Genomic DNA, 220,462 nt, shown 5'->3' with positions numbered 1-220,462 from the left:
ACTGAAATGGAGATGGGACTGCCAGAGTTGAAAATAAACAGGAGAGTATTGCAACTTGAAAATCAAATGCTGCGTAGTGTTGAGCTGTGTGATTCGGTGTTGGTTTCTCAAGCGATAAGAGGAAGGATTCGATACTAAGCGGCAACGAAAATCCTCTGAGTTAAAGATGTTCTGCCTGATGACCCATTTCTAGCATCCGCAATACCCGCCCTTTGATTTATTAATGTTAAAAAATTGTAAATGCAAGGGCAGCAGTAGAGGAGAGAAACATGCAGAGCCTACAAACAGAAAACATCAATTTCTCCCTCTCTTCCATTTCAGAAAAAGGCAGAAAAACCAAGAAAGCTTAAAATAATTAATTCTTAAACAAGAAAGGCCTAGGTCAACCTGATCAACATTCAAATCAAAGACGGACTCTACAGACAGCAGTGTGTCATGCTAAAAAGAAAGCAAAGACTGTGAGAAAATAACTTTCCACCTTTTGGTCACGATTTTTCATCTTTAGAATTTTGTTTACCCTTTATATATTCTTTTTCCACATGGTATATAGGTGAAACAGTTTGACTTTTTGTCTGTTTTTAGTGTAATTGAGTGTTTAAAAGGGGGAAAGCTGCATAGTAGTAGATTGGAAATCTTTTAATTCCTCCACACTTCTGCTGAATTGTGTTACAGTAAGTGGAGTTATTTAACTGGTAATGATGAAACTTGGTGTGAATTGTTTTTTTCCTGAGTAGCAGTCTGTCAGGCAACTTGGTCAACGAAGATAAGAGCGGGAGTAGGCCATTTGACTCCTCAAGCCTGCTCTGCCATTCCGCATGATTATGGCTAATCATTGAGCTCAATATCCTAAACCTGCCCTTCCCCCATATCCCTTGATCTCTTAAGCACAACAGCTTTACCTGTCTCCTTCTAGAAAACAAGATTTTGACCTCCACCACTTTCTATGGTAATGAATTCTGCAGGCTCACCACTCTTTGGATGATGAAATTTCTTTTCATCTCAGTCCTAAAAGCTATAACCCTTACCCTTAAACTATGATCCCCGGTCCTGAACTCCCCCACTTTCAGGAAAATCTTTTTTGCATCTAACCTATATGGTCCTGTTAGAATTTTATAGGTTTCTAGAGATTACCTCCCTGCATCTAAATACTGGTGAATACAATCTTAACCAACTTGACCTGTTCTCATATGTCAATCCTACTATCCCAAGAATCAATTTGGTAGACCTTTACTGCATTCTCTCTACAGCAAGAACATCGTTCCTCTGAAAAGACCAAAACTGCGCACAATATTCCAATGCACCATCCTTATTCCTATACCTGAATCCTCTCGCTGTGAAGGCTAACACTCAGTTTGTGTTCTTTACTGCCTGTACATGCTTATTTTCAGTGACTGGTGCACGAGGATGCTCAGGTCTCATTGAATATGCCTCTCTCTCAATTTATAGCCATTCAAGTAATAATCGTCCTTCCCACTTTTGCTATCAAAGTGGATCACTTCATATTTATCCACATTATATCGCATCTGCCATGCATTTGCCCACTCAATCAGACTGTCCGGATGACACTGAAACATCACCGTGTCCTCTCACAGCTCACCCTTCTACCCAGCTTTGTATCATATACAAATTTTGAGGTATTACATTTAATTCCCTCATCTAACTCATTGATATGTATTGTGAATAGCTGGGATTGTAGTTCTGATTCCTGTACTCAGTGCCTGCAATTCAGAAGAAGACCCATTTATTTGTACTTGTTGTTTCCTTCTGGTCTGCTAACCATTTTTTCTATCAATTTCATTCCACCAACCCTCTTCCCACGTGCTTTAATTTTACACATCAATCTCTTAATTTAAGACTTTATCAAAAGCCTTCTGAAAGTCCAAATGAAACCACCTCCACGGGCTCTGCTGATCAACTCAACTGTTTACATCCTTGAGGAATTCCAGTACACTTGTCACGCATGATATCCCTTTTGTAAATCCATGCGGACTGTGTCTGATTCTTCCACTGTTTTCTAAGTGCTCTACTATAAAATCTTTGATAATAGACAAATCCAGAACTAGAGGGCATAGGTTTAGGGTGAGAGGGGAAAGATATAAAAGAGACCTATGGGGCAACCTTTTCACACAGAGGGTGATACGTGTATGGAATGAGCTGCCAGAGAATGTGGTGGAGGCTGGTACAATTGCAACATTTAAGAGGCATTTGGGTGGGTATATGAATAGGAAGGGTTTGGAGGGATATGGGCCGGGTGCTGGCAGGTGGGACTAGATTGGGTTGGGATATCTGATCGGCATGGATGGGTTGGACTGAAGGGTCTGTTTCCCATGTTGTACATCTCTATGACTCTATGACTCTATACTGCTGACATTAGGCTCAAGGTGTATGATTCCCTGTTTTCTCTGTGCCTCCCTTTTTAATGGTGGGGCTCCATGAGTTACCCTGTAATCTACAGGAGCTGATCCAGGGTATAAAGAATCGTGGAACGTGAATACCAGTGCATCTGCTATTTCTTAGGCCAGTTCTTTAAAAACTTTGGGATGTAGATTATCAGAGCCTTGGGATCTATCCGACTTCAATCCCATCAATTTCCACAACATCATTTCTGTACTATTACAGATTTGCTTCAGTTCCTTCCTCTCATTAAACAATGTCTTCCCCATCATTTGTGGTACATAATTCATTTGCAATGTTTCATTGGGATTTTATATATTTTGTGATGGCTGGTGGAACAGCAGGGCACAGTCATCAGCACGCTCTCCCCAGTTAAATTGTTAAAAATCACTACAGCCAGATTATAGTCCAACGGGTTTATTTGAAAGTACAAGCTTTCGGAGCACTGCTTCTTCATTATTTGGATACAGAACTGGCTCAAAGGTAAAAGACAGAGGGTGATGTTGGAGGGTTGTTTTTAAGACTGGAGGCCTGTGACCAGTGGAGTGCTACAAGGATCGGTGCTGGGTCCACAACTTTTCGTCATTTATATAAATGATTTGGATGTGAGCCTAAGAGGTATAGTTAGTAGTTTTGCAGGTGACACCAAAATTGGAGGTGTAGTGGACAGCGAAGAAGGTTACCTCAGATTACAACACGATCTTGATCAGATGGGCCAATGGGCTGAGAAGTGGCAGATGGAGTTTAATTCAGATAAATGTGAGGTGCTGCGTTTTGGGAAAGCAAATCTTAGGAGGACTTATACACTTAATGGTAAGGTCCAAGGGAGTGTTGCTGAACAAAGAGACCTTGCAGTGCAGGTTCATAGCTCCTTGAAAATGGAGTTGCAGCTAAATAGGATAGTGAAGAAAGCATTTGGTATGCTTGCCTTTATTGGTCAGAGTATTGAGTACAGGAGTTGGGAGCTCATGTTTCTGCTGTACAGGACATTGGTTAGGCCACTGATGGAGAATTGCATGCAATTCTGGTCTCCTTCTTATCGGAAGGATTTTGTGCAAGGGTTCAGAAAAGATTTACAAGGATGTTACCAGGGTTAGAGGAGTTGAGTTATAGGGAGAGGTTAAATAGGCTGGGGCTGTTTTCCCTGGAGCGTCGGAGGCTGAGTGGTGACCTTATAGAAGTTTATAAAAACATGAGGGGCATGGATAGGATAAATAGACAAAGTCTCCTCCCTGGAGTCGGGGGTCCAGAACTAGATGGCATAGGTTTAGGGTGAGAGGGGAAAGAGATAAAAGATACCTAAGGGGCAACTTTTTCACGCAGAGGGTGGTACGTGTATGGAATAAGCTGCCAGAGGAAGTGGTGGAGTCTAGTACAATTGCAACATTTAAAAGGCATCTGGATGGGTATATGAATAGGAAGGGTTTGGAGGGATATGGGGTGGGTACTGGCAGGTGTGACGAGATTGCGTGGGATATCTGGTCGGCATGGACGAGTTGTCTGAAAGGTCTGTTTCTGTGCTGTACATCTCTATGACTCTGTGACTCTATAAATCTTTAATCACTTAGAGTGGATTGCAGGCTTTGATTCATTAATACGTAAATCCCAGAACCTTTTTCAAGTCACATTCCCAAGATACCATATATACTCGTGTAAAAGTCACGTTTTTATAGACTATTTTTAAAGGTTCAATTTATAGGATTGACTATTAGACGGGCACTAGTTTTGAGGAGTCGAAGTTCATGCTGCAGTTCGAAATACCATATTATTAGCAGAATTTGATTGATTTGATCGCTGAGCTAATCCAAGGTAAAGAAGAAAAACACTGAATTATGGTAGAGGTGATTACTAGATAAAAGCAAGAGAAACAAGAATGAATTATTAGTAGTAAATTTTATTTCTACATACAGGTACAGAAAGTTAGAATGTCAAAGATTCGTTGGAATTCTGCAAAATCACACTGTTCACATCGTCCTAGCCTGGTATAATGGCACACTTAAAATGAAACATTTATTAGATTCTGAATGGGTAAGTGTCTTGAACCTTCCTTCCAAATTCTTCCGTTTCCCTCCCATTTACTCTCACATGTCATGAATCGCAGCAACATTAACAAGTTTGTTAAAGGATTAAAGATTTTTTTTAGATTAAATTCCCGACAGCAAGGAAACAAGCCCTTCAGCCCAACACGTCCACACCAACCCTCCGAAGAGTAACCCACCCAGACCTATTTTCCCTCTGACTAATGCACTAACACTGTGGGCAATTTAGCATGGCCAATTCACCTGGCCTGCACATCTTTGGATTGTGGGAGGAAACCGGAGTACCCGGAGGAAACCCGCACAGACACGGGGAGAATGTGCAAACTCCACACAGACAGTTGCCCGAGGCTGGAATTGAACCTGGGACCCTGGTATTGTGTGGCAGCAAATCTAACCACTGTGCTGCCCCATATCTGTAGCTAATATATCTCACTTTTATTCAGATATAATGGCGCAATTAAAATGATTAACTTTTTAATGATGCTAACTTTTGGATGGAAAGTGAGCAAAGTGCAATAATACCGATAGACTTAGTACCCGTGTGAATGAATGAATGAATCAAAACGTGCTGTAGTAAACCGAGTGGGCAAAGTAGAGTTATGAATGAATGAAATGAATGATGGAATGAATAGAGATGTAATATAGTAAACAAAGAGCGCTGAGTAGAATTACCGGTATGAATGAATGAGTGCGATTTCGTGCAACTGTTTAATTGGAACATGCAGTTTCCTTTGTAAGAGGTTTATAATGCGACTTTTACACAAGATTATGGAAAATGCAAGATTTTCTGGCCAAAAATCTGGCCAGACAATGCATTAAAGGTGTGAGGCTAGAGTCTGTCTATAGTCCAACCTTAAGTCAGACTGTTCTATTTCCAAAGTAGAAATTTATAAAATGTCACATGGACTAACTGCCTCCAGATTGTGTGCTTTTTGAACAAAATAGAATGTATATGGAAATTCACGCATAGACTTACATATATATGTGTGTGTGTCTGTGTGTGTGCGCGCGTGCATGAGTGTGACAGAGTGTATGCCTGTGAGAGTGTGTGTGTGTGTCTGAGAGAGAGGGTCTGCGTGAGTGTGATCATGTGTAAGTGTGTGTGTCTGAGAGAGAGGATCTGCGTGAGTGTAATCGTGTGTGTGTCTGAGAGAGGGGGTCTGTGTGAGTGTGATCATGGGTAAGTGTGTGCGTGTGTGTGTGTGTATAATGTAGTGGGGTCATCTGTAGTGTGACATAAACCCAAGATCCTGGTTCAGGCCATCCTCATGGGTCCGAACTCATCAGACTCAGCGCATGTTGCCTATCTCAGATCCTGCAGGCAAGGATTCCAAGCAGATGCTACAACATTGGATGAATGGACACTGCGCAACAATCATCAAAAAGGGATGCTCGCTCCCAGTCTGGGAACACTTCAACAGTCAGCGACCTTCAGCGTCGGATCTTCGGGTGACCATCTTCCAAGGTGGACTTTGGGCTACACAACAATGCAAAGTCACTGAGCAGAAGCTGGTAGCCAAGTTCAATACCCATGAAGGTGGCTTCAATAGGGACCTAGGATTCACATCACACTACAGGTGACCCCACTACACTATACACACACACACACACACTTGAGCGCACGCTCTCCCTCTCTCCCACACACATACTCTCTTCTCTTCTCTCTCTCTCTCTGTCTCCCTCACACACACACACATGCACACACATATATAAGTCTATGGGGTGAATTTTCATTTGCAGATTTGTATTTGCAGATAAATTCTATTTTATTCAAAAAGCACATAGTCTGTATGCAGTCAGTCCATGTGACATTTTATAAATTCCTACTTTGAAAATAGAACTGGTTTGACTCAAGGTTGGACTATCGACAGACTCTAACCTCACACCTTTAATACTTGGCTGAGCTGAGATGTCACCACTTTTAATAGAATCTTAAGTTATCTCAGGAATGTGACTTGAAAGAAGTTCTGGAATTTACATATTAATTCATTGAAACCTGCAATCCACTTTAAGTGATTAAAGACTTAACAGCATCTAGGTTTGTTCAAAATATCACATCAGTTGTATGACACTTTGATCTTTTACTATAAATTCTATGTCCTATGACCCTGCCTCACGAGCTACCTGATGAAGGAGCAGTGTTTTAACAACTCGTACTTCCAAATAAACCAGTTGGACTATAACCTGGTGTTGTGTGATTTTTAACTTTGTCCACCCCAGTCCAACATCGACAACTCCACATCACAGTTACATCGTGACATAAATGCATCGGAAAAACGGTGGAATACAGGCAAATGTGAGGTAAGCTATGCATCCATTGGATAGAACAGAGTTCTTTCCAAATTAAAGAGGTGACAGATGGTGAAGGTCCAAAGGAACTTGGGGTCCAGGTACATGGATTTTTAAAATATGCTGGATCGGTACAGAAAATAATCAAAAAAGCTAAGAGAATGCTGGTATTTATATCTGGAAGAATTGAACACAAGACAGTAGACATTATGCTGTCAGCTGTACCAAGCTCTGGTTGGATTACATCTGGAAGACTGTAATCTGTGCTGGGTACCACAGTTTAGGAAGGATATACTAACTTTGGGAATAGTGCAAAATAGATTTACCAAAATGATGCCTGGATCAAAGAGTTAAATTGGAGCAAGACTTAGGGTGGCAAGTACATAAAATTATTCTGGCTGTGGGAATTACGTGGTCCATAAACAAGTGTGGCTCTATATCATGAGAATGTCCGAGCTAGCCAAATCCTAAAGTACATAGTTAACAATCACACAACCACGTTACAGTCCAACAGGTTTAATTGGAAGCACTCTAGCTTTCGGAGCACTACTCCTTCATCAGGTGGTTGTGGATACACAATTGTAAGACACAGAATTTATAGCAAAAGTTTACAGTGTGATGTAACTGAACTACACATTGAAAAATACCTTGATGGTTTGTTAAGTCTGTCATCTGTTAGAATGACCATGTTAGTTTCACATGTAAATCACAAAACATTTTTCAAAACTTACATTCTCAGGTGAACTTTAACAATTGGCATCAGCCCAGATAATGTATAAAGGTGTTAACCCCCTGTTTGTTGCTGTCTGTACCATAATGTTTAGACTGATTCTAATCTAAAAAGAGGAATTAACAGAACCTTACATGGATTCATGCAGTTTTTGAGCAAAGTACAATGTAACTCTGCAAGTACAAATTCACCCCACAAACGTATATGTGTATGTGTGCATGTGGGTGTGTGTATGTGCATGTGGGTGTGAGTGTGTGTGTGCGCGCGTGTGCATGTGTACGAGTGTAAAGGGATCTAAGTGTGTGAGAGGGTGCACATGTGAGTGTGGGAGTCTGTAGGTGTGTGCGTGTGTGTGTGTATAGGAGAGTCTGTGTGTCTGTATAATGCAATGTTGGTCACCTGTAGTGTGACATGAACCCAAGGTCCTGGTTGAGGCCCTCCCTATGGTTATCGAACTTAGCTACCAGACTCTGCTCAGCCACTTTTCGCTGCTGCCTGTCCCGAAGTCCACCTTGTAGGATTGTCACCTGAAGGCCAGATGTCGAATGTCCTGGACCGCTGAAGTGTTCCCCAACTGGGAGGGAACACTCCTGTCTGTTGATTGTTGTGTTGTGCCCATTCACCCGTTGCCGTATGAACGGATGAGTGGGCATTGCACAACAATCAACAGACAGGAGGGTTCCCTCCCAGTTGGAGAATACTTCAAGACATTTGACCTCGGACCTTCGGGTTACCACCCACCAGGGTGGACTTCGGGACAGGCAGCAGCGAAAAGTGGGCGAGCAGAGGCTGATAGTTAAGTTCGGTACCCATTGAGAGGGCCTCAGTCAGGACCTTGGGTTCACGTCACACTACAGGTGGCCACCATTGCACTATACAGACAGACACTCCTACACACACACAAACACACAGACATACACAGGCACTCTCACACACTCCTACAGACACACACACTCCCACACTTAGACCCCTTTACACTCAGACACACACATATATACACTCTCTCTCACAGACACTCACAAACCCCCACCACACACACACACGCAAACACACATGCACATGCACACACACACATACACACACTCACATGCACACATGTGGGGTGAATTTGTACTTGCAGATCTACATTGTACTTTGCTCAAATACTGCATGAATCCATGTAAGGTTCTGTTAATTCATTTTTTTAGATTAGAATCAGCCTAGACATTATAGCACAGACAACAGCACACAGGGGGCTAACACCTTCAACACATTATCTGGGCTGACACCAATTGTTAAAGTTAACCTGAGAATGTAAGTTTTAAAAAAGTTTGTGATTGACATATGAAAGAAGTGAAACTGACATGGTCATTTTAACAGATGAGAGATTTAACAAACAATCAAGGTATTTTTCAATGTATAGTTTCAGTTACATCATACTGTAAATTTTTGCTATAAATTCTGTGCCTTACAATTGTGTCCTCCACATTCACCTGATGAAGGAGCAGCGCTCCGAAAGCAAGTGCTTCCAATTAAACCAGTTGGACTATAACCTGGTGTTGTGTGATTTTTAACTTCATACACCCTATCCAAAACTGCTATTTCCAAATCATGTCTAAAAGACATAATTGTTAGGGTAGGTCTGTGGCCGGTGACGAAGGAACCAACAAGAGGGAACAACACAGTTGACCTCAGTCTCACCAATCTACCCGCCATAAATACGTGTGTCGATGGCAGTATTGGCCGGAGAGACCAGTGGACAGTCATTGTGAAGTTAAACTCTCCACATTGAGGGTATCCTTCATTGTGTTGTGTAGCACATCATCATGGTAAATGGGATAGATTTCAAACCGATCTAGCATTCCATAAGTGAGCATCTAAGAGACACTGTGGGCCACAGCAGTATCATAATTATATTCAAGCATAATTTGTCATCTTGAGAAGATGATAGTGAGCTGGCTTCTTGCACTGCTGCAATCCGTGTGGTGCAGGCACATTGACACTGCTATTAGAGAGGGATTTTCTGGATTCATAAGGTATAAAAGTAGAATTAAGCCACTCGGCTCTTCGAGTCAGCTCCACCATTTGATCATGGCTGATATGTTTCACAATCTCAATTCTTCTGTTTTCTCTCCATAATCTTTGTTCCCACTAATCAAGAACCATCTCTGTCTTAAATGACTTGGCCTTCACAGACTTTTGCAACAATGAGTTCCATAGATTCACCACCTTGTCGCTGAAGAAATATCTCCTCATTTTACTTCTAAAAGGTTATCCTTTCACTCTGAGGAAAAACTCAGTGGGTTTGACAGGAATATACTGTCTCCTGACTCTCATCTCATTCTTGAAGGCTTCCCATTTTCCAGCCGTCCCTTTACCTGCAAACATCTTCTCTCAATCAGCTTTTGAAAGTTCTTACCTACTACTGTCAAAAGTAGCTTTCTTCCAATTTAGAACTTCAACTTTTAGATCTGGTCTATCCTTTTCCATCACCATTTTTAATCTAATAGAATTATGGTCGCTGGCCCCAAAGTGCTCCCCCACTGACAGCTCAGTCACCTGCCCTGCCTTATTTCCCAAGAGTAGGTCACGTTTTGCACCTTCTCTAGTAGGTACATCCACATACCAAATCAGAAAATTTTCTTGTACACACTTAACAAATTCCTCTCCATCTAAACCCTTAACACTATGGCCGTCCCAGTCTATGTTTGGAAAGTTAAAATCCCCTACCATAACTACACTGTTATTCTTACAGATCACTGAAATCTCTTCACACATTTGTTTCTCAATTTTCAGCTGACTATTAAGGGGTCTATAATGCAATTCCAATATGAGGATCATCCCTTTCTTATTTCTCATTTCCACCCAAATAACTTCCTTGGATGTATTCCTAAGTACAGCTCTAATGCTATCCCTTATCAAAAACCCCCGCTCTTCTCTTGCCTCCCTTTCTATCCTCCTGTAGCGTTTGAATCCTGGAACATTAATCTGCCAGTCCTGCCCATCTCTGAGCCATGTTTCTGTAATTGCTATGATATCCCAGTCCCATGTTTCTAACCATGCCCTGAGTTCACCTGCCTTCCCTGTTAGGCCCCTTGCATTGAAGTAAATGCAATTTAATTTACCAGTCCTACCTTTTTCTCTGCTTTGTTCCTGTCTGCCCTGACTGTTTGACTCGCTCCTTTTCCCAACTGTACCAGTCTCAGATTGATCTTTTTCCTCAAAAATTTTCCTGGGTTCCACCTGCAACCCCCCCAATCTAGTTTAAATCCTCCCGAGCCGTTCTCAAATATCTCCCTGCCAGTATTAGTCCCCTTTCGATTCATAAGCAATCCGTCCTTCTTATACAGGTCACTTCTACCCCAGAAGAGAAATCAATGATCCAAAAATGTGAACCCTTCTCCCCTGCACCAAGTCCTTAGCCACGCATTCATCTTCTCTATCCTCCTATTCCTACCCTCACTAGCTTGTAGCACCAGGAGTAATCTAGATATTATTAGCCTTGAGGATCTCCTTTTTAAATTCCTACCTAAGTTTCTATATTCTCCCTTCAGAATCTCATCCTTTTCCCTTCCTATGTCATTGGTTCCAATGTGTACAATGACCTCCTCCTTGTCCTTCTCCCCTGGAGAGTCTCTCTCACTATCGATTGCTTGGAACTAGACATACCCCTCATTATATTAGAGTCAGTCCCAATATCAATACTTGGAGTATTGCGTACGGTTCTGGTCGCTGCATTCTGGGAAGGATGTGGAAGCATTGTAAAGGGTGTAGAGCAGATTTACCAGGATGTTGCTTGGTATGGAGGGAAGGTCTTATGAGGAAAGGCTGAGGGAATTGAAATTGTTTTCGTTCGAGAGAAGAAGGTTAAGAATTGACTTAATAGAGACATACAAGATGATTAGAGGATTAAATAGGGTCAACAGTGAGAGCCTTTTTCCTTGGATGGTGATGGCTAACGTGAGGGGGGACAGCTTTAAATTGAGGGGTAATAGATATAGTAGAGATGTCAGACATAGGTTCTTTACTTAGAGAGTAGGAAGGGTGTGGAATACCCTGCCTGCAACAGTAGTGGACTCTCCAACATTAAGGGCATTTAAATAGTCATTGGATAAACATATGGATGATAATGGAATAGTGCAGGTTAGATAGTCTTTAGATTGGTTTGAGGAGAAAGTGAGGACTGCAGATGCTGGAGATCAAAGTTGAAACTTTATTGCTGGAACAGCACAGCAGGTCAGGCAGCATCCAGGGAACAGGAGATTCGACGTTTCGGGCACAGGCCCTTCTTCAGGAATGAGCAGAGAGTGTTCAGCAGGAGAAGATAAAAGGTAGGGAGGAGGGACTTGGAGGAGGGGCGTTGGAAATTTGATAGGTGGAAAGAGGTCAAGGTGAGGGTGATAGGTCGGAGTAGGATGGAGGCGGAGAGGTCAAGAAGAAGACTGCAGGTCAGGAAGGCGGTGCCGGGCTGGAGCGATCCGGCTGAGACAAGGTGGGGGGAGGGGGGATGAAGAAACTGGTGAAGTCCAAGTTCATCCCCTGCGGTTGGAGGGTTCCCAGTCGGAAGATAAGACGCTCCTCCTCCGACCGTCGGGTTGTTGTGGTTTGGCGGTGGATGAGTCCAATGACCTGCATATCCTCGGTGGAGTGGGAGGGGGAGTTGAAATGCTGTGCTACAGGTTGGTTGGGTTGGTTCGACTCCCGACTCCCACAGCTACCTGGACTACACCTCCTCCCATCCTGCCCCCTGTAAAAACGCCATCCCATTCTCCCAATTCCTTCGTCTCCGCCGCATCTGCTCCCAGGAGGACCAGTTCAAAATACGTGCAACACAGATGGCCTCCTTCTTCAAGGACCGCAATTTCCCCCCCGACGTGGTCGACAGTGCCCTCCACCACATCTCCTCCACTTCCCGCTCCTCCGCCCTTGAGCCATGCCCCTCCAACCGCCACCAGGACAGAACCCCACTGGTCCTCACCTACCACCCCACCAATCTCCATGTACAGCGCATCATCCGCCGTCACTTCCGCCACCTCCAAACAGACCCCAGCACCAAGGATATATTTCCCTCCCCTCCCCTATCAGCTTTCCGTAGAGACCACTCCCTCCGCGACTCCCTTGTCAGATCCACACCCCCCACCGACCCAACCTCCACTCCCGGCACCTTCCCTTGCAACCGCAGGAGGTGCAACACTTGCGCCCACACCTCCCCCCTCACTTCTCTCCAAGGCCCCAAAGGAAAATTCCATATCCGCCACAGATTCACCTGCACCTCCACCCACATCATCTACTGCATCCGCTGCAGCCGGTGTGGCCTCCTCTATATTGGGGAGACAGGCCGCCTACTTGCGGAGCGATTCAGAGAGCACCTCTGGGCCACCCGGACGAACCAACCCAACCAACCTGTAGCACAGCATTTCAACTCCCCCTCCCACTCCACCGAGGATATGCAGGTCATTGGACTCATCCACCGCCAAACCACAACAACCCGACGGTCGGAGGAGGAGCGTCTTATCTTCCGACTGGGAACCCTCCAACCGCAGGGGATGAACTTGGACTTCACCAGTTTCTTCATCCCCCCACCTTGTCTCAGCCGGATCGCCTCCAGCCCGGCACCGCCTTCCTGACCTGCAGTCTTCTTCTTGACCTCTCCGCCTCCATCCTACTCCGACCTATCACCCTCACCTTGACCTCTTTCCACCTATCAAATTTCCAACGCCCCTCCTCCAAGTCCCTCCTCCCTACCTTTTATCTTCTCCTGCTGAACACTCTCTGCTCATTCCTGAAGAAGGGCCTGTGCCCGAAACGTCGAATCTCCTGTTCCCTGGATGCTGCCTGACCTGCTGTGCTGTTCCAGCAATAGAGTTTCAACTTTAGATTGGTTTCACAGGTCAGCGCAACATTGAGGGCCAAAGAGTCTGTATTGTTCTATGTTTTATGTTCAAAAACTTGGCTGTTCATGCTACATCCCCCTGTGAGTCCATCACCCCCTACATTTTTCAAAACAGCATACTTCTTTGAAATGGGGACAGCCACAGGGGACTCCTGCACAACCTGCCTACCCCTCCTACCTTTCCTGGAGTTGACCCATCTACCTGACTATATCTGCAGCTTTTCTCCCTTCCTATAACTGCCATCCATCACACCCCCAGCTCTTGTAAATTCCACATTGCCTCTAACTGCCACTCCAACCAATCCATGTGATCTGATAGGATTCGCAACTAAAGACACTTCCTGCAGACATAATCATCAGCAGTAACATGGAAACTCTTCCTAAACTCCCACATCTGACAGGGATATCATATCACTCTACTAAAGGCCATCTTTACCATTTCACAATCAACAGACTCAGAAAATAGCACAGTATTTTTGCTCTAAAACAGTACTCCAGGTCAACTTAGTACTTATGATTTATATTTTTAATATTTAATCAAGAGATAGACATATAATCAAGAAAGAACCCGCTCTACTCACTACTATAGACTTACAACAAGGCTACAGTTAAAAATCTAATCCCTTATCTGTTCCTGTACTGTTCTGCAGTTTAACTTAAAGGCAGAAATTAAGACAAATATTGAAAAATGCACATTATTTTATTTTAATTTGTGAATATAGTTATTGATTTATTTTGTTAACGCTGTTAATGTTCAAACTAAATGACATAAGCTATTTGACTATGGAGAGAACAGGGCTAAAGTGTAATTTTTAAACATGTATATGTAATGTAAAATGGACAGCACTAGACCATGTCATTAAAGGATGATCCACCTTAGTCTATTAATTGGTATGTTTTGAATGAGAGGAGAAAATACATATAAATCTTAATAACTTGAAATCTTATATCCCATTACAAGGAATTAAATGGAAAATATTGTAAAAAAGGCAGGAACTGGAGGATTTGGGAAATCAATTTTGCTAAATATTGGCAGTATGAGATTTAATTATTGTCCCTAGTCTGCCACAAGAGGGCAGCAAATCATGATTCCAAGATTGTTTGCCCTTCTTAGTTCTTTGCATGACCATGAGGTTTCCCCATTTTCTGATTGAGACTTTTACAGCTTGGCCTTCAAAGTTCGAAAAAAGAGACTAAGAGCACAAGCAAGTGGTGAGAACAAAAGGAACATAGGTAAGAAAAATTAAATCAGTATGACATATCTGAGGTAATCAATGCACCTTTATACAGTGGTCTCACTATCCTGGAATCACCATCTGAAGACTGATCAATATTTGTTATTGGTCTTCTTGGCTAAAACAATCCCATAAATCGCACTTATTTTTTCATTTAGAACTAGTAACTTACTGATATTTCATACGTAATAATTTAGATTATTTGCACAATGTTTTGAACCCTACAATGGGAACGAATAAAGTTCAACTCACAACAATGTCTCAATCTGACAAAATAGTGTTCGAAGGCAGAGGGTGGTGGTAAGCGGGCTGTTTGTGAGACTGTAGGCCAGTGTCCAGTGCCATCCCACATAGATCAGTGCTGTATCCTTTTTTTTCATGATATTTATAAGCAATATCGAAAAAGATGTGGGGAGGGTAATAATTAAGTTTGTGGATGACATGAAGATTGGTCGAATAGTTGACAGGATTGGTCAGGACAGGATTGAACAATGTTAGAAGGAATTTAAATCTGATAAATGTAAGGTGATGCACTTTGAAACAAGTGACAGGGCAAGGGAATACTCAATAAATGGCAAAACACTAGGAAGCTCAGAGGAAGAGATGGGAGGGATTAATTAACAGGGTAGTTAAGGTTAGATTAGATTCCCTACAGTATGGAAACAGGCCCTTCAGCCCAACAAGTCCTCACCAACACTCTGAAGAGTAACCCATCCCCCTCTGAATAATGCCCCTAACACTATGGGCAATTTAGCACAGCCAATTCACCTGACCTGCACATCTTTGGACTGTAGGAGGAAACCCATGCAGACACAGGGAGAACGTGCAAACTCCACACACATGGTCGCCCAAAGCTGGAATCGAACTCGTGTCCCTGGTGCTGTGAGGCAGCAGTGCTAACCACTGAGCCACCATACCACCCCAAAGGGGATATGCAAGACACTTGCCTTTATCATTGCAGCATAGATTATAGAAGCACAGAGGTTATATTGGAGTAGTACAAAGCTTTGGTTAGGCTACAGTTGGAGAACTGTGTGCAGTTCTGGTTGCCTCACTATAGGAATGAGGTGATTGCACTAGAGTGGGTGTGAAGGAAATTCACTTGGATGTTGTCTGGATAGAGCACTTTATCTATGAAGAGAAGCTGGATAAGCTTAACTTGTTAACTTGAGCAGAGAAGGCTCAGAGGGAACTTGATTGAGCTGTATAAGGTAATGAGGGACATGGACTGTGTGGATAGAAAGTAGCTGCTCTCCTAAGTTGAAGGGTCAATAACAAAGGGGCATAATTTTAAGGTGAAAGACAGAAGGCTTAGAGGGGATTTGGGAAAATAATTTTTACCCAAAGGGTAGTAAGAATCTGCCTGGAAGGTTAGTTGAAGCAGAAAATCTTACAACTTTTAAAAAGTACTTGCATGAGTGTTTGAAGTGTAACATTCAAGACTATTGGCCAAGTGCTAGAAAATGAGACTAGTGTCGATTTACAGTAGTTTTGTAAGTGCAGCCCCGATCAATTGAACGGCCTCTTCTGCACTGTATGATTCTATGTTAAAACTTCAAAACATGCTGTTCTATGACAGCAATTCTATTGCTTTGAATTAAGTTAAGATAGAAACAACTCCAAAATGAGGAAGACTTTGATTGGAACTGTTGCTGCAATCAAACATTCTTCGGGTTAGGTTGTACATGTCCACTGGGCTGAATACATCTAAGAATGTATAAACAGGAATAACCTTCATTTCGACAGTTTTTTCAATGTGTAAATGTTTTATAGAGTTCTTTTTTAGCAAGAAAATATAACATTCAGATACAAAGAGGAAGATTATGAGAGCTGAACCAAACTTTCTATTCTAAGTAAAATATTAATGAAGAGAGATAATGGGGAGGTGTAAGAGGAATTGGGACAGAGGTACAAAGATCCCAGTGCTATAGAACTTAAAGGTCAAGGAGAACTGGTGTTGCTGGACAGGTTTACTGTGATAGGTAAGCTGGGGCCATGGACAGACAAGAACGTCAAGTTAATGTGTTGGAGATCTGAGAAACATTAGAGGTCTGGAGGCCAGGTGAGGACTGTTACACAAGACTTTGTGCTGGCTAAGGAATGGACAACAGCGATGTGAATTAGCTGCTTTTGAAGAGTACAGAATCAAAGAATCCCTTTGCAGATGAAAAATAAATAGACAAGGATTTCAGCAGCAGTTGGGCTGAGACACAGAATGTTAGAGTTGGGATTAGTTGGTCTTTGTGTTATGGAAGTTTTGAAACCTCAGTTCAGTTTTGAAGAGTAAACCAAGATTACAAATAGTCTGGTTCAGTCTGAGACAGAGCCCTGGAGAATATCGTCAGATTTAACGACACAGAGGCTTTAGCAGGGCAACTCACGGTCTTCGGAATTTTTAACTAGAGGAACATTTGGCTTAACCATGACTTGATGTTGGACAAGCAGTGTGTCAGTGAAGATGTTGTGGAGAAATAAAGAAAACCGGAAGAACTGCAGATGGTGGAGATCTGAAACAAAAACAGAAATTGCTGGAAAAAATCCGCAGTTCTGGCAGCCTCTGTGGAGAGAAAGCAGAGTTAACTTTTCAGGTCCAGTGACCCTTCTTTAGAATTGGAGAAATACACCCAGGAATCATCAGCATGTGTTGTCAATAAGGGGCAGTGACAAATACTCCTACTCTGCAATCCTTACCACAAAGAGGAAGCTAAATTACAGTAACAGGAATTCTACAACCTCCACATTATCCTTTGAGTCACTAATATCCTGACTTGGGCAACAATTTGTACCTTCATGTATATATAGAGAGAAGTAATGATTCTGCTGATTATTTGTCTTAATCAGCAAGGGTTGGAAAAATATAGTGAAGATGAGCAATCAGTTTCATATCTTAGTTACAAAGAAATCTGAGAGCCTCTTCAACTTAATGTAGGAGTTGGTAGGGAGAGGAGTTTAAGAAATTGGTCAGTGTTAAAGTAAAGCCAGCTGTGGCACAGATTCTCTTGTGTTTCCCTTTTCAAATTGGCCCTTATTGTGAGCTTGAGTTGAAAATGTGGCGCTGGAAAAGCACAACAGGTCAGGCAGCATCCGAGGAGCAGGAGAGTCGATGTTTTGGACACAAGTCCTTCATCAGGACTGTGGGGAGGAAGGGGGCTGAGAGATAAATAGGGTGTTTGGGATGGACTGTGGGGAAGGTGGCAGGGATGGCAATAGGTTGATACAGGTAGCAGGTGATTGTGGAGATCGGTAGGTATGGTGGAACGGATAGGTGGGGAGGGAGATGGGCAGGTAGGTTAGGTCAGGAGGGCAGTGCCAAATTGGAGGGTTGGATCAGGGATGAGGTGGAGGGTGGAGAGATTTGGAAATTGGTGAAGTCGATGTTGATGCCATGTAGTTGTAGGGTCCCAAGGCGGAAGATAAGGCGTTCTTCCTCCATTTGCCAGACAGGTTTGGTTTGGAGATGGAAGAGGCCCAGGATTTGCATGTCCTTGGGGGAGTGGAGGGGGAATTGAAGTGGTTGGCCACAGGGGTTGGGGTTGTTTGATGCGTGCGGATCTGAGATGTTCCCTGAACTGCTCAGTGAGTTGACACTTGGTCTCCCCGATGTAGAGGAAATCTCATCAAGGGCAACAGATGCAGTAACTGAGGTGGAAGAATGTGCAGGAAGACCTCTGCCGGATATGAAAAGATCCTTTCGGGCCTTGTACGGAAATGAGGGGGGGAGATGTGGGCACAGTTTTTACACTTTGTCCGGTGGCAGGGGAAGTCGCTGGGCGTGGAGGGTTGGTTGGTGGGGGACATGGACCTAATGAGGGAGTCGTGGAGAGACTGGTCTCTGCAGGACGCAGATAGGGGTGTGGAGAGAAATACATTTTTGGGTGGTGGGGTCTGATTGTAGGTGGCGAAAATAGCGGAGGATAATGCACTCTATCCAGAGATTAATGGTGGAAGGTGAGGACCAAGGAGGTTCTATCCTTGTTGTGTTTGGAGCGGTGGAGTTCAAGGGCAGAGGCATGGGAAGTGGAGGAGATGCATTGGAGGGCATGATCACCTGGGTGGAGAAATTGCAGTCCTTGAAACCGGAGGACATATGGGAAGTTGTGGCGTGAAATTGCTCCTCCTGGGAGCAGATACAGTGGAGGCAGAGGAATTGGGAGTAAGGGATTATGAGCTGAGCAGACGTAGCAGATGGTGAAGCTTTAGTTTGAATGACAGTATCATAAGGATGGGAGGAGGTCATGCAGATACTGAATCGTATTCCGTAATTCAAAGTAATTATGGATGAACTGCTGCCTTAGTTCATAAATATGCTCTCGCCCCATTCCCTTACTACATTTTGCTGGCAGAAATCAATCCGGTTTAAATTTAACAATTGATAAGCATTAATTTGTAGAGATGATGATTCAGGACAAAATTAGCAGATGTAGACAATAAATGTAGAATCATGAAGAAATATTCACAAGGATTATTAAGAGTAAATCACCTTTATCTAATCTGTTTAAGTTTTTTTTGTCGAGGTGACAGGGAGTGTTGATGCTAATCATGTTGTTGATGAAGCATAGATGATAGTGAGTGGTTGTGTTCAGATTGGAGGAAGCTGCTTGAAGAGTTCCCCTGGAATTATTGTTTTGATCATTGCTTTTCTAGATGCATATAAATGTCCTGGAATCGGGTGTGCTTTGCAGAGGAGCATGGAGGGAGTGATGGAATGGAAAGATAAGTGTGAAGTGATTCATTTTGATTGGAGGAATGAGGAGAAACAATGTAAAATAAGGGGTACAATTATAAAGGGGATGCAGGGGAACTTGGAACAGTCTCATTAGCTTCCATCTCTAGCTAGGCTGGCCAGTGCCTGAAACAGTGGTTGCTCCATGGCTCACTGTTCAATGGTGTGCTTTGGAAGATTAGAGCCCAGGCTAGCAGCTGTGAAGTGTGCTGGTTTGTTGGGCAGCAAGAACCAGCAGGTGAAATGCCTAGGCCAAGCTTGGGTTCATTAATGTGCCTGTTAAAAGTATAGTTACCTAATAATTAAGGTTATTAAATAGTGGTTTATAAAATCATGAGAGCCACCGATAGGGTAAATTGACAAGGTATTTTTCCTGGGAATGGGGGAGTCCAGAACTAGAGGGCATAGGTTTGGGGTGAGAGGGGAAAAGTTTAAAAAGGACCTAAGGGGCAACTGTTTCACGCTGAGCATGGTCCATTTTGTGGAATGAGCTGCCAGAGGAAGTGGTGGAGGCTGCTACAATTACAACATTTAAAAGGCACCTGGATGGGTACATGTATAGGAAAGGTTTAGAGAGATATGGGCCAAATGCTAGCAAATGGGAGTAAATTAGTTTGGGATATCTGGTCAGCATGGACAAGTTGGACCGAAGGGTCTGTTTCTATGCTGTACTATGACTATGACTATGCATTGCTCAGTGATACAAAAAAAGTTTGATAACAGTGATCTAGGATCACAATCATTGGAACATGGTCAGAGATCCATGAATAGCATATTTATTTGATAACTATTTTTGTTTTGAGCTGACAAAACAAAAATAAATTCAGACAGAATATGTTTTAAATAATAATGTGGCAACTAATGAGCATAAAGCCAGTTAATACCTGATTACATTTCCATTTGTAACATGCAAAAAGAAGAATTATTTAAGTGCAAGCACTATTATGTTGCAAACAAATGATGGCAATCTTATTTGCTTTGCCCTATTAACTACAAGAAGTTTGACTCTTCTAGTAAATTGTTTCGTGCTTGCTGTGGATTCCTTGAGAACAACTTATATTCATATATGACTTAGAGATGCCGGTGTTGGACTGGGGTGTACAGCCTGTTCAGCCTCTCCCTATAGCTCAAATCCTCCAACCCTGGCAAAATCCTTGTAAATCTTTTCTGGACCCTTTCAAGTTTCACAGCATCCTTCCGATAGGAAGAAGACCAGAATTGCACACAATATTCCAAAAGTGGCCTAACCAATGTCCAAAAGCACATGCAACGTGACTCAACAACTACTGCCCAGTAGCTCTGGCCTCCACAATCATGAAATGGTTTGAGAGACTGGTCATGGCCCACAATGACTTAAGCCTCCCAACCTGCCTCAATCCCCTACAATTTGTCTACCAACGTAACAGGTTCACAGCGGATGCCATTTCCCTAGCCCTGCACTGACCCCTGGAACATCTGAACAATAAGGACACGTGTGTCAGGCTTCTACTCATTGACAACAACTCCACTTTCAACATCATAATCCCTACCAGACAAAACTCAAAATTGCAAGATCTAGGTCTCGGCTCAGCCCTCTGCAACTGGATCCTCAGCTTCCTGACCAATAGACTTCAATCATTGAAGATAGGACAACTGCACCTCCTCCACAATAATCCTCAACACTGGTGCCCCTCAAGGATATATTCTCAGCCCCCTGCTGTAATCCCTGTGCACCCACGATTATGTTGTCAAATTCCATAGGAAAGCCATCTACAGGTTTGCTGATGACGGTACTGTGGTAGAACGGATATCAAACGACGATGAGTCAGAAGGAGATTCGGTGCTTGGTGTCATGGTGCAATGATAACAATCTCTCTCTCATTGTCATCAGAACAAAAGAACTGATCATTGACTTCATGAAGAAAGGAGGAGGACACGCGCCCATCTACATCAACGGAGCGGAGGTGGAGAGGGTCGAGAGTGTCAAGTTCCTAGGAATGATGATAATCAACAATTTGCCCTGGACCTCCCATTTAGATGCCACAATCAAGAAGGCACAACAATGTCTCTTGTTCCTCTAGTGGCTTAAGAAACTCAGCATGTCCATAAGGACCTCCACCAACTATTATAGATGCACAGTAGAAAGCGTTTTATTCTGGTGCATAACGGCCTGGTACAGCAACCGCTCCGCCCAGGACTGTAAGAAACTATAGAAGGTTGTTTGCACAGGTCAGACCATCATGGCAACCAACCTCCCATCCATGGATTCCATTTACATATCTCATTGCCAAAATCATCAAAGTCCCCTCTCACCCGGTAAAGCTCCCTCCCAACCTCCTCAGTTAGGCAGAAGCTGGAACATACACACCAACAGGTTCAAGAACAGCTTCTTCCCTACCATTATTAGATTGCTGAATGGACCTTTCTAACTTGAAATAATGTTGGTCTTGCTTTTGTGTGGAACTGTAACCCTGTGTGCCTCATTCTGTCGAGGCTCCCTATGATCTGGATGTCCTTGTTTGCTATGATCTGTCTCTATCTAAAAAAAACAAAACTTTTCACTGTACTTAGGTACATGTGACCACAATAAATCAAATCAAATAAAATATTTATGAGTGTTGTGGGAGTTCTGTTACATGGGACAACTACAGATTCCGGGATTGGTCTCCTGGGAGCAAAAAGGTCAATGCAGACTTGGTGGAGGTGTTCAAAATCATTCTGGATTTCAATCAATACACAAGTGGGGCCTGGAGCAGTAAACAAAGGACAATAAATTGAATTAATTGGCAAATGAATCAGGGATGGCCCAGCTTCTTTACCCAACCCCAAAGCATTACATCTTGTGTCTTCAAGGTCCTTGTGCCCCCCTCTCCAACGTCTCATCTATACTCTCCCCTCAGTGACATCATTCACAAATGCGGCATCCCTTTCCAACTGCAAGTTAACAACATCTCGCTATCCCTCACCACAATGTCTCTCAACTCCTTTAATGATCAGAGTACTAGTCCAATATCCAAAACAGGTTGAGCAGAATTTTCCTCCAATTAAATACTGGAAAGATCAAAACCACTGTCTCTGGTTCTCAATGATAATTTTCATTCTCTCACCACCAACTCCATTTCCCAGCGAGACTCTGCACTTTACTCCACCATCAAATGAGTTTTCAGTCATATTTCCGTGCCATTGTCAAGATTGCCTCGTTCCACCACCATAATGTTATCTCACTCCACCATGTCTCCATTCTCACCTGACACTGAAACCCTCGTTGATGCGCTTGGTGCCTTTGGTCTCGATTATTATCACACACTGTTGATTGGATGGCCACACCCTATGCTTCATAAACTTGAGGTTATCCAAAACTCTACTCCCAAGTCGTAACTTGCACAAATTCTACTCCCTGATTACTCCTACACTTGCTGACTTACATTGGTTCCTGGTTAAGCCTCAATTTTTCCTAATGTTTGTTTTCAAACTCCTCATGGCCTTGACATTCATGTCTCTGTAATTTACTTCAACCACGCAACCTTCTCCAACATCTGTGCCCTTCGACTTCTGGACTTTTGCTCATCACTAAAATTAACCATTGGTTATAGAGTCAATTGGCTATACTTCCAGCTGCCAAAGTTCTAATTTCTAGCGTTCCATCCCTAAAATTTCCAACTCTATTTCCTTTTGCCAGAAGCAAACTAAAGTCTCCTTGTTTGATTGAAGTTTTTGGTCATCTGTCCTAATGTCTCTTCATGAGTTTCAGCATATAATCCTGAGCCAAAATGTGCTTACAGAGTATCTGTTTGAAGTTTGGCGGTTGTTTAAAGGTGAGCAGTGGAGGTGTGGGGAAGGTCTTGATGAGGTGCTCATCCTCATTGATAATGTGTTGCAGGTCACAAAGAACATTCATGGATACCACCATTATACATGGGGACACCTCCCACCATGTACAAGGCAGGTACTCATGTGACTCAGCCAACATTGTCTATCTTATACGTTGCAGGCAAGGATGCCCGGAGGCATGATACATTGGGGAAACCGAGCAAAGGCTACGACAACGGGTGAATGGGCATCACAGAACAATCAACAGACAGGAGTGTTCCCTTCCAGTTGGGGAACACTTTGGCGGTCCAGGACATTCGACCTCGGACCTTCAGGTGACCATCCTCCAAGGTGGACTTCAGGATAGGCAGCAGCGAAAAGTGGCTGAGCAGAGGCTGATAGCTAAGTTCGGTACCCATAGGGAGGGCCTCAACCAGGACCTTGGGTTCATGTCACACTATAGGTGACCACCATTGCACTATACACACACTCCTACACACAAACTCTCACACACATACACACACACAGGCACACACATACAGGCACTCCTATACACACACATACACAGGGACACATGTATACACAGACACACACACAGACACTCACACACACCCTTACAGACATTATACTCCCACACTCACAAATGCATCCTCTCACAGACTTAGACCACTCTACACTCACGCACACACATATACACTCTCTCTCACAGACACTCACAACCCCCCACCCCAGACGCACACACAGACACACTCCTATAGACACACACACTCCCACACTCACACATGCACCCTCTCAGAGACTTAGACCACTCTACACTCACGCACACATATACACTCTCTCACAGACACACACAACCCCCCACCCCAGACACACACATCCCCACACACACTCCTACAGACACACATACTCCCACATGCAACCCCTCACAGACCTAAGACACTCTACACTCACATACACACACATATACACTCTCTCTCTCTCACACACACACACACAAAACACACATACACAAAGATCCACATGCACACAAATACATATACATTCGTGGGGTGAATTTGTACTTGCAGAGTTACAGTGTACTTTGCTCAAAAACTGCATGAATTCATGTAAGACTCTGTTATCTCACTTTTTAGATTAGAATCAGTCTAAACATTATGGCACAGACAGAGAACACAGGGGGCTAACACCTTCAATATATTGTCTAGCTAACAGCAATTGTTACACTTAACCTGAGAATGCAAACTTTTAAAAAAAGTTTTGTGATTTACACATGAAAGAAGTGAAATTATCATGGTATTCAAACAGATGAAAGACTCAACAAACAATCAAGGTATTTTTCAATGTATAATTTCAGTTACATCACACTGTAAACCTTTGCTATAAATTCTGTGCCTTACAATTGTGTCCTCCACAACCACCTGATGAAGGAGCAGCGCTCTAAAAGCTACTGCTTCAAATTAAACCTCTTGGACTATAACCTGGTGTTGTGTGATTTTTAACTACATTTATATAACACTTAAATGTAGTGAAGCATCCCAAGATACTCTGTAAGCACATTTTGGCTCAGGATTATATGCTGAGACTCATAAAGAGACATTAGGACAGATGACCAAAAACTTCAGTCAAACAAGGAAATTTTAGTTTGCTTCTGGCAAAAGGAAATAGAGTTGGAAATTTTAGGGATGGGAATTCGAGAAATTAGAACTTTGGCAGCTGGAAGTATAGCCAATTGACTCTATAACCAATGGTTAATTTTAGTGATGAGCAAAAGTCCAGAAGTCGAAGGGCACAGATGTTGGAGAAGGTTGCATGGTTGAAGTAAATTACAGAGACATGAATGTCAAGGCCATGAGGAGTTTGAAAACAAATATTAGGAAAAATTGAGGCTTAACCAGGAACCAATGTAAGTCAGCAAGTGTAGGAGTAATCAGGGAGTAGAATTTGTGCAAGTTACGACTTGGGAGTAGAGTTTTGGATAACCTCAAGTTTATGAAGCATAGGGTGTGGCCATCCAATCAACAGTGTGTGATAATAATCGAGACCAAAGGCACCAAGCGCATCAACGAGGGTTTCAGTGTCAGGTGAGAATGGAGACATGGTGGAGTGAGATAACATTATAGTGGTGGAACGAGGCAATCTTGACAATGGCACGGAAATATGACTGAAAACTCATTTGATGGTGGAGTAAAGTGCAGAGTCTCGCTGGGAAATGGAGTTGGTGGTGAGAGAATGAAAATTATCATTGAGAACCAGAGACAGTGGTTTTGATCTTTCCAGTATTTAATTGGAGGAAAATTCTGCTCAACCTGTTTTGGATATTGGACTAGTACTCTGATCATTAAAGGAGTTGAGAGACATTGTGGTGAGGGATAGCGAGATGTTGTTAACTTGCAGTTGGAAAGGGATGCCGCATTTGTGAATGATGTCACTGAGGGGAGAGTATAGATGAGACGTTGGAGAGGGGGGCACAAGGACCTTGAAGACACAAGATGTAATGCTTTGGGGTTGGGTAAAGAAGCTGGGCCATCCCTGATTCATTTGCCAATTAATTCAATTTATTGTCCTTTGTTTACTGCTCCAGGCCCCACTTGTGTATTGATTGAAATCCAGAATGATTTTGAACACCTCCACCAAGTCTGCATTGACCTTTTTGCTCCCAGGAGACCAATCCCGGAATCTGTAGTTGTCCCATGTAACAGAACTCCCACAACACTCATAAATATTTTATTTGATTTGATTTATTGTGGTCACATGTACCTAAGTACAGTGAAAAGTTTTGTTTTTTTTAGATAGAGACAGATCATAGCAAACAAGGACATCCAGATCATAGGGAGCCTCGACAGAATGAGGCACACAGGGTTACAGTTCCACACAAAAGCAAGACCAACATTATTTCAAGTTAGAAAGGTCCATTCAGCAATCTAATAATGGTAGGGAAGAAGCTGTTCTTGAACCTGTTGGTGTGTATGTTCCAGCTTCTGCCTAACTGAGGAGGTTGGGAGGGAGCTTTACCGGGTGAGAGGGGACTTTGATGATTTTGGCAATGAGATATGTAAATGGAATCCATGGATGGGAGGTTGGTTGCCATGATGGTCTGACCTGTGCAAACAACCTTCTATAGTTTCTTACAGTCCTGGGCGGAGCGGTTGCTGTACCAGGCCGTTATGCACCAGAATAAAACGCTTTCTACTGTGCATCTATAATAGTTGGTGGAGGTCCTTATGGACATGCTGAGTTTCTTAAGCCACTAGAGGAACAAGAGGCATTGTTGTGCCTTCTTGATTGTGGCATCTAAATGGGAGGTCCAGGGCAAATTGTCGATTATCATCATTCCTCGGAACTTGACACTCTCGACCCTCTCCACCTCCGCTCCGTTGATGTAGATGGGCGCGTGTCCTCCTCCTTTCTTCATGAAGTCAATGATCAGTTCTTTTGTTCTGATGACAATGAGAGAGAGATTGTTATCATTGCACCATGACACCAAGCACCGAATCTCCTTCTGACTCATCGTCGTTTGATATCCGTTCTACCACAGTACCGTCATCAGCAAACCTGTAGATGGCTTTCCTATGGAATTTGACAACATAATCGTGGGTGCACAGGGATTACAGCAGGGGGCTGAGAATATATCCTTGAGGGGCACCAGTGTTGAGGATTATTGTGGAGGAGGTGCAGTTGTCCTATCTTCAATGATTGAAGTCTATTGGTCAGGAAGCTGAGGATCCAGTTGCAGAGGGCTGAGCCGAGACCTAGGTCTTGCAATTTTGAGTTTTGTCTGGTAGGGATTATGATGTTGAAAGTGGAGTTGTTGTCAATGAGTAGAAGCCTGACACACGTGTCCTTATTGTTCAGATGTTCCAGGGGTCAGTGCAGGGCTAGGGAAATGGCATCCGCTGTGAACCTGTTACGTTGGTAGACAAATTGTAGGGGATTGAGGCAGGTTGGGAGGCTTAAGTCATTGTGGGCCATGACCAGTCTCTCAAACCATTTCATGATTGTGGAGGCCAGAGCTACTGAGCGGTTATTGTTGAGGTACTTTGCATGTGCTTTTGGACATTGGTTAGGCCACTTTTGGAATATTGTGTGCAATTCTGGTCTCCTTCCTATCAGAAGGATGTTGTAAAACTTGAAAAGGTTCAGAAAAGATTTACAAGAATGTTGCCAGGGTTGGAGGATTTGAGCTACATAGAGAGGCTGAACCAGGTGGGTCTGTTTCCCCTGGAGAATCGGAGGCTGAGCGGTGACCTTATAGAGATTTATAAAATCATGAGGGGCATGGATAGGATAAATTGACAACGTCTTTTTCCTGGGAGTCCAGAACGAGAGGGCATAGCTTTAGGGTGAGAGGATAAAGATGTGAAAGGGACGTAAGGGGCAACTTTTTCATGCAGAGGGTGGTGCGTGAATGGATGAGCTGCCAGAGGATGTGGTGGAGACCGGTACAATTACAACATTTAAGAGGCATCTGGATGCATATATGAATAGGAATCTGGTTAGGATATCTGGTTGCCATGGACGAGTTAGACCGAAGGGTCTGTTTCCGTGTTGTACATCTCTATGATACTATGGTATGATGGTGGTCTTCTTGAATAATATTAATAAATAATAATAACCAATAATTCTAATTAATCTCCTCTGTATCCAAGAAGCCCTGGCATTTTACTTTAAATGTGGTGACTAGAAGAAAACACTGGCTGATGCATTCCCAAAGTTGTACAAAATGGTTACTAATATTTAGAAATTTTAATTATGTTTAGTATAGGAACATAAGATCAGGTGTTTAGCCCTACCGTTCAATATGAAGATAGCTGATCAAACCCCAATGTCTTTTACACACCCCATCCCAGAATTAGAAATCTATCAATCTCTACTTCAAACATACTCAAAGACTGAGCTTCCACAGCCCTCCATGGTGGAGAATTCCCAAGCTTCATAATCCTCTGAGTAAAAGAACAATTCTCCTCTCGGACCTAAGTAGCATTCCCTTATTTTTAAATCGTGCCCCTGGTTCTAGACTCCTCAACAAGGGGAAGCAGCTCACCTGCATATATCCTGTCCAACCTTGTAAAGAATATTGTAACTATTAGTGAGATCACCTTTCATTTTTCAACTCTAAAGAACACAGGCTCAGTTTACACAATCTCTCTTCACAGGACAGTTCTGCCATCCTGGTGAAAGGTCTGGTCAGCTCAACTAAAGTCTATTGCAATCCCTTTCTGTCAGTAGCAATAACATATTTCCTGGGATAAGAAGATCAAAACTGTACATCGTACTCCGAGCGCTCTCTAACTGAGCTCCTACACAATTGAAGCCAAACCTCATTATTTCAGTACTCAAATCCTTTTGCAACAGATGACAACATTCCATTAGCCTTCCAAACAGTTTAGGGCACCCTGCACATTAACCTTCAGTAAATTCTTCACAAAGACACCTAGGTTCTTTCGTACATTTCAACCTCTTTCCAACCTCTTGCCATTTAATAAGTATTCTGCATATCTGCTTTACCCATCAAAGTGGATTTTTTTTCATACTTTGTTCCATTTGCCATGTTCTTGGCCATTCCCTAAGCCTAATTTGAAGCCATTTTACATTTTCCTCACAACACACATTCCTGCTTCGCTTTGTATTATCTGCAAATTTGGAAATAATACATTTGACCCCAAGTCCAAAACTTTGATCTATATTGTGAACAGTTCAGGTCCAAATACTTATCCTAATTGTTCCCCAGTCGTCACAGACTGCAGACATGACAATGACCTATTTATTCCTACTCTCTGTTTTCTGTCTTTTAGCCAATCTTTAATCCATGCTAGTAATTTACCTCCTATCACATGTGCTTTAATGTTTTAACCAGCCTCTTGTGGGGAACTTTATCAAAAACCTTCCGAAAATCTATGTTTACTCTGTCCTTCAGCTCTCCTTTATCAATTTTGTTACTAACATGTTCTAAAACCTCCAACAACTTTGTCAAACATAATTTTCCATTCGTAGATCCATGCTGACTATATCCAATCAGATCATTATCAACCATGTGTCTATTTATCTCATCCTTTTTTAAAGATTTGAGCATTTTCCTACTTGCTCATGTAAGGCTAACAGGTCTGAAGTTCCCAGTTTCCTGTCCAGCTCCCTTACTAAATAGTGGGTATCACTTTCTACTTTCAAATCTGCAGGAATACTCTAGAATAGAATTAGAATATAGAATTTTGAAAAATAATCACCAATGTATTTGCTATCTCAGTTTCAACATTCTTGGATACAGACCACTAAACCCTGGGAAGTTATCATTAATTTCTCCAGTGCAATATTCTTGTTAAGTCCCTTCAATCCCTCATTCTCCCTACCTACTTGGCTCACTAATTCTGGGTGATTTCTGGTATCTTCCTCAGTGAGAACAAACACAAAGTAATCTTTTAGCTTCTCTTCCATTCCTCTGTTTCCTATTCTAAATACCCTGACTCTGCCTACAGTGGACCTATGTTGGTTTTTGCCAAATATTTCTTTTTCATATACCTATGGATGATTTTATCACCCAATTTTATGATTTTGCACAATTGTATTCATATTTTATTCTCCCTTTCCTCATCAGTTTCTTGGACCTCCTTTGTTATATTCCAAAAACCTCCTAATACATAGAATTACTGCTATATTTGACAACTTTATATGCCATTTAAAAAAAAACTTATGCAATCATGAACCTGTTTTGTTAACCATGGTTGACTGATGTTTTTGAGTTTTTTGCACATTGAACAAATGCACAATTGCTCTGAGTCAAAAAATAGTTCTTTAAAGACTATCCATTGCTTATGTACAGTCATGCCTTTGAATTTACTTTTCCAGTCCACCTCAGCTAACCCTGTGCCCCATGCCTTCGTAATTTCTCGTATTCAAATTTAACTCCATTTCTTCATAGCTTTCAAATATAATTTAAAATCTTATTGGATGGTATGAAATGAATCAAAGCAAAGGGAAAATTCATAATCCTTTATAATGTTTAGACCATGTGATGATACATCCTGTAGATCAGAGTAGATAGGATGAGGATTTGCACCCTGCACCATTAAATCTCAATATGAAGCAGTCAGGGAAGGGTACACAATGTCGCCAGGTACTTCTCCATGGTGATAAAAGAAGAGTTGAAGGGTAAGTCAGACGAGATCAATGCTCATGGCTTTGTTAGCAGCCAATTGCAGAACGGCACTGGGAGACGTTTTATTGCCTGTCTAATTTGCTAGGGAATGGCACGTGGCTTGGGACAACCTAAAAGCAGAAGAGAAAACAAAAAAAGGGGAGGTTATAAATAGCTGCTGGGGCCCTCAGCAGACTAATTACTAATCTACCAAGCTTGCTTTAAACTTCATTTGTTTGAAATTGAACCTATTCTCATGCCATTGTGGAGATTCCCAAGGGACAGCAGTCTCTACCTGTCTTTGTTCTCTACGTGAGACTCCAATGGTACTTCATTTTCTTTTTTGAAAGAAAAACGATTGATTTTACTGACAAAACATGGGTGGAAGTTGACTGTCAAATTCAGCAGCCAGCACTGGAACAGATTGCTGCATCTCAGAATATGGTTATCTGATATGTGAGTTGTAGAAAACATGCCAAAATATGTCGAGGATTTTCGTGTCAGATGAGGCTGACACCTGTCATTACTGTCATTCAAGTGTTATTTGCTTCTGTTGCACAGACTACTATTCTGTCATATTGTGCTGAAGCACAGGCACACTGAGCCTCAGTTTGGAAAACTGCATCATGGTACATTTACGTACTATTGCAGCTGCAGTCCAAACTGGCTATGTCACCCTGAGCTAATTGGGGTCATAGGCATTTTTACTGACTGCAGTCATGTTGTTTAAAGGAGTTTGCTGTAGCAAGCTGACACAGACAGAGTTATGCTGACAATAGTCTTTCTAATTTAAAGGCAGTTTGTTTGCGCTTAAAAGTTTCTGAACTGGAAAGAAAATGCTAGAAGTCACATCACAGAGAGGAATTGCATCCTATATTGTGTGAGTGAATAAAGCCTTTTTGCCTAGAAAAGGAAGGGAAAGTCGGGCTGACAGAAAGCAGGCCTGAGGGAGCCCAGAGCCCAGGGGAAGTGCAGGTAACAGCATGCTGTCCTAGCAGCTGTTTCAGCGTCTATTACACTGTCAGTTTGTTGCCATGTAGCAGGTGCTCGATCTCACATTTAATCTTTAATGTTCTGCAAAGGCAAAGACCAGGCAGGACACAAGTCAGTTCAGAACGTTGCATCGGCAGGTGTGAAATTGTGCAAGGTAAGGCGTTAAGTGCAATCTGCTAGTGTATTCTAAAGTGGCAGTATGATCTTATCACAAAAAGTAGCTGCATTGCCTTAAAGTTTGCAAATGTTTCATTGTTATTTGTAGCTATCCTCTTGATTGTGAGCTATTAACTTTTCTCATGCTGAACTATGAAATATAAAGTGAAGTAGAAGACACGATACAGTGCTATAAATTCTGTAAGTTATTACTTAGGAGAAAATCCAGTGAACTCTGCTGTTGTGTTTTCCAGCTTTGTCACTGAGACACTTCCCAGTTTATCATTCTTTAATTTCACAGGTGGTATCATAAAGGGATAGGGAGCTCATTCTGGATCCCATTTAACAGAGACTTGCCCACAGAATGTTGGCACTTCTTTCCTTGTGGTGCTAAAGAAACTTTCCAGATAAATGTCAGAAACCTACAATGAATTACAATACCAATCTTTCCTTGCAGCTAAAGAGCAGAAACTACAGTCAGACCTATAGTCCCATTGGCCATATGATTACCACAAGGAGGCTACCTTCGGATAAACCTGTCCACATTTCCTTGAGCCTAGATGACCTTACAGGTATGACAACATATATCACTTACAAAATATGAAGACAAATTTATTCAGATACAATGTGGAATCTGCTTGTTCGCATTACTATCTTGTAAATTTAAACATTTGTAAACTTGTAAAATTATTTTAAAAAAGCAAGATTTCACTTTTAAGAAATGAAAGGAATTTCAAAACATTAGATTTTTGTGTACATATGAAAAAAGACACGGATTATTAAATATAATATGCGTTATTTAACTGTAACCCAATGACTAATTTATTGCGGTATATTTAATACATCCTGGTAGTGCTAATTTTTAAAAGTGCAACCTATAACTGTAAAGTTAATTATGTATAATATTTGACAATTAATAAGTTTTGCATTTTGTCTTTTCCTGATTTTGTTGTGCTTGTAAATAACTTCAGGTTAGTTATTTAACTAATTCAAATGCATAAACGATCTTTACTGATGTCTAAGGTGATGGATGATGTGGGCATATTCTTTATTCTGCATCGTTTAAGGTATCAGTGCTAGATAAACAACTGAGGAATGGGAAACAGTGCAGAGATTCAAACTTGGAGATTCATGCCAATTGTACCCAATGCGTTATCCATCTTTCTGCTTGACCTGAAGAATTTTTGCACTGTATGTCCTATAGCTTCATTTCAAACAGCGTTAACGAGCACATAATACGCCTGTGTTCCATTCCCTCGTAAATGACTGATGAAGCTCAGGACAGTTCTAATCTAACATCTGACTGATTGAATAGGAACCAGCTGGCATTTTCAGAAATGTATTTCTGTCAGTGGACTCTGGATGGTTCTGAAAGTTTAAGTTTTACAAATTTGGCTACTTTTTGATTTTTATTTTGCTTTCTTTTCACTCAGATATTTAGCAGTAGCATTTTCAATTGCTGTATTTAAAAATCAGATGATGGGAGTTTACTTAACATCTTTTGTTATTTGGAGGAGAAAGAAGAAGGTGAAGGGTGGAACCTGAGATAGCTTTGTTTGCATCTGAGGTAGGCTGCCAATAATTGCTCTCACTTCTGCAGATCCAGACACATTCACTTAGAGCGGTTGAGGCAAAGCTGCCTTTTACAGGCTGCCTTTCACTGCTGAGGGATTGATGGAGGCATTCTATTAGCTGGTGTCCGAATGCAGACCAGTAACTATCAGGGCCACTGTGGTTCTGAGTTTCTGTGTTACACAGTTCAAATGTATTTTCTGCTGGCATATACAGGCAGCTCCATCACTTCCCACTTGAAAGTCACTCACAAAATGAGACAAAGTTTCAATTCAATCAAATCCAAAGCATAATTGACTATTTGGGGACCAGCACACTAATCTATGGAGTTTATGAGCTGTAAAGATTTCCACCCCATAAATAGAGTAGTCAATGGTAAGCAACATAGAATGTTATACATAAATGTTTACTTCCCAGGCAATCATTATGTTTTAATTCTTACGAATCCGCTTTGGTCTAAGCATGGAGAAACAGGGAAGGAGGCAGCTCACCTGTAGCCAGTAATGTCTTAACACTCAATAACTGATCGAGCAACATATCTCTGTTAAAAGAGCAGCTTGATAGCTAGAGTCACACACAAGGCTCTCACAGATAATAAACTCAGCTAAGTGTCAGAGCCACTTAATACAGAAAATCTGAGCAGTCATCATGCGTGTAGCCTTTTTCAGTACATGAAATATTTTGATGCGCTAAGGCTTTCTTTTACTCCATTATAAATAAACCCTCAAGACATTTTAGTAAGGACAAGAACCATTAATTAGTATCTTGAAAGTGGCAAAAGGACGCTGCTCATGTGTTTTCGCCCAGTGCTTTCCTTTGGGAATTCTCAGCTTAATTCTTTTCCTGATATTGGTACAGTATCTGAATGATATAGTTTGTACTTAATTTTTTTGAGGTAAATTCTTTGGCATATTTTATATTGTAGATTTAGATAGATACAGGAAGCATGTTTGAGGTGAGAACAGAAAATTCACTATCACAAAATATGAAAACAAAAGAAGACTATTCATTCCCTCCAGCTTGTTTGTCTCCCAATTAGTCCATGGTTGATTTTTATCCTAATTCTGGTTTAAACATTGTAACCATTAATACCCTAAAATAGAATTTAAAGTATAGAAGTCAATTAAGGTGCTGCTGCTGTATACACTACGGTCAATAGTTGATCCTTTTTGGAAGATATGCCTTAATTTGAGAAAAAGAGCCTAGTTGCTTTGGGTAGTGTGCAGCTCTTGGAGCCATCATCCTTGTTTGTATCTTGGCCAATCTTAGCTGGCACCATCCTGCTTCTGTCACCATAAATGCTGCTGCTTGAAAGTTCACCCATTGTGTTCTGTTCACATCTAAGGTTTTTCAATGGATGGAGTCAACTGTTGAAACAATCTTAATTAAGCTCTCAATGAGGAACCATTATTGAGATTTGTCCTCAAGTTACAAATTAATGGCCATGTTTTGGTGTGGACCATTTGAAGCATTCTGGAACACCATGCTTCACTGTACACTGGGTCTGATTTCATGGGAGTTACATTAAAACTATGTAATGTTTTGAAATCTACAGGTGACGTAAGGACACAAGACAGAAATTGATTGCGGCCTATTCTGGCTCTGTTGTAATTCATGGTTGGATTTGGTACTTTTAATAATGACAACAACTTTATTTAATACATGCAAAAGACATGAAAAGCCCCTACTTTATTTCCAATGATGAGGAGCTAAAGTCAAACCCACATCCAGTTAGCTGGGGTAGAGCAATGACAGGAGCAGACCTCAGGTTCCATGTTATTTGAAATGTACAGATGTTAGAAGTATGTGCTGTTCAGTCTCATCTGTTCAGTCTTTAATAGTTTGCTTTCCTGCAGGTGTCAAAGCCCTCATAACCCTTTGTCAGACTTCCATTTTTCTATGACAGCTGTAATTCGCGTAATAGTGTTTTTATTTTTGAGGCAAGTTTGTTGCTTGTCTGCCACATTGCCTAAACTGCAACAACAACTGCAACTCAGAAATACTTTCTTGGTTGTAAAAGACTTCGGTAGTTCTTCAGAAATGAAAGGTGTTATATAAATGAAAACCTTTTGTTTCCTTTCTGCTCCTAGTATGATTACTGTTGCAAATGGGAATCCTTTAAGCTGAGCTTTTTGGAAGAGGTAGAGGTGCTGTGGAGGGGTTTCACAAATATTCGGCTGCCTGAGGGGTGCTGCAGGCTTTCTTGCTCAGAGCTTCACATACACATCCATAGAGAGAGGTGGAATTTCCATACTTTGGCATTGTGAAGACTGGACTTCTCAGAGTAACCCGTGATGGTTCACTCCAATGTGTGGGTGGCAAATTATTCTGGATCCAAAACATCCCAATCACTGTGTCATGCTTACGCAAGCATTACTTGTGAAGAGTTAAATGCTAGGCTGATCAAAAGCCAAAATGCTACTTATCCAATTTTTAGATCCTAGTGCACATGCTTGCAACAAAAATATTGGGACTTGTGTTGGGTCAGGAACAAACAAGTACAGAGGTACTTCCTATGTCTGCTGTGCCTTGCTGAATGTTTGATAGCAACCTCCTCTATGAATGTCAATGCTGCCATGCTTCAAGGAGAGTTGCTAGAGTTTGTAAAAGGCTGTATTATTGCGCCTAATCCGGTATTTAATCTCTTCAGCAATGATGGCCTTTTGAGAGTAGTAGCTGCCAAAGTGTTGGCAGTGCTTGGTGTATTCCAAAGTCTCTTTTTCAACATAAACAGGAGGTGGAATATTTGTCTGACCAGGTCTTGGTTGAAATAAGTTTATTTTGGGACATTGAAGGATGGGCTGAGATTTTTGTATGGAAAATTGAAGAGATTGAAGAGATCAAGAGTGGTTTTCAAATATGGTGCAGATCAGGCAACACTATTGTAGATGTCCTCATAATGTGGATCATCTATGTATTTATGCATATGTGTGCACAATATGTACAAATTGTTGGATCTTTCTGTCCATTATATGTCTTCTATCATCTGGATTTGTTATTGGGCTTCAGTTTTAATTTGTTGGAAGGCTGCTTTCTCGAACTGCAATCTTGGGTTGTTCTACCATGTAATGAAGGCTGCCTGTTTTTATTCCAGGAGATCTCAGCAGAATTTTGACTGGTCATGGTGATGCTCAAACCCTGGCCACAGGAGTTTAGTACATCTGATTTTATTGATCTCACTGTTCTGGGATTGAGTTGGAAATGTAAAGATTTTCTAGATTGTTGGTGTATGGCATTTATAATTCTTCTGGGTTGCTGAGACATTGATCTTTTTTTCTCTTTGACCTTCGGGGTCTCATCATATCTTGGTGCTTTGGATGTTCATCACCAATCAAACAAGTCGATGATCTGTCCAGAAGTCATCAGCCCTCTGGTATAAATCAAGTGACAGACATCTCATAGAACTTTGACCAAACAAAGGCATAATCCAGAAGATGCCATTGCTTTGATCTGGTATGCATCCATGTGGTTTTGTGGTCTTTCTGGCATCCATGTGGTTTGTTTTAATGTGGCACATGCAGCAGCAGAATTCCATTTGTATTGGCTTTTCCCACCCCGTTTTTCCCAATGGGTGTGCAACAGACATAGGCGTTACAAAGAATCCTGTATTAACTTCCTCCAGAAGGATGATTTTTTTTCCTGTTTTCTATACATGAAGGAGAACCTCAGGTGAGGCTAGAATCAAATTTCTCTAAAATGACTTCATCTGAGTCAAGGATGGGCATAAGCACTGACAAGACTGCCATATTGGTTCCTGCTGAACTGTGAGTGAAGTATCATGAATCTTCCATTTTTCCAACAGGGAAATATAGCAGTGCAGCCAATACTCTATTCTAGATGGCGAAACCAACTTGATGAATGTGAGGGTCACTGTACTCCTTTCTTTTCCAGTAGATCGATCTTCCTCCTTGTTTCTTCAGTTGCCCTTCCCCAGGTAGGCAGGTCTCACTGAGCACGGTGATGTCAGCTTGAAAATTTGATTGTTCACCTGATAGGATTGCAGTTTTTGTTATCAACTGTTCACCCTTGAGGTTATCCATGAGTTTTCTAACATTCCAAAGTTTCAATCTTGTTTTCTTTGACCACAAAGACGTTAATTCCACAGGGTACAGTTTCTCAGCCATGAGGAATTACGACATCTTAATTTAGAGACACTATTCCTCTCACCATTTAACATGAGCAGAGGTTATCCTGAAGAGGACTGCCTAGTAACAGATATTGCTATTCAAAGACACTTCTCTCCCAGTATAGGTATCCACCGACCTTCAGGCATCTGTTACCTGTGTGCAGATTCTTAGCCAGGATTTCCCAGGTTCATGTCCCTGTTCTTGTCACCAATTCTCCATATGACGCAGGACTTGGTTGATGGACTCTAATAAAAGCCTGTCTATAACCTTGGAGTCCCATGACTGTCCACGTGATCTTGATGGGTGGGTGGACAGATTTGGTGATGTGTCAAACCAAAAAGCCTTATATGGCACTTCTCTCACTCTCTCTCTCTTTTTCTATACCTTGGATGGAAAGCAGGAGGCAGCATTAAATGTAATGTCAAAGCAGGTAAAGTGGCAGAGTGAAGGACAGCTCGAATCTGAATCTCCAAACAAAATTAGTTTCTATGAAATCTGCTTGGATCCCAGCCAAGTTATCTGGAGTTTTTCAACCCTATAGTCATTGCCAGGTAGATGTGCCAGAATTTGTGGGCGGCACGGTGGCACAGTGGTTGGCACTGCTGCCTCACAGCGCCAGAGATCCGGGTTCAATTCCCACTTCAGGTGACTGTGTGGAGTTTGCACATTCTCCCCGTGTCTGTGTGGGTTTCCTCTGGGTGCTCTGGTTTCCTCCCACAGTCCAAAAATGTGCAGGTTAGGTGAATTGGCCATGCTAAATTGCCCGTAGTGTTAGGTGAAGGGGTAAATGTAGGAGTGGGTTGCGGGTTGGTGTGGACTTGTTGGGCTGAAGAGCCTGTTTCCACACTGTAAGTAATCTAACTTGCAGAGATTTTGGGCGATGATTTCACAAGTATGCCCAATCTGGTAATGTTGCCTGTCCGTCAACCTGCCATACCTTTTCCCACACAGTGCAATGCTGCACAAAACATTCCTGTGACTGGGTGTTCTGAGGACTCATTAATAAACGTTGGGCGTTCAGATATCTTAATGTTGCAATTGGATCTGTTGTTTCTGCTTTATTATGGGAACAAGAAATTCTGCTAGCAATAATCATCTGCCAAATTAAGCTACGATGACATTCTATCAACATTATTGTGCAGCTGGTCCTGCCTGATACCTTTTGTGGTTGGTCTTCTTATTCCAGACATTTCAAATAGTGAAACTCCCATTTGGAAACTTATTCCTGCCATTAACGGCAGTGGAGATAAAAAAAACGATCAGTTCAAGGTATCAGCAGGAAAGAAAGAGTAGTGAAGACATTAGAAATGACAATACTGTAACCTTTCCATGACACAGAAAACTTTGCTGCTTTTCATATGAGCTAGGAGCTGGAGTTGGGCATTTGGCCCTTCAAGCCTGCTCTGTCATTTAAAAAGATCATGGTTTGTATTCCAAATTCCACATTCCCACCTATCCCTAATAATCTTTGACTTCCCTGCCTTTCATAAATCTATCCATTTATATATTTAAGAACCTATCTATCACAGCTCTAAAAATATTTAATGACCCCAACCTCCATCGTCTTCTGAGATAAAGAGATTCAAGGTCAGATAACCCTCTGAGAGAAAAAAAAAATTCCATTATGTCTGTCCTAAAAGGATGTCGACTCATTTTAAAATAGTATTCCCTAATTTTGCACATATCACAAACAGAAACGTCCTATCCATTTTTATCTTGTCAAAACCATTCAAGATCTTATAAACTTTAAACAAATCAACTCTCGCTCTGATGGACCTCAATGAAAACAAGCCTAGCCTGTCCAAATTATTCTCATAAGAAAATGCATTAATTCCAGGTACCATTCTACTAAACCTTCCCTAAATTTCATTTACATCCTTCCACAACTGAGGAGACCACACTGGATACAGCTTTCAAGTTGTGGTCTCACCACTTGCCTCTCTAACAAAAGTAGAATTTTCTCATGTTTATCTGCAACTCCTCTCATAATAAGGAGCAGCATTACATTAGCCTTTTTTCATTACTGGTTGTACCCTCACGCTAACGTCTTGTGACTCAGGCACTAGAACACCTAAATCCCTCTGTACCTTGGAATTCTGCAGGTGTTCTCCGTTTACATAATACCCTGCTTTTTTTATTCTTCCTGCCAAAGTGGACAACTTCAATTTTTCCCATACTGTACTTGATTTGCTATATTTTGCCCATGCACTTAACCTATCTGTAATCAGTGGCCACTAGTCCCACTAGATTGACAATCCTGCGCATCAGGACATCAGGACTGACATACCCACAAACTGAAGCTAGCTGTCATCCATTTGACGCAGGAGCCTTGACTCAAATAAACTTTGATCACAAGAAAATGCAACAGGATACAAACTCAGCAAGTTTATGATGGGACATGGTTGATGCAACTAAAACAGACACAGAGAATGTTGCAGAAGCGCTGCAGGTCCGACAGCATCTTTGGAGAGATAAACAGTTAACATTTCGATCCTGGTATGACTCTTTCAGATTTGAAAAAGAGTCATATCGGTCTCAAAATGTTAACTCCGTTTCTCTCTTGACAGATACTGCCAGTTTCTGAAATTCTCCAGCATTCTCTATGTTTGTTTCAGAAATCCAACATCTGCAGTATTTTGCTTTTACTTGACGTGAGTGGGTCTGTTCGGGTTTCTGATGACTAGACCAGATATACAGTACATCGACATACTAGGAGCAGGAAGAGGATGTCAGCCCCTCAAGCCTGCTCCACCAATCAGGAAGACCACAACTGATCTGATTGTGACTCCAGCTCTACTCTTCTGCCTACTCTTGACATCTTCTGATGACTTTGTTAGTTAAGGACATATAAAGTTCTTTCTTAAAAGTAATTATAACCCTGCCGACATCACATGTCTGAGAAAAATCTCCCCTTCTTGATGTAAAATGGTTAACCCCTTATTATTAAATTGTTCCTTTATTCCAGTCACCCCCATAAGGGAAAAAATGTTCTTTTAGCATTTGAGCTGTCAAGTTCCCTCAGAATCTTAAATGTTGTAATAAGATCAGTTCTCATTCTCCTAAACTTGAACAGATATCAGCTCAGCCTGTATTGGTAAATCAAGAGGAGAATGGGGATGTGTATTGGGATATTTAGAATGAATAGGTAGATGAACACAATCTAATATGAAGGGAAAACAATTCTATTTCAAATGGGGTATTTGCTCCAAAAGCAAGGCATAGATATTTTTAGAAGATTTACAAGTTTCTTCCCCTTATAGGATATCTAAGATTATGAAACAATCTTAATCAGATGGACTAAGGAGTGGCAGATGGAGTTTAATTTAGATAAATATGAGGTATTGCATTTTGGTAAAACAAACAAGGCAGGACTTGTACAGTTAATGGTAGCTCTTTGGGTAGTGCTGTGGAACAGAGAGACCTAGGGGTTCAGGTACGTGGTTCTTTGAAACAAGTAGACAGGGTGGTTAAGGAGGCAATTATCACACTTGCTTTCATTGCTCAGATCATTTGGTAAAGGAGTTGGGATGTCATGTTGAAATTGTACAGGACATTGGTGAGGCCACTTTTGGAGTACTGTGTACAGTTTTGGTTGCCCTGCTAGAGTAAGGATATTATTAAATTGGAGAGGGTACAGAAAAGACTTATAGTGCTGATGCGGTAACTGGGGGGTTTAAGATATAAGGAGGGGTTGGACAGGCTGGGACTTTTTTTACTGGAGTATAAGAAGTTAAAGGGTGACTTTAAAGAGGTTTATAAAATCATGGAAGCATAGATCAGTTAAATAGCAATGGTAGGGAGTTCAAAACTCGGGGCATATTTTTAAGGAGAAATTAGAAAGATTTAAAAGGAATGCGCAAGCTAGGGAGCTATAGACCAGTGAGCTTGACGTCGGTGGTGGGCAAGTTTTTGGAGGGAATCCTGAGGGACAGGATGTACATGTATTTGGAAAGGCAGGGACTGATTAGAGATAGTCAACATGGCTTTGTGCATAGGAAATCATGTCTCACAAACTTGATTGAGTTTTTTGAAGTAGTAATAAAGAGGATTGATGAGGGCAGAATGGTAGACATGATCTATATGGACTTCAGTAAGGCGTTTGAAAAGTTTCCCCATTGGAAACTGGTTAGCAAGGTTAGATCTCATGGAATACAGGGAGAACTAGTCATTTGGATACAGAACTGGCTCAAAGGTAGAAGTCAGAGGGTGATGGTGGAAGGTTGTTTTTCAGATTGGAGGCCTGTGACCAGTGGAGTGCCACAAGGGTCGGTGATAGGTCCACTACTTTTCGTCATTTATATAAATGATTTGGATGTGAGCTTAAGAAGGTATAGTTAATAAGTTTGCAGATTATACCAAAATTGGAGGTGTAGTGGACAGCAAAGATGGCTACCCTAGAGCACAACGGGATCTTGATCAGATGAGCCAATGGGCTGAGGAGTGGCAGCTGGAGTTTAATTTAGATAAATGTGAGGTGCTGCATTTTGGGAAAGCAAATCTTAGCAGGATTTATACACTTAATGGTAAGGTCCTAGGAAGTGTTGCTGAACAAAGAGACCTTGGAGTGCAGGTTCATAGCTCCTTGAAAGTGGAGTCGCAGGTAGTTAGGACAGATAAGAAGGCGTTTGGTATACTTTTCTTTATTGATCAGAATATTGAGTACAGGAGTTGGGAGGTCATGTTGCGGCTGTACAGGACATTGGTTAGGCCACTGTTGGAACGTTGTGTTGCAATCTGGTCTCTTTCCTATTGGAAAGATGTTGTGAAACTTGAAAGGGTTCAGAAAAGATTTACAAGGATGTTGCCAGGATTGGAGGATTTGAGCTATAGGGAGAGGTTGAATAGGCTAGGGCTGTTTCCCCTGGAGCGTCGGAAGCTGAGGTTTATAAAATCATGAAGGGCATCGAGAGGTTGAATAGCTAATGTCTTTTTCTTGGGGCGATGGTGTCCGGACCTGGAGGGCATAGATTTAGGGTGAGAGGAGAAAGATATAAAAGAGGCCTTAGGGGCAACTTTTTCACGTAGAGAGTGGTGCATGTGTGGAATGGGCTGCCAGAGGAAGTACAATTGCAACAGTTAAAAGGCATTTGGATGGATATATGAATTGGAAGGGTTTGTGGAGGGATACGGGCTGGATGCTGGCAGATGGGATTAGATTGGGTTTGGATATCTGGTCTGCTTGGACGAGTTAGACTGAAGGGTCTGTTTCTGTGCTGTACATCTCTATGACTCTATGAATCTAAGCGGCAATTTTTTCACACAGAAGGTGATTCATACATGGAATGAACTGGAGAGAAAGATGCAGGTACAGTTACACATTTAAAAGACATTTGGTCAGGAAATAGGAAAGGTTTGAAGGGATATGGGCCAAATGCAGGCAAGTGGGACTGGGTTAGTTTGGGAAACTGATCAGCATGGACGAGTTGGACCGAAGGGTCTGTTTCCAGCCTGTGTGATTCTAAGTGTATAACATTCTGACTTGAGGAAATAAAAATGGAGTCTGTGCCAAGGAAATGGGTAAGAGATGATGTGTGCTTTGGAAAAATTAGGTTAGCAAAGGGAACAGTTGGGTATTCTACACTTACTAAGTGTCAACATTTCACTCAGTATCAGTGTCTGGATCTCTCAACAGTGCCAGGAATCCATCTTGTTCAGTGTGCCTGATCTATAAAATGCATAGAAGTTCACCTGAGTTCAAGATGGATGTGAAAAGCTCACTTCCTGACATTCACTGGAAAGCTGAAGAAGGAAAAGAGACCATGATACTCTAATTCAGTGCTCATATCTTTCGCAGTCAATGCCAATGCTAGTCCTAATCTCTCGCACTCAGATTTTAGTGCCTGGATCTATCTGATTCTATTCCAGGTTGTCTCAATGCCAGCGTTTCTATCACACAATTGCAGGGTCACTATGAACTCATATCAGTTTCCATTTGACCTAATGCCAGGGCTCTCTCTCACTTGCTGTTATTTCTAGGGTTTCAGCTCACTGTCAGTATCAGAGTTCCTGAATTATGCGAGCTCACCTCCAACTCAGTGCCAGGATGTCTCTTGTTCAGGGCACAGGCCTCTTTCAGTCAGCACCAATGCCAGTCTCATTCAGTGGAGATGCTGGAGTTGGACTGGGGTGGACAAAGTTGAAAATCAAATGACACCAGGTTATAGTCCAGCAAGTTTATTTCAAATTGCAAGCTTTGAGCTCTGAAAGCTTGCAATTTCAAATAAACCTGTTGGACTATAACCTAGTGTTGATTGACTTTTGATCTGATCTCATTCAGCAATCAGCTTTATCACATTTAGTAGTGGTGTCAATGTCTTGTTCACCCAGAATAAAGTAAGAACAAAAAACAATCCAGCACAGGAACATGCCCTTTGGCCCTCCAAGCTTGTGCTACCACATTTTGCCCTTCCATACTAAAACTGTCTTCGCTTACAGGATCCGTATTCCCTTCCTATTCATATTTTTGTCCAGGTGCTTCTTGAAAGTTGCTATTGTGTCTGATTCCACCACCTCCTCTGGCAGTGCGTTCTAGGCACTTTGTGTGAATACTTTGCCTTGCATGTCTCTTTTAAACTTCCACCCTTCACACCTTGAACCCGTGTCCCCGAGTAATTGATCCCTCCACCCCTGGGAATAGGCCTCATACTTCCCATTCTATCTATACCATTCACAATCTTACAAACTTCTATCAGATTGCCCCTCAACCTCCTGTGTTCCATTGAAAACAAAACCAGCCTATCCAACCTTTCATCATAGCTAAAATCCTCATGCCAGGCAACATTCTGGTAAACCTTCTCTGTACCCTCTCCAAAGCATCCACATTGTTCTAATAGTGTGGTGACCAGAACTGGACGCAATATTCTAAGTGTGGCCTAAAGTTCTATAAAGCTGCAGCATAGCTTGTCTCTCCTTATACTTAGTGCCTCTTTCAATGAAGGCAAGCATGCCATAGGCCCTTTTTTACTGCCTTATCGGCCTGCTTGCCACCTTCAGTGATCTGTGGACCTGCACACCCAGATCCCTCTGCATATCAATACTCTAAAGGTTCTGCCATTCGCTATATAATTTTCACCTGTACTTGACCTTCCAAAATGCATCACCTTACATTTGTCTGGATTAAACTCCATTTGCCATTTTTCTGCCCATGCCTCCAACTGCTCTATATCTTGCTGTATCCTCTGACAATTGTCTTTACCATCGGCAACATCACCAATCTTTGTATTGTCCACAAACCCCATACTAATTAGACATACTATATTTTCCTCCAAATCATTTATGTAGAACACAAGGTCTCAGCACTGATCCCTGTGGAATACCACTAGAACTAACCCTCCATTCCCCGAAAAGCATTCTTCCACTGCTACCCTCTGTCTCCTATAACTAAGCCAGTTCTGTATCCATCTTGCCAGCCTACCAAGATACCATCTTTTGTACCAGTCTGCCATGAGGGACCTTGTCAAAGGCTTTACTGAAGCCCATGTAGAAAACATCAACTGCCTTTCACTCATCAATTGTCTTCATCACCTCCTCAAAAAATTCAATCAAGTTAGTGAGGCCTGACCTCCCCCACACAAAACCATGCTGGCGCTAATCAGTCCATTTGCTTCTAATTGCATCTAGATCTTGTCCCTGAGAATCTTTTCCAATAGTTTCCCTACCGCCAACATGGGGACTTATCCACCTTAATAATTTTCAAAACACACAACACCTCTTCCTTTTTAATAGCAACGTAACTTAGAAATTCGACACTCCCTTCCCTGAGATCATCCTCCACCTTGGGATTCTCCTTAATCCTGTTTGCTAACAACTTTTCATAACCCCCTTTAGTCTTTCTAATTCCTTGTTTAGGTTCTTACCTACTTTCCTTATATACTTAAAGAGCTTCATCAGTTCCCATCCTCCCAACCTTACACATGCTTCCCTTTGCTTTTTGATAGATGTTATAACATCCCTGGTGTTCCAGTGTTCACATACCTTGCCATACCTATCCTTCATCCCACCAGGAATGTGCCACTCCTGAGCTCTTACCAACTGACGTTAGAAATGCTCCAACATGTTTATCCTGTAAAGTGGATTTACCCTGTTGCTTCCAATCAACATTCTCCAGTGGCTGCCTAATATTGTTGTAGTGCGCCTTCCCCCAATTTAACGCCTTTATCCGAGGACTGCTGTTATCCCTATCCATGAGTATCTTAAAACTCACGGTATTATGGTCACTACTCCCGAAGTGCTCCCCTCTGAAACTTCACTCACCTGCTGGTCTCAATTTCCAAAATCAGGTCCAGTATAACCCATTCCCTGGTTGGACTGTTTACATGCAATGTGAAGAAAAGCTCCTGAATGGTCCTTACAAATTCTGCCCCATCCAAGCCCCTAGCTGTTGTTACATCTTTCCAAATTCTGTCTCCATATTCTCTCCTCTGTCTCCTGCTGGCTGTTGGGAGCCTGTAGTATACCCTCAGCATTCTGATTTCACCTTTCCTATTGTTCTACCTGTATCGCCTTGCTGCATGAGTCCTCTAATGTATCCTCTGTTATTACAGCTGTGAGTTACTCCTTTACCAGTAATGCACATCTCCCCCACCCTTTTTACATTCCTTTCTATTACACCTGAAACATCTAAATCCTGGGACATTCAGCTGCCAGTCCTGTTCCTTTTTCAACCAAGTCTCCATAATCGCAATAATGTCATAGTTCCAGAACCACTGCTCTCATTCATTCCCAAGTCTGTTTTACTGATAAAGCTACAAACTTTCCATTGTATGATGCTAGTATTTTTCTCATTAAATACCAGATGGTGTCTCAAACAGGACCAGAGTATGTTTCACATATTGCCAAACTCACCTTGTGTCAGGATCTCTCAAAATTCAGGATCATTTTCTCATACAATGCAAGGATGTGTGTGACTCCACTCTGTTAACCCTGCACTGCTGTTCATGTGCTGTAAGATAGACACACAATGCTTCTAGGGAAGGAATTCCCAGATTTTGACTCAATGACAGGAAAGAAATGTCAAAATATTTACAAGCCAGGATAGCAAGTGGCATGGAGTGAAAACTTCCAGGTGGTGGTGTTCCCATGTATCTGATGCCCTTGACCTTTGAGATGGAAATGGTTATGGATTTGAAAAGTGATGTCTAAGGATCTTGGCAAATGTTTGCATGCACCTTGTACATAGTACACACTGCTGCTACTGAGCATCAGTGATGGAGGGAGTGGATGCTTATGGGTATAGTACAAGTAAAGCGGGCTACTTTGTTCTGGATGGTGTCAAGCTTCTTGAGTGTTGTTGGAGGTGCAACCATCTAGGCAAGTGGGCAGTATTCCATCATACTCCTGACTTATGCCTTGTAGATGATGGACTAGCTTTGGGGTGTCAGTGTCAGGAGGTGAGTTACTCACTACAGTATTCCTAGTCTCTGACCTGCTCATGTAGTCAATGTTTTTAGTCCAGTTGAGTTGAGTTTCTGGTCGATGGTAACCCCAAAGATGTTGATAGTGGGGGATTCCATGATGGTAATGCTATTGAATGTCACATGACAATGGTTAGATTCTCTCTTGTTGGAGATGGTCTTTGCCTGGCACTTATGAGCCACAACTAATCAGCCATGATTCAGTCTAATCCTGGATCTTGTCCAAATCTTGCTGCATTTTGGATTGTTTCAGAATCTGGGAAGTCATGAATGGTGCTGATGAACATCATGCGGTGATCGGTGAACATCCCCACTTCTGACCTTATGATCGAGGGAAGATCGTTGATGAAGCAGCTGAAGATGGTTAGGCCTAGGACATTATCCTGAGGAATCCCTGCAGAGATGACCTGGAGCTGAGATGCCTGACCTCCAATATCCACAACCATCTTCCTTTGCGCTAGTTATGACTCGAACCAATGGAGATTTTTCCCTTGATTCCTGTGAGCTCCAGTTTTGCCAGGGCTCCTTGTTTCCAAAGTCTGTCAAATGTGGTTTTGATATCAAGGGCTGTCATTCTCAACTGACCTCTGGAATTCAGCTCTTTCATCCATGTTTGAACCAATGATCTAAGGATCTTGGCAAATGTTCTGGATGTTGAGTGGCCCTGGTAGAACCCAAACTGGGCATCAGTGAGCAGTTTATTGCTAAGCAAGTGCAGCTTGATAGCACTGTTGATGACACCTTCCATCACTTTACTAATGATCGAGAGTAGACTGATGGGGCAGTAATTGGCAAAGGTGGATTGTCCTGCTTCTTATATACATGATATACCTGAGGAATCTTCCATATGGTTGGGTAGATAACAATGTTGTATCACCTGTGATTACTATAGTGAATAAGACTCATTATAATATGCTGCAACATTAGTAGAAAGTAGCTTTCTTTTAAGTTTTGTAAGGCTGATAACTTCTTTTTTTTTGTATTTTTGATTACTGAAATGGGAAAAGGACTGTGTTAAAAACCAAGATTTGTCGAAGGGATTATTGCACTTTTTAAAGAGCTACCACCTCATTATAAGGGCTGTTTCCATTGTTGTTCAACCTGTGGAAAATTAATTGCAGGTGGACTGGTGTCAGGGGATGTTTAGGAAAAGAAATTCAGCTGCCACCAAGTAGCTGATTGGTCTGGGGAATGGTGACCAATTTCAATGACAAAGGCCTCCTGCCCAGCAGCAACTATGATTGGTTTACAGGTCGCTGAACAGATTGTGGGTGTGAATAATATTTCCAGAAGTCTTTGATCTCTGGAAGCAAAAGTGATAACTTTCTCTTTGCAGTAAAAAAAAACCTAAGGCCCGAAGAAAGCCAGTTTATTTTGCCTTACTAGATGCTGTAAGCTGTTGCTTTTAATCAGTAAGTCAGAGATTTTATAAGTTGCAAACTGCCTTCCAGATTTTTTCCTCCATTAATAACACCTTTTTCTTTGTTTCTGTCTGTGCATACATTTGGGATGGCAGGGGGGAAGGGGTTTATAAGGGAGTTCAAGATTTAGCTAGTAGAGTTATATGTCAACAGTTCATGAATGTTTACGTGTAGATAAAACCTATTACTTGTAATAATTGGTAAATGTTGTTAAGTCCAGAAACCTGGTCCACATTTTCTGTCAAACAAGATCTAAAAAGATAGGTAAATTGGGGAATTTTGTGTGCTATGATTAAATCTTTAACCTTTATGACAATGCCAGGAATAGTGGGGTTTAATTTCAAGCATGTACCTCGGTGAGACAAGGTATCTTTTCGGAAGCTGAAGTCTGTTCCTGACTCCAATACCATTGCTGGCCTTTTATGTAAAGGCCCCTTACAGACTGGATAAGTTGGAGAAAGACTTTTCCACTTTTTTCTCCATGCTTAAGAAACACTGTACATTATTTAAACACTTCTAGAAATTCACTGATGGTTCTTGTCTTCCTTGAATCCACTTTGATGCCTTAATCTTGGGCACTGTGTCCAGGAAATGTGATTGCTGTTCCAGAGAATGTCACTTCTAATTTATTATAATGCCTGCATTCTGTAATGCCTTTGTATATCCTTGACCCTCCTTCATTTTACCATGCACAAGGATGCAATCTATACGGCAAATTATTTCCCTTTTTCCCTTTCAGGAGTCTTGCCTTTTGGAAACTTTCTGGAGCAAAGACGATGCCAAAATGGTCGACAGTTGAAGTGATATTGCTTGAATAGTGTAATAAGTGGAGTCAGCAAACTTCACCCTTGCTCTAAGAGTATCTGCCAGAACCCAATTTTTTTGCCTGCTTTCTGAAAACCTTAACTAATAGATGGAGTGGGATGAATTTCACTTTTTACTCCTTTGTTTTACTGAGTAAAATCCACGCACAATATTTGTTCTCCACTTGTCTTCGGAAAAAAGTCAGAAATCACACAGCATCAGGTTATAGTCCCAAAGGTTTATTGAAAATCACAAGCTTACAGAGCAGTGCTGTATAAAAATCTTTTGGACTATAACCCAATGTCGTGAGACTTTTGATTTTGTCCACTCCAGTCCAAAACCGGCAGCTCCACATCTTGTCTTGGGAATAGTTAATGATGATAGGATCTTGATTTCAGTCAGGCTGTGTAACTGAGATTTTACGTCTCCCATTAAAGAATGTGGAATTTTCCTGGGAGTGTACAAACAGATGTGTCTAGCGAAGTAATGTGATGCTCTGTTTCAATTTACCGCAGCATTTGAATAGCTTTGGAAATTCTTGCTGAAATTCTCTCCCATCTTCATTATTAAGTATAGTATCCATTCTGTTATGAGGCCCACATGAATGCATTTACTTTTGCAGTCCAGTGTGATATTTGGATTTCTTAATACATATAGAGTTTCACTGTTTTTTTTCACCTCTGTGACAAAGCTTCATGGTGATTTTCTGACCTCCTGGACCTTGGAAATTTATCTTAGCAGGTCTGACTCTTACAGTCTTCAATACTGGCAAGCTGTCTGCTACTGTGTCAAGTTTAAATTCTGTTTCAACCCCTTGTACCTTCATGTTAGCCATCCAAAATGTGACTTGACTCTTATTGACCTCACATAAGAACCTTGTCTTCACCTTTTGTTCTGTATCTTTAACTTGTTGACCTTTTATCCTTGTTGCATGGTTTCCGTTTCTTTTTGGAGGAGATTTCCTTTGTTTTGATGTTATAAGGGGGTTAACTCCTTTTTTAATTAGTCCTGACTAGTCACACTTAAAGCACTCAGTTTCCCCTGCTAACATTTGTTGTGCTTGTGATTTTGTTCTCACATCTTGTACATGTGCTGATATTGATTCCTGCTCATTTGGTGTTTGGGTCATTTCCAGGAGGGGCGACAATATCAGCTTGGGACCTATTCATCTGGCTCTGGCAGGACAATCCCTGATGTTTCCTCATGATACTGACCAATTTTGGGCCCTGATTTGTGCCTGTGTAGCTACAGGTTGTTCTGCTATAACACAACAGTTGTCTTCCTCTGCAACCTCACGGTATAGAAAATTGTGCTATGGAAAACCGCTATAGAAAATTGCCATATCCGTTCAGTAGAAAGTTTGCATTATCCAAACAAGGCCCACAATTCGTCAATCATGTTATAGCTAATTTGCACCAATGAGACGTGCATTATAACAAAACAAGCTGTAATTGCATTGCCTATTCCATTATTATATCCTCTGTGAATTGAAGCAAGTTTGACAGCTTCTCATACTTGACACTGACTGCTACATATTATTTCATCTTTCTAAGGTCTACGTGTAAACTCCAATCTGTTTAGAAAGCTTCCATTAATTTTCCTAAATATTAAAATCACTGATCAAATCTCAGTCATTCTATCACTAAGTTTTGTTCAAGGGGGTAAATCACAAAGCAAATGCTTTAACCGCTGTAGTTATCAATCATAGTGTTTTCTTTAATGCTTTGTCTTACCTGAACATCCATTTGCTATTGGACCTACATCATATAAAAACATGATGAGGTGTGTATAGCAACTGCCAATGTCAGGTTAATGCGCTATTGTGCAGAAAATACAATTGTCTCTTCTGAGAAGTAAGATGCATTCGTGCAGCAATTCTAATAAGCAGAAACATCATTCAGTTCCTTTTGTGTGTCTCTTTTTTTATTCATTTGTGGGGTGTGGCATCACTGGCTAGGCCTGCATTTATTGCCCATCCATAGCTGCCCTTGATAAATTCAATACATTTAATATCCTGAAACACTGAAATATTAAGTAATAATTTGAATCATTAATTGCAACATACTCAAGAATTGCCTCAGTATCAAAAAAAGATAGTCCTTGTTATTTTTAATTTAAATAAGTTGCCATTCTAAGACAACCTCTGTCCAAAGTCCATCTTTCAGAGTTATTTGCTGGTCCTCAGCCTGGCATTAACATTGACATGTTTTACAATTAGTCTCTGTAATATCGCCACAGCAACTGTGGTGTTGTCATTACAGACTTTTATTATTTGCACCATACTGGCCATCTGGACTATGATTCATCCATCTGTTTTTAGAATACTCATCTATTTTCAGCACAAGTAAGAAAATCTGTAATCTAGCTAGCAAGTAAACAAATTATGATTTTAAGACTGATATTTTATTTTAAACTTGTATTAAAATTTATTTTAGAAAATAATTTGTTATCAGACATTAAAAAGGATTTGGTTTGAAAATGGCCCTGGTACAAAGTCAGAAACCATGTTGTGACAGTCAACTGAAGTCAAACACCATCCTAAACTAAGTCTATGTCTGAGCAGAATAGACATCAATTATTCATTCTACATTGCTAAGGGGTGATGTGCAATTAACTTCTCAGAAATTACCAGCACGTGCAAAAAGTATTCATATAACATACTTTAAACATGTTACCATAAAGAGGTTACCATAAAGTACTCTCCTGACCAACCTCTGTCCACCTGAGGCAGGATGATCCTCAGGTTAAACCATCACCAGTCATCTCTTTTCAATGACAGAGCAGCCTTATGGGTGTCTGAGATTATGGCGGCTTTTCTTTTAACGTTTACTACCGTTAATAATTGTAACTAGAAGTAGTCTCTTGCTTGTTTTTTCTCTGCACCATACCCTTCAGGAAATATGGTGTAGGTAAAATACATTATCAGCAGTGCTTAGGCTTCTGTGAATTGCAAATTTGCTCATTTAATTCATCACTTATTAACTTGGAACAATGGGCAGAATCTTACAGGGGCCTGAAAGAAGTGCAGAGAGATCAATCTTGACATCAGGAACAATTTGCTGCCTGTATTAGCTAAATTCTCGATGTTGAGGTGAGATTCTCAGAAGGCAGTGTTGAGTTGCCTATTCAGGAGGGATTACTAATGACCTTATTACTGACACATCTCATTTTATTAATATGCAGATTTTTATCATACTACCCAACCCGAGCAAATTAGATGCTGAGTGTTGTCCACGTGGAAGACATGGTCTGTAACACTTGATTCAGAGTTGAATAGAATGAAGAAACACATTGACAAAATTATAGGATTATAAATTCTTGACCTAATGTTACTGAGCTACTTTTCAAAACTGCAGGGATATGAATTGCACACTGACATCTGGTAAACAGGCAATAACATCCTGCAGGACCCATGAATTAAAAAGAAAAGCTAAAAAAATTACTTTATTTCAATTGAATTGCATCCTCATTGTATAAATAACTACAGAAAATGAAATCTTCCAATCAAGTTTATCTTTTAAACTGCACCACAATTGCTATCTTTCATCCAGCTCCCTGCCTTACTTTAAACTATGAAGTCAAAAGGTTTGCACATCCATCTCACTGGATAACAGCCACAAAGCTGAAACATCCACAGTCAAACAGTCTTGTCCTACAATCTCTTTCCTTTAGCCCAGAGAAAAACTATTGGTCTTTTTCAACCAGATCACCTGCCTTTAATTCAACCATCAAAAAATGGTATTTTCTGTCCAATTCTTTGTTTTAACTTTCACAGGAGAGATTGCGTTACACATTATCTGAGTGGTAATCACTATATCCCAATCATTCCTCTTACCTGGAACAGTGATAGGAAAAGATGGAATCCAGATGTTTTGACTACTGGCTGTACAGCAGTGAACAAGGGAAGGGTCCTCCCTATACCCTCTGTATAACTCAGGTTATTCTTGACAGTGTCTTGATAATCATAGGTATTTGCATTGTTTGCATGCTTTTTCACCTTTCATAATTACAATCTGTTAGCCTTTTAATTGTAATGTCTTCATCCTTGACTTTATAACCTTGGCCCTTCCTTTATGCTACATCGTCTACCATCTCTACAACCTTCCAAGATCTTTCTGCGCGACTACAATTCTGATCTTTTGCTCATTCCAAATTTGATTTACTGCACACTGATGGCTGTGTTATTAGCTGCCTAGACCTTAAGCACTGGCATTTTCTCACAAAACCTCACTGTCTTTCTGTCCACCTTGAAGATATGCCTGGGAATCTCTTTCTTCAAGGTTTTGGACGTTTCTACTGATATCTTCTTTGTATCTCTGTGTCCTTTTTTTTATTGTTAAGCACCTTGGGATGTTTTGCTCCATTAAATGCATTAATGTGCTGAGTGAATGAGCATTGTTTTTGTTAGTGTGCTGGAACGATGCTTTTAGGTATTTAAGAATAGTGAGAAGTTTGAGCAGTTTGTGAATCTGGTGTAACAGGAGTTGCAGCCATTGTTCATAATTATTTGCCAAAATATAATTTGCAGTGTGAATTTATTTTTGATTTCACTGACTCCTTTTTTTCTCCCCTTTCTGTTTTGTCTTCTCTCATTCGTATTGTCCACTTTGCATGAAAGTGCGGAGGTATCTAGAATGTGAAAAATCAATTGTTCTAATTTATGTAACAGGAAGTATATGTGAAGTTTCTTCCATGGAGAGGAGCCTGACTCTGATCACCCTTAGCAGCAGACCGTGTCACAAGTCCCTGGTCTAATGTCCAAGGCTGCCTTATTGTGCCAGAACCCCTAAGGTGAAGGCTGTTTCCCCTGATTTGACCAATGACTGTTGACAACCAAATTTCCTGGCTTTGTGTCTGCATTGGACAACATTGCAACATAGTAGCACTGTAAGCCCTGTAAACCAAAAGGCAAGGCAGGAACTCTTGTGATCATCCAGGCAGGCTCAGAATGAGTGAGCTCTATGACAGCAAACGAACAGCTCAGCCTTGCAGGCTGGTCCGGTCCATGAGCTGGCTGTGTGTCTATAAGCACACAGCATCCTTGCTTCAGCATTACAGTGATTGTTTCCAGTAGCCTGAGGTGCAGCACGGAAGTACAGAAGTGTCCAACACTTAGAACAGAGACATACCATCCGGGTTCATGAGGTAACAATCAGATGTCAGTGCCTGTGGATGGTGGTGCATGAGACTGGTGCCCATGGAGTGTATCCTGAGATGTTGTTGCCTGGTGTCCAACATGAAGGTCTTTTGGAGCAAGTGGTGAGCTGAATTGTCAGGGGCCCACTCTGACTTTCATGTTGACAATTCTTCATGTTTATGAAGGTGAATATTAATAAGGTGGGTTGTACCATAATAAGGCATTTAGCAAGCAATAATCACCCTTACTTAGCAACTCACTGCTACCAAGTGAGAAACTTACTTCACTCCTTGGCAAATACATAAAAAATGCAAAGGGTTGCTCCTGAGATCAAGCTAGGCATTGCTGGATTCCCCATGCAATTCTGTCACAAATCCTGCTATAGCGCACTTTGTTCAGGTCCATGTAAGATTCAGCCTATCAATACTGATCTACCTGATCTCACTGAAATTCATAGAGATTTGATGGAGCAATGAAAAAGAAGGCATCAGTGTTTCAGGAGGGAGTTGCAATAGTAAATAGCAGTAGCATGTCCAGAACTATTCTCCTCGACTGTTCATGAGCTGCTATCTAAGACTCATTTATTTGCAATTGATCGGTTTTACGTTAACTAAAACCATATGTTCTATGCTGTGTCAAAGGTGTACAACTGAATAATGGCAATTATTCGAAATTAGTTCTCTATTGTACGAAAAGAGATTTAACAAAAAATGTTCTTTGAAGACAGTGGCTCACGAAGAGCAACATGTTTGTCAACTTGTTAGAAGGAAGTAAATATGGGAAGGAGTTTCAGTATTTTTAAAGTCCTCTTTATGCTTCATGAGCAGCTCTTGTTCATTTTGATCAGTCGAAGATGTAATCTGTGTTTAATAAGGCATGTGGCCATAGATGCCAGGAATGCACAAAGATGGCTTCTGTCATTGCAAGACTCTCTTTCACGCTCCTAACATGCATTTACCGGACAATTTTAATTAAACAATCTGTTCAATAATTACCTTAAAAAATAATGACAGCAATTTTCCAGACCATTTCTTTTCAAGCTTATTTTTCTTTTTTTTGAGTTTGGATGTCACACACCTTTCAACTTGTCAGTGGGCTAGCAGATAACCTGTTCGCCAGTGTGTTTTCCTTTATATTATAGTTATTAAGAAGCTGTACAGGAAGAAACAAGATTTTAATTCTCTAATTTTCTGTTGTAATCTAACAAAAAATCTACACTTTGCCATTCTGCTGCTGATGTTCAGTGTTGCAATGATCCTTTGTCGACGTCCATGACAGAAGCATTAGAATTTATAGAACTATCCCAATGATAGGAATTGTTTACTTTTGTTTTTGTTCAAATTAAATTTGGATTTAATTACATAATGTATTCATTTCTCTTTCCTTAGAGCTGAATATCCCTGATGATTTTATTCCAAACGTTTACCTCCAACTTGATCAGCATCTCCAGGTAAAATATTTTCGGAATGAGAAAGAGAATTTACTTTCATGCCAATAAATGATGATTTATAGTGCAGTTTTGATGAAAAATGCACACTATCAGCATCTTGCAATATCAAAACACATGGATCTTGTACAGTATTACATATGCAGGTCATTTCTAAATTTAGTAGAGCTAGATTTATCATGTGAAACATGTGACTTAAAGAATTAGAGAATTATTGCAGTGCAGAAGAGGACTATTTGGCTCATTGTGTTTCCACTGGAAATGCTGAAAGTTTAATTGCAAATCATTTGTGCTTTACAGTGCTTACAGTCAGGCTAGAATACATTGCCTGTTGTGTCAAATAGACTCTTATAATAAAGCCAAGTGTGCTAAGCTTACTTCTTTCAGCTAAATAGCAAGTTGTCATTTTGGACTCAAATGACAAGTTAAAAGAATGTTGAGAATGCCCCAGTCCATATTGCTACTTTAACACTGGTAAATTTTCAGAAGCACACACTGTTTAATATGGAGTAATACGATGATACGGGGAGCTTGTTGTTCCACTTTCGTACTATAATTTGATCGCTCACATTGCAAGCCTCTAACTTCAATCATACCGTTGTGGGTCAGTGTCAGGCTAGCTTAGTCACTCCACTGACCTTCCATAGTGTTTTTCCACTTAGACTACTCTGTTATCTTGCCACTATCGTATGTGTATAATCTCTGTCACAGGGCTCTGATCTTCTTTAAGCTCTTCTTTAAGATCTACATGGTTCATGGAAACAGAAAAGGTCCTTTTTGTGAATAACATACATTGTGACTTAGAATATGGATTGTCCTTGTGGTTATAACTAGAACATTTTGAACAAATCATGTCAGACCTGAACATTTGCGCAATGCACTACAAACAAGAATATAAGCAATGGATATTTGTAACCAATCTATTCAGATATTTTATTAGACACCTCTTGAGCAGATGGACTCAAACACAGGCCTAGTACTCAGAGGTAGGGACATTATCATTGCATCACAAGAGCCCTACACTGTTGATTTGTATAACACGTTTAATACAAAAAAAAAGTTAAAGCACTAATGTACATTAAGTACATTCCTTACCTGAGGAAATATTGGGGGAGGCAAAGTAAAACTGAACAGAGAATAAAGAGGTATTTTTAAAAAAGTTAATGCATTAATGTGGGGATTGCTGGTAATGTCTGCATTTATTACTGATCCCTAATTGCCCTTGAGAAGGTGATGGTAAGCCACCTTCTTGAACTGCTGCAATCCATGTAGTGAGGAAACATCCATTGTGCTGTTAGGGAGGAAGTTCCAGGATTTTCATGCTGTGACCAAATTAGGATAATGTGTAATTTGCTGTCTTCTCAGGTGGTAGGGGTTAGAGGTTTCAAAGGGGTTGGGCAAGTTGCTGTGGTGCATCTTGCATGTGTTAGGTGGAGTACCAATCATCTGGCTGCTTTGTCCTAGATGGTGTTGAGTTTTTTGAATGTTGTTAGAGCTGCACACCTCCAGGCAAGAAGAGCCAATCACACTTCTTGGATCAAGATTTTTGTGAGATCTGGAGCCATATGCTCTGATTAGAATTGGCGAAATTGAGCAGGTTATGGGTGAGTAGGTGTTGCCTGATAGTACTGTCACTGATACCTTTATTGAATTGTTGATGACTAAAAATAGACCGATGGGGTGGTAATTAGCTGGATTGGTTTTGTCCTTTCTTTAACCAGCAGAAAAATTCCAAGTTGTTGTACAAATAATAGTGTTGCAACTGTATTAGGACAATTTAACCATAAATGCATCTAACTCTGAAGGATAAGTCTTCAACACTGTTGGTTCTTGTCAGAGCCAAAATATTTCAAGAGCTGGTATGCTGAGCCATTTCTTGATATCACTTGGAACAAATTGAATTGGCTGAAGACAGGTATCTCTTACCTGGGAATCTCAGGAGGAGCCCGAGATGGATAAGCAATGAGAGCTAAGATGGTTGCAAATGTTTCAACCTTGATTTTTGGACTGATGTGCTGGACCTATCCAGTCTTGAGGTTGGTGTTGGTCATGGATCTTTCCTTTTTTATTATTACTTGTCCACCACCCTTCACAACTGGATGTAGTAGAAATGAGCTCATTCTTTGATAATAATTCTGTCTATGGCATGTTACTGCTAGCATTAAGATTACATTTAATTCTTTGGCTTCACAAGTTTAACATCTCTTTTTTAAAGATACCCGGTGATATTTCTGGCATGCTGGTCCATGTTCCTATTGAACCAGTGTCATAAAGCTGGTCCTTTTTTCTAAAAGCTGTTCTTTTTCTCAAGGATACTGTGTCCTTGATTTTCTTTCAGAGCGGTCATAAACACCCCGGGCTCCAAAATGGCTGGGTTTGGTACAGAGATGAAAGGCTCTTTTATTTATACGTAAACAGATGAGTCTTTAGGCCAAAGCTTTTATGTTGTTAGAAGTAACCTGTATAAGTCAAGGGGGTGTTGCCAGCTCTCTAGCTGAGCAGTTCAATCCAGAACTAGTTATGGAGTTCAACAGTGGGCTGTGTGGAAACAGGCTTCAATCCTCTCTTTCCTTCTGCCCTTCTAGCTTTGACCTGTCAGCCTTTGTTTCATTTTTACTGTGTTTAAGAGGGTTTGTTTATTGGGACTTTCATGCATATTCGGATCAGCATAGTTAAGTCTAGTTTAGATAGACTGAGTTCTGTAAGGGTTCTGTTCTTTGTGTTACATTGGATAATTTTGTGAATAAATTTTTGTCTGTTTTAAAACCTGGTAGTCAACCTCACTACCTTACTCTGGGTAATTTTCACTGTCCACTGACCGAAACAAATTGCAAAGTTATGGTCTGGGTTGCCCGCTTAAGAATGTTTTGAGTGGTCCGCCTAGTCCATAATACCAGGTTCATACCCTAGCTTGATGGTAATGGTAGAATGAGGGATATATCAGACTGTGAAATTGTAAATTGTTGTTGAATACAATTGTTGTTGATGGCCCACAGTACATCGTGGATGCTTTGTTTTGAGCACATAGATCTGTTCTGAGTCTGTACCATTTAACATGATGATAGTAGCTCGGAATACAATGAGGATGTCCTTATAGTGAATATAGGACTTAGCCTCCACAATGATTGTGCATTGCTCATTCCTATTGAATGTGTCATGCACATGAGGAGTAGAGACAGTGTAGCGGAGAGGTTAATTAATCCTGGAGCACAATTTTTAAGTAAGTGTGGGGAGGCAATGGCCTCGTGGTATTATAGCTGAACTGTTAATCCAGAGACCTAGGGAATGTTCTGGGATCTGGGTTCAAATCCCACCATGGCAGATGGTACAATTTGAATTCAATAAAAATCTGGAATTTATGGCTAATGATGAATATGAATCCATTGTTGAAAAAACTCATCTGGTTCACTAATGTCCTTTTGGGAATGAAACTGCTATCCTTACCTGGTCTGGCCTACATGTGACTCCAGACCCACAGCAGCGTGGTTGACTCTTAACTGCCCTCTGGACAATTATGGATGAGTAATAAAAGCTAGCATAGCCAGTGACACCTTTATTCCCATAAAATAATTTTTTAAAAGGAGGAGGTTTAGAGGGGATTTATAGATACATTTTTCACCCAGAAGTATGTGGGAATCTAGAACTTACTGCCTATAAGGATGGTAGAAGTAGATAAGTCATGACAGCACAGTGGCTTGGTGGTTAGCACTGCTGCCTTACAGCAACAGGGAGCTGGATTGTCTGTGTGGAGATGTCAAATTCTCCCTGTGTCTGCGCGGGTTTCCTCCGAGTGCCCCGGTTTCCTCCCACAGACTGAAGATATGCAGGTTAGGTGGATTGGCCATGCTAAATTGCCCACGGTGTCTGGGGATGTGCAGGCTAGGTGGATTAACCATGGGGAAGATGTGGGGTTACAGGGATAGTGTGAGATGCTTTTCAGAGAGTTGGTGTGATTTGATGGGCCAAATGGCCTGCTTCCATGCTGTAGGGATTCTAGAATCTAGAACTAACCAAAGGTCTATGCCAACGCATACAAGGCTACAATCTAAGTGCTAGGAAAAGGGATTAGAATCGATTAGATTCCCTACAGTATGGAATGAGGCACTTTGGCCCAACAAGTTCACACTGACCCTCTGAAGAGTAACCCACCCAGACCCATTTGCCTACCCTATATTTATCCCTAACTAACGCACCTAATACTATGGGCAATTTAGCATGGCCAATTCACCTGGCCTGCACATCTTTGGATTGTGGGAGGAAACCGGAGCACCCGGAGGAAACCCACGCAGACGCAGGGAGAATGTGCAATCTCCACACAGACAGTCGTCCAAGGTGGGACTCAAACCCGGGTCCCTGGTGCTGTGAGGCAGCAGTGCTAACCACTGTGCCACCTTGCCACCCCATGGCAGTTGATATATATGATTGATGACCAGCATGGACACAATGGGCTGAAGGGCATCTTTCCATGCTGTAAAAACTTTATGTCTCTGTCAGCTGTTAATGGCAATCTTTGGAATGTTCCCCACCCCCCACTTCAAGTTCTTTTGAAAGCAATCATCAACTGCTTTTAGGTAAGTTGCTTCTTTATTTCTATTAGCAATTACTGTCAAGTACAAGTGGCTGATGGTATCTAAAGTCTTTGAAAGTTGCTGACATCTGCAGGAAGTACTGAAGGACTTTGTCCTGACTCTCAAAACTGGGTGCATTAGTTAGTGTTCTCCTTGGATTACTGGAGCATGACTGGGAGAGAGATATTTGCGCCATCTTATAGTTAACTATCCCCTATTATGTAAGGGGAGTCACTAACTCTTTCAAATCAAAGGGAACTGACTCTATCTAATTCATTCTTGCCATAAGCCAGCAGTCAGGATGAGCATGTCACTGCAAGGATAGCAGACTTCCCTGTGGGGCAGGTCATCATTGACTGCAAATACGTCATGTTGTGGATGTCTCAAATCGACTGGGCCAAGTACCACAACCAGAATTGGACAAGGATTACTTTGCCCCAGGATCCAGCAGTCTCTGGCTTCGTGCAATCATGCAAGTCATTACTTGGTAACCTGCCAGGAATATTGGATTCTGCAACAGTCCATTATGTTATCTGCGTTTAAGCCACACAGTGAGCAGAAATGTGATACTGGGTTGTGAGCCTCATCCATTAACTGCATGGCTGATGACTCTGATGACTTAAAGCTATGCTGTCATTCAAAGTATAGTAGGACAGACCATTAGCATGGTGATCTAGGCATCTACTTGTATTGTTTCTTCAAGCAGTACATTGTACAACCTACCTAGGAACAGCCTATTTTTGATATAGTGATGTGTAATGAGGTAGCTTTAGCAAGCAATCTCAGTGGGGCAAAGGGGAGGTGATGGCCAGTAGTATTATCACTAAACTATTATCACTAAACCGATGACCATATAGCCATTGTTGATTGTTGGAAAACCTGGTTTACTAATGTCCTTCAAGGAAGGAAATCTGCCATCCTCACCTGGTCTGGCTGACATGTGATTTCAGACCCACAGCAATGTGGTTGACTCTCAAGTGACGCCTGAAATGAGTCAAAAAGTGTGGTGCTGGAAAAGCACAGCAGGTCAGGCAGCATCCGAGGAGCAGGAGAATCGACATTTCAGGTATAAGCCTTTTATCAGGTATGTGGAGGGGGAAGGGGGCTGAGAGATAAATAGGGGGATGGGGTGGGGCTGGGGTAAGATAGATGGGAAGGCGATAGGTGGATGCAGGTGGGAGGTAATTGTGATAGGTCGATGGGGAGGGTGGGGCAGGTAGGTGGGAAGGATGATGGACAGGTACGACAGATCAAGAGGCCAAGTTGGAGGGTTGCATCTGGGATGAGGCAGGGAGGGGAAGAGAGATTTGGAAACTGGAGATTTGAAGTCACTGTTGATGCTGTGTGGTTGAAGGGTCCTTCTCCTGACCTCTGAAATGGCCTAGCAAGCCATTCAGTTGTATCAATCACTTTGAAGTTTCAACAAAGAAATGAAACTGGATGGATCATCCAGCATTGACCTAGGCACTAGAAACAACAATGGTTAAAAACAGCCCTATCAACCCTGCAAAATCCTCCTTACTAACATCTGGAGACTAGCGCCAAAATTGAGAGAGCTGTCTTACAGACTAATCAAGAAACAGCCTGACATAGTTATACTCACAAAGACACGCCGTGGAGGTAATGTCCCAGATACCACCATTGCCATCATTAGATATATCCTGTCCCACTGGCAAGACAGGCCCAACAGAGATGGCAACACAGTGGTATACAGTCGGGAGAGTTTCTCTGGGAGTTCTCAACATTCACACTGGATTCCATGAAATCTCATGAATTCCGCTTAAACATGGCCAAGGAAACCTCTTGATAATTTTTCCATGTACCGTCCTCCCTCAGCTGATGAATCAGTACTCCTCCCTGTTGAACAACACTTAGAGGAGGCACTGAGGGTGGCTAGGATGCAAAATGTACTCTGGACAGAGGATTCAATGTCCACCATCGAGAGTGGCCTAGCGGCAGCACTACTGATCAAGCTGGTGGTGTCCTAAAGGGTAGAGCTGCTAGTAAGCAGTAAGGGAACCAGCAGGATTGAAGAACGTATTGATCTCATCCTAACCAATTTGCCAGCTGCAAATGTACCTGTCCAGAACCCTTAGGAGTATTGTTAAGAGTGACCTGTGCACAGTCCTTGTGGAGACAAAGTCCCACCTTCACAGTGAGAATACCTTCCATCATGTTGTTTGGTACTATCACTGTGCTAAATGGGACAGACTTTGTGAATCATATTATGTCATTTTGAAGACAAATGTCAGTGTGCATTTTTTTTTAGTGCCAATGTGTGCATCTTGACCTGTCTTAGTGGTCGTACATAATGCTATCAGTGCTACTGATTCTCAGCAGAGCTGGCTGCAGATGGCTCTGGAGGGTGACATGGACCAGCTCCTAGGTGTGAAGAACAAGTTTTGGACTGCCCTAGCTTGGCACAGGAGCCAGCAGGATGGGCTGGCTGGCTGGCAGCACAAACACGAGCATTTGTGGGAGGAAACATATTGCCATTCTGAAAGAGGACAGCAGGCTTGTGTGCAACTGAGCTATTGCCACCTTCTCCCCTACACCCTCCCACCCCATGCAGGGCAGTACCTTAACAATTGTGACAGCGAGCAAACTGATGGCTTGCAGTGAGAACCTGTAAGTCCCTTTGAACAATGAACTTCAGGGAAGCTGTTAGAAGTTTGAAGATCTGACAAAATTCTAGGTTCCCACTGTTGGAGGGAGTTAGTACATGTGCATCAATGGAAGTTGCCACATTGATCATCAGATGCTGCATTATCATTAGGTCTATGAGTGTGCCTTGGAGGTGTCCACCATTTCCACGCTGGAAGGAATAAGCTCCAAGCTCTGCACAAAACAGCAGGATATAGGTCAGTTCAAGGTATGGGCAGAAAAATGGCAGATAGAGTTTAATCCAGACAAATGTGAGGTGATGCATTTTGGAAGGTCAAATACAAGTGGAAATTATACAGTGATTAGCAGAACCCTTAGGAGTATTGATATGCAGAGGGATCTGGGTGTGCAGGTCCACAGATCACTGAAGGTGGCAGCACAGGTAGATAAGGCAGTAAAATAGGCCAACTGGGGACGTACTAGGTGACGGGAGCCTGGGCCGGACGATGCCACAGGATATAGTGAGCAGGACAGCGGTAGACATCCAGTCCATGGCCACTGCAATTTGATGCCTTAAAACGGCGGTGCTCAGGCCTGACATAGTGCACCAGTTGGAGGATGCTTAGGTGTGCGGTGGAATCCTGTCTGCACTCACCCCTGCCCAGATGGAATTTCACATTGGCCCCAAGGTCCCATACTTCCCCCAGGAACCTGTGCCCCACAACCTGACCCGCCTCCAGAATTTTAGTTTTGTCCCTTTTAAGGACGTAAAACGGCAGGCCCTGTATCGACTGCTGCTGCACACCGTCCACCTCTTCTCCCTCATCAACCGCCCGGACACGCCTTGGCGTGCCCATTTACCACCGGACAGTGGGGACCCCCAGTGGAGGGCTGTCTACGTGGGAGTCCTCCCCCTTTCCCTTGGGGATCTGGGGTGGAGGGTGCTGCACGCAGCATGGACTGCCAGACCAACTGCTTGTTCTGTGGTGCTGTGGAGTCTGTGGACCATGAATATATTAGATGTGGGCGCTTGCACTCTCTTCTTGATTTTCTGAAAAACCTCTGCTTTTGGTTGCACTTCAGTCCCACACTCCTGATCTTCGGGCACCTGGTACGGAGGGGGTGGGCAGGTCTGAGGACCTCCTCATGGGTCTGTTCCTGGGCCTGTCCAAACTGGCCATAAACAGGTCCAAGCAGCGGGCCGTGGACGGGGTTATTAAGGCCGACTGCCTGCCCCTTCTTCCACGGTTACGTTAGAGCCCGGGTGTCCCTGGAGAGGGAGCATGCAGTGTCCACCAACACCCTGGAGTTGTTCAGGGAGAGGTGGGCGCCGCAGGGAGTGGAGTGCATTATTTCCCCCTCCAACTCTATTTTGATTTAATCCCTGCCCTCCCCTTCATTGTTTGATCACACATCATTGCCCTTTGATGTGAAGGGCACTGCTTGTCACTGGCCACTTGGATGTTTCCTATCTTCCTGGTGGTGGAAATTGAATAAAGATTCGTGCACCTTGTGTCTCTCACTGTGTCTCATACCTGAACACATGGGTACTGGGGGAAAAATAAGCACTGCAAAAATAAAGGAAGAAGGCCTATGGCATGATTTCCTTTATTGGAAAGGGCCTTGAGAAAAAGGATAGGCAAGTTATCCTGCAGCTTTATAGAACTTTAGTGAGGCTACACTTGGAATATTGAGTACAGTTCTGGTCACCACACTACCAGCATGATGTGGATGCTTTGGAAAAGGTACAGAAAAGGTTTACCAGGATGTGGCCTGGAATGGAGATTGGATAGTCTGGATTTATTTTGACTGGAACACAGGAGTTTGAAGGGCAACCTGTTAGAAGTTTATAAGATTGTGAACGGTATGGATAGATTGTGAAGTATGAGGCCTTTTCCAAGGGTGGAGGGATGAATTACTAGGTGACACAGGTTCAAACCGCAGGGGGGAGCGGGAGAATTTAAAAGCGATGTGTGAGGCAAGTTTTTCACACAAAGGGTGGTGAGTGCCTGGAACACATTGCCAAAGGAGATGGTGGATGCAGACACGATGGCAGCATTCAAGAAGCACCTGCATGAAAACATGAATAGGAAGGGAATAGAGGATCAGCGAAGACTGACTTAGTATGGGAAGGTAAAATGTGGTGGCACAGGCATGGAGGGCCAAAGGGCCTGTTCCTGTGCCGTATTGTTCTTTGATCTTTGTAAAAACATGCGTGAGAATTGTCCTGCACCACTCCATGCACCTTGACACTAACGGCTTGCTTACTGAAAGTCCTGGCAATGCATCAAGCCATCAGCCTTCTTCAGTAGAGTATACCATTGAAATCCTCATCAAAGTGCTCATCTATATTCTCTGCAGCAGAAACTCTGTGCAACCTCCCCTCCAGGTAGCTTGCATCTAACTGCCTTTCCCACTGCCTTGACTGCAGTGCACATATACCCAACATACACACATCTCAGCTCTAAGCTATCTTCTAAATTACTCAGAATATCAATATCTGAACTGCAAGTGTTTAAATTATTTTTGTTGACTTATCTTCATCATTACTGTGGTTCTTCCAGCACTGCCTGATCAGGTAGCATTTCTTAGGTATCTGAAAGCAGAAAGCTCAAAGTTAAGGTTGTGGTGAGGGAAGAGATAGCAACAAATGCATGCTTATAATGTGTACAGCTTGTATAATCAAAAGGGAGTGTGGGATGAAGGGAACATGGAATGTGAAAGGAATGAGGATACCATCACCTTATCATTCCATTGGCCCCAAACCTATGTATTACTGCTCCAATGATGGTGGGCACCATCTAATCCATGGGAATTAGGACTTGCAGCCATACCAGTTAACCCCTGCCAGTTCTAGTTATGTGCTACCTATTCCTGCCAAAGAGATGGCAGTGTCACAGTGACTGTGATGTGCAAGATGTGAGATGTGGTGAAACGTTTACAGCAGTACTGCATGTATCCGGGTAAAATGAAGCAATATCAGATAGTTAGGAGTCACGATTGAAAGAAGTTACTAGCAGGTGAGTGATAGTGTGGGGCATTGGATAGTGTGTGTGTGGGGTTATATTGGTGCAGTTGTGGGATGTGATATTTGAAGATTTATTCATTGACCTTGACTGCTTGTGTGAGGTCCGCGGCACTGCAACAAGATCCTCAGGTTTGATTCCAACAATTTGCCACCCACCAAGGCTCTGTGGGCTTCCTGCCTTCTGAGGATTTATCCGGAGACCCTCCTAATTCCTACACAGATAGAGGATCTCCTCAACTAAGGTCTCCATTCGTGCACCAAGTTGTGAGATTTTTCTGTTTTCTGGTCAGAATCAGCTATAGGAAGACATGCAGTAACTGTTCCAGCCGGAATATACCTCCCATTTATGTAGAGCAGGCTAGTTTTAGCTCATGCTGACCTCTTACAATTGTTCATTCCCTTGTTTAAGTGTGCAGGACGGTCAGCACTGATTGCACACAGTGATTGTATTCATTAGCAGGCAGTACAATGTACAGAATCCAACCCAATGACACTGAAAGAACAATGATATATTTCCTTGTCATGATGGTAAGTGGCTTGGAGATGGTGTTCTAGTGTATCTGTTGCTCTTGTCCTTCCAGATGCTAGTAGTTGAGATTTGGAAGGAGCCTTAGTGAATTTCTGTTGTGCATGTTGCAGATTGTACACACTGTTGCTACTGAGAGTTAGTGGTGGAGGGAGTGTACATTTGTGGATGGGGAGCAAACCAAGCAGCTGATTTGTCCTGGATGGTGTCAAGCCTCTTGAGTGTTGTTAGAGCTGCAGTTAATGAAGATGAAATTAACAGAAGAGGGGCTGAAAAGGAGAATGAAATAGAGTGGATAAATTCACATTCGCGAACAAAATCAGAGAACAAAAAGTAAAAATTCACAGTCGGAAGGCATGAGACTCTACACATTTAATTGTTCAGTTCCTTGGCTAGAGAGGTTACTCTCAGTGATTGCAAAGTTAAAAGGAAACTTACACTGTTAGTGAATAGACTTTGTTAACTTTCCATGAGTCTGTATGCCTAATATTGTGCTACTTCCTGAATAAAATGACGAACGGGTCATTCAGCTGTAACGTGTGTTTCATTAATACAAATTCACTGTCACACGATTGATGAGTTGGGAACACTGTTTCTAAAGCACAAAGTTTTAAAGCAAGTATTGGTTATAAGGTGATTCCGACCCCATTAGTTTAAATGGTGCTGCTACTATACGATTTTCTTATAACACGGGATTGCACGAGAATGGAACTACTGCATTATAGCAGAACTGACAGTAGCTTAAAGGTATGTTGCCATTTTTCATGAAGCTGTTAAGCAACTTGCACATTAATAATGACATGTGTTGTTCACTTGCTGTATTTTAGTGCAAGTTATGGGCCATTACGATTAAAGATAACAGCCAGACATAGTTATTTAAAATACAGCACTTCAGCACTTATTACAAAATAAAAATCAGAGTTTAAAAATATCTAAATTACTGTACAATATTATGAATTTCTGGAGAAGGAAATTCTGAAGATAATAAACTGCTTGTTAAGATAATGTAAAAGTTCAAAGTTCTGGATGCAGGACAGATGTTTTGTCATTTTTAGCAGCAGTGGCCAAAAACATAGAGCATTTTACAACAGAAAGTTCATAAATCCCTAAATCACAAAGACTTTGCCAGGTTATTTTAGCTTAGCATTACTACATGGACAAATATCTTGCAAATCATTAAATATAGTTGAGGCTTCCATCAGGCAACAATAGGTGATAAGTTGTGGTAAATATTTCAAATTATGAAATACTTTCAGTACGACATTATTTACAAATGGATGAAGGTACTCAATACTTTCATAAACCAATTTATTTAGTACCCACTTAGGTTCACTTGGTGGTTTCCAGAATCCTATATTGAAGATCCCCATTCTCCTGCCGTACTGATCTCCTTCAGTTTGGCCACTTAGACCCATATCTTGGTTGGCACCATCCCTCTGCTCCATTCCACATGCCATTCCAGCAAATTTAGAGTTCGCTATCCTCATTTGCAAACAATAGACCTCCACTGCCTCCTCTCCTTTATTCCACCTCTATTCCTTCATGACCTGTTCTCCTCCCACCTTCTTCCCCCTCTTCCCAAATTAATTTGTCCTTTCTGTCTGCTCTGTTGAGATTTGTTCAAGGTTATCGTTGTTTACAGCAGTGTAGCTGCTTATTCGGAGCTTCAGTCCTACTCTGGTATCCTCTGTCAGCGCCTTTGATTCTCTTCCTTCCTCCTCTATCTGACCCTGCCCCATTTTCTCTTTATGCCTCCCCCCACCATTATTCACATTCACCACTGTTATCGGGACCTCCAGCCCTGTGCCTATCTCTTCTTTCTCCTTTCCACCTCCAACTGTGTCCAACTGAAAAGATCTTTAGATAAATCATGATGCCAATTACTAATAAATATCTTATTAAGTTTTGAGGTGATTGATGTTTCTGATACATGCATGTATCTCATGCTGGATCATTTTGGATATTACTCGATGTTTGCCACAACAACTGTAATAGTTATAGCAGGCCAGAAACCAAAATTAGTCCTGAAACTGAGTATTCTTTCATTCATTCCAGGAATTAGATCAACTGTTAATATCGTGTTACATGTAAAATGACAATATAATACAAGCTATTGTTATCATTGAGCCAACTGTAAAAAGCTACTTCCTATCACTCCTGACACATTCAGAATCATGACTCATCTTTGCAGGATGGGAACCAGCAATAGAAATAGCATAGTCCTGAATAACCCCAGAAGCATAAAGGTAATCTCGAGGTAACTGATGGTGAGCAACAATAACATTGTTTAAAATGTACCCTATTCAACATTGCTTATCCAGTATCATGTAAAATCAATGCAGGTAAGGAAATAAAAGAACTATACAACTGAACAAGAAAATAAATGTAATTACTATGTATAAAGCCTATGTGGTATTTCTCTGGCATAGTGAGCAAAGGGATCTTTTACAGGTCTGAGTGATATACAGTACAGCGAGATTTGTGGCAGAATGTGATTAGAAGTCTCACTCAATGTCAGGAGCATCTCACTGCATCTATTATTCTTTTAGCAAGCAGTGAGACAAGACTCTTGCGAGGCAACAGTAAGTTGCCAATTAAGAGGGATTGAAACTTGTAAAATACCTTACTAAAAATGCAGCTTGCCTTATTAATATTGTATTAATATTACATCCTATCATACCAAAACCGCTGAACAAGCTAGATGTCGAGAATCCTCAACATTGAAATCATCGCGGGGTATCTGGTGACTTCTGCGTGCTGCTGGCTGCAACCAGCTTCCTTGTTGCTCAACAGCAAGCAGCTTCTCAGGATGGTCTAAGGGCACCAGTTAAATTCGCTCTTCATCCATGGAGGTTAGCGTCTGACATTTGCCCACCTCTTCAATCCACTTGCAGGTCACTGAGGAAGTGTAGAATTGCATTGCAGGGTGCACTGGCAACTGGCATTGAAAGGTTGTTGCAAGTTCATCTCATGTACGCGGACTGGCAACCAACTCACAGATTGAACTATGCTGCATCTCAGGGCTGGTTGCTTGCTCTCTCAATGCACACTCACTTAGTACCTACCTGCACATTCAAGCAACCATGCTTTGCCTTGCCTTGATGCTCCATGACTGTTAGCACATTGGTGATTCAGCTAGAGCCAAAAGCTATCCACTGTGCTGTTTAGCACAGACAGGCTACTTGTCAGTAATAATCTGTTCAGTGGTGAGGGGTGTCTTTAAGTGCACCAAGATATCAATCTAACGCCTGCTGCCTGCACAGCAATACACTGTACATTTATTTAACCAAATGGCCATGTTGGGATCTGAGTGAGGTCTGATCCTCAGTTAACTTAAGGGGGAGCTGCAGTTTGTCAGGGGATCCCTGCACCATCTGTCAAAGGTACAACTTGCACTCAGTCCCCAGGCTTGAGTTTTGTTTTTGCTTTTGCCGTCTGTCAATAAAAGCTCTTGGTTGGAATTGTCTGACTGCTTGCCTGTATGTGGTCTTCCCTTTCCAGACAGTGAACAAGTTGCTTTTGTCTCCAGTGGGCATTGTGCACAGGATAGCAGTGACCTAGAGACAGTATTTAGGCGGGATGTAGGTACAGACAGGTAAACTGCATGTACTGGTGGTTAAATAGTGACTCGGGTGAGAGAATGAGTTTGGACACGTGAGGGATGTCTGTCAGTCATGCCAGCTCTATGCAATGGGCAGTGTGGCTTGTGCTGCTATGTCATTGCACTGATGGTGAGGGGCAATGCCAGATTGCCCGTGTTTATCCAGATGCACACTGACCTTTGAAAGATGGAGGATATCTGGTGAATGGTGAGTTGTTCTGAGAACAGTGCATGGTGAGTTGGGGATAGAATGAGATGTGAGAGACACCTTAGGGATGGGGAAGGTAGTTAATGAGGTACTTTAGTAAGTTATAATGAGGACACTCACTAGTCCTTCCAGTGAGAATCCATCCAACTTGAACTTAGCCAAAATTAAAGTATGAAATAGCCCAGTAGAACCATTCCAGAAGGACTTAAACACTTAATGGTAAGGTCCTAGGGAGTGTTGCTGAACAAAGAGACTTTGGAGTGCAGGTTCATAGCTCCATGTAAGTGGAGTCGCAGGTAGATAGGATAGTGAAGAAGGCATTTGGTATGCTTTCCTTTATTGGTCAGCGTATTGAGTACAGGAGTTGGGAGGTCATGTTGCAGCTGTACAGGACATTGGTTAGACCACTGTTGGAATATTGCGGGCAATTCTGGTCTCCTTCCTATTGGAAAGATGTTGTGAAACTTGAAAGGGTTCAGAAAAGATTTACAAGGATTTTGCCAAGGTTGGAGGATTTGAGCTATCGGGAGAGGCTGAACAGGCTGGGGCTGTTTTCCCTGGAGTGTCAGAGGCTGAGGAATGACCTTATAGAGGTTTACAAAATTATGAGGGGCATGGATAGGATAAATAGACAAAGTCTTTTCCCTGGGGTCGGGGAGTCCAGAACTAGAGGGCATAGGTTTACAGTGAAAGGGGAAAGATATAAAAGGGACCTAAGGGGCAATTCTTTCATGCAGAGGGTGGTACGTATATGGAATGAGCTGCCAGAGGAAGTGGTGGAGGCTGGTACAATTGCAACATTTAAGAGGCATTTGGATGGGCAAATGAATAGGAAGGGTTTGGAGGGATATGGACCAGGTGCTGGCAGGTGGGACTAGATTGGGTTGGGATATCTGGTCGGCATGGACGGGTTGGACCGAAGGGTCTGTTTCCATGCTGTACATCTCTATGACTATAATGTTTTTCAATCATGCGCAGAGTACAAAAGCAGATTAGTTTTTCCTTATTCGTTCATGGGATTTGAGCATCACTGTCAAAGACAGCATTTTATTATCCATCCATAATGGTCCTTGAGAGGTGGTAGTGAGCTGCTTTTTTGAATCGCTGCAGTCTGTGGTTTAGATACTCCCACAGTTCCACTTGGAGGGAGCTAGAATCATAACTCTAACTCCCAATTACCTGTGGAGTTCAGCTCTTTACTTCATGCTTGGTTGAAGGCTGTTATGAGATCAGGAGCTGAGTTGCCTTGACAGAACACAAAATGAGTGTCAGTGTGCAGCTTATTCCTTTGTAAATGCTGCTTGATAGCACAGTTAACAACCCCAGCCATTACCACTGATACTGGAGAATTGACTGATACCATAGTAATTCACCAGTTTGGAATTGTCCTGCTTTCAGTGAACAGGATCTATCTGAGCAATTTTCTGCACTGTCAGGCAGATGCCAATGTTGTTACTATACTGTTACAGCCTGGCTAGGGCCACAGTTAGTTCTGGTGTACAAGTGTTCGGTATTATTGTCAGAATGTTGTCAGGGCCTGGAATATTTTTGGAGCCTCCACCTCCTGTTAGTTGTTTAGTTGACCAGCACCATTCATGACTGACTGTGGCAGATCAGCAGAGCTTAGATTTGATTTGCTTGTTGTCAAATTGCTTTGCCCCATCTATTGTATGATATCTCAGCTGTTTGAAATGAAAGTAGTTTGTCGTTATATCTACACTAGGTTAATCCGTCATTTGTAGGCATGCTTGATATTGCTACTGGGATACCCTCCTGCACCTTTCATTGAACCAGCATTGATCTCCTGGCTTGATGGTGATGCTAGACTGGGGAATGTGCTGGGCCATAAGATTTTCTGTGTTGTTTAACACAATTCTGCTGCTAGTGATGACTGAAAGCAGATAAACTTTTTAATAGTTTGATACAACTGTGTGGTTTGCCAGACCATTTTGTTTGGTAATTTAGAGTCAGCCACATTGCTGTGGGTCTGGAGTGACGTGTAGACAAGGTGAGGATGGCAGATTTTCCTTCCCTAAAGGACATTCATGAACCAGGTAGGTTTATACAACAAACAACCATGGTTTCATAATCACCATGCAGCGAGCATTTTAAATTCAAAATGTAATAATTAAATTTAAATTTCATCATCTGCCATGCTGGGATTTGAACTCATGGCCAGCATATGTGCCTGGGATATTACTGGTCCAGTGAAGAAACAAAATCTCATTGAAAGAGTTTGTCTGACATGCGACTTATTATTTGTTTGCCGGTAGGCAGAAGATAGAACTGAAATATCTGATGCATAATATAATTGGCATTGGAAACCTTGTGGTGGTGGGGGTGGTGAGGGTGGGTGTCCTCATTATGATGGCTGCATGGAACATGACCTTAACCGACATTTTGCTGGAACATGTCATCTTGTATTTGCTATCCTACAAGACATGATTTATATTTTTGAGCCATTTCTCTTTGTCTATTCATTTACTCCTGGTTTCTTTCCTTCAGGTTGCTTTATCTCATTGAGAGTTGACAGAGATTCTTCTAGGATTTCTGCCAATGCCACTTTACAATTAGTTGTATAAAAACAGTTTGTGATGATTATCTCCGAATTTGTTCTCCTTCCACTCCATTGGCCTGCACTTAATTACTTGTTGTGTCTTTGAGTTCAAGCTGCATATTGAGGTTCCTAAACACTATACCAAATGCTGCTGCATTTTCTGAACTATTATAGTTTGTTCTCTCTTCTCTGCTTAGGAGCCCTGGCCTGTTGTGTATTTTATTTTCCAATCAAGGGAAATGACAAATGTTGTGTTCAGTGTGGGGTATGCCCTAGAGCTGCTTAGCCTGATATTCTTTAGTTTTCTTAAAGTGCTTTGAAGAATTGCCCAGCCTCCAGTTATCACTTCTGGAGAGGTTAACTGAAAATGAGATCTAGCAAGCAGTGAACTGGAGAACTACAATTCCATGGCAGTGTTTGTTAAGAAAGAAATATGTTGCACTAGCATGATCTGATTTATAACTTAGCTATAAAACAAATATAATGCACACCAGGGTTTGATCTCTTGTTTGTCAGCCTCTGCAGCCATGCCTCAACTCCAAGGAGTCTATATTGGTGTTTCAGCAGCACTGCAGGATAGCTGAGGAGTACCACAAAGTGCAGAAAGAAATCGCATTGCTACGAGAGCGAAAGTAAGTGAAATTCCTCAATTACATGTTGACAATTAGTATAGCATTATACATTTGTGTATAACATTGAGCACAGTTTCTGATTCAATCTGAGGAACTAATAAACATCGCTTTACTTCACTGACTAATTGTGTGTTTGATTTAGACAAACCTAAATGGAATTGCTAAAAAATTACTTGAAAACTTATATTAAGTAACAGAGTGATTTACAAGATGCCTAATAGCTCAATGAGTAGTTGTGTTATATGTGTGGTATACTGAAGCATGCAGAACACAAACGTCTGTGCTTTAATCCCTAATCTGTGCAGGTAGATGGGCTGCCAAGGGGTAGTGAGTTCACCATGCCTTGGCTAAAGGAAGAAATTGGCCAAACTTCCTGCCCTTGACTGCTTTCTATTGGCATTTTCTGCACAGTCTAGATGGAGTTTTCCATTTTTAAGTTAGAGTATAGAGTGAGCATGTTGGAATACATCATACCTGCCAGAGCCTGGATCACGTTATCTCATCCGATCACGTGCTTTTCAGCTTATGATCTATGAAGCGAGATGTTGCGTGAGTTACCCAGCAAGTCATGTGGCAGGTGAACCAGAAGCCTAGTGGGAACCTCCAGGCTCAAAAGATCTGGCATCATATGTAAAGTCCAGCTGGACTCCACGTTAGGTGCTGCAAGCCAACACCTTGGCAGGGGTGCTCGCTTCCAGTCATGAGGCCTGCAATGGCTCCCAGTTTTACAGAATGTGCCTTGCAAACATTGCTAGATGGGGTGACTGAAAGATGTTTTTGTTTATCTGTGCCTGTATGTCTGTGTATGTACGGGTTTATAAAGGAGGTTACAATTTCAATGAGTGGAATTGATAGTTTATAGTTTTCTTTACCTGTAGCGGGAACTTATTTCTTTGTGATTAGAAGTAGATTGTAGAACATAGAACATAGAACACTACAGCACAGAACAGGCCCTTCGGCCCACGATGTTGTGCCGAACATTTGTCCTAGTTTAAGCACCCATCCATGTACCTATCCAATTGCCGCTTAAAGGTCACCAAAGATTCTGACTCTACCACTCCCACAGGCAGCGCATTCCATGCCCCCATCACTCTCTGGGTAAAGAACCCACCCCTGACATCTCCCCTATACCTTCCACCCTTCACCTTAAATTTATGTCCCCTTGTAACACTCTGTTGCACCCGGGGGAAAAGGTTTCTGACTGTCTACTCTATCTATTCCTCTGATCATCTTATAAACCTCTATCAAGTCACCCCTCATCCTTCGCCGTTCCAATTAGAAAAGGCCTAGCACTCTCAACCTATCCTCGTACGACCTATTCTCCATTCCAGGCAACATCCTGGTAAATCTTCTCTGCACCCTCTCCAAAGCTTCCACATCTTTCCTAAAGTGAGGCGACCAGAACTGCACACAGTACTCCAAATGTGGCCTAACCAAAGTCCTGTACAGTTGCAACATCACTTCACGACTCTTGAATTCAATCCCTCTGCTAATGAACGCTCATACACCATAGGCCTTCTTACAAGCTCTATCCACCTGAGTGGCAACTTTCAAAGATCTATGAACATTGACCCCAAGATCCCTCTGTTCCTCCACCTCTCTAAGAACCCTACCGTTAACCCTGTATTCCACATTCTTATTGTGTTAAGTATCTGGTCAGTGTTTCTTTGTTAAACTAATTCTATCAGGTTGACTGGGGAGTTAGCATAGTTCATTAAATCATTAACATTTGTATTGACCCTAGGATAATTATAAAAAAGGAAGGCTTGGGTTTGGTATCGAAGTCCTGAACTGTGAAAAGGCTACTTTTACTATAATAACCAGGGAAAGAGTGGAGCCCATTCAGGACAATCGAGGCAATCTGTGTGTGGACATGGAAGGTCTGGGAAAAGTTCTCAAAAAATATTTTGCATTTGTCTTCACAATGGAAAAGGACAACACATGTATAGACATCAGGGTGGAGGACTGTGAAATGTTGGAAGAAATTAGCGTATAGAGAGAGGAGATACTACCAGATTTCATTGCCCTAAAAGTGGATTAACCTGCAGGCTCAGGTGAGATGTATCCCAGGCTGTTGAGGGAGGCAAGGGAGAAGATATTAAGGGCACTGCCAGTAAATTTCAAACCCTCTCTGGTCACAAGTGGAACACTCTCAACATTGTCCGTTATAAAAGCAAAAGGAAGGGACAGACCAGGAAATTACAGGCCAGTCCGCCTATCCTTATGATGGGGAAGTTATCAGAAAGAATGCTAAAAGATTGAAAATATATATACTTGGAGAAATACAGATTAATCAGGGATAATCATCATAGGTTTGTTAAAGGAATATTCTGTTTGAGAAATTTGATTTAATTATTTGAGGAGGTAGCCAGGAGTGTTGATGATGGTATTGCATTTGATGTGATCAACATGGATTTTAGTAAAGCTTTTGATGAGATCGCTCATGGTAGTCTGGTCAAGTAAGTAAGAGCACGTAGATTCCAAGACAAAATGGCATGCGGGATCTAAAATTGCCTGAGAGACAGGAAGCAGTGGGTGATGTCGAGGCATATTTCTGTGACTAGAAGTCTTTTTCCATGAGATTCTACAGAAAGTTGATTCCTGTTCACTTACTAATTGTGTTCTATAATAATGATTTGGACGTAAGTGTGATGGTGTGATCAAGAAGTTCACCTTGCAGACAATACAAACATAGGAAAGGTGGTAATAGTGAGGTGGATCACCATGAATTGCGGAGGATATTGACAGGCTGGTCAGTTGGTCAGAGACATGGCAAATAAAATTCAACCTAGAAAAGTGTGAGGTAATGTATTTGAGACAAATCAATGGATTGAACCATGAATGGTAGAACCCCGGAAAATACTGAAGATCAGAGGCACCTTGATGTTTATACCCACAAATCCCTGCAGGACAGATAGGTAAGCTGATTAAGAAGGAATATGAGATCCTTGCTTTTATAAGTCAAGGCACAGATTTCAAGAGCAGGGAGGTATGCTGGAACAGTATAAAAGTGCTGACTGGGCCACCGTTGGAGAGTGCAGTTCCTGTCAGCACAATATAGGAAGAGTGTGATTGCACTAGCGAGAGTGCAGAGGAGATTTACCAAGATGCTGCATGGATTGGAAGGTCTGAGCTAAGAGGAAAGATTGGAAGGCTGAGGCTGTGTTCCTCAGAGCAGCAAATGTTGAGAGGGGACCAGATAATGTCTGTAAGATTATGAAGGGCATAGATAGCGTGGATAGGAAGGCACTTTTTTCATTTGTAGAAGGGTCAAATAATCATGAGGAATAGATTTAAGATAAGAGGTGGAGGGCTAAGAGGACAATTGAGGAGAATTTTATTTTTCACTGAGAAGGATGGGGGTCTGGAACTCACTGCCTAGAAGAGTGGTTGAGTCAGGAATTCTTGTAACATTTGGACTGCATTTAGGTATTCACTTGCATTGCAATCGCCTGCAGGGATATGGACCAAGAGCTGGAAAATGGGATTAGGGTAATCAAACCTTTGTTGACCTGTATGGAGTTGATAGACCGTTGATACATGAGATACCAAGAGCAAGATTTTGGGTTTGAATTATGACCCTAAAGATTGGCTACCTATCTTGATTTGGCCTTCAAAAAATGACCAGAAGCAGAGGATGGTGTTTGTAAATTGATATGCTATCAATGTCGTGAAATAATACCAACACCACCTCCCACTCTCAAACACCCCTCCACGACCTGATTACAGAGGAGGAAGTGCTGGATGTCTTGAAATGGTTAAAGGTGGATAAATCCCCAGGATCTGATCAGGTGTACCCAAGAACTCTGTGGGAAGCTAGAGAAGTGATTGCTGGGCCTCTTGCTGAGATATTTGTATCATCGATAGTTATAGGTGAGGTGCCGGAAGACTGGAAGTTGGCAAATGTGGTGCCACTGTTTAAGAAGGGCGGTAAAGACAAGCCAGGGAACTATAGACTGGTGAGCCTGACCTCGGTGGTGGGCATGTTGTTTGAGGGAATGCTGAGGGACAGGATGTACATGTATTTGGAAAGGCAAGGACTGATTCGGGATAGTCAACATGGCTTTGTGCGTGGGAAATCATGTCTCACAATCTTGATTGAGTTTTTTGAAGAAGTAACAAAGAAGATTGATGAGGACAGAGCAGTAGATGTGATCTATATGGACTTCAGTAAGGTGTTCGACAAGGTTCCCCATGGGAGACTGGTTAGCAAGGTTAGATCTCATGGAATACAGGGAGGACTAGCCATTTGGATATAGAACTGGCTCAAAGGTAGAAGACAGAGGGTGGTGGTGGAGGGTTGTTTTCCAGACTGGAGGCCTGTGACCAGTGGAGTGCCATAAGGATCGGTGCTGGGCCCTCTACTTTTTGTCATTTACATAAATAATTTGGATGTGAGCATAAGAGGTACAGTTAGTAAGTTTGCAGATGACACCAAAATTGGAGGTGTAGTGGACAGCAAAGATGGTTACCTCAGATTAAAACAGGATCTGGACCAGATGGGCCAATGGGAAAAAGAGAGACTGCAGATGCTGGAAACCAGAGTTGAAAAGTGTGGTGCTGGAAAAGCGCAGCAGGCCAGGCAGCATCCGAGGAGCAGGAGAATCGACGATTCTCCTAGTCCTCGGATGCTGCCTGGCCTGCTGCGTTTGGTATGCTTTCCTTTATTGGTCAGAGTATTGAGTACAGGAGTTGGGAGGTCATGTTACGGCTGTACAGGACATTGGTTAGGCCACTGTTGGAATATTGCAGGCAATTCTGGTCTTCTTCCTATTGGAAAGATGTTGTGAAACTTGAAAGGGTTCAGAAAAGATTTACAAGGATGTTGCCAGGGTTGGAGGACCGCAATTTTCAAGGACCGCAATTTCCCCCCCGACGTGGTCGACGATGCCCTCCACCACATCTCTTCCACTTCCCGCTCCTCCGCCCTTGAGCCCCGCCCCTCCAACCGCCACCAGGACAGAACCCCACTGGTCCTCACCTACCACCCCACCAATCTCCATGTACAGCGTATCATCCGCCGTCATTTCCGCCACCTCCAAACGGACCCCACCACTTCCGTAAAGACCACTCCCTCCGTGACTCCCTCGTCAGATCCACACCCCCCACCAACCCAACCTCCACTCCCGGCACCTTCCCCTGCAACCGCAGGAGGTGCAAGACTTGCGCCCACACCTCCCCCCTCACCTCCCTCCAAGGCCCCAAAGGAAACTTCCATATCCGCCACAAATTCACCTGCACCTCCACACACATCATCTATTGCATCCTCTGCACCCGATGTGGCCTCCTCTATATTGGGGAGACAGGCCGCCTACTTGCGGAGTGTTTCAGAGAACACCTTTGGGACACCCGGACCAACCAACCCAACCACCCTGTGGCTCAACACTTCAACTCCCCCTCCCACTCCACCAAGGATATGCAGGTCTTTGGACTCCTCCATCGCCAGACCACAACAACATGAAGGTTGGAGGAAGAGCGCCTCATCTTCCGCCTAGGAACCCTCCAACCACAAGGGATGAGCTCGGATTTCACCAGTTTCCTCATTTCCCCTCCCCCCACCTTGTCTCAGTCAAATCCATCGAACTTAGCACATCCTTCCTAACCTGCAATCTTCTTCCTGACCTCTCCGCCCCCACCCCAGTCTGACCTATCACCCTCACCTTGACCTCTTTCCACCTATCGCATTTCCAACGCCCCTCCCCAAGTCCCTCCTCCCTACCTTTTACCTTAGCCTGCTGGACACACTTTCCTCATTCCTGAAGAAGGGCTTATGCCCGAAACGTCGATTCTCCTGTTCCCTGGATGCTGCCTGACCTGCTGCGCTGTTCCAGCAACACATTTTCAGCTCTGATCTCCACCATCTGCAGACCTCACTTTCTCCTCATTATCTATGAGCTGACTACTTCAACACATTCTGAGCTCACTAATGCTTGTCACACATTTTTACCTTATTTATTTTTCTGTATGGAACTATGTGGTAATACCAAACAAATACAGACACAAAGGATGGAACCTTCCCAGGCACTGAATGACCTAAGAAAGTTGGAAGAAGCACATGGGAAGAGCTTCCATCCATCAAATTCAAACAGTGCCATTTTCCAACTAAGTTTTGGACAGTGAGATAAGATTCTCATTAGTGAGCGGCAAGTGGCCGATGTACATTTATTAACATGCATTAATGTACGTTAGCACCTTCATTATGGTGCCCATCCAACTTTGTTGCTATGCACTTTCCCGTTCTCCCACCCACCAGATAGAAACTGGATGTTGACAATTCACAACATGTATGTCAGAGTAATAACCAGGTGAATCATGCTCAGTGCGTTGTCCTCTGGCTCTCCATCATCATCATCTCAGGGCATGTTCCATGGGCAGCAACCACATGAACGCTCATCCCACAGAACTCAAGTCCCCATCACCAAAGTGGGGCACCAGTTACCCTCTCTGTGACATTTCTGGGGCAAATAAAATGAACCGTGCAGGGCAGCTGCAGACTGTGTGCACAGCTGTGCCTTAAAGATGGCTGCAATTGTTGTGGGTATGTTTGCCGAGCTGGGAAGTTGCTTTGCAGACGTTTCATCCCCTTTCTAAATGACGTCCTCAGCGCTGTGAAGCTCTGCTGTACTGTGTTGGTTGGAATTTTTTTTGGCTTAATTCCCATTACTTCCAGTTGGTGGTTCCGGTAGTTCATTGAAGTGATCGGTATATCGGGTCCAGGTCAATGTCTATATGACTCCGATCAAAAGTGGCCAATACTTCTATCTGTCGCAAGTGGAATGATACAAGGCAGGGTTTGGCGAGTAGCTATTGAGGCAGGTTTAGGAAGCTAGTGTGAGAAAGCTCACAAATGCTCACGGAGCGAAACCTTCCATGAAATTTACCAAAATTGAGCCGATTTCTGATAAAATTAAGTCCAAAGAGAATTGCTGTAAAATCTAAAATACATTTTCTATATGTTCTGGGTATGTGGTCACCATCTCCCTTCACATTTTCTGACTTGTTGAACAAAATCTGTCACAATGGAGATTGACGCTAGTTGGTGAGGTCAGAAAAACTCGGAAAAAGAGCATGATGCCTGCATTGAAGAGGGAGGGATAACGTCTGAAGAGAAGTCAGCATTGACAACTTCACCTAGCATGGAAGCCAGGAAAGGAAGATGGTTAATCAGCAGTTATGTGGAAAGAAGATTTTGGAAGCAGGAAGTATGTATTGTTGATGAAATGACATAGAAAGCAGGAATGTATACCATTGTTTTGATGTAAAAGAAACAAAACCATGCTCCTAACCCCTGTAATCATGCAGAGTTTATGGATTTTATTTTGAAAGTTCTGAGATTTTTGATATTTTCAGCGAGTTCTAAGCAAATTACCTCTGAACATTACCTCTGAACAATTCAATTCATGGAAATTCAGAGGAAAGGCTTAAAGTGGTATTTTGACTTGGAAATGTTTTAAAACAGCTTTGTACTTGAAATACTAGTGAATCTTCAGCAATGAAAATCAGTACAAACGTAAACTAACAGCTGATTGGGATTGTGGTATTACCCTGATTGCGACATCTCATGGTACCTGCCACTTCTGCCACAATATAGTTGAGAGTAGCTTGATTGCACAGACTGCCATTAATTCTCTTCTATCTGTGGTGTCTGTAGGACCTTGGTAGTGCTTAGTGGTAGAGGATATACCACTAGAGATTCTTTACAGCAGAGGTATGTTCTTAGTTAACAAGATGGTTAACAATAAGTATAACCATGGAACTTATCAGACTTAATTGCTTAGGCTCTCAAGATCTGTACAAAATTTTACTCCTTATGAAGTTTAGTGTAGAAGTCTCTGTGTCCACCCACAGACTGTGTATGACATCAACAAAATGGGTGGAGCTCAATATAACAAGATCACTAACTCTTTCGTAAACATTACCTCATATAGCAGATATTACCCATTTTACACTATCACCCAACATTTGTCCAGTTTGAAGACAGTTACACAATCCTAGAGTTTTAATAGTATTTCAAGATCATAATGAATTCATTTTATACAGTTCATGTAGGATTCATTTGAATGCCTTGTTTACCAACCATTTCTGTTACTAAAATCAAATTGAGGTAGTTAGATTGAGACTGCTGTTAATACAGTCAGGCATGTTTGCAACACCAAATAATTACAACGTGACTAGATTGTGCATGAGTGCCACCTGCTGACCAATCGCAAAGTATGTAAAACCTAGAAACATCAAATCTAGTAGGAGTAAGCCATTGTGCCCTTCGAGTCTACTCTGCCATTCAGTAGGATCATGTCTGATTCTCCATTTCAATGCCATAGTTCCGCTTTCTCCCTATACTCCTTGATACCTTTTAAATCAAGGAATTTATCTGTCTCTTTCTTGAATATATTCGCTGACTTTGTCTCCACAACTTAGTGTGGAAGACAATTCCACAGATTCACTACCCTTTGAGAGAAGAAGGTTTTCTTCATCTCAGTCCCAAGTGATCTACCTCCTATTCTGAGACTGGCTCCTAGACTCCCCAGCTAGTGAAACCATCCTCCCTGGATCTAGTGTGTGTAGCCCTGTGAGAATATGTCTAAATTGAAACCCCTCTCATCCTCTTAAAGTCTAGTGAATATAGACCCATTCAAACCAATGTCTCCTTTAGAACTGTCCTGCCCTCCCTGGTGATCGGCCTGGTGACCCTCTTCATCCTTTGTTCAGTAAGGAGACCAAAACTGTGTGCAGTATTCCAGATGTGGTCGCACCCTGATCCTAACTGCAATAAGACATTCCTATTTCTGAACTCAAGTTGTCTTGCAAAGGAAGCCAATATACCATTTGCCTTCCTAATTATTTGCTGCACTTGCCTGTTTCCTTTTATTAACTTGTGCACAAGAACAATCAGATCCTCTTCCAAACTTCGCAATATTTCACCATTTAAATAATACACTCCCTTTCTGTTTTTCGCACCAAAGTGTAAAACTTCACATTCAGCACACTGAATAGCATTTATTTGCCCATTGATTCAACATGTCAAAATCATCTTGAAGCATAATTGCATTCTCTTTACAACTCACGATTCTGCAAGGATTTGTGTCATGTAAACATGGAAATTTGCATTTGGTTTCCTCATATATTGTAAATATATTTGGAAATAGCTGACACCCAAGTACTGACCCTGTGGTACGTCACTAGTCACTTGAAAAAAACATTTATTCCCACTTTTTGTTTTCAACATCTAAATCATTTCTTGATCATGCTAATATATTACTTTCTAGCCCATGAGCTTTAACTTTGCCCATTAACCTCCTATTAGGGACCTTATCAAAAGCCCTTTGATAATCCAAATACACCATATCCCCTTATCTGTTCTACTGGTCACATCCTAAAATAAAATCCAGTCAATTTGTTAAGCATGACTTGCTTTTCATAAGCTCATGCTGGCTTTGTTTAATCCCCTTAATGCTTTCCAAATATTCTGTTGTCACGTCTTTTCTAACAGACTCCAGCATTTTCTCCACTGCCGAAGTTAGGCTGTAATTGTTTGTTGTTTCTCTCCCTCACTTCCTTTTTAGATAGTTGAGTTGCATATGCCACCTTCCCATTTCTAGGAACTGCTACAGAATCTACAGAATTTTGGATAATGACCACCAATGCATTCAATGTTTCCAGGGTCACTTCCTTTCATTCTCTGACATGTAGATTGTGGGTTGAGAAGAGATTTACTAGGATGTTTCCAGGTATGGGAGGTTTGAGTTATAAAGAAGGTTGAGGGGTGATCTGATAGAAGTTTATAAAATAATGAGAGGTATAAATATAGTTGGTGGTAGTTATCTTTTTCCTAGGATGGGGGATTTCATGACAAGGGGGCACATTTTTAAGGTGAGAGGAGGGAAATTTAAAAAAGACATAAGAGGCAAATATTTTACCCAAAGGGTGGTTCACATGTGGAATGAACTTCCCAAGAAAGTGGTAGATGCAGATACAGTTACAATGTTTAAAAGATATTTGGATAGATACATGAATAGGAAAGGTTTGGAGGGATATGGGCCAGGAGAAGGCAAGTGGGATAATTTAGTTTGGGATTATGTACGGCATGGACTGGTTGGACAGAAGGGTCTGTTTCTGTGCTGTAAACCTGAATGACTATGATGACTTGTCAGCCTTTAACCACATTAATTTCAACAACACCAATTTTTTTAAACTAGTACCCTGTATTGATTTCCTTCAATTCCACCTTTTTGTTAGACTTAGTTCCCTTACATTTCTGGGAGGTTATTTGTGCCCTCATTTGTAAAGACAGAACCAAAGTATGTGTTGAATTCTTCTGCCAGTTTGTTGTTCCCAGTTTTAATTTGGAGAAAGTGAGGACTGCAGATGCTGGAGACCAGAATTGAAAAATGTGATGCTGGAAAAACACAGCAGGCCAGGCAGCATCCGAGGAGCAGGAATCTGAAGAAGGACTTATGCCCCGAAACGTCGATTCTCCTGCTCCTCGGATGCTGCCTGGCCTGCTGTGTTTTTCCAGCATCACATTTTTTAACCCCAATTTTAATTTCCCCAGCTTACTACATATGTACTCTCAGAATATCAGAAAGCAAGTGACTACACAAAATAATGTATTTATATTTAAAAGTAGAAGGTTGTAACTTCATATAGTTGTGAATCATATATGTTATGTTCATAAGTGACTTGCATAGTTCATAGACTCCACAGCTAAATCAATGGTCTCTGTTGGTCCACATAATATAATGAATTCACCATGAGCAGTTCTTCTTATTTGTTCTTGTTCCTCTCCTTTTTAATCCCACATTTCCCTCCAGTGTCTCTCTTCTTTTGTCCTTAGCTGACAATATTGACTCCTTGTGGAAGGATGTCACCAGCAGGCCCTGACACCCAGCAATTACTTCCCCAAATCATAGAATCATAGAATCCCTACAGTGTGGAAGCAGACCATCCTGCCCATCAATTTTACACCAAACCTTCGAAGAGGAGCACACCCAGCCCAACCACTTCCCTATAACCCTGCATTTTGCATGACTAATCCACCTAGGCTGCACATCCTATGGCCAGTTTACTACGACCAAGCCTCCTAAACTGCATGCCTTTGGACTGTGGGAGAAAACCACAGCACCCGGAGAAAACCTACGCAGGCACAGGGAGAATGTGTAAACACCACACAGACAGTCATCCAAGGGTGGAAGCGAACCCAGGTTCTTGGCACTGTGAGGCAGCAATGTTAGTTCATTCTAAACAGTGGGTGTGGGGGAGTTATATTCCTATGGGGATATCAAAGCTGAGCCTTATCCTACCTTCAGCCAATATAATGGCACACACACTTCCAGCTAAGAAAAAAACTTATTATTTAAGAGTGAGAACTATTTCTCATTATGTATTCCATCTCAAGGTATTCCTAATGGTCCTCAAGTAATTCATCGCAGACAAGGAGATGAGTCTGACTTATTTTTGATCTCTGTCTGCTTAACTCTGATTCTGCTACTTCTGACTCAGAAGATTGTCTATTTGAGTCCAACTTCCTTTAGCACAGATTCTAGATTTAGACTTCATTGCAGTGCTAATGAAATGCTGCAGCGTCAGATGTGCTGTCTTTTAGGAGAAATATTTAGTTGACTTAAAGATCACATGGCACTATTGGAAACAAAGCTGTCCAGGTGTCTGTGCCAATATTCCCCTTTTAACTAGCAGCACTGAAACAAATTAATGTTTTTTTCACGTAATTTTATTGTAAGATCTTGCTATTTGCTAATTGTCTGTAACATTTACCAATGTAACAGTAACCACACATTAAAAATAATCCACTGCCTGTGAAGCATGTTGGAAAGGTCTGATGTGATGAAAGGCATTGTATAAATGAAGTTTCTATTTGCCATCTTAACCAGCTGAGTCACTAGGGAAGTTCTGTGGCTTTCTGTTGAAAACCTCATATTGAAGGACCGAAAAGATGCAGTATTAAAGTTGAAACAAATTGAGGAGGAGATATGCTAAGTGTACAAGCTGCTGGTTTAGTGATATCAAAGTTAGATGGAATGAAATTATAGATTAGACAAGGAAGGGAAATACATTTGAGAGTGCCAAGAAACAATGAATAGGAAACAGAGTAACAGTTCCTGATTTTATCCTTGTGTTCATGATGAACAGAAGGATAATGAGGCATTGAAGTGCTTTCTATTATTGACAGTTTTTTTTTATTTCAAATATTATTTCCTCAATTGTTGAATCCACTATTGATAGTGGAATACAGTTCCAAAGGTGGCAGAAGTCTCTGTCCTCAAGCAGACAGTTTTCTACCTGATCATAGTCAATGAATGTTGGAAATGTCGCTTGTTATCCATCTGGAGTAGAAAGTAAGGACTGCAGATGCTGGAGATCAGAGTAGAAAAGTGTGGTGTTGGAAAAACACAGCTCGTTAGGTAGCATCCGAGAAGCAGGTGAGTCAACATTGCGAGCAAAAGCTCTTCGGGAATGAGGGAGTGACCCAAGGGGCCTGAGAGATAAATGGGAGGGGGGGGGGGGGTGGGGGGGGGGGGGGGTTGGGGCTGGGGAAAGGTAGCTGGGATAGCAGTATATAGATGAAAGTGGGGGGTGATGGTGATAGGATGGAGAGGAGGGTGAAGTGGATAAGGCCATAAGACCATAAGAAATAGGAGTGGAAGTAAGGCCATTTGGCCCATCGAGTCCACTCCGCCATTCAATCATGGCTGATGAGCATTTGAACGCCACTTACCCACACTCTCCCCATATCCCTTAATTCCCTGCGAGATTAAGAATTTATCAATCTCTGCCTTGAAGACATTTAACATCCCGGCCTCCACTGTGCTCCGTGTCAGTGAATTCCAGAGGCCTGCCACTCTCTGGCTGAAGAAATGTCTCCTCATTTCCATTCTAAATTGATCCCACTAATTCTAAGGCTGTGCCCATGGGTCCTAGTATCCCCGCCTGACAGAAACAGTTTCCCAGCGTCCACCCTCTCTAAGCCATGCATTATCTTATAACTTTCTATTGGATCTCCCTCAACCTTCTGAACTCTAATGAATACAATCCCAGGATCCTCAGCTGTTCATCATCGTATGTTAGGCCTACCATTCCAGGCATCATCCGTGTGAATCTCCGCTGGACGTGCTCCAGTGCCAGAATGTCCTTCCTGAGGTCTGGGGCCCAAAATTGGATACAGTATTTTAAATGGGGCCTAACCAGAGCGTTATAAAGTCTAATATATTTTCTTTAACCTATTTTTCTAATCATCCTGTTCAGGAATGTTATTAGACACCTATGGGGCAGGTGAGACTTGAACCCAGACCTCCCAGTCCAGGCGTAAGGACACTACTACTGTGCCACAAGATGATAGGTAGGAAGGAAGATGGACAGGAAGACAATTCAAGAGGGTGGTGCTGAGTTAGAAAGTTGGATCTGGGGTAAGGTGGGGGAGGGGAAATGCGCAAACTGGTGAAATCCACATTAAGGGTCTCAAGGCAGAAGGTTGAGGCATTCTTCCTCCAGGCATCGGGTGGCTAGAGTTTGGTGGTAGAGGAACCCAGGACTTGCATGTCCTTAGCAGAATGGGAGGTGGAGTTAAAGTGTTCGGCCACAGGGTGGTGGGGTTGTTTAGTGCGTGTGTCCCACAGATGTTCTCTGAAACGTTCCACAAGTTGGTGTCCTAGAATAGAGCTAATGGATCAGGATTACTACGAAGTATATACATGGCTCATTAGGTCATTAAGTAAGAATTGTCATAATGTGAGCTTGAATCACTGGTCAGTGAAATAATTCCCCAGAGGCCAGTATCCCATCACTAAATCACTCTTTATTTACACACGCATAGTACTTGACACTGGTCCGACTTCCTCAGAGCCAACTCTGAGTGAACAGGACTTCTGACACTCCTGTTTATTTTTTTTTTCAGATGATCCCCTGTTTATTTTTTTTTTTTTTTTTCCTTCACCCTCACACTACCACCTAAGTGCGGTAGTGCTTATTTTATCTCCAGCACCCATGGTGTGTGTGTGCAGGTGTGAGACACAGTGAAAGACACAAAGTGCACGAATCTTTATTCAATTTCCACCACCAGGAAGATAGGAAAACACCCGGGTGGCCAGTGACAAGCACTGCCCTTCACATCAAAGGGCAGTGCTGTGTGATCAAAACAGTGAAGGGGAGGGGAGGGACTAAATCAAAATAGAGTTGGAGGGAGACACTCCTGTTTATTTATTTATTTTTTCCTGTTTATAATTTTATTAAACAAATTACAAAACAGTTTACAAAAAAACATTGACAGCTGTACACAAAAGACAGCAGTTTTACAAGGGAGAGGAGGAGCAAAGCTAGGCCCCGAACCCTACCGTTCAGACACTCCTGTTTATATCTGTCAGCCTGGGCTGCCTGATTGGACCAGGTTAACAGCCACAATCAGAGAACACATATTCTGTGAGGTCCACTTGGCTGACCTCTTAAACCAGAATTGCAACTATATGTGCATAGATCACTGGGTTGCAGGCCATGACCATGATACAATGGTAAGCTCCATGTGATGCAACAGTCTATAACCAGGGGCACCCTTACAACATGTGCACTTACTTCCTCCATGTTTTTCTGGTTAGATCTAAAGAGGTACTATTCTCAAGTGAGTAATCTGTGGATCCCATTCATTCAGATGAAATTACGAGGCTATAGCTTACAACTTTATTTCAACTGACCTATGGGTAGAAAGAGCAATCCTTGCACTTAGAAGTAGAATTGAGGAGCTTGCAATATTAGAATTCATATCAAATTTAAATGACCTGTGGGCATATTCTGGACACCTCCAGGCAGTTCACTAATGAATGTCAGGGAATAGCTGAAGTGAAAGGTAAGATAAATAGCTGGAGGAAGGGGAATTAAGGATGAATCAGACATTGAAATGAGAGGTAAAGGTGGTCATATAGTAGGGAGGAGAAAAGGTAGTATCAGGGTTGTCAACTCATAGAGTTGGCCTGGAGTTTCCAGGAATTGACGATCAATCTCCAAGACACTGCTATGTGCGACCCTGCAGAAAAATCACAGTGACATTACAAAGATAATATCTTCATTTTTATTTAGAAGGTTTGCTTTACTGGATGTAGAAATATTGAAATAGGAACAAAAAAATTGGCTCACTGTCCAGTGTCATCCAATTTGGTGTAAGTCTTTTTGCTTTTTATTTGTTGTAGGAAGACACTGTCAGAAGGATGAATAGTTTGGCTAATAAGTAGCTGGAGTGTATGGGGAAAGTCATGTGATGAAACCTCCAACAATACACTTATCATTGTCACCAAAACTAGGTCACGTCCAATAGTTTTCGAGGGATTGGGATGATGTTACCTACTCCTCCTGGCTCAGTATTCAGCAATTATTGTTTCCAAATGGAAAAGTGTGGCGCTAGAAAAGCACATCAGGTCAGGTAGCATCCGAGGAGCAGGATGTCGATGTTTCGGGCATAAGCCCTTCATCAGGAACGTGATGATTAGGAATTATTGTTCCCTTACTTACCTTGTTAGTGGTGATCTGCAGCATGGACCAGGAACCAAATTTGTACAATGGATGTCAATCTGAAATAAGCCCCACCAATTGCAAAAATGGCATACAGGATTTAGATAAATACAAGGTGCTGCATTTTGGGAAAGCAAATTTTAGCAGGGCTTATATAATTAATGGTCAGGCCCTAGGGAAGGTTGCTGAATAAAGAAACCTTGGAGTGCAGGTTCATAGCTCCTTGAAAGTAGAATCGCACGTAGATAGGATAGTGAAGAAGGCATTTGATATGCTTTCCTTTATCAGTCAGGTTATTGAGTACAGGAGTTGGGAAGTCATGTTGCAGCTGTACAGGACATTGGTTAGGCCACTGTTGGAATATTGTGTGCAATTCTAGTCTCCTTCATACCTGAAGGATGTTGTGAAACTTGAAAGGGTTCAGAAAAGATTTGCCATGGTTGGAGGATTTGAGCTATCAGGAAAGGATGAATAGGCTGTTTTCCCCAGAGCATCGGAGGCTGTAGGGTGACCTTATAGAAGTTTATAAAATCATGAGGGGCATGGATAGGCTAAGTAGACAAAGTCTTTTCCCTGGGGTGGTGGAGTTCAGAACTAGAGGGCATAGGTTTAAGGTGAGAGCGGAAAGATATAAAAGAGACCTAAGGGGCAACTTTTTCACGTAGAGGGTGGTACGTGTATGGAATGAGCTGCCAGAGGAAGTGGTGGAGGCTGGTACAATTGCAACATTTTAAAGGCATCTGGATGGGTTTATGAATATGCAGGGTTTGGAGGGATATGGGCGAGGTGCTGGCAACTGGGACCAGATTAGTTTGGGATATCTGTTCGGCATGGACGAGTTGGACCGTTTCCATGCTGCACATCTCTGTGACTCTCTGATATTTCCAGCCTGTAAATATGTGTGCTTCATTCTGGCCATAACAGAGGCTTGGATTTCTATTTCATACCTGAAAGTGGGTGTGTCATCATCATATTTCATGGCCTATACTTTGAAATGCTTCTAATCATTGTTAAATGAACTCTTTATGGAACAAATGCTTCCCTAGTCTAAACTGAATTTCAGTGGCAGGGAGGATGGGTTCAGACCTTAAAAATATTGAGGTACTTTGTCAATTCCAACAATTTTGTAATTGTGAGGGTAACATTCTTTTTCTTTTCATAATTGTTACTGTTTCAGTGGTGCTACCTTTGAATTTTCGAGATTTAGATTTTGGAGTTCAGTGCAGCTGCAGATAGTGGGAGAAAGATAGATTGTGCATTTTTTGTTACAGTTTTTGAGATGTGCATCTTTAACTCTGTGATGCTGTGATCATTCCTGAACCACTCCTTATACTTGTTAAACTAATCCTTTTATATAAACATGAAGATCTTATACATTTAATATATGTGATGGAAAACCATAAATTAACCTGATGTTACTTGTGAAGTAGAACCTCTTGACTTGAAATATGATATATCAGGACAAAATGTCATTAAGTTTGAAGACTGTTAAATGAGCAGATCAGAGAGTTTGAGACAGTGGAAGCAGCACATATGATTCCAAAACTAATCTGGACACTCCCCAGTCCATGATCCCGAGACCATTTCCTGATTTGTAATTGAACTTGTGCTTGATGGGCTGCTTCAAACATTAGCTGAGACAGATAGTATATTGTGAAAAAGGGGATTGTGATACAGAGACTGACTGTTTCCCAGAGCTGAACTGAAACAAGCATTGTAAAAATATATAATTTTAATAAAGAGGAAGTCTCCTCATCAGGGTACGTTTTGAAACCAGACAGTTGTACAAAACTCAAAATTCTTCTAAATTCATCTAATTTTGTTTATTTTTAAAAACTTAGAATGAATGTGTGCATCTGTCATTATTTGGGAATGAAATCATGGAATAATAAAACATAGAGGAGACAATTCAACTCTTTGCCCAATGCAACTTTTTATACTGCTAATACAAACATCAATTCCGCCAGATCCGGGATAGGGCAAATGCAAAATAAAACTCACTAACTAAAGTTCTGTCTCAAAACAAAACTCTCACGAGGTTCCCTACATGTCTGATTTTCAGCTGATCTGTTCTGTTATTGAATGGGATACCTAGAAGTTTATAAAACGTAAAGCAGATACTGACTCACAAGTCTCCCATTTATGACTTGGAAGTGGAAATAGTTGCCTGCAGTGTACACAATTGAACAGCAGATGAAGAGAATTGTTCCAAATAAAGGAGCCTGACCAATTTCCTGCATTTAAAGTAAATCTGGAAAAACATCTTAGAACTGACAGCCAACACAGTGATCTGGCAGAATACCACAGTGACTTATCAATTACTCTAGCTCACCTCTTCTTAGCATTGTCTGTTCACTTCTGGGGGCTGAGTTCAAAAACATCTATCCCATAATGTTTTAAATGTAGGGCTTTTAAGAGATTACCTTACTCTGTGTCCATGTACTGATAACACCTAGATTAGTGCATTTGAAGACAAGCTTTGTTTGGGCCAGACGATAATCATTAATATTTTTAGACTGCCAAACAACATTAAAAATTTTAAATTCTCCTAATGTTTGAACTTCTTAATAAAATTATGCAAGTGTACGAGGGGGAAGTGCTTTGTATCACAAGTACTTCCCAATAGAATATGGTTCCTCTTTAATGGTTAACATCTTTGTGTGGCAGAAAAGATAATAATTCCCACAGAATCAGAACTGACTGAGCCTGACATTGATACCATCCGGTAAACGTATTAGATTTTCATCTTAGCTGAACTGTAGAGCCTCCATAGGTATTGTTGCTGGGAATTATCTGTGCGAAATTTCTTACAGTTTTGCAGCTAAGCGATTGAAGAGATAAAGGAATACTTTATTCTGCTAAATATAATTGTGCCAATTATTGGCTTCATAACAAAGAAAATAAATCATTGCATTCACATGAATTTAAATAGGTGTTGTGTGGATATACAACACAACAGCAAACTGTATTTCATGGATGTTTTTTATTAAGAGAATTGTGTCTTGAAGAATGGTGTGCTGAGAAGTAAAACAGTGAACATTGAGTAGCTGTATAGGCAGATTCAGTTGAGGCTTTCAAATGGAAATTTGATAATTATGTAAAGGGCTACAGGGATGGGACTAGCTGAGTATCTCATACAGCGAGCTGGTACAGACACAATGGTCTAAATGGAATTCTTATGTGTTGTAAACACTCCTACGATTTATTGAACAGAAGACAAAACTAAAGAAGGTTGTTTTGAAAGCAAAGTTCAAGTAGATTTTGAAAGTAGGGAGGAAAGTGAGAGAAAGTGAGGGCTGCAGATGCTGGAGATCAGAGCTGAAAATGTGTTGCTGGAAAAGCGCAGCAGGTCAGGCAGCATCCAAGGAACAGGAGAATCGACGTTTCGGGCATAAGCCCTTCTTCAGGAATTCCTGAAGAAGGGCTTATGCCTGAAACGTCGATTCTCCTGTTCCTTGGATGCTGCCTGACCTGCTGCACTTTTCCAGCAACACATTTTCAGGAAAGTGAGATATTCAACTCAGCAGTCTTGCTGCGTGGACGCACAGAGCAAAAGCCATTTCCTTCAAAAAAGTTGAATAGAACATCATCTAATCCTGTTCCCATATTTATTTATTGATTATATTAACAAGAATATTTATCACTGGGTGCAGATTATTCATCTGATCTCTTGATTTTAGATGATATATGGTCCAAGGAACCATGAAAAAGGATATTGGGGTCTGAGTGACATGCACTGTAGCGAGATGTATGGCAGAATCTGATGAGAAGTCTGGAGAGGCCCATATCAACATTGGCGTTAACTTGCGCCAACCTTTATGCTTTTCACAAGCAGTACAGTTTTCTCTCTAGCCAGAGTGAATGACCAGTTAAGGGACATTATTTCTTGTTAAACACCTTGTTAAACTTGCCTCATTAATACTCAGTTTCCTATCTTCCCAAACTAACTAAGCAAGCTAAGTATTGTTGAAACTCAATATGGAAACCAGAGCAGGTACCTGCCGGATTCAACTCATTTATTACTTTGAGTGATTTTCAGGTTGGAACACCAGGCATGAACATTTTGGGGTGCACAATATGGTATAAACCACATCGATCCCACACCAATGAACATTGGCATCCAATATGTGCCAGCCTCTATGAATTCTCATGGTATATTTCTAATCTTCTTATGGTATGGCCTGCACTTCAGTGGTGCAACTTAGGCTGCACCAACAACTTATCATTGTATGGCTGCAGGAAGGACACTGTGCATTCAGCAACAAGTGCTTTCAGGACAAGGACAGGATCGGGCTGCATTTCTGTGCTTTTCACTCACTGTCATAGTGCTCATTCACAGTACCTTGATACTTACAGTATCCCTGCCTTGCATTGCCTTGTCATGCCTTGCTGTTATGTGCTTTGCTCCTCAGCCACAGATACCAGACTCCTATTACTTCTCCCTTACCTTGCTGTTTAAGGCAGACAGAAAGGAAGGAAGCTTATCATAGTTGTTGACAGGTCTCAGTCATGTCAAGGAGATGACCTATGTTCAGGGGATCCCAGTGCAGTAAGTCAAGGGCAGTTTCTAATCCCAGTCCAGGGGCTTGGCACTGGTCAACTAGTCTCCTAGGGCAGTCAGAGTCAGGATGCTTACCACATAAGGGGTGAGGAGCTGAACGTCGAGCAGCCCTCCACTTGTCCTGCATCTTACTGCCCTATAGGAGGATGTTTTCTTCCTGCAACAGGAGAGAGGCAGGTATTAAGGCAGTTGAAAATGCGAGACACGACTGTTAGAGCCAGTGCAGGTGGGGAGGCATTCCAAAAAGGGATGGTTAGCATAAAGGTAATGGTGGTAGGGATTAAAGTGGGTGACAGCGAGTGAGGGAAAACGTTTCAGGCAATAGTGAGGGTGGTCAAGCGTGAACCTTGGTGGGAGGTGGGTTCAGGAGCAGAGACAGAATGAGTGTGAGATTTTGGAGAGAAGTTGGTGGCACATAACACTGACAGAGTGGACAGAATCATTGACCTTCTTCCTATAGTGCTAGTCATTGCTCCAGATAGCTGAGTCTGCTTTATCCCAGATCGCGACCTCGGACCAGGCTGACTTGGTCTGGTGTTGTGGCCTCCACTGCTGATCCTGGGGAAGAGGAAGTCCCAATTGTGCACCATCCCCTCCAGCAGGACCTCCAAGGCACTCCCCACAAACTGGGGTGCTGATCTTCCCCAGTCTGCCATATCCAGGGCAAATGTCAAGGATTATATAGAGGGCAGCTTATCCAGGTGCACAACAGTCTTTTAAAGATGGCACATGCACAAGGCGTGCTGGTAATTCCTTGATATGTGCTGGGTGGCAGTTTGTTCTGGGAACTGTGTATGATAAGGTGGAGCTGGAAATGAAGGGGCGTGGTAGGTAATTAATGTGGCATGTCTTGACAGATAAGCGAGAAAATTTGCTAGCCCTCATGCAAAAAAGCTATCTACAAAACTTGAATGAACTCAGACTGAGCCAAAACATCATCAGATTCATCCCAATATTACTTTTTGATTTTGTTTTTGAAACAGAGTTCCCTAGGGCGAGATGATCTTGCATTGTTTTATTCTGGGTCAAAATTGCAATTTACAGTGCAAGGAGTACATTTCTAATCTAGCCACAATCTTGCCTGTGCTGTTTTGCAGAATCCTGTGGTTAATTAATAATTGTTACTCACAACATTAAGTCTTTTGCAGAAAAATTCTCCATTGATTTTAAATGAATTCAGTTGAAATTAATGTTTTGACAAACACGTAAGTGAGAAAAATGTATTAAGCAGCAATATTTATTAATGTACTAGTGTTGAAGTCATGTTAATGAACTTGTCGAATGGTCATTCCAGCTATCTTATTCTTATAAAAAGCTATTTGGGTCATGACCAAATTCCTTATCCAATACTTCCCTTGCAATAGTTTACTCAGTGTCAGCTGTCATACAGAGAAAACCTTTTGTAATTGACTATCTTCTAAGTAATATTTTCTTTCCATATAAATGGAGGGGAGGGTTTGAGTTACCAGTAGATTATAACTGGAATACTACCTCAGGGTTTGTTCATATTTAATCCGGATCATCCAGTTTTGATTGCTCGGTAATTTAAACGTTCGTCTTTTATTTCCTTGGGAGATTTTTTTTAAGACCTTTGAGCAAATACTTTTGTGTATCAATGTGGAAGGGTTGAGTGAGAATTGGAAACACATTGCAACATTTGACATTCAGCAATAGCATTTCCAACTGAGAAACACAAGTTGGTTGCAAAATGAAATTGCTTCCAACAGTCCCATAGGTGTGACTTTAACTCCACTTCAGAAAATTATCATTGCTTCGTCATTTGGGATCTATCCATTTCTTTTTCCAGCCTCCTCCTGACATTTTTCTGCATGAGTGGCATTGTAAATGTGAAAGTGGATATAGTTTTGTGCTATAAACTCAAATATACCAAATTGCAAAGTCCTATTTGCCACTAACGTTTTACATCTGGTAGGGTGGTAACTTTCCATCTCAGTAATGAAGGCTGGATTTACAGTCTGAACCCAAGAAGCAGGAGGACAGCGTTCCATCTTTTGAAGCACCTTATCCTTTATTAAAATAGCTTTTTGGGTATCAGTTATGACTTATGTGAGTTGTAATTGTCTTAACAGAGAAGCCTGTGTTTAAACATGATTGTGAATAAATGAAGACATATCAATCTTGTTTATGAGCAACTTGTCAAAGTTTGAAACTATTAAATTGCAATTGTTAACTATGCTCCTGAACTACCTTATGTTCTGTGAGCTACTATAATCTTATTAATGCAAGTGTTTGATGTTTGAATATACAAAAAGCTCTAAATGGAACACTTTAAATAATAGTTGGATGCTAAACCTTGCAACAGCTAATGCATTTATCTGCACAGACAGACAGACAGAAAAATGAATGAAGCAGCATGACTCAGTACTTGCAGGCTTATCTAACAGGACAAATATTTACCACAATGTACAACAGTAAGATTTTCAAGGACATCAATCGGAAAACAAGCAACAAAAATTCTTCCTTCTCAGAGAGTTGGTGACCATTTCAGTCCTTTGTAACAATAAGATAAATGCACCATCTGAACACTTAACTTTGACCCTTTTAATTTGGGAGTTTACATAAAGATGCTTAACTTTCCACATCATTTAATAAACATCTTTTCCCCTGTATGAATTTGCTTTTAGAACCTCAAAATACTTGCATTGCTGCAGTGCAGACCAGTTTATTCTGATTATACAATGTCACCTATAATAGACTCAGCATATTCCTTAGTAGTGACTCAGTCATAGTTAGGTATATTTAATTAATAACACAAATAGAGTGATAGACTGGACTTAGTGTGCTAAGAGTTAGTTAAATAAAGATATTTATGGGAAGTACACATATTTGAGAAAGTTATAGATCAGGCCCTCTTAGACTGACACTTCATAGTTCTAAGAGAAAGCTAAATTTTTGGAAGTGCTGTCTTACAAATGGGACAGAAACTCAAGGCTTGGTTTGCCTGCTCAAGTGGATGTAAAAGATCCTAATCATAATTTGAAGAATATCACAATGTTTCCTGATGCGAATGTCAACATTCTTCCATTAATCAAACGCAGATCACTTGATGAATCATTAATTTGCTATAGACCCGCAGGGGCTGACCTGGCCTCCCAATCACTGCTCATTTTAATTCTCCTTCCCCCTCCCTTTCCGACATGACCATCCTTGGCCTTCCCCAATGCCACAACAAACCAAAAAGTAAATTGGAGGAACAACACCTCATCTTCTGCCTGGGCAGCCTACAGCATGGAGGACTCGACATTGAGTTCTCCAATTTAAAATGACCTCTTTTCTTATCACCCAACTCCTGTCCAAGATCCTCCCTCTCCCTTCCAATCCTTTCACCGACCTTTCCTTTCAATCGGATTCAATTCTCCCGTTGACCAATCAGGTCATACCCTCTACTTGTGTTTATCTATTCCTCCCTCATCACCCTGCCCTTCCACCCCCTATATCTGCAGCTGCCCTTACACCAACCCACCACTCGTGAAGGAGGGTTACGCCTGAAATGTTGACTTCTCCACCTCTTGATGCTGCTTGGCTTGCTGTGTTCTTCCAGCATCCAGATTGTCGACCTTGGATTCCAGCATCTGCAGTTTTTTTTGTCACATTAGATGATGTGTGTGGAGGTGCAGGTGAATCTGTGGTGGATATGGAAGTTTCCTTTGGGGCCTTGGAGGGAGGTGAGGGGGGAGGTGTGGGCGCAAGTCTTGCACCTCCTGCGGTTGCAGGGGAAGGTGCCGGGAGTGGAGGTTGGGTTGGTGGGGGGTGTGGATCTGACGAGGGAGTCACGGAGGGAGTCATGTGGCCTCCTCTATATTGGGGAGACAGGCCGGCCATCATCTATTGCATCCTCTGCACCCGATGTGGCCTCCTCTATATTGGGGAGACAGGCCGGCTACTTGCGGAGCGTTTCAGAGAACACCTCTGGGACACCCGGACCAACCAACCCAACTACCCTGTGGCTCAACACTTCAACTCCCCCTCCCACTCCACCAAGGATATACAGGTCTTTGGACTCCTCCATCGCCAGACCACAACAACACGACGGTTGGAGGAAGAGCGCCTCATCTTCCGCCTAGGAACCCTCCAACCACAAGGGATGAACTCGGATTTCACCAGTTTCCTCATTTCCCCTCCCCCCCACCTTGTCTCAGTCAAATCCATCGAATTCAGCATCGCCTTCCTAACCTGCAATCTTCTTCCTGACCTCTCCGCCCCCACCCCAGTCTGACCTATCACTCTCACCTTGACCTCTTTCCACCTATCACATTTCCGACGCCCCTCCCCCAAGTCCCTCCTCCCTACCTTTTATCTTAGCCTGCTGGACAAACTTTCCTCATTCCTGAAGAAGGGCTTATGCCCGAAACGTCGATTCTCCTGTTCCCTGGATGCTGCCTGACCTGCTGCGCTTCTCCAGTAACACATTTTCAGCTCTGATCTCCAGCGTCTGCAGACCTCACTTTCTCCCTCCATATGACTTTGAGATACACCTTCCTACTTGCTGCACACACAGAGTTTTTGTCTCATAAACTGCTGGCACATGGTGCAGATCGACATGGGACACTGCCATATAGCAAGACATGTACCCCCTTGACTGAGGACTGCTGAGCTGTAAGGCATGTTGCCTGGTTGTGTGACTGGGCTGCCTGGTTTTGTGTCTGCCCTAAACAGCAAGGGAAAACTGAAGTGAGTCTTTAAGCTCTGGCTGAGGGGACAAAGCACAAAAATGCAAAGCAAGGTAAGGCATTGAAGCAAGTGCAAAGTGACTGAGCATTAAGAGAGTAAGCGAGGAGCTTTGAGATGCAGTATGGTCCGATCTGTGGGCAGGGACTGCCTATGCTTTTGCATGTTGTCCATTGAGTGTGTCTTGAAATGTTGGTGACCGGTGTTCAGAATGGAGGATGTGAGAAGCAAGCAGCAAACTGGAGCCACCCAGCAGCCACTGTGACTGCCATATTGGAAATTGCCATCATTTAGTTTCTATCTGGTGGGTGGGAGATTGGAAATATGAATGAAGTCAGTTTTGGCAATAATGAGAAGTTAATCTGTGCAAATGGATGCATACAGGCTTCTTGGCACTCACACCTGTGATTCTCATCTTTCTGTGTACGGTACTTACTTGGAGTATTGAACATTTTTGCTCTCAATTTCGCCAATATCACTCTATTACCCCATCTTTCTCGCCAAAACCCATGTCATTTAGGACTGAGAAGAATCAATGTCCATCATACCATTGTAACTCATACGTGATTGATATCATGCAATAAATAACAAGTGTCTTCTTCTCATTAGACTACCAAATGGATTTTCTCTATCATATTAGATCAGTCAAGCCCTTTAGGTTTCAGTCTAAAAGGAGAATGGCGATAGAAAAACTACCTGCTTTATCTTTTATCATGGTGACTATGGCGAGGATTCCTCAAACAACAACAGTTACAGCAAGCAATTAGGAAGGCAAAGAGAATGCTGGCATTTATTGCATGGGAATGGAATATGAACGTTGGGATGTTTGGGCGATTGCACAGCACATTGCACCACTCTGTATGGTTTTAGTTGTCCTGTTTAAGAAAGGATGTAGATGTAGTTCAAAGAAGGTTTACATGAACTCACTATGGGATGGGGAGGTTTATCTTATGAGCAAAAATTGAACAGGTTGGGCCTGTATTCACTCAAGGTTAAGAGACTATAAGAGATGATCACGCTGAAATATATAAGATCCTAAGGGGACTTGGCAGAGTGGATATGAAAAACAGTTCCCCTTGTGGGAGAATTAGAACTGAAGAACAGCAGTTAGACAAGGGATCTCCCATTTAAGATACAGATAAGGAGTATTATGTTTGCTTTCGATGAATCAAATGTCTTTGGAATTCTCTTTCCCAAGGTGGATAATTCTTGACTAGTAAGTGAGTCAATGTTTGTCAGGTTTAATCAGATCAGCCATAATCTTTTTTGAAAGGAACAGGCTGGAGGGTTAAATGGCTTACTTCTGCTCCTATTCTGTATGTTTATATAAAATATATTGTGATGTCCTATATAAATGCAAATCTTTCTTTCTGTAACATATTAAAGAAAGGATAACTTTTATGTAATACCTTTCAATTTCAGTGGTTTTCCATATTGACCCAAAAACTTGAATGCTGTAGGGTGAGAGTGGTCCTGGGGAACTTTCTTCTGGACCATTATGCTTATAAGAAAGGGCACATGCAAAATTGATCATTTTCATCAATCTCAACTTTGCCCAAATACTAGCCCATTTTTTATTTAGAGAATCTGCAGCAATTTGAATGGGGGTATTTATGTTACCTGACAGTGTCTATGAAAAGTACAAGTTAGGATGATAATATTTTATTGTGAAGCATATGATAGTGAGAACAGCCACACGATTGTAACCTATTGCATAAATTTAGAAAATGTTTATTTTCCAGTATTCATGTTTCTGTTGTTTGTCAGAAAACAGCTGATTGCAGAACTTGATCAAGATGAAAAGGATCAACTGAATGCTACACACCTGACACAGGAATACCAGCAGCTTGCTGAAGAAAACCACTCTCTGACTACCTACCATTTACAGTGTAGAGAACATCTAGAGAAACTTCAGGTGCTACTGCAGCAGCAACAGGGATCTTCCTGACTCCAGACAGGCAGTTTTTTTATTTATGACATACAGAATGCTGGAATAGCTATGGAATCTTCTTTGAGGTTCACAGAATCAATTGGAAGAGTTTACAGTAAGGAGAGCAGAAACCATCGTGCTAGTTCACTGATTTACTGGAAGCTGATTTGCAGCATTGCTGTAGTTTTTTCCAGATGAGCTTTTCTTTTTGTATGTATAAGATATGCTGCAACATTTTGATTTGCTAGTATCAAGAAGTACAATAAGGAAAGGGGTTTAAAAACCCCAGAATTTGTAAACATGCAAATATTAAATGGAATGCTTTTGATTATAACAAATTGAGAACATGAAAAATAACTTTTAAACAAAACATTTGTATAATGATTTTTAAAAATTGCTAAAAGAACCATATATAATATCAAAGCAAAATATTCTTACATATAATTCTTTAAAATTCAGTTATATTGAAATCTATTTGAAAAATCAACATTTTAAATCAACAATGCATGCATGCATCAAAAATGTGAAAAGTGTTTGCTCGAGATTTCAAAAATAATTCTTGAAACCCTTGTTTCTAAGCTGTTTCTCTTTTCATTTGGTCCTTTGCAAATTGAAAATCTGCACTGGCAGAATGAGTAAATGTGCAGGACTTTTATAGATTATGTACACCAAAAGTTTCTATATTTACTCTTTCAGTCATCACAGTACAAGAAATTCAAATGGACAATGTATTAAAGTTATGATCTGGTTACATTTTTATACATATATAGCTGAACAGTTTTTATGTTTTACTTCTTTGAGAACACCTGTAGCAGTCTGACATCATGTTTTAAAAGGTGTAAACAGACTACATACTTTATCCAAGGAATGTGAAATATTTCATTATTTTCCACCACTAAGTAAATTACTTTTCAGTGTACGGAAACATTTCTTTAACAGTTGTTAAGAGATGGATAGAATATATTGTGAAACTTGCAAAAGATGTTAAATTTAATAAGAGATTCAAAACTGGTCTCCAATGGTTACTGTATCATTTGAAATAACTGTACAGTTACCTATAATTTTAATAAAACTTGGGGTGACATGACCTTTACAAGTAATTTATTTAATATATATTGTAACATAATATATGTATATCATAATAAATGTGTGTAAATTGGGCCTAATCAATTGGAACTAGAACTAGGTCAGTGACATTGAATCTCTGTATCTTCAGTTTTGTGTCCAATTTTCTGTTCTTACAAGGCACCAGAAGTGCTTGCCAGTTTGTGATTAGGTATGTTGCAACAAGGTTAAAATGACACCAATTCTGTCACAATTTTCCGGCATTCAGGTGTGTATAGCACAATTGCATTTACCTGTCAATATTAAATCCTACAAGGAGTGCATTATAGAAATAGATTTAATGAATCATATGACAAGATTGGTAGGAATATAGGGAATGTTTCCCGTTTCTCATACTTTTACCCTGTTGTGCTTGTTATCAAAACTTTTGCAGCAATTGTTTTTACAGAGTAAGGCCCTAGGGAGTGTTCCTGAACAAAGAGGCATTGGAGTCCTGGTTCATAGTTTCTTGAACGTGGAGTCACAGGTAAATAGGATAGTGAAGAAGGCATTTGATATGCTTTTCTTTATTGGTCAGAACATCGGGAATAGGAGTTGGGAGGTCATGTTGCAGCTGTACAGGGCATTGGTTAGGTCACTTTTGGAATATTGTGTGCAATTCTGGTCTCCCTCCTATCAGAAGTATGTTGTGAAACTTGAAAGGGTTCAGGAAAGATTTACTTGGATGTTGCCAGAATTGGAGGATTTGAGCTATGGGAGAGGCTGAATAGGCTGGGGCTGTATTCCCTGGAGCGCTGGAGGTTGAGGGGTGACCTTATAGAAGTTTATAAAATCACGAGGGGCATGGAGAGGGTAAATAGACAAGCTCTTTTCCCTGCGGAAGGGGAGTCCAGAATTAGAGGGCATAGGTTTAGGTGGGAAGGGCAAAAATGAAAAGGGACCTAAGGGCAACTTTTTCATGCAGAGGGTGGTGCTTGTATGGAATGAGCTGTCAGAGGAAGTGTTGGAGACTGGTACAATTCCACATTTAAAAGGCATTTGGATGGGTATATGAGTAGGAAGAACTTAGAGGGATATGGGCCAAGTGTTGGCAAATTGGACTAGATTAGGTTAGGATGTCTGGTCAGCATGGATGAGTTGAACTGAAAGGTCTGTTTCCATGCTGTACTTCTCTATGACTCTATGAGATAACCAACAAAGAGATGCTGGGCTGCACCAACCAGATTGTTTCACCACAAGAGAGTTTTCAGGTACAGCTGTACATATTCCCAATTATCAGTAGATTGGTTCTGTGGCAGTTTTGCTTTACAAGGAGTGCAGTTACAGTCTTGAGTTGCATAATCCAAACTTACCTGCAGTCAAACACTTACATAGGCACTTACTGTCAAGGTAACAGTGGCCCTTAGCCTTTATGCTGCAAATTGATTACCTGTTACCACTGGAAACGTCTGTAACATAAGGTAAACAGGTGAATATAGTTATTCAAAGCAAGTGAATAATTGCTTTGTTTGCTCAAGCAAGTGATTAAATCTCCTTCATATTGGCAACTAACAGCAGTATGAGAGGACTGTGCAGTTTCACCAAGTTTCTCATATTTTTACCCCATTATGCTTGTTATCAAAAACTTTTGCAGTAATTGTCCAGGAATTGCTTTTACAGAGTAAGGTCCTGGGGAGTGTTGCTGAACAAAGAGATTTTCAAATGATCCTGGCTTGCAGACTGGGGCCCTAAGTCAGTGCTTCAAAAATTTTTTTGCATTGAGATCCCATTTCAGAGGCCCCTTTCAAGACATATGCAACTGTCCTTGCTTACAAACCCCAGGCTGAAGAACAGCCATGTAAACAGATAGCTCATCAAGGAGCAACAGCAGGAAGTCCAGCTTCCATTGATATCTGGAACTCATTAACAAGCCTTTGGCCACTTTCAAAATCAAAATTGTCCAGGAAATCTCAGAAAACAGTTACCCATCCCTCAAAATCAGTGCTGTCATAGATGTTAATAAAATAAAATCACAGAATGTGTAATACCTGCCCATTTATTTCCTCCCTCCTCACTATCAAAGGCTCCAGACAAACCTTTGAGGGGAAGCAGTGATTACGTGCACTTTACTTAATCGAGTCTATGGTGTTCACTGCTCACAGTGTGGTCTCATCTACACAGAGGAGATGAAATGCAGACCGTGTGGCCACTTGGCAGAACACCTACGTTACTTCAACACCCCATTGTGTTCCCTGGGCAGCATCTCTGTAGTGGGTCTGCTGCAGTGCTCCAGTGAAACTTAGCACACGCTGGAAAAACAGCACCTCATTTTTCACTTGGGGACCTTGCAGCTTTCAGGACTCAAAATTGAATAATACTTTTAGGGCGTTAGCAACCTTTCGTCCTTTTCCTACACCCACACTCCAGGTCTTGTCAGTATCAGTTTTTTTGTCTCTCTCTGGCTTACTATTATCTAGTCTTCATTTGCCTGTCTTTCTTTCCGTCTCGGCTCTGTTTCCACCTATTGTTTACTGTGTCTCACGCCCATCATGTCTTTAGCACATATTCCACCTTTTCCTAGCTACTATCTAGTTCTGAAGAATGCTCACTTGACCTGAACCATTAACTCTGCTTTCTCTCCTCAGATGCTGCCAGACCTGATGAGTTTCTCCAGCAATTTCTGATTTTGCTTCAGGGGTTGTTGCCTGGTCCCAAGTAAAGGAGTGTTCTGGGGCGGTCAACTTTTTTGGAAAGAAGGGGAGAGTCCAAACATATAGAGAAGGAGCGTATACTTCATTTGAGGAACAGAGAAAAAAAAAGCCAATTAGTAGTAATAAATTGATTCTCCACCTGGCTTCGGCCTATCATCAAACTTGTAGTCAGTTTTCCACTCAGACCTATGGATATATGACAATCAAATTCTCAATTTCATCCTGTTCTAACTATATATTTTGGTGTTGTTCTCCAATTGAAATTGCAGGCAGAAGGTAATTATCCTGCTCCTTTCTAACTCACCCCCCCCCCCCCCCCCCGCCCCCCCATATTGTGCTCTACCTGACCAAGTATATGAACCTCCCTTCCTCGTTTCTCTGAAGAAGCTGGTCAATATCCAAACCATGTCTGCCCTTTAAGCTGCTGCAAGCCTTTAAATCCTGATTTCTGACTTCAGACTCAGTAAAGGAGTTCATTCATATCGTAAAAAGTGACTAACACCAGAAATAATTGCATGGCCAGCAGACCAAAGGCATGGCTGCAACCTTCTGACTAAACTTCCAGCTGATCACAAAATTTAGGAGGAACTATCAAAAACTTTTTAAGGGGAAATTGACAGTGAAGGCATTTTTGATACTTTTGGACCATTTGATACTTGTTAAAAAGTGTTTGGTTAGACAATTGCCACTCAGGTATACATTTATATTTGTTAACTGGGAAGAATATTTAAATTTGCACTTTCTTTACTGTCACTGCTGTTAAAAGTGTACCATGACGAAGAATGTTTGAATTGTAATTCGAGCTAGCAGGCACAGAGATTTGTTATTGTTCACACAATGGGCAAGTCTTAACAGCAATATTTTCATGAAAAAATATCCTATCACTGGCCCAAAAAATAATCAACAACATGGCTTTGTGTTAGAAAGTTCAGCTGTTAACACTGGTGCTAGAACAAATGGGAACATTTCCACCTCATCTCCAGTACAAACTGGCAAGGTTTCAATTTGTAAAATTGGGCACTTTTGTAACCTGTTAATTGAACAGTAAGGTAGGATCACAGTTTAATTTCTTGACCTTTAGAAGAGACATTAAACCAAAGTCTTGTCTGCCTATCTGGGTAGGCAATCAAGATCCATTGCACTATTCGAAGAGTGGACCAATTTACTTCCCTAAAAACAAATGACAAAAAACAGATTCAAAAGCTATTAAGTTCATTGCTATTTCTGGGATCTTCTTGCATGCAACTTGTTTGGTATGTCTGCCTGACCAACAAAATTATATTTTTAAGGTAAATTATGTGAAAGGTTTTGATACTCCTGAGGCCTAAGAAGGTGTTAAATAGGTCTTTATATTAATGAAGACATTATATACATCCACTCATAGCTATATCCTGGTAATGGACTTGGGAATTTTCAGTGGGAAGTTTGTGGGCCATTGTAATTACTGGAACTCTTGACTCAAAGTTGTGCTGCAGCAGAATCCAATACAAAAAAATTTTTATTACCTTCAGCCAAATTTGGAGCCACAAGTTAACTCTGCTCAGAAATCAAGGGTCACTTAAATCCTTCTGAAGTTTTGGGTTCTTCACAACCCTTCCATTTATTGTGCTTGATATAAAGTGTACTGGTTATCTAAATATTAAGATAAATAAATAATGTGGATGATGGTCAGTAGTAAAAGTGAAATCCTTATAAAGTGCAATAAATAATGTGGATGATGGTCAGTAGTAAAAGTGAAATCCTTATAAAGGGTGAGGTCCAACTTCAGACAAGGGTAAGGAGATTTTGTTTCCTCACAGAGGATCTTCTTTGGAGTTCTCTTCCTCACAGGGTAATGGAAGCAGCGCTTTAAGTCATTTTGTATAAAATTCCAGCGCTAGAGCTGCTCCACTGAAGGATTTGCTCCAAATGTAAGCCAGGGTACTGTGGTCAGGGTTATACCAGGCAACTTGTGAAAAGCTGAAAGTCATTTCAGTCAATCAATCCGTATTTTATGAAGTCCTCCAACATAGTATTTGACACTAGGGTTTTGAGAATGTGTATGGTTTTATTACAAGAAGAGAGGTTGGGCATATAGCAGCCACCAGTTACTTTTCTTGGAAACTAATTATAAAGAAATACTCTATAGTAGAAAAAGAAACTCTGGTATTAATACTGCGTCTTGAACATGTTGAAGTATATGTCTATCATGGCTATGGACAGATGTTGACATATACTAATCACAAACCCTAGAATTTACTGAAAACTCCAACAACCAAGATGTCAGATTATTTTTATGGTGTTTGTTATTACAACCCTGTCTTTTAAACATTGTTCTCATGTTAGGGATAAAATTAATTGCCAAAGCTCTGTCAAGAATGTAACCTTGTTGAATTGTCTATGTACTAAGTAGGCAATATAAATATTTGTATATTTTACATGCAAAGGCCAAATGTCTTAATATTTTTTTAAAAATTATTTTGTCAATATTTTACAATGAAACACATTTAAAATGTGTTTCAATTTTCCAAGGGTAGAAGTCAATAGAAAATGTTGTCTTTTTAATATTCCTTGGAGAACGTTAATTATTCATTCATGGGTTGTGGGCAAGGCTGGCTGGCCAGCATTTATTTGTCTCTAGTTGCCCTTGAAAAAGTTGCCTTCTTGAACTGCTGCAGTTCATATGCTGCAGGTTGATTCACAATACCCTTAGGGAGGGAATTCCAGGATTTTGTCCCAGCAACAGTGAGGGAACAGTGATTTATTTCCAAGTCAGGATGGTGAATAGCTTGGAGGGGAACTTGGTGACGTATCTGCTGCCTTTTCCTTCAAAATGGATGTGGTCATGGGCTTGGAAGGTTCTGTCTAAGGATCTTTGGTAAATTTCCACTATACTTCTTGTAGGTTGTACACACTGCTGCTACTGAGCATCAATGGTGGAGAGAGTGGATGTTTGTGGATGTGGTGCCAATCAAGCAAGCTAATTTGTCCTGGATGGTGTCAAGCGTCTTGAGTGTTGTTGGAGCTGCACCCATCCAGGCAAGTGGAGAGTATTCCATCACAATCCTGACCTGTGCCTTATAGATGACAGACAGGCTTTATCTTTGGCAGTCAGGAGTTGAGTAACTTGCTGCGGTATTCCAGCTTCTGACCTGCTTTGACAGCTACTGTGTGAATGTGATGAGTCCAGTTGAGTTTCTGGCGAATGGTTTCTGGCCAAGTTGTTGATAATGGAGGAATTCACGGATAGTAGAAATAGCTGGTGTGGTTTCTTTAAAAGAGATCATTGAAAATTCACTGTGGATATTCAGGGCTTTTTAAACTAAGTTTCTTGTAAATGATAAGACTGCTTTGTTGTAGACCCGAATAGGGCTGTATTGAATATTGGCTAGCTTAGAGAGGTTCTTGTTTCACTGGTTCAGTTAGAAGAAAGCTTGCTAATAACAAGCTGAGTTGTAGGAAAACTTTGCTTAGAATAAATTGCTTTCTTTCTGTCATGCTTCACTGGGTTAATACTCCGAAAATCAAGAACCACTATTCCCAAAGTGGCCACATAAGATGAAGATTTTATCAAAGTACATAAGATTCCCCAATTTCTTATCTTTTAGAATCATGGAATGATGGATCAGGTTTCTGTACTTAACACAAATGACTACTAATTATGAATATAGACGTTCTACCTACAAGTATGCAATTATAAATTGTTGACATGATTAAAATTTTAGCCCACTTATAAAACAATGTCTACACACATGTAGACAGACACAAAAAAGTTGGTGTTACAGATGGAGCAAAAAAAGGGAAGGCCATTCAATGATCCTTGTCCACAGGGCTAGCTGAGATCACCTTTTTGACTTGCCTGCAATTGTTGCTTCTCGATGCCTCTTCTCCAGGCACTTTCACTGGCTTGCAGAAAGCACAAAGCAACTGATTCGCAACTTATAAAATCTCGGAGTTATTGGTTTAAAACTATAGCTCACAGCAACTGATGAGGCAAAATAAATGGGCTTTTTTCAGGCTGTAGGTGTTTCTCATAGCAGAAAAAAGACACCACTTACCCTTTTGGAGGTCTCAAGCAGAGTTTCCTTTAATCTTCTTTCTAGTTGTGTGGAGCTCTGAGGCTCATGCGTGTCAGCAGTTTCTAGAATTGAAAGTCAGTACAATGATCGGCATGCCAAAGCCTGTCACTGTGCATGGCACCTTGGAGCAGTTGCATGTATGTGCAGCTATGCAGCCTAAAGGGGATGTTGGTCCGAAGGCTTCTTGCCATTTTGTTTACACCTAGAATCTGATCAGCTACCTGGGAATCAATCACATAGTTGTTGGCAGGCAGAAGGTCTGTGTCATCGACAACTGTTCATCACTCCACAGACCGATCAACTACTTGTTGCTTGCCGAATCTCATTTAGTACACTGCATGGTGCCAGTTCATCTGCAACTAAACATCCCCCAATGCTTGAATAAGAAGCAGTGTAAATAGCATGTAAAGTAAGTGCTAGTCACTTGCTTTTTAAACATTTCAACAATCCCTTCCACATCCTTTTTTTTAAGAAAAATCCTTTTCCCATTTCAGTCCACGATCAAAAGTACAGAAAAATAAAAAGATACTGGCTTTATATTTTGAGCAATGAAGGTTGAGAGATGTATAAGACTGAGGGGTATTATTTTCACTTTGTTCCATTAGTAATGGGACCAATAACCATGGAACATTGACTTAAAGTAAGAGGTAGAAAGCTAATGGGAGATTTGTGGAGAATTGTTTTTCACACAGAGTGTTGTGGAAGACTGGAACTTACTTCCTGAAAGCATGGTTGAATCAGAAACCTTTGTAATATTGAAGCAGCAGTTAGGTATTCACTTGCATTGCCATAGTGTCCTGGTCTATGGCTCAACAGCTGGAAATGGTATTTGAGTTTAGTTGACTGTGTGGACACAATTAGCTGAATAGTCACTGTCTGTGTCATAAATACCTATGTGTTTATCATGTTGCCTTCAGGAATAACCCACTGGCCAAAGTGTTCACATTTCACTACAGGCCTAGCAATACCTGTGGAGAGAGAAACAGAGCTAACATTTTAAGTGTGATATGAACACTTCAGGTAGCATCATATAGAAGAAGAGTTATATCGATTACCAAAAAACTGAAAGAACTGTAATGCTGGAAATCACAGACAAAAATAAAAAACAGAAATTGCTGGAAAAGCTCAGCAGGTCTGGCAGCATCTATGGAGAGAAAGCAGAGTTAATGTTTCCGATCCAGTTCTGTAGAAGGGTCATTGGACCGAAATGTTAACTCTGATTTCTCTCCATAGAGGCTACCAGACCTCATGAGTTTTCCAGCAATTTATGTATGTGTTTTTGTTCATATTGATTAAAAGGGCTTGCAAGATTACAAGGGCTATGCAGGAATATAGAGTTGAGTTTAAAATCAGATCAGCGATAATTTTACTGAAGGGCAGAGGAGGCTGAAAGGGCTACTCTTCTTTCTTGTTCATATGTTCTTTCTTTGAGAAAGCCAATCTCTACAAGGAAATATTTTCTTTCTTTCTTCATATGTGTGTTTTGTGGATGTTTACAGGTATAAGCCTTTATGCTTCTATATTACTGACCATGTATGTTAATCAATTGTTGCTTCTTTATGGAATGAGTTCTGTTTTGATGATAAACTATTTTGATTTATCAATTTATCAGTTTTATCATTTTGATGATGATAAATTCTGTTTGTTACAAAATGCAATTCATAGGTCTCATTTAAGACTTATTATTAATGAGTGATGTGTTGAGAATTGTGACAGAACCATGTCAGAAATTTAGCATGACCTTGACATTGGGAGCAACTCATTGCACCTTTTCTGCATCTGCTGGGTAGGAGATAAGTTTCTCATTGGGCATCAGTGAGTTTCCTATTCAGGGGATTATTGTTTGTTAAGGACCTTATTAATAGCCAATCTTTCCTCATTGATATTCAGCTTGCTATATTATCAAATGCACCCACCAACTTTTGACTGAGAGTTCTTGACATGAAAGTAAAACTGATGACTTTGGCTTGCTTCATGCTCCAGCTGCCTTCAGTGTTGAACACCAGGCACCAAAATCTCAGGCATGTCCCAAGGGCACTGGCCATGTGCACTCCACATACCTGGAATTGGCATCTGATGTATGCCAGCCTCTGAAAACCCTCATGCCTCGTCTCCAGTGTGCCTACAGTTTCTGCACTTTAATGTTGCACCTTTCCAACTATCATTGTAATGTCACTGCAAGTATACTGTGCAGTCAGGGGTATGCACCCAGCTCATGGACTGAACCAGGCTGCATCTTGGGCTGTTCACCATCCTGTCCAACACAACCTCCAGGCCTCTGCCCTCAAGGCCAAATTTCCCTAAGCTGCCATTTCTGGGGTGAATGTCAGGAACTGTGTAGGGCAGCTCTGGACTGGCGGTGCTTGTCTTGGTGCATAATGACCTTTTAAAGATGTCACTGGTGTCTGGTGTGTTGATCAATCTGGGATATACTGGCAGTGGTGAGGTTTTTGACACATGATAAGATGGGGTTAGAATCAGGTGAGAGGGTTGCCGTAGAGATATTTAGTTAATGAGACAAGTTTGGTGAGACACAGGTGAGTGCTAAATTCCATTGCGAAAATCCCTCTAAAACGCAAGATGCAACTCAGATTTAACCAGGAAAGAACCAGAAGGTTCAGACAATGCTATTGTTAGCTTCCTTGGTAACTGGAAAAAGTATTTTTGTTTCATATTGTGACTGAGAGGTAGTTCTGTAATAACTTTCGGTCTGAAAATAATCTTCTGAAATTGCAGTCTCATTGAGGACATGAGCTGCCTGATAGGACAGCCTGAATTTTATGGAGCCTTTTGGAATGGTACAAAGGTGACAGATGGCTGGTTGATGGACCCGAAGTCCAATATCACCATATTGTTTCCACATTTTACCAAAGGAAGCCCAATCTGAAGGCCAGATTTCACACAATGATGGGTTAGGAAGGCAATTAAGGCAGATAACTAGCAACTGACAGCAACTTTATGCAGCATTTTAAAACATCACCAATATCCTACAGGAACTATGAGTCTTCAGAATTTTGGCTAGTACAAAGAGGCAGCAAGCAAGGAAAAGTTCGGCATTGGCTGTCTCTAGGAGCTGCTGTGACAGTGTGGTGTTGAAATGAAAATGAATCAGCAAGTGAAGAAGGAGTTATGGGGGCATGCTGTCATTCTGCCACTGAGAAATGGCAATTAAGTGGAAGAAACAGGTGAATGGAGGGGGAAAGTATTTAACACAAAAGGCTTTGCACACAAAGCAGCAACTGTTTGGGTCTCCTTCAATCTGACTTTGGAGCATTGCTCCAGAGAGGAGGTAAGTCTAGCCACAAACACTGGGAAATCAGCATTTCCAGACGACCACACAAGAAGGCTGCAGAGAGACATGTAAACAGCCTCTTATTCGCAGAGAAATACATTTAAAAAAAAAAAAATTCTAATAAACCTATTCAGCAATGTTATTACACACCTCTGGAGCTGGTAAGACTTGAACCCAGATCTCTTGGTCCAGGGGTAGGGACACCACCATTGTGCCACAAGTGAGCCCAAAGGAACACCACATAAGAGTAACATAGAAACTAGGAATAGGTGTTGATTGTGTCGCACATTGACCCTGCTCCATCATTCAATATGATCACAGCTGGTCTACAGCTTCAACTCCATTTTCCAAGAGACTAAACTTCGGTCTTTGTCCAAAGCCGTCACCTTCTTAGGTGGTGTTAATATGCCGGCTAATGTACTATTGGACTAGTTAGATTCTAGACTGAAATCTGATTTGATAAATCATCTACTTTGTTTTTATTTAATGAGGTGATCTTCCACTTCCACACAAGCATACAGTGCTTCAGATTTGGTTTCGATGATAAAATAGCAGTTTATTACATAAAGAAAATTAAGGTAAATAGAACAAACCAAACTATTTATATCAGACCATAAGATGTTGGAGCATTTAGCCATTGAGTCTGGTCCATCACTTAATGAGATCATGGCTGATCTGTTAATTCTCAACTCCACTTTCCTATCACATCCCATAATTCTTGATTCCCTTACTGATTAGAAATATGCCTATCTCGTGTAACACAATTTCAAAGATTTTGGAGCATGGCAAAATATAACTTCATTTATCTGAACACCATTACACTCCTGCACTATGGAGAATGCCCTTCTCTGTCACATTTATAGGTTTGACTTAACTGTTTATTTCAATTTCCAATCTTGAGAGTTCAGTAGCTTTTTTTTTTACCTGAGCTTAAACTTTCTTTGCATCAAAATAACAAACTCAGGTCCAAACACGTCTGGTCTGGAGATTTCAACTAAAACTCTCATAAATCAGTGTAAGAGACAAGACTGAAATACTTGCACCCATTTTTCAGCAGATTGCTGAGGCAATGATTTATCTCAGCCTCCTTCAGCACTCCCCAGCATTACTGATGCTCGTCTACAAACAATTCAATTCACTCTACGAGATATGAGGACATGGCTCAAAGCACTGGATACTGCACAAGCATTGATAACATTCTAGCAATTGCATTGGAAACTTCTGGTCTAGAACGGGCAATATCCTGGAGCCAAGAGTGTGTTGCTGGAAAAGCCGGAGTGCTTCAGGATTTATCACATCGATTTTCCTGCTCCTCGGATGCTTCTGGCCTGCTGCGCTTTTCCAGCTACACGCTCTCAACTCTGATCTCCAGCATCTGCAGATCTCACTGTCTCCTAATATCCTGAGCCAAGCTATTCCAGTACAGTTCGAACATAGGCATCTACCCAACAATGCAAAATGTTTCCCAGGTACATCCTGCACACAAAATGCAGGACAAGTCTAACCCATCCAATGACCATCCTATTAGTCTACTCTTGATCATAACAAAGTGATGGAAGGATCACTATCAGTGCTATCAATGGCACTTCCAAAGGAATAACTTGCCTACTGCCACTCAGTTTGAATTCTTCCAGAGTCACTCAGCTCCTGACTTCATTACAACCTTAGTCCAAACATAGACAGAAGAGCTGAAGACCAGATGAATGTCCTTGATGTTGAGGCCACATCAAACTGAATATGGCATCAAGGAGCCCTTAACTAAGCCAACTGGAATCTGAGAGAAAACTCTCTGCTGGTTGTAGTAATACCTAACACAAAGGAAAGGGTTGTGTTCTTTGAAGGTCTATGGTGCTGGAAAAACACAGAGGTCAGGCAGCATCCTGGATGATGAAGGGTTATGCCCAAAACGTCAATACTCCTGCTCCTCAGATGCTGCCTGAGCTTCATCAATGAGTTTCCTTTCATTATGAGGTTGAAGTGGGGTTGCTTACTGATAGTTGCATTATGTTGAGCATCTTAGATACCAAAGCCGTTCATGTTTAAGTGCAGTAATACCTGGACAATATCCATGCTTGGCTGAAAAGTGACAAGAAACATTTGCTCCACACAGGATGGCAAGAAATGACCAAGTCCAATAATAGAGAATCTAACCACTGTGCTTAAAATTCAAATGTACTATCATTGCTGTATCTCCAGCCATCAACATCCTGGGGGCTACCATTGATCAAGAGCTGAACTGAGTTAACCATACAAATACTGTGGCTATAACAACAGGTCAGAGGCCCAGAATTCTGCAATGAGTAACTCATACTTTAGCTCCCCAATCATGTGCACTATCCGCAAATCAGGAGTGTGATGGAATATTCCCCACATGTCTGGATGGGTGTAGTTCCTATAACACTCAAGAAACTTGACACCATCCAGGACAAAGCAGCTTGTTTGATTGGTACCACATCCACAAACATCCACTCCTCCAGCAGTACACTCCTCCACTCCGTAACAGCTGTGTATACTATGTATCTACAGGATGCAATGCAGACATTTACCAAGACTCCTTAGACAGCAAACCACAAACACATTTCCACCCTGAAGGACCAGGGCAGCAGAAATGTGGGAACATCACCTCTTCTTGCAAGTTTCCCTTCAAGCCACCTGACTTGGAAATATATTGGGTCAAAATCATTGAACTCCCTTTCTAACAGCACTGTGGCCTATGGACTGCAGTAGTTCAAGAAGGCAATGCATCAGCATCGTCTCTGGGGCAATTAAGAACAGGCAATAAACATTGACTGATCAGTGATGCTTACACCTCATGGACAAATTTTAAAAATCACAGAAAGCAACCACCACACAAATTTACTTGCACTTGTTGCCTCAGCTCTGCTCCCCCTTTTCTTCCAAGGGTGGAAACTTGGAGAAAAAGGCTACCTACTAAAGACATGGTTATTCCTGCCTGTGGGGAACCAATGGGAATGTAGTGGAGTTAAGAGTGTGGTGCTGGAAAAGCACAGTAGGTCAGGCAGCATCCGAGAACCAGGAAAATCAATGTATTGGGCAAAAGCCAGGAATGGGCTGATGAAGGGCTTTTGCCCAAAATGCCAATTTTCCTGCTCCTCAGATGCTGCCTGACCTGCTATGCTTTTCCAGCACCACACTTTTGACTCTAATCTCCAGCATCTGCAGTACTCACTTTCGCCTATGTAGCGGAGTTATCCAACATCTGTCAAGTGAAAGTTGAGGTGCCATCAAGTAAACCTTTGTTTCCCTGAGGATGTGATTAGGGATCTTGATTGTTCTAGTAGATCACCGATAGATGACCTAGCAAGGATCTAGAAAATCATGGTGGTCTGTTGTGCACTGCACAACCTGGATTGTCAGAAGGGAGGGCATTAAAAAATGGTAACATAGTGGACCACAAAACCTATTCCAACAATGCGGATGAGGGTGAGGCTACTAACTAGGTGACGTAGAATAAGAACAAAACCCAAAGAACCCAAGCAAGGTCCAAAGAGATACATGCAATAAACACTCAAGACATTCTTATATGCAAATATTTCATTAGATCTTAATTACCTGTGGATGCACACAGTAAAATCTTCCTTTTATGCAACCCTGTTGCTTCACTCTGCTATCCATCAGCCTGCATCCAGGAGCACATTGCACAAGGATAAAGATGAAGCTTTGACCACATGCAATGTTGTCCCTTGCACCCAGCTCCTAGTGGGATCCAGGATGTCAGCAATGCAAAAAAATGGAAAATAGTGAACTAATACGCTAATATACAATCTTACACAGGTTTCAAAAGAGAATTAAATAATTGAAGAAGTAACAAAGAGAATTGATGAGGGCAGAGCGGTAGTTGTGATCCATATAGACTTCAGTAAGGCGTTCAACAAGGTTGCCCATGGGAGACTGGTTAGCAAGGTTAGATCTCACGGAATACAAGGAGAATGAGCCATTTAGATACAGAACTGGCTCAAAGGTAGAAGACAGAAGGTGATGTTGGAGGGTTATTTTTCAGGCTTGAAGCCTCTGACCAGGGGAGTGCCACAAGAGTGGCTCCACTGCTTTATTTCATTTATACAAATGATTTGGATGTGAACATAGGAGGTATAGTTAGTAAGTTTGCAGATGACACCAAAATTGGAGGTGGAGTGGACAGTGAAGAAGGTTACCTCAGATTATAACGGGATCTTGATCAGATGGGCCAATGAGCTGAGAAGTGGCAAATGGAGTTTAATTTAGATAAATGTGAGGTGCTGCACTCTGGGAAAGCAAATCTTAGCAGGACTTACACACTTAATGGTAAGGTCCTAGAGAGTGTTGGTGAACAAAGAGACTTTGGAGTGCAGGTTCATATCTCCTTGAAAGTGGAGTCACAGGTAGATAGGATAGTGAAGAAGTGTTTGGTATGCTCTCCTTTATTGGTCAGAGTATTGAGTACAGAAGTTGGGAGGTAACATTGCAGCTGTACAGGACATTGGTTTGGAATATTGCATGCAAATCTGGTCTCCTTCCTATCAGAAAAATCTTGTGAAACTTGAAAGGGTTCAGAAAAGATTTATAAGGATGTTGCCAGGGTTGGAGGATTTGAGCTATAGGGAGAGGTTGAATAGGCTAGGGCTGGAGTGACAGAGGCTGATGAGTGACCTTATAGAGGTTGATAAAATCATGAGGAGCATGGTTAGGATAAATAGATATTGTCTTTTCCCTAGGGTGGGGAATCCAGAACTAGAGGGCATAGGTTTAGGGTGAGAGGGGAAAGATATAAAAGAGACCTAAGGGCAACTTTTTCACACAGAGGATGGTACGTGTATGGAATGAGCTGCCAGAGGAAATGGTGGAGGCTGGTACAATTGCAACATTTAAAAGACATCTGGATGGGTATATGAATGGGAAGGGTTTGAAGGGATATGGGCTGGGTGCTGGCAGGTGGGACTAGATTGGGTTGGGATATCTGGTCAGCATGGACGGGTTGGACCAAAGGGTCTGTTTCTGTGCTGTACATCTATATGACTCTATGACTCTAAATATTTAAAAAAAATTGTGATACCAGGAAAGAATAGGGGAGTGGGACAAACTGGTTTGTTCTTTGAAGGAATTGACACAGACTTGACGGGCTGATTAGCTTCCTCTGTGCTATACCTTTATTATTTAAGTCTCTGTTGATCCTGTCCGTCACTGTGAATTTCAGAGTGAAGGTCTGTCAAATAACAAAGGGTTTTATGGGGGTTCTTTGTGTGTGGGTTAATAAACAATGGTGTTGTGGTTTAATTAAAAAAAGTATTGTGGTTTGTAAATTAGTTCCTGCATTTTTGGCTGGGGCTGGCGTGTACCATACCGTAAGTGGCATGCCCAGTTGTTGCTCCTTTCAGTATACACCTTCACGACATGCTTGAAACATCAGTTGAGAAACGAGACGTTAAACGATCCCAATGATCAGACATCAAAGTACATTTCAGTTCTTTGAAAAGAAATCCAGTGTCAGGGCAGTGGCTTCACTGGCTTCTGGACTCGAATATAGCGTTTTCAGCAATTGGAACTTTGTACTGTGTACACTCACACAGTGAAATTACACGAGCTTTGTCCTCACTTGTTTCATTGTTCCATGTGTGAAATATCGATCATCTGTATGAAAGAGAGGCGGCTCCTGCAACTTAATGCTGACACCTCTCACTGTCACTTGCAATCCGCATGATCCGATCATTTACTGTTATAACCAGCGCATCCAGGTCCCAAACAAAAACCTCACTTCCACAGGCAATATTTGTACCTTTTCTAGGCTGATTAGCAGACACTATGCAGATTTTTGACTTTTGATTAATAACAGGGATGTGGCATCCGGTTACTCTTGCTGCAATTCTCCAGTTTTTAAGTGAGACAGAAACAAAGGTATCAACCACCACTACCAATTAAACAAGCCCACAGGCTGCCGAGTGACAGAACACTGGATCCATTCACAACCAAATCGTCTTTCCACATCTCCTTGTTTGTTCTCCCCAAACACTCATTGCACTCGCTTATTCCGCCCTTCCATTTCATCATGCCAATCTCCATCAGTTGGGGTTCAGTTAGTTGCTCTCTCACCTCGGAGTTAGAGTTCACGTCTCACTGCAGACTTGGCAAAAATCCTGGCTGACACTCTACTGAAGTACTGCAGGAGTGTTGCACCATCGACTTTCCAATGAAACTTTAAAACCGACGCCCACCGTTGCCCTCTCATAAAAGATCCTATACACTATTTGAAGAGCTGGGGAATTATTTCCAGACCATTGTTTTTCAAGTAACATTCAAAAACTTCAGAAGCAAAATACAGCAGATGCTGGAAATCCGAAATAAAAAAATGAACTAAACTCAGTAGATCTGACTGTTTCTGTGGAGAGAAATATACCTTACATTTTGAGTTAATCATGGCTGAAACCTTCTCCATTTACCCTTCTATCATAAAAACAAATCAGTTGATTGTTATCAAATTGCTCTCTGTGGCAAACTGAAAGATTTGTTATCAAACTGAGAGATCACACTTTCCGATGTATTCCATTTTTCCGTTAGCTGTAAAGCTGTGGTGCTATTATCGTTCACTCACCTTCCCTTCATCCTGTCCGCCTCCCACCCCTCGCTTCACCACCCTTCTTCTGTCTCTCCATCTCTTGTGTTTTCACCATCTCTCACTCCATTTTTCTCTCTTTCCTCTCGTCAACCCCTCCACTGCCTGCCTCCCTTTCTCTGTTCCTCCCACTTCTCCATTCCTCTCTCAAGATCATTCCTCTCATCTCCCTCTCCGCGTTCTCTCTTTCCACTTCACCAATATTTCCAACCCTTTTCTCTCATTCCCACTTCACTTCAATCTTTCCACCATCTCTCACCAACCCCAACCCCAACCCCCCCCCCCCAGCTCTGCATCCCTTTCTCATTCCCACATCTCTTTTCACTCTCCCCGTCCATACTCTACTGTTAGCACTACTGCCTCACAGTGTCAGGGACCCGGGTTCGATTCCAGCCTCGGGCGACTGTCCGTGTGGAGTGTGCACATTCTCCCCGGTGGTTTACTGCGGGTGCTCCGGTTTCCTTCCGCAATCCAAAAGATGTGCAGGTGAACTGGCCCACAGTGTTCTGGAATGGTTAATGCATTAACCAGGGGTCAATGTAGACTTATAGGGGTATAGGTCTGGGTGGATTATTCTTTGGAGGGCCGGTGTGCACTTGCTGGCCCGGAGGGCCTGCTTCCACACTGAAGGGATTCTATGATTCTCTCTTTCCACTTCCTCTTCACACTCTTTCCCCTTCCACCTCTCCAAGTTTCCTGACACCCCACCGTGAACGATGACATCACCCAACTGGTCAACACCGAGGGGCGGGTCCACAGTTTGACGGCTGGTTCTTGCGACCAATGAGAGGGCACTTTGAAGAGAAGGGAGGCGGGCCTCCTCCGCCGTGAAGTGTTTGGAGTGGTCACGTGAGGGGGCGGGCTGTTGGCGGTTGGAGCTTGTGTGAGGAGGAGGAGGGGGTGGGGAAAAAAAGGAAGAAAACCGAGCCTGATCGGCGGTGAGTGAGGAACCTCGGTCACGGGTAGAGAGAGAGGGAGCGCAGTGTTTGAGTGTTGTCCTGGCGGTATGTGTATAAGGTGAGAGGGGTTAGATTAGGGTATGTTGGAGTGGGTTCGGTTGGGGCTGGGGGACTGGCCTGGTGTGGCCGTCGCTGTGACTGCCTGAGGGATTGGGGCTTTGGGAATGGGCCGGGCCGCGCCGCTCCTGCTCTCTGTCTCGCGCACACACACACACACACAGGGAGCACCGCGGCGGCGCTTGCAGCGGCTCCCGGACCCTGTGAGCGACGCTGTGGGGTCAGGCTCTCGCATTGAGCCTGCGATGTGTCAGTCCTCCCCGCGGTCCGAAAACCTCCCGGAGCCTGACTCTTTTTCTTTCCACCCAAACTTGGAGAAGTTTGTTTTTGATTTCTGTGCGCTGGAACATGGGGATGATCAAGTTTGTGATGATGTTCAACTTCCTGAATTTACGGTAACTTCCTCGTCAGGAGCTTCTACACTGAATCTCTTGAGGGAGGAGGAATCTGCATCGTCTTCTGTCTTTAGGTGCTTGTCCAGCAAACTATATTCCGTTCTCGTAAGGTGCAATCGGACTTGTCTGTCAGCTTTCATATTCGGACTTTAATGTCTGTCAATCAGTCATTATTAATCTCAGACGGAACTTGTGCATAATTACCAAAACAACAGATCAACGATTCACCTTCAAAAATGGGGGATTTAAATGTCCTAGAGTCGATTGTAGCCTAAATGACTTGTGCAAAGGTTGCTCTGTGTCTGAACAGTGTTTGTTTACTCTGTATGAAGATTCTTTGTAGCAGAGATGGTTAGTGCTTTTTGAAATAATGATTCTGGCCGCTACAGTTCACTTGGTAGTAAGCTGTCTCTTTTTGAGAAGATTAATAGATTCACGCTAATTCGATGCAACAAGTAGATTGGCTGTTCTTTAAATTGGAAGTTGACCTGCAATATAACATTGAATTAAAATGCTTCAGTAGCTCAGATGCATGCCACAGTTTGGAGGGAGATAATATGGCAGTAGTTCAAGCATTTTGTTAATGCCATCTCAATGCAAATATTGTGACATAAATATTCATAAAATTGTTTAAAAGAAAAGAAATCCAACTCTTTTGTAGCTTAAACACTGAATTTATGGATTCAACTTTGTTGCACATGTTTGGATGATCGGAGTATACTCTGCTCCAGATAGTATTTATTAATAAACAAAATAACATTTGATTAGTTCAATTAAATGTTTGCAAGTAGTTTCATTTATCCACTTTTTCAAGGTGATTCCTGAAGAAGGGCTTATGCCCGAAACGTCGATTCTCCTGTTCCTTGGATGCTGCCTGACCTGCTGCGCTTTTCCAGCAACACATTTTCAGCTCTGATCTCCAGCATCTGCAGTCCTCACTTTCTCCATTTTTTTTCAATGCCTTGTATCCTATTCCTAATCAATATGCAATATTACTATTCTATCAAACATACTTCTATTCTTCAATTCCTTATTCCAGTAATCACCTTATATTATATTTGCATTTAACTTTCAATGTTGATTAGTCTGAAAGATCTAAATCGTTTGACCTAAATGTTACTCCTTGTTATTTGCTCTGCCCCCAGGTCAGAATAATTTGCAAACTTGAAAAGTCAACCAAGTTTTTCTCGATTCTGAGCAAGAAGCTTGAACCCAAGTTCAGTATTCATCTTTTCAACATATTTCTAGCCTAAGAGGTTTTTGTTTTGTTATATTAAAGCCAGATTTATATCAAACTTGACTTTGGTTTAGCAATTAATTTTTAAAGTTAAACTTATCACAAGGTTTCTGTAACCTTCATTTATACAATGTCCAGTCATTCCTCTCAATCCATAATGTTGAAATACCTTTTGAAAATTGGTGCTTTTTTTCCAGACTCTGGTTATAGTTAGACTCAAACCCCAAAATTGCATCATCATTTTGCCATATTCATCTTTGCTTATTTGCTTAGCCTGTTGTCATCTCCTTTCACATGCTGCAGCAACTTGAATGACTTATCTTGTGACTCTCAAATGATATCCCATCAGCATATTGTCTATCTTTCCTAATCTGCCTCCTCAGTTCTCTCTTGTACTAATTTATGTCATTTTTATAAGTCATAGCTTGTCTAACTAAATTTCAATGTATGTTTTAAAATGATCAAACTGAAACATATTTTTGGTTTAACTGGGTTTCTCATTCCTAGTACACCGCATTTGTCCTCGAGCATATATTTCTAATTCCTTTGGATTGTTTTAGATCTTCCTAGCATTAGCATAAGAAATCTTGGTTTTCTCTCTTTTTGTCCATTCTATATATTTTCAGAACCTTTTAGCTATAAACATATTTCCTTGCAACTTGGTTATAATCAGGTTGGGAAGATCAAATTTACTTATCATTCCTACATTTCCTCATTGCAACAGCCAAGACCAGTGGTTGTTAAATAGCATATTTAAACACTAAGATTTAAAAAGACCTCTGATTGCACCAATAATATTTCTGGTGCTGGCATATAATTGTAGCTAACCAAATTTAATCACACATCTATTAATAAATGTTACAGAGGAACCTTGATTGTCCAAAAGACACAGGCGGGGAGTATTTCATTTGGTTAATCGAATGCTTGACTAAACTATGTTATCCAGCATCGGGACCTTGCGATCTTTCCAGGTAATCCGATATTTGGATAATCGAGGTTCCTCTGTATGTAGAAGATAGAAACAACTCCTAAGTTGAAAGGTTTTCATTTCATTTAATCTTTCTTTTCCCCTTTCTGATTCTTTAGTTTTAAAAAAAATCTAGTTTGTTTTTGCCATGGGACTTTGGTGAGAGCAGCTAGGGAAGGGGTATGGGGGGAAAATAGAACATCATAGTCAAACTTGAATTGCTGTCATGTAATTTTTCTCTCTAAATCTTCAGGCCTGATAAGGGGGTAAATCTGTGTAACTTTCAGCATATGGTTTTCACAGAATCTGTAAGTTGTGTGTTTTGAGTGAAATCTGTTTCTTTGTCAGAAACCGATTGCAGGCATTGTTCTTGTTATTGTAATCATTGGTCCTAATTGCAAATTTTGTAAATTACGATTTTTCTCACTCATCTTGCAACAAGAGATTGTGATTGGAGATATGTGCTTAAGCTTTTAGAGAACCCTGCTGATCATTAGAAGCTACAAAACAATATGAAAGTATACATGCCATGATTTTGGAAAAGGTTAATCATATTGCATGATCTTTGAAAAAAAACTGCACAGATAATTTTCAGTGCACTGTATTGTAATTGCAATATTTTATGCTGGATAAGACAAGGAAGCCAGTGATGAATTTACATTGTGATATTATTTTCAGTTTGAGTAATTGAGGGAAATCCCATATATATGACAGTTTCATGGCAGAAAAATCCTGATATGCAATTTTGTATAATTTGAAAACCTAAAATATTGTTATACTTACAAATATTTTTTTGTGAAGTATCTGAAAAGTAAATATCTTGCTCTTTTGAAAATTCCAGTTTTTAAATTTGAGATTGTAAAATTCTCAAATTTACTGTTTAATCGTAACCAACGTTGTGTATACATATCTAAAATCACTCATGATTTGAAGAATTAATATTTTGTTACTATTACATTGGGCCAGAAGTGAAAACATCTTAATTATTAAGAGATTTAGGCAAACAAAGCATTCACGTGATAAGGTGATCAGATGACAAGTCATGATGATGGTGTAGTTTATCAATGCTGCTTCCTTGGAAAGCATGGCATCCAATGTCTGTGTATATACTTAGACTTCATTAGAATACCTTTTGCAGATGTGTGATGGTAGACAGTGATATATGGGACTTTGATTTGGTTAAACTCAATACGTGAAATTGTTGCACTTTTTTTTAAAGAAACAGTTAAGTTTCGTTTCTTTGCACTGGATGAAAGAATGTACCATGTCCATATAATGTTAGGGCTAATTTTGCTTTCATGTTATCAGAACCATGGGAAATTTGCAGTATTGACATTGGGCATATCAAAAGGACAATCGATATGGTCATGATATTGGTAGATAAGTACATCCAAATACTTAGAGAAACTTTTGCTCATCAACCCAAGTGACCCAATAGTCCTGAATCCCTTTTGAGCAAGGTGCTCTTAGCAGAAAGACTGTTGTTTTATGGATAGTCTTGTGAATTTTCAAATAATATGGTTGAAAACTGCTTTTTGAAGAAATATTATCTCCTATTGGGTTTCTCTAAAACACTATGACTCTGAGGTATCATTTGAAAAACAGATGTGCAATCTGGCCTGGGACTTTTTTTTTTGCTTTCCTTCCAGCCTGCTTTTTGGAATTACTTAGTTTTAGATCCCATATGAAGTCACTAAGTATCTTGCGGGTTATGGGGATACTGTGCTGTGTTGCTTTTGTTTTTATGATTAAACAAGCAATAAAGTTTGAGAAAGAATCCCTCTGTGAATTTTAATTTATCTGTCAAGGATTACTGGAACCCTCATTATTTTTCTTACTAGTGACTGTGATTAAAATGTAATAAATTAATCATTCAAGTTAATTGTCTAGACCTTGATTTCTGATAAAAGCTATTATATTATAAAAGATAATTTATATTTTATGATACTAGCATGACACATTATGCTAAGTTTTGGAATGACTAGCCACATCAGTGTGGAATGAGTTAGAATGGCTGGATTTGGAAAATTAGGCATGGATCTATATTGCCACATGCCTGTTTTTTAATTTTAATTTTTTTTTTCTTTTGAGGTGCTTTGGTGAACTATTTTTCCACTTTCCCTCCAGCCAAAGCGTAAAACGTTAGAATTTTTTTTTTTGAAGAGAAATTGAACAGAAATTTGCTTGATAAATTGCCTTAAACTTTTGAAGTGGCATTATCCTTCTAATTATTGTGTGTATCATAAACCAATAGCTCCTGCCCTGTTCCTCAAAGATCTCTGCACCATTCCATTCTTTAGACATGGTGGAGGCTTGCATTGATTATAAAAGGTTGCACGATATTGAAATCATCGAGCAGCGTCAATCCTGACTAATTTGTGCAAATGAAAAGCTCTCTGCGAGTACATACTGCTGCAGTCCAAACATGTGTCTGCTTTAATTCATTTCTATCACTTTTCAAATCATTTGTTGTTTCAAGAATATTGGTTCAACAATATGTTGTAGCATGCCATTCAATTTGTTCTTTGCTGTTCTGTAATGATTTGGCTCTGATTTGTCATCGGGAAACGATGGTAGATTTATTGCCACTCTGGAGCAGCAAGACTGAAGTGGAATTCTGAATTATATAAATTCATAAGAGCCCAGTTCACTTCCTTGGACTGAATGAAAGCAAAGTACTGCAGATGCTGGTGATTTGAAATAAAAACAAAGTGCTTGAAACACTCAGTTGGTCTGGCAACGTCTGTGGATAGAGAAGCAGAGTCAACATTTTGAATCCAGTAATACAGAATACTGCACATGGAACACTTTTAGATTTTGAGGAAACTTTAAGGACCTGGAAGTGCTGTTGATCACTGATGCCAAGACTTGCATTTATGCCAAGAGTACACAATCATAGAATCATACAGTACAAAAGAGGCCTTTTGCCCAATGAGTTTGTACTGCCAAAAATGTACTGAACCTCCAGCAATAGGCCCATAGCATTGACTATTATGACACTTCAAGTACTCATTAAAAAACCTGTCTCAACTACCCTCCCAGGCAGTGTATCCCAGACTCCTACCCCACTTTGTCTGATATCATTTTTCCTCAGATTCTCTGCCTTTTACTTTGTGTGTATTCCCTTCTCATTAATCTTTCAATTAAGGGAAGCAGCTGCTTTCTCTCCTTCCTTCCCCATTCTTCTTATAATTCTATAATCTTCTCTCAGGATTCCCTGAACCCTCTCTGCTCCAAAGGAAACAACCTAACCTTATCCAGCCACCCTTCACAGCTTAGATGCTCTATCCTGGTGACGTCCTGGTCAATCTCCTCTGTACCTCCTCCAGTACAATCATATCCTTCCTACTGTGCGGCGATCAGAACTGCACACAGTACTCCAGCTGTGAGCTAACCAAAATTCTCTGCAGCTCTAACATAACCTCACTGCTCTTAAACTCCTTTTTCTTGTCATACTTTAGCTTACTTTGAACTAATTTTTCTTAGTGAATCTTAACTATATTATTTATATTCTGACTGCTGTATGGTTTTCTTCAAAGTTAAAGTATGACAAGAAAAGGTATAGTTCAGGGCAAGTATTGGGATGAGCATCTTCACGCAGCAATGACAAACTCTGGAATTGTCTTCTAGCCAACAGAGGGAGTGTAGCTAGATTTCAAAGAAAGAGGAAGACTATAAGACATAGAAGTGGAAATAAGGCCATTCGGTCCATTGAGTCCACTCTGCCATTTAATCACGGCTGGCATTTCAACTCCACTTACCCACACTCTCCCTGTAGCCCTTTAATTCTTTGTGAGATCAAGAATTTATCAATCTCTGCCTTGAAAACATTTAACATCCAGGCCTCCACTGTACTCCGTGGTAATGAATTCCACAGGCCCACCACACTCTGGCTGAAGAAATGTCTCTTCATTTCCATTCTAAATAACCCTCTCTATTTCTAACGCTGTGTCCATGGGTCCTAGTCTCCTTGTCTAACGGATACAACTCCCCAGAGTCCACCCTTTCTAAGCCATGCATTATCTTGTAAGTTTTATTAGATCTCCCCTCAACCTTCTAAACTCAAATGAATACCATTTCCAGGGATCATCCATGTAAATCTCCGCTGGACATGTTCTCGGGCCAGTATGTCCTTCCTGAGGTGTGAGGCCCAAACTTGGACACAGTGTTCTAAATGAGGCCTAACTAGAGCTTTATAAAGTCTCAGAAGCATATTGCTACTTTTATATTCCAACCCTGTTGAGATAAATGACAACATTACATTCACTTTCTTAATCACGGACTCAACCTGCAATTTAATCTTTAGAGAATAATGGATCTTTAGAGAATAATGGATCTTTAGAGAGTACTCCTAGATCCCTTTGTACCTTGGCTTTATGAATTTTCTCAACATTTAGAAAGTAGTCCATGCCAGTATTCTTTTTTCCAAAGTGCAAGACCTCGCATTTGCTCATGTTCAATTTCAATAGCCATTTCCTGAACCACTCTCCTAAATTGTCTAAATCTTTCTGCAGCCTTCCTACCTCCTCAGTACTACTTGCCTGTCACCTAACTTTGTATCATCGGCGAACTTCGCCAGAATGCCCCCAGTCCCTTCATCCAGATCATTAATATATAATGTGAACAGCTGCAGCCCAACACTGAACCTTGCAGGACACCACTTGTCACCGGCTGCCATTCCGTAAAAGAACCTTTTATCCCAACTTTCTGCCTTCTCTCAGACAGCCAATCCTCAATCCATGCCAGTAGCTCACCTCGAACACCATGGGCCCTCACCTTACTCAGCAGCCTTCTGTGAGGCACCTTATCAAAGGCCTTTTGGAAGTCTAGATAGATAACATCCACTGGGTTTCCCTGGTCTAACCTACTTGTTACCTCTTCAAAGAATTCTAACAGATTTGTCGGGCACAATCTTCCTTACTAAATCCTTGTTGACTTTATCTAATCTGATCCTGCACTTCCAAGAATTTAGAAATCTCATCCTTAATGATGGATTCTAGAATTTTCCCAACAACTGAGGTTAGGCTAATTGGCTTATAAATTTCCATCTTTTGTCTTGATCCTTTCTTGAACAAGGGGTTTACAACAGCAATTTTCCAATCATCTGGGATTTTCCCTGACTTTTGAAAGATCACAACCAATGCCTCCACTATTTCCTCAGCCATATTCCTTAGAACTCGGATGTAGCCCACCGGGACCAGGAGATTTATCAATTTTTAGGCCTTTTAGCTTTTCTAGCACTTTCTCTTTTGTAATGGCTACCATACTCAACTCAGCCTCCTAACTCTCTTTAATTGTTGGGATATTACTCTTGTTTTCCACTCTGAATATTGACATAAAGTACTTATTAAGTTCTTTGGCTATTTCCTTATCCCCCAGCGCTAGCTTTCCTGCATCAATTTGGAGTGGCCCAATGTCTACTTTTGCCTCTCATTTGTTTCTTATGGATTGAACGAAACATTTGCTTTCCTTTCTAATATTACTGGCTAGCCTACCTTCATATTTGATCCTCTCCTTCCTTTATTTCTCTCTTTGCTATCCTCTCTTTGTTTTTGTAGCCTTCCCAATCTTCTGATTTCCCAGTGCTTTTGGCCACTTTATAGGCGCTCTCGTTTTCTTTGCTACATTTCCTGACTTGCTTTGTCAGCCATGGCTGTCTAATTCCCACCCGCCTCGGATAATCTTTCTTTTCTTTGGGATTAACCTCTGTACTGTGTCCTCAATTACACCCAGAAACTCCTGCCATTGTTGCTCTACTGTCTTCCCCATTAGGTTCTACTTCCAGTCAATTTTTGTCAGTTCCTCTGTCATGCCTGTAATTACCTTTATTTAACTGTAACACCATTACATCCAATTTTGCCCTCTCTCTTTCAAACTGCAGACTGAACTCTACCATATTATGATCACTGCCTCCTAAGTGTTCCCTTACTTTAGGATTTTTTATAAAGCTCATTACACAGCACTAAGTCCAAAATAGCCTGCTCCCTTGTGGGCTCCATCACAAGCTTTTCCAAAAAGCCATCCTGTAAGTATTCCATGAACTCCCTTTCTTTGGATCCACTGGCAACATTATTCACCCAGTCAATTTGCATATCGAAGACCCCATGATCACTGTGACCTTACCTTTCTGACATGCCTTACCTATTTCCCGGTACATCTTGCGCCCCGGTCTTAGGAGATCTGTACATAACTCCCATTATGGTTTTTTTGTCTTTGTGGTTCCTCAACCCCACCCCCACAGACTCCACATCATCTGACCCTATGTCATTCAGTGCCATAGATTTAATTTCATTCTTAACTAACAAGGCAACCCCACCCCCTTTGCACACCTGTGGGCGGCACGGTCGCACAGTGGTTAGCACTGCTGCCTCACAGCGCCAGAGACCCGGGTTCAATTCCCACCTCGGGCGACTGACTATGTGGAGTTTGCACATTCTCCCCGTGTCTGCGTGGGTTTCCTCCGGCTGCTCCGGTTTCCTCCCACAGTCCAAAGATGTGCAGGTCAGGTGAATTGGCCATGCTAAATTGCCCGTAGTGTTAGGTAAGGGGTACATGTAGGGGTATGGGTGGGTTACGCTTCGGCGGGTCGGTGTGGACTTGTTGGGCCGAAGGGCCTGTTTCCTCACTGTAATGCAATCTAATCAAAAAAACATGTCTTTTCGATAAATTGTAAATCCTTGAATATTTAACTGCTAGTCCTGAACCCCCTGCAAACACATCTGTGATGCTTACCACATCATAATCATTCACTGATTATAGGAAGTGTAGAGTTTGCTTAGCATTGATTTTGAAATGAGCATCCACCTCTCATCTCTATTTATCTTGTGAATAACTACTGCATCAAAAACTTTAAAAGTTCCATGTGATAATTTGTCTCACGTATTAAATGTACAAGTGCATGTCTAAACATGTATCAGAGTTGTAATATCAGAAGACAAACTGCACAAAGTACCAATATAATGGAATTTTACTGACTGCCATAATGCAAAATCTTGATGTTGCAGCTGTCTAAGAGACAGCTTGTTATCGGTAAGACTGGCAAAGTCCTTATCCACCAGCTCAGTTATAATTAGTATTGAACAGAGTGCAACATGTTATATATTATCTAGGTTGTTAACATTGATTAAACTCAGTAAGCTATTTTACAGACTTAAACTTTGTGTATTTTTTATGTTGCAAAGGCTTTCTGTGTTACTTGTGTTCATTTTGTTTGCATGTTCTTGATGCATCTATGTTTACTGTTACTGTTTGTCATAAACTTCCAATCATTATGTCTGCAGAAAGTAAAGATGAAAGAGAAAACATGCTTTCACATTTTTCAATCTTGCTCCTGTTCCAGTTGACATCTAGTGTTTTCCATCCTTAAGTGTATAATGAAGCTATCTCTGTTGTACAGTATACCATACTTTAATAAAAACATTGAAGTACTTTCAATTTGTTGTGACAATATTCACAGTAACATAGTGAGCGATTACATTGTGAGAAGCATGTACATGAGAATTATAGTGATGTAATATTTGCCTGAAAAGGTCAGGATCTCTTTTCTCATTGCTATTTGTTTGGTGACAACAAAATGAAATGAAACGTTATGACATATATTGGAACTTGCTTAGAAATTTTAGAAATCGAACTCTCGATCATGCGCAGATGTTTTTGTAATTTTAAATGATATTCTAAATGGTTTAATGAAATCTTTTTGTTTCTCTCACTGAATCTCATTTTTCTCTACATCAAGCTTGCGCTTTCCTGTTTTTTGTTAATCACTTTCATTGTTGGCTGTAAGCCTATATAATCAGAAAAATGAACAAAAAGAAACCCACTTCAGGGACCAAAACATGTGTAAGTGCATAACATAGTACAGAAACTTGTTCAGACTAATCAAACTTTGATTCACTTAAATTTGTGTCTCAAGAGAAAAACTGTCCTGTTTTCCAGAAGTGAATTTTGGTTTGTAATTTATTCCACCTCTTCAGTCCACCCACAACTTGGCAATCCTTCCTTCTACACAATTTTGTCAGTTTCTGACTCCAACCCAACAACGTTGAACTCTGAAGTCCTTCATTGGCCTTCAACAGTATCTCATTTTGTTGACATCATAAATGAATGGTTTATACTATTTTTAAAGCAACAGTGTTTCTGAAAATTCCAGCATCTTTTGTGAGGTTATTTCTTTGAACTACATGTGGGAGGCAGGAATGAATTGAAGATATTGGTCCAATTTCAAACTTTCATTGTTAATAGAATTTGTATATATCATTACAAGCTAGTGAGAGGATAGAGCAGATGAATGCGTGGCTGAGGAGGTGGTGCAGGGGAGAAGAGTTCACATTTCTGGATTATTGGAATCTCTTGGGCAGAAATGACCTGTCCAAGAAGGCTGGATTGCACTTGAATTGGAAGGGGACTAATATACTGACATGAAGATTTGCTAGAGCTGCTTGGGAGTATTTAAACTAGTATGGTTGGGGGGTGTGGCGTGAGATCCAGGGAAATAGTGAGGGAAGAGATCAATCTGTGACTGGTACAGTTGGGAAAAGGAGTGAGTCAAGCAGTCAGGGCAGGCAGGAACAAAGCAGAGGACAAGGTAGGATTGATAAATTAAACTACATTTATTTCAATGCAAGAGGCCTAACGGGAAAGGCAGATGAACTCCGGGCATGGTTAGGAACGTGGGACTGGGATATCATAGCAATTACGGAAACATGGCTCAGGGATGGACAGGACTGGCAGCTTAATGTTCCAGGATACAAATGCTATGGGAGGGAGATAAAGAAGGGCAAGAGAGGAGGGAAATAAGGGATAACTTTACGGCTGTACTTAGAGAGGATATTCCAAGGAATATGTCCAGGGAAGTAATTTGGGTGGAACTGAGAAATAAGAAAGGGATGATTTAGTTTATTGGGATGGTACTATAGACCCCTCAATAGTCAGCGGGAAATTGAAAAACAAAGTTTTGAGGAGATATCAGTTATCTGTAAGAATGATAAGGTGGTGATGGTAGGGGATTTTAAGTTTTCAAACCTTGACTGGAACTGCCATAGTGTTAAAGGTTTAGATGGAGAGGAATTTAAACATGTATAAGAAACTTTTCTGATTCAGTATGTGGATGTACCTACTGGAGAAAGTGCAAAACTGGACCTACCCTTGGGAAATAAGGCAGGACAAGTGTCAGTGGGGAAATACTTTGGGGCCAGTGACCATAATTCTATTAGTTTTAAAATAGTAGTGGAAAAGGATAGACAGACAGGGTCTAAAAGTTGAAGTTCTAAACTGGAGGAAGGTCAATTTTGGTGAGAACTTTCAAATTCAAAAATTCAAAGGCTGAAAAATGAGCCTTCAGAAATGAGATAAAGAGAATCCAGAGACAGGATGTTCCTGTTTGGGTGAAAGGCAAGGCTTGTAGATGGAGGGAATGCTGCATGACTAAAGAAATTGAGGTTTTTGTCCAGAAAAAGGAGGCAGCATATGTCAGGTATAGACAGTAGGGATCGAGTACAAAGGCAGTAGGAGTATACTTAAGAGGGAAATCAGGAGGGCAAAAAGGGCACATGAGATAGCTTTGGCAAATAGAATTAAGGAGAATCCAAAGAGATCTTATAAATACATTTAAGGACAAAAGGGTAACTAGGGAGAGAATAGGGCCCCTCAAAGATCAGCAAGGCAGCCCATATGTGGAACCGCAGGAGATGGGGAGATACTGAATGAGTATTTTGCATCAGTGTTTATTGAGGAGAAGGACATGGAAGATACAGAATGTGGAAGAATAGATGGTGTTCAGAATGTGGGAGAATAGATGGTTTTATCTTGAAAAATGTCTATATTACAGGGAAGGTGGTGCTGAATGTCTTAAAATGCATGAACGTGGATAAATCCCTAGGATTTGCTCAGGTGTACCCAAGAACTCTGTGGGAAGCTCGGAGTGATTTTTGGGCCCCTTGCTGAGATATTTGTACCATCAATTATCACAGTTGACGTGCCAGAAGGCTGCAGGTTGGCTAACATGGTGCCACTATTTAAGAACTGTGGTAAGGAAAAGCTAAGGAACTATAGACTGGTGAGCCTGACCTTAGTGGTGGGCATGTTGTTGCAGAGAATGCTGAGGGAAAGGATTTACATGTGTTTGGAAAGGCAAGGACTGAATAAGGATATTCAACATGGCTTTGTGCGTGGGAAATCATGTCTCACGAACTTGAGTTTTTTGAAGAAGTAACAAAAAGGATTGAGAAGGGCAAAGCATTGGACGTGATCTATGTGGACTTCAGTAAGATATTCAACAAGGTTCCTCATGATAACTGGCTAGTAAGGTTAGATCACACGGAATACAGGTAGAATTTGCCATTTAGATAGAGAACTGGCTCGAAGGAGAGGGTGGTTGAGGAAGGTTGCTTTTCAGAGTGGAGGCCTGTGACCAGTGGTGTACCACAAGGATCGGTGCTGGATCCACTGCTTTTCGTCATTTTATGTTGGAATATTGTGTGCAGTTCTGGTCTCTCTTCTATCGGAAGGATGTTGTGAAACCTGAAAGGCTTCAGAAAAGATTTACAAGAATGTTGCTGGTGTGGAGGATTTGAGCGATAGGGAGAAGCTGAATACTCTGGGGCTGTTTTCCCTGGAGTGTCAGAGGCTGAGGGGTGACCTTCTAGAGGTTTATAAAGTCATGAGGGACATGGATAGGGTAAATAGACTCTTGCAATTCAGGGAAATTGTGTCTATGTCCTAGAGGGCATAAGTTCAGTATGAGAGGAGAAAAATTTACAACGGAACTAAGGGGTTATTTTTCATGTAGAGGGTGGTGCATGTGTGGAATGAGTGGCCAGAGGAAGTGGTGGAGGCCAGTCCAACTACAACATTTAAAAGGCATCTGGATGGGTATATTAATAGGAAAGGTTTAGATGGATATGGACCAAGTGCTGGCAAAGGGACGAGATGAATTTAGGATATCTGTTTGGTGTGGACAAGTTGGACTGAAGGGTCTGTTTCCATGCTGTTCATCTCTATGGCTCTATGATTCTTAAACATTAATTAGTGCAAAACTCTAAGTTCATGATTTTAAAGCTGCCTGAGGCATGTTTGGAAAAAATACAATTTTCTATGCTGTAAATACTTAATTGTGAATTGTTTTATCATTACACTAACTGCTTTACTATATTTTAGGTGATGAGAATGAAATGCTACCTTGTATTTTTCTCTTGCAACTTAGTTAACTATCTGGTGGGATCTTTGTTTCGCCTCTTTCAATTATCAATTTTCCTGATTGTTCACAGTAGTGTTTAGTGGGACCAACCAACTAAAAGTCATCACATTGCAGAATAGCTTGCTAATGTCAGTTGCCTCTTGAATGTTAGAAATGAACCTCTTGGCCCAAGAAAGAATTATGTTATAATTCAATTAGGAGCGATAAATTTATTCTTTTCCATGTCCTATTCCTCCACTGGTCACGCACAGTTTGAATTTAAAAAGGGAGGTATTGCCAATTATATCAGACTGTATTTAGTGCAGTATCTGAAACAAGTCAATCGGGTTTCTCAATTGACAAATAAGGAACTACAGTAGCGTCTCAAAATATTAACTTAATCTGTTCCGGGATCCGGTTCGTGAACTGAATCAATTTTTCCCATTGCTCGGATAGCGTAAGAATGCTTGGACGGCTGTTCACAGCGCATGCGCCAAAGACGAACTGAATGAGATCACGCGGGGCTGAGAGCTTTTGCGTTCAGCAAGCGCGTAGCAAAACAGAACAATGAAACCACATGGTCACACACGGGCTTTTTGCGTTTGTCCCTTCATTCGTACCTTGAATTTTGTACATATGTTGAAGCAAAATTTTACGTACATCCTGTTCGTAAACTGATTTGTTCGTGAACGGGGTCGTTTGTCTGTCAAGGCACTACTGTACTTTATTGCAAACAAAATTTAATCAAGCAAAGATGTCAATATTACTATTAATAGGTTTAAACTCTCTGCAAATATATACAACTGCACTTCTTGAAAAACACACAAAAACTCCAGTCTTGGGGGTGAGGGGATGGGGGTGGTAAGAAACAAAACTGCCAAGTGTTCCCTTAACTATGTATTAGCGAAGTGTCTGTTAAACTCAGGAAAAAAAACCTATAATCCACAGTTGTCACACTTGTTCTGTAAGCCAAGCTATCAATGTTGGGACTTCCTAAATCAACTGATATTGGCTGAATTCTTTCTTTTCCAGGAGACAGTAGTGGAGAATCAGATTCTGCTTAAAAAAAGAATAAATTTGGGAAACTCAGCAGTTCTGGCAGTATCTGCAGAGGGAAAGCAGAGTGAATATTTCGAGTCTAATGATTTGTTCAGAACCATTATGCTAGATGTGCTGAGTTTTTCCAGAAATTACTATTTTTGTTTCAGATCTTAGCATTTGGAGTTCTTTTGTTTTGTTCTCTCTTAAGAATCGTCCTTTTGCAGTGATGAGGCCTTTCAGTGGTATTTGAATTCACAAACATGGATGAAAGAATTTTCAGAGGAAGGAGAGGCAAAAACTGTTTGTTCCTGAGGCACTCTTGTCTGTGTTCATAGACGATAATCTTATTACACTGGTCACATGACCTTTTTGGAAGGAATAGATTAGATTCCTTACAGTGTGGAAACAGGCCCATCGGCCCAACACGTCCACACTGAACCTCCGAAGAGTAACACACCCAGACCCATTTCCCTCTGACTAATGTACCTAACACTATGGGCAATTTACCACGGCCAGTTCACCTGACCTGCTCATCTTTGGACTGTGGGAGGTAACTGGAGCACCCGGAGGAAACCTGTGCAGACACTGGGAGAATGTGCAAACTCCACACAGACATTCGCCCCGAGACTAGAACCAAACCTGGGATTCTGGTGCTGCAAGGCAACAGTGCTAACCACTGAACCACCTATTGTAACTGTAACTTCAATCAAGTAGCTTGTGTTCTTTTACAAATGCAATAGTTTTCCCTTTAACAATTGGTTTTCGTTGCAACATTTTCTTTCAAAAAGTTCCAACATATAGATGTATGTCCAGTCAATTATATTTTGAATTACTATTTCAGATACTATTTTTGAGATACATTACAAGTTCAATTGTATTTGTCTTAAATCCTCTGCCTAGCAAATTGCAGTGGGGTACGTATGAGATCAAAATTTTGGGAACAGATCATGGCATGCAATGCAAATTCTATTTGCCATATGATACTATTCCCAGACGGTGAAGTTGTGTCCTTCATTCATTCTTGACTCTTTGCCAAGGTCATTTAAAATTAGCTCCAAGAGGTTTAGGCAATATGCCTCAGGACTTTTCCCTCAAATTCAAATAATCCTTGATGTCTTCTATGAAATGGACCTCTCAGAATCTGGCAAGGGAATTCCAAGATGATTGAATTGCCAGTCATGGCAATTCTCTACAATGTAGTCTCATATGCAGGTGTGCATTTGATCATGGCATGTGGGGCAGAATTGAAGGCTAAATGGACATGGAGCTTGGTGTTGTGGTTCACATAGAATGAACCTTTTCAGTAAGAGGTTATCTAGTCTGTTTTGATCTTCAGTGTGGGGGATACTGCACCATGAGGAGTAACTTAGAATAAGCACATGCAAATTGCTTTCTTCCATGAAAGGAATGTTTTAGGCCATGCACGTGTGGCAGAGTAAGTGAAGTGGGGTGACGTTACAATTGTTATCTTAATGGCTACCCTTCCAAAAGTTGGTTTTGTCATTCAGCTTTGCATATTTACTTTGAGAAATGTGTTCTGGCATCTTTTACTGTGCCAGCTAATGGTTCTGTTTTGGTCTTTGCAACTGTTCTAGCTGAGCGAAAAAAATTACTTTTATTAAAACAGAGCACTTTTATAACCTCTATCCGGGCTTTTTATTAAACCAGCAACATAGTAATTATTTGAGAAGTCATACTATTAACAGTTAAACCAAAACTCTACAGCTCCTTGTTGCCCATCAGTGAATGAATGTGCTGTGCATTATGCAATCTTTAAATAGATTGTTCATAAACAATAATTTTGTATTGGTTCCTGTAGCATTAGTGGTAACCTGTACCAAATAATTAACCATGTACAGTATTGTGCAATGACCACCTTATGCTGCAGGTGATTTGATTAATTTGGGATGTTTTTAAAGATTGAACACAACTCTTTAAATCTGTTTATCTATAGTACAGTAAACAGTAATATTCAACTGAGGAAACACCTGCCATTTTTCTTAAATAACAACAGTATAATCTTGTAACAGTGATGGATGATTGCTTTTAAGTATTGTTAAGTTCTTCATAATTAGATATATTATCACTTGCTCAGCTGAAAAAATATATCACCCTGTTTTGGCAAAAAAAATGAATTTCAATAATATGAGTTTGACTCTGGATTAAAGGAGTAGGTTCTCTTCCAAATCTGATCCAAGACAGCAAAGAAATTGTAAACACCTTTGAAGCAACTCAACTACAATACTAATGTATAAACTGAATTATGGAGTTTCTAATCTTGTGATAACAAGTCAGTACAGATCATTACTTTTGAGATAACTTTCCACAAAAGTTATTACAAATATTCACAAAGGATGGCATTACAGGAAAGACTGTGCTTACTGTTGGTTCACATAATATTAAATATGACAAGTTTAACTTGACATCTGAGCAATAGCGGATGACTGCTGTAATTTTGAACACTAATGACATTTATTATGGTCAATTTAAAAAAAAAAAAAAAAAATTAATATTCATGTTTCGAAGGGAACATGGAAATGTAATGGTCTCCTGTGTTCAGAATTGTTTGTATAATGTTGGAAAATTATGTCTCGCATAGCATAGGGTGTGACATAAAGTTTCATCAGTCTGAAGTAGTAGAGTGCAAAATAAATGGTTTGAATTAACCGATCTGAATATGTGTAATTTAACTGAAATTTATGGTTCAGTATTTTGTAATGATATAATGTAGTCTGTTACAATTACTGTTAGAATGTTTTAAGCATTAAGGTTTTTGAGCAGGGTTGGCAACCTGACTGAGGTGCAAAACTATAGCTGTGTATTAATTGAATGTTGCAAGCTTTGCACTTGACTATGCTGTAAAGAGAGCATCACACGCACCCATTAGAACCCATTTCCAGGTTTGCGTAGTCAGAAATGCTAAAGGCTGTGCATTACATCATTTTTTTTTTTGTCAATGTCAGGAGTGTCAGTACTGTTTTCTGACTGTGTTTCCAATCCTGAGATCTGGAACCATAAAGATTACCTAACTTGATCTCCATATGTTGTCCAACTTTGTCCCTGTTTTTGCTGGTCCTTGCCTTTGCATATAGACAATGATGCCAATGGATTCCTGGTCATCCTCCCATATATTGCACACTTGAAAAAAAATTGAGGTCATCTGAAACAGTTGTTTGTGTGCTCACTTACACCACTTTCAATCATCCATCAATCCTGTATTTGCTGATCTACATTGGCTCATGGTAAGCAATATAACAATTTTTAAATATCCTGTAGTTGCTCACAAATTTCTCCCTATTTGTCTAATTTCCTCCAACCCACAACGTCTGAGTTTTACTTATCCAATTCAGTCCTATGGAACATCCTCGTCTAATTGTTCATCTTCAGTATTAGTGCATTTGGTTACATTGTTCCTAAGCTCTGGAATTCCCTTCCTAAAATCCTCCACCTCCTTCACCTTTCTTCTTTTCAGATGCCTCTTAAAGCCTGCCTCTTTGAGGAAACTTTTGGCTGTTGACCCTAATATTGATTTGGGTAACTCAGTTGTTAACCTTGTTGATTATGGCAATATGAAGTGCCTTCAGATGTTTTGTTATTATAAAGGCATTGCATAAACACAAGGTTGAATCGTTGTTAGTTTGTTGTACTAGAATGTAAGTGCTAATTCAGGTAGAAAATTTCTACATTTTGTCAGTTACAGTCCATTCATCCTGCCCAAAATAATATACTGGCAAGTGTTATCTTTCCTCAATCTTTAGTTGTCTTCAATTGAAATGTTTTATATTCAAATTGTGTTGAATTTAAAAGCTAACATTGACAAATTCCTATGCTTTGCTTCACTCCTGAAGATATTAATGTTTTGTTCCACCTTTTCTAATCCCTTAAAGATGAACCTTTGAATGCAAGAATGTCTTAATACGATGAGGTGTCATATCGTCTCTTTGTTGGGTGCGAACCTGAATACTTATTGCTTGTATCCATTATTGCTGAACAGAATAACAGCATGCCACTAGCCTTTTGGAATGAAATCAATGTGCGAAAATGTTTTGTCAATCCTTTAGGATTAGATATTCCAGGTAATTTTCACAATTCAGTAACTGTTCAACTTTTATGTTTATCATAGTGTACTTTTAAAAATCTGATTGTCTTGATCATAATTTTACCTGCATGGAGATAGTGAGCTAGAATAGCACTGGTTGAAAGCTGAACAGTTTCCTTTTTAATATCTTGCACCCTAAGATTTCATAACATGTGTTTCTGTCCAAAAGGTGGGAAAATGTTCTGTCATTGACATTGAAATTCAAGTCAAATTTACTTACAAGATTTCACTTATATGCCACAATATGAAAAGAAACTACAAGTTGAAAACCCTTCTTTAAGAGTCCTTTAAGTGACAGCCAAACAAGCTCCATCTTTCACATAACAGCTACAAGGTTTTAATCATTGCAGAATATATTATATTTTGTTAAAAGTTAAGTAACCCTATATACTGGCGTTATCTTATGAAGCAAGATGGGGCTTTTCTTGCATCAAAGCAATGATACAGCATTATGACCACATTTCTTGCAAGTGTTTGATCTTGCATATTCTGTGCATAGGAATGATAGTGACCCTGATCCACATATGCTTGCTGTTATTGCTCCTTATCTTAGCGAACAGTGAATTTTCACTTGTAGTGTTGAAACCGTTCCAATGTCTTAAAATTGTTGGACCTATTTAGGCTGAAAACCAGACTTTCTATTGGTATGTGTTATTTTCAATGTTTTAAAGTATATTTTGGGATAGTTTGCTTCAGTTTGATACTCTGGGAAGTTGTGCATATAGTGTGATTTAGTTTGAATTGACAAAAATTGCTGTGCACCCAAGGTAGTTGAATCTGAATGTTTGCATTTGTTAACCAATGAGGGGAAAAAAAACCTAGGTTTGCTGTAATCTAGTGTTGCTTCGTTTTGCATTATTCCTGAGTAGTTCTTTTAAAATATTTGAATTTACAAATCAAAGTAAAGTAGAATGTCTTTACTACTATAATCTATATTTTAGAAAAAAAACTTTGTACATCTGCCCAAGGATCTTGACTGCTTTAATAGCGACATTACACCTGTCAACATTGCCAGAAACTATTTGCAAATTCGACATTTTCAGTTCCATTCACAACAAGCCTGATAACTGAACAAGGAACATCCAGGCTTGGACTGATGTGGCAAGTAACATTCATGGCACAAGAAGAAGCTCAGCCACCTCCCCAATCTTTATTGGCAGCGCTATTGTCCAATCCTTCACCATTCTAGGGATCACTGTTGACTGGAAGATTCAATGATCCAATTATACCAACTATCTGTGATTATTTGTTTGTCAACTAATTCTTCTATCTCAGCTGTAAGGTGCAAGATGATTTTCTTATCAGTGGCCTGAGTGGATGTTGAGACAACAGTACTGAAGAGACTCAACACTATCCAAGATGGAACAGTTTGAGGAGTAGTTTCTCTGTTGTTAAATTTAATTGCATTTTCTTAGGAGCCTTTGAGGACATCCTTAAAAGATTTCCACTGCATTTATAATAACCACTTGCTATGATGAAGCTTGGAGTAGAAAGCTTGTTTTGGGAGTGTTGTCAGGCATATACATGATATGGCTTGCATCTCATCAGTGTGTCTGTCAGGATATTGACCCGTAAGAGGGCATTTACATTGGACATCCTATGCTACTGGTGAATGTGCAGAATCTTGCAGGGTATTGCAGCTGGTATTGTTTAGGGGACTAGAGGTGTCTGGTGTAACTGCTCCCTCTCCATCTGGCCCATATGGGAGGGCTCTTAACACTGCTGGTGCTGCCACTGCGGCCATAAGCTTGGTGTCACCATTTAAATCTTTGTTGTCAAATGTTCTGTTCTTCAGATGGCCAAAGACACACACTGGAATTGGTATTGAATTTCATCATTGATATTTTTGACCTTGAGATGAAATTCCAGAGATATTGGAATTTATCCATGTCCCATGGTTCACTGATAATCTTGACAGCCATGCAACAGTGTCACATAATGACAGCAGGCTGGTAGAGGACCTTTTGTCTTTTGGATGTTTAGCTTAAGGTCTATTGTCTTGTACTCCTCCAGACATTCATTGGTGATAGGGGTAGAGTCCAGACTATGTGTAAGTATAAGCGTTCTCTCCTTATGACATTATACAGTGGTTTTGTCTCTGGGTTGGAGATGAGGCAGATTCCAGTTTCCCATTTGTTATGCCATTAGTTCCACACCAGCAGGAAGCTGCCTGGATATGTGGTGGACTGGTGCAATAAGGAAAAAAGGTAATTTATATAGGTAGCTGCTAGTGCTTTTGAATTTGTCTTACTTTGAAAACGATGCCAGTATGTCTTTTGATGGAATACACATTATATTTCTGAAGGACATTTCACCACTAGGAAGAGGTGATTAAGGAGGACGTTTGCAGTGAACGTCCCTGTGACAGGCAGAAAGAATATTCTGTCCCCTTTGTAGAAACCATAATTGGCCACATCTTCTTTCTTGAAGCTGTATTTTACTATTTTGGCAGGGATTCCATCAATGTCAGCACTCTTGATGATTCTCAGTTATCAGATGGTCTGTCAAAAATCTCATGTCAGACTGGGGTTGTGCTAAAAGCCATCTGATTCACTGGTGTCCTTTAGAGAAAGAAATTTGTCCTTGCCCAGTGCATTTTCAAGGAGTCAGTTGCACTGGAAATTCCACATGGTTACAATGTGCAACTTGTGCCCATGATGCTCCAGTAATAGTTTGCCATCACATTATCTAGCCGATTATTATGCAAGGTACCAAATCTTTGACATAAACATTTGTTCCAGCAGCTATCCTCATTGTTTGTTTGAGTTTCCTCATCAATTGTACAATGGGCACCCATTCTTAGCTAGGAGTGAAACATAACTGTTTGAAATGTGGTAGCCATTTGGATGTCTTGCTTGTGAAATACAAGGCCTTGCGTATCGTCAACTGCCTAACCTGAATTCTTAAAATGGGCTATCAGATGTGAGGGTGATCCTGTCTTTAGTATGTTTTTAAGTTTTCAATAAAAGCACCAAATGCTGAAAATACTGAGTTGTCATTTATAGAGATTTAACATTTAAGATTGATCTTTTGGCCGGTTTTCTTTTTTGTTTTTGACTGATGCTTTTATTTCATCTGTACCTTCTAATGTATATACTTTATCATTCTTGTCCATGTTTTTGTTCACTGAGTTGAAACTGTTTCAGTGCCTTTGCTTGCCTTACTTTTATTTCAAGTTTTACCTTTTGTTTATAAACCTGGCTTGCTTTGCATACGGACTTTGCTTTGTGTTGCATTCTCAACCTCTTATAAGTGAATTGGGCTTTGTGGTGCATACTTTCATGAGCAGGTGGCAGTGTGCCTCAAATTAAAAATGAATGTGTAATTTAAACATCAGTAAGCAAGATAATAGGCACTTAATTATCAGATCATTAATTTATAGAATGACCAATTTAGTCACTGAGAAATATATATTTAAATAAACAACATTTTATTTGGGTACTGGAGATGCGAACATAAAATGATTGAACACTCAAATTTTTTTAAAAGGCAAGATTTATTGGATTCCATAAAGTGTTTTTGAGAAAATGCACAGCATGGAGGATTGAATCAATTGATTTCAACTGGAATTATAGTGAGAGCATTTCTGTTTGCCTCACAGAAATTAAAGGCAATTGGCAACATTCATGTCTGATTTATTCAGTGACACTTATTGGGATGATGTGTGATTTTATTTAACTGTTAGGTTGGTCATGATCTAATGTTTACCTCCTGACGTTCAGGCAAAATGCTTTGTGACTTCTGCCACTCATGGAATAAAAAAGCGCATCTCACCAACTATCTTCCATAAATTTTTTTTCTTGTACTCTGTTTAAAATGTTACTTCTTATTGTATCTGTTCTTTTATGTCACTTAAATGGGTTTCCAATTTGGTAGCAATTTCAGTGGTAAGTAAGATTGCCTCCTTACCCTCCGCTTCCCATTCTCTGCCATTGTACAAGCCCAGTGTCATTAATGCACTTTCAAATCTGACAGTAAAATTTGACATGGAGCTTGTTTGTGTTGTTTCTCAGTCTCTAAATTATCACTTTCTAACTACCAATTTGAAAATTATTGAATATTTTTATCTAAAAAGAAATTGCAGACATTACAACTTGTTCATTCCAAGGTGTTTCTGGAAATGCTTGCTGAAACAACGTTCATCTAAAGAAAATGTTTTCATTGTCGGTTGTACCATTATTTTGATGATCTGTAGCTTGCCTGCACTTTACAAAAGCCAACTACCATACACTGCAATAGGAGTTTGTATGTGTTTTCGTGATGGTCATGTGTACATGTAATTGGAATAAATAGTGCAGAAAGGATTGAAATAGAAATCTTAATCGTGGTTTATTTTGATTTTTCTAATAATTACATTCGATAATTTTGTTACATAAATTTTAATGAAATTGTGAATTTGCTTTAGGTGTTGGTTCTTTTCCATCGAAAATGCATTGTGCCTTTTTAGCAGTTAATTGTGTTAAAGTAAGAAGTCTGTGGGTTAGTCTGTGGTAGGGTTATTTGGGGAAGTAATGATGTGAAGCCACCAGAAAATGCTTGCTCATCATTTCTCAGCATAACTGCATGAGATCAGCACTTTTGTGTTTCATTACAGATCTTAGCCTGTCATAAACATGCTGTGTAATTTACAGCATTTGGTATATATCAAAAGCCCTAAAATAATTAATTATAAAATAAACCTGTGCATTCTGCCTCATTCTTGCAAGAAGTTGCTGCAATTAATTGTAAACGCAATCAAACTGTTAATTAGGTGGCTATATATTTAACTAAGGTGTCAAATACTGGTCAACTGACCTTTTTTTTTCTTCAAATTCAATTTTAGTAAACGTGAATTAAGCATGCAGAAATCTTTTGTCTGAAGGTTGTTTATTTAGCTAAGTCAAAATTCTTAACATTTATTTTAGTCCAAATTGCACAACAGATGGTAGGGAAGGCATGTATAAGCAGAGTGGTGAGTAGAGGTGTGCTTTAGAACTGTTGGCTGAGCCCCTTATGTTACAGCATTGCAGAGGGTTTTGAGGCACTGAAGTTTTAGAGACTGGACATTTTGTAGTAGTGGTGAAAGAGAAATTTGAGTGATTGTTTAATCAAAGCTGGTGTATTGGAACAGATGAAGTAGTGGGTGAGGTAGCACGTTTGGGATAGCAATTCTACAAAGGTAGTACTGAATTCTGAGATTGAAAAGTATGTGGTCTTGGGACAGTGGGTGCTAGATCAAAAAAGCTGAGAACATATGAGTAATGCTTTTTTTAAAGAAATGCAACAGTTTGTTCATGCCAAGTACGAGATGGTCGGTCGGTCGGACGGACGGACAGATAGATGGTGGAAGACCCAATCGTTGCAAAAATGCAAGAAATGATGCTCTGGGCAGACTTTGGAGCTAGGAAAAGACATCAAGAAGTTGATATGGAAATGAGGGGCTGTTTTTATTAGGAGTGGCCATGTTGCAGAGATTGCTACTCCAGTTCTTTTTTTTTAATGAAGAAAGCTTCATGTTCTGAGAAAAGATTACTACTGGGGCTTCTTCAAGTGCAGAGCTGTATTTCCATTTTCGTAGCTCTTTCATAGCACTGGGTAGGGATAGGGTGCAAGATGATGGGGTAGGTTATGCATTGTTTAGGGTAAGTTTGGGTGAATTTGATTTATTATAGTCACATGGAGTGAAAAATTTTGTTTTTGGGCGATATAGGCAGATCATGGTGTGCTTAGACCGAGTGAGACATACAGGTTACACTGCACAAGAGTTATGCAAAGCAAGGTCAACATTAACAAGATCATCATTGTTTGAAGTTAGGGAGTCCATTCATCAGTCTACTAACAGAAGGGAAGAAGCTATTCTTGACCCTATTGGTGCAGTTGTAAAGCCTCTGACAGAAGCAGTTTTAGGAGAGCCTGGGAGGGGTCTTTTTTGGCAGCCTTCCATGGCAGTGAAACGTCCAAATGGAGTCCATAGACGGAAGGTTGGCTTTTGTGATGGTGGGTCAGGCATCATTGGAGGAGCAGGAGAATCGACGTTTTGGGCATAAGCCCTTCCATCAAGAATGAGGCTTGTGGGCTGGGTGGCTGAGAGATAAACGGAGGGTGGTGGGGTGGAGGAGGGGTAGTTAGCTGAGAATGCAAGAAGTAGATGAAGGTGATAGGTCGGAGAGGAGGGTGGAGTGGATAGATGGGAAAGATGATGAACAGTTCAAAAGAGTGGTGCCAAGTTGGAGGCTTGGGACTGAGATAAGATGGGAGAGGGGAAATGAGGAATCTGGTGAAATCCACATTAATCCTGTGTGATTGCAGGTTCCCAAGGTGGAAGATAAGGTGTTCTTCCTCCAGATTTTGGATGGTGAGCGTTTAGCTATGGAGGAAGCCCAGGATTTACATGTCATTGGTGGACTGGGAGGGAGAGTTGAAGTGTTCAGCACTTCACTTCACTTCACAGGGCGATGGGGTTGGTTGGTGCAGTTATCCGAGAGATGTTCTCTAAAATGATCCACAAGTTGCTATCCTGCCTCCCTGATGTAGAGGAGACCACTTGCATCTGATGTGGTCTTGCAGACATGCAAGTCCTGGGCCGCCTCCATCACCAAACTGTAACTACCCAACACCTGGAGGATGAACACCTCACCTTCTGCCTTGGCACCCTGCAACCACACGGGATTAGTATAGATTTCACCAGTTTCCCTTGTATCTCCGTTTATTCCTGTCCCAAGCTTCCAACTCACCATCGCCCTCTTGACCTGTCCATCGTCTTTCCCATTTATCTGCTTCACCCCCCCTCCCCCTTTCCAACCTATCATTTTCTCCCCACTTTCACCTACCTATGGAATTCTCAGCTACTTTCCCCTAGCCCCACCACAATTTATCTGTCAGGCCCCCCAGCTCACAAGTCTCATTGCTGATAAAGAACTTATGCTTGAAGCATCGATTCTTCTGCTCCTCGGATGCTGCCTGACCTGCTGTGCTTTTCCAGCACCACACTCTCTACTCTGATCTCCAGCATCTGCATTCCTCACTTTCTCCTTCTGTGATGGTGGTCGGCACACACCACCTTCTGTAGTTTCTTATGATCCTGGGCAGAGCAGTTGCCATACCAGGCCATTATGCACCTGGATAGTTTGCTTTTTATAGTGCATCTGTAAAAGTTGAGGGTCCTTTATGGAAGTGTGGAATTTCCTAAGCTGCCTGAGGAAGAAGAAGGGTTGTGCTTCCTTAACCTTTGCATCTAAGGTGGAGATCCAGGATAGGTGGTTGTTATCATCACTCCTAGGAGCCTGACGCTGTCAACCCCCTCAACCTCTGTTCTATTAATGCGTTCTCCTCCTTTTCTTTCTGAAGTCAGTAATCAGCTTTTTGTTTGGCTGATATTGAGCAAGAGGTTGTTATCATTGCACCATGATACTAAGCCCACTATCTCCTTTATGTATTCTGACTCATTGTTTGATATCCATCCTACCATGGTGGTGTCATCAGCAAGCTTGGAGATGGCATTTGTTTGCAATTTGGCTATGTAGTCATGGGTGCACAACAAGTACAGTAGAGGGCATTACTTGAAGGCAGAGCTGTAGTCAGTAAGTATGAGTTTATGTATGTGACTTTGTCCAGATGTTCCAAGGATGAGGGCTAGGGAAATGGTGTCCCCTGTGGAGCTATTATATTGGTATGCAAATTGCAGGGTTTTGAGACCGGCTGGGAGGCTCCAGTTGATGTTGGCTGAAAAATGTGTTGCAGGAAAAGCGCAGCAGGTCAGGCAGCATCCAAGGAACAGGAGAATCGACGTTTTGGGCATAAGCTGAAGAAGGGCTTATGCCCGAAATGTCAATTCTCCTGCTCCTTGGATGCTGCCTGACCTGCTGTGCTTTTCCAGCAACACATTTTTCAGCTCTGATCTCCAGCATCTGCAATCCTCACTTTGTTCAAATTGATGTGGGCTATGACCAGCCTGTCAAAGCACTTCATGATTTGAGGTCAGAGCCAGTGGGTGGTAGTCATTAAGGCACGATACATGTGCTTTCTTTGGTGCTAGGATGATGGTCGTCTTGAAGCAGGTAGGAACTTCAGCTTGTAGGAGGGAGAGGTTGAAGATGTCAGTGAATACTCTGCCAGCTTGGCTGCACAGGATCCACATGACCAGCCAGGGCCTCCATCTGGGCTGGTCACCTTCCTTGATCTGACTCTCGGGGAAGACCGATCTGACATCTGGACCGATTAATGTAGGGGCAGGTGACACCGTGCCATTGGCAATCTGCTCAAACTAAGCATAGAAAACATTGAGCTCATCAGGGAAGGATGTGTTTTTGTCTACTACCTTGCTCAGCTTCATTTTGTATCTCATTATGTTGTTTCCGCTTTATCACAGGTGGTAGGTGTCTGCATGGTTGGTTTGGACCTCTAACTTGGCCCAGTACTGTGTCTTGGCAACTCGGGCTTTGCAGAAGTCATAGCTGAATTTTCTGTATAAATTTGGGTTGTCCGACTTTAATACTGAACAGAAAAATCTAGTCTGGCAGGGAGGGCTGCTGTCAGGTCTGGGGGTTCTGGTCTTGTGGCAGGGGGATTGGATTGGGTGGGGTCTGGGAATGGAGCCTGACCTTCTCCAATTGATTGAGAGCAGGCCAGGACTGGTCGCTCAACCTTCGAGTTTAGATGTTTCAAGTGTGATTAGAGAGGGTTGTAAAAGGGTGGAGGATTTACATTACTGATTAAGGAGAAGGTCATATCTGTGACCAAGAGACAATTTGGCGGGCTCATCTAGTGAGGCAATATAGGTAGAACTTGGGTGCAGTTATACAATAAGCCTCTCAATAGCCACTGGGGATTTTGAGGAACACATATGTAAGCAGATCATGGAAAGATGTAAAAACAACAGGGTTGTGGTAGTGGGTGATGTTAACTTCCCCAATATTCACTAGGACTCCCTTTGTGGCAGGGGCTTGGATGAGGCAGAATTTGTTAGGTGCATCCAGGGCAGATTCTTGAAACAATATGTAGATAATCTAACTCAAGAATGGGCTATATTAAACTTTGTTCCTCCACTGAAACTTCAATCGCTTGGCCAGGCTCATTTTCTCATACAATGTGGAAACAGTAATCATAATTCCATAAGTTTTAAGGGAGTTCTGCAGCGCAGGAAGAGGCCATTCAGCTAAATATGTTTGTACCCAGTCTCTGAACAAGCATTGAGTACTATGCAACTCTCCTGCCTTTTCTCCATAACTAAGCATATGGTTGTTTGAAAAAGGAGCAGTCTAATTTCTTTTTAAATGCCTCGATGAACACTGCTTCTACCAAAATCCTAGACAGTGTATTCCAGACCTTAATCACATGCTGCGTGAGAGCTTTTTTCCTCAAATTGCTATTGTTTCTTTGACCGATTACTTTAAATCTGTGCTATCTTGTTCTTGATCTTTTTAGGCATTGGAATGGTTTTTCCTATATGCTCTAGACCCATCATAATTTTGAAATACTATTAGATCTCTTTTCAATCTTCTCCAAGGGAAACTGTTCTAAGTTTGGAATCTATCTCCATACTTTAACTTCCTTACCCCGAAACCATTTTTGTGAATCTTTTTTGCACTCTCTCCTGTCTTCACATCCTTCTTAAAATGTGCACTCGGAATACAGTATTCCAGCGGAGGCTGAAATAGTGTCTTATACAAGTTTTACAGCGTTTTTAAAACATTTTGTAGGATTTCCTTGATGTTACCCACCAATATTTTTTCTTTTTTTTGTAAATTTTATTTGTAATTTCACCCCTGCATTTTCTGTACTCTTTTTTTACAATATTAAACTTTTCCATTCTGGTCATATAGTTTCTTTGCCTTGTCCTGTATGGGTGCTCCAGATTGCTCTTCTACTGCTGTCTGCTGCAGATTCAACAAGTAGCAAGCAATAACTCTGTGCATCTGTTTAAAAATCCCAGGATTATTTTTATGATTGGTGCAAACATGTATCTATAATGACTGCTTCAATTAAAAATGATCAAACATAAATGTGTTCACAATAACCAATTTGAAGTCCACTGAAAATTGGCAGAATTTGTGGTTATGTAAAATAAAATCAAAATGGTATATTCTTTTCATCTTTGCAGAATAAAGTGTAAGTTATCATATTCAAAGATTATTAAACAAATATACCACATTAAATCCAATTAAACTAAACTTTAAAATTGGCTTAGTTTATTGATAATGTGCTCTCAGTACTTTCATGAGCTGTTTATACCAGTACATTATTTTCTTGTGATCTTGAATTTTCAGACAAGTACAATGAGATGAAAATACCAGAAGGATTGTACCCTCCGTGAAGTTTGGAGGATTATTCTGAGCAAAGATTTGAACTTAAACCTTGGTTTAAGCAGGAGGTGTTTCAAATTATCTAAATATAAACTCAAATTACAGTACAAAGGGCAGTTTTCTACTTTATTGGCTCAATATGTATATACTACAGCTAGAGCAGTTGACTAGAAGCATGCCTGGTTCTGGAACCAGTGTAAAGCACTGCACCAACCCAAATGTTGGGGCACATGACCCTAGATGCATGCAGTGTGGTTGACTGTTTCTTAACATCTTTGACTTCTAGCTGAATTGGTTAAAGGGATAATTTTGGAGACCACCTTGGTGACAGTGACGATATTTTAATTACATGTACAGTAGTTATAGAACAGAACTAAAATCAATCAGGAATAAAAGTTCTCATTGGGGAAACGGACGTTTTATTAAGCTCAGATGTGGTTTATCAAAAACGATTTAATTATTCAATCCAATATCAGAGTATTGGGAATATTCACAGCACTTGTGTGGGTTAAGAGCAAAGGTGTTCCTGTAAAGAGAAAGACGAGGCTCTCAAATCTAGACCTTTTTTGATGACCCTCTACATTACTTTTCCTATTAAAGGTGATCGTTAAAACTTGCCTCTGACAAAACTTCTGGCAACCCGACCTATTATTTCCATATTTAATAATTTTATTATACTCTTATCCTGTGAAGATCTTTAGGACATCATATTATGTTCAAGATACTATATAAGTAAAATGCTATGTAGTTGTAATTTGCCGTTGATTCACCTTCAGTCCTTAAATTACAAAAGTAATACCAACAAGTGTAAGCACCAGCATAAAATTAACTAAGAGAGTAAAATAAATAATAACCAAAAAAAGGGGGAAAAATCCCAACTAACTACTAATCTATTCTATAAACTTCCAAAACGTAAAATAGGATCTCATACAATACTAGCAGTAAACAACAAAATAATTAAATAACTAGATACATGCTCAAAATAGATTTACATTAAGACATAATAAAACCCGTATTTATACAGGATTCCTCCTCTCGGGGGTCCCCGAACCAGACAGAACCACTATCACAGCCAGACAAAAAAGCCCTGGACAAATAGCCGAAATGCTGTAGTTCAAAAAGGGCTGCCATGTTTTATAAAATAATTCCTTTTTTTTTTGGTGCACCATATTTGTGAAGAAGTCAAGTGGGATATATTCCATGACTATCCTTTGCCAGTTCAAAAGTCCTGGGGGGTCTTCAGCTACCTAATTCACTAAAATATTTTTCCTTGCACAAAGGAGAGAATGGCAAATAATTTCCTCCCGTACACATCCAGGGAGGGAAAATCTGAAGAGCCCAAAAGTAGGGACACCGGATCCGATCTAATCTCCGTACCCAAGATCTCTGTCAAGGCATTCGCTACTCTATCCCAATACCTGCACATCTTATGGTGTGTCCATAGACAATGCATCAGATCTTAAGGATCACTTAAGAAGAGGATGATATAATCCGAATAGAGATTGATTTTGTGCTTGCCCGATCTAGCCCTCGGAGCCATTATGTTAGGGTCAATTCATATAGCTTCTGCTAGCTTCAATCACTAGTGTGAATAATAATGGTGGAAGACAGCATATCTGACGACAGCCCCTGCCAACACTAAAGCTATCTGAACCTAAGCCATTGGTGATCACCGCTGCTTTGGGATCATTGTATAATACTGAAACCCATTTGGTAAATACCTCTCCGACACCGAACCTTTCCAGTGCATAAAAAAGATATGGCCATTCTACCCGATCAAATGCCTTCTCTGCATCTAAGGAGACAACTAAACCCGGTATTGTTCCCTGTTGACAGGCTTGTATCATATTTAAGACCCTTCTAATATTATTAGTTGACCTGCGACCCTTTATAAACTTCTTCTGGTCCTCTTTTATGAAGTGTGGTAAGACCTTCGCTAGTCTTAATGCTAACAATTTGGAAAGAATTTTGAAATCCACATTTAACAAGGATATGGGCCTATATGATGAGCAATCTTCTGTGTCCTTTCCCTTTTTAAGAATGAGAGAGATGTTTGCTTCTCTCAACGAAGGCGGGAAGCAGCCCTGACTGTGTGAGTAATTATACATATTTATGAGTGGCCCGGCCAGTTCCCCTATAAATTCTTTATAGAACTCAACCTGGAATCCATCTGGCCCAGGCGCTTTGCCACTCTGAAGCTGCCTAACCGCGTCCAGTACTTCCTCGGTTGTCAGGGGGCATTTAAGATCAACACCTGCTCCGAGGTTAAGCCTGGAAGGGCCAAATCTTTAAAGAAAGATTCCATCTTCCCAGTTCTATCCTCTCAGTCCTGCGATTTATACAGTTCACAATAGAACTTTCTAAAGGCTATATTGATCTTTTTACGATCACAAGTCAAGGTACCAGCACTTTCTGTAATGGACATAATGGCTTGAGGAGCCTTTTTCTTTCGAGCAAGGTATGCTAAATATCTGCTAGGCTTGTCGCCATATTCAAATAATCTCTGCTTTGCAAATAATATTACCCTCTTTGCTGCTTGTGTAAATGTAGTATTCAAGGCTGCCCTTAGGCCTGTGATCCTGTGTAGCTGTGTAATGGAAGGCCTGTCAACATACGCCGTCTCAGCTACCTTCAAGTGAGCCTCGAGCAGGTACTGTTGCTCTCCCTTTTGTCTTTTCCGGGCCGCAGAATATGAGATAATCAAGCCTCACGCATATACCTTAGTGGTATCCCACATCATCGACAGGTTACTGACCGTGCCTGAATTAATTTCCCAGAAGGTTTTGAATTCCTGCCGAAATAGACTTAATAAATTTGTTATCCTTCAATAAGAAGGAATCCATACGCCATTGTTGGGGTCCTATCCCATCATCTCTAGTCTTGACTTCCATATATGCTGCGGCATGATCAGAAATAGTTATATTACCTATTTTACAAGACAGTATCAAATTCAAAAGGGCCGAGGGGGCAAAAAACATATCAATTCTGGTATGGCACTTGTGTGGGCTAGAGTAGAAAATATAGTCTCTACCCTAGGGATGAAAGCACCTCTACACATCTACTAGCCCTAGCTCCTTATTCAGATCCGCCAGTTGTCTAGATCTCAGACATGTACCCGTAGATATCCTAGCCAGCTCTGGGTCCATAATACAGTTAAAGTCTCCTCCTATAATTATATGGTGGGCCCCAAAAGCCATCAACTTAGAGTACACTTCCATTACAAATTTAAAAGGGTGTGCCGAAGGGCAATAAAGATTCAAAATTCCATATTCCTCTCCATGTATTAGGGCTTTGGTCAATATATACCGCCCAGACTCATCTTTTATCTGGCTTAACATTTGGAAAGGAAGATTCTTCCGAATAAGAATGGCTACTCCCCTACTTTTTGAATGAAAAGAAAGCCTGATCAAATCCACCCTGTTGTAGCTTTAAGTGTTCTTTATCAAGTAGATGTGTCTCTTGTAAGAGAGCTACATCGACCGTTTCTTTTTTAAGACTTGATATCTTTTTCCTTTTGATTGGTGACTTGCTCCGCTTGACATTCCAGGTGCACCACCTAAACAAATGGCTAGCATGATCGTACAGGCAAGCCCGAGACACCCTAGGAAGAAGAACTCCACCCAAAAGACCTTGAATAAAGACCTTAGAAAATTCACAAATACAAAAATCTTTAAAACATTTAAGCCAACGCAATTTAAAAACTACTCCTAAATAAAGAAAACAACGCAAAACATATTTGAAAGGCGTCTTTGCCCCTTGCTCCCAAGGGGCATAACTACCTATCAATAACCCTACCATAACCTCTCCTAGCTAGGGCCCTGCCCTTGGCCCAGACATTATAAAATGCAGTGAACAAATTCAAGTGTTTTATAAAACCAGAGTTAAAAGTGAGTGACCCCCCCCCCCCCCCCCCACAAAAAAACACAAACACACACACACACACACACATACATCTGGGTGCATATATAAATTACAAACCCAGCAAATATTAGGCAACTAAGTAAAATGAAGAAGAAAACTCCGCTGTAGAAAAAAAAGGCAAAACTGAACAATCCCCCTCCCCCACAAATCGAGCAAGCCGCACGAACTATTTAAAAAAAAGACCAAAGAAAGAGTAAGGAACAAGGCCCAGGGAAAGATGAGTGAAAAAGAGATTAAGAAGGAAAAAAGGGTAAACAAAGGGGGGACAAAATAGAATCGTTATCCATATGGTTCGAATCCCACAGTCTATTTAAGAAAGAATTCTTTTGCTTTCTCTGGTGATCCAAGTTATAAACGGATCCTCCATGCGTGACGCGCAGCACTGCTAGATAACGCATGTAGTATTGAATATTTAGGTCTCTCAGACGCTGCTTTGCCTCATCAAATGCCCTCCTCTTGTGGACCACGGCTGGAGAGAAGTCCTGAATTTACATTTATCCTGGAACCCTTGTGCATCATGGCCTGGGGATCCTTCCCCAAGATTCTGGAGGCTTCCAGGAGCATGTGTTTTTCTTTGTAACATTGGAGTCAGATTAGAACTGGGCAGGTGCACTGGTCCAATCCGGGGCTGCGTACAGCAACCTGGTGGGCCCACTTCACCCGCACACGGCTCAGCTCCGATTCCACCTTCAATAATTGTGGGAGCCATCACTGCAAGAACTTCATAAGCTGGCCTTCCTCTTCATGTTCGGGAAGGCCCAGCAATTGAATATTTTTCCGATGACCCTGATTATCGAGGTCTTGGATGCGCTCCTCCAGGGTCCGGATTCTTTGCTCGAGAGCTCGGACCTGACCCCTGGATGACTTGGCAGCAGTCTCCAAGGCCACGGCCCGTTGCTCCGCCCCTCCGACACGCTGCTCGAGGTTTTCAATCAAGCATGACCGAGATCGACTCCCAGCTGGACCGGGCCTCCTTGATGAAAGTGTTGATCTTCTCCTGGAGCTTGGTGATCCTGGAGAGCAGGCTCGCCACCAAAGTTAAGTCCCCAGAAGTGACCGCGGACGTTTCTGCTGCTGGGGGAAGGGGTGAGAGAGGGGTCCCTGTCTGTTGCGAGCTGTGGGAGTTTTTGCCCTTAGTCATTTTAAAAAAAACTCGCCAAACTGTTCAAGTTTGATGTAAAATGACTGAGTACGCTGGGCAAAAGCTATTCTAAATGATTTAAAGGGTGAGGTGAAGGTGGGTGCCCCACTTTGCCCGAGTCTTAGGCAGAGCACAACAGACTCAGACTTACTGGGTCGCTGCCATCTTGAATTTCAGTCCTCCAACTTTTAAAACACTGTTATATCATCATTTAGGATGGAAGGGATAAATAATGATTAAAGACCAGTCATCCTAATCTGGAAGTGAAAATTATTGGAAAAACGTTATTAATTGTCATTTATAAAATGCACTAATTAACCCAAAAATAGTCAGTATGGATTTATTGCAGGAAGATTTGTATATGGTTAACTTTATTGTTTTTTTTAGAAGAAAGCAAAGGGAGTTGATGAGGGTAGTGCATTTGATATAGCCTGTGAATTTTAGCAAAGCTACACAATTGGAAAACATAGCATTGGTTTTCAATGTATGTTGGTAATCCCCAGATTTACCTTGTCACCACTCCCCTCAACTGTTGTTGTCTGACATCTAAACAGAAGGAACAAATATATTCATCACTTCTATATTGGGAGTGAACCATTGTTCTGCTAGAAACTCTGTGCTCTAGTTGCTGAGTTGATTCTGCCTAGCAACCATCCCCCAAAGTTGGCTTCTGAATACTACCAGCATATCACCAAGACATCCTGTTTGTTTTTCTAAAGAACATTAGTGAACTAGTCATATTTTGTGACGGTTTTCTAGTTTCATCATTATTAGTGATGCTGGTGATTTTTTTTTTCCCCAAACTTAAGTTCACATGCCAGTTGGAATTTGAGCTCATGACCTGAATTATTAATCTGGAGCTTTGGAGTAGGGTGAGGTATCATAACCTATGCTGTCACTTGCACTAAATTTAACTTGTATAGACATGTCATTGCATGGATAAATGGAGAATTTGAGGAGGTCAAGAAAGATCAAAAACAATTTACGGTTGGTTAGAAGAGATTTGATCACACTATTTTGAACCATGGTTCAACTGGCATGTGAACTTAAGTTTGGGGGGGAAAAGAAATCACCAGCATCACTAATGATGATGAAACTCGAAAACCGTCACAAAATATGACGAGTTCACTAATGGTTCAAAATAATGTGGGATTCTCGAATATTTTCTGATCTGTTTGGAGACTGGTTACGTACAAGTTACGAGTAAGCCTTTGTTAAATGACCCTTCCATTTTATAAGATCATGATTGAACTGAATGAAACTTCAAAACCATGGACCACTCAGACCACTTAGATGCAGGGTTGGTTCTGAGGTTTTACTGGAGGAGGGTGAGGAAATTTACCAATGACTTGTGCCTGCATTTTGAAATTCATACATCATTACTGCCAGATACCTCTGAATTCCCAAGCTCTGCAATGTATCAACATTGTTATTTTTTAAAAAAAATCTCCCAGACAAAATGAACAATTTCATTTTTTCACACACTGCCATTCTGCTGTATCCCCAAGGATTCTGTTTGAGAACCCCTGCAAATGATGAAATTCACCAGTGTGGAGCTCCTTTAAAAATACAGGTGAAAAATAGGTTTAAAATTGCAGGTATGAGTTTGTCCACACATGTTGAATTTTGTTGCTACCTTTTGGTGTGGATTAGTGAATTTGCAAGTTCTGTCATGGATGCAGAGCATTTCCTGTATTATACTCCATTTGTCAGATCTTTGCTGAAGATGTGTTGCTGGAAAAACGCAGCAGGTCAGGCAGCATCCAAGGAACAGGAGAATCAATGTTTCAGGAATGGCTTATGCACCTGCCTACGGAACCGACCTCCAGCATCTGCAGCCCTCACTTTCTCCTTGTCAGATCTTTGCCCACTCGCTTAACCCATTTTATAACCCATTGCACCCCCTATATGTCCTCTTCACATCTTACTGGTTAATAGCCACTTTTTATTGCAATTTGTTATTTTGTGTATATTGTTTTTAACAATGGTTCTCTTCCTTTGAGAACATGTTAACTATACTCGTCATGGTAATGAATATAAATGCAGTGTGCAAGCACCCTCATCACTGACATAATTGAATATGTCTGAATTTTGTTTTTGACTTTCTGAACTACACAGCCTCCTTGGCCATAATGATTGGTTTTAATGGATCATGTTAAAAAGTAGAAGAGACATTGCAGATAATTAGATTTATAACACTGGTGTATTAGAATATATTGCTGCAGCAACAATTTAAAAAAAAAAAAATGTTGTTGTGGTATGCAAATGCACATTAGAAGCTCTGCGATTTAGTTGAGTTGATGTATAAACCTTATAATTTGTTGGGCTTAATTATTATTATAAGTAAACTTATGAAATTAAGATCAATAAAGCAATAAATGAATTTACTGCATTGGAATTATTGAGTCAATATGTGTAGTGGATAAAGCAGGAATCTCTTGTTGTTAGGCAGTGTAGAAAAATAATATTTTTCAGCCTCTAACGTTGCTGCTTAATAAAAGGCAAGGGCAGGGCAAGTTCAACAAGCGTTAACTGATTTAATCAGCTATGCCTTCCTTCCATAAATTAAAACTCTGCTCTGCTCCACAAGTACGAATTTGCTTTTTCAACGTTTTAGCAGAAGTTTTATAATGCAATAAATGATTCAGAGTACTGAATACAATAAAACCTCAAGCAGAGAATAGACTTAACAAGCACACATTTCATTGTTCCTTAATTAAATCGCACTTGTTTAGATTAGATTAGATTCCCTACAGTGTGGAAACAGGCCCTTCGGCCCAACCAGTCCACACCAATCCTCTGGAGAGTAAACCACCCAGTCCCATTTCCCTCTGACTAATGCACCTAAAACTGGGCAATTTAGCATGGCCAGTTCACCTGACCTGCACATCTTTGGACTGTGGGAGGAAACCAAAGCGCCCGGAGGAAACCCACGCAGACACTGAGAGAAAGTCTGTCCGAGGCTGGAATTGAACCTGGGACTCCGGGTCTGTGAGGCAGCAGTGCTAACTACTGAGCCACCGTGCCGCCCATTCTTTATAGCATTTATTTCCTTCCAACTGCCAGGAGAAAAAATTGCAATTAACGCATAATTATAAAACCACTTTTTGACACTGTCATTGTTTGTTGACAATACCAATATTTAATTTGTAGCTTATTAAAGTTTTTTCTAAACTAACATCAGAATGAATTTATTTGTTCAAACTTCTCTAATCCTTTATTGGGAAGTTTGCTATGGATTTCATTTAGGTACCCATTTTGGTAATTTTCATGGAGAATCGATCTTTCTCATATTCAGTAAATAGCTTCAGTATGTTGAGAGATTAGAATTGTATGGTGGGAAGATCTTGCTTGGAAAGTTTAGATTTTTGTTAACAAATTTCAAATCCAGCCAGAACAATGGCTGAGGTATATGTTAAAACACTTTGGAAGGTCTTCCATGAAATAAATTTTGATACATCCATTTCAGCCTCAGTGAGAATAAACCATTATTGAAAATTGTCCATTGTTTAACACAAATTTGTAGCATTTGAGCAATTTTACTCAGGCTAGTTTCAGAAATAGAAAAAGGATTTCACCGGTGAAGTGAATGACACTGCCTTCTGAGGCTGAGCAACAATGTTGGGATGACTGGAGGGAGTGCAACCTGTCGTTTAGTTGTGCCTTGTCTGATGTCGAAATACTTGAAAATTCCTTCACACTAAACAGCATCATAACAAAAGTTGAGCAAAGAAAATGAGCATTTGAGTTTATCACTAAAACATTTTACAACTTATCTACTTTGATCTTATTTAAATGTTTGTATAAGTTTAAAGCTGCAAAATCACAGTTTTAAAACTCGTCCAGTTTTTAATTAATTTGTTTCTAGCTTCTAGATTTGTTTCTCCTTTCTAATACATTTGTATAGGAGCAAAGAAAGATGTGTATGTTGTAGATATAGTGAATACAGAATAAAAGGAAAGACTGCTTTGTGACTTATCTAATTGGTGTGACTTGAGTCAGCCAAATTAAAAAACTGTTATTTTAATATTAATTCCTAATGTTGAGCTGGTGCTTGAATGTGCTATGAAGTAATGTTTTAAGCTGTAATTTGTGCCTGTAGTTGTTCTAGGTACTGAGTCCCTGAGACAGGGCAGCACTGGTAGAAAGCAGTGATTGATAACTTAGGCTTCCTAATACGGTGAGAAAGTGAAAATTGAAAAGCAAAGAACAGATGTTCAGATGGATACATTTAAGTGTTTTGTGCATGGACGCGATTTCTTTTAGCTAAGTAAATGCAACATCAAATACTTAGATGTAAAACTCTATAATTTTACATTTGGCTGTGAAACAGGAATATTTTGAGGTTGGAAAATGTACTCCTGCATTAATGAAAGATTCTTTTGAGGTTCCAGTCAGTCATATTCTATTTAAGAATAGATTTTATTAATCAGCATGTGTCAGTGATTCATATTGTCCTGTGTAAACTTCCCAATGACACTTTTGTTCCTCTTTTTTTATTACTTTCCTTCCTGTGTTTGAAAGTGTTGCTGGGCATGAAGAGTGGAGGACTGTATTTATTGCCATTGCTATTGCCCTTCAAGAGCCACCTTCATGAACTGCTGTAATCCGTGTTATATAGGTCACACACAGTGCTAATTGCAAGGAAGATTTAGGATTTTTACCAAGTGATACCAAAGTTCAGGGTCGGGATGGTCTGTGATTTGGAGGTGCTGATGTTCCCTTGCATCTGCTGTAGTTGGCCTTATACATGGTATAGGTGGCCAGTATGGAAAGTATTGTCAAAGAAGCCTTGCAGAGTTGCTGCTGTGCACATTTCAGTCTGTGTTGGAGGAGGCAGTGAATATTAAAGTTGGTTCATGTGATGCGAATAAACTTGCTTGAATTTTGTAGGAGCATTATTTATTCAAGCAATTGGAGAGTACTCATTGTGCTTTAGTATCTGAGGAGTTGTAAATGAGGTAGAATAATTTGCAATCATTATTGAATATCTCCATTTCTGACCTTCATTTTGGATAGAAGGTCATGAATGAAGTGGGTCAAGAAGGTTGAGTCTAGGAAAGTAACAGTATTCCTACCTCTGAAAAAGAACCCCAAGTTCCAATCTCATTTGCTTCAGAGGTAAGCAATAACATTTCTGAACAAGTTGATTAGAAAATATCTTCCTGGGGAAGTACTTCAGTGATGGTTTAGACTGAGATGACTGATTTCCAACAAGCACAATCAGCTTCCTTTGCTATGGTGCCAACAGTGGAAAGACTTCCTTCCCCCACTGCCCTCCCCTATTCTCATTGACTCTTGTTAATGGTGCTAGGGCTCCTCGTGGGCACATTCAGTTAAATGTTGTCTTGATGACAAGGATGGTCACACTCATTCCACCTTTTGTTCAACTTTTTTGTCCAGATTTGGACCAAGATTGTGTTGGGTGTGGGAGCCATGTGGTCCTGGCAGAACAAAACTAAAGTAGAATGTAAGTTATTGCTGAGGAGGTGCCCCCTTGATAGCAGTGTGGCCTTCCGATTAATTTGCTGATGATCAAGAGCAAACTGCTAGAGCATGGTTGCATTTGTCCTGCTGCTTGATGTTGAAAATGATTATGCTACTGCTGGTGGTTCATAACTCCTCATGGGTCCCCACTTCTTGTGAGCTATTAAGACTCTAAAGTTAAATTGCTTTATTTGGGTACGCAAATATTAATAGAAACATTTAGAAGTATTCAATTTTAAAGAAAAATGTGTATACACAAGACTAAGATGTAGGAGCAGAATTACGCTATTTGGGTAATCGAATCTTGCTCTGCTATTCAATCAAGGCTGATCTGTTTCTCAATGCCATTCTCCTTTTAACCCTTGAACCTTTTACCAATCAAGAACCTGACTATCTCTGTCTTAAGTATACTCTGACTTGGCCCCCTCAGCCTTCTGTTGTCCCTTCATTCTCAGGTTGTGCACTCAGGTCCTAGTCTCTCCTGCTGGTGTAAGCATCTTCTCCGCATTCACTATATCCAGGCCTGTCATTGTTCTGTAAGTTTCTATTAGAACCCCATTATCCTTCTAAATGCCCATCGAGTATACACCCGGTGTATTCAACTACTCATATGTCAAGCCCTTCATCCTCCGAATCATTCCTGTAAACCTCCTCTGGGCCAGCACATCCATCCATAGATACAGTGCTCATATCTGCTCACAATATTCCAAATACAGTTTTATGCTTTATGCGCCCTCAACACTACATTTCTGGTCTCCTATTCTGCCCCCCCCCCCCTTGAAATGAATGCTAGCATTGCATTTACCTTCCGAACTGTCACCTGAACCTATGTGTTAACTTTAATAGAATCATGAACTGCTATTCCTAAGTCCCTTTGTGCTTTGGATTTCCGAAGTCTTTTGCCATTTAGAAAATAATCGACAGCTGTGTTCTTCCTACCAAGGTATGTAACCTCACATTTTTCCACATGGTATTCCATATTCCACTTCTATGCCCACTCTCCTAGCCCTTTTGCAGCCTACCTGCTTCCTCAACACGACCTGTCCCTTTACCTAACTTTATATCATTAGCAACAGTGCTCCTGGTTCCATTGTTTTGATCGTTAATGTATCACAAGAATAGTTTTAGGCTCAACACTGACCCCTGCAGAACCCCAGTATTCACTGGCTGCCATTCTCAAAAAGACCCCTTTATCCCTATGCTCTGCCTTCTGCCAGTCAGCTAATCCTGTATTCATGCCCGTACCTTACCCCTAACACCATGGACTCTTATCTTATTTAGCAGCCTCCAATGTGGTACCTTGTCAAAGACTTTCTGGAAATAAGAAAATATCTTCTTTGTCTAAAGTGCTCATTACTTTCTCAAAGAATTCTGACAGGTTTGTCAGGCATGACCTCTTCCTCACAAAACCTAGCTGACTCACCCCTATTTTATCATGCACTTGCAAGTACTCTGCAATCTCATCCTTAATAACGAACTCTCAAATCTTTCAAACGACCAAGATCAGGCTAAGCGGCCTGTAGTTTCCTGTCTTCTCCCTCCCTCCTTTCTTAAACAGGCATATTATGTTAGCCATTTCCAGTTCTCTGGGACTTCCCTGACTCCAGTGATTCCTGAAAGAGGCACCACCAGATTCCTCCACAATCTTCTCAGCTGTGTCCTTCAAAGCTCTGGGGTGTAGTCATTCTGGAGCGGGTGATTTATCCACCTTCAGACCATTCAGCTTTCCCAGCACCTTCTCCTTCATGGCCACTACTCTCCTCTCTGCCCCTATTCCTTTGAAGTTCTCGTATGCTGCAGATGTCTTCCACTGTGAAAACTGATGCAAAGTGCCTATTCAGTTCCTCTGCCATTTCTTTGACCCCCACTACTACTGCAGTCTCATTTTTCACTCTTACCTCACTGTCCACTCTTGCCCCTCTCTCACCTTTTTTTGTTTCGAAATAAAAACTGTTGCAATCTTCTTTGTCATGACTAGCTACCTTACCATTATGTTTCATCCTCTTCCCCCTTATTGCTTTTTTTGGTATCCACTGCTGGTTTTCAAAGGCTTCCCAATCCTCTGATTTCCCCCACTATTCTTCACCACATTGTATGCTTTTTCTCTTCTGCTTTTATGCCATCTGACTTCCCTTGTCAGCCATGGTTGCCTTGTCCTCCCTTAGTATGTTTCTTCTTCCTTGGGATGAATTTCAGCAGTGCCTCCTTGATTAGCCAAGGAAATCCTGCCATTGCATGGTGTTCCCTGCTACAAGCTGTCCTTCTTATCAGCGCTGACCAGTTCCTCCCTCATGTCTTGTTGCTACCTTTTACTCTACTGTAATCCTGTTACATTATTACTGTTTCATGTAGCTTTTTGCATGACCACTACATGTCTCCAAATGTTTAAGTCACAGAGATGTTCAGCATGGAAACAGACCCTTTGGTCCAACCTGTCCATGCCGACCAGATATCCCAACCCAACCTGGCCCAATATCCCTCTAAATCCTTTCTATTCATATACCCATCCAACTGCCTTTTTAAATGTTGCAATTGTACCAGCCTCCACCACTTCCTCTGGCAGCTCATTCCATACACGTACCACCCTCTGCATGAAAATGTTGCCCTTAGGTCTTTTTTATATCTTTCCCCTCTCACCCTAAACCCACTCCCTCTAGTTCTGGACTCCCCCACGCCAGGGAAAAGACTTTGTCTATTTATCCTATCCTTGCCCCTCGTGATTTTGTAAACCTCTATAAGGAACCCCCTCCTCCTCTGACGCTTCAGGGAAAACAGCCCCAGCCTGTTCAGTCTCTCCGAATTGCTCAAATCCTCCAAACCTGTCAACAGCCTTGTAATCTTTTCTGAACCCTTTCAAGTTTCACAACATCTTTCCAATAGACCTAAGGGGTACTTTTGAAGTGTAGTCATTGGTTGGGCTTTTCCTACATTCCAATTTAGGTACAAATATTTATAACAAGCAGCAATATGATAATGATCATATAAACTATTTTTGTTCTGTTGTTCGTTGGATATATTTTGGCAGGATACTGAGGATGTTTCCCAGGCTCATCTTTGAAATAGTGCCATGGTATCTTTGACATTCACCTTGACAGTGTCTAGGAGACTTTGGTTTAACTCCTCAGCTGAAAGTTGTCACCTTTGACAGTCCAGTACTACCTCAATGCTAAACTGAAATGACACTTAATTGACTGAGTTTTGATCCTTCTGCTCAAGTGCTTCTTGTCATGGAGCGGGACTGGAATTTTACCCTTCCGATCTGGGTGATTGTGCTACCAACCAAGGCAGCTAATCAATTTCACCCATTTAAAAACTGTTTGGGAACAGATAATGGATTGACATTGATTTTAAAATAACATTTTATTTTTCATTTGTATTAATCAAACTGTATCTAGCATCCAGTCTTAAATATGGCAAGGATTTCTCGAAAGTAAAATTTTATTTTTTGCCAAAAACGTTAGAGTGGATGCAGTTTTTTGGGCCTATTTTATGTTCTATTTGTTGCTTGTGCTCAGTACAAACTCCTCAGTATATATTGATAGACTTGAATAAGTTAATGGTTTTTGCAAGAGTTCAGTTGTTGGCTACTGTGTTTGAAATGACTAATAATTTACTTTGTTCTGTGATTTTGCAAAATGCATGTTGTAGTAATTGGTTACCAAGTTGGTTTTACAATTTTTAACACAAGTGTACATGATCTTGTGAATCATATTAATGCAAGATGAATAGCAAACTTGTCCTAAGTGCTTGTAGCTTAGTCAAGGCTAGAAATATAGCCAGGGACATTAAAACTGTTAAGAAAACTTGTGATTTAGCTTTGTATTATTGGCCTTAACAACTAGAAATAATACCCAGTTCCTATCTTTTGAAAGCTGTACAGCAGGCGGTTATCAAATTTAAAGTTGGAGATATTTGAATTCTTTCTTGATTGAGTGAGTAAATCTAATCACATGAATTCTACAATTTAAATTTTTCTCAAATAACCCATCACATGATTGATTTGTATTTATTTTACCAGGTATGAGACAGAATGTCGGTAAACGAAAAGAGCGACACTTTGGTTTATTCCTACGAGTCTTCTGTACACAGTACCAGTGTTCTCCTGAGTCTCAATGATCAAAGGAAACAAGATCTCTTTTGTGATGTGACTGTGGTTGTAGAAAACAAGACCTTTCGTGCCCATCGTTCAGTGCTTGCAGCCTGCAGTGATTATTTTCTGTCAACAGTGGCATGGAAAAAAGATCTTAACATGCTTGTCACACTTCCTGAAGAGGTAATGTGAAGAGTGAATGGAATTAATTTGTAGTTCTGATAATTTTATTAGATGGTTCACTGTATGTACTTTTTATATGTAACTTTTGGCACTAGCTTAATCTGTTGGTCATCTTGGGTTTTATATTTAGTACTGAGTATTCTGTGGACTAGGAAGAATGGAGACCAGAATCACTGGAGTTATGCCACTTTTTCACATTATCCTAGAATTCCTGGGTGTATTCTGTTGAGGCACACTGTAACCTACATTTATGCAACTGCAGTGGAGGCAATATCATGCTAATAAATTGGAAAGTTATATTCCTGATCTTTTGCCTTTTTCTGGCATGTTGTTTCTGGTTGCTCAAGCAAAGGAGTGCCCTGACAAAAAGGTAATAAATATGGTCCTAAAATGGATGGAGGGCGTGCTACTATTTTATTATACGCATCTGTCCTCCATTGGTTCTCCCAAGTGTCCAATTTCCATTAGCAGCAAAAATAAAGTTCTGATTTCAGAGACCTGCAACTCCTCTTCTTTTCCAACTTATTCCACTTATGCTGCCAGTTTTGGACTTGCATTGGTGTAACATGTAACTATCAAAATGCTTCTGGTACTCCCTGGGCATGCTGTTGCTGTTTCCTTCCTGCATAGAAAGGGATCTGTAAAATCAGTGCTATGGAGACCAAAAGTGAATGATTCTGAAATAATTGAAAAGTCTTGTGTCTGTTTTATGGAGAATTAAATACTTTGCACATTTAAATTCACTTCTGTCAGTCATAGGTTTTAATAGCACAAATGGTTTCAGAAATATAGAAACTAAAAAGGAGCTGTGAACCGTTTCATTCTAGCAGCAGGATAGTTTTCAGCTTATAGTGTCTCCAGTTTGTGATAATTTACAGATGTTTCTTGGCTGTCAGAGCTGAAAGGTAATCCAGGTCCTCAGAATTGAAAGGAGGTTCAGGCCATCCAAACTTGAAAGGAGCCATAACACTCTTTCTGCAGTTCAAGGAGGAAAACTTGAACGAAGTAGTTCATAAGGAATTAGAGTTAAACTAGGAGTGATATTTCTCTGGGATTGAGTATCTGAAATGTGTTGTGGCCTTCATTATTTTTTTTTTTCTCATTTTGATTGGAAATGTCAGCTGTGAATTGAAGCTGGTCTTTGGACTGTGAGCGGCAGCTTTTTTTTAATAAAAAGGATGGAACAAACCAACTGGTATGTTTATTTGCAGGATGATTATTGTTTTGAGAACACTCTCTACATGTTTCAGCTCTAGAGGTGCATTATACAGTGTTCACAGGCTGAGAAATGTTTGGATATTAAAAAGGTCCATCACAGAGTTCATACAAACCGGTCCAAAAAAGAGAATGCTGGGGGGAAAAAAGAAAAACCAAAGTTTGAACTTGGTTTGGACTAGGGTTTTTAGACTGTGGCTATGAAAGCTATGAGAAGGAGTTTGTATCCAGTTATCTTTCCATTGTCTTACTGAAAGTTTGGAGAATACAGTCCCAGTTATAAGAAATAAGTGAATATTTCTGAGTCTACTGAAAGCTACTTGCATTGAACAGTGTCTTCTGAAATAAATCAAAATATCCCATGTGTCTGTGATACTAAAGAGATTGAATAGACTGGGACAAAAATAATTGGAATTTGTGAAGAATGGGGAGGTGCATATGAAGGGAATAGATATGATAGAAGAAGCGAGATTGTTTGTTTCCACTGGCAGGTGAAACTAGAACAAGGGGGCATAGCCTCTAAACAAGGGGGACCAGATTTTAGGACTGAGTCGAGGAGGAACAACTTCAAAAGGCTTGTGAATCTGTGCAATTCCCTGCCCAGTGGGGGAAAAAAAACAGTCATGATCATCTTGAATGGCAGAGCAAACTAGAGAGGCCAGATTACCTATTCCTGCTCTTATTTCAATAGCATGCATAAGAAACTGAGTAAATTGGCCAGTTACGTCTTTTAGTTTTATTTTAATTTGTCCCTTGATTGTGATGTCTGGCTGTCTTTCTACCTGTGAGATTAGGGATATGTTCAAAGAAGATTGAGTTTAAATCATGGACATTAATTAGATTAATTTGTTTAGTTTTGCTTTGCTAAAGTTACGGTATTAATAATTATTAATTTTTGCTTACGTACAAATTTAGTGTTTGATATCTGTTATTTGTAAAGTCTGGTTAAGAACCATTTGGAACAATTTGAGGATCATTGATTGTTTTAGTTTTTACTGTCGTGCAAATAGGGAGAGGGAGGTGAATTTGGTTTGGCTTACTGTCCCCATGTTGTAACATAATGACTGAAAAAAGTTGTATTTTTGTTTTGTGGTTTGTGATGATACTGCTCCTTTAACAAGGTTATGTTGTCCTTGGTTTTTTTTTCTGGAAGTTAGTAAAAACCCAGGTTCTGAAAAGTCTGGGCTTGGATAGGTTTTAGGGCCAATCAGATTATAGCCAACAATACTGCCTCAGGCAAAAGGCTTTCAAATTAAACAAAAACTTGTACAATGAAAGGGGAGTACCAGTTCTCCCAGCTCAGCTCTTCTCTGGTCCGGCTATTCACTGAAAGCAGTCAGGCAAATGTTAAAGCTGCTGGACCCAAAGACACTGGTCCATGTTGATCCTCCTTTCTCTTTTGTAAGACAGTGTTTAATTTTACCTTTTGTGCCAAGGGGTGTTTATGGGGATTGTTGCAAGTGTTTGGAACAGCATTAGGTTGGGATGATCTGTTGGATTTTTGGATAGGTTAAGTTATTCAGTATTCTGTTTTCTTTTGTGTTTCATTTGGTAATCTTGTAAATAAATTCTGTTTTGTTTAAAACAAAGTGGTTTGACCAACTGCATCCCTCCTGGAATATTCATGTTACACCTGTTTAAAACAAGTAGCAAAGTTAGCGTCTGGGCTACGTTTCTTGAAATATTGGAAGGGGTCTGGCTTGGTGCACAACAAGTTTATGTTGAGATCCTTTCAAGTTGTGCAGGTTTTTTGTTCTCATGTAATGTATTTATGTTTTTTTTAAACTTGGTATCTTTGATGAAAATGTTCAGTGACCAACTAACACCAAAAATTAAAATTCTGACCGTAAAGTCAGGTTTCACTCTGGGATGTATCTTGACCAGTGTTTCCATTAGCCAAGATCATAACAGCAGCAACAGTTGTTTCCTTGTGTTGTGTTTAGTTTTGAAGATGTTTTTTCAGAAAATGATTTTTTGTTTTGTGTACATAAGTGTAGTATTGTGACAAACCGTATGTGGGGTGCTTAGGATTTATTGGACAAATACTGATTTCTATTTAAAACAATTCTTGATGTAGATGTCCAAGATGAGTTGATTTAATTGTCATATCTATTTTATTCCATCCCTCAAATCTGACACAATACATTAATTTCAATTGATTTCTTTGATTGTATTTGATACATGCAATACTCAGTGAGCCATGAGTTTTTTTGATTTCGAAGAACCAATGATTGTCATGGAGCTCCAGTTGCTTTTTGGCAGCCGTGAAGCACCCTAAATTCCTTTCTGCCCTAAAGGACGTTAGTAAATACATTGTGTTTTTCTGACAAACTTATGCCTTCATGGTCACTCACTTTTTTTCAACTGGATCCCCCCCTTTTGAATCCAAATTCTTAAACTATTGTTGTACTAGTCCATTTCTTGGGATAACCACAGCGACTACTGTACTGTATCTTGGAGAAAGTGAGGACTGCTGATGGTGGAGATCAGAGTCAAAATGTGTGGCGCTGAAAAAGCAAAGCCAGTCAGGCAGTACTTAAGGACCGAGAGTCGATATTTTGAGCATAAGCTCTAACTAAGAGCTTATGCTCAAAGCATCAACTCTTCTCCTCAGTTGCTGCATCACACCTTTTGAAACTGTGTACTGTATCTTGTTGACTGTAAGGGTCCTGTGCGTAGCCATCTTCTACACACACCTAAATTTCAAGTGGCTATGCCATAAACCTGATCAGTATGTAACTATCATTCCATCTCTTCTGAGAGCAAACTTCCAGATGTTGAAACAACTAAGAACTTGCAGTAGCTCCTCCCAGACCTTCAAAGTTTCTTCTTTCCTTCCTTGACATTTTTGTTTGATCATATTGAGTTTTAGAGGTACAAATTATACCTTTTGTGGATTAATCAGGGAACTTTGTCTTGATGTTGTCGAGAATACTGAGATACAGGCTACTATACTAGGTGTGATTGAGGTTCACAAGGAAGAGGTATTAGAAATCCTGCAAAGTGTGAAAATAGATAAGTCTCCTGGGCCGGGTGGGATTTATCCTAGGATCCTCTGGGAAGCCAGGGGGGAGATTGTCGAGCCTTTGACATTGATCTTTAAATCGTCATTGTCTACAGGAATAGTGCCAGAAGACTGGAGGAAAGCAAATGTGGTTCCCCTGTTCAAGAAGGGGAGTAGAGACAACCCTGGTAATTATAGACCAGCGAGTCTTCCTTCAGTTGTTGGTAAAGTGTTGGAAAAGGTTATAAGAGATAGGATTTATAATCATCTAGAAAAGAATTTTTGATTAGGGATAGTCAGCACGGTTTTGTGAAGGATAGGTTGTGCCTCACAAATCTTATTGAGTTCTTTGAGAAGGTGACCAAACAGGTAGATGAGAGTAAACCAGTTGATGTGGTGTATATAGATTTCAGCAAAGCGTTCGATAAGGTTTTCCACAGTAGGCTATTGTACAAAATGTGGAGGAATGGGATTGTGGGAGATGTAGCAGTTTGGATCAGTAATTGGCTTGCTGAAAGAAGACAGAGGGTGGTGGTTTTTGGGAAATGTTCATCCTGGAGTCCAGTTACTAGTGGTGTACCACACAGGTCGGTGTTGGGTCCACTGCTGTTCGTCATTTTTATAAACGACCTGGACGAGGGCGTAGAAGGGTGGGTTAGTCAATTCACAGACGACACTAAGGTCGGTGGAGTTGTGGATAGTGACGAAGGATGCTGTAGGTTACAGAGAGATATAGATAAGCTGCAGAGCTGGGCTGAGAGGTGGCAAATGGAGTTTAATGCGGACAAGTGTGAGGTGATTCACTTTGGTCGGAGTAACCAGAATGCAAAGTACTGGGCTAATGGTAGGATTCCTGGTGGTGTCGATGAGCAGAGATCTGTGTCCAGGGACACAGATCCTTGAAAGTTGCCACCCAGGTTGACAGGGTTGTTAAGAAGGCATACAGTGTTTTAGCTTTTATTAATAGAGGGATCGAGTTCCGGAATCATGAGGTTATGCTACAGCTGTACAAAACTCTGGTGCAGCCGCAATTGGAGTATTGTGTACAGTTCTGGTCACCACATTATAAGAAGGATGTGGAAGCTTTGGAAAGGGTGCAGAAGAGATTTACTAGGATGTTGCCTGGTATGGAGGGGAGGTCTTACGAGAAAAGGCTGAGGGATTTGAGGCTGTTTTCGTTGGAGAGAAGAAGGTTGAACGGTGACTTAATAAATAATCAGAGGGTTAGGTAGGGTGGACAGGGAGAGTCTTTTTCCAAGTATGTTGACGGCAAGCACGAGGGGGCATAACTTTAAATTGAGGGGTGATAGATATAGGACAGATGTCAGAGGTAGTTTCTTTACTCCGAAAGTAGTAAGGGTATGGAATGCTTTGCCTTCAATGGTAATAGATTCGCCGACTTTAAGTGCATTTACGTCATTGGACAAATATATGGGCGTACATGGAATAGTGTAGGCTAGATGGGCTTCAGATTGGTATGACTGGTTGGCGCAACATCGAGGGCCAAAGGGCCTCTACTGCGCTGTAATGTTCTATTTTAAAGAGGGCATCTTGCATGAGAAGTTTCCATATCTCACCATATTGAAAGAGCATCCCCACAAGCCCAGTCACTCATAAATAAAAGTGAGCTTAGTTGATGGTTATTAATGTCTGGGAGATCCACACACCGCCCCACGCCCCCCCAAGTCCATGAGGCAATTGCAATTAGCCAACTTAATAAGGGGCTGCTTATGATGCCAGATAAAAGAGCTGAACCGGTCGTTCAGTCCCCTGAATGTTTGCCGAGTGAAAATAAAGGGGAGCATTCACACAGGGTACAATAGATGGGGGGGGGTGGGAATGTTCATTTTAATGTGGGCTATATGACCTAACCCAAGAAACCGGCAGTGCCTCCTGTCTTCAAAGGTCTTGTTTGATTTTGTTGAATAAATGAACAAAATTAGCTTTAAATAGGTGATCGAAAACTGCAGTAATGAATATACCCAAATAAAGAAAACCCCCTTGTGGCCACTTGAAAGGGAATCGAGATTTGTCCTTAAAACCGAGTATTTTCATAAGACCACCCATTGGTATAGCCTCTGATTTTGTAAAATTGTTCTTGTAACCTGAAAAGGTGCCAAGTGAATTGATACGTTGTATCAGACAAGGCACCAAAACTGCTTGGATTGACAAAAAGGTGAGGACACCATCCATGGTACAACGAAATCTTATGTGATTTGGCCCCACTTTTGGATCTGATCTATTAGAATCCCTCAGCTTCTGCTGGCGGCTCAATCACCAATGTGGCTAAAGGGGACAGCCCTGTCCGCTGCGCCTAAAAATACTAAAATTGCTTGATCGCACCCCATTGGTGAGAATCAAAGCAAGAGGGTCACTATGGAGAACCTTTACCCATCTTATAAAGCCAAGCTGCTCTAGACTATAAAAAAAGGTACGGCCACTCGACCCGGTCAAATGCCTTCTCTACATCTAGAGAGATCACCAATCCCTGTAAAGATGACATGCTTGAATTACATTAAGCAACCTCCTAACATTACTGGAAGATCTGTGGCCCTTTATAAAGTCCATCTGGTCCTCTTTAATAATAGAAGGGAACACAGTTTCCAGCCTTAATACAAGAGTCTTGGAAAAGATTTTATAATCAACATTTAAACGTGAAATGGGCCTATTAGAAGCACAGTCGTCCGGGGCTTTCCCTTTTTTTTTTAAAAGAATAAGAGAGATATTTGTCTCTCTTCGAGATGGCAGGAGGCGATCATGACTGTATGAGTCATTAAACACGTTGAGCATTGGGCCTGATAATATGTTTATAAATGCCTTATAAAATTTGCTGGGGAGTCCATCAGGACCAGGCGCCTTTCCAGTCTAAAGCTGCTTCACAGTCTCCTGCACCTCTTACTCTGGTAAAGGGGAATTGAGAAAAGACTCCTTGTTCAGGGGTTAAACCCGGAAACTCCAGATTCTTGAAAAAAACACTCAATCCTAACCCAAACATCCTCCACTTTCAGACTGGTATAATTCAGAGTAAAATCTCTGAAATGCCATGTTCATCTTTTTGAATCATAGGTTAGGTTTCCAGCATCTTCCCTGATCGATGTAATAGATTGAGGGGGCACTCTTTATTTTCCTGGCAAGATACGCTAAGTACTTGGCTGTTTGAGCACGATGACAAACTAGGCTTTGTTTTGCAAAAGCCATCTCCTTCTTCTTTGTTGTCTGCGTGAGTATGGAATTCAATGCAGACCGAAGCACTTTGATCCTCTGTAGCTTAGCCAACAAAGGCCTGTCAGAGTAACCCTTCTCTGTTGCCTTCAACTGTGCTTCGAGCAGAAGTTGATGCTTACCCTACTGGTGGAATAGGAAATACTAACTCTTTGGCATAAGATTTAGCAGTTTCCCAAAGAACGGACGGGCTACTAACCGTGCCTGAATTAATGTCTAGAAACTCCCTGTATTTATTAGAGAAATACTCCACAAACTAGCTCTCCTTAAGGATAAAGGGATCTATTCACCAGTGTCTCGGACAGTGTCCTTAATCTTAAACAACAAGTACACTGGAGCATGATCGGAGATGGTAATATTACCAATCGTACAAGATTTCCACCAAGCCGAGGGTTGCCACGGGATTTTAAAAAAAATCAATCCTAGTATGGCACCTGTCCGGGGCAACTCTGTGTTGGAATAGTCCAGTTTAGAGGTAACAAAAGCATAGGTGAGGGGTTAAAACACCAGATGAGTTGAGGTGGAATTAAGTGGTCTTAGTGCTTTTTTTGTAGTTGAGAGCTCATATAGCGGTCAAGTATGACACATGGGGTCTGAGGATCCCAGTTCATCCTTGTTCAACTGTGATTGTTAGGCAAGCAGTCTGACAATTTTTTTTAGAGATGAAGGATATTTGCAAATACCCTTTCACTATTCATTTTAGTCTCCTGATTTCACCCTCCTCAGCCTGCTCATCCTTAATGTCTCTGGAATTTCCCCACTAAATTGCAGCACACTGCTGTTTCTCTGCTTTTAAAGTTGCTTCAAATCTAATTTTTGAGCTGCTTTTAGTGCTGTCCTCTGACTCTTGTAACTGCTTAGTAGTGTTTGCCTTCCCTACGTTAAAGGCTTTGAGGAATATTTCTCGCTGCAGAGAAAGATCACTTTGTGTTGGTTAGCAGTGGAAATCTTGGCTGGTATTTGGGCTTTTTTGGTTCCTTCCCCAGCTGAGAGGAAGTTAAGGAAGAATTGTATTTCTGACGACGACATCATCCTCTAACATTGTGTAAGTATGATGAGGAGGTGCTAGTGTTGGACTGGGGTTGACAAAGTTAAAAATCACACAACACCATGTTATTTTCCAACAGGTTTATTTGGAAGTACAAGCTTTCGGTGCACTGTTCCTTTGTTAGGTAGCTAGTGGGGCAGGGCCATAAGAAACAGAATTTATAGCACAAGATCATAGTATCAGGCCATTGATATGATATAGTGACCAAACCTAGATTGCTGTTAAGTCTCATCTTTTAGAATGAGTTGCATGTTTTGATTCATTAAAATGCAAATCCCAGAACTTCTTTGAAATCATATTCCCGAAATAATTTAAGATTTTCTATTTAAAAAAAAAGTGACATCTCAGCTCAGATAATGCATTAAAGGTGTGAGGTTAGAGTCTGTCTGTATTCCAATCATGAGTCAGACTGGTTCTGTTTCCAAAATAGGAATTCATAAAATGTCACATGGATTATTTCTTGTCTGCAGTCAATTTAATGAAACTTTTTTATTTCTTTACTACATTTTAACTCTCACCCTCAAATTAATGGGTTGTCAGAAAGCAGTTTGTCCGAGTGATGTTGAAGCCCACTATTAAAGCAATTGCGTATTTTGCAATGAAGGTTATAGAATCATATGGCACAGAAACTGACCTTTCAGTCCAATTGGTCCATGCCAAATAGAATTCCAAACTAAATTAGCCCTACCTACCTGCTCCTGGCCCATATCCCACCAAACCTTTTCTATTCATGTACTTATCCAAATGTTTTTTAAATGTTGTAAATGTACCCACATCCACCACTTCCTTAGGAAGTTCATTCCACATGCAAACTACCCTCTATGTAAAACATTGCCCTACATGTCTTTTTAAAAATCTCTCTCCTCTCACCTTTTTTTAAAAAAGCCCTCAATCTTAAAACTCCCATTTTAGAGAAATGATAGCTACCATAAAGCTAACTTCATGATCAGTTTCTAAAACTTCTATAAGGTCACCTCCCATCCTCCTGTGCTCCAGTGAAAAATGTCTCCGCCTATCCAGCCTTTCTTTATAACTCACGCCCTCCATTCCCAACAACATCTTGGTAAATGTCTTCTGAGCCCCGTATAGCTTAATATCCTTTCCTATAACAGGATGGCCTGAACTAGATGCAGTATTCCAGACAAGGCTTCACCAATGTCCTGTAAACATGAATTCCCAACTCCTATACTCAGTCCTTTTGCGTAATGAAGATAAGCATGCTAAACGACGTTTTGACCACCTGCGGGCGGTTAAATGTTTGTATGTGACACAAACCTGAAAGTAAGAATTTATGTACCTGAACCCCTAGATCCCTCTGTTCTTCAATATTACCCAAGGTCCAACTTTTAATTGTGTAAGTCCTGCCCCTGCTATTGAATCAAAATGCAATACCTTGCATTTAGCCAAATTGAACTTCATTTGCCATTTTTCAGCCCATTGACCCTTTGATCAAGGTCTCTTTTGTAATCTTAGAAAACCTTCTTCAATGTCTATTATGCCACCAATTTTGGTGTTGTCTGCAAGTTTACCAACCATGGCTTCTATATTCTCATCCAAATTATTTATATAAAATGACAAACAAAAGAGGACCCATAACCGATCCCTGTGGAACACCACTGGTCACAGGCCTCCAGTTCTGCACCATTAGTCTCTGTCTCCTACTGTTCAGCCAATTTTGTATCCAATTGACAAGCTCACCCTGAATCTCATGTAACCTAGTCTATCTCACGGAACCTTGTCAAAGGCTTGAAAAAGTCAAAGTAAACAACATCTACTACTCTGTCCTCTTCAAATATTTTGGTAATTATGAAGTAAAATTTCTGTTACCTGACACTTATCAGCCAGCATGCTGTAGTCACTGGAATTTTTTTGACTGGAGAGATATCTCCTCCTTCAAACAGTGCTAACATTTGTTCCTCATCAAACCCACTTTCTCTCAACCACTTTTTATAAAAAAATGTCCAGCTTTTCAGGGCATTGACTTGTTACTTTGGGCCATCTGTGGTATGTCATTTTTACATTTTGGAATTTTGTTCTTTTTTTAAATTTAGCATGATTACAAAAGTCACCAAAGATGCAGAAATTGCTGGAAAACAAGTTTGAGTTCACCATTCCCACCATTATAAATGTTAGATTTTCATTGCTTGTCCATCATCAGTTTTGCAAAAAAGGAAATTTGACATTGACCACCTCATGAGTGTAAAAACTTGTTAGATTTGTGCGATAAAGGGAACAATTGAAGGAGTTGTGAAGGTTTTATTTTTTTTTGTATTTTTTTCCCCCAATTTTTCGTCACTTTCACTCAATCTATTATTTTTTTTTCTCATTATTTGTCTTTGTTTCATTATTTCCTTTTTCTTTGTCAAATTCACTCTTTTTCTCCATTGTTCAGTTTGCTACTTTTTATTTCTAAAATTCTTCGGTGAAGGAAATAGACCATTGGGTTCAGTGTTCACAAGAAACTTGCATAACCTCACTGTACCAATCTCTTTTCACACTTCGAGCAAGGTGTGTTACAACTATAACTTGGTTTAAAGGGTAAGGTTTAAAATCCACCTCATGTCATTTGCTGTAACTGAGTTGCTCCAGCAATTTCTGGGCCATTAGGTGGTTGAGATAAGTAAATTTTGTTTGTTTTTTAACTAAATAATAGAGATATGAAGAACAACTTGCATTTGTAAAATGTGTTTCACGACCTCAGAACATCCCAAAGCATTTTTTAGCTAAGTGTTTTTTAAAATTTGCTTTTGTGGAACAAGTTTGTGATGTTTTACTCTGTAGCTTTCTACTGGATTATGAAATCTCCACCAATTCCCTTTGGTACAGAAAGGTTTGCATTAAAAAAATAGAATTCTGTATTTATTGTTAATTTTTATTTTAATGCAAAACTCTCTTATTTTGAGCAACTATTTTGTTGAGATGTGCAGACCTGAACTCCATTTACCAGATCCATGCCAAGTTATGAAGTGAATTTCTGGTATAAAAATGAACTTATTTCACAAGAGAAATCATCTGGGCAAAGCTATGATAGAGTAATCAAGATGGAGAATATCTCCCAAGATGAACACCACCTCAATTAGGTTTTTGTATTTCCCATGTTGTAGTTAGTCATGAATGAACCTGAAATAGCACTGGATTTAAAGATTAAAAACATTCATCCTCTTCAATTTTGCTTAGAAATGGCAGTATTTTGCTTTGAGGAGGTATGTTGATGTTCTTATTTGTTGCAATTCTTTGTAGGCCCACAGAATGTGAACTTTTGCATTATTCTCCCTTAATATGTTCCCTTTCAATTGTGGCATTGAGAAATCCAATACAAATGGATAAACCTGAGCAACAGTTTAACTCTCCCTACTTTGCGCACCAGAACCAAACACAAGCCTCAAACTGAAGGGGAATAGTTCATGCTTCACTTCTTTACTTTTGTGTGTAGCTTAAGGTGAGGAGCCCTTAGGGCCTTGTAGTGATTTAAAGCAAAGAATTGCAATAATGCACAATGTGATAAGTCTATAATTACATTTGTTTGAGCTGTCCCTAGATAGCAGTGTCTATCTTGATCCATTCCGTAATGATGAGCAGCCCCGATAATTCACAGAAATGTTGAAAAATCACATCATAGACAGAGGCCACATGCACATCAGGTCCGAACCTTTCTTAATAACCCAAGGTTGCGAACCCCTGATGTAGTTTGCTGATGACATCATCTTGGTAGGACGGATATCAAACAGAGTCAGAATACAAAAAGGCAATAGAGGGCTTGACATCGTGGTGCGGTGATAACAACTTCTCTCTCCATGTCAGCAAAATAAAAGAACTGAATACAAGGGCTTCAGAAAGAAAGGAGGAGAACATATCCCTGTCTATATAAACAGAGCAGAGGTTGAGAGAGTTGAGTGTTCACCTTTCTAGGATTGATGAAAATCGACAACCTGTCCTGGACTCCACGTAGAAGAAACAATGCCTCTGCTTCCTCAGCCGGGTTAAGAAATTCGACATGTCCATAAGGACTCTTACCAACTTTTACAGATACACTATAGAAAGCATACTATTTAGGTACATAATGGCATGGTACAGCAACTGTTCTGCCTGGGACTGTAAGAAGGTTGTGAGCACACCCAGACCATCATGGAAGCCAGCCTCCCATCCATGGACTCCATTTATACTACTAATGCAGCAGAGAGGTTGCCAACATCATCTAAGACCCCTTCCATCCCAGTAATGCTCTCTTCCAACTTCCTCTGTCAGGCAGAAGTTACAGAAGCTTGAACGCAAGCACCAGTAAATTCAAGGAAAGCTTTGTTTAATGTCGCTATTAGACTGATGATTGGAGTCTCTAAATTCAAATAATGTTGATCTTGCTTTGTGCACCTCCTGTGCAGTGTAACCTGTATGCCTTGCTCTAAGCACCCTACGATTTGTATGTCTTTGTTTGCTATGATCTGTCTGTACTGCTTGCAAAACAAAGCTTTCCACTGTACCTAGTGCATGTGACTACAATAAATCAAAGCAAAGGAAACTTAGGCAATTTGCAAACAAACAACTGCGTCAAAGCTTTGTGCTTTTCAAGTTATTGAAAAATGGAGTAATTTCAGGCCCTCATCTAAGTTGCAGTACTGCATAATAATAGTCATAGTGTTATTTCCTGTGGGTAACAAATGTTTTAATAATGCTTTTAGGAAGGCAGATATTTACTTCAAGTTAGGGTGAGAGGATGTACTCACTTATCATAAGTTTCTCCTAAGGATGGACTCTTGGAAGAACAGAACTGGCAGCAAGTACTGGAAGCCCAGAAGCATTGAGAGCATACAGAAAAAAACACGAGGGTAATAGAGCAGCTTCTGGCTCATGTTCATTCATTTGCTGTTGTCCACAGCACCACCTTTGGGCCTAACTCTGTCATGGACCCTGGTTAAAAACTACTGACATAGGTGATCAAACCATTTGTTATAGATGTTGATTGATTGAGGGATAGATGTGGGGCAGGAAAATAGGTGAACTCCCTGCTTTTCAGATTATAGCATGGAGGTATTCATGTTTGAGTAAGCAGACAAGAACTTATTTAGTATTGTTACGACATGAAAGTGAGCCTCTCTGTTAATTAAACCAAGCACCCAGAAAAGCTCACCTCTCCTCGTAATCTGTTAAAATATGAGTGCCCGAGAACTCCCAAATTCCATTATTTAAAGAAAATAAATTTATTTTTAATTCTAAAAGTGAACATTGAACAACTATTCATAACTCTAAGCCCCCCTTTGTCTTATGTGTTCATTGTTTGCCTTAAACTCTATAACAATACGCTGTTCCAATAAGACAATTATTAAAGTTACATCAAATTAACTTCAAAACCACACAGCCACTGTCGTCTTCCATATCTATCTTCTTCCGGATGAGGATCTCCCTGGGTCCTTGTCTGTCTTTTTACTGAGAATATGTTTCAATCTGCAAAGGTACCTTTTGATAGGGAGTATTTCCTAATTTTTTGGAGAGCAACACGTTAGCTCTCTATGCATTTTCTGGCTCGACGGCAGTTACACTCTGACAAATTTTCAAAATGCCCACATTTTATATTCTCCAACATTGGATTTTCTCATTGCTTCGATATTGGCAAAACAATAAGTTCAAACTTGATTGGGTTTTAGTTTCCTGGGACATGATTTAAACTGGTTAAATTCAAATTATTGTCAAAACAGCAACCAAAACTCCGGTATCCATTTCCCAGCCCAATGTTACATATTTTCAATTGTCCAGTACACTCTGGGACTGCCATCTGGTTATATTAACAGGTACTTGTAAGCTGTCAGTTCAGACAGCATTCACTCTCTCAAAGATACAGTATATACCTTCAATTTAATAACAATATCTTATCTGAAAATATGCAATTTAAGTATTTCTCACCAGCTGTTAAATATCTTACAGCTATTGTCTTGGAATGTCCTTGATCCCTTTTGGCTGTGAGCAGAATTTTTAAAAAAACTGTCAGTAGAGTTTTTGAAATGTAAAGTGGTGAGTGCAGTTAGATCCAGAAAATGCGATTATTTCAAGGCAAGCAAGATGGCCATTGACTTGAGAAAGCCTTTTTTGATTTGTTATTTTGAAGCAATTACAAGTTGCACTTTAAATTTGAGCTCAAATGTCGCACTGTATATTCACTACTTTTTTAAAAAAAACCTTTGGTATCTAGTCTGCTTTGTCCAGCTTGAAGAAATTTTTGAAAAATGTAGAAGACATAAGAAATAAGAGTTCAGATCATAAGGTAGTATTGTTGCTTATTTGGTTTATTTGTTGAATATTGAGCAATATTGGCATCCTAATGGGTGGAATTTCCTGTATATTGTATATTTCTCCCAGAGACAAACACAATTGGAGTCTAAAGTATTATGGATATAAGTTTGTTTGCTGAGCTGGAAGGTTCGTTTTTCTGACGTTTCTTCACTATACTAGGTAACATCATCAGTGAGCCTCCAATGAAGCACTGGTGTTGTGTGTTTAGGTTTCCTGGGTTGGTGATGTCATTTCCTGTGGTGATGTCACTTGCAGAATGTCACCTGGAACTCTATCAACAAACATGTTGATTTGGATCCCATCTATCACCCCCTGAAATGACATCACCAACACAGGAAATGACACCACAGCATAAACTACATCACCAACCCAAATAAACCTAGAAAGCAAGCCATAACGTCAGTACTTCACCGGAGGCTCACTGGTGTTGTTTCGTATGGTGCCGAAACGTCCGCAAACGAACCTTCCAGCTCAGCGAGCAAACTTACATCCAGAATCTCAACCTGAGATACAAATCTTCTCAAAACTCTCTAAAGTGCTACCTTGCTTAGTGGGGAAAGGACACTCCAAGCTCAAGCTGCATAATATACTGAGGGGTTGGAAACTGTATAAAACCCTTCTTGGTGATTTCTTTATCTTGGTGTATATATTGTAATATTGCATGTTGTATTTGAGGTACATCAATTAGGTGCTGTATGGAAAGAAATGTAGTTGTATTCACATTTGAGTAACTTCCAATTTGAAATGCTATGGAATGTAGTTTTACAAAAAGATTTACACCGTGGGGAAAAATTAGTTATTACTTTTGTTTACTGTGGCTTTGTTTGTTTTCTGTGAAGGTTAGGGATTGAAATTAAGACCCCCACACTCATAATTTTTACCCAGATTATGTGCTGTATATTAAGACTGCACTTCTGGGAAGTATTTTATAGTTAGCAGCAGTTTTTTTTTTAAGTTTGTTGAGTTTTAAGAATAAGTTCTAACTTCCAGTTTTTGGAAATGTCAGTATACATTTATTGTTGGCACCTTTTGAGCAACTCTCTCTCCTTTGTGAAGGAATCTATATTTTAGGCATTTTAAAGGTGTCTGATGTGATTCATGCTTTTGATTTCATGTTCCAAACAGGTTTTGCTCCATAAAACATTGGGAATTTTTTTAATTGGTCAAAGGTAGACTTCAGTTTCATTCATTTAGAAGTAGCTTTTTAAGTGCACTTGACTTGCTGTAAGATCAGTTTGTAATAAATAATTGTCAGTGGGCTAGTGCAGTATGTCAAGTGCACTTTGGCTTTATAAATATAAAATTATTGAAGAAAATCCTATTTTTGCCTTATTTTAAATGGGGAACTGAAATTGAGATTTCTTAACTGGTTATTTTATTGTTTTATCAGGTTACAATTAAAGGTTTTGCACCACTTCTTCAGTTTGCATACACTGCCAAACTTCTTTTGAACAAAGAAAATGTATTGGATGTCTGTAGAAGTGTAGAATTTCTTGGAATCCATAATATTGAAAAAACGTGTTTCAACTTTCTTCAAGCCAGACTTTTTGGAAAGGAGAGAGATCATGCAGGATTTTTGAGAAAGGCATGTTGTACATCTCATTGTCAGAAAACCAATCTAAAAATTCCTGTTGGTGACAATGAAAATTCAGAAGCTGATGATGATGTGGAAGAATTTCTTGAATCTGAAAATCCCAAGAGTCCTTGCCCTAAATTGCGTAAATGCATTGAAGTTGGGAAAATTTGTCCAAAAGTTCAAAATGAAACCACTGAAGTCAACTACTCCTGTTTGAAACAGACTGGATGGGCTAGTTCATCTCTTTGTCCTAAGTACCGAAAGTTTCAGTTAGCCTGTGGGAAAGAACGACTGACATCATGGGGTAATAATTTGTCATTGCCAAATTCTTCATTGCAGCAAATTGAATCTTGTCAAAACTTGACATTCACTTTTGATTCGGAGGATGAACGTGCAAAGCTTATTGAAAAGGATAGTGACAGCACATCAATGGAAGGGGAGGGTGGAGTCTGCAATGAAGAGAAAATCGAAGTGAAGAATCAAATGAATATAAGCTGTCCATTAGCACAAGATTCTACAGCTGAGATAACACAAGGGCCATCATCACAAAATATCTCAGGTATTCAACAACGTTGCGTTGGAGAGCATTATGACTTGCCTTGTTCTCAGCCATTTGTCCCTGTAATGTTGCAGTGTGAAAATCTCCAAAAGAACAACACTGTTGCAAGTATTGAAGAAACTAAGCTTGAAATTAGTCAGGAATGTGATCAGCCAAGGTGTTCAGAAAGAACAATTGGAGACTCTGAGAGAAAATCTGTTATTTTTAGCTCAGGTTATTCTCAAAGACGAGAGAATCCCAATGCAGTCTCCAGCGGGCGAAGCACTGTGGAAAGAGAGGTGGCAGAACATTTAGCAAAAGGATTCTGGAGTGAACTTTGTGGTGCACAGTCTAGCTGTGAGACTGAATCTTTAGTGAAAGAGAAAAGTTGCTCAGGGCAGTTCAATTTGGAGAGAATTTCTCAGTGCCCACAGTTTTCGACAGAGCCTTGCCAAAGCCTTGAAGGAAGCAATCAGAGTTCTTTCCTACTGCACTATACCTCGTCTTCGTCACAGCTACCTGAGTCTACCTATAGCTCTTTAAAGTGCCCATTTGCATATGATACTGGAAATTCCGTGTGTTCCAGCAGCTCAGGTATTGAGGAGCTTGAAAGTGACCAGGGACAGCAACAAGACAAATATGACACATTTGCTACAAACTCAGGAGATGAATTTGGGTCTGAATCCGAAGATGACAGTGAGTCGTGTTCTGCCCGGGAACAAGAGTGTGAGGTAAGAAAATTTTTGTGATTAATAAATGCGAGCTATATTATGACTTGCCTTGTTCTCAGCCATTTGTCCCTGTAATGTTGCAGTGTGAAAATCTCCAAAAGAACAGCACTGTTGCAAGATGGAAAAGCTGATACTTTAAAGGGGGAGGGCTGTTGCGCTGAGGTACTGTTCCGACCTCTGAGCTAGGAGGCCTGTTTTAAAGTCCTATCTGCCTCCGATGTCAGAACATCTCTTAAACAGGTTGATTTGAAATAATTTATTTTGGAGGCGGTAGTGGTCCAGTGGTATTGTCAGAGTAGTAATCCAGATACTCAAGATATGTTCCCAGAATCTGGGTTTGAATCCTACATGGCGGAATTTGAATTCCGTAAAGATCTGGAATTAAAAGTCTAATGATGACTACGAAACTATTGTTGACTGTCATATTTTTTAAAAAACATCTGGTTCAGTGCCTTCCTTATCTGATCTGGCCTACGTGTGACTCCAGATCAAAGTAATATGGTTGACTCATAATTTTTAGTTGACCAAGCTGTTCAGTTTTACCAACTGCTGGAAGGTTTCAAAATAAAAGGAATGAAACCAGATATTATCTGGTATCATCTAAGGCATGAGAAACTGTAATGGAAGACACAGCCCTGTCACCTTGCAAAATCATCTTTTCTAACATCAGAAATTTAAAGTCAAAACTGGAAGAGCTGTATAACAGTGAATGTAAGGCATAACTCTGAAGTTGACTGTGTCTAAGACAACACAATCTAGTAGGACAGACCCAGTAGGAGTGGTGGTACAGTGATATATACTTGTGATTGACTCTGCATAATCTCAGAATTAATGGACACAGGTTTAAGACTTAGTTCTGAGGGCTGAGTGTCTTTGGAGCTCCTTGGCACACTGAGCTGTGGGGGACTAAGTCCTTGTGTTATTTAAGGCAGCGATTCTTGATCATAGGAGAATCACAAGTTGGGGGAAGGAGCAGGAAAGTGAACAAGAGGAATATCAGATCAGCCATGATCCAGTTGAATGACATGCAGACTCAAGGGGTCAATGGCCTACTCCTGTACCTAGTTCATATATGATTTTATCCCATGAAGACCCATAGCGTCAAGTCTTATGTGGGCAAGGAAGCTACCTGCTGATTAGCACATACTGACCTTGCCCTCTTCTCTACTCTTCCCCCTACCCAGCTGATGTCCTTTTTACTTCTCTGTTGACTAACTTAGTTGAGCCCTAAAGCGCTGGTCTGGGTTTGTGGCCAGTGGTGTGACAGCTGATGAAGGTAGAACACATTTGACTTCATCCAGACCAATGTGCCTACCACAAATGTGTCTGTCCATGACAGTATCAGTAAGGGCCACCACTGCACAGTCCTTGTGAAGATGAAGTCCATGTTTAGATTGAGGGTACCCTCCATCGAGTTATGGGGCATGATCATTGTACTAAATGACTTTGAACAGATCTAGCAACTCCAGTTTGAACATTTAAGAGGCTCAGTGAGCCAGAAGCTACAGCAGAATTGTACTTCAAGACAATCCTAGCTCTATCATTATCATCAAGCCAGACAATCAACCATGGCGCAATAAAAAGTCCAGGAAGGCATGCTAGGAACAGCACCAGACATACCTAAAAATGAGGTATCAACCTGGTGAGGTTACACAACAAGACTATCTGCATGCCACACAGTGTAAGCAGCAAGTGATAGAGCTAGAGCATGTGATTACAAAGCAATGGATCAGATCTGAGTTTTCCCATTGATTCTCATCCGATTCTAAGTGGTAATGGACAATTAAGCAACTCAGGTGCAGAATATGAGACTGAAACCTTCATCCAGAAGTGGATGATCCACCTCTGTCTCCTCCTGAGTTCCCCAGGGCCAAACATGCCTATATTCAGCTAATGCAATGCACTCCACATGATATCAAGAAATGGCTGGAGACACTGGGTACTGAAAAGGCTATGGGCCCTGATGGCTATTTAGCAATAGTACTAAATGTGCTGTGGAACTTGCCATGTCCTTAGCCAAAATGTTCCGGTATACTATAATACTGGTATCTGCTTTTTAAAGTATATCTTATACATGAAAAGGAGAACTGATCTACCTTGGAAAATACTTTTCCATCAGTCTACTTTCAATCCTTAGTACAGTGATGGAGGAGTAATCAACAGTGTTACCAAGCATCACCTTTCTTAGCAGTAACCTGTTCTTTACTTGGTTTGGATTCCTCTAGTGCTTAACTGTTCAAAAGAGCTGAATTCCAAAGTTGAGCTGAAAGTGACTGCCTTTGATATCACCTTGATATGAGTGTGGCATCAAGGAGTCAATGGGAATTAGCGGGGGAGAAAATCACTGCTGATTGGAATCAAACCTAGCACAAAGAGAAATGGTTGTTTTTTTTTGGAAGTCAGCCATCTCAGCTGCTGGAGTTCTTTGCAGGAGTTCCTCAGAATAGTGTCCGAGGACCAATGATCTTTAGTTACTTAATCAGTGACCTTCCCTCCATCATAAGGTCAGAAGTGGGGATGTTCTTTGATTGCAGAATGTTCAGCACCATTCATAATTCCTCAGTGACTGAAGCAGTCCATGTCCAAATGCAGCAAGGTCTGGACACTATCAAATTTTGGGCTGACAATGTTTTATGCCACACAACTGCCAGCAGTGACTGTCTCCAAAATCTAACCATTGGTCCTTTACATTTAAAACATAAAATATTACAGTACAGTATAGGCCCTTCGGCCTTAGATGTTGTGTCGGCCTGTGGAACCAATCTGAAGCCTATCTATTCTACGCTATTCCATTTTCATTCATGTTTATCCAATAACCATTTAAATGCCCTTAAAGTTGGTAGGTCTACTACTGTTGCTGGCAGGGTGTTCCACACGCCCCCACTACTCTGAGTAAAGAAACCATCTCTGACATCTGTCCTATATCTATCACTCCTCGATTTAAAATTATGTCCCCTCATGCTAGCCATTGCCATCCGAAGAAAAAGGCTCTCACTGTCTGCCCTATCTAATCCTCTGATTATCTTATATATATCAATTAAATCACCCTCAACCTTCTCTCTAATAAAAACAGCTTCAAGTCCCTCAGCCTTTCCTCATAAGACCTTCCCTCCGTACAAGGCAACATCCTAGTAAATCTCCTCTAAACCCTCTCCAAAGCTTCCACATCCTTCCTATAATGCAGTGACCAGAACTGTATGCACCCTCTGTCTTTCAGCTAGCCAATTTCTGAACCAAAACCGCTAAATCACCCTTCGTCCCATGCCTCTGTATTTTGTGCAATGAAGGGCTTTTCCTGATGAAGGGCTTTTGCCCGAAACGTCGATTTTGCTGCTCCTCGGATGCTGCTTGAACTGCTATGCTCTTCCAGCACCACTAATCCAAAATCTGGTTTCCAGCATCTGCAGTCATTGTTTTTACCTATTTTGTGCAATAGCCTACTGTGGGGAAATTTATCAAATGCCTTACTGAAATCCATATAACCACATCAATTACTTTACGCTCATCCGCCTGTTTGGTCACCTCAAAGAACTCAATAAGGTTTGTGAGGCATAACCTACCCTTCACAAAAACGTGCTGACTATCCTTAATTAACTTTATCCTTTTTGGATGATTATAAATCCTATCTCTTATAACATTTTCCTACACTTTGCACACAACCAAAGAAAGGCTCACTGGTCTATAATTTCCAGGGTTGTTTCTACTCACCTTCTTGAACAAGGGGACAACATTTGCTATCCTCTGGTCTTATGACACTATTCCTGTAGACAATGATGACATAAAGATCAAAGCCAAAGGCTCGACAATTTCCTTCCTGGCTTCCCAGAGAATCCTAGGATAAATCCCATCTGGCCCAGGGGACTTTTCTATTTTTAGACATTTCACAATTTCTAACACCTCCTCCTTGTGAACCTCAATCCCGTGTAGTCTCGTAGCCTCTATCTCAGTATACACCTCAACAACATTTTTTTTTCCAGTGTGAATACTGATGAAAAATATTTATTTAATGCTTCTCTTATCTCCTTGGACTCCGAACACAACTTTCCACTGCTATCCTTGATTGGCCTTAATCTTACTCTAGTTATTCTTTTATTACTGATAGGAATGGCTTTAGGGTTTTCCTTGATACTATCTGCCAATGACTTCTCATGTCCCCTTTCTGTCACCATAGTGCTGTCCTTGAATAACAATGCCACACCTTCCCCTCTTTTTTACCATCTTCTCTGGTCTTGCTGAAACATCTAAGTCCCAGAACCTGCAATAACCATTCCTGTCCCTGCTCTAGCCATATCTCTGAAATGGCCACAACATTGAAGCCCCAGGTACCAACCCATGCTGCAAGTTATAGAGTCATAGAGATGTACAGCATGGAAACAGACCCTTCGGTCCAACCTGACCATGCTGACCAGATATTCCAACCCAATCTAGTCCCACCTGCCAGCACCCGGCCCATATCCCTCTAAACCCTTCCTATTTATATACTCATCCAAATGCCTCTTAAATGTTGCAATTGTATCAGTCTCCACCACTTCCTCTGGCAGCTCATTCCACACACATACCACCCTCTGTGTGAAAAAGTTGCCCGTAGGTCTCTTTTATATCTTTCCCCTCTCACCCTAAACCTATGCCCTCTAGTTCTGGACTCCCTGATCCCAGGGAAAAGACTTTGCCTAATTACCCTATCCATGCCCCTCATAATTTTGTAAATCTCAATAAGGTCACCCCTCAGCCTCCGACACTCCAGGGAAAATAGCCTCAGCCTATTCAGCCTCTCCCTGTAGCTCAAAACCTCCAACCCTGGCAACATCCTTAAATCTTTTCTGAACCCTTTCAAGTTTTCCAACATTCTTCTGATAGGAAGGAGACCTGATTTGCATACAGTATTTCAAAAGTGACCTAACTAATGTCCTGTACAGCCGCAACGCGACCTCCCAAGTCTTGTACTCAATACTTTGACCAATAAAGGAAAGCATACCAAACGCCGCCTTCACTATCCTATCTACTTGAGACTCTACTTTCAAGGAGCTATGAACCTGCACTCCAAGGTCTCTTTGTTCAGCAACACTCCCTAGGACCTTACCATTAAGTGTATAAGTCCTGCTAAGATTTGCTTTCCCAAAATGCAGCACCTCGCATTTATCTAAATTAACTCTATCTGCCACTCCTCGGCCCGTCTGATCACTATTCTATTGTAATCCGTGGTAACCTTCTTTGCTGTCCACTACACCTCCAATTTTGGTGTCATCTGCAAACTTACTAATTATATCTCCGATGTTCACATCCAAATCATTTACATAAATGATGAAAAGTAGTGGACCCGGCACCGATCCTTGTGGCACTCCACTGGTCATAGGCCTCCAGTCTGAAAAGCAACCCTCCATCACCACCTTCTGTCTTGTACCTTCAAGCCAGTCTCGTATCCAAATGGCTAGCTCTCCTTGTGTTCCATGAGATCTAACCTTGCTAACCAGACTCCCATGGGGAGCCTTGTCAAATGCCTTACTGAAGTCCATACAGATCACGTTCGCGAGACATGATTTCCCACACACAAAGCTATGTTGACTATCCCTAATCAGTCCTTGCCCTTCCAAATAAGTGTAAATCCTGTCCCTCAGGATTCCCTCCAACAATTTGCCTGCCACCGACTTCAGGCTCACTGGTCTATAATTCCCTTGCTTGTCCTTATCACCTTTCTTAAATAGTGGAACCACATTAGTCAACCTTCAGCCTTCTGGCACCTCACCTGTGACGATTAGTGATACAAGTATCATGGGTAAAAAAATATGCAAATAAAAATTTCCACAGATGAAGTCAGCAGGGACACTAGTGATGACCCTTCCCTCTCTCGTTCTGCAAGAGGAACATTTGTGGTACTTCCATCATTGTATTCCCCCATTATCCGCCTCATGAGGGTTACTGTTGACCAAAACTGAACTTGAATAACTACATAAATGATTTTGCAGTTACAGCATTTAAGGTGACCCAGGATCCCACAGGGAGTAGCTTGCCTCCCAAGTCCCCAAATCCTGTCCGCTATCTACAAGACACAAATCACCAGTATCATGGAAAACTGGGTGAGAATAACTTCAATAACATGTAAGAAGCTTGACGCCAGCAGACAAAGCAATATGATTGATTGACACCACATCTACAAGTATTCACTCTGTCCACTACTGACACGCAGTAGCAGGAGTACATAAGATAAGCACAAGGGCAGCAGGTGAATGGGAACACCACCAACACCAAGTTCTCATCCAAGCCACTTGCTATCCTGATTTGTAAATTCCTTCAGTGAAAAGGATCAAAATCCTAGAACTCCTTCTCTAACATCATGGGTCTACTTGCACCAAATGGATTTGGCGCTTCATGAAGACGGGTCAAGATTAGAGTGATGCTGGAAAAGCACAGCAGGTCAGGCAGCATCCGAGGAGCAGAAAAATTGGTGTTTTGGGCAGGAGCCATTCATCAGGAAACTAGACAAAGCATTCATGAAGACAGCTTAGCAGCACTTTCTTCAGGGAGAGAAGAGGAGTGGGAAATAAATGCTGGCCCAGCTAAGGACACACTCGTCCCATAAATGAAAAAAAAAATTTGAATTCAGTTTTAAATTGGTTTAAATTTTGTTAGTTAACCTACATATTATATGTAGTGTCTGTGATAGCAGTTGCAGTGGACCATAATGCAGCAGAGTAGAATGCAGTTATATTTAGAAAAGGAGCAGTGACTAAAGTTAACTGAATCCAATCTATAAATTCAAGAGCGTTAGAATAATCTCAAAACAATGATTAATTTCCTGGTCATTCAATTTCTCTGGGATGCTGAAGACTGCCCAAATTTGCTCATGAACCTGAGCTGAGAAATGGAAAATGTTAGAATCAAGTTTAGACTAATAAATTTGTGCAGAAATATCCGAGTAACCTCACCTCAGCAAAACCAGTGCATTTTGCCAAATGAGTCACCAGCAGAAATCTCTCATCGGTGTTTTCCTCAACCCATTCTTCCTTTATCATTCATTCACTCAACTCAAAATCTGATACATCTCAAATGTTTTCCTGTCCCAACTAAAGTTGCAGGTTAGTAGTGATAATTCTTTCTTTCCACAGACCTTGCCTGACTATTCCCAATAGTTTCATTTCAGACTTGTAGCATTCTCCATAATTTATTGTTTTATTTACGTATTTTACACTGGAACTATAATAGATTATGAATGGTATATTTCAGTCCCTTAAGTTACTTCCCAATTTTAATATCCTTTGAGAATTGTGGAAAAAGTATTCACCAGAGGTACAGATGCACATGAAAGGCTAGATTAAATACAGGTCATTCTGTTGTTATGCGTATTTAGTCAGGTGAATTGGCTACAACATGACTTACATTGTGGGCATTGTTTGGAACTTTCTACTGAATGGGTACATCGATTTTCAACTAGTAATCTTCTACAGCACAATTTTCTATAGTGCAAGGTTGCAGAAGAACACAACTGTCACAATATAGTAGAACGACCTCTAACTGAAATTTTACAGGAAAACTTGAGGTATGCAGATTTTTAAAAATTTGTTAGTGTATAACTTGAGAAACATCTATCTCATGTAAATTTCTTATGTTGTCTACTTTTCTGATTGGTTTGCATAGTAATTTGTGAATCTTGACTGTTCATGAAAGGTGTAAATTCTGGTTTCAGGAAATTAATTTAATTGAATAAAAACAATGAAAAATTCAATGAATTTTCCATGGTTTAATTTTTGATGTACCTAGATTTTAATCGTGAAATTTCTGTGATTTTGTTTGTGAATCTAATTTGTGCAATTGGGTCCTTCTAGGTAAAATTACCATTTCCTGTTGAAAGAATTACAATGTTGTCCAGAAACGACTTTCAAACAATGCTGAAACTCCATAAACTGAATCCAGAACAGTTGGATTATATCCATGATATACGTCGCCGCAGCAAAAATAGAATTGCAGCTCAACGCTGTCGAAAGCGAAAACTTGATTGCATTCAAAACCTGGAATGTGAAATACATAAGTTGGTAGGTTGAATATAAAGAAAGGTCTACAGATGGTGTGGTACAGAGGGGCGAGAGTGCGAAGGTAGTTGTAATGGGGGGGAGCTTTAGTTCAAGTATTTTAGGTGGGTCAGTTTTTGCCCAATGTGTGCAGGAGGTTTTCAGTATGTAGAAAGGCAAACAAAGGGCGAGACCACATTAGATTTGGTATTGGGTAATAAACCCGGCCAGATGTTAGATTTGGAGGTAGGTGAACGCTTTAGTGGTATTGACCGCAAATCAGTTATGTTTACTTTAGTTATGGAAAGAGATAGGTGTATATACGCCGGGCGAGAGTTATAGCTGGGGGAAAAGCAATTACGATGTGATTAGGCAAGATTTAGGATACAAAAGATGGGAAAGGAAACGGCAGGGGATAGGCACAATTGAAATGTGGAGCATCTTCAAGGACCAACCACTGCGGGTCCTTGATAAATATGTACCGGTCAGGCAGAGAGGAAATTGTCGAGCAAGGGAGCCGTGGTTTAATCTATCTTCAAGAGGAAGAAAGCAGCTTATGTTAGGATGAGTTGTGATGGCTGAGTTAGGGCGCTTAAGAATTACATCTTGCCAGAAGAGAACTAAAAAGAGAGCTAAGAAGAGCCAGGAGGGGGTGAGAGAAGTCATTGGCGGATAGGATCAAGGAAAACCCTAAAGCTTTCTATAGGTATATTAGGAATAAAAGAATGACCAGAGTAAGATTAGAGGCAATCAAGCATAGTAGTGGGAAGTTGTGTGTGGAGTCAGAGGAGATAGGGGAAGTGTTAAATTAATACTTTTCATCGGTATTCACACTAGAAAAAGAAAATATGGTCGAGGAGAATGCTGAGATACAGGCCACTAGACGAGACAGGATTGAGGTTCACAAGGAGGAGGTTAGCAATTTAGGAAAGTCTAAAAATAGATAAGTCCCTGGGCTGGATGGGATTTATCCTAGGATTCTCTGGGAAGCCAGGGAGGAGATTGTCGAGCGTCTGGCTTTGATCTTTGTCATCATTGTCTACTGGAATTGTGCCAGAAGACTGGAGGATAGGAAATGTAAGGTGTTTGATAAGGTTCCCCACGGTAGGCTATTGCACAAAATATGGATGCATGGGATTGAGGGTGACTTAGCGGTTTGGATCAGAAATTGGCTAGCTGAAAGAAGACAAGAAGGTGATGATTGATGAAAAATATTTATCCTGCAGTTCAGTTACTAGTGGTGTACTGCAAGAATCTGTTTTGGGTCCACTGTTGTTTGTCATCTTTTTAAATGACCTAGATGAGAGCATAGAAGGATGGGTTAGTAAATTTGTGGGTGACACTAAGGTCAGTAGAGTTGTGGATAGTGATGAAGGATGTTGTAGGTTACTGAGGGACATAGATAAGCAGCAGAGCTGGGCTGAGAGATGGCAACTGGAGTTTAATGCAGAAAAGTGTGAGGTGATTCACTTTGTTAGGAGTAACAGGAATGCAGAGTACTGGGCTAATAGTAAGATTCTTGGTAGTGTAGATGAGCAGAGAGATCTGTGTCTATGTACATAGACCCTTGAAAGTTGCCACCCAGGTGGATAGGGTTGTTAAGAGGGCATAAGGTGTGTTAGCTTTTATTGGTAGAGGGATTGAGTTTCGGAACTACAAGATCATGTTGCAGCTGTACAAAACTCTGGTGCGGCTGCATTTGGAGTATTTTGTACAGTTCTGGTCAACGCATTATAGGAAGGATGTGGGAGCTTTGGAAAGGGTTCAGAGGAGATTTATTAGGATGTTGCCTGGTATGGAGGGAAGGTCTTACGAAGAAAGGCTGAAGGACTTGAGGCTGTTTTTGTTAGAGAGGAGGTGTTGAGAGGTGGCTTAATTGAGACATGTAAGATAATCAGAGGGTTAGATAGGTTGGACAATCAGAGACTCTTTCCTCAAATGGCGAAGGTTAGCATGAGGGGACATAGCTTTGAATTGAGGGGCGATAGATATAGGACAGATGTCAGGAGTAGTTTCTTTTCTGAGTAGTCGGGATGTGGAACGCCCTGCCTACAACAGTAGTGGACGTGCCAACTTTAAGAGCATCTAAATGGTCATTGTTTATGGACAAGAACGGAATAGTGTAAGTTAGTTGGGCTTAGATTGATTTCGGCGCAACATCGAGGACTGAAGGGCCTGTACTGCGCTATAATGTTCTATGTTCTTTCTAAGCAGAAGAATAATCTTATTTCCTGTTATTGCCAATATTTTATAGTTGCACACATGATATCCTGCAAAAAAAAATGCAAGAACTGTGGATGATTGAAATCAGAAACAAAACAAAATCAGAAGCTAAATGGTGACTGTTTAAGGAGGAGTTGTTGTGAGTGATGCACAAATTTGTTCCTCTGAGACAGGCAAGAAAGGGTAAGATTAAGGAGCCTTGGATGACGAGAACACAGGAGTTTCTCGTCAAAAGGAAGAAGGCAGCTTTAGTAAGGTGGAGGAAAGAAGGGTCCATCACAGCTTTAGAGGATTACAAGCTTATTAGAAAGGAGCTCAGAAATAGATTGAGGAGAGTCAGGAAAGGGCATGAAAAAGGCTTGGCAGGAACGATTAGGGAGAGCCCCAAGGCATTTTACTCGTATATGAGGAAAAAGAGAAGGATCAGGGAGAAGGTAGGGCTGATCAGGGATAGCATAGGGAACTTGTGCGTTGGAGTCTGAGCAGATAGGGAAAGCCTTAAATGAGTTTTTTTTCACTTCGGTTTTCACTAAGGAATGGGACCTTGTTGTGAATGAAAACTTTGAGGGGCTGGGAAACAGGCTTGAACACATTGAGACTGAGGAAGTTGTTGTACTGGAAATTTTGGCGAACAGGACCAGGTCAGATTTAGGAGAAAGTGAGGACTGCAGATGCTGGAGATCAGAGCTGAAAATGTGTTGCTGGAAAAGCGCAGAAGGTCAGGCAGCATCCAAGGAGCAGGAGAATCGACATTTTGGGCATGAGTCCTTCCTGAAGAGGGGCTCAGACCAGATTTATCCTACGTTGCTCCGGGAAGCGAGAAAGGAGGTTGCTAAACCGCTGGCGAAGATCTTTGCTCCCTCACTCTCCATGGGTGTCATACCGGAAGATTGGAGGGAGGCAAAATTTATTCCTCTTTTCAAGAAGGGAAATAGGGAAATCCCTGACAATTGCAAACCAGTCAGTCTTGCATCTGTGGTCAGCAAAGTTTTGGAAAGAATTCTGAGGGATAAGTTTTATGACTATTTGGAAAAGCATAGCATGATTAAAGGCAGTCAGCATAGCTTTGTGAGGGGCAGGTCATGCCTCACAAATCTTATTGAGTTCTTTGAGGAGGTGACAAGACAGGTGGATGAAGGTCGAGCAGTGGATATGGTGTATATGGACTTCAGCAAGGCATTTGATAAGCCACAGTAGGCTCATTCATAAAGTCAGGAGGTGTGGGATACAGGGGGATTTGGCTGTCTGGATTCCGAATTGGTTGGGTGACAGAAGGTGGAGAGTGGTTATAGATGGAAAGTATTCTACCTTGAGGTCAGTGTTGAGTGGTGTCCCGTAGGGCTCTGTTCTTGGGCCTCTGCTCTTTGTAGTTTTTATAAACTTGGATGAAGAGGTTGAGGGGTGGGTGAGTAAATTTGCCGATGACACAAAGGTTGGAGGTGCCGTTGATATTATCGAGTGCTATTGCAGGCTGCACCACAATAGACAGGACGCATAGCTGGGCTGAGAAATTGCAGATGGAGTTCAACCTGAATAAATGCGAGGTGATGCATTTTGGAAGGTCGAACTTGAATGCTGAATGTAGGATTAAAGACAGGATTCTTGGCAGTGTGGAGGAACAGAGGGATCTGGGTGTGCAAGTGCCTAGATCCCTCAAAGTTGCCACCCAAGTGGATAGGGTTGTTAAGAAAACATATGGTGTTTTGGATTTCATTAACATGGGGTTCGCGTTTAAGAGCCATGAGGTTTTGCTACAGCTCTACAAGTCCCTGGTGAGACCACACTTGGAATATTGTGTCTAGTTCCAGTCGCCCTATTATAGGAATGATATGGAGGCTTTGGAGAGGGTGCAAAGAAGGTTTACCAGGATGCTGCCTGGACTGGAGGGCTTGTCTTCTGAAGAGAGGTTGACTAAGCTCATACTTATCTCTCTGGAGAGAAGGAGGAAGAGAGGTGACCTGATCAAGGTAATGAGAGGCATGGATAGAGTCGATAGCCAGAGATTTTCCCCAGAACAGGGTTGACTGCCACGAGGGGTCATAGTTTTTAAGATATTAGGAGGAAGGTATAGAGGAGACATCAGAAATAGGTTCTTTACACAGAGCTGTGAATGCATGGAATGCGTTGCCAGTGGTGGTGGTGGAAGCACAGTCATTAGGAACATTTAAGCAACAACTGCTGGATGTGCACATGGATAGCAGTGAATTGAGGGGTGCGTAGGTTAGGTTATTTTATTTTAGATTAGGAATAATCCTCTGCACAACATCATGGACTGAAGGGCCTGTTCTGTGATGTACTTTTCTATGTTCTATATGCTAGAAAAAATCAGGTCTGGTAGCATCTGTGGAGAGAAAGTAGAGTTGACGTTTTGGGTCCAGTGACCCTTCTTCAGGAATGTTAACTTTGCTTTCTCTGCATAGGTGCTGCCAGACCTGCTGAGCCTTTCCAGCGATTTCTGATGTGATCCTTTGTGCTATTTTCATAAAAAGAGATCTTTCTGTATCAGTACTATCAGTTGTATATTTGTGCTTTAAATCCTGTACTGATGGTAAAACATGTTAAGCATTCACTTTGTAAATAAAGTTTAGAGCTTTCTGAAAAAAATAAACATGTAGTCGAAGCCTGTTGTCTTGCACCCAAGACAACTGCAAGATTGCCAAATTTCAAATGATCCCTCCACAACCTGTACTGCAACTAAGCAGCACTTATTGAGCTATCTGGAGTGTGCTAATAGCTATTTTAACGAACAATTTAACATAGTCAGTCAAGCTTATAACATAGCTCATTTCTGCTTTCCAGAAGCAGCATACTTTTCTATACAGGAACCGCCTCTCTGCAAGCAAAAGGAATATAGGTTCTTCTGCTATAGCACGCATTTTGTTAATGCAAATTCGCTGTAATGCAATTAACAAATTGGAGACAGGGTTTCTAAAGCGTGAATTTTTAAAACGTGTGTTGGTGTAATACAATTACATCGCTAACTCTTTAAGCACTCTTTCTAATGCGTGATTGTTCTATAACATGAGATTGCACAAGAATGCAACCATTGCGTTATAGAAGAATTAATATATGTTCAAGCTGTCTGGATTAGTAGTGCTGGAAGAGCACAACAGTTCAGGCAGCATCCAAGGAGCAGCGAAATTGACATTTCGGGCAAAAGCTCTTCAGGAATAAAGCTGTGCACTATTTTTAAAAATTGCCCTAGAACTTGAGAGCCCTATAATTTCTCAATGTCAGTGCCCTAACCAATCAGGTTTGAATTGTTAACCAGTCAGCACGTTCCTCTTCAGTATAAAGTGTTGATTAATTTGAAATTTGGTGTTCTTGCGTTTTTCTAGATTGCATGACAAAAAGTTTTAACACCATGCCTCTTTTCAGAAATAAACCGAAAATGTTTAAGCAATTGAAATTGTGTGTGTGTGTGTTGTGTGTGTGTGTGTGCATGTACATACTTATGCTTTTATTAAAGCTGCTATTTTTTTTCTCTCCTCCTCTTCCCACTCCATCTCTCTCGATCACCTCTAGTTATGTGAGAAGGAAAAGTTACTGCAAGAGAAGGGCCAGTTAAAAGTATGTATGGGTGAAACCTGGGATAATTTATCTATCCTTTGCAAGCAGGTGTGTAAAGATGCAGCCCTGACTGCTGAACAAATTCAAACATTAGCAAAGTATTCCTCCCCTGAGTGCCCTCTTTCAATACTGAACACCCAAAGAAACATTGGCTCCATTGCTCGTACAAATCTGATTTCATCATATCAAGCGTACTCTACTAATGCTCAGAGTATGGACTGTAATAGTGAGCAAAGCTGTAACGTACAACTTCAAGAGAAAATAATGGATGTGCCCAACAGCTCAAGGGAAAGTATTCCACCAAGCCAGTCTGGAATGGAACAATGCTGCCAGGCTGTAATGACTGATTTCTGCCAAGAAATGATAGAGAAGTGTACCACAGATGAGTAATCTTGCTTTATTTCAATAGGAACCAATTCTCTTTAGCCCCTGTGCTGCATTTGTTTTGTGAATCAATTGGCCTTGAAGCTTGGAATTCAGTTACAAGAATTAATGAAGAAGCACAGTGGATCGAGATGAGCAATGCAGATTGTCTCCAATCTTTTTTATGCATGAAATTTATATTGTCTTGAACCCATGGTGTGTTTTGTAAACAAATGTTCCTTTTGCATTTATAGATTTTAACTTGTGAAACATATGCAATGTTTAAAATTCTTGTAGCTTCATTCAGTGTAAGTCAGAAATGTAGATATGGCATGAAATATTTTAAAATCTTCAGCTTAATTGCAACTAAGTCAGGATATGAAAGGGGAAGGAGGTCAACATACACATTCAAGCAAGCCATAAACCCCAGTTTATCTTTAACTTTTACATTTCATTACATTTTAAATATTCTTTTTTCATCAGACAAAGGCTAGCCTGCATCTTCTACTTCCATTTTCCAATGAGTTAACACCACTTTAAACAAACCTTTAAAGCCCACACAAGCCTCAATTATGAGGTGCTGTAGAAACTATGAACATTGGAGTTGTGCTTCAATGAAGCTGTTATTTAAAAAAAACACTAATTTATCTCTCAAATATGATCAAGATATTTTCATCAGATTTTCATCAAGCATTATAAAGGGTGCCCTGTTATCTCTATTGCACTATCATTTGACAATAGTAAGCTGATAATTGTGCCTGCAAATTTATGAATAGCTCTTTCAAAGAACTAGCACAGGCTCAATTGGCCAAATGACCAATTTCTGTGCTTTGATTTCTTTTTTCCTCAGAAAACACTCATTTATGTGGACTTGCTAATTATCTAGGTACACTCAGTCAATCAAAAGTATCAAGGTGAGGTCTCGTACCATCTGTTGTCAGCTTGCATATGGTGAATAATCAACACTTCCTTCTGTATGTGCGTCTTTCCTCAAACACTGGATTTGTTTAAAAAAATTAATAAGGCAGGAACTTTGTGCATGACTACTTAATGCCTAGGTATAATATTGTATTTGCTCTTCATTCATGTCTAATTGTGAAAGTGACACATCTGAGTTTGTTGTCTGGTGTTTTTGTTACTTCTGTCCTTGAGATGCTCTGGTTATGCCTGCAGAGCTTCAAATGTTGGAGCAAAATGGAGAAAATGAGAAACTCCAAATGTGTTTGTCAATTAATTCCTTAAGTATCAAAGGCCCGGAAGGTCTCAGGATATAGCCAAAGTGCGAACTTTTTTTTTTTCTCCCGTGGCTTCTCCCTGTCCAATCATCCTTTTTTCCTTCTTGCCCCTTCTCATCACCCCCTAATAAATAGGAGAGATTTGTAGTTATTGGTTGTGAAGCCTCATTGAGCTTTTGCTGTCCTGAGTTGACACAAGCACATTGAATTTTCTTGTTTTATGTTGAATTTGGTTTGTGTTGATAAATACTCAGTATAAATAGTCTTCCTTTTCACATTTGTTGCCTTCCAACCTTTATTTGTGGATGGGGTGGAAGGAATCTTTGGTATAAGTACATTTCTTCTTGTGCTCTTTTTCTTTCTTGATATTTTTATTTTTTAAAACCATTTCGCGACATTTTGATGACATTTAGTTTGGGAGAGTTTTATGGGTATTGTAAATAAAACTGCAACTATAATACTCCCTCAGTAAGACTTCTATTACCAACTGTTTTAAAATGGAAATATCAGTTGCTAAACAACTGAAGTTTTAAATTGAAGTAGTACAGCTTTACTAAACATTACTTGAAAATGGATTATTAAATGTAAAAGCTGGATTTAATTTTGCTGCTCTAAAATCTGATCTCAAAAATTGAATTTCTGTATCCATGTTTTAGTGTTCAGTATAGTGAAGTGTAGAGCAATGCATTGAAATTAGCCTTTGTAAAAAGTAAGCATTTGGAAATGCCTATACATTGATCGGAATAGAAAGAAATAGAAGCCACTTATTCCAGCCAACAAACTTGACTACCTCAATAAAAAACAAATCCATCAGGAGAAGCAATAATATGTTTAATTTGATCCTGTATCTGCACAATTTTTTTCTTTTAACTGGGGCTATGGAAGATTAATTTTGTCTACCTGCATAAGTTGCATATTTAACATTATCACAAATCATCTGTTTTGGGGAAGGGAATGAGAGAACCGCTTAATGGGAGAGTGGTATAGCTAGTCAGAAGTTATTTCAGTGGATCACCCAGCACAACATTATTGTCAGGGATGTTGGATTTCCTTTCATATTATCAGTGTTCTTGTCATTATTCATCACATTAAAGTGCAGGTTTGGTTACAAAGATTTCTTTTGGAATTTAATTTCTTTCAGATACTGAGAACTCTCAATTTCAGATTATTCTTTGGAATATTGTTTGACATTTAAGGAGGAGTTTAGTTTTTAAAAAAGTCATCAGATTTTAGCATGCTTTATGAATGAAGACTTTCACCTATTAAGGCTGTTCCATTTAAATTAGAAGAATGAATGATTTCTGTTCGAGCTTATTTTTGTTTCTCCAGTAGAGGGCATCTGAGACTGATTTATGAAGAAAAGTTCATGCTATATCCTTTCAACTGAGGGGGGCAAAATGAAAAATAAATAAAAATATTAAACAGTAGCCTAAAAATTCCTCTTAAACTTGTAATTCCTTTAAATTTATCTTGAACATCCTCTGTTTATATGCAAAAAAAACAAATACACCATATTGCTAATTCTAATAATGTTGTAATTAAATAACTCCTAAATTAATACTAACATTTGTACTGCCTCAGGTAAATTTTCATTTTCTTCTTGTGACATTTTTCATAGGTTTTGCAAATAACTATGAAAACCCAATAGTGATGCTCTCTGTTACCTGTTCTACAAAAATAGGGAACTGTTCTGTGATCTGTTCTGACGGAATAGCAACCATCAGTTGGACAAACTGAAAAAATAAACATTAACAAGACTTTTTGATACCAGCTAGATCTTGTGCATTATGTTTAGTTTTATATTAGATCACATCTACCACTTATTTAACTAGTTAAATAAGGGCGGCACAGTGGTTCAATTCGGGTTCAATTCCCGCCTCAGGCAACTGTCTGTGTGGAGTTTGCACATTCTCCCTGTGTCTGTGTGGGTTTCCTCCGGGTGCTACGGTTTCCTCCCACAGTCCAAAAATGTGCAGGTTAGGTGAATTGGCCATGCTAAATTGCCTGTAGTGTTAGGTGCTGGGGTAAATGTAGGGGAATGGGTGTAGGTGGATTGCTCTTCGGAGAGTTGGTGTGGACTTGTTGGGCCGAAGGGCCTGTTTCCACACTATATAAGTAATCTAATCTTGAGGCAAAAGCGGGCAATTGGCATGCTTGGTTTGGTAGACTCGGCCTTCAACTACAGTATCTCAATTTATGTACAATTATGACGAATCACATTGAAATAACCTGGGAAAATGCACTTCTCTGCAGGGATGTGGCAACATGATTCAGATCAGAAGTATTCAACTTTTAACCTCATTAAATGTGCAGAAGAGCCAAATTTATTGCCCTGAGGGTTTCATTGGCATATGGTTTCTGCAGAATCTAATTGTTTCTGTAAGATATGTAAAGTGATTTGTAATCTTTGCTTCTCCTTCATTTTGATTTTTGCATGTAGTACTGACCTTGTCTGAGTGCTAAATTTCTCTTCAGCTTTCAAACTTCCACCTTTTTCTATTATGAGAATGTACATAAAATATCTGCATTTCTAATGTTCAGTTTTATAATGAACAATTATTGTGGACAGATGTGGAATGCTAAGATACCTACAGATTAGACGTTTTTTAAAAAAACATTTGATATATACTGTGCAATTGTGATTTAATGCTCCTTTCTAAAGCAATATTGCAAGATTAGCACAGAAACTTGTTTAACTAATGGCTGTATGGTTTGCATCTGTTCTATTTACTACATGTTTTTCATATTCATCCTCTCTCTATTCTGATTAAAAATTGTTTCTGAATTAAGTTCAAGTACCTGATATTTTACTATGTGTTTCATGATAGTTACTGTACAATGCTAGAAACAAAATATTCACTGCCATTTTCTGCTATATGTTGTACAATCTTCAAATTAGCAACAATCCATATTTGGCATGCTCTGACTTAATTGAAAATACTCACTTAAAATCTTTACATATTTTGCATAAAATGTAAATATTAAAACATGTGGGTCAGTTGTTCATTTGGGTGTTTCTAAAATTTGTGAATCTTTCAAATTGTATGTTTTGACTTGCAGATTAATAAGCCCTGAATGTTGAACCTTGAAGCAAGTACTATTTCATTGCTTTTTTTCTGAACTACAATGCAAATCTTAAGATTTGTTATCTACAATGTAGTTGATTGGGGTTTAGGGTTTGGGAATACATCCAAAAGTGTCCTGATTTATCTTTTCCAGAGAAAATCCATCAAATTCTACTCTAGTTTATCTACATTTAGTGTCCACAGAATCTATATTTTGCCACTGGATGGAGTTGTAAACAATCTTTCCCAAATAATAGCAATTCTTGATTGGATTGAATCTGCAACAGATAACAGATCTGACATCTAATTTGCAGATTGCTCTAAGTGAACTGTTAAATTGACTCTATGCTATTCGGCTGTAGCAGGGAACAATCGCATTGGAGCTTTAGCCACTGTACATGCAAGTACTGAGATCCTTTTGATATTGCAGAGGAGATTAGATTCAGCAAATATGAAGTTGGGCACTGTCCATTTACAATGTTGTACTTGTAGAGTCAGATGACTTTTTACCTTCAAGGTCTAATGCAAAAACAAAACACTGCAATTACTGAAAATCTTTTATTTGTGATTGGGAAACTTGACATTTTGGATCGATGATCTCATTAGAAATATGCAACAAGTTTGTTTATTTCAGTCTTTTTTTCAACTTTGAGACAAACCTTTTAACTGCCTTTGCCATTGTTTCCTTGTGTACTAACACATTGGTGCTATTTTAGATGCAAATTCCAGATTTAGGATTTCTATACACATGCGCATCATTTGAGATTTGTTTTGCTTGGGTTTTTATTACCAATTGATGGGAATTGTAGAGACTCCTGCAATACAATGAGAGTTTCAATACTAAGTTATCAGCTTGGGTCTATTGAGCATACGGATTCAAAGCCCACTATGAAATTGAACACAATCTAGACTACTATTTCAATGCAGTAGTGAGGGTGTGCCTCATTGTTGAAGTTTGTCTTTTGGCTACACAGTCACCAAGGACCACATGCTGTTGAATAGTTGTAAAAGTTACCATACTTGAAGGAAAGCAGGAAGTTTTCTTGATGTTCAAATTCAGGCTTATCCAAGAGGCAGCCTGCGGGCCACAGTGTGGCCACAAGGGTTCCTCATGTGGCTCACAGCTGAGCCTTTATGTGGCCTGCCAAGAGCTGTTCAAAAACAAAATATTGCAAAAAGTGCTCCTCCAAAAATAGGTTCAGTTCTGTCAAACGTTTGTTGTTGTTAGTCTCACTATAAACTTGTTTGCAGCAAATACGGGAGGGTAGTGGTCTGTTTGTTTGGTGGAGCAATGAGTAGGACAGTAAGAAAGCTTTCATGCAGCCTGATACCCAGATACTGCAGCAATAGATTCAAGCAGAAGGGGAAACAGAGGGAATGAGAGTCAGGCTGCTGGCTGGAGTCGGAAGAGACTGGAAGCAACAAGGGAGTAGTAGTTGGAACAGTAGCACAGTCTGAAACAGCTGGAGTGTAAGCATATAGCTGTGAAGGTAAGTCCAGTACTGCTCCTTGGCTCCTGCGAGTGAGTGAATAAATACTTGGAGGTGGGTAAATCAGGGTGTGGTTACGGTTACGTTAGTATTCTGAACCAGATAAGCAGCTCCTTTCATGTTTTCCTTCTGCTCTACTTCTCATGCAACTACAAAGCAGGCTGGGAGAGTAGATAAACCCAGAATGAAAGACAACCCACTTCCGTGTGCATTTCACAGTGACCAGCTCGGAGTGTGACCCACCAGAAGTAAACCAAAGTCAGTTAAGTTAAACTTAAACTTATACAGTTTAGCCCTTGTCTCCACCCCTTTTCCTGGCGATCAGGAATTGGAAGCCAAGTCTTTCTTTCTGTCTTTAATTTCATAACCAAAAAGGGAAAGAAATGTTTCATTAGTTAGCTCTACTGCTTGCCAGTTTTAATAATGATTTTGTAATCAACCATTCTCAGGAGAGGTAATGGCCTAGTGGTATCATTACTGGACTGTTAATCCAACAACCCAGGTCAGAGTCATAGTCCAAGAGCATGGAGACCCAAACTGGTCCACGCCAACCAAAATGTTTTTGAACAGCTCTTAGTGGGCCATAAAAGGGCCCTGCTGAGAGCTACATGAGGAACCTTGTGGGCCACACTGGCCTGCAGGCTGCCTCTTGGATAACCCAATTTTCCTGTACTTGGCACATATCCTTCTAATCCTTTCCTATCCACCTTTTTTCCCCAATGCCTTTTAAATGTTATTAATGTTCCTGCCTCAACCACTTCCACTGGCAGCTCATTTCATATGCGTATCACCCTCTGTGTAAAAAAAAAAAAAGTTGCTCCTCTGGTTTCCTTTTTCCCCTTCTCCTCTAAACGTAAACTGATGTCCTCTTGTCCTCTATTTCCCCAACCCTGGGAAAAAAGTCTGAGTGCATTCACCTTATCCTTGCCTGTCATGATTTTACAGACCTCTATAAGATCCAACCTCTGTCTCCTATGCTCGAAAGAAAAAGTCCTCTTATCCAACCACTCCCTATAACTCAGACATTGAGTCCAGGCAACATCCTTGTAAATTTCTTCAGCACTCTTTCCAGTTTAATAATGTCCTTCCTATAGCAAGGTGACCAAAACTGAACACATTTATCCAAGAGTGGTCTCACCAACGTCCTTTATAACTGCAACATAACTTCCCAACTTCTCTATTCTGTACCCTGACTGAAGAAAGCTTTTGACACACTGGCCTTCATCACTGCCCTGTCTACCTTTTGACTCTACTTTCAGAGAACTGTGAACCTGAACTCCAAGGTCCCTCTGTTACCATGAAACTCCTACCATGATTTGACTTTACAAAATGCAAGACACTTACCTACATTAAACTTCATTTGCCATTTCTAGGCCCACTTCCCCAGCTGTTCAAAGTCCTGCAATTTCTGAAAACCTTCCTTACTGTCCACGATACCCCCTATTTTAGTGTCATCAGGAAATTTACTAATCATGCGTTGTACATTCTCAGCCAAATCATTAATATAGATATCAAATAACAATGGGCCCAGCACCAATCCCTGAGGAACTCCACCAGTCACAGGCCTCCAGTCCAACAAGTATCCTTCTACTATTATCCTCTGTTCCCTGCCATCAAGCCAACTTTGTATCCAATTTGTCAGCTCCCCCTAGATTCCATGTGATCTAACCTTCCAGAGCAGCCTACCATGTGGAACCTTATTGATTACGTCTACCTCCCTGCCCTCGTCAACGTTCCAGGTCATTTCAAAGAACTCGAACAAATTTGTGAAGCGTGATCTCTCTCACAAAGTTATGCTGACGATTCCTCATCAAACCCTGTCTTTCCAAATCTTATCCCTCAAAATGTTCTCAAGTAACTTATCTACCACAGGTGTTAAGCCCTATGTTCTGGTTGTGTTTGAATCCTGCTTTGGCAGATGAGGGAGTTTGAATTCAATAAAATTCTGGAATTAAGAGTCTAACGATGACGTAAATCCATTGCTGATTGGCCGGGGTGGGGGGGGGGGAAATCCCATATTGTTCATGAATATCCTTTTAAGGAAGGAAACCGCCATCCTTACCTGGTCTGGCCTACATGTGACTCCAGACCCACAGCAATGTGGTTGACTATGCTGGCCTAGCCAGCCACCCCCTCATGCTGTGAATGCATGAATTAAAATATACACATTGCCAACTTATTGCTTTGGGGTTTTTTTTCCCTAAAATTGATAGTTACTGTGTAGTAAACCTTATCTTAAATTTACTCATCAGCCCACAAACAGGAGTATACTGTTAACCCATCTGATGTCTGGAAACTTGTAATATGACCCAGTGATTCAAGAGCAAACACTTGTCATTGTCCCAACTTGCTAAACTGTACCAAATTTCCACTCTGGGATTTCATCTTCAGTGGGTGTCAGAGAAGAGTATGCATTCTATTAAACTGCATGTCCCGCTATAACTCATTGTCCATACAATACCCCCACAGTGGTGAAGTTCACTGTTCTGTATGTCATAAGTGACTAACCAGTGAACAAGTGGATTGTTATTACTACTACTGCCACCATAGAGTGCTGATGAGACTTTTACTCTAGCAAATGCAGACTGACCCCATAACATGCTGCTCTCCCCAAATTTCAATGACTGTGCTATTTCTCATGGCTGGGGATTGAAACTTGCCCAAGCCATGACTGTGGGTCCTTAAATATTGTGTGTAATACTGCAGCCATAACCAATACTATTAACAATAACATTGCGATATAATCTGAAAGTGGGATTGAACCCTTCACAAATGTTTCAGAATGCATGCTCTGTACCTGCGTCTTCCAAACAGATGTCAAGTAAACTGAGGAGAAAGTGAGACCTGGAGATCAGAGCTGAAAATGTGTTGCTGGAAAAGCGCAGCAGGTCAGGCAGCATCCAAGGAACAGGAGAATTGACGTTTTGGGCATAAGCCCTTCTTCAGGAATGAGGAAAGTGTGTCCAGCAGGCTAAGATAAAAGGTAGGGAGGCGGGACTTGGGGGAGGGGTATTGGAAATGCGATAGGTGGAAGGAGGTCAAGGTGAGGGTGATAGGCCGGAGTGGGGTGGGGGCGGAGAGGTCAGGAAGAAGATTGCAGGTTAGGAAGGCGGTGCTGAGTTCGAGGGATTTGACTGAGACAAGGTGGGGGGAGGGGAAATGAGGAAACTGGAGAAATCTGAGTTCAATGGCCCTAAATTCAGTGGTCAGTAAGTGTCTTGAAAGGCTGGTCATGGCATTAATCAACTCTCGCCTCCCCACTACTCTTGAACCACTCCAATTTGCCTATCAGACAATCAAGTCCATATCACTTGCCCTTCACTAATCCCTAGGCTGAGAACAGCTATGTAAGAATACTACTCATTGACTACAGTTTGGCCTTCAACACTATTATCCCCTCGAGACTGATTACTAAATTTAATGATCTCTGAATAAGCCCCACCCCCTGCAGCTGGATCCTCAGTTACCTGACCTACAGGCCACAATCAATGAAGATTAGGGACAATATTTCAACCTCACTAATACTCAACTCTGGAGCCCCCCAGGGGTTCATACTCAGCCCCCTACTGTACTCACTGTATACCAATGACTGCATCGCCAAATACCAGACTAATGCCATTTATAAGTTCGCTGATGACACCACCATAGTCAGTCGAATCTCAGATGGCGACGAAATAGACTACAAATGGGAGGTGGAAGACCTGGAGAAATGATGCACTGAGAACAACCTAGCTCTCAATGCTGGCAAAATAAAGAACTCATTGACTTTTGGTGGGATGTTACTTATGCCCCCCTACACATTTAACAGCACAGAGGTGGAACGAGTGGACAGTCAAGCTCCTGGGAGTGGTCATCCACAACAAGCTTTCTTGGATTCTTCATGTGGATGCACTGGTTACAAAGGTCCAACAATGTCTCCTCTTCCTCAGGCAGCTGAGGAAATTTTGTATGACAGCAACTACCCTTGCCAACTTTTATTGGTGCGCCATCGAGAACATTCTGTCTGGGTGTATCACTACCTCGTATGGTAACTGTACCATTCAAGATCGGAGGCAGTTACAGAGAGTGGAGAACTCGGCCCGGACAATCACAGGCCAACCTCCCATCTATAGAATCCATTTACCAGGCCTGCTGTCAAGGAAAGGTTGGTAGCATTCTTAAAGATCCATCCCACCCTGGCAATGCTTTTCTACAACCTCTACCATCAGGGAGATTGTATAGAAGCCTGAACACACCCACCAGCCGGTTTCGAAACAGTTTCTACCCTACTGTTAGAATACTGAATGGACTCTCAAACACTTAGCATTCGCCTGTACCTGTGTTTTGACTTTTGCTGCTGTTTACCTATTATTTACTTACCTATGCTATTTAACTGTGATCTGCCTGTATTGCTCGCAAGACAAAGCTTTTCACTGTGCCTCTGTACACGTGACAATAAATTCAATTCGATTCAATTCAATTCAAAACCAGTTGCCACCCTAGACAGGGTATGCTAGCAAACTGTGAGGTGCATGTGTGTGCCACTGGGCTGAGGTACATGTGCACTACCTGGTTTTGAGTGCTAGTGTGCTTTTCAGAGCATCCGTTCAAAGGAACTAATCATTCCTGCATTGTAGCCAAAGGATTCTCATAACCTGAGTGCTGGAAGCTGGTTAGCAAAGAAGAAAGAGTACAAAATGATTGAAGCTAGCTTGCAAAGCCAAGAATGTTTAAATCGTCTGCTCAACAATCGATATTCCATTATCTACTCTTTACAAACAATCCAGAGGCTGATCCATATATCTTTTAAATGTTATCCTTTTTGGGGCTCATTTCTAATTTCTGATCGGTACATATGTTATTTCTTCTTGTGCTTAGAAACTAATTAACTTAAGCCTGGTTAAATTGGTTGCTTCTAAAATATAAATTCATTTCTTTCTGTGTGAAAATATCCACAAGGGAAGGGGTGTTTTTTTTTAAATTAACCTGATTGTGACCAACTGAAGAGGGTACGTGAATAAGTGAGGAGAACCAGTCCATCCCCTTCTAACACAATTTTAGTCTTCCATCTGGAACTGTAATAAATGGGGAATCTCACCCAAGGATTAGTTATAACTATTGGCCGCTATCAAAACACTTGACTGTTCTTAGCAATTTCCACTCCTGCCATATAGTTGAGATTCCCCCCAGTGCCAAGGACGGTGCTCAGGCTGTAATGCCTAGAGGAGTCATTAGCTTCACCAATATTCTGAACTGAATATAGGTTAGCGAGCAAGATACATGTAACAAGAGACATGCATAGTCCTCCATATCTTGTCCTATATACTCAGACAATACAGAGTGACCACCTCCCGAAACATGCTACCCATCCAACACTACGACTTGCAATTGCACAGGAGTGAAACCAGTTGCTAGTGAATTTCCTACAACTGAAGCCATTTCCTGTACAATTGGTTTTTCAGATCACCAGAAGCATCCTGGAGTCCCTTCACAGAAGAGGTTGTGCTTTCAGTGGGATTAAGATTCTTTGCCATGCTTTTTATTAGACGGCCATTTAAAGTTACCAGAATTAGACTGAAAACTTAGATTATTTTTAAACTAGACATAATATATAAGCATTACGATCCAGGGCAACTTGGCAAGTGAGATCAAAACCTGGCTTTGTGTCCTGCGACTGAGGGTAATGGCAGAAGCTGTTTTTGTGACTGGAGGCCAGTCATCAGTGGCATACCACAGGATTCATTGCTTCATCCCATTATTGTTTGTGATATATATAAACGACATAGATGAGAAAATGGAGAGGGTTGATATGTTTGTGGATGACATGAGGATTGACTGGATATTTAATAGTATGGAAGAAGCCCATAGGTTATAGAAAGATATAGATGGTTGGTTGGATGAGCAGATCAGTGGCAAATGAAATTTAACTCTGTGATGTGTAAGATGATGCACTTTAAGTATCCCCTTGTCTTGTTTCTTTCAATGAAGAGCAGGATGCTAGGAAGTTTAGAGGAACAAAAGATCTTGCAGTGCTAGTCCACAGATCCCTAGTAGTAGGGAAAAAAGAATCCAGGATACTTGCCTTTATCAGTCATGACATAATTATAAGAGCAGGGAGGTTACGGTGGAGCTGTACAAAGCTTTGGTTAGGCCACAGATGGAGTACTGTGTGCAGTTCTGGTATCACACTATAGGAACAATGTGATTGCATTATAGGGGATGCAGAAGAGATTCCCAGTTTTCTGGGATGGAGTATTTCTGCTATGAAATGAGGCTGGATAAGCTCAAGTTGTTTTCTTTAGAGCACGGAAGACTGAGAAGTGACCTGACTGAGGTGTATAAAATTGAGGGGAATGGGCAGAGTGGATAGGAAGCAGTTTTTTTTTTAATTGAACAGTCAAGAATGAGGGGGTATAATTTTAAAGTGAAGGGCAGGTGCTTTAAAAAGGGAATTGAATAAAAATATTTTCAGTTAGAGGGTGGTGGCGTCTGAAATGCACTGCCTGTAAGAATAGTAGAGGATGAAAGAAAACCTCTCAATCAGCACTTGAACTGTCTTGTCATTCAATTGCTGTGGGCCAACTGCTGGAAAGTGGGATCAGTGTAGATAGGTTGTCAGAGACTGGATGGACCAAAGGGCCCCTTCTGTGCTTTGACTCTATGTTTAGGTAAGTTAAATATTTAACTGTAACTTACCTTTGCTGCCTCTATATTTATTTTGTAGTATTGTCCTCCTCAACATTTACCTTGACTTCACTTTCTCTAATTGCCTTGGTGCTTGTTTTATGCATTTTGTCAATTCTGATTGTCCTGTGATGCTCTGAGCTCCCTGAAAGATTTTGGTTTCCTGGTTGGATTAGAGAACCTTTCTTTCACCTCTGCGCAGAAAATGTTAAGGAAAAACTGTTCAAGGTGTGTAAAAATATTGGAAGTTTTATGTACAATGTGAAAACAAAACCTTTTCGGTGGCAGAAGGAGCAGTAAGTAGAGAACACTGATTTGACAAATATGACTACTGAAGACCAGAATAGGATATAACATTAGTTCATAATGAGTTATGATCTAGAAGACACCATTTGAAGGATTAGTGGAAGCAAATTCAATAACTTTGAAAAGGGAATATGCAGAACAACTTAAGAACAGTTCGCAGAGCATCTCAACTGGGCCAATGGGGCCGACCAGACCTCCCAGTCACCGCCCATTTCAATTCCCCTTCCCACTCCCTTTCCAATATGACCATCCTTGGCCACCTTCATTGCCACAATGAACCAAACCACAATTTGGAAGAATAACAGGTCATTTTCCGCCTGGGCGGCCCACAGCCCATAGGAGACAGTGAGGTCTGCAGATACTGGAGATCAGACTTGAGAATGTGTTGCTGGAAAAGCACAGCAGGTCAGGCAGCATCCGACGAGCAGGAAAATCGGCGTTTCAGACCAGAGCCCTTCATCAGGAACTTGGCCAGGTCTGGCTGCGGCCCGAAACGTCGCTTTTCCTGCTCATCAGATGCTGCCTGACCTGCTGTGCTTTTCCAGCAATACACTCTCAACTGCAGCCTAGAGGACTCCACTTTGAGTTCTCCCATTTCAAATAACCTCCTTTCCCTTCCCAGCCCCTCACTGCCACTAACCGGATTCATTCCTACCATTGACCAACTAGACCGTACCTTCTACCTGTGTTCACCTATCCCCACTTCAGTTGATTTCTTTATTTCTTGATGCTGCCTGGCAAGCTGTGTTGTCCCAGCTTCCTGCCTGTCTACTTTGGATTCCAGTACCTGAAGTCTTTTTTTTTGTCTCTAATCCTTATCTGGTTTGGTTGACTCGTGCCTCCATACACAGAGCAAAGTGGTTGAATCTTAACTACCCTCCTAAATTCTCTTGGTCGTTCTCAGGGAATTAAACAAAACAGAAAATGTCCTTAACATCGAATCCTCAACATTGGTCCTGAACTGAAGAATTCTCATTGCATCAAGTCACGTGGGCAAAGAAACTAGCTCAGTGGTTAACACTGTTGCCTCACAGCACCAAGAATCCTGGTTTGATTCCTGCTTTGGGTGACTGTCTGTGTGGAGTTTTCACATTTTTCCTGTGTCTGCATGGGTTTCCTCCCAATAATCCAAAGATGTGCAGGTCAGGTGAAATGGCCATGCTAAATTGCACTATAGTGTGAGATGCATTAGTCAGGGGTAAATATTGGGTAGGGGAATAGTTGTGGGTGGTTTACTCTTTGGAGGGTCGGTGTGGACTTGTTGGGCCGAAGAGCCAGTGTTCATACTATATGGGGCGGCACAGTGGCTGTGGTTCGCGCTGCTGCCTCACAGAGCCAGGGTCCCAGGTTCGATTCTAGCCTCAGGCGACTGTGTGGAGTTTGCACAATTTCCCCATGTATATTTGGGCTCCCTCCAGGTGCTCCGCTTTCTTCCCACAGTCCAAAGATGTGCAAGTCAGGTGAACTGGTCATGCTAAATTGCCCAATGTGTTAGGTGCATTAGTCAGAGGTAAATGGGTCTGGATGGGTTACTCTTTGAAGGGTCGCTGTGGACTGGTTGGGCCGAAGGGTCTGTTTTCACACTGTAGAGAATCTAATCTAATCTAATCTACCAGCTATCTCCTTGCCCTCCATACTGAGCATCACCTGGAAGAAGCTTGTGGGTGCTAAGGGAACAGAATATAATTTCGGTGGGGGGGACACCAATGTCCAAGAATGGCGTACTACTAACAGAACTGGCCAAGTCTGAAACCCTCCTCTATGCCTTCATTAGTTCTAGTCTCATTATTCTAATACAATCCTGACTGGTTCCGATGTTCTACTCTCTCTAACCCTGAAATAATCCAAATTTTGCTGTCCTTGTTTTAATTTGCAGCAAACCCTATTCCCCATAGCTCTTCCACTTGCTGATCTATATTGCTTGATGGAAGCCAATGTTTTGATTTTAAAGTTCTCATCCTGAATCATTCAGTGTCCCTGCTTCTCCTCCCTGTGCCCCCCCCCCCCCCCAACCCCGCATCCCCACTCCCCCACCACTATAATCTCCAACTGCATAATTCTAGATATCTGTGCTTCTCTATTTCTGTGCTCATTCCCAATCATAATTTTAGCACTGTTGATGGCCATGCCTTCAGTTATCTGGAAACCAATCGCGGGAATTCCCTACCTACATCTCTTCCCCCTCTCTATATTGCTTATAACCTTTACCACACTTAATTAAACTTCTGTCTTTGACAAAATCATGCACGTTCTAATCTACCATCTCTTTATGTGAAAAAAACTGAAAACTCATTGACCTCGTTCTCATTGATTTAACTTGTTGCAGATGTATCTATCCACAACAGTATTGGTTGTTGTGATCACTACAAAGTCATGGTGGAGCCCAAGTCCCAACTTTGTATTAAGCATATCCTCCTTTTGTATTTATCATACTACAGATTAGCATTAGAGTCATAAAGATATACAAACCCTTCGGTGCAGCTCGACTGTGTTGACCAGATATGCCAACCTAATCTAGTCCCACTTGCCAGCACCTTACCAATATCCCTCCAAACCCTTCCTATTCATATACCCATCCAGATGCCTTTTAAATGTTGCAATTGTACCAGCCTCCACCACTTCCTCTGGCAGCTCATTCCATACACGCACCATCCTCTGCATGAAAATGTTGCCCCTTAGGTCCCTTTTATATCTTTCCCCTCTCACCCTAAACCTATGACCTCTAGTTCTGGACCACCCACCCCAGGGAAAAGACTTTGTCTATTTATCCTATTCATGTCCCTGATGCTTATATGAACCTCTATAATGTCACTCCTCAACCTCTGATGCTCCAGCGAAAACAGCCCCCAGCCTATTCAACCTCTCCCTATAGTTCAAATCCTCCAACCCTGGAAACATCCTTGTAAATCTTTTCTGAACCTTTCAACTTTCACAACATCCTTCTGATATGAAGGAGACCAGAATTGCACACAATATTCCAAAAGCGGCCTAACCAATGTCCTGTACAGCCGCAACATGATCTCCCAACTCCCAAGAGCCCATTGTGTCTGCACCAACCCTCTGAAGATCATCACACCTAGACCCTTCTCACACCATCCTACATTTACCATGACTAATCTACCTTCTATTGGACAAGACAAAGGTCTGCCTGGGGAGACTGAATAGTTGCGAATTTGGACCATTAGTAGCTTACAATGGGTAGTCTGTCATCATATTAGCTGCTACCACAAACTACCCATTGTCAGTCACTAATGGTCCCAATTAGCAGCTATTCATTCTCCCAGGCAGACCAAGAAGATAAAGTACCTTGATTTCTGAATGAAGTTAAGTCTTGTGGTATCTGTTTGCTAAAGTGATAACACTCATTGTGAGCTGTACGCATTCTTCTTTATACATCTAGCATTCTCAATTTTTTTGTGTTTAAAGTTTAAATTAAAGTTCCTTACTTGCTCAATGGGGATTTTTAAAGTTACTCTTGGAGCTCCAGTACATCTGCTTTGACAGATCCTCACTCCCCAATGGAATCTGTAAATGCCAGGTTTGACAAACCTTCTGCACTTCTCACCAGCTTTGAAGTGAAAACTTTAGTCGACAGTGTTTTTTCTCTCATTAGTCTTCCCATGAGTTCCTGCTGACTACTTGTTTATTTAAACACATATAGCTGATGACTGTATGTATGAACAAATTTTAAAACACTGCTCCTGAGCCTGGTCAAATTGGCCATAAACAGGTCCAGGCAGTGGGCTGTGGAGGGGGTCGTAATGGCTGATTGCCTACCCTTCTTCCATGGTTACGTTTGAGCCTGGATGTCCCTGAAGAAGGAGCACACAGTGTCTACCAACTCTGTCGAGCTGTTCAGGGAGATGTGGGCACTGCAGGGAGTGGAGTGTATTATTTCGATTTAATTTAATCCCTGCCCTCCCCTTTACTGTTTGATCACGCAGCATTGCTCTCTGAGAAGGACATTGCTTGTCACTGTCCACCCTGGTGTTTTCTTTCTCCCTGGAAAAAGAAAAAGAGAAAAAAAAAATTCTTAAAACATTAAACACTTTCAAGTCGTGAACTCACATGGTCATCTGGATATTTCTTTTCCTGGGTCCATTGAATTTTTGAATCACTGTATCTTGGAGTATAAAGCAATGATGCCCACCATTGATCACCATGCTGTCACCATTCCCCTTTCATTTTCTGAGTCTAAGGGCCTATTCAGTGTACATGAACAACCATTGGTGGGTCTTAACAAGATGTAGTTTATTAAATAATCTTGATTAGGGATATAAATTACATTAGTTCATTAGATATTGTTAATAAACTATTGGACAACATGGATGACATCTCTGTCCTCTTCAAGATCTAGAGCTATTCTCTTGGTTTCCTTCCCCAAGACTGTATGACACCATCAGATGTAATGGAGTTTAATGAAGTCTCCAACATTAATCCCTTCAGAATCATTACGTTATAAAACAGTGACAAAGGCATGGCTAGTGGATTCAGCAACACATTTGGAGTGTCTGCAGTAACCACGGTCGTGTTTCCAACTCTTTCTGTGCTTCTTTAACTGTTTTACATATTTACCCTGTGTTTTCTATCTACATACTAGTATGCCTTTCTCTTAAATTAACATTTGTATTCATATGCTTCACCTTACATGCTCCTTGGAAAGATATAAGAAAAAAAGGCTTATTCAAAAGGAAAGTTCTTTCTTTTTAATTGACTTGTTCTCACTCTTTATTAAGGCCTATTTTTATTTTTGGCACGATGGTTCCTGTGAACTTTTCAGGTGCAAATAAATGTCCTTTTTCTTCCCTGAATGCACATTATCTTTTAATCCAAAGTCATCAAAAACCGTTTTAGCAGTTCAATAAATTCACCCTCTGCCCCCATAGTCCTATAGCTGTCGGTGGCCATTTAATACTTTATGCTTGATCTCGTTTTCCTCTACTTTCCTCCTCTGCTTAATTTGCTGGTATCCTGTTTTGCTTGGTCTTATAAAGTCAAGTTTTGCATATCCAATAGAAAATCTCCACTTAAGTATTTTATCAAAGTCCCTTGAGTGTTACTCAGCCACAATCAAATTAAATGAGGTCTGTGACATATTCCTTGTGTTCTGATTCACCCCTCTTGGGTGCTGCCTTATTTGTTTAAATAGTGAAGGAAATGCAAAATAGTTTGAAGCACTAAAATTATTCCATAAAGCAGTCATAAAAACTTGGTATTACAATACAAAGGAGGAAGCTACATGGATTTTTCTCAATCTAATATAGAAATTAGGGTGCAGCACAGAACAATTAATCAGTTTCTGAAGGTAACAGTAAGCTTGATGATATAGTTGTGCAATATAAATTAGAAACAGGAAATGATACAGCAGTTTTCCACAAAATATGTTTTCTGCTTGATTCTTTGTAAGCTATATCATCTTTAGTATTTCGTATAAAGCAAACTATTGTCAAAGACAGTTTTTAAAATTTGAAGACACAATGGTTTATTCTTTGTGAAGCGGTTTGTAACCATAAGATACATACTCTCCTTTTGAATATTGTTTTGTTGATGAGACAGTTTATTGCCAGATTATTTCACATAAATCAACAGCAGTCCCTCTTAGAACATGCTAACCATTAATCTGTTATGCTAGCTGTACTAGCTAGTTATTTCCAGACTTACTTAAATAGTAAGGCTCTTGGTTATTAGACCAAGGCATGTTGGTGCTGAAGACACCTGGATGTGAATACTTGTGTCTATTTAGACTTGATTGCCTCATGGTTTTTACCAATGTCTGAATGTGATCCCCTGAGAATGTTATAACAGTAGTATGTTACTTATGATAATTATACTGTATTTTGTCCAGATTTAGCTTTTGAAAAACTTCATAAAATTGAAACAAAAAAGCAAATACTTCCTTGTATTCAATAACCTACTCTATAAAATGCAGAATCTGAAAACCACCCTTCAGGATTTGAGCAATGAATAATATGAGATTGTTTTCTGAGTTCAGAGGATTAATGAGAGGTTTATGTCAGGGCAGTGAATTGTGAAATGATTGACTTTGTGTCATATGGGTGCTTTTGAGCACAGTCGCAAGACATACTAATTGAAGCTCGGTGTAATTATTTCGTAAGAGATAATATAATGTCTTTATATCAAATTATTTCTGAGTACTGAATACATTTGATAAGTTACCACATTTGAAGGATGTTATGAAATGAAGGAACTTGATAGAGTGGAGGTAAGGGTCAGGAAACATACAGTATGGATGCTTTTGGAAGAACAGGAATCTGTGTATTGCTTTGCTCTATTTATATTAATGACATATATTTCAACATAAGGGGATCAGATTGAAATTGCAGATTATACCAAATCTGGGGACTTTTCAAACTAAGGAGTTATGCAGGAAGTTTAAAGGGTGAACAGATGTCTTATAGGAGTGATGGATACTGAATACAGTTCAATACAGGAAATGTGGAGTACTGCATTTTCAAAACGGAGTGAAAAGGAGCATATGCTAAATGGCAAAATTCTTTTTAGAGTGATGACGAGGTGCAGCAATATAAATACTTAAAGGGAGGAATCAAAGTACATAATGATAAAGAAATGCAATATTTCATACATAAGGCATTGCAATTTAAAAAAAAGAAATGATTGTAACTAATGTCTTGCATAGTTGGAGTATCACTAAGGTTCATAGAATATCAGAGCACATAGTTGACCAAAGCTTTAAATTCCAGGAGAGAAGATCAGGTATGTCACAAAGTCATACTTTATTGACATAAACTTAAACTTTAAACTTCATGGATTAGGGGAAGATGATTGAGTGAGCTAATCCATTCCATTGATTTGGGCTCCTGGCAAGACTGTGCATTGCAAGTTGTTCGAGGTTTTAGAATATCATATATCAACTATTGAAATGTGTGAGAGGGTAATTTACAATACTACATTTTCTTCTTCCACAATTAGTCATTTAATTAACAAATCACTTTGTGTTTTTCTGATGCACATATTGTTTCATCTTTCTCGAACAGCTGTCAGAACAGTATTGGCCACCGTTGGATAAATATGGGCAGACGTTTTGTTTTTAATGTGGAGATCATGTGCATCCTTATTCAATACGTACATTTAAATGCAAGTAACATCAAAAATTTAATCTTCAAAAGCATACATTTGAGATAATTAAACTACAGATGCATTGCATTTCCTAATGCAGTCAACCAGAAGTTATACACGTAACTTGTAGTTAAAGACCCTGAGAAGAGAAAACTTGAGACATCTGCTGCTATGTTTTACACTGCATGCTGTCGGTTCAGAGCATTTCAAAAACACTTAAAGTAATGGTGAAAATGTTGGTAATTGATTTGCAAGTTAAATTAGCCAATGGACAGCAAGATTTACAAACATGCATGTATAAATGCAAGTGTATACTTTATTTCATTCATGTGATGTTACTATGCTTATGATTCCTAATTATCCTTGAGGAAATGATGATGAACCACTCCTTCAATCTCTGCGGTCCACATCATGAATGCACTCTCACAATGTTATTATGAACCCATTTCCAGGATTTTAACCCAATCAAGTGAAGAAGGATTGTTTTTGATTTGATGGGAACTTCCAAGGGGTGGTGTTTCCATGCACTTCCTGCCCTTGTCCTTCTAAGTGGTAGATGTTGGGATTGGAAGGCACTGTTAATGAAGCGATTAGCTGGAGAGTATTTTGCAGGTGGTACGGTACACACTGCTGCAAGCAGAGACATGTGGCGGAGGGAATGGACATGGGAGGTGGTGAGTGGACTCTACTGACTCTACATGGAGGTGGCTGTGCAGACTCAGAATGTCAGTCATTTACCGCAGAACACGTAGCATCTAACCAGCTCTAGTATAAACAGTATTTATATGGCTGTTTTTGGAGGTAACCAGGATCTTCACAGTGGAAGTAATCAGTATTGTAATCCTAAGGGGAGGTGGTCAGACACTCTCTCTGTTGGAGTGGGTCATTTTCAGGCACTTGTGCAAAGTCAATATTATCAGCCAAAGTGGGAGAAAGTGAGGACTGCAGATGCTGGAGGTCAGAGTTGAAAAATGTGTTGCTGGAAAAGTGCAGCATCCAAGTAGCAGGAGAATCGACGTTTCGGGCAGAAGCCCTTCTTCAGGAAGGGCTTATCAGCTCAAGTCTAAACATTGTCTGGGGCGTTCTGCCTCAGAGCTGCATCACTGAGAACGGTATTGAAGAATGCAGTCATTGGTATAGATTTCCACTTCTGACCATATTATGGAGGGTAGTTCACTCTTGAAGCAACTGAAGATAGTTGGACTTACACTGATGTTCTGGCACTGGGATAATTGACTTTCAAAAACCACAACATTCTCCCTTTGTGCTTGCTTTGACTCTAATCAATGGAAAGCTTTCCTCCATTGACTTCAGTTTTATGAGGGCTCCCTAATACTGGACTTGGTCGAATGTGACCTTGATTTTAAAGGCTGTCATTCTCCCTTACTTTTTGAGTTCAGATCTTTTGTCCATAGTTGGATCAAGGCTGTAATAAGTCTGGAGCTAAATGGTCCTGACTGAACCTAAAGAAAGCATCAAGAAGCAGGCTATTGCTGAATAAATACCATTTGATAGCTCTGTCAACAAGTTTTTCCATGATTACGATGATTGAACATGAACTGATGTGGCAATAATATGCCAGTTTGGATTTGTCCTTCTTTCCATTGCCAGGATATATGAAACAATTCTCCACTTGGAGATGACTAATAAAACAGAAAACACATTATTTAGGACTACTCTCATCTAACCTCCCGTGTTCAATAGAAGTATGACATTTTTAAATGTTGAATTTAACTTCTTTAGTTACCATTTATGTGTCCAAAAGAGAGAATCATTCCAAGAACCAAAATTACTATTTAGTCATTCTTCATCAACATGAGCTAAAGACAGGCTATAGTCTGGAATTAGAGTTACAGTATGGAATGTGCTGATGCAGTATTGAATGGTATGACTTTTTTTTGTTTTTCCAATACCTTGTTTCATATGCATGCACAACAGATCAGTTCTTGCAATCATTAATGTTCTTCAAAGTGATCTGTGCCTTGCAATACCTTTTCCTCCCTGTGTTTCTCTGACTACACTGTAATGCTATTAATCTCAACACTTTGTAATCTTCCTTTTTTTGTTGATGTATGCAAACCACCTTTTCTAGTGACATCCTATTTGTGTCACTTTAATTGTATTAGGAGACAATGGTCTGATGCTATTATTGCTAGACCATTAATTCAGGGAATGTTCTGGAGACCTGGGTTCAAATCCTGCCATGGCAGATGGTGGAATTTAAATTCAATAGAAGTCTGGAATTAAGAGTCTCTTAGTGACCATGAATCTGTTGGAAAAACCCATCTGGTTCACTAATGTCCTTTTAGGGAAGACAATCTGGTATCCTTATCTGGTATAGTTTATATGTGACTCCAGACCCACAGCAATGTGAGTGACTCTTTACTGTTATCTGGGCAATTCCGGATGGGCAATAAAAGGTGGCCTAGCCAGAGCATCCTATATTCTGAGAGTAAATTTAAGAAAAGGCTAACCTCTAACTGAATACAAATTCAGTAATTTATTAGGAACTGACAAATCAGTCCAGTTTCAATCATTCACTCCTGTCTGTTAAAATCTGTAATTTATCATGATAAACTTTTCTCTTAAAAACAAAGAAAAATAAATTTGTGATCTGTCCCACTTTTTCAGCATTTAGTCTTCCTTGGGATCTCTTGCCAGTTAACAGTTCACAGAGGAGTGAATTGAATGAAACATTAAAATCAGTAGCTCATGTGCATGAAGCTATTGCAAAGCGAATTGCTTACTTAGGTGTAAGTGGGTTTATATCTTCAATGTGAACATCAAGATGCTTTTATGAATTAATTTAAAAGCTTTGTAAGAGCCAGATGGAGGAATGTAAAGTTTTAGATTCAGCATTACAAGAAAAAAATTGAGTAAATAGAGTACAGCACAGACACATAAGCATGTTGCCTGGTATGAAAGAATGCAGATATGCAAACAGAGTTGGAATAATTGAGGCTATTTATATTAGATGAATGGAGATTGCAGTATGATTTGATAGAGGTGTTTAAAATGATAAACTGGCAGCTCAGAGCAAGCATGAACAGATTGTTTTAGTAGTCAAGACCGAAAAGATGTAAGATTAAATGTTAGAGATTTATTACTTAAGGGAGGTAAAATGTGAGGATTATGAGACTGTAGTATAGGAACTCAATGCATGAGCTTCAAGCTGTTTCATCACCAATTTGAACAAGCGGAAATACATTTTAATTGGCTTACTTTATTGCTGTTCATATGTTGAAATTTTTCTGTAAGTGATGAATGAGAGTCTCTTTTATGTCCTGGTGGACTTCACTTTGACCCAGAAATACCTCAGCTCCTGTCCTGGTAAAACTGATATGAGCTACTGATTGAATATTTTGCAGCATACGATGACCTCCTCCAACTTGTAATCTTTTGTTTTTAGGTTTATGCAAGCAAAGATATTAGCAATTGTAATCACAACACAAAATAAAGTACTAAATTTATTTCTATCATTTTCAGAACTTTAATAATAGTTGCAAGTTTTGTTGTTGTAAATAAGTAGTCCATCTTGACAATGCAGTTTGAATTCTCCAATCATAGAAAGTGATGCATTTATTTTCCTTAAGGTTGTGGCCTTGTTTTGACTATCACTATGGAATTTCAAAAGAGTCTTCTGTTTTGAAAGCACCTTGCTGGATGTAACTAAACTAGAATGAATTTGTCTTAGTGGTTAGTCCAAGTTCTGCAATAGGGCAGGCTCACATTGTGAATTCAGCCCTCCTAATGATTAGTTAGAAGGCGCCTTGGTTCAGTAGAGGCATTCTTCACTCTGAGTCAGAGATTAACGGTTCAAGTCCCTCTCCAGAGGTCTTAGTAGACAGTGCAAGTTGACACTCTAATCCACTGAGAATGTTGTGGTTACTGTTAGGCGGGTTATTTTTTTCAGATGAGATGCCAACCTGGCATCTCCTAACTCCTCAGGAGGCAAACCTACAATTACATTGTACCTGAAGCTCTCACTGCTTTCATGGTCAGGATTTATACCACAGCTGATATCACCAATAAACAGACCGTTCATTGTTTCAATGCTGTTTGAGGAACTTTGTCAGGAGCAAAAATCTGCATTATTGCTTCCCGAAAAGCCTTGTTATTGGAACATAGAGGATTTTGGGATACCCTATGGTTTGGTTCAGTGCTACGTAAAGGGAGCTTTCTGTTGCAAACTTCTGACAAAGGTCACATGACTTGTAATGTTAATTCTGGTTTTTCTCTGTATTGATGCTGTCAGACCTGCTGAGTTTCTCCAGCACTTTCTGCTTTTGTTTGCAAATCTCTATCAGCAGCTGTTTGTTTTATCTTGGAGCATTGTACTATATACAGTTTTTGTCTCCTTACCAAAAGAAAGGTATACTTTCTATAGGAGTTTTGCGAACGTTCATCAGGCTGATAGCTGGGATGGTAGTTTCCTCATAGGAATAGAGATTGAGTCCACTGGGCCTATATTCACCAGAGATTCAAAGAATGAGAGGGGATTTTATCAAAACATGAAATAATTCTGATCAGGCTGGATGCAGGGATGATGATGACTCTGATTGAGAGGTAAGGGTCTCAGGATAAATAGAGTCATAGAGATATACAGCTCGGAAATAGACCCTTTGGTCCAACTCGTCCATGCCGACCAGATATCCTAACCTAATCTAGTTCCATTTGCCAGCACTTGGCCCAAATCCCTCTAAACCCTTCCTATTCATATACCCATCCAGATGCCTTTGAAATGCTGCAATTGGAGCAGAGCACTTAAGGAGAAATTTCTTCACTTAGGTTAATGAACCTTTGGAAGGTGGTAAGGCACTTTGAGAGAACAGTTAACCAAGCATATGGGATCCTGGGCTTTCGAAACAGGCTCACTGATGTAAAAATAGAAATTGCTGGAAATACTCAGCAGGTTTGGAAGCATCTGTGGAGAAAGATATGTTTCAGGTTGTATCCTTTCATCAATGATTGGAGGCGGTGGTTTCCACTGAATGGAGTTTTATTTAAAAATTCATCCATGCTGTGGATGCCACTGGCTAAGTCAGCATTTACTGCTCATCCTTAATCACCCAGGAGTCCCTGTACCCTTCAGTTAAACACAAAATGATGTTCAGAATTAAACTACAGATGGGGTAGTCATTTATCTTGTCTATTTCCTCTTCTCCTTTTCCAGTTAGCACTCGGTTGTGAAGACTGTTCAGTAATTCATTGAGATGTCAATTACTCATCTGGGAGTCTGGGCAATGACTGTCACCAACCTATTCAACTGTAAGAAGTATCCTAGCAAGGCTTGATTCTATCTTTAAGTCTGGCAAGGTTTGTTGATAACTCTCCAGGAGTGAGCACCCTCACCCATCGTTAACCCAAAGGTATTGAGGCAAGTGGAACACTGTGGCACTTACCACCAGCCAACACATCTGTTAATATTGTGCTGACCTTTAAGTACCATTTAACACAACTATTGACTAAATACACGGGGTAACTCAGCACGAAAGTGTGCCTTGTGATTTCATAATAACTAGAATGCCCTACAAAATTCACTCTGAAAAATATTTGTCTGGTTCAGTTTTAAGAGGTAAATTGTAAAGTTATAGGGGGATAGTAACATTTTTTTCAATTAGCTGTTTTTCTAAGCACAGTCAAATAATTTATGGTTCTAATATTGAAATGTTGAATATATGTTTTCACAAATAATAAATTACTAAAGTATGGAGTTATTAAAAAAATGTTATGAAAATGTTGCACCACTTATTTCTACTTGATAGGGGTTGTGCTTGTGTCTCTTCAGCTAATCACTCGCTGTTGTAGTAATTTATTTATCTTCATTTGGGTGACCTGAAAAATATCGAGAAAACATATCTCATTATTTACGACAAAGAGTGCAGTTAATGGACAGATTAAAGCTTCTACATGGTCATTTCCAAACGCTCCAGTTTCACTGACTAAAAGAATACCCAGAGCTTCAGGTGAAATTGTTCTGTTAATGGTTTGCATTTTCCTCTGAATGATGTTGGTTGTAGTTCAACATTTGTCTCATTAACTTATTTATTTGTCAGTTTAACGTATTCAGTGCTTTTTATTTAAAGAAAATAAAACATTGTTATATTTTCAAAGTAGCATACTCGATAAGATTACTAGAATTCTATCTAATGATTTATAGTATTTGTACAGACTATGAACAGGATGCTGCTGTGACACAGCCAATCTTTAAATTGCTGGCAGTACCACAACATTTCAGAATAATTTGAATGGCTGGTTTTGTAAAGATGGCAACACAACTAGATCTGTTACAACAAGTCACGAGATTAATGCATCAAGCCTATTATTTATACAGAACTGTTATGAGATTAAATGGGTTACTTTACCTCTGAATTACTGCTGGATATGGTACATCAAATGGAGTA

At 40.7% G+C, this 220,462-nt stretch overlaps 2 protein-coding genes and 1 long non-coding RNA gene across 8 annotated transcripts; 2 read left to right on the top strand and 1 right to left on the bottom strand.

Moving 5' to 3' along the window:
- Positions 1-30,872: 30,872 nt before the first annotated feature.
- On the top strand, positions 30,873-99,702 carry map3k7cl (map3k7 C-terminal like). The gene is made up of 5 exons (XM_043700688.2): positions 30,873-31,347; positions 31,807-31,921; positions 55,212-55,273; positions 72,879-72,994; positions 99,522-99,702. The coding sequence occupies exons 1-5, from the start codon at positions 31,270-31,272 to the stop codon at positions 99,700-99,702; spliced, it is 552 nt and encodes a 183-aa protein (XP_043556623.1). The 5' UTR covers positions 30,873-31,269.
- On the bottom strand, positions 87,178-109,273 carry LOC122555050 (uncharacterized). 2 transcript variants are annotated; one of them, XR_015758907.1, is made up of 4 exons: positions 104,945-109,273; positions 102,102-102,197; positions 93,141-93,222; positions 87,178-88,022 (listed from the first exon to the last, which is right to left on the bottom strand). It is a non-coding gene; the product is annotated as an uncharacterized LOC122555050 (long non-coding RNA). The 2 variants fall into 2 exon arrangements; XR_006313143.2 differs by lacking the exon at positions 104,945-109,273 and having other exon boundaries at positions 102,102-103,730.
- Positions 109,274-118,310: 9,037 nt separating this feature from the next.
- LOC122555052 (transcription regulator protein BACH1-like) lies at positions 118,311-198,440 on the top strand. 5 transcript variants are annotated; one of them, XM_087992910.1, is made up of 6 exons: positions 118,392-118,413; positions 137,113-137,301; positions 162,172-162,426; positions 178,588-180,042; positions 187,863-188,069; positions 193,794-198,440. In XM_087992910.1, the coding sequence occupies exons 3-6, from the start codon at positions 162,184-162,186 to the stop codon at positions 194,226-194,228; spliced, it is 2,340 nt and encodes a 779-aa protein (XP_087849036.1). In that variant the 5' UTR covers positions 118,392-118,413; positions 137,113-137,301; positions 162,172-162,183; the 3' UTR covers positions 194,229-198,440. The 5 variants fall into 5 exon arrangements, with proteins under 5 accessions (XP_087849039.1, XP_043556629.1, XP_087849036.1 ...); XM_087992913.1 differs by lacking the exons at positions 118,392-118,413; positions 137,113-137,301 and adding an exon at positions 118,311-118,334; XM_043700694.2 differs by lacking the exon at positions 137,113-137,301 and having other exon boundaries at positions 118,323-118,413.
- Positions 198,441-220,462: the final 22,022 nt, after the last annotated feature.

This window comes from Chiloscyllium plagiosum, unplaced genomic scaffold (genome assembly GCF_037043375.1).
Source record: "Chiloscyllium plagiosum isolate Xiang-an unplaced genomic scaffold, Cpla_swu_hap1 HiC_scaffold_12, whole genome shotgun sequence".
Lineage (NCBI taxonomy): Eukaryota > Metazoa > Chordata > Chondrichthyes > Orectolobiformes > Hemiscylliidae > Chiloscyllium > Chiloscyllium plagiosum.
The sequence above is the reverse complement of the archived record's forward strand: the minus strand, read 5'-3'. Positions and strand labels throughout refer to the sequence as shown.

Bases quoted from the DNA above. Each gene is read 5' to 3' on its own strand.
- map3k7cl (XM_043700688.2), top strand. From the start codon at position 31,270: ATGTTCTGCAAAGGCAAAGACCAGGCAGGACACAAGTCAGTTCAGAAC. The intron at 31,922-55,211 runs GTATGACAACAT...CTCTTTCCTTAG, and splicing joins GAGCCTAGATGACCTTACAG to AGCTGAATATCCCTGATGAT. The intron at 72,995-99,521 runs GTAAGTGAAATT...GTTGTTTGTCAG, and splicing joins GCATTGCTACGAGAGCGAAA to AAAACAGCTGATTGCAGAAC.
- LOC122555052 (XM_087992913.1), top strand. From the start codon at position 162,184: ATGTCGGTAAACGAAAAGAGCGACACTTTGGTTTATTCCTACGAGTCT. The intron at 162,427-178,587 runs GTAATGTGAAGA...TTGTTTTATCAG, and splicing joins TTGTCACACTTCCTGAAGAG to GTTACAATTAAAGGTTTTGC. The intron at 188,070-193,793 runs GTAGGTTGAATA...GATCACCTCTAG, and splicing joins AATGTGAAATACATAAGTTG to TTATGTGAGAAGGAAAAGTT.